General features: G+C 37.4%; 6 protein-coding genes across 6 annotated transcripts; 2 read left to right on the top strand and 4 right to left on the bottom strand.

Moving 5' to 3' along the window:
- The first annotated feature begins 14,181 nt into the window (after positions 1-14,181).
- On the top strand, positions 14,182-157,437 carry LOC582776 (adenylate cyclase type 5). Its single transcript, XM_030990224.1, has 18 exons — positions 14,182-15,431; positions 34,823-34,972; positions 59,403-59,524; positions 88,134-88,245; positions 108,562-108,689; positions 125,971-126,129; positions 139,861-140,002; positions 140,597-140,790; positions 143,550-143,706; positions 144,416-144,513; positions 145,358-145,442; positions 147,976-148,092; positions 148,678-148,806; positions 150,460-150,635; positions 152,000-152,132; positions 152,686-152,949; positions 153,213-153,417; positions 154,025-157,437. Exons 1-18 carry the CDS (start codon positions 14,430-14,432, stop codon positions 154,276-154,278), a joined length of 3,627 nt encoding a protein of 1,208 aa, XP_030846084.1. The 5' UTR covers positions 14,182-14,429; the 3' UTR covers positions 154,279-157,437.
- A 3,139-nt stretch (positions 157,438-160,576) lies between these two features.
- Positions 160,577-164,482, bottom strand: MTa (metallothionein a). The gene is given in 4 exon segments (NM_214577.2): positions 160,577-160,990; positions 161,561-161,669; positions 163,397-163,483; positions 164,243-164,482. Coding segments are annotated over 3 exon segments (195 nt in total). The 5' UTR covers positions 164,274-164,482; the 3' UTR covers positions 160,577-160,990; positions 161,561-161,592.
- A 12,224-nt stretch (positions 164,483-176,706) lies between these two features.
- On the top strand, positions 176,707-177,227 carry LOC115926014. The gene has a single exon (XM_030990223.1). The coding sequence runs from the start codon at positions 176,825-176,827 to the stop codon at positions 177,212-177,214; it is 390 nt and encodes a 129-aa protein (XP_030846083.1). The 5' UTR covers positions 176,707-176,824; the 3' UTR covers positions 177,215-177,227.
- A 16,958-nt stretch (positions 177,228-194,185) lies between these two features.
- On the bottom strand, positions 194,186-195,796 carry LOC115926222. The gene is made up of 2 exons (XM_030990891.1): positions 194,846-195,796; positions 194,186-194,284 (listed from the first exon to the last, which is right to left on the bottom strand). Exons 1-2 carry the CDS (start codon positions 195,794-195,796, stop codon positions 194,186-194,188), a joined length of 1,050 nt encoding a protein of 349 aa, XP_030846751.1.
- Positions 195,797-198,975: 3,179 nt separating this feature from the next.
- Positions 198,976-203,225, bottom strand: LOC115926013 (metallothionein-A-like). The gene is made up of 4 exons (XM_030990222.1): positions 203,090-203,225; positions 201,395-201,481; positions 199,960-200,068; positions 198,976-199,389 (listed from the first exon to the last, which is right to left on the bottom strand). Exons 1-3 carry the CDS (start codon positions 203,118-203,120, stop codon positions 199,992-199,994), a joined length of 195 nt encoding a protein of 64 aa, XP_030846082.1. The 5' UTR covers positions 203,121-203,225; the 3' UTR covers positions 198,976-199,389; positions 199,960-199,991.
- Positions 203,226-226,516: 23,291 nt separating this feature from the next.
- LOC115926221 lies at positions 226,517-229,817 on the bottom strand. The gene is made up of 2 exons (XM_030990890.1): positions 229,715-229,817; positions 226,517-228,355 (listed from the first exon to the last, which is right to left on the bottom strand). The coding sequence occupies exon 2, from the start codon at positions 228,335-228,337 to the stop codon at positions 226,517-226,519; it is 1,821 nt and encodes a 606-aa protein (XP_030846750.1). The 5' UTR covers positions 228,338-228,355; positions 229,715-229,817.
- Positions 229,818-241,408: the final 11,591 nt, after the last annotated feature.

The following is a 241,408-nucleotide window of genomic DNA, read 5'->3' as shown; positions in this document are numbered from 1 at the left end:
TCTCATGCAGTCTTTTGTTTTGGCACCTTATTACATGATTAACGTCAGCAATTTGGGAGAGGATTTACATTTACAGTTATTTCTTGTTTGGTATAACATTGAGCATGTGTGGAGATCAGTGGCTGACACCTGGTTTTGAACTCTGTGGGCATATTTAGGGTTAATATGCATTAGCACATACACTGTATAGGGGGTGTTTCACAAAGATCCAACTTAATTCTAAGTTGGACTAATGGAGAGCCATTTGAAGCCTCAAAATAAAATATATTCAAAAGCAAAATTTCAAGTATTTTAGACTTTTATAAATTCCACATGAAATATCTCCTTAATAATAAAAAAATATGAATGATTTGAATCAACATTTTAAGCCTTTTAAAAATAATTTTTACAAAATAATTTCAAAGATGCTAACGGCTTTCCATAATTGTTTAGTCTAACTTAGAGATAAGTCCAACTTACAATGTAGGATTTATGTGAAACACTCCCCAGGAACTCCAGGATAATTATTAAACTGAGCTTCAATCGTATCCTGAAGTCAAAGAGTGCTGTGTTTTAAATAGAGACTTTCAAATACTATACCTCTGCTGTACACATAAAATTAATGGTATTTTCTCATATTATTCATATCTTTGTAATCTTTACTGAATGACGATGTTGGTTTTGACTGTGTTTTGTTGATCAAATCTTATTCCAATATTAAGACTAAAAATAGGCAGGTTTAGGTATTTATGAAATTGGAGAAATGATAACAAGGAATTTCAAATTGGCTGCATTAGTAGTGGCACTGTGATGTAGTGGTTGACAACACTTCCATTTTTTCCAACATAAAAATAACTCAAATGTCAGTTTTTTCCAAATTTATGGCTCAGTAGGTTAATTTAAAAAAAAGAGTATATTCCTGTACACGACAAAGGGGAGAATATTGAATAAATTGCCTATTTTGAGATTTGCACTGATGTAGGGATTTCATATTTCAATAATTCATCACTTTCTTATTATTAGTTCAATTTATTTCAAAATTTCACCATTCTGTTTCTCATATATGTCTGATTTCATTCAACTGAACCCATTACAAAGGTCAGTATTATCACATACTCCCTTGTTGCACTTGAATACACTCATGTTGGCATAGCCAGTCCACGTAAGTGAATAACATAGATGTAGTGTTATGTCAAAGTGATGTGAAAGAGCGTGCATTTGTAGACTTCCTCTCCAGTCACCCATCTCTACCTGTGACTTGAAACTAGTCTGTAGGCACAAAACCCTTGTCGGTTGAAATGTTTCACAGAGTGTCTGAACTTTAAGACTACACATAGACTGCACTGTGTGGATCCAGTTCTGAACATACAGCATCTGTTCCTCTTTGAAAGGCACAATCAGAGACTACACAGATAGGATAGCTTCAAGGCTTTATTGCGAATTGTGTGAAAGTGTCATTAACGAGTCTGTGGCTGCAGACTATCATGAAAATATGGAGTTATTGGAGTTGACCTTGAGCCTTTAAAGGTTGCATGTGCACGAGATCTCCGTCAGATAAGGTGCGTTATCACTAACCTGAACGAGATTGAGCTTAAGATTTTAAACTGTTCAGTGCTTCTCGAGAGGGAGGGGAAAAGAGTAATATAGCCCAGATTATATTTACTGTAAATGCTTTTAATTTCGCGAGATTAAATTTTTCGTGCTAAGAGACACCAAAACATATCTGCGGGTCCTTAAATTCACCTTGCACGCAATTCAACACGCATAAGAAGTCATGCTTATATTTTTCGCAATATCTAAAATCGTGCTTACCGATCTTAGCGCAAAATCGGCGAAAAATTAATGGTCCGCAAATATTTCCTCGTTTACAGTAGTCTATTATCAAGGGTTTGTGCCTGCAGTGGTGTACCGCTGTGTTTTTTAAAGCAAAATGCATTTTTTTTTTGTATCTTACGTGTATATCACACACATGACCTTTGTTATGCGCAGCTTCTTATTTTCATCCCTGCTTGCCATTCAATAAATAATACCAACAAAAGTATAAATTGCAGCCGATTTCCACAGCACACGTGTGAACAAGCTTTCAGTTAGCTTGGGCAAATTTCTCAAGATATGTACTTGACCAAGCCTCAGTGGTGAAATAACATACTATAATACTGCACTTCACATGTACATCAAAAGATAGTTGTGACAGGCTAAGTTCCTCAGATCAGAATGAGCAATCCGCTACGAAAATATGGTCTAATGGAAACAGGCCTTCTGAACTCTTTGTCAAAGTGTTGTTATTTTCAGCTACACCGTAGGATGCTATCACAATCCAATCCATCTCTATTAGATGTACATGTACATTCTGTTATATGAGTAATATTTTATAAGGTCTTTCCCACCTGTTGATTATTCTTATGATGTATATGTTTCTATTACTGTGAATGTCAACACACTCGCAGCAAAATTAGCTGCGTAAGGTACTGTAAGTGCACATTGTAGTATGTAATGTTGTTTATTTATGAAAATTGTAAAAACGTAACTTCATTACATACATTGTAGCCTGACATGGTCAAATTGCTAAGCAGAAACATCATGGTCCTCTTTAATTACCTCTCAGTCCTGCCTTTTTCATCTCCAACATTCATTCTTCAGCATTTGTACACCAAACAACGTTTCTTGGAAACGATGGGTGCTAATGAAAACAGACCCTCTGAGCCTTTCGTCAGAGTGTTGCTTTCTTCAGCTTGGAAGCAATCACAATCGACCTTCTCGTAGACGTACATGTAGATTCTGTTATATGAGTAAGATGTTACAAGGTCTTTCCTCCACCTGTGGAGTAAGATCGAGTTTTGTATTCTTGTAGGGTGTGTGTTTCCAATACTGTGAATGTCAATACGCTCATGCAGAATTTCAGGTGCGAAAGGGAGTATGTAGCATTATGGCATTTATTGAATGTGTTACCTTTGTTTTTATCTTGTGGAGAGGGTCTCTTGTAATTGTTTCAAAGGAGTATAAAGCATTTTTTTTGCAAAGCCATGGTCACACTGGCGATTAGTTTTAGAAAACCAAAGTATAATGCAGTAGTTTTGGTTTTGACATATCACATCTTTTTGTATCAGAAATTAAAGGGGAAGTCCACCCCGAGTGTATGATAGTTTTAGATAAATGGAAACATGAGAGAAACAGATTATACAACATTTAAAGGAAATTCAATAAAAATAACATTACAAATTTGTGAAGGTTCAAAACTGTTGCAAACACAAATTGCCATCTCCATGACATACCTACCAAGGACCTCTCCCGTTTCTTCTGTACTAAAATATTCATAATTTGTTATTTTCCATGTGTATTTCTTGGGGCATTTTGATGATTGATTGAAAGAATACAACATTTTGATATTTTTTTCTTATTCTGGAGGACGTTCTCTAAATCGTTTACACACAAGGAAATCAACAAAATGTCTGACTGGAACAGTCTTCCCCAAGAATGCATTGACTCAAACTCCATTGATACCTTCAAAACAAGATTGGATAAACGCTTGAATCTGAACGATGTAATGTTAGATGATCAAAACCATCTCTACCCTGCGCATGTTCAAAGTAAACACACTAGGCCTGTTTTCATCAGCTCGAGTTTACCAAATAACCTGATATATTCACACTAGCGATATTATCCAGAAGCATGAAATTGTGTTTTCCCCAGATTCGCAAATCACAAATTAGCCCGCTATTTCCTAAATAGCGGGATATTAACCCTTATGGAAATTGGTGCAAGCTTGCCGCGAGCTTGCAGTGCAAGCTTGCAGCAAGCTTGATCTGTGAGCTTGTTTCAAGCTCGCCTGCGAGCTTGTTTCAAGCTCGTTACTAGCTTGCAGGGTTCCAAAAATGCAAATGAGTTTATCTGTCAGCCAATCAAAACAGAGGAAATAAATTTTCAGGTCTAACAATCTGCAAGCTTGCAAGCTTGCCTGCGAGCTTGCTGTGAGCTTGCCTGTAAGCTTGCAGCAAGCTTGTTGCAAGCTTGTAAGCTTGCAGATTGTTAGATCTGAAAATATATTTCCTCTGTTTTGATTGGCTGACAGATGAACTCATTTGCATTTTTGGAACCCTGCAAGCTAGTAACGAGCTTGAAACAAGCTCGCGGCAAGCTTGAAACAAGCTCACACAGCAAGCTTGCAGATATTGAATTATATTTGCAGGTCTAAAAATCTGCAAGCTTGCGCAAGCTCGCAAGCTGGTAAAAAAGAGAAGCGGGCAATCTTGCAGCGAGCTTGTGGCGAGCTTGCATGCTTTTGCAAGCTTGCGTGGTAAAAAATCCAAATGGTACCCTCAGCCAATTACAAAATATGCAAGCTTGATGTTAGCTCGTCGCAAGCTTGCCGCAAGCTTGCTACAAATTAAACGGAATAATAGTAATAGTATGGACAATAACATTGACAGAGATCTACAAAAGATACATCATATATGTATCAACTGGTTTTAATGTTACCTGAGTTTTAAGTACATTTCAATGACATTGTAGTGCTGCAGCTAGACTTCTGAACACTTTTGATATCTCTATAAAAAAAAATTCCCTCTCAAAAATGAAAGAAAATGAAAGGTATTGCCATGGCAAGTCTGGCACAAATTGAATACATAGAAGTGGAGAAAATTTGTTCCCGAAAGACCTATCGGTGCCATCTTTTTTGGGGGAAAAAACACATAGAGTAAAGGAGCCCGTAATCGGCCAGCTCCAGTTTTCGGCCGATTGGTTGGATGCAAGGTAAAATCACTCTAAAATACATCGCATAATAGCATAACACATATCCCACACATACCATACCATGCCAGTGTCACTGAAGAACCACATTTGCAATGGAAAATATATCCTAAAATATCACATTTTAGCGATGTAATCGCCGGTCCCGCTACCCAAATCTGAAAAATCGAGTATCTTACGCGTGTCTGTAAGAAATATGGGTACCATAAAATGAGCTTTATTTCAAGTATTTTTCAGATTTAAAGCCCGATTTTGTGCTAGTCGCAAGCTCAAAAGTATCTCATCGCATGTATTAAATCAATGCAGCCGCACACCGCGACGCACACACGATATCTCTGTCTAATTCAGATTCCAACTTCCGATCACCGCTGTGCCCGTCTTCGGCCAGGCGAGCACCAGGGAGCTCCGGCGTGGGATACCTGCTCCGCCCGCTTGTGCTGTACATCAGCGCGGAAACGCACGGCGCGCGCGAGCGCTTCCTATTGACTTTGTACATGCGGCCGTAAACTGAAACGCTCGGCCGATAACGGGCTCCAAAACAGTGAAAATTGAAATGAATATTGTCATGGCAATTCGTGATTTTTTTCTGGGATTCTTTTTTTGTTTAAATAATAATAATATTTGCTTCATGATTTGAACAAGAAATGATAATAAATAGGAAGTAAAGAGTCCTAAAAATAGGATTTTGTCTTAAGTGGCCGAAAACGGGCTCCTTTACTCTAGGTCTAGTCTACATAGTATAAAACCTATAGACTACCTTTTCACAATTGATGTAAAAACATACACGCACGCACGTCAACACAAACACACACACACTCAGAGACACAAACGGGGTTGAACAAAATGCAGATAATGGATTTTGTTGAATCATTTTTTTCTCTCCCACTTTACCTTTGTTACCTGTTTACCACACGCACACACATAGACCTCTACCCTTAGAATCAGGGTAAAAACTAAAACACACACACATTATTTACATGTATACAAACAAAGAGGTAGAGAGATAGACTGAGAAATTGCATCCAGAGCCGTTTCAGATTATACTAGATCTAGAATTAGAAGTTATATAACTAGTCTAGACCTGGTCCTGGTCTAGACCTAGACCAGCTTAAACCAGAGACTATCGCCCACACTGACCCTGTCAAATTCAAAATTGCCCTGACGTCCCCCCATCTACAAACTAATACACCCTACCCGTTAAGTTAAAACTCAGACGAGTATCTTGGAGGACCAACCGACCAAGTACCAAGTAGGCTACCTACTAGTACTAGATCTACCTAGACTAGTCTAGCTAGTTCAACTAACATTTTTTTGGTGATGTGGGACTGAGTCTGAGTTATGCATTATTTAATGAAAAATTATCAAATTATTACAGTTTTCCTGTTTTATTTTCATTTTAATATTGCTTTCCAGATATTTATATGTTAAATGTTGTTGTGAATTATTATACTGTAAGTGCAATATCTCACAAGTACTTACCATTTTGAAGTTGATTCACACTTGACCAGTTCACAAAATGTTCAACAAAACTTTGAACCAACCACAGAAAATGAACTATCTTGGAATGGCCAATAGAGGGCGCATGAAATTTTTCTGATTAGGATCTTGTTGGGAGTGTTATCTTTGGAAGTCAATAACTTTTTAGTTAGAGAAGTAATGAATATGAAATTTTCACAGTGTAATAAATGAATATAAATGCATTTTTTACAGTAATTCTTTAGGATTTTCATTGTTTCCTCTTTTTTTTACAGATACAAACAAAAAGTGATAAATTATATTTTAGTGAAAAAAGTCAAAAAATTACATTTTAAACCCTAAAAAAAGGTTCAAAATATCATCAAATATTATAAATATTCATATCATGTGATAGATAATTTCATTATCTTTCCTTAGACACAACATTCATTAAAACTGAGGCTCTTTTTAACAAATGACATGTAAAAAACAACTGTTAGGCGAAATCAGGGTCAAATAAAGGTCATTGACCTCTGAAATCAGGCTCCACCACCCACAACACACAAGACATCACTTTTCAGACATGTCTTAGGATGTTTTATCCAAAAATTAAAGCAAAACACTTGGTCTTTTTTGTCAAAGAAATTCAAGCAGGCTCTTGGACTATTAGTTTTGCTTTTGTTTAAGAATATAGTTTTTGAATCAAATCGTTTTCCGGCTAGATTTTAGCAAGGTTTGTTTAAACGCTCATTTAAATTATATATTTCGTTTCAACCATTTTTGTTGACTCTTGCCTGGTCTCTCGTAAATCACAGTGAAAAAGGAAATAATTTTTAGGGTGTTGGATGGTACGTGTGCCTTTTTGTACAGTGAAAAGTGAGTCATGATGCGATATTTAATGTTTGTTTTATGATCATCCATCTTTAATCCTTTTTCAAAGGTATAATGCGCTATAAGAACTGTACTATTATTATTACATGTGTATATGATCATACAAAGATCCCCTATTTTATACCTCATTAGCAAAGAATCAAAGGTTTTGAGATAATTATTGAACAATTTAATTGTGCATATAAACTTTTGTGCAGTATGTTTACAGTAACAATAATTTGGTCATAGATGGGGTTTGTCCATAGCATCTGACATAAGTTTGCGGCAAGCTTGCCAGGGCTTTAGATTGCACCCCAGCAAGCTCCGCAAGCTTGCTGCAAGCTTGCAGGGCATACACTGTCGGCCTGCAAGATTGCCAGGGCTTTAGATTGCGCTCCTGCAAGCTTGCAGGGATATCCTCTTTGTCTGCAAGCTTGCAAGAGCTTTAGTTTGCGCCCCTGCAATGTCCGCAAGCTTGCTGCAAGCTTGCAGGGCATATACTGTCGGCCTGTAAGATTGCAAGGGCTTTAGATTGCGCCCCTGCAAGCTTGCAGGGATATCCTCTTGGCCTGCAAGCTTGCAGCAAGCTTGCATGAATATCTCTCTTTGCCTGCAAGCTTGCAGCAAGATTGCTGTAAGATTGCGCGCAAGTTTTGCAAGCTTAAATTTGTAATGCAATCTTATTAAGCTTGCCGCAAGCTTCTAACAAGCTTGTAACAAGCTTGCCGCAAGCTTAAGTTTCTGTAAGGATATTTTGAAAACAAGACCAAGATTTCTTGGATTATTTTCTCGACCAAATGTCCCGCTAATTGCAACTGTTGGTTGATGAAGACGCAAATTAGTTGGATAATTTGCGATCGGTATAGTTAAGATTGCAGGTTATTTGGCAAACTTGAGCTGATGATGACAGACCTAGTCTGATTCCCCGGTGATAAGAGACTGGAGAACCTTCCCAACCCTCAACAAGTGACCAAGGGTTACAGAATCTATCTTTCCTCTCATCACGATGATGATTAACATCAAAATTGGCGTATCTCTTCACTGACATGTACAAATATACAAGAACATCTGCTTGCATACAGAAGGGCATTATCTCTGTGTTCAAGCACCAAACAAATGATATGTACACGGATGTATGTATACATGTACTTGTATAAATTAAGTAGAAGTCCCCCCAAAAGGGGAATTCCCTCAAGAAGTCACCAAGGGTTACAGAATCTATCTCTCCTCGTATGATGATGATGATGATTAACATCTAAATCTCCTATTGTATCTGTTCACTCACATGTAGAAATGCACATGAACTTCATCTGCTTGAATCTGGAAGGGCGTTTTAAAACTCTGCGCTCAAGCACCAAACAAATGATATGTACAGTACCTGTATAAATTTGAGTGGAAGTCCCCCCGAAAGGGTTTTATGACCAATTGATTATTCCATTCCATTACTTATTAACTACTGTTTAGGTGTGTTTGCAAATACTTGTAACATTTCAAAATTCTGTCCTTTCATTGTATAAGCACAGAGAGTACTGTATGCCTTCAACATCTTCAGTATTAAAGTTAGTATAGAATCGGGACCTGTGCTTTGAGAATAAATAATCCAGGATGACGGTTTTAATATCCTTGATAATAGATTTTACGTCTGCCGTGCAATCCTCCCCCGGCCTGTACAGCTGACCGAGTGTGAGTAGCATAATTCAATATAATTCAGATTTTATCATTTTGGTTGAGGTGTTGCCTAGCAACCGTTGATCTCACAACAGAGGAGTGTGACGTTTGTGTACATGCTGGGGTTCACTGCATACCTTGCCTAGCGAGGAAATGATTTTGGTTTGTCCCTACACTCTTTAAATCCCCACTGTACTACTTATAGCTACTTGTGCCCTCTATATAGCAAACAATACCTACAATCGGTGACCATTGGTCCCCCATGATCCTCTTTTTCTTATGTTAATTGAGAGCTGATTTGATGAGATAACCACCTGTCCAGTGACCTTGCAGGGTGGTCTAATCCACATTCGTTAACGTTAATCTTTCAACGAAAGAAAATATTTGCACTATTGAACGAATGAAAAACATTCATTATTTGTTTTATACAACATCAAAGAACACGTAATAGAACGTTAATCAATAAATTATGCTTTTATTTACTCCTTATATTTATTAAAGTTGGAGTCAAGCCTTCTCGATTACATACATTCAGATTGCCTTCACGCCAGATACACACAGGGATACGCGCACGGCAGAGAGGTACGCAGTCTGCATATAACCAAAAACTCTGCATATAACGAAAAATGCACGCCCGTGCAATAGAACATCTATTGAATATCATGTGACCAACAATCCTCCAATCAAATGACAAGGATCCACGTAGGTGTTGTATAATTAGTTTTAAAATTGTTATTTTATTATTTTATAGTTGGTAAGTAGCAAAATGTAAACATTCTAAGCTGATATGAAGTCATCTCTATTTGTCTAGGAAGTGTACCAATAACCTTTCAAAATGATGTTCATATTTATAGCTAGAATGTATAAAATCAATCCTAAAGCATTTTATGGGCATTGTATACATGAAGGCTACCGATTGAGGATTTGAAGTAAGAGAAGACATTTTGGGCGTAGCTGAAAGTTGTATTAATGAATTTATACTTGAGGGTGGAATCTCGATCCATAGTTACATGTACTCCAGGACAAAACAATGCGTTTTCTATACTTAATATCATTATGTTAATCACATTCACATTAGTCTTCTCAATACCACAACGATCTCAGGATTGATGATAGGGTTGCCATGGCAATAACATTTTATATGTGTGACAGGAATGAATTTACATTGTTGCCCTTATTATGATGTAAGTGCTATTTTCTAGTTGTATTGATTAGGAAACTTCTTCACATTGTACATGCATGAATATTGTGTTTTACAATACATAGGCCTAATAGTCATTAGAAATATGGAGGGAAAAAAATGATTTGATAAAACACAAGAGGTACAGGTCGAGGGTTCAGTGACACAAAGACATAACTCCATATTGTGCCAAAATGAGTATTTGATATCAAAATATTCAGAAAAATGTGGGCTTTCCAGGAAACACAAAGACATAACTCCATCTGACACCCCGTTGAAGTCAATAGTGAAATATAGACTTAACTCCTTAAGGCCCAAGTGCTCAGTGACACATAAACCCACTTTTTCTCAAAATAGTCAAAATGGAGTTACGTCTTTGTGTTACTGACCCCTCAATGTATATCTGTAGTGTTATGGCATCGTTAATTAATTTGAAATTAAAAAGCATATGTCATTGGTTGGGAACCATACATGCAAGAGCGTTGACCCTGTTTCAAAGTATATGAGTCACCTCTCTGGTACCATGCAGATGATCGTCTCAATGCTTCCTTCTTCTTCTTCGCTATACATGTAAGTACAGGCCTTTTTATGATTGGCTTATAAAAGAATTGTGGAACATATCCCTACACTGTATACCTACATGTAACTATAGCTCTAAACCTGGTCAAAAATAGAATTGCAACATTATCTTGAAATCTTTATTTTGATGACATGAAGCTTAGAGGAAATTTTGCTAGAGGAAACGTTGCAAGGGGAAATGTTGCTAGAAGAAATGTTGCGAGAGGAAATGTTGCGAGAGGAAATTTTGGCTCAACTCAGTATACTAAAGAACTTTCACAAAAATGTCTCCTGCATTTTTTTCTTATCCAATTTTATGTGAGTAACTGAAAATTAAGGAATGCCATAATTTGACTTTTTAAAACAATATTTCCTTTGGATTTATTGGTCCTGCATCGATTAATTTACTCACAAGTCATTCTCATGTTTACTGAGAGTGAAGTAACACTGCAATATCTCTTTGTAGAACTAATATTAAAGCTCATATATTGACATGCAGCCCAATAATTGAAGAGCAAATTAAAAGTTTTAGTGATTAGTACAGTAAAACACCTTTCAGGCTCTTGATACACCTGCAATAGGCGTTAACATCTACTTTTACGCAAGGGGAAGATCACATCAAACAATTATTGGACATGACATAACAAATTGGGATGAGATGATTTTGTAACAACCTCTGTTATGTATACAAAATAACTTTTGGTATTCCCTCTCTAATTTTTTCGTTGAGTACATATACATGTACACTTTATGCTCTGCTTTTACATAAGGAAAAAATAGCATTTTAAATTTGTAAAACGAAAAATCACCAATCTACAACCTTTAAAAAAATAGTGCATAAATAGAAATGTATAATAATAAGTATAATAATTAAGAATGTATACTGAGATTTTATTTGTTACATGTGGCTCATTGTGCATCTACATCTACATGTATGTTCTATAGATCATGGGTCTTGCTTTGAACTATGGTAGGAGTAATTCAAACACACCAAAACAAAAGAAAATGAAAAATCCCTTCCATGATTCCAAGCTGGCATTGTAAACTGAACAAACTACCATGTAATGCAGACTTTCTTGAGGCGCCCCGAATACTGCCTTGCGCCCTCTCGAGCAGGCTCGCGTCAAGGAGGTAGACGACAGTTGCCATGGCAACAGGATGTGAAGGCATGGGTGTGCTTGTCTCGGGGATGGATAGCTAGCTATCGATAGTGTAGTGTAGGAGGAGGAGGAGGAGGATAGTGGGTAATGATGATATGTGCACATATGTCTCAGTATGTCTCGGTTGTAGGATCAATATACAATGATGCAATTATCCGCTGGGCACCGGAGGAGTGTTGACTCAGTTTTGTGGATATGGATATCATGGCGCTGTTCACACATGGAGCAAAGAGTGAGAGTTTTAAAAAAAGGAAATAGATTTTAAGGTTTTATGTTACATGTTGGATAACATGGATAGTCGTTGGCTGCCCTACAAGTAGGTCATAACCGCTATGTATATATTGTCAATAGCAGTAATGTCTGCCTTACAACCAGGCACAATATAATCTGTTGAGAGCCAGAAGGGTGTGAAATCACCTTTTTCAGCATGAACCCACTCTTTTCACAGAGTTAACAACCCACTAAAATATTAAAAGGAGAACCAAATTATTATTATTATTATGATATATAAGCATTGCATGTCATGAGCAAGTAATAATAATAATAATAATAGTGGGTTCTTGTATAGCGCTCATGTCAGTCAGATTTGGCCCTCCTGGCACTCCCGATTAATGTAATCAGTAATGATTAGTTTTTTTATTGTTAAAAGAGGTCTTGTCAAACTGGCAACACTTCAATTTTATTATAAACGCTTCTGTCAACTGTTACAACTTACTAAAAAAAAATGAATATGCAAGCAAGCAAAAAACAATTGTAATTTTTTAATGAAAAATTTGCATTTTGCCATGTTAAGCCCAGTTTGTAATGATTCTTTCCGTTGAAAGATTCTCTCATTTAATGAATCTCTCCTCAATAACAACTCAAATGCCCTTTGAGTGGTGGATTTTGTTTATTCATTTCTTTGTACATGTATCTTGTTTGTTTGCTTTTGTTACTTGTTTGTTTCTTGAGAGGCCATTGTAAGCAATTTCATGCACTTGTCACTACTTCATGTGAAAGTCTCTCTCCTTCTCTCTCTCTCTCTCTCTTTCTTTCTTGCCCTCCTCTTTCTCTCTCTTGCCACTTTCTTTTTCTATCTCTCCCAATCTAGTGGGCATTTTTCTCTCCTTTCTCCCTCTCTCTCCCTCTCTCTTTTTCTCTCCCTTTCCTCTCCTTCACTTGCTCCCCCTCCCACTCTACTTCTTCCCCTCTCTCTCCATCTCCCTCCTTCCTTCTCTTCCCATCTCTTTCCCCCTCTCTCTCCCCTCTCTTCCCCCTCTCTCCCTCTCTCCCCATCTCTCTACTTCCCTCTACTTCCCTCTCTTCCTCTCTCTCTCTCTCTCTCTTTCCCTTCCTCTCCTTTCTATCTCACCCTCCTTCCTCCCCCTCTCCATTCTTTACCCCTTCCCTCTCCCTCCTTTACCCCTTCCCTCTCCCTCCTTTACCCCTTCCCTCTCCCTCCTTTACCCCTTCCCTCTATATCTCTTTCTTTCTCCCTCTCCCTACTTCCCACTGTCCCTCCTTCCCTCTCCCTCTCTCTTCCACTCTCCCCCTCTCTACCTTTCTCTCTCTCTCCTTCCATCTCCCCATCTCTCTCTGTTTCTACTCTCCCCCTCCCCCTCTCTTCTCTCTCCCCCTCTCCCATCTTCCCTTCTGATCACTCTCTTCTCTCTCCCATCTCTCTCCCCCTCTCTCATCTCTTCTCTCTCAACTTCTCTCTCCCTCTCCCATCCCTCTTGCTCTATCTTTCACTCTTGCTCTGTCATTCACTCTCTCTCTCTCTCCCTTCCCCTTTCTCTTCCTCCCCTTCTCTTCCTCTCCTTCTCTCTCCCCCTTTCCCTCCTTTACTGTTTCCTTCTCTCTATCTCTCTCTTCCCTCCTCTCCCTGTCCCCCTTCCCCTTACTCCACTCTCCCTCTCTCTTCCCCTCTCTCTACCTTTCTCTCTCCCCCTCTCTCTACCTTTCTCTCCTTTCATCTCCCTCTATCTCTCCTTCCAGCTCTTTCCGTCTCTCTCTTCCACCTCTCCTATCCCTCTTTATCTCTCCCCTCTCCCACCTTCCCTCCTGATATGTCTCCTCTTTCTCCCCTCTCTCTTCTCCCTCTCTCATCTCCTCCTCTCATCTCCTCTCCCATTTCCTCTCTCATTTCCTCCTCTCCCATCTTCTCTCTCCCATCCCTCTCGCTCTATCCTTCACTCTTGCTCTGTCATTCACTCTTGCTCTGTCATTCACTCTTGCTCTGTCATTCACTCTCTCTCTCTCTCTCTCTCTCTCTCTCTCTCTGCATGCTCCTATCTTGTGAAGATATGAATGTATCACTTGTGAGTGCATCCAAGACATACCGATAACTGGAAGGGCTTTTTACTAATTACATTATAAAGAGTTAATGACCTTCTGGATTCTAATAGATAATAGGATGATTGTTAAAAACTGGAAAAAGAAGAAAGTTTACTTCATAATAACTTTAAAAAAAAAGAATTCTGAATATTTCCTTGTGATTGTACTGAAAGACATATATGACTGAAGAAAACTACATTTGTTCAGAGGTCCTTGGCTTGCTTTATATGTGTGATAATGAAATTTGTGTATTGGAATGTGATGATGTGTGTGTAATGATGCAGAAAAGGAGAAGAGAATAACAAATTGAGAAAGGAAGTGATTTGTGTTCTGAACATGTTGTTATGACTGTGTGTGTTTGTTTGTGGGGGTGTGTGTGTATGTTGCAGTGATTGTGTGTAAGAAGACCTTAATGAAATGAGCACTCATAAGCCCCTTGGGGGTCTACTTGTTTCATTACAGACCAATCAACCAATCGGTGAGTGCGCTGTCCCGCCATGTCGAGTGAAGCTCAGCCGGCAATCAGCCAATCAGCATTGGGCTCCTCCATCAGCCTACGTCGCTCTGCCTGGGAGAAGAAAGAGCTAGAGAAGAAGGAGGATGAGCGGGCACTTGTTACCTCGTCTCACAGTCAGGCAGAGCTTCGGCAGGAGGAAGAGGCTCATCTTGGTCCCGCTCACACCAATCTTCACGTTGATCCTCCTCACGCTATGCCTACCGACAACAACCACCACCATGCTGCCTCCTACCACCATCCCCCTAACAGGCCGAGCAGTAGCACGTCAACACGAAGTGCCCAGTCCAGAAAGTCGGCGTGGGATGAGCCGCCGCGGGACAAGCGGGTCGCCCCGGTCGTCCCGCAGAAGAAAACGACAGAAGTCGGGCAACACGGGGACGTTCGGGTGCGCTCGGTAGAACTCCAGGAGGTGAACGGGAGGCCGCGGGACGGGGAGCCCGATTTAATGTTGGACATCACCTGCATGGAATCAATTAAAGGATTTACCAAAGTCTTCAAATCGAAAAAGTTTAAATCTCCTCAATTAGAGGACCTTTATCAACGCTATTTCTTCAGCCTGAACAAGAGCAGTTTATCGAGCTTGCTTGGTCTTATCGCTCTAACTGTTATCGTCATTTTAGGGTTTCACTACGGGGCCGGTCTGACGTCGTGGATTAAAGGCGCTTTTCTAGGACTTTTTGAAATTGTGTTTATCGTGCTAGGAGTCTTGTGCAATCGGAATTCTTTCACCCCAAGACAATTACGCTTTGTGTGCTATGTGGTATTGGCGCTTCTAGGAGCAATTGTAATCATCGATGTCCTCGACACCGAGCCCAGGTCGGCGACCGCGGGGGTCTGGACCACCGTCTTTATCATCTATTTGATCTATACGCTTCTGCCGGTGCGGATGCGGCTCGCTGTAATGTTTGGATTGGTTTATTCTATACTACATGTGGCATGCGCAGTTGGAAGAAACTCTCAAGACAGTTTTCTTTGGAAGCAGGTGAGATTAATTCTTTCTTACTTTATTTTACCAAGTTACCTCCCCTAATAACTCCTTATGTTAATGAATGTTTACAGGTATCACCAACAAAAATTAATTAGACAATTTTTGGTTACATGCAAAAGTTTATCATTTCATTGATTATTGTTATGAAACTCATTTCAGAATAGTTTAAAAAGATAACATATAGCCTTGTAATTGTCAACTCTGCTAGAATTGTCTGTTTTGGGCAAGAAAAGTATTAATTCTGTGTACATGTTCAATGACATGAGTTATAGCCCTTCTGGTTCGAAACAGATGAGATACCGTTTCTTCAAATATTCACAACACAATACATGAATCTATTTCAAATATTAATTAGACAATTTTTGGTTACATGCAAAAGTTTATCATTTCATTGATTATTGTTATGAAACTCATTTCAGAATAGTTTAAAAAGATAACATATAGCCTTGTAATTGTCAACTCTGCTAGAATTGTCTGTTTTGGGCAAGAAAAGTATTAATTCTGTGTACATGTTCAATGACATGAGTTATAGCCCTTCTGGTTCGAAACAGATGAGATACCGTTTCTTCAAATATTCACAACACAATACATGAATCTATTTCAAATAAGGAGAAGAAAATAGAATTTAAAGCAGGCGATTGAAAGGGTCTGAAAAATGCATATTAATAATTCATATCAAATTGACCTGATTTATCATGACTACGTGTATATTTAAGTTTTTTCCTGCAAATAATTCATTTTGTTTCATAGGTTGCAACAAATAGGTCTACTGATTGCAAAAATGATATGGCTGTTTCTCTTGCCATACAGTGTATCTTTTTCTTACATCAGCTTGCTTATCCATTTTCTCCTTATTGTACTTTCCCCATTCAAATGTAAATGTAAATAATAGGACAAAATAGCACAAAAGTGGAATATGAGTTGGTTACACATTGCAATAACTTTGAAGAACATTCAAAACTTCCAGCTTATATTCTTCTTTGATGTTAATCATTACCAAGTCTTGAAAGGGAGATTGAGAAAATAAGAGGGAGAGAAAGAAAGAGAGAGAGAGAGAGAGAGGGAGAGAGATAGAGAGAGGTAGGGAAGAAAGAGAGAGAGAGAGAGAGAGAGAGAGAGAGAGAGAGAGAGAGAGAGAAAGAAACAGAGATACAGACATAGAGAAATAAAGAGAGGAATAGAGAAAGTGAGAGAGAGAGAGGGGAAGAGAGAAGGAAAGTGAAATAGAGAGAGAGAGAGAGAGAGATGTAGGATATAAAGAAAGCAACTTGTTTGTGAGATTGTAGCAGAGGTTAAATATTTTATAAAGGTGTGAAGGAGGGACATTCCCACATTTTTCATTTTTTTAAAGATTAACTTAGAAAACAAGTCTCAGTTGAATAACAAAAATATTTATAAGAGCTTGCCCTCAGCATCCTCATTGCGTCTTTGTGAAGCAGAACTCGTTATGGCATTGCTTTCATCTTTACATATATGTGTGAGTGGGTAGAGAACAAGAGATGGTTATGTCCAAACATATAACCACTAAAATGTGGTCTGAAAAATGAATGAGAAATAGAAAAAATAGAGGAAAAGGATGAGAGAGATATTTAAGGAATGCTATAAAGAGAAAGGAGAGAGAGAGGAGAACGAGAGAGATCGAGCGAGAGAGGAAGAGAAAGAGAGAGAGGGAGAGGGGTAGAGGGAGAGGGAGAGGGGAGAGGGAGAGGGAGAGGGAGAGGGAAAGGGAAAAGGAAAAGGAAAGGGAGAGGGAAAGGGAGAAAAAGGAAGAGAAAGAGAGAGAGGGGAGAGATTGAGAGAGAGAAAAAAAGAGAGAGAAAGAGATGTAGAGAGTGGGATAGAGATTTAGATAGAGAAAGAGAGACAGAGAGACAAAGAGAGAGAGAGAGAGAGAGAGAGAGAGAGAGAGAGAGTAGAAAAAGATGGTAACAGATGAACATCATCCTCGCTTCATGTACATGCATATTTGCAGAGAGAGAGAGAAAGAGAGAGAGGGAGAGGGAGAGGGAGAGGGAGAGGGAGAGGGAGAGGGAGAGGGAGAGGGAAAAGGAAAGGGAGAGGGAAAGGGAGAAAAGGGAAGAGAAAGTGAGAGAGAGGGGAGAGATTGAGAGAGAGAAAAAAAGAGAGAAAGAGATATAGAGAGTGGGATAGAGATTTAGATAGAGAAAGAGAAAGAGAGACAGAGAGACAAAGAGAGAGAGGGAGAGAGAGAGTGAGTAGAAAAAGATGGTAACAGATGAACATCATCCTCGCTTCATGTACATGCATATTTGCAGAGAGAAAGAGAAAGCGAGGGAGAGGGAGAGGGAGAGGGAGAGGGAGAGGGAGAGGGAGAGGGAGAGGGAGAGGGAGAGGGAGAGGGAGAGGGAGGGAAAAGGAAAGGGAAAGGGAGAGGGAAAGGGAGAAAAAGGAAGAGAAAGAGAGAGAGAGGGGAGAGATTGAGAGAGAGAGAAAAAAAGAGAGAGAAAGAGATATAGAGAGTGGGATAGAGATTTAGATAGAGAAAGAGAAAGAGAAAGAGAGACAGAGAGACAAAGAGAGGGAGAGAGAGAGAGAGAGTAGAAAAAGATGGTAACAGATGAACATCATCCTCGCTTCATATACATGCATATTTGCATTTGAGCGGTTGTGATGAATTCAGTAATCGTTTGAATGCAATTATCCACCATTAGTTTCCCTGTAAAGAATCACCCCGTTGTTTACCTTTGCAACTCATGGTTATCAATGCATTGTTTGCCTTTTCACTTGGGACACCGTTAGCCGCACAAATTGCTCACTATAGCAAACCTAAGTGCTTGCCAAATACTCCTACATGCGAGCAGTGATAAAGATCGTCCGTTTGTTTGGGTTTTTCCAAAGCCAAATGGATAAACCAGTGAAGGGGATGATTAATATTGATTGTTACACTCCACCGCGGATCCCCATGAATTGATGAAGCTCTGGTGGTCACGTTTGGTAATCACATGTTATCTAAATGTTATGACTGTGATATATGCTCATGTTGTAGACAGAAGATTTAAAGGCTCACTACATGTAGTAGAAGTGTCCTAGCCGAGTGGTTTAAGCACTTGACTTGAAATTCAAAGGTCGTGGTTCGATCCCCGACATGGCACTAATGTCCTTTGACAAGGCATTAATCTTCATTTGCCACACTCGATCCAGGTAACGTAAATGGGTACCTGGCAGGTGTTAATTCCTTGAAATGCTGGAGCACTGTAATGGCAGCTAGGCTAATTAAAGCCGGGGTAATAATTAGTGCGCCTCGGAATAGAATTTCTAGATACACAGCGCTATAGAAATGCCTATTATTATCATTAAATACGTAGTTATGAATTTAAAGATGTATGCTGTAGGTGATTTCTGTTAATGCATGAATCTGTTTCCAAGTCATTGGGAAAGGTGAATTTATTATCTAGTACTAAAAGATATGAAATATAAAAAACTACAGACATGCATGTCATTTTGTTTCAAGAATGGATGGGGTCAAATTTTAGGGGACAAAATTTCAGCGGACAATGTTCAGCATTGAAGAGTGATCTAGAAGGAATTCTTGATGCATCAGTATCTGCCTTCACGGAAAGTTGCTGTCAAACATAATTCTTTTTGAGAAAAAAAAAAACACCATTAATTTCTCTAGTTGAATTCACAGTATTTCGCTATCGATTGTGGAATTCTCTTTGGAAAACCATTGTAGAAAACGATATCAGATTGTAACTGTTTAAAAAAACAAAAAACAATTGGAACAAATTTCATTGCAACGGCATGAATGAATATTCTTAAAGAAACTATGGTATACGAATGTGACAAAGAATCTGCCTTGATTGACATAATTTTGCTTTCAATCTAACACGTATAATAAAACAACCATTATACATTATTTTAAAAAATGATATAAAACTAGATGACAACCTTTCAATAAAGTATATGGACAATTTTTTTTTTTTTTTAGGGGGAGGGGGGGGGGGGGCTGGATCAGCATGCAGGAATAATCTTGAAGGAACTTTATGAATGCGTCAAAGAATCTGCCTCGAAGCATACTGCACTCCCGGCTGAAGTTGATTATCTCCCCTCATGTTCTCCCCATCAGAAAACAATAATGAATCCCTTCTGAGCTTCTCTCGGCGCATCCACAGGATCTCTGTCGTCGATATTATGGATCGGTAACCTGGTCTGGCCAGCTTATGGCTTCTTCGATGACGCGGCGGTTGAGGGTGAGGCACGTTATTGAAAAGTGTGGTTTGAGCGCCCATCACCTGGGTATGCTGTAAACCGTGTAAAGACACCTTCTCAAACCAGGGGGGTGTTTCACAAAGATCCTAAGTTGAACTTATCTCTAAGTTGGGAACAATTATGGAAATCCGTTTAAATAGCATCTTTGAAAATATTTTGTAAAAGTTATTTCAAAAAGCATAAAATGTTGATTCAAATCATTCATATTTTCTATTTTAAAGGAGATTTCATGTTCTTGATGTGGAATTTATGTAAAGTCTAAAATACTTGGATTTTGCTTTTGAATGTATTTCATTATAAGGCTACAAATGGCTCTCCATAATCTTTAAATCCAACTTAGAGTTAAGTTTGACTTAGGATCTTTGTGAAACACCCCCTGGAGTGGTTGCAGGGTGCAGGAACTGCAGGGTATAGGGTTATATAGCTACTTTGCTATATAAAAAAATCGCACATACAAAAATTAAACAAAATAAAACAGTGTTCTGTCTTGAGCTTAATGAAGTTTGCCTGAAAAAACAAAAGAATGAAATAAAAAGAAACAAAAGAAAAAATAAAAAAATAAAAAAATAAAAATTAAAAATAAAAGTTTTCCTTTCTGACTTGGTCTGAGTGCAATTGGCTTCAAGAAAACAGCAAGTGATAGGCGGTCAGACCACAACTTCTAATAACGTGCCTCACTAACCACGTCATTAAACAAGCAAAAAAACAACAAAAAAAGAGACAAAGAAAAACAAGTTTTCCTTGCAAAATTGTTTGGAGTGCATTTTTCTAGCATCTACTATTAATGAGAAATACAATGTATGGAGGCATTTTTCTAGTCAGTAATGGAACGCCATGTAAATAGATAAAAACATTGACTTCATGTACATGCACGTATTCAATTAAAACATATTTGTACACAGAAATGGACATACAGTGTACCTTTACGTGTCAAATTGATGATTTGATGTTTTAACCTGACTGCTTATTAAAAATAAAAAGCATGTGTATGCTTGTAAGTAAGCAACCAGGGGACCGTTGGCTTGAAGTTGTGAGATCATCATTGCTCCACCTCTGCGCCATATATCTCACCGCCTACTTCTGTTTCAGTTTGAGAAATGGTCTGCCTAACTGAGAAACTTTGCATTTATGTAGTTTCATTACAATTTACAACACACTGCAATGACAAGTACCTGTTGGATATGCATGCACATGTACACTGTACATAATACAAACCACAGTGATATTCACTAATACATGGAGCCTTTTATTTGTATGCCCTTTTGTATAGCATTCATAATCGTGATAATCATTATGTGTTGATTATTCTGATTACAAAGCAGACATCATCAATCACGGACGCGATCGAGGTCCTCGCACCAGGCATTCTATCGCTGAGAATGATCTCCTTTATTACAGCTCGGATCGGACCTACGGGAATAGCAATACTCTATTCCGTCATACATCCATAGATATCCATCGCAATGTGGACGTGTGATATTCACTCCTAATAACTGAATATTGGTTTCATATCATTTGACATCTACTTGCATAGAGTTCATACATGTATATTGTACATGTAAAAGAATTCCATCAAAGAAAATACAAAGGAAATTGAATAGCCTACTGAGAAAAATAACAAGTCAAGAGTTGATTTTGTAATGTAAGTGTGCACTATTGGTAAACTGTTGAATGTATCAATATAAACATAGAAGTCATGAACACATAAATGTGTCCGCCAGTGATTGGTTGGTCTGTTTAAATACCTTATGTACATTGCTCATTCAAAACTCCTCTTGAATAGTTTTGAGAGTAATCAAAGCAATTTTTAAGTATTGTTCCCTTCCCTGATTCAAGCACCAAGATACATTTCTATGCTATTGCAATTTAATTTTGGTCTTATATTTTCCCAGGGTTGCCACATCATTAGTAACACTGCTTCAGGCCCCCGGATCATTATTACCCCAGCATTGCTAGAGACACATTTAATACAACTTAGTTGAGAGGGTAAATATACTTGAAATAGCACCAGATAAACGCCTTTGGGAAACACACGTTGTTCAAAGATGTAGAGATGTAAAGCCCCAGTCCCATATAAAGCCGGACCAGCACGGACGAGCACGGACCACTCCGGACCATCCCGGACCATGGTATGGGGTGATCCGGGATGGTCCGGGATGTTTTGTTAAAAAAAGTGTGATGCTTTTAAGCTACAGTCCCATATACGTCCCGGACCGTCCCGGACCATCCCGGACTCCATCCGGGGTGATCCGGGATTCGGTCCGTGTTGACACCGTGTTGGCACCGGGGTGGTCCTGGATGGTCCTGGATGGTCCTGGGCGGTCAATAACTCACTCCCGGACTGCCACGGATCAACACGGACCGCCCCGGCGCCACTACGGATGACCCCGGACCCAGCACGGTGGCTACACGGATCACCCCGGATCAAACTATTGTCCCGGACCGTCCCGGACCACCCCGGCAGTTTTTGACCGTCAAAAACATCCGGGGTCGACTCCCGGACCGCCCAGGACCATCCAGGACCATCCAGGACCATCCAGGACCATCCAGGACCACCCCGGTGCCAACACGGTGTCAACACGGACCGAATCCCGGATCACCCCGGATGGGGTCCGGGATGGTCCGGGACGGTCCGGGACGTATATGGGACTGTAGCTTAAGCACTGAGGAAGGATTGAGCCCCTGACCTCATGCCTGAAAGACAAGGGTTTCACCAATTATACCATAGTGCTCCCACACTTATCATCATCATCATCATCATCATCATCATCATCATTATCATCTTCAACTTCTTAGTCATCATCATCTTTATCTTCATCTTCTTTTTTATCGTTATCACCATCATCATCGTCTTCATCATCATCTTCATCTTCAGCGCTTAGACACTGTATGTGTATACCAGGGCTATAGAAATCTTAGATATTATTATTATTATCTTCATCTTCATGGTCATCACCATCATCATTACCATCATCTTCTTCTTCATCATCATCATCTCCACCATCACCATCTCATCTCCATCTGTCTGTCTGTCTCTCCCTTTCTCTGTCTGTCTGTCTCTCCCTCTGTCTGTCTGTCTGTCTCTCCCTCCCTTGGTCTGTCTGTCTGTCTCACCTTTTCTCTCAATCGTTTACACTTCCTCTCTCTCATTCTCCTCATGTACATTACAATGTATACTTTGCATTGTCAAAATATTCTATTTTTTTACAGTCATTTCAATGCATTGACCTTGTACAGGTTTGCAAACACATCTACTACTCCTTGTTTGCTTCTTGTTGTGATGAATATAAATTATGGTTATAAATGCTTATCAGTATTGGATCTCGACCATCATCTTATTTTCTGACCCAATCAAACACACTCCACAAGCTTTCTACACCTGATCTCTATAGGCCTGTCCTCATCAGCTCAAGTTTACCAAGTGGCCCGCTATTTTCAGACTTGGGGAAATTATCCAGAAGCTCGGAATTGCGTCTTCACCAGACCAATACGCTTATCACAGACTATATACATGTAGCTCGATCAGACGGGCGCAAATTAGCCCACTATTTCCGAAATAGCAAGATATTTTAGAAACAAGACCAAGATTTTCGGGATATTTTCTCGACCAAATATCCAGCTAATTGCAACTGCGGGCTGATGATTTGCAGTTGGGGATACATGTATTCAAATAGGGGGTTATTTGGCAAACTTAAGCTGATGAAGACAGGCCTAATGTAACTAATGATCTTACCCTTATACTAATGTGCCTCTCATCATCCTTCCCTCATCAAGGGTCCTGTTTTAAGTACCGTAGTCATTTATCTTTCTCTTTCTTCCCTCTCCCACTATATTCAATCCTCTTCTTTCTTTCTCTTTTCTTTTTTCTCTGTATCCTTCTTGTGCTTCCCGCTTTTGATCCCTTTCTTTCTTCATTCATATATGGATATGAATATACACTTTCTCTTTCCTCATTCTCTTGTTCCTCCCTCTCCCTCTCCCTCCATCTCCTTCATCCATCTCTCTCCGCACCCACTGCTCCTCTTTATCTTATTCCTCTTTCTTCACTCTCCCCTCAGTCTCCATCTCTCTTCCTTTCAACTCTTTCACTCTTACTTAAATTACTTTTCCCTCTGCATTTTTCTCGCATCTTTTCTGTATTATTATTATCATTATTTTATGCTGCAAAGACAAGATCAAGAAAACAGTGAATACAAAACAATTGTAAGGTTTGAAGGTTTCTCTCTCTCTCCCTCTTTTTCCTCTATTCTCCCCCTTCATCTCTCACTCCTCACTCTCCGCCACCGTTCTCTCTCATTCTCTCGTGCATTCTCTCTCATCAGTCCTTCCCTCTTTTCTATTTTTCTCCCCCTCTCCTCTTCCTCCCTCTCTCCTTTTCCTCCCTCTCTCCTTTTCCTCCCTCTCTCTCTCCTTTTCCTCCCTCTCTCTCTCCTTTTCCTCCCTCTCTCTCCTTTTCCTCCCTCTCTCCTTTCCCTCCCTCTCTCTCTCCTTTTCCTCCCTCTCTCTCCTCTTCCTCCCTCTCTCCCCTCTTCCTCCCTCTCTCCTTTTCCTCCCTCTCTCTCCTTTTCCTCCCTCTCTCCTTTTCCTCCCCCTCTCTCTCCTTTTCCTCCCTCTCTCTCTCCTTTTCCTCCCTCTCTCTCCTTTTCCTCCCTCCCTCTCTCCTTTTCCTCCCTCTCTCTCCTTTTCCTCCCTCTCTCTCCTTTTCCTCCCTCTCTCTCCTTTTCCTCCCTCCCTCTCTCCTTTTCCTCCCTCTCTCTCCTTTTCCTCCCTCTCTCTCCTTTTCCTCCCTCTCTCTCCTTTTCCTCCCTCTCTCTCCTTTTCCTCCCTCTCTCCTTTTCCTCCCTCTCTCCTTTCCCTCCCTCTCTCTTCCACCCTCTCTCTATTCTCCCTTTCCTATCCCTCCCTATCTCATTCTGTATTCATCATGAAGGGTTGAAGATACTTGAAGTGACCATTCCTCACTCATCCTAGGTCTTACAATGACCACCATACATATCAAATGATGCAATATGGTTTGTACGATGACAATCTATGAAGGGTCATGTAACAATTACTAACAAATGAAGCACTCTCGTACATGTAGGCCTACATGAATTTTGCAAATCAAACATTAAAGTTTCTATGTGAAATGGAATCATTAGTTTTTCGAAGGCTCGTGCCAAAGTACTTTCAAAGTAAATTGTAATTACTGAGAGTGATTGTGCATGCCGTACATGTGCTCTTGGCAAATCTGTAAATGTTAAAGCCAACTGCCTTGCTGTGTACTGGACTTATGTAAATACGAGTTAGCTTATTTATCGACCTGTATTTAGATCATGTACATGTACATGTAGGTCAAGTAAATACCAGCCACTTGATGTATCCGCAGACCTTCTTTTCATGGGCTTTGCACAATTTTAGAACATGAATGTGGTTGCACTAGTCATTTTGCACATACAGTACATGTATATTGGCAAAAAATATATGTTTCGGTTATCAATTTCCCTTTATTTTTACGGTATTTCCTAGAGAACTTGACCATTTTTCTTCCATTCCCTCATCAAAAAAGAAGAAGAAGAAGAGTATAAAAAAAAACAATTTTGTTACTAAATGTAAGAAAGGATTTCGAACCAAAGGTAGATGATAAATTGATTTGGAGTTGAAAATACGGTAGTCCAAAATCAGATTTTCGGTGCTGTTTTTTCACTGTGTTTAGTCTATTCCATTTCATCTAAGGTGACTTGTACCTTGTACCTTGTGTTCGTCTCTTCCGAAAGGTCCGCTAGGAACTATTATAACTGGAAGTATAACTTGGCGTGACGAGAGTATAGATTTGTGTATTTCAGGGGTTATGCTATTTGATTTAGTTTTTGGTTTGCAGACTTCGTTGCAGACTTCGCAGACTTCTCAGTAAACCAAATTTATTGACAAATTAATTCTATGAATTTCAGAACGTTTTGACAAAACACAATGTAGGGATGCATTCTAAGTTAACATCTACTATAGATCATTAAATCTCTTATTAAAAAAAAAAAAAATAAAAAAGTATGAAACTTTAAGTAAACATTCAGTATGCAGATGGTCGACAATATCATTGTAGGATTTCATGTTATTTCAAGGGTATTTTGTGACATCAAACACCAAACGTAACGTTAAAAATTGAGTAAAGAGCTTGAAACTTAAGTCACATTACTACGTTCTTACGTATAAATGTAATTTTCAGTTTGAAAGAGAATGAAAATCGAGGCAAGAGTTTCACATGAAAAGTGAATATGTAAACTGTAGATGTAATGCAATAATACATGGAGTTTTAGAAGTTGAATGTGAATATCGTGGTTGCACTGTACGTTGTTGTCAATACAAGCCAAGCTGTACAGTATAGAACTTTAGACATTTTCTCTGTAGTATACAGTGTATATATATATATATATATATATATAATACAATAGAAAACATATGAGCAATTGAATTGCTAGCAATGAAGGTATAGCCTGGTGGTCGAGTCCAGAAGAAAAAAGGGTCAAATTAACACTCAAGAATAATCATCACGGCCATTTGTCCCCCGTCCCTGATCCTGCCAGGATTTAGAGTTGCAAAGCCACGATCAGTGTGACAGATCTGGTGCAAAGAAAAAGCCAAATTTACTCCCCTCTTTCTATTTTTGGGGGCTCATGTCCGCGGGGCATGCACTACATTATTGACATTTTGGGAAGCCTCCTGAGCGGCCGGGGATTGTGGTCCGTTAGGGCTCCCTCGTGGTCGGCTTCTCTGCCTTTCCAATGATTTGCCGCCAAACGATGTTTTGGTTTCCTGCAATTGTGCGAGTTTGTTCGATTGTGCATAGGTGCATGCAAAGTAAAACAGATGGAGTTTGCCAGGAAGTGAGAGTTTAGGAGACACATATGTGGAGAATGTGTTTTCACAATGTGTTCAGAACATATAGGAAGTAGGGCATACTGATTAACATTATAACCCTTTCAGGAAAGGATTTATTTTGGGGGCTAAATTTATCACATATTGTTCTGTTGAACAGTGTTACCAAAATGATCAAAAGATTTGGACTCCTGATCCAGCATTACGTTATCATTTGTGTTGAGCAAACATAAAATATATTATAGCAGGACTATTCGTATTGAATTTCTAGAACTCATACATTGTTAATACTGATAGTCAACAAAAATAGGAAAACAATAATACATTTCTTTCATAGCTACATTGTTGAAATATATTGCTTTTTGTAAGTATACGACGTTATTCTCTTTTTACTTAATCCTACACTTTACCACTTGAATCTTTATTTTTACAAGTGCTTGTATTTTGTAACCTAACCTCCAGATATAATCAATTACCTTCGTGAACTTGCACAAAATCATGGCCGGAAAAAAAATGATTCTTTTGTGTTAATATCTCCTCAGCCACCATTTGCATTGATTTTGTGAACATCTGCGTCAAATAATGCTCGTCATATGCTCGTCCTTGACCGATTTCAGCCTCTCGATCCTTAGAATGAGCAATCTCGAAAATTAATCATGCCGGTGTTGGTTTGGTGATTTACCGGTATACCCTCTAGGTCTACAGGTAGACTTTGTTTTGTAGATTAGTTGTTATTACTGAGCTGTTGGCTATAGCTCCCATCCCCACCCGTAACTAGTCTCCAATCATGCTTTATAAAACAGATATAAGCCATGTCTACTGTTCTTTCAAAATATGCTGCATATATATATATTCATTATAAAAATTATTGTTAATTGTGAAAAGTAACATTTACATTTAGTTATTGCACAGCTTGAGAGCCCTTTTTTGATGTAATTGTAAAGATGTATACTTATTCGTTTATATGTCCTTTTTGCAATATTTACTGATAGTTTAGTTATTTGATATTTTAACTTATGTAACTTATGTATTTATTCATTACTGCTATTTTATTATGTATATTTGATTTAAATTTTATTTTTGTACCCAAGACAGTTGTCAGTCTTTGGACTGTTTGCTCTTGGTTTTTGATGTTTTGATTTCAATAAAATCCTATTATACATTTAAAATGGATCAATCTGTCATATAGATGTACATGTACATGTACGTGTAGTTTCTCTACATGTAGAAATGAAAGGCAGTAAATTGTAGATGAAAATAAGGGAAATGTAAGTTTTTATGATAAATATAAGCTTCAAAATATTAACTGAAGCCACAATAGGATTTATTTATTTCTAGAAAATGTATGTATATATTTGATCGAAATAACGAAAGGATGGTGTTAAAAAAGTGAGCCCTTATTTTGCGATGCAACTCGTTTCACCCTTTTAAAGTACAGCTGTGCTGGATACCTTTCAATCTGTTATCCCAGCGCCAAACAAACATTCACAATGAACCATTCGCCTCTGGCTTCTAAGGATTCTTAATGCCTTGTTTTTGCTTGGCAATTTAACCCATAAGGATGGAGTGTTTTTTCTCACAGCCAACGTATGTGCTAACGAAATGCACTTGGAAAGGCTAGTAGCTATTTCCATTTAGTCTTGCCTGTGAAAAGGGCTTTTAAAGTACATGCATGCTGTGATGTATTACTTAGTGTATTAATTATTAAAAATGTTAAAATTTTTGCAGTCCCACATGTATTTGTTTATGTTGTGTAGTGAGCATTGGAGCTTTACAATAATTTAACAAGTACACTGTGAATGTCTTAACAGACTTTTCCTCTTGCCAACATGCCCCACAGTAATTTTCTATTTTGAGTGGATTGCCTCTCTTCTACACTTTCACAACTCTACATCTAAACCCTAGCCCCATATAACTTGTACCTGAAGCCTGGTGAATCTAAAGGCCTAATTCAGCTGCATTTACACTGCAACCAAAGATCATCGATTTTGTTCACATTCCAGTGTTTCGGCAGTAACGTGGAGCAACTACCGGCAAACACAAAGATATTTTTTTAAATCGACCCCTAGAGTATTTTAATTTCAAAACGCCTGCCGAAGTTTCACCAATATTTGCAGTGTCCATGAGTGGCGCCTAATTTTTACGAATCAAATTCTTTATTTGTCCTTTCTGTAATATTGATTGTGATAAACTATATCTCTCTGATTTTGGAAAATGATGAAATAGAACTGTACTGTTTGATTCAGAGAGTCAGATACATTGTAGATCACTTTCACCTTCTGTCGGAATAATGATCCAGTAGTGATAAAGGAGACTTAGATTATCTGTTCGCTTGTGGAAAATTCTGATCACGCTGACTGCTCTTAACAGGGAAATAAAACTCTGTGCATGTTCTTGCACTGATACTTTAACAGTCATTCACACCAGAGCTAGTTTTGGATGCAAGTCGTTTAAAGAAACATCTAATACAGAATCCTTGTACAGCAGGAGGGGTGTAAACATCTAAAAAATTGTGTGATATAAAGAAGCACCGTGTGAAGAGACCAGTGTTGAAGCGGTCACCTGACTTAACAGCTAGCCAGTCATCAGTGCGTAATTATGATTTGCCCTGACCAGTTGAGACGGTTTTCGTACAATACAACGTTTAGACAAGAACATGACATTTTTTATCAACTTTTTCTTTTTAATCGATGCTCAAACATGTGTTTAATGATATGGTGTTTTTGTATAGGGCATTCAGACTAGGAAAAAATGATTTTATTGGTATAGCTTGCATGTATAAGATCAATTATTGTGGTATGAATGAATGAATATAAGCATCAGTGTGGCAGTTACAAGTAAGCTCTTTTAAATGTATATGCAAGGAGGATGTGCGCATGCATTAGAAGGCAGCAAATTGAAGAAAACGAACCCTTGGGGAATCCAAATGGCAGATAGGCAATTAGGGAAATTTAAAATAAAAGAAAAAAAAAGATTAGGGGAGAGAGGGTGGGTGTATGGAGATTTAAGGTGGATTGAGAATGAATGGAGGGTTGAGGGAAGAAGACAGAGAGGATGGAGGGAGATAGAGGGTGGATGGTGGGAGAAAGGATGGAAGGGGGAAGGCAGGGGGGAGAGGATGGATGGAGAGGGGAACAAAAAGGGTTGAGAAGAAGGGGACCAGGAGGGAGGGGAAAAGGGAACATACATTGTAAGAAAGAAAAATGTTGATTCAACAAGAAAGTGTACAAATACACTATACGTTGAAAGAAAGGAAATCTCCTTCATCAGAAACATACAGAAAAGAATGTAACAAACAAAGATACTGAGGATTACGAGAAAGAGAAAGAAAAAGAGATGGAAGAAGATGAAGTGCAAGGTATACGCTGACTCACAAATCATGTCATGCTAACATTGCATTCACTCTTTGCCGAAGCCCTTCCTAAAGGACACATTTTCCGGCTGACTTTGTAGTTCCAAATGAGGAGTTTTCCTCCTGTGCATCCATCTGTACACCATTGGATTGCATCGTAAACATGAATGAAAGAGCGAATGAGATTTTACGTGACTGGGAACAAATTGACGTATCTGTTCTCTCCTCTCACACATCCATACATATACAACTAGTGCCCACAAACAGGTGTGTCACTGCACTGTCCATTAAGCCCACTGCACATTGTACGATCTGCTGCGATACAATGTTGGAAGAATTTGCAATAGGACTCAAACATGTAAAATCTTAATGATCGAGGATTTGAATAGACATGGTTATTAAAATCTAAATTTCAAGGGATTTCAAGCTTCCTTAGAGAAGGAAAAGCTTAATCAGCTCAGAATTGTATTGATGTCAGACAAGTAGTATGATTGTCTATGATTTGAAGCCAATTTGGCTTGTATTATTAAGAAGCATCACTTCCCGTTGCTAGAATTTGTATCAATATTTATAACCTAACTCAGGTAGATGACCTTTGTTAAGATTTCCATATCTAATGCAATTGTCATTTCTTCAATAATCAGATCGCAAGTAGGTTCATGTAGATGCCAAGAGGAAAGGGGTAGGTACAAGGGAGAAAGAGAGATACTATAGTTGAGTCTCTTTTTGTTGTAAGGTTGAGTGTTTTTTTAAAAATAAATAATTAACTGTTTAAAAACATGATAAAAGAGAAAATACTTTTTCCTTTTCAAAGAGTCTAATGTCAAGGGAAACTTGCAATTTACCTTGCACTCTGCCTATCAATTTGCTCAGGTATTTGCTCAAGTATGAAAAGGTAACAATGCAGAACTCACAAAGTAGAGGCAATTGTTCAGATAAATATTAAAAAAAAGAGGTCCTAAAAATGATCCTTGTGGCACACCAAATGATTGATTTTCTCATTTTAGGTCTGTAAAATGGGCTGTGCCCAATGGCCCATTTATAGGATCTTGAATATTAATTTGTACAATGACATAATAATAGTAATAATAAAAATAATAATAATAATAATAATAGCCTAATAGTCCACTCCAAATATGGATGTCATTCTTCTCTCACTCTTAATTTAAAACACTTTGAGATTACATATAATTTTTAATAGCTAGAAGGGCAAAATGAATTAATTCCAAGAAAACTTAAAAGAGTGTTCAATAATTACAAAGAAGATTAATTACTCCATTTTAAAATGTTGATGGATGGATGGCTGTATTTGAAATGATTTTCTTCTTCTAAACAACCTATGTGTATGAACCATTCTGTTTATCAGATTATACTTATATTGCAAATTTATTATATTACAATTATTGGTATATAATGTGATCAAATGAATTTTCTCTTTATTGGATATATCTTTATTATAAACTTATTGACTGGAGAAAATGATTGACAGGTGGAAAATTCTGGGTTAAATTGAAGCCCACAAAATCAGAAGACACTCATTGTGCGTCATATGAAATCAAGTGATGAACATCGTAACAGTTTGGTGTAGGTCTAGCCAAGCAGAAGTAGAATTATAGTTAGGTTTGTAAGCACCACAGTCTGCTAACTTAAGTTTAGCTTGTGGTTTTAAATTTCAAGGTTTCCTTGTAGCTATACCATGCTGACCCACTCGTGGTTACTAAACTTTCAGTTAGCTCACAATTACAATTCATGCATTAGCTTAAGTTTTAGCACGATAACTAAAGGTATGAACAGTGTGGGTTCTCACTCGAACCTATGTGCCGTGCGGATGCAATCAACACTGAGGCTACACCAGCTTTTTATTTTTGGTTATTGGTTATTATTTTACCTGACTGCTAAGAAAGCATGAATGCTTGTAAGTAAGCAACCAGACGGCCGACGGCTTTAGGTCCTCTCCGAGGGACCTGGTAATGAGGATTAATGCCTTACCAAAGGGCACTAGCGCATTGACTTGGCTCTACCAACTGAGCTATCACGCCTCTTCCTTTGTGATTAAAATTAATGCTTTCCCTGGCTTATAGTTAACTTTTCATATTTGTAGTTTGGGTCCTGTGGGATTGTTGTTTATTACTTTGAAGTTTCGCAAACCTAAAGTGAGAAACTATGACTGATCTGTGTGAACATATTAGGTTATATGTTACAGGTCATTATGGCGTAGAAGGGCAGTGTTTGCGGTGTGTCTAGATGCCAAATGATCTGATTAACTCAACAAATATGGGGCTGACCCACTAGGATAATCTCAGTGCTTGCTCTCCTGGAAAATATCATTTCAGTTAAAAGAGTATCAAGAGGGGGAGGGAGATAGGGAGGGAGGGAGGGAGGGAGGGAGGGGAAAGGAAAAGAGAAAGAGAAAGAGAGAGAGAGAGAGAGAGAGGGGGGAGCATTTGTATGTAAACAAAACGAAGAAAAAAAATGAAATAAAGGACAAAAAGAGAATTATGTACAAACAAAAAAACGATATAAACTTGTGTATGTTTCTGAGAGAGAGAAAGAGAGAACAGGAGAGAGACAGAGAGGTAAAAAGAGGAAGCTGCACCACTAATCAGTCGTTAAAGTGGCTGATCAACCATACTTTGTATTCATGAGTGAAGAAACAAAAATGGAAAAAGAAAGAGATAGAAAGAAGGCTACACCCAATTTTACCCATTACTTTCTACCTTTTCTGCTTTTGAAATTGGTTCTCGTTGTATAGGATTATTATGCTGAGTTTCAGGAAAGAAGGAATCACATTTTTAATTGTCTGCAATTAGCAATTACGATTGGGGCTTTTCTTGAGTGGTATATCTTACATGAGTAACGTATTGAATTAAAGTGGGCAAATTGGGGCTTAGTAGAGATGAAATACATCTGCCTTTTCAAGAAAAACCCTGCATAATTTGTAGCATGCTGCAAAAATCTGCTGTCCTAGATTTATTGACCAACCTTACGTCTGGAATGCGTGTGGCTTCTGCAGTGCCAGTAGACTGTGGAGCCATGCAAGAAAACACTTAAGGATGTTATCACGTCATTATTATTAATGATGGACTGCCGATGATTTGGGCATTTTTAAGCTGTACTATACATGTAGCTGATTTGTTCATGTACCGGTAGATGTATTTTGTGGCTGACCATTAATCATTGTTATAGGCAGTTTGTGGGTGGTTGTTTTTGCAAAATTATTTAGCACAGGCTACATGCAATATCAAATTGCATATGTGGGCATTGCCTGCTCATGTGGTAAACTTGCTATAAAATAATGATTTGCAAAAATTAGATCCTTTTGAAAATAATTGCTTAAATCATAACTAAATGTGTCCTTATTCCTTTCGGCATTTTTAAATTATTTTTTTTTTTTTTTTATTGTACTTGATGTTTTGACTATCTTCCATAGATATGAACTTGTTATACACATATATTTAAAAAGAAATATTTACCATTTCTGAATTTTTGATCTTGCCCAACATGCAATTTTGGTGCAACTAAAATGAAATGTGTCATCAGTTCTTCTGTATGTCTGTTTTTTGTTGGTCTTTTTTTTTAAAGAACTATCTTCCTTAGATATGAACCTGTCATATAATTTTTTTTTTTATGGAAAAGGAATTTTACTCATGTATATGCACATTAAATTGTTGAAAATTTTGAGAGAAGTAAAAAGAGAGAGGCAGAGAGAGAAGGGAAATAATGCTATGTTGGAAGACGTTCATTCCACAAGGACTCCTTTTCTATTTGTAAGCACAATTTCAGTCTTAATGATTGAAAAGGGCAAAGGGTTGTACCCACCAATCTGAACTACAAAATGATGCCAGATCCTTCCAATCAATTCAGGATTGCATCCCCCATAAAACCATTTATTCAAAAGAGAGAGAAAGAGAGAGAGAGAGAGAGAGAGGGAGGGAGAGAGAGAGAGAGAGAGAGAGAGAGAGAGAGAGAGAGAGACAGAGAAAGAGAGAGAGAAAGGAGATGGTACAGGAAGAGAATAGTAGAACAAAAGAAGGGAAGAGAAGGTAAAAGTGGAGAAGAGAAGAAAGACTGAAGAGTTAAGAGAGTAAAATAGAGAAGAAAGTACAAGAAGAAGAGAGAAGAGAAAACAAGGGGAATGGAAAAGAAATAGAAAGAGAACAGAGAGAAAGAGTGAGAAAGGGGGAGAGAAGATTTAGAAAGATGGGTAAATAGAGGGAGAACGAGAGAAGGATAGAGAGAGGATTGTAGACATGCAATTCTCCATGTTGATTGGGCAGACGGAAATCTATTTGCTTCTAACTACCCAATTCAATTGATTTATGTCATGTTATTTGCCTGCTGTCTCTACTTTGTCTGTCTGCCAATAAAAAAGTGAAAGAGAGAGAGACAGACACAGACAGAGAGAAGGGGAGGTAGAGATAGAGAGAGAGAGAGAGAGAGAGAGAGAGAGAGATGGGGGAAAAGACAAAATGTAGACAAGAGAAAGGACATTAGATAAAGAAGGAAAATATGGAAATGAGGGAAGAGATTGTCTTTATCTCAGGTGTTAGCCAATCTGTTCATCTTGATTGGTGTTAACCTAGCCTGTTATTTCTTTTGTCTTTATCTCAGGTGTTAGCCAATCTGTTCATCTTGATTGGTGTTAACCTAGCCTGTTATTTCTTTTGTCTTTATCTCAGGTGTTAGCTAATCTGTTTATCTTTCTTGGTGGTAAACTAGCCTGTTGTTTATTTTGTCTTTATCTCAGGTGTTAGCCAATCTGTTCATCTTCATTGGTGTAAACCTAGCTTGTTATTTATTTTGTCTTTATCTCAGGTGTTAGCCAATCTGTTCATCTTTCTTGGTGGTAACCTAGCTTGTTATTTCTTTTGTCTTTATCTCAGGTGTTAGCCAATCTGTTCATCTTTCTTGGTGGTAACCTAGCTTGTTATTTCTGTTGTCTTTATCTCAGGTGTTAGCCAATCTGTTCATCTTCCTTGGTGCTAACTTAGCCGGTATCTTCACCCACTACCCCACTGAGGTAGCCCAAAGACAAGCCTTTCTCGAGACCAGACGATGCATCGAGGCTCGGCTCATCACTCAGCGGGAAAACCAACAACAGGTTAGTCATGGTTTGATCTTACTTTACTATCAAAAACTAAATTTAATTAAAGAACATTTTCAAATTTACACATTGACAGTAAAATTTTAACAAACTTTGCATTATCTGTCTTGTATTGAGATGCCTTTGTTTTTCCCGACTCATTTTCCAGACATACCGGTACATATGAAGAGTAGATAAAAACCTACTGCACTAGTTTAAAGCACTTTATACATTTTTGTGTGTTTGTTTGTTTTACCTGACTGCTAAGAAGGCATGTTTTATCTTGGAAGCAACCAGGCAACCAATGGCTTTACATCCCTTTCAAGGGACTGGGTAATGAAGTTTAATGCCTTATCAAAGGGCACCAACGCATCAATTTGGTTTCAAACCTTAACCTCTCGGTTACAACGCTACTGCTCTACCACTGAACCATCGAGCCATGTACTGTTGTTATTATTATTGAAAGACATGCAAACTCGTTCATGTTACAAATGTTGTATCTGCAAGAAACATTAGGACTGTCAAGAAATCAATTCAAGCAATATCAGCTCCCTATGATATTTCCCATAGCAAAATATGAAATACACACATGAGCATGTCCTAATATTTGCACATTTCAAAACTTGATACACAGGTACATTGAAATTGCTTATGCACAGTTCACACCGACGCCGAATGTCGCGTTTTAAATCGGCAATCAATTCGGCGTCATTTTTGTTTACTTTTCAAAAAATCTCACGATCTCCTCAGATATGTTATGCTCTGATATCTTATCAAAGCGTGTCAATTGGTGACAGAGAGTACAAAGTGGGGTCACCGCTTTGAACCAAGCTCTGTTAAACTCTGTTAAGCTTTCCCACGCTTTGAGCAAAACTTTGATAAGCTTTGTGACGCTTTGATAGCTTTAATACGCTCTCCCCGCTTTACGCAATTTGTGACAGATCGCCTCAAATTTTTAAACAGTTTAAAAATATATGGCACTCTTGCCGAATGTCCCGAATTGCTCAAAGCTTTCTCACGCTCTATTATGGTCTTTACGCTTTAATTAAGCTTTGTTACGCTGATTTAATTCGCCATCAATTCGGCGTCGGTGTGAACTTAGCATGAAGGTTGAGTTTTGAAAGTCTCTGCAATCATAAAACCAAAGTGAGGGTTTTTTTTTTACGAGAGAGAACTTGACCTCTTTTGTAATGTACATATTTATCCCAAGTTGCTAGTGAATGGGTGTTGTGATGATGTCAGTGAAATTTTGCTTATATAAAACAATTTAATATGCAGTATTTTAATACCATCTTACCAGGTGAAACGGATAGTTGGATTAAATATTATTCTGCAAATCTATACCTCTGTGATGAAGTAGAGTTTTCAGTCTTTGGTGAAGGGTAGAGAAAATTATAGTTTGGGAATCCATCAGAGCTGAGGATTAAATTGTGGAGGCATTTTAAAATGAATACCCCTGCATTTTCTACTTCATGCGATCAATTTTCTATTCAGCTCTACATATCAGGCAAGCCTTTAAGTAGCTTATTGTCCTGTGAATTTCATATAATGACATTTAAATATCGCTCTTTCAAAGAGTAAAGTTGAGTAGGCCCTCCTACTCTTCATGCGTTTACATACATATTTTGAAAGAATTATCTTGAGGCAGGCAAGTTTAAATGGTATATTACGCGATACATATCCATGTAACAATGGATGTATACTAGTAGAATGATCAAAATGAAAACAAAATGACTCTCTCTTGCTGAAAATTATATGGACTACTCATGGAAGTGGATATATCGGACTACACATACATGTGGCATTAGAGTTTGGTCCACTCTTTGCAGCTTTTCTTGTCATATTTCAAATAACATGGCAATACAAGGCAATCCTTGTCGAGGGACATTCTATAATGGTGTTCTTCCAACTGACCTAAAAGAATGAAGGAATGAAAAGGCTTACAAATGATCTGTTATCTAAGAACTCAACCTCCATTTTACAGAGTTCACATTTGTATAGCTGCTCATAATATACCTGTTGCTCCGCAGTTATCAACGATCAGACTGTCTCCATCACCTGTAAAGTACATTATCTTGCTAGCTCAACTGCCAAGCCAGTGGCAACATTTGCATAGTCGCGTAGGCATTAGAATGGGTAGAGAGATCTCAATTTAGTCGGCAGATGCCCTTCTTTTATCCTCAGAGTGGAAAAGCAGATGAAAGTGATGGTTTTCTATGGAAGAGCTAAGAGGCTGGCTGCAGTAGGTTATAAGTCCTCACCACTTTACACTTTTGCCCTCCTTGTAAATGCTTGAACTAGCTACTGTCACTCAAAGAGAAAGCCAGTTCAGACAAGAAAGCTAGATCTACAGGACTGTTCACATTACTGTCTCCGAGGAAAAATGATGTCGGGTGTTCACTTCAGTGAATTTCCTATAAATAGTTGCAAAATCGTCATTCACAAATATAGTTTCTAAAGAAATAGAAATTATCTATATTGTCAAATTCTGGAAAATATAGTTGTCAAATAACCTATCATTTTTTAAAAAGAAATAATTGCAATTCTCACTCCATCACTCATCACTCTTCTAGAGTAGTTGTCTTGAGTAATTAGTATCATGTCATTTTCAAAATGTGTTTGAAAATTATTGAAATACTCTTTTGATCAAATCTCCAAGAAAAGTAAAACCTACAAAATATTCCTGAAACCAAGTTTGTTTGATGAGTGATATAAATAGTATTGGAGTATTCCCATGGTAATTAATGTTTCACGTTGGTAATGAGATCGGGGTCTTTGATTGGAAGTTGAAATTTTGCCATGATGCTATTTCATTAAAGTAAGGCGAAGCGTCAAAAATAAATATACCAGCCAGCGGCAGCTAACTGCATTTGTGCGTCCTGGCTGCATTTTTAAAATTAGCTCAGCCGGCTACCGCTGGCGGTAGGAAATGGCGTTCAAAAGTATGCGCCGGCTGCCGCCTTTCGAATGGGAACCGAGCCTCAGATCCCAGCCTGGCGCAAGCCGGCTGGGCTAATAAAAGAAAAATAATTGCCCCAGCCAGGCTTCGGCCGTAATTGCAGCCTCGATGCGCCAATACGTGAGGCGGCAGCCTGCTGGTATCGATATTTTTGACGCCTCGCCTAACTATTTAATATTGAAAAATGGACGTCAACACTTTAAATATGAATTGATTTTGAAATAGCATGCATTTTCCTTCCCAAGTTATCTCCAGCATAGTATTCAATCCAATGACCGGGTAATAGTATATCTGTAAAGCGCTTAGAGACATCATAGATGTATTAAGCGTAGAGAGTACGAAGTCAACCTCAACAAAATTTACCTGGCATTATATTGGTTAAGGATTAACGGGTATGCAGAAAATAAAGGAAATCATAATACCCTTTGTATAGGGTGCATATACGCATGTGTTAGTATACCCAACAAGACATTTTTGTTACAGATTTTTATTTATTCATTTATTTATTTCTAATCTTTTGTCAGAGTAGCCCTGACACCAGGAAATAGTGGTCTTCCATGGTCCTGAATATTTACATCAAAAAGCATAATGTTTATATACAGAACTGTTAAAATATAATTCCATAGTACATTTAGAAAGATATAACACAGCAATAATAGACATGGCTCAAATGAATACTCCTTTGCAAAATAATCATATATCAGTAACCTAGTTTAACTGTAATGCCAATAGGAAAACATTGATTAAGTCGCAATTATGTGAATAAATCATGTTAAAATTTTAGATTATTCACGTAGGTACGGCTGAGCCATTTACAAATTACAAATCACAAATCACTGCAACTGTGTTTAAATTGCGATATCTCGTCGTAGAAGAAATTTTTGAAGCTCACACTTTGACTACAGTATACTGTAGTTACATGGAAACCCTGACATCAAGATCAAAACATGTTTTGGTGATTGTCACACTTGAACCCATTCTTTGATTTAAACATCCCTCATGTATTTGGGTCATAGAAGTCATCTTTGACATACATGTGCAGTACATTTACATACTAACAATACAGAAGATACACATGGCTCATACAGAAAAATGAGGGCAGCATACATCACATGACTTATAGGTCAGATAATGATAACACCTTGAAGAATGCACATTAACAAGAATCATTCGATCGATAACACGTCTACACCCTGGCCCTAGCTGAGAGAGTACTTTATCACATTTGATTAGCCAGCCAGTACATTCGTCCAGCACAGGAACACACTCGTGGGACTACCGGGGTTAAAATCTGTGAATTCCTGTGCAGCCCTTGACCCCCGGAGCTGTCTGTCACTCTAATGGTCCTATAATGGGACGTCCCAGGGGGGTTTGAGGTGGACGAAGAGGAGTAGCTTTCGCTTTTATTTTTTCCTCTCTCTCTCTCTCTCTCTCACTCTCTCTCTTTCTCTCTTTTGCTTTACGATAGCACCCTTTCTCTTTTTATTATGCTGGAGTGGGTGTGTAGCACTAGCGCTTGTTGAGGATGAATGATTAGATTTATTTAGAGGGAGCAATCCCCTGCGCATTTGATAAAATGCGCACTGGTTACGATGTCCGCGGGCTAAAGCACATAACCAGAGCCAGCCCTCTTTGTGTATTTCTTTATCAGTGGGTCATATATGCTGAAAATCTTTCAAAACAAAACAGCTTGACTTGGTAGTACCCCTTTAAATGATTTTATTCTATTTTATTTCATTTGTTTGGGTTGACTATTCATTAATTGTTGTTATTTTTTTACAGCTAGTACTGTTAAGCAAGTATATCACCAATGGATGTTTGGGTATAATATTAATAATAACAATATGGATATTCATATAGCGCCGATATCTGCCAGGCTCTGACGCTCATGGCGCTCGTACATATTACAATCACAAACATATCACATTCTTAACTAAAGTAAAGGTAAACTAAAACAACATAATAATAATAATGATAATAATAATAATAATAATAATAATAATAATAGTACATTTATAGAGCGCAGAAACTATCCGACATTAGGTATATATTCTACTGCGCTACAAGAGCTCCTGATATGCTTAGATTTACGGTACAGTTAATTAAAAAGAAGTGTTTTCAGTTTTGACTTAAAGACGTTTACAGATGGTGATTATTATGCAATTAAAATTTGTATTATTAAATAGAACTGTATATCATAATAGACTCTTTTAATTATTAGATTATTATTTATCAAAAGGGAAAAACAATATATTTAAATTGCATCTGTTAATATTATACAAATAACGCATGTAGGTCAAGTAACAATATGATTTTGAACATGACTTGTTGAGTTCATTTTCATTGTACTGAGCTTGTACAGTGTTGCGCACAACTTGCATTCTCCTGCACACAATGGCGTACATGTAGCCGAGCGCAATTAACGATAATTGAAGCATAAACACATGACCTGATTACAGGCTTGCCATTGGCTACATTCTTGAACATATCTTATAATCTTAGATATATCTATGTTAGCATGCATCTTCTTTTTATTCCGTTACAACATATACTGTCTGATCTAAGATAATTACGTTATTTTTCAATGATAACAAGTATTTGTATATGTTCACATAACTACACAAGATGTACAATGAAAGTGAATGCAATTTACAATATGAAACGATCGCCTATTCTTAATTTGTTATTGGCAGACATGCCTACACTTGAAGACGTAGGATTTAATATCTCATTTATATTCTTTTACCATGGCAACGTAGAAAGAAGCTTTGTATGGCTTCTTTGCATGACGCTGATGCAGGAGTGTAGAGTGCATTGTCCGCATGGCGAAAGATTTTCATCACAAGCAGAATGTTTTTCATTGATTAAAAAAATAATGACATTTTGGAAATAGGTTATTGGAAATTAATATTAAAGAAGGAAATGTATGGGTAAGAGACCGCTAGTTGACACACTTTGATAGGAGTTTTATATAGGCAATTTCAAGTAATTACTCTTGGATTTGTTACTAATGGGCAGCAAAAATGAGCTATGTTGATGAGAAACTCATTAAAGAAACTCATTAATGATCATCCTCATTAATGATCCTCATTAATGATCCTTTGCTCCTGTCTGGCCTACCTTATGGGATAGCCTTCCTGAAGACATAAAGTGTATAATCTCTGATTCCTTTAAAAAAGTCATGTAAAAACACTTTTTTTTCAATTCTTGATCTTTTCTACATGTGCCTTGAGCACTCCACAGAGTGGATTTCGTGCTAAATAAGTTACATTTATTATTATTATTAAAGGAGTGCTATTTTTTTCCATTGCAGAAACATATATCAGAACGGCATGAACATGGACATAACTTCAAAATGTGAAACACTTAGGAACATAAATCTATACAACCTACTATTGGGGCAAAATTTGCATCTTAATGTCAAGGCATTACTATTTTATTCATCAAATCAAGATAAAAACTACATAACTATGCACAAATTTGACATGAGCTTAAAAAGTAAATGTCAGCTTGCTTAATCCTTCCTTTGAGAGTGCTACATTGACTCACTACATTTAGTCTGTATTTCATGTTTTAAATTGTTCAAAAATGAAAATATATTTTCCACCATCCCAACTCACTTGGTAATATAATTTCCACATTTAAAACTCACTTATAAATTGGACATCAATTGTAGGACCTGTCCTTCTCCGGGGCATACGTGTACACTGTATAATGATGCTCTAACATCTTTTGGTGTGATAATGATAATATATATTTTGTCTGTTTAGAGTCAGAAGAATTTAAAGATAAAGTTGAGTTCTGGTCATGCGATTGCATTGTGAAAGAAACTTTTTTGGAATCGATCAGAAAAGGTGGATCATCTAGCATTTAGATATTGATGTGTACTGCAAGGTTCTGGAATCATCAAAATGATAAGAAATTTGGCCCAGTCTTGGTAAAGTTAAAGCATTTGAAGAGCCATGCTTTTCAGGGAACATATTTTATCTGATGTTTTACAATTTACAATGAAAACTATTTATTTTTCACCACTTCCCAGAACTCTACCTTCTCTTTAACTCTGTGTTAAAGTATATGATTCAATGTTCTTCTGGCTCTTAACAGGCACAAACACAGACTTGTATCTTGTTAAGACTCTCAATAATATAAGTGCATGGCTATTCCCTCCTCTCCTAATGCATACATAAGTATAAGTACTTGTTGTACAAGAACTTGTTGCTATGTACAGCAATAATACACTCTACAGGGCACTCAAATTAATATAGAACTTGATTTATTCATGCTTTTATGAACGTCACTGAACGTCATTGATGTAGTCCCGAAGGAAAGGCATGTTGCCTAGTACATGAGAGAGTAGAGTGCACGGCTTTCAGCTGTAGGTGTAGAGTTTCAGATGTAGCATTGAAAGTTGGTAGTGCAGCGCATTATCCAAAGCATTTCTTGAATTTGGAAGAAGTCAAAACCCTGGTACCAACAGGGGGGTGTTTCACAAAGATTCTAAGTTGAATTTATCTCTTAGTTGGACTTATGGAAAGCTGTTAGCATCTGTGAAAATATTTTGTAAAAGTTATTTTAAGAGGCATAAAATGTTGATTCAAATCATTCATATTTTCTATTATCAAGGAGATTTCATGTTCTTGATGTGGAATGTATGAAAAGTCTAAAACACTTTTGCTTTTGAATATATTTTATTTAAAAACTAAAAAACGCTCTCCATAATTTTAACTCCAACTTAGAGTTAAGTTCAACTTAGGATCTCTGTGAAACACCCCTGAGTTCTTATAGAACATGATTCCACAGGTTTTCCAGAAATCAACTCAAAGGGCTATAGTATTGCCTAGAGAAATCCTGATCGGAATATGTGATATATCATTTGAATGTTCACACCATTCAAAAGGCAATGAACAAGGCAACCGAGTTTGGCAGCAGATATTTCTTTTTAAAGTGATTCTGACGGTAATTGTCCCATTGATATTTAGTCAAGGGGATGTACAGTGTACTTGTTTTGTCTTCTTCAGAGTAATGGTACTTTTAGCTTTAAAAGATACATGTATTTTTTCAGTTAGTTCAAATGGCTTTTTTCATATTGTCAGGCAGCTCTTTTTCATAATATCTCTTAATTGTTGAAATAATTGCAGTTTTAGAAATCAGAATACGTTCATATCTTAAGTAGATAACAAACGACCAATGGCACTTTTCAGGTTTACTTCCGTTGGGGTCTGTAATGCAATATTAATATTTTGTGTGTTTATTCTATTCACTATAATATTCTTTTCTCCCATATATATTGCATATAGCATTTTCTTTTCTTTTCATTTTGTTATTGCACATTCAAATTAAAAGGAAAATAACAATTTACCAGTTGCCTTCTCAAGGAAAATTTCTAGTGATATTTAAAAAAAAAAAAAGATCTCCATGTTTGTTAAAGAATTAATATAGGATTTTCATTTGTTGTTGTCCATTGACAAAAATGCTTAAGTTATTAATGTAATGGCTCAAGAAAATACTTCTGCTCTCTGCTTCTGTCATACTTGTTTACTTCCTGTTTTCTTTCTAAATTCAACTTCAACTTTCACTCTGTTTACCCTAATGTTTTTTTTGTGTGCATCAAAGATGATATCTTGTCCTGTTGAAGGCGTTGAAGTCATATGCTTTGACAGATACAAAACACTCTACCGGCTCTCAACAGACTGAAGAATTTTAAGGAAAAAAACACAAGAAAACAATACAGTAGAGGCACATAAGTCAGATGATAGGGCAATTCATTCATGTTTGTTGTTAGAAACAGCATCAATGTATGCTTTAGCATGGGATGTATTTCAATTTACCAGCACAACGATCCAGGCCTTCAAATTTACGCTCAATTTCCCTGTCACATAAACGCCAACCAAGCAAAGCAGAGCGCTGGAAAGCTAGGGCAGCTAGGGCGGCTTGATTTGAAACGCAAATTACAGCTGGAGATTGCCGATGTTATGTGACAGCACCGCAAATTCTCCTTCCTCTTCCTGCTCCTCGCATATCATTTGACGATAAATCAGATGGATGAACATTCAGGGCAGATTGTAGATCAACTGCTTTTGAAATTGTCAACTGTATATCTTTTCTTTATTCATAAATCATATGGTAGGCAGTGGTAGTATAGACTTTATGGGTTGTTCAATGCGCATGAGCAGAGATATATACTGTGGTGTGTCAAATATGCATTTCTGTGTGCTCGGCTGAAAGTCGTTGTTAAACCATGCTCTCCATTGTAGCGAGGGCAAAGAAAAAGAGAAGCAAAATGTATACTTTTGTGCTCATTTATGTTGGGTTTTCAAATGCTATTTATTTAGGCTAGATACTTACTAATTAAAATAAACAAGCATTCAAGCCTTTATATTAGAAAGAAAATTAGCAATTATGAATCATTATTTCACAATGACAATGCAAGACTTTACAACACATTTTTCGTTAGGATCCTAATTTTGAAATTTTAGGGTCTCTATTCATGAATCTCATAAGATTCATGTCAATGTAGCTTGTGTGCATCTACGTTTCATGGGCACCACAAATTAATTCCAATATTTTACTTTAGGATTCTACTTCGATTATTTGTGCATTATCATTTGAAACTCACGACTTTTGATTTAATGTAGCATCAATATCAGCTGTCAAGTATTGCCGATTTGAAGACGGAAAGCTGATTCATTTACCACTAAACGACTTATGTCCTGCCTTACTTCATGACATTTGCAAAATGTTTATTTGCCACTTGAAATTGGCAGCGCTGATATCACACTGTCCTTCTGACAAATATATTCCTTTCAAGATGGAACTAAATTATCTGCTGAGAACCAAAAGGGTGTCGATACTATGTAAGAGTAAGCAGAAAATGAAATTGTGGAATAGAAAAATATATATCATGTGCTGCTTTTTTGTTTTTCGTTTGTTTGGGGCTCAGGTGGCTCAAAAACATATTATATCATGTATCTTACTCCAATTGGTTATATATGAAGGCCATGATAGAGAGGGAAAATCGGTATTAAAAAATGACAAGAAAGAAAAAACTCTACGGGAAGGGGACAAGCTACATAAAGAACAACCCCCAATATATAACATGACATGTTTCCATGCATTGCCACATGTTTTGCTTATTATATGAGGAGGTAGCTTGTTAAATGTCACAGTGTATATAGCTAGACAAATGAAAACCCTGATAAGTTTTTCCTTGCATGTTTTTTATTTTGTTTTCTCCATGCCTCTGGCAAAATGCATGGAAGTATATAATTCTCACATGGCTATTGCTTTCCATGGCTTTATTGCTGCTGTATTGAGCATTTTTATTAGTTTAACTTTATCGTCACAATTGATTACATCAGTACACTCGATAGACAAAAATATCATGCATTTGTTAAGTATTTTTTTAGATTGGAAAGTGGTATGAAGGAGTTTACTTAAACCAATAATGTATTCCATAATTGTCAATAACTTGTATGATGTTTTATTCCACATGGATATGTCTACACACATATTGACTTGATAAAGGGGCTCAATGCCTTAAAATTGGTTTTAATATAGTTTCTTGAGGTTCAGTAAACGTCTGCAATTTTCAGGGCATCTTGCATTTCATTGACTAAATATCAACATCTACAGCTGTATTTTTCAGGCCCTTGAGCGATGGCTATATTTGGATGAGAAAGTCCTTGCAATATTTTGTTTTTCTGTTGAAAGATTGTTATGCAGGATTAAAATTGGTCTGTATTAAGCATTCTTTCTCTTTTTCTCTTTCTCTTTCTCTTTCTCTCTCTCTCTCTTTCTCCCTTTCTCCCTTTCTCTTTCTCTCTTTCTCTCTTTCTCTCTCTCTTTCTCTCTCTTTCTCCCTGTGTTTGTTGTTCTTTGTGTCGTTTCTTCCTCTCTTTCTCTCTCTTCCTATTTGTCTCTCTTGTGTATATCTGCTAGGCAATCCTCTCTTGAATTTATTATTAGTGCATATTGAGTTACAGATTAAAAGAAGTTACATAATTTGTTTTTCTAAAATCCTTGATATTCCCACAAGGAAAAAAGCGGATATTTAAACAACAATTTCTGAAGTATATTTAGAAATTCACTTTTTCTTTCTTTGAATAAAGAATTTCCCCAGCTACAATTTCACTTTATTTCCTTGTTTTGCTCTCCGTCTCTGTTTTGAGGCACACAAGTTAGTGGATGAGACGTGAGAAAACTATGTTATATAATATCTAAATGAATGTAAAGAAAACAAAAACAAAAACACATCAAGATCTGATTCAGGATTCAAACCTCCTGTTTTGCTTTTGTGTGAATGGATCATTTATACTATAAAAAAACTGAACTTTTTTTAACATCTAGTGATAGGCTATACCAGATCATGAATTTCATTCATTCTTGTAATTTTAAACAACCTATGTTTGAGTTTTCTTCTTTCGTATCAGAGGGAGATAGAGAGAGAGAGAGAGAGAGAGAGAGTATTCTTGCATTCATATATACTAGATAAAAGAATTCGTTATTGAGTTAACTTTTTAAAATGTGGCAGAACAGGGAAAGTATGGGGAAAACTGATTTGTTTTCATTTTATCTTAAAATTATGACATATTGAAAGCTTACATCTACAAGTATTCAACAATAGCCTAATTCAACCAGTTTACCTTTCATTCTTGAGTTACAAAAAACACAAACAACACAAAAATTTACAAGGGGCATAAATAATTCAGTTGTAAAGTGTACATGATAAGTTTGACGTCAATTAAGTAAATTGCCCTATATATTAATTCAGCCTGTATTAACAGTCTGGCTCCAATAGCTGTGAACTATGTCAAGTGTTTTGAATTACATATGAATGGGGTTATTTTGGAAGTCATGACATGCAGAGAGCGGAGATCTTGTACGACCACAATTGAATTACCCCAATCTCATATTTCTTTCCCCCATTAATTTGATAGGTAATTCATAGGGAATGAATATGCGCTCACGAGCACAAAACACTTTTCATCTCGTCCGAATGGGTCGGGGGGGGGGGGGTGGGGTAGATGGTCGATGGTGGTACCGGTATGATTTTTTTTCTTCTTTAAACACCAGAGCGTGGAAATCTAATACGGGATGGAAAAATATGGATGGTAAGTGAAGCGCCCATCAACGCCGCTTTTAAAACCATTTTGGATATTCAATTGCATGTGCCCACCGGCGCTGGTGCATATCTTTATGGTAGCGTCAGTGCGGTATGGCCGGAAGAGTTTTGGGGCTGTTAAGGATAAGGGAACTTTGTTTTGGATCCCTTGTGATCATGTTCATGCAGATGGTGTTGTGTTAAGAGAGTGTTTGATGCCTGGTGGTACGTGTGAAGTTGAAGAATGCAAGGAAGTAGACAATCAGAGGCGAACTCAACTTAAGAGCAGGTTTATAATCGTCTTCTTTGATTGACGCTCTCTTCATCCACTCTTTTTAAGATATAGAGTCTGAATAGCATGAGAGCATTATATGAACTTTCCAGCATATTTTTCTGTTTTGAGTCAGAAAGGGATTAACTTAAATACTTTAACACAGAGTTAAAACACTTCTGGCTCTGAACGGAAGTCTTGTTGAAAGCTAGAAAGTCACCAACTCTGCCCTAGCTGGGCCAGTTGCACAAAACTTACCATTGATGGTAACTTTGAAATCAATGGTAACTACCATGGAAACCTTGATATTGATGGCTGTAATTGAGCCCTGTATATACCATGGTAGTTGCCATTGATGGCAAAGTTACCATCAATTGTAAATGTTATGCAACATTTCCAGGTGACGTATGTGAGTTAAAGTAAATGGAAAAAGTCTCTCTTTGTCATCGAATTCTGTTATATCTCAATTAAGTCTGGTATGTTTATGATTTATTTTGGCTAGCTGCTGGATAACAATCCAAAGGTAAACATGACTCTTTTTCCTGAACTGATTTATTTTTAAACTAAGAACAAGAATCCAAACAGTTTTATTATTGTAAAACATGTATCAGCAACTGTGATTGTTATATTTTATATTGGTTTGTGTAGAATCTGGTGAGGCCTGTAGAAACAGAGAGACAGAGAGAGTTAGGCGTATCAAGTATAGAAATGCAATAAGCTTGAGGCCCTTCTAAGAACCCTCTCCACAGCGTTCAGACGTCAGCACTCCAGCCCAGCGAAGGGTGTAGCTTTCATACTGAAAGGTGAAGAGGTTGCATGAGGATTTCTTACAGCCACCGTAGCGTACAGAATTCAAAATGGGGATTGGGGGCAGAGATAAAAAAGGTTGTTGAACACATTGTTTGGCGCAAAAATGCTCTGCGGTCAGTTACCTTCACTTATTAAATCTTAAACTTCAACCTCTTGGATTATATCTATATCTATATCTAACCCTTCCACTAAACCTATCCATATATCCATAACCCTAACCCTAACCCTTATTCTAATTCAAGCCTTAAAGAGAAGGTTGAGTGAAGAAGTGAAAAATAATTTGTGAGCGTTATCATTGTTATTATTCAAGTGTGGAAGAACATCATATGAAACATGTTCCATGAAAAGTATGGCTCTTCAAATGCCTTCATATTCTAAATATGGTATGTAACAGCATAAAAATCGGGACAGATTTTTTATGCCTCATGATTGTGTAGTCCCATATACATCTTTTTGTGAACAGTGCTTGAAACTTTACCAAGACTGGGCAAAATCTCTTATCATTTTGATGATTCCAGAACCTTGCAGTACACACCAATACTTTATGCTAGATGATCAACCTATTTCTAATCGATTCCACACCGTTTCTTTCACAATGCAATTGCATGACCAGAACTCAACTTTATTTTTAAAGCAGAGCTCCACACTGATTTTATTCGGAAGGAGTTCCGGCTTCATATATTAAATTTGGTATGCATGTAAAATCATGAAACTTTAGGGGTCTGGATGTAGATTTTGGGCACCCATGGTTTTGGGCACTTATCTGTCCCGGGCACCTGTTAGTGTTAAGCCCTACTCAATATAAAACATAATTCCAACCCTAACCAGGGCTTACCATGAATAGGTGCCTGTGACACTGGGCCGCCCAAAATTGAAATTTTAAGATTTGTACATAGGGCTCACGCATACAGACTTAAAAAAAGGGAAATCCAGACCCCCTTCCAAAAAAGTTAGCGTAGAGTACTGGCTAACCCGAGAATTTGTTACAAAATAAATACTGGAACATGATCGTTACCAGAGCGAAGGTTAGATCAAATGTCAGATCAAATTAAAAGCATACCCATTATAAACTACTGACTTCTCTAGTCGCCTTAGGCTTAATACAGGGAACACCCAGTTCCACTATAGGCAATAGTTTAAATAGTTGCTTCCTTTTTACCTCTTTCGAAAATTCCTTTGACATTTTGAGGTGACTAATTAATCAAAACATCCCTCTCATCTTCTTTTATGTGCTTGTGATCATTTACCTTATATCTGATTCATATATGCCAACTGTTCAGATTAAAGAGGAACATTCCTCTTTTTGGGAGAAGATAATTATCATTTTAATGCAGGTGTTCCTCTTCCTGTACAAATTTGTCTGTAGTATTGAATAGGAGAGTTAGGATTGTTCCTCTTTTTTTTTTAAATAGCTTAATTTGTACAGATTTCTGATTTTCAAATGTTGGCATGTATGCTGATTCATTAAAATGATTACAGAGCTTTTATGTCATGTGAAGAATTTGGCGAGATTGTTTCAAATATATGTAATTGCATATATTGAATGCTTACCTTTGACATTTGAGGTGATATATAAGATCTAATCTATAGCTTCCTTTGAAAGCAAAACAAATGTCATTACTGATCTTTCATGAAATCTTGAATCATGGAAACATTTCAGTCATATATCATCTGTAAAGGGCGAGAAAGGTATTACAGTCAAACCTGTCTATAGTGACCGCCCAAGGGAAACACAAAGAGTGGCCTTTGTAGACAGGTGGTCTTTGTAGACAGGTTTCTTCAGTACATGATTCAATGAGAAACCATTTTCAAGAGAAACAACAAATGTGGCCCTTGTAGACAGGTGGTCTTTGTAGACAGGTGGTCACTAAAGCAGGTTTGACTGTATATATATAACTCTGTGTTGCTCTTCTGATTCTTAATATAGTGTCTGGCCGACACAAAATTTAATTCAGGGAGAATAATTATAAGAGACATGTTTGCTTCTCATGGCTGGCTTCTTGCCTGTTTGATTTGGGATTTTGCTGGGGCGTTCTTGCGCTGAAGAAGGTGGAGGGTGGAGGGTGGAGGGTGGAGGGTGAAGGGTGGAGCCTTGCAGAATTTGTATCTGTTTGGAGGTGGGGGCTGCTACCTTTTTACCTTTTTAACTTTAGTAAAGCAGATGTTTGGAGGCATAATATGCAAGCAGCTTTTATTCTCTCTTCCTCTAACCTACATTCTTGTTCTTTCCGAATTGCTCTTAATTCCTTTATTCCTTTATTCCTTTTTGGGTCTATCATCTCCTCTTCTGTAGCAAGGTCTTTACTTTTTTCATAATGTATTTAAATTTGTTTGTAAATATGATTGATTTTTTTTGTGTGTTGTGCACATTCATGCATTCTTATCTCATTTATTGTGGACAACAAATTTCTGTGTTTTTAACATGGACAATAAAATTTGAATCTTGAATCTTGAATCTATATTACTGAACACCCTACTGGCCATGAACAGATAATATTGCTGTATTGTATTTGGACCTTGGACTTGTATGCAAAAATGAAGTGGCTTGTCATGCTTCTGACTCTTCTTCTTCTAGAAAAATATATAAAAAAGGAAGGAGAGATGGAGGGAAAGTGTTTGAGTGCTTCCGGTAACTCATCCTCAGGACAGTCCTTGCAAGAGACTTGGATTTCATCGCAGACTTTCCAAGAATTAAATAATGGATATACATTTCCTGAAATACTGCCTCTCGCAAGCATATCCTAACAATCAACTGGCGGACGATAAAACTTTAGAGATAAGCGGGCCTCTTATCTGATTATGATCATTCTTTCTTTCCAATGGAATTCTTTGATTTTCGTCCTTGAGAGGAGTTCATCTTTTCAGCTGCATTTTTTAGTATCATAATTTTGATAAGATTCATAGCAAAGATATTGTTGTATAGCATTGCAATGCCTTGACCTTCTGCAGAATGAATGTAGGTATCTGTTTCTTTTTTTGTTGTTATATGTATTTGTTCTTGTCAATTGGTTTCGTACTGAAACATTACAAATTATATTATGGAATATCTATTTTTTTAAAATATGTATTCGTTTGTGATCAAAAGTTACAGTTACTAAGTATGTTCTCTTCAATTCACTATATTACGGTCTCCGGTTGAATACTGGATTCCCAAAGGTTTAGTACAGGAACTACCCAGTTCCTATAGCCAGTGGATTAAGTGTTCCTTTTAAAATTCACTACATGTATTTTATTTAAAAGATTTCTCAATCGACTTCCATAGGCCTACTTGTTGTCTTCTTTGCTTTATGAATTTTGAATTATTACTTTTTTTCTTTCATTAACAAGAAAGAATTATATAATTGTTGAAAAATTCATTGCTATTTCATTTTCATCTTTTTTTTGAGGGGGAGTGGTGGGCCGTGATCCCCTGTTATCTTTAGGTTTTTAGTTTGCTCAACAGGTAAGCCTAGGCTATTACTCTTCACCCCTAAATATATATATATATATATATATCATTTACTTCTTTATTACTATTACTATTATTCGCACTGGCAACTTTTGCTCTGGGCTTTTTTTCAACGAAGATGAAATAAAGATATAGGGTAAGGATTAGAGTTAGGGTTACAACTTTAGGTTCAGTTTTGGGGTAGAGTTTTGGAGAGGTATAGTGTTCAGTTCAGTACTTGCAGGATATTGACCTATAGGAGAATGGATGGTAGTATACACGTACCGTCTGTTTGGAACAGAAGCGCTGTATAACTCTGTGTTACGGTATACAAGTATTTGACCTTCTTGCTCCAAACAGATGATACGCCTACCATATTCATCACCTTAATCTTCATGATCTCGCAATAACGATGACCACATCTATTTATTATCATCATCATCACCACGGCTGTTGCTATGATACTGCATCAACATGGTTGTTGCTATGGTACTGCATCATCATGGTCACCACCCATCAATATAACCCACTCATATACAACCCACTTTTCAATTCCATTCCCTACCACCAGTCCAGTAATCATCAATTTCCGGACTCATTCCTCCCTCTATTGCTTCCCATCTCATCCTTCCTAGTTCTCAACGGCCTGTTCAGACTGGACGAAATTTATAAGAAAAACGTATAATGAAACGTATACAGATTCATGGCATATAAGGAACTGGGAATAAACAATACATGTGCAATATCATATGAAGAAACGTCGTTTGGAGAAATGATTTAGAAGACGTCAGTTGACATGAAAGCTGGCCAATCATCAGTGCGCGCTCACAATAAGCCCCGCCCATTCGTACTGATTTTATACAATACAACATTCAGGCTAGAACGAGACCCGGATTCTTTATAGAGTTGTCGTTCAGAAGGATACTGACTTAACCATGAGTTTCACTATACAAAGTTTTGTTAGACAATGTTTCTCTATAGGGTGTTCAGACTAGAAAATTGTAACTGCTATTAAATCGTACAACAAAACAGTGAAGCCAGATTGTCTAAATGGGGTGTAAATTGTTCCAAGTTCCCCCAAGCTCTTTCTATTTTCCTTGATTTCCTCATCGTCTATCTATAATCTTCCCAACCCATTTGACCCTCCGGTGGACTTCACCTCCAAGCTGCAAAAATAGCTCTCCCTATAATTTGATGTAAACTTTCTAGGATGGAGCTATTGATTATCAAATTAATACTCCTGCTTCAAACAGCGCCGCTAAAGTAAATACTGCCCTCGCCAGTTCCCAGGCCAACGCACCACTAGAATGATGCCGATATGGAACATTAGCGAGGAAAGGTGAACGGGGCAGAGACAAACCACTTGCAAGCCAAGAGCCAGAATGGCTTTTCAACATATCTAATGTTTTCTTGACTTTAGCTATACAATAAACATGAGTACATAAGGTAAAAAGATAAGTCCTACCATGTAACCAATACCTAAAAAATAGGATTTAGATCAGATAAAGTGTCCTTTTATCATATACTTTAGTTTCAGACGATTTGTGCCAAAGTTGCTCAGATGCGAATACAAATAAGAATAGCTGCATTAATGTTCATGTATGATTAGAAAAAATAGTGGTAAGAAATATATGATTGTTTTTTAAACTTCGCTTTAACCATGATTGAGGGAAAACCATTGTTGTGTGATATATTTCCAGCCAAACATCTTACAAGTTTAAACAAGGGAAGAGTGCTTTAAATATTGTTTATTTCTATTAAATTAAATTTCAACTTTGGATAAGGAACGGTCATAGTCACTTTCTATCAGACACCCATATTTCTTACTTTACTTTAGCCGAGTCCTTCCAGTTTCTTGTGATATGAAGGACCAGGACTAACTACAAAAAGAAAAAGATCATAGACTTTATAGACCAATTAAAAGGATGTACAGTATTCCGGCATACCTTTGTCTTATTGTTTAAAAAAAAGGAACGTGCACATGTATTAAATGTGCAGAATATTCCTCCTTTGCTTTATCCAAAACATACTTTACATGTATAATAGTGATAAAATAACCACACTTCCGTTAATTCAACACAGTCTAGTTTTTTATATGATCATGTGGAAAAATTATGTCAGCCTAAATCAATCTACCAAATTTACTACCAAGGTGATATTTCATTCCACTTCATGAAACTCTTTTTTCCGCTTTACAGCAGTTAATTAGTTCCATTTTGAGATATGATGTACACATAGCCAGGTATTACTCCAATGAATTATTAAATATTTTAATTAGAGTAACTGGCGTTTGCTGATTAATAGCCGTTAATGATGTCTTATGTGGATTGGGAACCCTGATATAATTTAACACTCCTATTAAAGTAATCAGCCGGCTATATGGAGAACATTGATGGTCACAGCAACCAAGCGTGCATGTGCGTGCATGTAAACAGACTTGTATTTCGTCCTAAGCAACAGTTCCCACCAATATTGTGTTTAAATATTAAAAGTTAATCTTATCAGGCTGATGGCTCCAACTGGCGTGGAAGAGAAAAAGAGACTTTAAATGTCACGGGCGATATATGGTGCTGGCGTACGTGTATCGGTGACGTGCTGTGTTATGATGCAAGGACTACTGTTGAGCGATCGTGTCTATTGTATATAGATCAGGCTGCCACTTTAACAAATGGGTTTCCGTTAATTCTTTGCCCAGTAATATTCCTGTTGAGTGAGATGTTTTAAAAACATTTTAAAGACATTGACTAAAAGGGAAAACTGTTAACACATATTATTTTACACAGATTTAATGCCCTTCTGACCCGGAAAACATGATCACTATAAATCCATGTTTTAAAGATATAAAACCTGATTGCAGATTAAATATATTTTTGATACAAAGTACAAATCACTGCATCTCATTTTTATTTTCCCCCAAAAGTTGGGGAAAAAATTGAATTCTCAGAAACAATTTGCTTCCTTTCCTGCATTTATGACAAATGATTATTTCAGCATTGTGCTCTGGGGGTTATCAATGTAACTTCCATCTGAATCAACCTTCATATGTTTCACAGTCAACCAGATAATATATCTGTTTGATTTCCAAATTACACACTATAAAACATATCCTTGGGTCTGCTTACAAAGATTAACGGCTAAATGAAAGCAATCAGTCATGTGGGAGTCTCGATAATGAGAAATATATCCAAGCAATTATGAAATCATTATTAATATTGTTGATATATATAGGAATGGTTATTGTAGTTGTTATGACAATAATTTGGTTAGTAGCAAATGAAGATCCACGTATACACAGTCTGACATTTACCTTGATTTATTTGATGCCAAATCAATTTATAACTGACACAGATTTAGATCTAGCTTCCAACATTGATGAATATCACATGTTAAGTGAAGAGCTATATTGGTAATGTTAACATCAGCATTGCACTTACATATCATTAGTGTTTCTAGTTTATAAGCCTTATGAATTTGGGATCTTTGCTTTCTGGAACCTATTATTACAAAACCTCTTTTTTAATAAAATACCAGGATGCATGTTTTTTATTTCACATTGTAAGATGAGCAGTTGAATTTCTTTCACAACTAGTCCAGACAACTTCTTTTTTTGGTGACACAACATCAATTTTGCTCTCAGGACAATCTCTGGGCTTTATTTTGTTGGAGGTAGAATTAATAGTAAGGTTGTTATTGGAATTTTAGGTGGGTTTAGGATTAGGGTCAGTATTGGATGCATAGTGGTTGGTCTAGTGTCGAGACTTTGAATTCATGAATGTTAGAAATTGAACGCATGCAGAGCCTTGGTCGCTGGAGTGTGTGTCCTAGAATCAGCATCCTGAAAAATACACTTGAGTACTGGCAAGTACTGGCAGAAAATAAAACATAGATATAACATGAAAGTTTGGTCCAAACCTTCCAGGTAAATCCTAGTCATCATAATTCAATTACGAAAGCATTTTTTGACAATTTTGTTATGGGGGGGGGGGGGGGAAACAAGTCTTCTTTGAATATTCTTCCAAATTAACAAAAAGAAAGCTGTATTTCATCTTTTTTCTTTTTTTCAAATTTCTTCTTTTTTCAAATTTAATGATGATCTTTATTAGATTCTTAAAAGCTGGACATTCCTGAGAAGGATTCAGGCAGGCTATGTAGTCATCAATGTTCTTACAACCCTGAGGTCTTTGTACTTCTCCTTCTGAGGACGTCCCATTATAAGCAGATAATTGCATGCTTCGAGAAATGCCAAAACTCATCTAGCCAGCCTGCTCCGTATAGGGTCTTTTCACACTGCATGCATGCCACCAAAATGGACTGGGTTTCAATTGTCCTACAACAACACAATCTCAACTACATTCAAACCGTCCTTGTTTTCACGAAGTGACGGTATAGTGAGGAAAATCGTAACACAAAGTGAATTCAATTTTTTTTCACTACCGTCACTTCGTGAAAACAGCGACGAAACATGTCTATAGCGACCGCCAAAGGAAGCACAAAAAGTGGTCTTTGCAGACAGCTGGTCTTTGTAGACAGGTTCCTTTACTATACATGTGTATGTTCCAATGAGAAACCATTTCTTCTTCTTCTTCTTTAAGATAATCTGCCTCCTTCAATACTGAAGATTCTTGCAGATGCCGTATACCCGGCCTGGTTGGGGTATGCAGGTTGACCATTACGCCGGGGTTTCCCCCTACTCTTATACGAATAGTGCAATGGGAAACCAAAAATGTGGTCTTTGTAGACAGGTGGTCACCAAAGCAGGTTAGACTGTATTAAAAAAATCTATTCAAGGGCAATTTCCATACCCTTTGTATGTTTAGTAGAAATCATGTTTGCATTATGTAATCCGTCATTGGAATTGGAATTGCCCCAAGTTTTTTTTTCTTCTCCAAAAGTAGTGGTAACAACCGGTGTAGCAGCAACATTTTCAGAATGACCACCTGCCTATAGAGACCATATCTTTTTTTGCTTTGGTTGAGCTTTGTTATCTGTATTTCTTATCAAATATTTTGTTAAAGAACTTGTACATGTATATTAAAGACTATTTGTCTTTAAAGTCCCCCTCGGTGGTCTTTATGCACAGGTTAAGTTGCTGAAGGCCTAGTACACATTTGGACTTTTATTTGATGATGATGATGATGATGATGATGATGATTCACAGCATTTACATAGGTCATATATTTAAAAAACAATGTAGTTTTCTATAAATTCTTAATATAAGTTGCAAATGAAATCAATTCGACATACCTTTATTTGTACCACAATCGGCTTAATTTATTTTGAATAATGCTGTTAGGGTTTCCTTAAAAAAAAAAAACTAGTTTAATGATTTTTTTTTTTGCAGTACAATAATTAATGTTCTTTTGTATCTTTTTTTTGGAAATGCATAGAGATTATCCAGTATTAGGCAACATAAGAAAATTGTTTTTTTATCATAATTATAATTATTATTTTATTATTATTATTTCTACAACTACTACTACTGCTGCTGCTGCTGCTGCTACTACAACAAATACGTACTACTACCTCATGAATTCTAAGTGTAAACCATGTACAAGGGTGTAAAAGAATGAGGTATCATTCTCTGGCCGAGTGAACAGACCACCTTTCTCCAATCTAGCCATTCTGAAAGCAAAATTGAGATCCTGTTTGCCACTCATTGCCTGATCTTTGTGCTGGTTTTAAAGCTCTTCTTTTAACCCATTTATTTCTTGAACTCTTTATTTCGCGTAGCCTGATTTGTCTAGAGTAAATGCCATCTTGCTTTCAGGAGGTGATATGTACCGTAATGTGCAGCTTTGCCACGAACAGGCTTACTTCAAAATGTTGAACCTTCAGAGAAAGTCGGCTACAATTTGTCTTTTTTGAAGATCTATATTATAGTAACAGAAAATTGGCTTGAATATGTTCATTTTTTCTCATGCATAAAATTGATGGATTATGTGATTTCAAGTGACAGAAGGTGTATATAAGGGCAAGAGGGTCTTATCTTGGCTCTCAACAGATGATGTAATATATGTATATGCGCTATTTCCAAAGCCACAAACAGTTGTGAACTAGAAGTGTCAAGGCTGTATGTGGGTGATAATAGATTGTCTGGCTTGTGGGGAATAGAATTTTCCATCTGATATTATTACCCCGCCACAATGATGTTTTTGCTTCGATTTTTATTGTTTTGTTGTAAATTCAATTATGATGCAAATTGGTCGTCGTTTGGAGGCCATTTCTAGCATTGTTTGGGCTGCATTAGTTCTACAAAATGTATTTCATTTTATGTGAATATCAATCAAAGTTAATAATACAATTGAAATTGCCTGCACTCTCACAACTTTTGTGTCGAATGACAGATTTGGAGTACACATGATTAAATCATATAGGTGTAGAAATGTTATTTAGACGGTAGCATGATTGAACAGTACTAAAATCAACAATCTTAATACTGTTATATAGTACTCTCTTAACTTATTTCAAAATTTTACCTGCACCAATTTTTCTTTTCTTGGGCCTTTTCCCTTCCTTTCTATTAATGTGTACCACTTACAAGATTGTGTGAGATAGACAGTAACGCTTTGAGTGCAATTTCTTGGACTTCTTTCGAATTTAAAAACAAATTTACTTCACCTGGGTGGAGAGTGGCAAATATAGAATAATGTCTTGCAAATGGAAAGTGCCGCGGCAAGACTCACTCAGTATTATTACGTGCATGCATAAAATAAGGTTATCATTATTGGCGAGGTCTGGCCACTCCTTAAGACACTTGTAATCTTCTTAGCGTTCGTGTACTGAACTTTTGCAAGGTTCAATTTTCAGAAGACACTTGATCAAGCGGTGGGAGCGCTGCCAATCTAAATAATGAGAAATTGATTGAAATTCCTGTTCAAATTTATCCCGACGTGTCGTTACTTGCACATGCGTGTAGTCATGTGCTTCATCGAGGTAACAGGCGAATGTGGAGTTTGGGTATCGTTTCCTAGCCGGTAAATTTATTCTTCCAGTAATTCATTGATTGGCGTGAACAAGTTGAACCTGATATGTTACCGGTCGGAGACATTTTAATTGCGACTTATTCTCTTCTTTCGTGTTTTAAACTCTTCAGCTCAAACAAGCTGTCGTGTTGAGCTAGTTAGTTGCCATGGGAACGAAGTTTGTTTCAAACATAGTGCATGACATGAATACTCGTGCAAACAGCCCAAGTAATTAATCACACATTCTCACCCTTTGCCCAAGCATGGAGTATGTGGGATGATATTCACAGAGCCTGCCCATAAGGTTTTCAGTTTAGAAACATGAGAGAGAGAGAGAGAGAGAGAGAAAGAGAGGGAGAGAGAGAGAGAGAGAGAGGAGAGAGTGAGAGAGTGAGAGAGTGTAATGAGAAGAGAAAAGAGAAGAGTAACATCGAAAAAAGAAATTGAAAATACAACTAACTGCACTTTCTACCAACATCATCTAAGTTTCATTTGTTAATTAATGGTTGTTCGATGCTGCTCAATGGTTGTTCATGCGCTATGTGCTTTGTATCCAATTAAAAGGCACTTTATTAATGTAATATTATTATATTCATGGTTAGATTTCAAATTCTTGTTTCTATGAAGAATTAATGAATTCAAACAGAAGACTTCAGATTGTACAAAGTGCCACACTATTCTGATCAGGTATTCAGAGAGTGCATTCATTGGTCTTAATGAAAAAAGTTGATGATACAGTTCTTCTTTCTTGATATGTTGTATGCAACGTCAGAATTAAATTTCCATTTATCTACATATTCTAATCCATTAACTGTTTTCCCTTAAATTTATTGCAATTACCCAGATGGAATATACAATAATTGATTTCTAATTCTATCAGTTTAAGTATTTTACAAATGATTTTGTTTGTTGTTTACAGGAACGTCTGCTGTTATCGGTTTTACCACGGCATGTTGCCATGGAGATGAAAGCAGACATAGCGAATAAGAGAGAGGATATTCAATTCCACAAGATTTACATTCAGAGACATCAAGATGTCAGGTAAGAGGATTAAAACAAAAATATTATCTGTTGAGAACCAGAAGGGTGATAAAATAGAGATAAAGTTGAGTTCTTGTCACACGATTGCATTATGAAAGAAGCTGCGTGGAAGCCCTTGAAAAAGGTTGATCATGTACCACATTGGTGTATACTGGGAGGTTTTGGAATTATCAAAATAATTTTTAAAAATTGGCCAAGTATTATTCACCTTTCCGGGAACTCAAGCGTCTCTTCTGGTAAAGTTTGTCACTTTTTGACAAATAATAACCTTCACAACCTTCAACAATACCTGATAACCTTCTGTTTAAAAGAGAAGGTTGAGTTGTGGGGAAAGCGACACAAATAATTGATTAGCTTTTTCATTCCTTTTTTCTTTTGTGGAAGAATATCGTAAAAGGAAAGTCCCTGAAAAGGATTGCACAAGCTATCAATTAATTTTCTAGTTTACCTATTGATATTATGGATTTATTTGTACTCATAGTAATTTTCTCTGTTTTTTTTCCTGTTTCTACATTGTGACATAAGGCACAGGAGCAGAGAGAGAGAGAGAGAGAGAGATTGAATAACACACATGGGGGGGGGGGGGGAGGAAGAGGGGTTAAAGAGGAAAAAGAAGGGAATAAGAGAGAAGAAAGAAAACAAAAGGAAAATACAGAAAGTTTGAAAAAAATGGATAGGGAAAGGTAAAGAGATGGACAAAGATGTGAAGGAAGGGAGAGAGAGAGAGAGATAAAGAGAGAGAGAGAGAGAGAGAGAGAGAGAGAGGGAGGAGGAGGGAGAGAGGGAGGGGGGGGGGATAAAGGAAGAGATATGAAGCTGGAGTACGTGTCAGAGAACATTAAAAGGGCAAATGGACTTGAAAATTTCCTCTTTAGTTTTTCTATCCACCCCCAATACCCTGCCGCCTTGCCTTAAAAGATGGGAGGATTAATCACGGAAATGAGAGCACAGATTTTATTGATCGCAAACAGAACTCTCAAGTGGTGTATTTGCATGGACTCATTTTCCCTCCGATTCTCTGCTTTGTTGCCTGCCTGCAGTGCTCCTTATCGACGAACCCCCCCACCCCTCCCCATGCTCAAATATTCAAACCATTTCCTTCTTAAGTTCTTTTGATAGAAGTATTGTTTTGCTTTAAGAAGAACTCCTCATTTCCTCGAGCAGAATAGGTAGTTATGTCTGTTTAGATCCAGAAGGGCATTGACTCATATCATTTTACACACATGTAAAGCCGCTCTGGCTCCAAAAAGACAGTTTGTTGAGCATTGTTTTCTTCCTTTGTGAGTTGAATTTTCAAGCTGATATCATCTGTTGAGAACCAGTAGGCATTGACTCAAATACTGGTACTTTCATGTACATCGAGCTGATGCTGTTTGGCTCATAGGAGATTACATATAAAGTTTGAGCAGGAACACAATAAGGAAGAATTTTTTTTATTCTCACAGGCTTTTTTTTTCCAAAACGTAATACTAGTACTTATATTAAGGTACAATCAATCCTCAACACTATAGATTATTCTAAGATAATTTAGCCCATAAATGCATAACAAATAAAAAAATTATCTTATATTTGAAGACAAAAATGTATGTGTTGAATCATTTGCAACATTTCAGGAAGAATCTATTTCTCATGTTTAAGTTAATGTGAAGCCGATTTCCATCACTTCTCATAGTGGTACAAAAATCAAATCATACTCTCATATTCACACCCCTTTTCACTTTTTCACATGGAGATTTCATTCAATTATAACCTGCCACAGAAAGAAAAAAGAGAGTATTAAATTATATTTGTGTCAGAAATGCTTCAGAAAGCCCACGTTTCTTTTCCATTTTCTAAATTCAATAAGAAAATGTAAATTATCCACTGGATCAAGAATGTGGTTTGACGTTGGACACCTCTGTCACTTCTCTATTTCAAATTGAATTTGCAAGTGTAAGTTTATCCATAAGATTTGAATTATTTCTGACACTGATACCTTCAATTGCTCTTGTAACATTTGAAATTCGAATACTTTGTGGTTGTTTCTCTCTTTTATGCCTGCATTGAAGTGAGACATACATTATGTATTTTTCACTTCTTCTATTACCAATGTTTTTATTTCCACAACGCTTTTTCTCAAATTCTGCGCACCAAGCTTTTTCCCCATTTTTCTCTGAAACTACTGTAGTATAAGCCAAACAATTTTTTAAATGTCAGTTTTGAGCATATCATGTTAGAAGAATGAAATTGCTCTTAAAGGTGAAATTCAAAGAAAATCACAAATATGTCAATTAATGTATCACTAGAAACTGGTCAGCTAACAGATGGCCATCGTACAAGGTTGAGGTCAAATCCATATTGGGTGATTTATAAAAATACAAATACAACCACCTCCATAGCAGCTGGGATATATACGAGAGATTCGCCGGAAAAATAACGATGTTTTAATGACGTCACTATATGGAGCAATGCTGCCCAAGCAGACGACATTCCATAAAGAATGAACATAATTGCAAATCTATTATTTGTCAAACTATAATGAGTTTAGTGTTTATAAATGTAATGGCATGTCAAACCATTCGAAAGGGGATATGACCCGATTCTGATACTAAAATCTTTTGCTTGTAAATACACAGGATAGGGGTTAATTAACAATCAAAGAAACCAGACTTTCAAATTGAAAAACCCCCGGAATGATATTGAGGACGGCATTTGTTCCCTCTTGAACCGCCGAACATATCGCGGTGTGTGCAGCTGAATATACAATGGCGTCTTATTTTGTTTACAAGCGACAGATTCCTTTATTTTTGTCATCAAAATAAAACCATGCACAGGGTTTAGAGTGAGGCAATAGATTATACATTTAGTCTGACAGTAGTGAAAAAGAGAAAGAACTCAAGAGAAGATGAAAATACAGGCACTGAAAATGTGTGAGATGTCATGGGACATCGTCTGCTTGTGCAAATCATGTCTATACTGTGATCTTACACATCTCAGCAGCATTTGGAGAGCTCTTCAGGTGCTATGCCGGGGCTGTATTTAAGCGTTTTTTGTAATTTATAATAATCAGTACTTTGAATGTTTCCAAGCATTGAATTTCGATATCCTTGTCGAATCAAAGTTTCAACTTTGCAATAATGAAAACAAAGTTAGTTTTTAAAATCAATGAATATCTACTTTAAAATCCCCTTGTATTCATAGTGCGACAAGGAAAAGCTAAAAAGATTGTGCGCCATTTAGCCCTGTTAATGTTTACATTATGACACATTCATTGTTGGTGTTTCCCTAATGAGCAAGCCAACCGAGTTAAAAATAGTTAAATAGGCTAAATAAAGCACCTATTTGTAGCAAAGATTACATAACCACCCGTCTATTTATGGACATTCAACTATAAATAGCAGCTGGTTTATATTTGTTGAAATTTTAATCCAGAATTAGAGCAGTTTTGTTTTGTCAAAAACTCAGCATTAAGAGTGATTGTTTGTGTCAGAACTGGAAGTAGATCAATTTTATATTTCTGTGAGAATTGTATCAGCTTTGATTCTTTTTGTTTAATAGTCATTCTCTCAATAACACCAAGTGTGTATCTGCTGACGTTTTATTCTGAAATTAGATCATTTTGTGTGCCAGTATGTGGTAGTCTAGATTCATTTGTGTGTCAGAAGTAAAGCAATTTCGAATCAATAATCTAGATCAGATTTTATCAGCTTTAGTATTGTGTTATGATACCACCAATGAAATCCAAATCGGTTCATAAAAGAACAAGGGATTTTATTCAAATCCATTTGAATTATCTTTTAATTTTTGTAAAATATAATTAGTAGCAGCTGAAAGGATCTCTACACATACAAGTATGACGGACCATTCTCGTAGTGTGATCAAATTTAATGCAAGAATCTTTGTTACGTCCCTCTTTACAAATTATTTCATTCACCTTTTACAAATAATTGTATTTCAATAGCCAGAATGTGAATTGCATACATTAATTGTTGCTAGGTAGGACAAACATAGTCACGGCTTGTCCTACCTAAAAAAAAACAATTCACATGTGCACATTCTTTGTTTATCTTGTCTTCTTCTGACAGAGTTAATGCCGTACTGGCTCTCAACAAATGGTATTTGGTCTCGTGTTAAACAAAAAAAACAGTGACAAAAATATTAAAGCGTGTGGTGAGCAATTTAGCTCTCAAAAGCTACAAAAGTACTCTTGTAAAAATTATAATTCCTTAAAAAAACAATGTGAAAATCCCAGTAGGTATGTCTACATCAGCTCGAGATAGCCAAATAGCCCGCTATTTCTGATTTGGGAAATAAGCCTGAAGTTACGAATCGCGTCCTCATCAGCTCGAGATATTTTGCTCAGCGTTCGCGCATAGTGTGAGTCTTCGGGCAGGTGAAGACGCACCGGACAAATAGCGGGATACTTTGCAAACTAGCGCAAGATATCTTGGGATGATGATCTCGACCAAATATCCCGCTAATTGCAACTGCGGGCTGATGAAGTGCAAATTAGCTGGATAGTTAAAATAGCGGGTTATTTGGCAATCTCGAGCTGATGAAAACGGGCCTACTGAGACAGGCCTACTGAGACAATACAGAATCCTGAAAGAGCTCCTCCAAAATCCTTCTATCTTTTACTGGCTCAAAAAGCACTGGATGATTGGCTGCGTGGTAGGTTTTTTAATGTGTAAAACGCCTCCTATGTTTAATGATTCTGCAATTTCGATCATAATCCATCAGGGGAAATATCAGGGATTTTTCATGTTTTCATTTAAAGGTAAAGACCAGTATTGGCAACGCCCCAATTTCAAAAAATGAAATGGAAGCTCTCATTACCAATCATGTGAAAGAATATGTTTTGACTAATACATGATGATAAAAAATTTGCCGGGAAACCGCCTACTAATTCATATATATTTGGTAAATTTATTTCTCTCATGGTCTGGTGAGAGAGATAGGGTAGTCCCATATACACCTTTCTGTGTATAGTGCTTGTAACTTTACGAAGAATGGGCCAAATTTCTTATCATTTGATGATTCCAGAACCTTGCAGATGCTAGATGCTAGATGATCAACCTTTTCTGATCGATTCCACAACGTTTCTTTCACAATGCAATCGCATGACCATTACTGGTCTTTACCTTTAACATGCTGCAAACTACCCTGGTTCATGTTTATCTACTCATTGTATGAAATGGTATGGTATTATTGATGTACATAATTACAACATAAAGACTATGTACTAAATAGAATATAAATAGACTATAGTGGATGGCTGGATAGGCCCCACTCAGCTTAGATAACAAGTTTACTGAAATTCCTTTCCTGGTAATAAAATCTTATTTTGGGTGAAATATATTTCAATTTGATCAAATATTATTCGATGTGCTGCAAGCCAGTGCCTCTTTGAATAAGAACAGAATACTAGTACTCCTAGGAGAGGGATCGATGCAGGGAAATGTGTAATATGAGATTCATGTTGATATTCATGAAAGAGCATGAGGGACCTATCGCATGATCTCTCCCCTGTAGATGACAGCCCATGTCAAGATAGAGAAGAAATTTGATAAAAAGAGATGCAATATGGATAACCTGACATTCGCTGGATTCCATATATCCACTGATTCTTATTTAATTTCATCTTCAATAGTCTAGGAATCTGTCTCTGTCTACCCCACTCCCCCCTCCCTCCCCTCTCTCTCTCTTAATTCTCTTCTCCCTCCCTCCCCCTCCCTCCCCCTCCTTTCTCTCTGGTTCCTTTCCCTCCCATATCTCTCTCTTCCCCCCTATCGATCTCCCTCCCTCCCTATCTCTCTGTTTCTCTGTCTCTCTGACTCTGTCTCTCTATATTATCCCTCTGGCTCTCTGTCTCTGTCTTTCTGTCTTTCTGTCTCTCTGTCTCTGTGTCTCTCTCGCTGTTTCAAGCTAGATTCACATGACCGTCTGTAAAGTTCAAGCCCATGGTTTTAAACTTCAAAGCTATCACGTAGTTATACCATTGGGATGCACATGTGGAAAATATAAGTTTACCTGAAGTTTGAATCTGATCTGATAGATATTGGAAAACTACAAGTTGGGGTGGGGGGATCACTTTAATTCATGCAGCATTTGGATGCAATTTACCTCAACGTTCACCAGCTCGTATTGTCAAAGACTTCTTGCCAAGCTTTATAGTTCGTAAGTTTGAGCAGTCGTTTCAGTGCCTTGTGAACACACCTCATCATAGTAGGTCGTTGTTTTGAGGTTGCACACATTAAAGTTAGAGATCACAATAAAGCCATGCAACACATCTTCTGCATGTCTCTCCTCTCATTCGATGCCTTAGCATAATATTCCAAGACGTCCCATATTCTGTTACTCCACCTAATTTGATATATCTTTGTCTTATCACTTAATCTCTCTCTGCCTATCTCACCCCTTTTCCCTCTCTCCACTTCAGCCATCTATCAATTTTGTCTGCTCCTTTTTTGTGTGTGTCCCTGTATTAATTTCTCTGTCCTTGTTTGCTTTTCTGTCTGTCGGTCTGTCTTCTCTTTCTTGATTTTTTGTTTTGGATTTTCCCAGGCATTCCCATATTTCATTACTCTGTCTGATTCAATACCACTTTGTCTCATCTCATTATGAATCCACTATCTCTCCATATTCTCATTTCTTTTTCTCTCTCTTTCATCACCTCTCCTTCCTTGCTGTCTGTCCCTTTTTGTTTCCGTCTCTGTGTGGGTATTGTTGTATTTTCTGGTCTGTGTATCTGTCTGTCTCTCTCTATGTCTCTCTCTCTCTCCCCCTCTCTCTCTCCTCTCCCCTCACTTTCACACTCCTTCCCCACACTCTCTGCCTTTCTCTCTCTTTCTTCCTCTCTCTTTCTCCTTCTCTCCCCTTCTATCTTTCTGTCACTTTATCTTCCCTTTTCTCCCCCATCTGTTCATATTCTCAGGCAATCTCACATTTCATTACTGTCTTATTTGATATTAATATCTTTGTCTCATCTCATTTTTTTTCCTTCATGTCCCCCCTCCCCCCCCCCCCCCCCCCCCCCCCCACTTGATGCTATACATTCTCCCTCAATCAAGGCTACTTTGCTCTTGTTGTTTTGTTTATTTCTGTATTCTTATCCCCTCTGTCTTCCCCTTTCTCTTGATATAAATCAATTTTCCCTTCTTTTATATCTCTTCATCTATTTTTCCTCTTACATTTTAACACTGGCTTCCGGAGTATCTCTCTAAGATCCCCAGGGGATAACAAATTAAAGAGAATTGAATAAAAGAAAGAAAAGGGAGAGGAAGAGACAGAGAAAAATATATGAAAAGCATCGATTGTTTGCTTTATTGAAGCATGAACATGAAAACAGCACCTTAATATAGAAATGCTCCTGATTTTGTCATACCCCCTGGCACTTTATCCAGAGTCTATCCATGTAATGTACATGTTTTTTCCTTCCCTAATTGCTAACATGGTTCGATGTGAGAGTACTTGTTTCTCTTTTCTGCACAACATGTAATTCTGTCTTGGAATACTGAGCTGCATGCACTGTCTTCAGTGTACAGCAATGTTGTTTAGATGGGTACCTTTATTAGAGACATGTCCTTCCAATCTGCTACCTGGAATCTTACGTTATTGCACTCTCAAGTCTTGTTTCTAAGAGCCTCGTTTAATCACGAAGCAGTATAAAACAACTCAAATCGTGCCACAGCAAAGTAGAAATATTTCCCGAAAATATATTCATATAAATAATGTCTTTCTTTATTGAGTATAAGGTCTATTTTTCAACTATGATACTTGTATATTTTCTTTATATGAGTTTGAGGTGTACATGTACTTCTCATTGCTAAGGCCTTTGGTTTGTACACTGTTTCTTTGAAAGTGGAAAATAAAGTTCACTTTCAAGGACCGTACCTGTAAATGTAAATATATAACAAGTATGGGGTTAAAAATAGAGAAGCTGAGTAGCATCATACATACATGTATTAGCTAGGCCTATATGCTGCTCACTTTTCTGCTATTAATTATAATAATTATAATTGTAAGATACAGAAATTTGCAATATGCACTATATGCTCATGTCATTTAGTTTGCCCTCAATCGTTTTTGGAGGTGTGCTGTTTGTGAACGAGGTTTATGCGTTTTTCACTTCAACATTCCCCTTTATCCTGAGATGTTTGCAATAATGCACACTTGTGTGTAGATTGATTGAGATCTGTGAATTTACTGTAAAGATTGATATACGCATTAGCTGTATTCCTTGATACCAAAGGAATTGCTTGGGTGGTATGCACAGAAGGGGATTTAATTCCTATGCATAATTGTAAATTTCTCAAGTTTTCTTTAATTCGTGGTGTAGGTATCAAAGAAAATAGAGGGGAAGAAGGAGAAGGAGAAGAAGAAGAAGAAGAAGAAGAAGAAGAAGAAGAAGAAGAAGAAGAAGAAGAGAAGAAGAAGAAGAAGAAGAAGAAGAAGAAGAAGAAGAAGAAGAAGAAGAAGAAGAAGAAGAAGAAGAAGAAGAAGAAGAAAAAGAGAGAGAGAGATAGAGAGAATGACTAAAGAAGAAGGAGGAGGAGGATGAGAATGAGAAGATTTTGGAAGGGATAGGAGGTAGAGAAGAGGAAGGAGGAGGAGAATAATAATAATAATAATAGGAGCAGGATGAGAAAGAAAAAAAAGAAGAAGCAGAATAAAAAGATGGAGATGAAGAAAGAAAGGAAGAGGAGAAGGAGAAAGGAAAAAGAGGAGAGGATGGAGGAGGAGAAAAAGGATGAGGAGAAGAATGACAAAAAGAGGAGCAAAAGGAGGAGGTAAAGAAAAAGATGAAGAAGGAGATGATGGAGAAAATGAAGAGAATAAGAAGATGTCCTGGAAATATAAATCAGATTGAATTTGTTTTAAGGTGGAAAAAAGAAAGAAAAAAAGGAACAAGAATGAAGAAATTGTTAAGAAATACTGATAAGAGAGACTTTGATGCAGAAAAGAATGTGTTTGGGATCGATGAAAAAGCCTGTTCTGGTTAGTAATGTAATCTTGATTGGCCTGGCACTACTGTTTAAAGTGCTGATATTATTTACCCATAATGCTCTCCCTTACCAGCTGGCTTCCTTTCACCTTGCCATGCTCGAACAACCTGTTCACACCAGAGTGAATTCATATGAAACTTGTTCAAAGAAACGTCTAAAGAATCATTGTATAGCAACAAGGATGTACGCTCTAGACAGCAATAACGTTTAAAGAAACGTTATAAAAAGAAACTAGATTTGAAGAGGTCATTTGACATGACAGCTTGCCAATCTTTAGTGGGCAGGCTTATGATAGCCCCACCAATCTGTACAGTTCTTGTACGATAACAGTTGCGAGTTTTCGCAACTGGCGACGCGGCCTTTTACAACGCATATCTTAGCAGGGGGTCGCACTCAAAAGCGAAAATTTCCTTGTAGCGTTCAAACTTACAACGGTATTCAGCCGTATTAGTGTCAGGAGTCGAGCTAATACGGGGTGGCGAGCTCATTTAAATACCCCCCTAATCAGCACTTGCGTCGACGTGAAAAATCTCGCTAATATATATGTTCCGGGAGAACGGGATCCCGAATCTTTATTGAGTTTTCTTTCAAAAACAATGCCCAAACTTGTGCTCAGCTATGCAGTATTTCAATATATAATAAATCCAGACAAAAAGAGATTACCTATTGTATAGCTGTATGGTTTTGTATAGAGCCATACGATGCATTTTCTTAGTCTGAAAGTGGGAAAACATCTCACTCTGTACCTCCTATTCCCTGCTCGACGATTACTAATCAATTTCCCAGCCTCTTTTTTGTCTTTGCCTGATGGAGGGGTCTCGATGCAATGCTTCAAGTATGGCACATCTTCAAGTTTCTACCATCTTCAAGTTTCTACCATCGTCATTCCCGTTCCTTTGATGGTTGTGTCAGGTTTTAATTTCTTGCGCCGGCATACCGCTGCAAGATTTTAGTCCTCTTTCTGTTGGCAATTTTTCTTGACAAGACAACACAAATTGCCAGCACATTCTAGAACTGAAAAAATGTTGAGCAACATCTTTATCAGGGCTTGACACTAACAGGCGCCCGGGACACATGGGCACCCCAAATTTCGGTCCATACCCCCAAATTTCAACATTATTTTACATAGGGCTTGTGCATCCAGACCCCCTTCTAAAAAAATTAGAATGGAGCCCTGGTTATTATCATCGCTTACCTACCTACCTATTAATCTTCATTTGCTACACATATTCCAGGTTAGGTAAATGGGTACCTGGCAGGAATTAATTCCTTGAAATGTCGGAGCGCCGTAATGGTAACCATGCTGAAGCCGGTATAATAATTTTCAAAGCTCTTTGGAAGCGCATAGAGACGTTATAATGTGATATGCGCTATACAAGAACAAAAAATTATTAATATTACCTTACATTTACATTCTTGAGATTTACTCTGATGAGCATCAGGTAAAAAGCTTCAGAATCTGTATTTGGTGCTATTCTTTGATTTTGTAATACCAATCATCTCTTCAGTTTGTTTTTGTTGATCAATTGATATAAGTCCACCCTTCTACTTCTACTTCTACGACGATACTCAGCAGGATCTATAAGTCAGGATGTATAGTGCTGAGGAATAAACTATCTAGTTCTTGGTCTAGATGCTGGGTGGAAGCGCTCCCTTGAAGCCCTCCAGTGAAGTAATCCTCGGTTATATGTAGTTCTACTCAAGCTACGGTCAGTTTCTGAAAAAGGTATCCTCTTTTGAGGTTCTATGAAGGTAGCTAGCATTTCCATGTCATGTTGCATTAATTTCCATTCCCAAAATAACAAAACTCAAGTCCTAATAATGATATCCTGATTGGATGTGTTAAATATTTATCGTTGCACCTCAACTCAACTCTTCATGCGGTGGCCCCCACATAAACGAGGCAAGTTCTGTCTGTGGGAACAGCCTCGATCCTTCTACGAGCCAAATTCCTCCATATGTCATCTCGGGATAATGTGCCGCTATTGTCCAACTCTTTTCCACTTGAGCGAATAAATGCATGAATCCTCCCCGGCATTCTCATAATGTGGCTTCAGGAACCACAGAGCTCATTCTGTTTTTTTGTGCAAATACCACCGTACCGCCAGAGGCATGTTCCTCCCAACAATCGATGGCGGTCTCACAGTAGAGAAACGATAATCAGCCCAGACACTTCGTAATTAATTTCTATATAGAATGTAGGACGCTACTTAATCACATTTTCCTCATTAATCACCCTATCCACATACCAGGCTCGTTCTCACATAACAATTAGTGCGATTTGGATCACGATGCAAAGATTTTTTTTTTTTGGCAACCGTCCACACATGCCAATTTAGTGTGAATTGAATTTTTTGGGCGACCATTCACACACAGAAAATTCTCGCTTGACGGCGAGAAAGTCCGAACTGCCCATCTTGACAATGTATGCGCGCTTGGAATCCTGGGATTAAATAAATCAATTTTGATTCTCAATACCATTCATGCACAACCCTGGGCAAACTATTGAGATTATTCGCAAGACTTAGTGCGAATTGGATTGCGATGCGAATCACAAAGATTAGTGAAATTATTCTCTCCACACAATCAAAATAAAAAGATCTTTAGATCGCTATCCAAAAATTGATTTTTAAATCTCCCTTTTTTTGTTGTAGGTGTGAATGCCCCTAATATGCCACTGCATATAAGCAGAAAACCCTATACAAAGATCTGGGTTATTTAGTGAGAAAAGGTTGAGTTCTAGTAAAAATTAGAAAGAGCTTCTGTACGTGCTTCCTCATTCTCTGTATGTTAGATCTGGGGGGTGTTTCACAAAACTTGTCATCAGTGACAAATGACAGTTTTTGTTATAAGCTACTAAAATCGTTGCTTCTGATTGGTTATCAGCAGATTTGTCACTGATTTTTGTCATTTGTCATTGAAAAAGGCTTTTTGAAACGCCCCCCAGAAGAGACTCATAGTAAGAATGTACACTTAAAAGGACTGCTATTCAAGTGCCCTAAGAATAAAGGTACATGTATGGACCTTGTTGCTTTTTTCGGGGGGGGGGGGGGGTTATCCCTTTGCATGCATATAAAAGGTTGAACCTGTACCACCAATTGTGATAAAGGTATTACAGAACTGGAGAATTCAATTTAATAATATTTATTTTAAATTGAACAAAGATATTTCCCTTCAGAAAAAATTCCAAGATTGCATTTGCTATTAAAATAGCTTTCTTTCATTTTGTATGTCTATTACTTTGCCCTCTCCCCTCTCTCTCTCTCTCTCTCTCTCTCTCTCTCTTTCTCTCTTTCTCTCACTCTCACTCCCTCTTCCTGTATCTTCCTCTCTTCTCTCCCTTTTCTCATTCTCTCTATCTGATCGATGTCTCCACTTATATCCTTGATGCTGTTACTTTCTCTCTTTCCCCATCTAATATGTCTACGTAGGATGATAAACCTGTAGCGCCTGGGCCAGGTGGCGCTCAGGGCAGGCAAGGTGGCTAAAGCAATAAAAGGCTCAAGAAACAAGTCATATTAACTCATCCCTACACGTATTATGTTACACTCTAGCTCTTGTACATGAAGCATTTAAGCTATTGTCAAGTCCTGGTCATTGCCAAAGAAACTGCATAGCTGCCAACTGCTCCTATTTTGGAGGAATGATTCCTGTTTTCTTCCTTCAAACTAGTGTTTTGCATGAACCCTAGATGCCTGTTTTTTTGTTATAAGTCTCTGTATTCTGTATTCCTAATTTTTGCCATTTAAAGTGTGAGCAGCTATGAAACATTCTTGAAGTTAATGGAGAACAAAAATGCCTAAAGGTCTAGTGAAATCCAAATATAAGTTGATTCCTGATGATGTGCAGGGCTGCATTATTATTCAAACATCTAAATGTATTTCATAGGTTTTTAAATATATATTAAAAAAAAAAAAAAAAAAAAAAAATCAATTTTCTCAGACCTGCTATGCTCAACCCTAAAACTATGCTCCAGATCTCATTCCCTAAATGATATCATCTGCCAATCATTAGTGAGCTAACAAGAGACAAACAGTGGTACGTTACTTCACCCAGCTCAGCACTTGCTCACAAAAGAATTGCATGATTTAATTTATACAATACCCCCACATTACCTTTCTTTTCCTGACTTTGCCTGACTTTGTTGGCATTGTATGGTCTGTTGTAAACATGTGATCAGCTGATTCAATTGTATATTTACTGCATTTTGATGTGGCATCGAAATTTGGTCCAAAGTTTTAAAATATTGTTAGTTGTATTTAGAGGGGTGTGGTGGTGTATTGGATACGTTTTTAGGCTGTGGCACGACGTTAATCTAGATTGACATTTGTCACTTTCCACCCATGTGTGAAATGGTTACCGTTAGGATCTTTCTTGAATGCTTTGAGGACCGAAATCGGTACTCTCTAAAAAAATCGAGTGATCACGGACGTCACTCCTCTGGAGAGTGAAAATGTAGTGAAAATAGAGTGAACATTCACTCTTTTCTTCTTATAGAAAGCACTCTAAAATCAATCGATTTTCACTCCTAAACAAGTGATCACGGACGTCACTCCCAAGAAAGTGAAAATAGAGTGAAAATTCACTCTTTTTTCTAAGAGAGTAGCAGAGAAGAGCAGGGGTAATATTGGTGCACCTTGAGGAATTATTATCATATAATTATTGATATGAGAGCTTTATAAGAGCAGAATCTTTTTTATGTGAAATTGGTACTATGATATCTGAGAGATATCAAAGAGATCGAGAAAGCTCATAAATTATTTCTCAGCATTGCCAGAACTTGCCCCTATCTTTATTAATCTTCTTTTGAATCATTTAGGATGCATTATGTCTCGTTGACTTGATTACTTCAAGTCAGCATAATCTAGAGACTAGGAGGTAAAGCCTGTAGGAAAGCAGATAAGTGTTTTCCACCTGTAAATTTTATCTCTTAGTAATCATTTAAAGTGACTCGGTAACATTGTTGAAGGTTGATGAAGAAAATGCATAATTTTTGTATGAAATGTTACTTATTATGTACTGTACTAACCCTCTAACATGCAAAAAATCCTGAAAAAATTCTCAAACCACAAAGATATATATGGTTTTATTTGAAGGTGTCAATGTGCGACACCAACTAACTGTAAATTCTCCCAACCATTTTTGAATTTTCCCAACCATTTTTCCTTGGAAACAACAATAAGACAGGCTTTTAAAAATCTTTCAACACTTCAATGTCTGGAATGGTATCTAGCGCCAGTTCTTTGCTTTGTGACGATTTACATTCACCTAAAATGTAATTAAATTATGATAATATAGTTCGGATAATTGAGAAATCGATCCGATCAGTTTTCCCAATTTTTGTCATTAATAACTTAAACTTTCAGATTATCTCTAATTGTACATCTAGCATTGAACTCACTACCTTAGCACCATTTGCTCTGATCTGAACAATGTTACCAAATCCCTTTAAAGGTACTATGTCCCATTTACAGGCCAAAAAAATGAAAAAGTTAAATTCCAACTGCATTTGAAAGATAATACTAATTTAGAACTTCCCTAAAAAAGGTGGGGCTTGAAAATGTCTTCAAGTGGGAAAATAACGACTATTAGTTGTCAAATCGACTTTAGGGCTATAGAGCCCAAAAGTAATAGTCTCGATTTTCAGACAATTGGACCGAATGGTCATACATTTTATGCTGCGCAAAGATTCAATCAGTTTAATCACAAGAAGTGGGTTATTGATGTAGACAAATGCTCATGTACCCTTTACAACTCTTTCCATGTATGTTATTACCAAAGAAGAAAAAAGCCAGTCAGTCACTCAATAGTGTCTGACAGGGAAGTCTAGCAAGTAAACGGGTTTCCTTGCATAATTTGAATATGAGGACACTGCTAACGTTTAAATTTCGCAGATAGGACATACATGGCATATTCATAATTCCTGCAAAGTTCTACAGAATTTGAGGCTGGCTGCAAAAGGGACATAGTACCTTTAAGGGGTAAAAACAAACACGAGGGTCGTCAACATTATTTCTAATCGGTTGTAGATTTATGCAAACTGACATATAATGTTATGATTCTTAACATCAATAAATCAACATTCAAAACACTTGGGCCTTATCATATCCCTTGCAGAAATCATTTAAGGGGTGAAAAACGAACACGACGCTGTGCAATCAGGATGGGTGACATTATTTCTAATCGGTTGCAGATTTATGCAAACTGACATATAATGTTATGATCCTTAACATCAATAAATCAACATTCAAAACACTTGGGCCTTATCATATCCCTTGCAGAAATCATTTAAGGGGTGGAAAACAAACACGACGCTGTGCAATCAGGATGGGTGACATTATTTCTAATCGGTTGCAGATTTATGCAAACTGACATATAATGTTATGATCCTTAACATCAATCAATCAACATTCAGAGCACTTGGGCCTTATTCATTGCAGCTAGGCTGTGGCTTCATGGCGCCATAGATGAGGTCCCAGCGCAGCTCTGGTGCTCGTTCTGCATTCCATTAACATCTTACCTCGCGTTCAGACTACCAAACTATATCATATACACTGTAGCTAAACGCATAACTGTACGATGATTAAATGTTTTTAGTCTGAACATCCTATAACTATATGCCTGTGTGAGTATCATTTTGAATGATTTTTTAAAAGAATCAGGGTCCCACTCATGTCTGAATGTGGTATGAGTTGTATTGATCTGACAAGGTTTATTGGGAAATATTCAAAGTCATGGCTCAAAGCTGATACAATGTCATGCAGCAAGTTTACAATCCATGTGCATTTATATCTGTGGGTTATCTTGATTCAAACACTGCTTCATGGTGTTCAACGTATCAGTTGTGATTCTGTTTTGAATTTGAAAAAAGGAAGGCAAGCATTCCATCCAATAACAATGGCCGTCCAAGTTGTTGGTGTAATCTTTGATAACATGATGCAGGAGCAGTTTACTGATTCTGCAAATGGCATATTTTTAAAAAGTATTTGAAAAAAAAAAAAAAAAAAAAAAAAAAAACCAAAGCAAATTTGAAAAAAAGATAAGTAATGATATGATTATTTTGTTTTTGTTTAAGTCATCAAATTTCTTCTTTGCTAGTTTATTAAGATAATTAGTGAAAAGAAAAAAAGGGGGGGGGGGTGGTGCAAATTTGTGTTGTTGTACACTTGAGATTTGAGGGGGAGGTGGTGCATGGCAGGCTGGTGTGTCTTGTTAACCCAGGCACTAAGTATGTGGACTCATCATAGGTCTGCTTATTTTCTTCTTGTGCTTATAAACCTGCAATCTCATTATCATCCGTTGAGAGCCAGAAGGGCGTTTAGTGCTGTTAGAGTAAATAAATTAATGCCCTTCTGGACTGGAAGAAGATGATTGAAGTAATTGCTGCCCTTGAAAGGTGATAATGAAAACATGGCCTTCCCCAGGCATGTATCTTGATTGTTTGTATATAGCCCCCTCGTTCTCACTAGACAAATTCATTGTGCAGCTATACGAAAACTGTACAACAAAAACGTTTGTCTTTAGTCTGAATGCTGTATAACTAATACAAAGTAGAACAAAAAGTTTAGTAACAAAAAGAGGATTGAGTATTGTTCCTAATGGAGACTTGATGAAGAATCACAGTCCACTTCTAATGTGCAAGTCATATTCTTTAAAAAAAAAAGAGTAAAACTTGGCAGGGCTATATCCTGAGCATGCACGCACTGATGACTGGCTTGCCTTCATATTTAAAGTGGAAACGGTTCAATTGGTAGTGGAGACGAAAATTTCTCCCCTTTTTGCGGAATTACAAGAGCATTTTCAACAGATTTAGACCCTCTTCTGCCTAAAAACAGGTTAAAACTATGCTTGAAATGTAGCACTATATTTGGCTTATGGAGTACAAATTCACAAAGAGCATCCTATTTTCGCGAAATTTTCCTGACGTAGATTTCCTGCAAGTGTGAACATGCTGTATGTATCCAGGGATTGACACAGTTGGTTTGTGATCATGTTGATCAAGATGGCGGCTGGGGTTTGACGTAACGCGTCTAAACACACCACCGCCATAACCATTTAAATTTGCGAGAAAATCAAATTTGACATTTGATTTCTTCCCAATCCCTTTTGCTAACATTAGGAGCTGAACTAGTCCCTCTCCAATCTAGCCAATTTCTTTGAGTAAATGTCACCACTCATACACTACTTGTATAGAAGAATTCAGTGTCTGTGGACAAAATGATGAAAGGTCCATTCACATGACTGGAAAAAACCATAAACCCCAATTGTGTTGTCATTTAAGACACACTTCTGCAAATATTTCCCCCCAAAAAACTGTGTTTGAAGACAAATTTTGATAAAAGAATACATCATTTTGTTTTTTTGTCGTACGCAGAAAACCTAATTTTTATTATTTTAACAATACTCGACTTAACACACATTTATTTTGAAAATCCTTGCAGAAATGTGTCTTAAATGACATCCTCTTTCACATTATGATACAATTTAAGTTACTTAAGTGAAATTTTGCCGTCAATGTTTGGGGCTCCCAACACTTATGTATTGCAATTCTGTTTGGGCGACGAAACATCCTTCTAAGTTACTTAAATTACATAGACTTCAAAAAAGGGCATTACGACTCTGCTCTAATTCCCCTTTCTTAGCTCCCTCACAACCTTTATTTAGAAAATTCAATACTTTACATATTTATGATATTAATAAATTGCAAATTGCCTCATTGATGCAACGATTTTTCTCAAACTCACTACCTCCAAACCTTATGCACCTATTTAGTCTTAACAATGTGGTCCATACCCACTACACAAGAAATGCTGATAAATTCCATCATTGGAATGCTTCGTCCAATATACTAACCGATTCTCTCCGTTATGTTGGTCCAAAAATGTGGAATTCTCTACCTCCATTTTTACAATCTGTTGGATTTAATAATTCTTTCAAAAGACTTTACAAGAAACATCTTCTCTCTCTTTATAACGCATAATTTATTTTAAGACCACACCTATATTACTAATACTCCTTTTTTTTTTTTTTTCTAAAAAAAACAAATATGCAAGGGAGAATTTTTTTTTTTTTTTTTTTTCTTCCTTTCTTCAAGTATATGTTATTATTACTTCTGCGCCTGGTGCATTCAATTGTCAAGCCTTACTGGCTTTTACGGATGCACCATTTTCCATTTATATTTTGAATGCTGTTATGTCAATTTTATATGTAATTTTGATATTTTACATGTTATGAAATTCCATATTTTATCTTTGTATATATTGTTATGATGATGGAAATAAATTTCAATTCAATTCAATTCAACTTTTATTAAAATGCTCCTGACTTTATTTGTCTACATTTTGAAATGCTATATATATATATATATATATATATATATATATATATATATATATATATATATATATATTTCTATCACAGGAGCTGTAGTGAAGTTTTCATGTACTTTTGAGTGTCTCTGCTTTGGAACCTTACACTTCTACACATTGTATCAGTCTCACTATTGATCTGTGCATGGGTGAATTAGATTTCATGTGAATTAGGCTATGTAAAGTTAGACAAACCTATTTTCTCTCTGCAACAATGCAAGTGGCTCGTATTGCAATTGTTGACACAGAGTCTGAATGCTTAGAAATTTGAAGCTTGTCTATATATGCAGCCAGCAAAATATTCCAAGTGTTTTCTAAGGACCGAGGTAGTTTATTGAGAAATAATTTCTGAGTGTATTGCAGTAGTAAAAGGACATGCATTTGAACCTAGAACCTTTTTTTATCAAAAGTAGTGACCACACCACTTTTGTGGCATATGGATAAATCACTGAACTGTGAATAACAGTGTATGTTGTTCAAAGGCCATGAGCATAGAGTTTACATAAAGTTATTTTAGAATGCAACAAAAGAGGAAAAGATATTTATTATTGAAACATATGGTTGAAAGAGAAATAAAATAATTTTTTTAAACATTTTTTTTGAAAGATCACGTACCAAAGGAATGGCTGTGACAGATTTATGTCAGTTAAATTTGAGTTGTAGTTACCTTTTATGTTTTTTGTGTATAATTATTTTTCCATTGATATATTATAATGATTATAATTTATGATAATTCTTATAATATTATTGTTTTGTTAGTATTAAATTATTATAGTAGTCTGTTATCCCTTCATCCAAGAGAAATGTTGCAAAATATTGACAGCAGAGAAGTTCAAAGATAAATTGTAAAACTACCAAATTCTTTTTTTTTTTTTTTTTTGTCGATCTATAGTAGATATGAACACAGTATAGTTGAAAATTAACAGTTTTTATTGCAGAACAATGTTTTTTTTTATAATGTATTTGTATAAAGGACAAATTTTTATGTTTTTTTTTTATAGTTGATCTATAGTAGATATCAACATAGTATGCTTAAACGTAACAGTTTTATTGAAGAACAATGTTTTTTTTTAAAATTTATTCATATAAAAGATAAATTGTTATGGTTTTTTGTTTTTTAGTTGTAGATATCAATTTTATATTGTAGATATCAATTTTGTTTAAACGTAATTTTTTTTAATTGCAGAACAATTTTTTTAAAAAATGTATTTGTATAAAAGATCAATTTTTATGGTTTTTTGTTTTTTAGTTGATCTATAGTAGATATCAACATAGTATGCTTAAACGTAACAGTTTTTTTCAAATGTATTTAAAAGACAACAGGTCAAATAGCTTTTCAATATTCATGTAAAAAATGTGTCTCCATCCCAAGTCCACAAAGATGTTAACACATAATACCTTTTTCTTTATGTTATGAAAAATATCCTATTTATTGATTTCATTTTTAAAAAATAGAAAAAAGTAGGGAAGAGCAAACATTTACATTGATTTTAGGCTGCACAGTAATGACAATGAATTTTGTTTTCCATATAAAATGAATAATTTTGATTATACTCATAAAGTCTAGAACCACACGGGCATTAACTCTGTATTGAAGCATATGAGAGAACGTCCTTCTGATTCCAAACAGAGAGTATGTCAGAATAACATGTGGAATGTCACATCACCAATTTATTATGGATTCCTTTCAAATTGAATTTAATTGAAATAATGGGGCCTTCGTCATTTCTGAAAGCTTTCTGATATATAGTGAGGTCAGATAACATATATTCATTAATTATCAAAATATGTTTGGTATGAAAAAAGAGGGAGAGAGAGAGAGAGAGAATGATAGAGAGAGAGAGAGAGAGAGAGGAGGGGGGGGGGGGGAGGAGGAAAGAGAGGTGGGGTGGAGAAAAACAAGAAGAAAATCAGTTCATATATACTATATAATATAATCTCCTTTGGGATTTGTTGAAGGCTTGGTCAAGAAATTGAGATTCATCAAAATCTGACAACCATGAAGTATGAACAGATTTTTATTTCTGCTGTAATGCAATGATAAATGACTTATTTGACCTTCAATATATCACCATAAATATGCCAACCAGCTTTATGCCTCACAAACCCTAAAAGGCGAAATAAGTAATACATCCTCATTTGACAATATTTTGTTGAAATGTGAGGATTTGTTGTAGTTGTTGTTTAATGTTTTTTCCATTGAAATGAAGAATGCAGGATATTACTCTGTACCAAGCAAAAAGGTTCTCCAACACTGGTACCACATACATTATTTGGGGCGATTCCATTGCATTTTGTCTTGTATCATGTATGTCATGATTGTTTCATCACAAGATGGACGATGTTTTGATATATATGCTATATTGGTAGAGATACAAGAAAGAATTAGTAGTCAGTAGTTATATCACATAGTTTTTTTTAAATTTTTGGATGAAATACATTGAGTTTTATTTTAATAGTATTTACCTTATGCATTTTAATATCAATATTGATAGTGTTCCACAATGCCTAGAGAAGTCAAATTTGCTTTGATCCTTGTGTGCGGCTTCTGATAGAGCCATCCTGAAAAAATTAAATCAAATGACTAAGATACATTGTATGCATTAATATTATCTTGTTTTTTTATAATTGGGACATGATTATATCTTGACAAAATAAGAAAAAAATGCAGTCTATATCTTTTTTTCTCTTTTCTACTCCACCCTCTCTCTCTTTTATCTGCAGATGCGCTCTCTGTTTTGTTCAATAATTTCTTTCTTCTTTCTGTCCTCTTCCGATTATATTTTCTCTATTATTTCCTTCTCCCTCTCTCTGCATCATGTGTCTCATATTCTGAACTACCAGACAACTGACTATCTGGCATCCTATTTTTCATCAAGGTCATCATTTCACAAGATCGTCATAAGTACCAGTTCACCGACATCAAATTGAAACGCATGTTAAATGTACCACTTGCATTTCAATGGGTTGCCTGTGAACATGTACTTGGCTGTTTCTTTTATGTAAAACAATCCGGGTCGAATGTTGGCTCTCTGAAGAGGATATTTAACCTGAATGGCCTTTAATAAAACACGTCCACGTCTCAAAATACTGTCATTACATCCCATGTATCCTGCCTTCTTCCTGTCTACTTCGTGTATGTCTACAAAATCAGCATTTGAAAACGAGCCATTACGTTATGTTAGTCTTATCTAGCATGGTCAATGCCCCCATTAAATTCTCAAAACCATCTGTTACTCACGAATATGAACGGAAAATGGAGACGCCGACAGCTGACTCCATTACCCTCTTACTCGATCCTCTCTCTTCTCTTTTCCTTTCTCTCTCCCTCTCTTCGTCTCCCTCTCTCTCTTCGCATGTTCTCTTCCACTCTCTCTCTCTCTATCTCTCTTCTCAACCTTCTCTTCTCTGTCTCTCTCCCTCTCCCTCTCTCTCTTTCACTCTTTCTCTCTTTTTCTTAACGTTTCCATACAGGCGTCAGATATTTTCATTACAACATCGCTATTGATTTTCATGCCACGATCTTGCCTCTTCTATGAATGTCCCTGATGGTATGCTCAAGTGTCATGCTTTGTTGAAGAAGAGATTGAAAAAGTGAGAGAGAGAAAGAGGGGAGAGAGAGAACGAGGGAGAGAGAAAGAAGAAGGAGGGAGAGCGTTCAGAGAAGTGTGGGCGATTTTCTTCAAGAACTGCACAACACAAAAAGCATTCTGATAGGCCCTTGAGTGATATTTTTAATATCAATTGTGGCGTGCGTATGAAACATGATGCTTAGATGCAAAGCAAAATATCGCTCTTCAATAAAGCTATATATATGAACATTGATAGGTTTAGAATATGATCAACAAAATTTGACATTTTTATAGCTCATGTGTTCTGAACTGCTGTAAAGGTGATATAATGTCAACTATATGAATAGTAAAATGTCAAGGAGCAATTATCGTTGGTACATATAATTTGTACCACCCTCCCATTTTCTTTCATTGTTTTTATGCCTCCGCCACCGAAGGTGGTGCCGGAGGCATCATGTTTTCGGGTTGTCCGTCCGTACGTCCGTCCGTCCGTACGTCCGTCCGTCCGTCCGTACGTCCGTCCGTACGTCCGTCCCATTTGACCGTTATCACAATATCTCAAGAACCATTTAAGATTTAAACTTAAGACTCGGGAATAGTATTTATCACCATAGGAAGACGATCTGATTAGATTTTGGAGTACGTAGGTCAAAGGTCACCGGTCACAGAGGTCAACTTATGAAATTCCTTGTATTGAGTTTGTTAGCGCGATATCTCAAGAACCATTTGAGATTTAAACTTCAAACTTAAGGATAGTATGTATCACCATAGGAAGACGATCTGATTAGATTTTGGAGCACGTATGTCAAAGGTCAAGGGTCACAGAGGTCAACTTATGAAATTCCATACATTGAGATTGTTATCATGATATCTCAAGAACCACTGGAGATTTAAACTTCAAACTTGGTGATAGTGTGTATCACTATAGGAAAACAATCTGATTACATTTTGGAGCACGTAGGTCAAAGGTCAAGGGTCATAGAGGTCAACTTATGAAATTCCATACATTGAGATTGTTATCATATCTCAAGAACCACTGGAGATGTAAAAACTTCAAACTTAAGGATAGTATGTATCACCATAGGAAGACGATCTGATTAGATTTTAGAGCACGTAGGTCAAAGGTCAAGGGTCACAGAGGTCAACTTATGAAATTCCATACATTGAGATTGTTATCATAATATCTCAAGAACCACTGGAGATTTAAACTTCAAACTTAATGATAGTGTGTATCACCATAAGAAGACAATCTGATAAGATTTTGGAGCACGTAGGTCAAAGGTCAAAGGCCACAGCGCACATTATGAATGCAAAAAACAGCTTGTGATCGCGTTATCTCAAGAACCGATTGATGGATTCATGCCAAAATTAGGTCATGTTTGTTACTTGCAGAGCCAATGAACTGAGTAGATTCTTGGTTCATAAGGTCAAAGGTCAAAGGTCATGGGCCCATTATGTATGCAAAAATAGCTTGTGAACGCATTCTCATTAGAACTGACAGATGGATTACTATTTAACTCAGAACATCTTGCAGAGCCAATGAACTGAGTAGATTTTATGGTCATGAGGTCAAAGATCAAAGGGTCATATATGTATATGAGAAATTGCTTGTAATCACAATATTCTGAGAACCTGTCAATGGATTACCATTGAACGTGAATTCAATTTTTTTTTCTGTTTTGGTTTGTAAAATTGCTCTATAACGGAGGCATCATTTTCGACTGCGCGCAGTCGAATTCCATCTAGTTGTAAATATGAATGTAAATCAAATTGTACATCACATTGCATCTTTCTCTTTATTTCTGTATGATGTATGTATATTCCATGTAATTCAGCTCTTGAGCAGCAATGTTTAAAAAATAAATTCAATTTAATTTCAGATAAACATCAACAAATCTGTCCCTACTTTTGTACCTCTGAAAGAGTGAGGAAAGATCTCCTAAGCAAAAGTCACACTGCTGTGACTGGTCACATTTTCTTCTCTTTTTTTCTTTAGCTGTTAACCTTCAAAGAGTTATGCAGCATATCATGATGAGTGGGGGGGGGGGGGAGGGGGAAGAAACATTAATCTCTAGAGACCCTTTTTGTATTTCTTGACTCTACAGTGATTCTTTACCTTACCACTACAAAAGAGGCTTACAAGCTTCCTTTCTCTTTTTCTTGGTGGAAAGTCTTTCAGGAGGGGTAAATTGTGCCCCTGTCCCTCCTTCAAAAAGCCTAGTGTCCGGTATAAGTCATTAGACTTACTGGATGCCATCATAGGTGATACACGGACGAGATGCTAGAGGGTCCCCAAGATTGAGTTTGTTTTTACCCTCCCAGCCATTGAGACTGCCAACTAATTATCAACTTCAATCTTAAGAGCCTGTGTGTTAGAGAAGCACAAGTTTGCCCCTGACCCCAAAACATTGGACAATGAAAATGAAATATTGACTATATTTGAAGAGCTTGATTCCAAAAGGAGCTAAATCCATATTTTATCAAAACTGAGTTTTTTGTCTTAAAATAATGGTGTCCTACATGGGGACAAAATGCACTATATCACATTCTAAAATTTTACCAGGAAGGATGAAAATTTTTAGTTACAATATCATGTTTCATTCCAAAAGGAGCTAAATCCAAATTGGTTTCATTCCAAAAGGAGCTAAATCCACTTGTGAGTAAATCACCTTGTTTGTTTCTCCACTTTCCCTTCAGCCATGTACCTTCATGTTGCTATTTATGTTAAAGGTGTCGCCCTGGACCAATAATATATAATAAGAAATAATGTACCAGTTATTTCTGATTTTTTTTCTAAATTATTGAAATTTGTGGATTTAGCTCCTTTTGGAATGAAACATGGATTTAGCTCCTTTTGGAATGAAACGGATTTAGCTCCTTTTGGAATGAAACTGTAAAATGTTGTTTACTTTCTTTTCAAAAGGTATTTTTAGATGTGAATTCACTGTAATTATTTAAAAGGAAAGGTTTGCTACTAAATTAAAATAAATTTCAGTCACTTTATTGAGAAAATATTATAAAATTTTACAAATTTTAAGTACAATATCATGTTTCATTCCAAAAGGAGCTAAATCTACGAAAAATGAAAATCTAAAAATTAATAAAAAATCAGAAATAACTTCTAGATTTTTTAAAATCATATATTAGTAGTCCAGGTTGACACCTTTAACATATATAACAGCATGAAGGTACATGGCTGAAGGGAAAGTGGAGAAATAAAAAAAGGCGATTTACTCAGAAGTACCCAAAGTGGATTTAGCTCCTTTTGGAATGAAACTCTTCATTTGTTAAAGGAATGATTTAAAAAATCTATTTATTGACAATCTACATCAATACATTGTCAATACACTAACCCTGTGAAAGGGATATTTTATATTTCCATTAACTCTTTATATGCCCCCCCCCCAATCGCCCTGTGCTATGTTGTGTTTATCATGCCATAGGTATACTGAAGGCTTCAAGATTATTGAACTGTTTCCAGTTACAGATTAATCTATGCAGTTGATAGAAGGGTTTTGATGAGACTCATCAGGGCAGGAACTGAGTAATTTTGCAAAGCCATTGTGTTGCACAAAGCAATCCTGCCCCCAGATGGAACCTAATTTGTGTGCAAAAATGTATGTGTGGCAAACCAGCGAGGTGTTAAACTTGTATGCATACAATGTTTTGGGAAAGTGGTGACAAATTGAGAGCCCTGAATTGATGGACCAAGATCAATTTGAATCCCTCCATTGTTTGTGATATTTTGATAAAATTTTAATGAATGCCATCAGGATAACTTTTTGATCATTTAAAAAATTCATTGATCAGTTTTTTTACCCTGAGAGGCTCTGTTGTAAATGGGAAACAAAAAGATTGTTACTTTACATGATATTGAAATTATAGTTATGTTATTATACGTGAAACAGATTTTGTTAGATAATCTTCACGTCACAAACTGTGTCAACAAACTTTTTTTAGAGGAAACCTATCACTCAAGTGACCATAATTCTTCAGAATATGATTAATTTCATAAATGTCACAGTATTGAAGATACCGATCACCACACGGCGATGCCTTGATCTTCAAAAGTACTTCACACTCCCACCAAAGCAATGAATATATATATACTCCTCGTTTAACTATCCCACGTCCCCCAGAACTGCCAATCATCACTCGTTCCCTCGGGCCCGTTGCGGAAGATTATCCATTTTATTGATACAGGACGGCGTTTATTGGCGCTTAGAGGTATGCCATTACACCCTGTCCTCTGTAGAATACGACATGTTGAGTCCGGGGCCAGCTCCAAGCCAATATCAACATATTTTTTTTCCGCGCTGCTGATGAGTTGAAATATTGAAGAGCTGGGTGCGCCGACCCAACAAGTGCTTTGAATCGGGATTGATTCATTTGGAAGCTACTCTCGCAAGGGACGTAGATTATTGCGCAAGTACAAAGGGGGATAATCTAGGGTAAATTAACGGTGATATTTATCAGTAATGACATGACATTTATGTTCTGCTGGAGAGTTGGTTATTGGGTTAATTAATCAAAACATGTTTAGGGAGAGCACTAGAGCCCGTTGATTGGAGTAATCAGTTTATGTTTGCCATCAATTTTGATTGAACAATGCTGTTTTGATGAACCTGTTTTGTTTTGTTTGTTTCATTTCCCAGAATGGGGCCATATAATGAAGAGATAATTTGATCATGCAAGGTTTTTCCCTATTCATCAAGCCTAGACTACCAGCCTTTTCACACACAGCTAAAATTCTATAAACACGATTAGTTTAAAGGGCTTTAAACTAATCAGCTGTACATAAGACATCATTTGCACCCAGAAATTGCGGTGCGATCGTTAATCCTTTCGTGATTAACTACTGCTCTTAAAATGTGCAGTAGTGCCATTGCGCATTGAAGGTCAGGTCATATCAAACAAAGCACACGCTCCATCCAGTTTAAACACGTTTAAACCGTTCACACACAAAATGTCAAGCTCTCTAGATACGAACTTCGTATCTGCAGCCTGCTTTGAGGGGCGTATGTTTCGCGACTTCTTATCTATCCGAACATCGTATAAACGATGTTTACACACGGAAAATTTTCTTTAAAGGTGTTTAAAACTGTTGAGTTAAACATGTTTATACTAATCCTCTCTAGATACGATGAGTTTTAGCTGTGTGTGAAAAGACTGTTGATTAGATCTTTAAACAGCGATTTTTCCTCTTTTTCATGTTATATGTTCCACAAACAAAAACACGTGCGAGCTCAAGCTACATATACAAGTAGAGTGTTATTAAATAACTGAAGAGGTTCATCTGACTAAAAACTTACTTCTTTCTTCACAGTCAGTAGGTATTTGTTTCCTAATGAAGGTGAAGACAGAACTAATTGTCAAATGGAGCATTCAGTTCTCCTTCATTCTATATATACACGTAATTGTCTAAAAACATCATGTTTAATCACGCACTAACTTGTCAATGAAAGACAGTGCTTGGATTGTATTTCAGTTTGTCCAGCTGTGTGTACACGTGCTATCAAAATCAATCACACGCTGCAACTTCCCTTCGATGTGGATTTCTTTCAGCTTTTTAAAATTCAAACTTTGATAGTATTCTTTTTCCACGCCGGCTTGTTTTACCATTGACAAATTACAGCATGAATTATAACTAGCAGCAAATTGTATTCTTGTAAAGGAAGAAAAGATGATGTATTGAGGTATCAAATAGACTTGGTTAACCTTTTCCTGCACTCATAATTTTTTCCTCAACTCCACTTCGTAAAATTTAGAATTCACTATCACGTATTACTCAGTTTTGTAAGACACAGTCTCTACATTATGGTTTTGCATGAATGGCAATGGCGTATATATCACTGGTTGCATATCATAACCTGGGAGCTTGGTTGAATATAATTTACATGTACATGTAATTGATTCTGATGTAATTGAGTTATAAGCAAGTTTCTTGCATAGCTGAAGGTGTATTGGGGCAAAATATAATATTAAGAGAAGGAAGAGGGATTGAAATGGGTAGAGGAAGAAAGAGATGGAGATAAGGGAGACAGTGGTAGCGGGAAAGAGGTAGAGATAGCTTGTGAGAGATGGAAGTTGTGGTTGAGAGAGAGAGAGAGAGAGAAAGAGAGAGAGAGAGAAAGAAAGAAAGAAAGAGAGAGAGAGAGAGAGAGAGAGAGAGAGAGAGAGAGAAGAAGAAAAAGGTGAGTTTTTTAGCATGGCTGATGTTGGATATAGGAGCAAAGCGGAATATGAATAGAAAGAAGATGGGTTGAAAAAGCAGAGGTACATATGGATAGATATCGAGATATGGAGAATTAGAATGTGACTGGTTGAAAGAGAGGCAGAGAAAATTATGGACGTTGAGGTTTGGCGAGAAAGAGGGTGGGAGAGAGGGGGAGAGAAAAGGAGAGAAGGGGAGAGAGAGTATACAAAGGAGAAAGAGAGAGAGAGAGAGAGAGAGAGAGAGAGATGGCGTGGAAGAAAAAAGAGAAAGAGATAGTACCCTCATGAAATTTAGATTCGGAGAGAGAAACAAAATAAATGTCTGTCATTTACCTGATCATTTCCCTGTCAAAGCTTACCGTTGTACACTCATGTATATTAACTTATACACAGTTCTAAGACATACAGATCATTTTGTGCCCTTTAGTAAGATATGGTGACTGAGTTTATGTTTTCTTCTCCATTTCAGTATACTGTTTGCGGACATTGAAGGCTTCACAAAGCTATCCTCAACCTGTACAGCTCAAGAGCTCGTCAAACTCCTCAACGAACTCTTTGCTAGATTTGACAGATTAGCACAGGTATGTTTCCTCCAGTAACCAATTTTTTTCATGCAGTATTTCTATTCAACCTTTAAAATTGGAAATGTATTCCTCAGGAATACAGAGTTGCATACTTTTAAAAGATTCATAAAAGTTACAAGTATGAAGAAGGAACATCTGTCCAATTCTTTAATAACAAAAAAGAGCTTTCCTTATATGGGTGCTTATATCAGGTTTTTTTTAGTACTTGACTCATTATATACATTACTGAAATACATCTAGTAGAAAATATTGCAGTCTGAATTGCGATAACACTGGCATGGAGTAATAATTTCACAATGACAGTAGCGATGGACGGCATTGATGCGTCAAGTGTTGACAAGTGAAATACATTTCTTCAGCACCAACGCAAAAGGTGCCAAACCCTGGTGAGAATATCCAACACTGACGACACTAGGGGTGTGGATGAATTGACCCATACTCAATCATTCATGTGTAATGATTTGATACATATGAGTATAGTGTATTATTCTTATCCAGTTCTGTCGTCCATCAAAATCAACAATATTTTGTCATGTTGATGTCATTATTACTATAAAAATTGTGTTCAGGTATGACGTCCTAAACAACTGCAAAAAAGAAATGCTGTTAGAAGAAACAATAATAGATAGCGAGGGGGGGGGGAGAGACAGGTATACATAGAGGCTGTTCATAGTACACTACTTGAAAAAATGAAATACCATGAGGACACAAGCAATTATATAAATGTATGGCATGTGATATCTTAGAGATAGAGAAATAAAGAGAGTGAGAGAAATGAAGAGAGAGAGAGAGAGAGTGAGAGAGAGAGAGAGAGAGAGAGGAAGATAAAGAATGTGTGTGAGTGAGTGAGTGGGAGTGTTTGGGTGAGTAAGTGAGAGAGAGAGAGTGAGAGAGGGTATATGTGAGTGAGTGAGTGAGATAGAGAGAGAGAGAGAGAGTGTGTGTGTGTGAGTGTGTGTGTGAGAGAGAGAGAGAGAGAGAGAGAGAGAGACTTAATCACATAAAGAGAGAATGAGCCATACACTTTTAAAACAAAGGAATTTGATTAAAATTAAAGAGACAAAGAGCAAGTTACATTCATTGCATGTGACCCTTGGAACCAAGCCTACCCACGCTGGTATAAGGTCAAGATGGGAAGAAATTGCTACTCAATTAATCTTCTAGATACTCCTTCATCTCTTCAATTAGGAACAAAATCAAATTAAGGATGCCAAAGATAAAAGCCATATCCCAGCATGCAGGTACAAGGTACATGTACTCAAAGCAAGCAGGGTTTGTCATTTATAATGCATCAAAGAAAACTCTATAGGTAAAACCCATCTACAGATGTTGTTAAACCCATTGCCTACAGTATCTGGATGTCTCCTCTATTTTCCCTTTTTGTGGCAAACAAAAAATCTCTCGGTACCATATTCATCATGGGATAGATAAACCAAAGGCTTCAAGATTTTATTTCATTTAATTCAATTTATTTCCACTTCTCATAAAAACATATAACAATTTACATACAATATCTGATTAATACAACAAAACAAAAAAATAGCAAAACAATATTTAACAAATTGAGAGCACTTAGAATTAATGCTTGAGACTATTAATTATGATTAAGATTATTAGTTAAATGTTTTCAGTGCAATAATAATCTTTACTAGTGCTAAAAGAGTTGTCATGGAGCTCATCAGGACCAGACATGATTTTACAAAGTAGATGTGTTGCACAAAGCAATCCTTCCGTCAATTAGTTCCTCCCCGACTTACGGATGTCTGTGCAGACAGGCGAAGAAAACAACCAAAGTGTTAAAAGACAATGGCAATGAGAGAAGTCAGTTGTGAATGGGTTAAGGTTTGTATGAACTCTCTCACCCTTTCCTCCCTTTTAAAGATGATTGCCTATACTTATATGCTTTCTTAGTCTGTCATGTTTCATACAGAGCAGGGGTTTGATTGGTTGTTTAAGATCACTGTTAATTACTTTTGTGGTTGTGATGATTCACGTTGGATGTGAGTTCATGCATTTGTAGGTGACAAATAAAACTTCCCGACAAAGTTTTGGCAAAAATGTAATATCCTGAGGGCCTTGCTTTAAGTGAAACTGGGAAATACAAATTATTTGCTATAGCAGGTACAAGATTATTAGATTATGTAGTATAATCTGTTTTGTGCCCGAAGGGCATTAACTTGTCTTAAAGTAAATGATGAAATACCTTTGTGGATCCAAATGGACACTAAAAAACAATAATAATATAGATGTAAGCTAAGCAACTAAAGATGTTGAATTTATTTCTCATTAAAATATTTAGTTGAAATAAAGCACAGAGTACTGGGATTTTTGTATACATGTATGTTTATATCAAGTTGCATGGTGTAAGGACGAAGTAAAAAAACATATGACAAAAACCTGCTGAAGACGTGCTTACGTTGTGTGGTTAAAATGCATCAAATTAAGAGATACGTTCCCAGCTTCATTATAAGTATCAAGTATTCTGTTTGTTTGTTTTTTATCAAAATACCAGATTGGGATTTAGACAGTAGACAAGACTCCGTCTTAATTAGGGAGAAGAACGATAACACAACTCATGTCAAATTTACAGCTTTTGGTATTACATCATTTGAAATCTACTTTTTTTCCCTCCAGAATTTAAAAGTGTGATTTAAAACGATTGACAACTTTCGGTCTCAATTATTTTAAAATCAATCGTTGTCTAGCAAGCAGAATGACAGTAAATTATGTTCTGTCAAATGTGACTTCTCCCAATTTGTTTTCAGGCCAAATCAAATATCTTGGCAAGTTTTTTTCGACAGGAATCAAACTCTAGAGATGTAGTCCCAATGTGGTCTTGATTGATTTGTGGTAGTGTGGAAGGGAAAAAGTGAAAAGAAAATTAAAATGGAGAAAGAGACGGAGAAAGAAATAAGATATTGTCGTCTGCAAGTCTGTGTTCCAATTCTGACGCTCCCCCGTGCACATTATTCTGCACTGTATGTATTATGTGTAATGCTGTTTCTGTGCTCAGTCCCATTTGTACGAATATATGTATGTGTTTTTGCCTGTGCCTAGAATGTCCCCCTCTTGGAATTTAGTTAAATGCCAATACTAATGTAGTTTGGAAACCAAACGTAAACATCAAAGTTAAATTCATATTTGTTATTGCCAAGCTATATGCTGATATAGCCTTGGAATGCAATGCACAAGGAAACCTAACTGCAGTATGATATTGATGCTGATTTACTTTCATTTCTTGATTTTTTGTTTTTTGTTATTGTTTTCAATCTGAAGAGTCAGACCATTTTATATATATATATATATATATATAATAATAATAATAATAATAACCTAGACTTATATAGCGCATTTCATAATCGAAGAAAATAGCAATGCGCTTTACAATATTAATACAACAAAATTACACATAACTACTAATTCATGAACTAAAGAAATATCAAAATAAGGAAAAGATTAATAATAATCAAACATTATAAACATCCATTACAGAGAAATGAAGGCAATTATATCAGAGTACAGTAATGTAATTAAATTTTGATGAATACAATAATACAGTTTAAATGATATTAGAAAGCGTTTTTAAACAGGTAGGTTTTCAGTTGAGATTGAAAGAAAGTTAAGTCTGTGATGGTTCGGAAAGTAGTGGGGAGAGAGTTCCAGAGATGCGAAGCTGCAGATGAGAATCTTCTGGATCCGTATGACTTGGTCCTGTCTTTCGTGGGTTCAATGAGGTGTTGAGATGCAGAGCGGAGGGATCGAGTGGGTATGTAAGGTGTAACAAGTTCAGATATGTAGCTGGGACAGAGTTGATGAAGTGCTTTGAAAGTTAGAATGATGACTTTGTACTGGATTCTCTGGGATACGGGCAGCCAATGGAGTTCCTGTAGAGTGGGAGTGATGTGCTCTTGCCTTGGTAATTTAGAAACTAGTCTGGCAGCTGAATTTTGAATTCGCTGAAGCTTGGCGATGTCTTTATTGGGGAGATTGATGAGGAGACAATTACAAGAATCGAGAAGAGAGGTGACGAATGAGTGGACAAGGATCTCAGTTGTGTGATTGTCGAGGAGATTTCTTATCTTTCCGATTTTGTAGAGAGATAGGGATGCATTCCGACAGATGGAGTTCACATTTTGACGTAGAGTTAAGTGATTATCGAGCACAACTCCAAGGTCTCGAACAGTTGTGCTGCTAGAAATGCTGGTGTCACCAACCGTGAGTGGAGACAGTTCCTGATTTGAGCCACGCTTCCTGGATGATGTTAGATGAAGCATTTCAGTTTTGCCATCATTGATAACAAGCTTGTTATCCTTCATCCAATTGCGAATCTCCGTGATACATAACTCTAGTCTTTCTTTTGACTCGTGTCTCGTAGCAGGAGTCATAGCTGTGTACAACTGCAGGTCGTCAGCATACATCATGCACTCAACGTTGTGGTGCTCTGCAATACTCTGAAGAAGAGTTGTATAACAGATGAATAACAGTGGGCCTATCACTGACCCCTGTGGTACTCCCCATCTAATCACTTCAGAGCTGGACGTCTTACCGTCGATGAGTACTCGTTGCTCCCTTCCCTCCAGGTAAGAGGCAAGCCATGTTTTTACAGCACCGGTGATGCCAAAGGAGGCTGAAAGCCTCTTCAGCAAGATGCTGTGATCAACAGTGTCAAAGGCTGAGCTAAGATCAAGGAGAACCAGCATTGCTTCATTGCCGTCATCAAGGATTTTCAATAGGTCATCTTGCACTCTGGTCAGAGCTGTTTCAACACTAAATGATGGTCTGTAAGCTGACTGTCTTGAAGCAAGCAGAGCGTTGTCCCTCAGATATGTCATAAGTTGCTGACATGCAACTCGTTCGATGATCTTGCCGAGGTAGGGAAGATTTGAGATAGGCCGATAGTTTCGAAGACAATCAGGATCAAGGCTAGGTTTCTTAAGAGTTGGTATAATCAAAGAAGACTTGAGAGCTTCAGGGAAGACTCCTGACTGCAGAGACTGATTTGTAATGTCTGTAATGGCTGGTAGAAGTTCCTCCATGCATTGCCTAAAGACCTGTGCTGGTATCGGATCAGACATACATGATTTTACTTTAGAAGATTTTATGATCTTCAAGACGTCCTCTTGACTGACAGGATTAAAGTTCTCGAGCCGACAATCCATCTGGATATCATTCTCCACACGAGTATTCCGCGATGTAATTTCCAATGTAGCTCGAAGGTTGCCTATTTTGCTGGTGAAATAACTCAGAAACTCACGTGCTATATCAGTTTCAGGAGGGTATGCTGGTAGGGTTTGAGCAGGCCTTTCGGTAGTAAGACTCTTCACAACATGAAAGAGCTGTTTGGAGTCGGAGGTCCTTATCAGCTCTCGGTGATGTTCTTGTTTCGTCCTTATTGCACTTATATATATAAGTGCAAGAATTCTCACATTCTTAGACCTTTTTCTTCACGCCTATATGTTTGCAAGGGTTTTACTTTCGTGACATATACTAATTGCTTGGAGAAGGTGATCTCCATTTTCTAAGTCTAGATTTATGACTGTTGTTGTTGGATTAAAGTGTTGTAACAGCACATGAAAATGAATTTATAATGCACAGTGCACGATATTTACTCCAGTGATATTGCTTCTAGGCTTTATTTCATCAAACATTTAGGATTATATAGGGTCATGTTTAGGGTTAGGTGTGCTGTTGGGTTCAGGGATGAAGTTTGAGAATTGGGTTATAGTGTAGGATATTATACATAGAGCAATTATTGTGTTGTGGAACCATTGTAAGTTGTATTGGGAAAACAACAATCGCCAATTATATATATTATTTTTTTTAAACGAATATCGTTACATATGGAAATATTGGTAATACATTAAATTCTCCTGAACACACTTACTTGAATGACTGATAGACTGACCGACCAACAGACTGACAAGCTGATACACAAATGACAGGTCAACTATCGATTCATGAAACATTTAAAAAGTTAAACCCATTAAATACCTTGTGAACCAACTAAGGTTGCAGAATTATCAAAATGCATGAAAAAATCTGAAGGGTGTCAAATTCACCATGAGATTTGATGCTTACCAGTATGTTTTTAACTTGTCCAGAACACACAGACTGACAGACTAACTAAATAGCCGATTGACAGACGTACATGTCAACCATCAGATGATGAAACAATGGGAAAGTTGAAAACATTTAATGCTCCTACCTCCTAAGGTTGTGCACCCATCAAAATGCATGAAATCTGAGTATCCAAAAGCAGCAACAGAGATTAGGTACTAAGTGTTGATGAGTGTGATAGTCGCTGAAGTAAAAGTGCTCTGTGTCAGATGGACCCTATTCACATTTATTGGACCAGGGTTACTTTGTTCTGTAATTTATTTGTTTTTTTGTTTTCTTTTCAAATTCTGCAGAAGTTCCTCACTTTCTAAATTCTTTATTCTTAACAAATTTCATTTGAGCAACAAAGCTATTGGTACGGAGATCTGCGATTAGCTTTGAAATGTGAACATGGTTATTCACTCTCACTAGGAAACTTAGTGATTCCTTAGAGAATGTGAACCAGACCTCCTGTTCCCACGGCCCTTTAATTAACCTTGAAATGTGAAGTAGGCTATTCGCTATCACTAGGAAACCAAGTGATTTTTTCGAGAATTTGAACCAGGCTTTCTAGTCCTGCTGCCCTTTGATTAATCTTGCAATGTGAAGAAGGCTATTTGCTCTCACTAGGCAACCAAGCGATATCTTAGAGAATGTGAACCGGGCTATCTAGTCCCACGACCCTTTGATTAATCTTGAAATATGAAGAAGGCTATTTGCTCTCACTAGGAAACCAAGTGATTCCATGGAGAATCTGAACCAGTATAGTCCCGGGCCCTTTGATTAATCTTGAAATGTGAAGGAGGCTGTTCGCTCTCAGTAGGAAACCAAGTGGTTCCTCCGAGAGTGTGAACAGGGTCATTCGCTTTCAGCTTACGAGCTTTGGATGTTTATCACAAGAAGTCGTCTACATCAGATTGCATTGTGCTAAAAGAAGATGACCCATGATTGGAGGATAGGTTTTTTGATAAAACGTCATATGGCAGGCAGAAGGGCGTTGTGCCATTCTGCTAAATGCGGACATGCAGTACGGCGTTAAAGGTAAAGACCAGTTATGGTCATGCGATTGCATTGTGAAAGAAACGTTGTGAAATCGATCAGAAAAGGTTGATCATCTAGCATCTAGCATCTGCAAGGTTCTGGAATCATCAAAATGATAAGAAATTTGGCCCATTCTTTGTAAAGTTACAAGCACTATACACAAAAAGATGTATATGGGACTACCCTATATCTCTCACAGACCATGAGAGAAACAAATTTACCAAATACCGGTATATGAATTAGTAGGCGGTTTCTCGGCAAATTTTTTATCATCATGTATTAGTCAAAACATATTCTTTTACATGATTGGTAATGAGAGCTTCCATTTCATTTTTTGAAATTGGGGTGTTCCAATACTGGTCTTTGTCTTTAAGCATACATTTTTAAATAGCATCGGAATGCTCATAACTTTAAAAATATGTGCTCTTTTGATACAAGACTACTTAAAGGTAATACAAAGTTTTGGTATGGGGTCATGAATTTGGTTTAAATGAACATATTGGAAGAATATGTGATCCTACAATATTCAGTGGTCGTTGTCGCGGTTGAAATCTAGTCTGAAGTTATGAAATTGTAAATAATAAACTCTTTATGTTGTATAGCTCCCTCTCAAGGTCAAGATATTAATTAAGCTACAAAACAATGTTTCTTGACTAAAATCGACCAATTAGCTATTTCTGTTTGGAAATTATAAATCACAACTACATATTCTGAGATTTTCATGGTCGCAGCTACCATTGTACGGCCGTAGGCACTATTTGAAATTTATCAAATTTTACCAGGAGCATGGGTAAATTTTTTTAATTCAATTTTTCTCAAAAGCAGAAGTCTTTTAGGGGCTAAGTTTCTAGTGCTTTTATTACATCCACAGGGGCATCCAAATATATCAAAATTGTAAAGAATCACTATCCACCCAATTTTCAAAATTTCCCAAAACTTTGTATTACCTTTAAATGAAGTAGCTACCATCCATTTTAGCTTTTTTTTATATGTCAATAAAGAATCAAATTAATGTTTTGATTGAAATAAAAATGGTACAACATGAATAGAGCGGTCAAAACCATCAAAACAAGTTATCAGAAATATGCTTCAGCAAATGCCATTTTGGATGAGATGTAATGAACTTTGATAGATATCTAAGGCTGGTGTGAACACACCCATAAGCAATGGAAACAGATAATCTCTTGATAGTTTGGTGGAGTTTTCTTTAGCAAAATGCTGCTTATCATGGATGTTGAAACAGGACATATATTGGCAACCATTGTGTAGAGTACGCCAGGCTTAGCACATATTTACTGCCTTTCTGGCTTGTAAAGGACGATATGGTATTAAGTATTGTGAATTCATGTCAGATCGGAGATGATACGTGAGCATCCATTGTAGATTAAGATACACTCACATTCTTGCAAAACCTTTTTTCCATCATACACCTCGCAAGAACCTTAAAGACAATGTCAACTTTTGTACAGGTGAAAAACAATTTGTGAGCTTTCTTATTCTGTTGATGTCACTTTGGAAGAATTTCATATTAGAAATGACCTATTAAAAAAGATTTTTCCCCTCCAAAAGCCCTCTTATTCAAAATATGACGAGAAATAGATGATGATTTTTGACCAAACATTCATGCCACACGTGGGTCTACTGTGTATAGTCCCACATACTCATTTGTGTACACAGTGCATGTGATTCTCAGCAGAATTGTGTACATTTAATTTCTTTTGATCATTCCAAAACATCACAGTATCATTTTTTTTGTACTGGATACTGCACAATCGATCTTCCCCAATATGTAGACGGTTTCCTTCGCAGTGTAATTGTATGATCAGTACTCAACTTCATCTTTAAAAATGAAGCCCACCGCCCCCTTAGGCGGCAAGAGGCCGGCTATAACTTATTCAGGTCAGGGACCGGTCGCTATTTCCGCACCTGTTAGAGGGGTCAGAAAATAGAGTTGTTTACGCTGGTTTACAGTCTATACAGAGCTTGAGCTAGAGGGATGGAGTTGAAGCATGTAGTAGGTCCATAGTTAAAGGCAAAATGAGGGTCAAGGGGAGGGGAAGGGGGACCATCTGACTAATGACCACTAGAGTTCCGTAACATATTATGTTGACCAACAAGATAAAAATTGTATGCTTTTTTAAAGTTTATTTCTTCTTTCAAATTAGATGCTGTCTGATTAGAGTTAGAAGGATGTTGAGTTTGTATTAAATGACATGTACGTCAAATGCCCTTCTGGCTCGAAAAACTTGATATTTTTCCGTGCCCTGTTTATTGTCTCTCTATCTGTCATTTAAGATAAGAGTGAAGACCGAAATAATAGAGTATGTAAATGATGACCTATTTTTCCCCTTCATTTTGTATTGTTCTCATCTTACTGGAAATGAGGGTGATGTGAAATTATATTGTTTGTCTAAAAATATGCAGTGTCTGTAATTCAGTCTCTATCATTTTGGGTGCATGTTGGCTAAAATTCTAGAATAGATCGTGAGGGGAGGGCATCTTAATTTGCTGATTTCTATTTTTTTCTTCTTCCCACTCTAGCATTTATTATTCCTCTTTGTAATTGAAGCGAGAATGATGATGAACCGCCTACCGGAGTGCCCACAGCAAATATATTTGAATCACAAATGTACTTCCCCCATCGATATCACTTTTAACGACGGTTGCTAGAAAAAAATATTTCGCCTCATTCCTCCAGCTCCCATTACATACCCGCCATTTACTGTATATTATGTTATGACAAGATGACATTACCTCTGACATTCACCAACCTTACTGACAACAAGTACTTTTATGATTTACAAAGCAACAAACAGTTGAAATGGAATATATTTCGTTTTCTAGAAATACATTTTATGTAGGTTATCCCGAGGATATGTGCTGTTGATTGCAATATGTTCATAAATCAGTAAACAAAAGAGAAAAATGTGTCAAATGTAAAGTTTCAATGCTTTTATATTCTTTCTTTCATTCTCCTTTGTCTTTGAACGAGAAGAAAAATACTTTACAAATAAGTAAGCAGGAGAAAGGTGTCTCAAAACTTACAAGCCTGCAGCTCTTTTTATCTCAATAAAAATGAAAGTTCCGTGTAATGCTAGAAAAATTGCTTGGGGTGTCAAGGTGCATTGGTTTATATTTCTCCAAATTAGAAAAAAAGGTTCTTGAAATTGAGACATGCTCATGTATGTAGACAGCTACTAGAAATCCATTTAAAGATATTTGTTTGGAGTTGTGGACAAAAATACACAGCAGTAGCCAAGCCCAAAAAGACCTCCTGTTTAAAAAGCTTTGTTCTTTTTGTTGTTGTTTATAGTGATTTTGTTGTCATTTTCATTTTTACATATTTTTTTCTTAGACGTTAGACTTTTCTGACGAATGTTGGCAAAAATCAGCGAATTTCAGTGATGTTGACAATTAGCAACATTTGTGAATCCTTTGCCACTATTTGTGAATGTTTGGGAGCTTTTGCTAACTCCTGGTACTCAATGGGTTGGAACCATATGGTAATGTGGTCGTTAGCGTTGGCGAAACAACCTTTCGCAAAGGCTTACGACTCTTTTGCAAATGCTTGCAACTGTTTGCGGAAAAATTAATTCGCAAAGAAAATTTGAACATACAAGAAAAACTGTTTGCGAACTTTTTTGCAACCTTTTACGAACCATTTTGCAACCTTTTTGTAACCTTTTATGAACCTTCTGCAACCTGTTACGTACCCTGGAGAAACCCGAATTAGCTACGTTCGCAAGCATTCGCCGCTCAGTGAGATACCCCCTTAAGAGCTTTTCTTTTGAATAGGAGATAAAGATTAAGTTTGGTTGAAGTCACAAGGGTGTGTATATCTCACTAAGGAATGTATTGTGTCAAGTTAATGCCATTTTGAATCTCGGGAGACAATATCGGATATCAGAAGAAGACCTTCAAACTGATTTGTACTTCAATATTTTTTTCTCATGACTTTCATATGCCATTATTCTGTTTGCAGCCACGAGGGTGTTGACTCTTTGTAAAATACAGTATGATTTAATGCTTTTCATGCTCCAAACAGATGATGTGTTTCCTTACTGGGTGAGTTGAAACCTGAGTGCGGAACCCAAGTGCGGAATGACTCTTAGCATTTCTTCAATGTATGACTAACTTTAACCCCCCCCCCCCCAAAAAAAAGGGCTGTTGCAAACGGTTCCAAGAAATGAAGTCTAAAACAATTTCAGTACCCTATTGTTTTGTCAGTAAATCCTCAAATAAAGTGTAGAGGATTGTGGAAATAAGGAACGATTTGAGTACAATTACTTTCGTCATTCATGCACAAAATCGGGAGTGAGCTAGGCATTTGCAATTTTAAATAATATAATAATTCCTGAGTGTGAACAGAGCATTGATACCTCAAGAAAATCAGGGAAATTCCCCAAAGTGAATTTTCTGCCGATAAGTGTTCCTGGCCCCCAGAATTTGCATTTATGAATACTACAATAGCGCTGAGGAGCATGTCCATTGCTATTTCACATTTTGTGGTTTAGAAGATGTAGGTGTAAAGACCTGTAAAGAAGAAAAAAAGAAGAAAAAAAAGAACTAAGAAAGAAGATGAATAAAAGAATTATAGTTAATAAATAAATGAGATAAAATATAATGAACATTTTAAAATGATAAATGAATTAAAAACAAAAGGAATACTTTAGTAAATAGATGAATTAACTAATCAATATATAAGTATAATAACACACATAAATGAAAGATAGATTGATAAATAAATGAATAGATAAATAACTGAATAATATATTTCTTTAAAGAAAAGAGAAAAAAAATCATCTCTGCTTTGATGTTAGTTAATAAGTAGCAAAATATTGACAAGTTTAAGCTCTTATATATGAAGTCATTTCTATCAAACTAGAAACACCACATGAAAGCCTAGGAGAGTGTTTCACAAAGACAAAGATCGACTTTAAGTTGGACTTAACTATGGCAGGCCATTCATGTCATCGTTTGCTCTCACCATTATGATCTGCAGATAATATTTTTTCCTTTGATAATGAATTATCGAAATTTTGTGACCATGATTTGTTACATTCCTTGAGAGACCAATGCCAGTAAATGGTGAGAGCAAACAGTGGCATGAATGGTCTGCCATATAAGTCCAACTTAAAGTCGATCTTAGTCTTTGTGAAACACTCCCCAGAACTAATTGAAATCCCTAATCAAGGTTTGTATCATCATATAATTACTTTCTTTACTCTTTTAATTCCTGTCAAATTTGTTCACAGTTTATTTCCAAATACCTGTGTGATGGAATTTGAAGAAATATTGTTGTTTCCTATCTTTTATGAAATTGTATGACAATTTTCCATTTTTGTAATGTAACCAAATTGAATACATAGATCTTTGTTAAGTGCCTTGTTATTAATTATTTCCTTTACCTGTTAAGAATAATTGCATTTTAATTGTCATAGTTCGAATTGCATACTGATATATACAAGCCATAATCTTTTTCCTACCTAGCAACAATTAATTCATGCAATTTGCATTCTGACTATTTGAATATAATCCTTCAAAACAGGTGAATGAAATAATTGTAACGTGGCACGTAACAAAGATTTGTGCATTCAATTTGATAACATTACGAAAATGGCCTATTACCATAATGCTTACATCTATTCTCACTGTTGCCCCAAGCCTGTACAATTGGGGGAAATCCCCAAATAATTCATTTCTGTTCTGTAAGATGGTAATATTCTAAAAATCAATATTCTCAAACATTCCCTATAAAGCTGATTTGTAATGGTGCAAGGTTGTTTCTGATATCAATAACATTCTTAGATTAACTTAAATGGTCATAGCAAGATATTTTCATTTCTGGAAGAAAGAAGTTGAAAAGACGTAGGTGTTTGTTATACTGGACATGACGCACTGAATCTCGACTATATTGTATTTTGACCACACACTTCAGATTTCTCTGATTGTCTCCTGTTACAGTAATCACGCAACTTTTAAGTGCATGTAAGCTAACTCGTTTGACAAAAGAAATCGTTATTCGTCGATTTTCTCCTTTTGGGACTAATTGTCCGGTAGAAGTGTTGGAATGTGCCGATTTTTATCTTGGTTCCAATCGATGGTGAATTACTCTGATGTGGCAACCGAGGAATCACTTCAGAGCTCAATGGACCGGACTGCGTGGATGAGCTGTGGTTTAGGACATAGAGATGTAACCATTTAGTGGTATTGATTAATGGCAACCAAGTATGTTAGGCCCCATTCACTTAAGAAAAAATGGGGGTGATTCACACGAGTGAAAAATGGTTAATTAACTTTTGGTTATGCAGATGTGCTCCAGGATTTAATCTATCAGAGATTATACTTCATGCAATGTTTATCCCTTAGAACATGATGGGATACATTAGATGCAATTAAGAATAACATTTAATTTTAAACTTGTTATGATTTGTGGGGATACTAGTAAGCAATGTTAATTTGTTGGCATCATTTCTGAAATAATGGTCAGCGCTTCCTCTCTAAAATAGATGAAGAGGATCTTGCCTTGTGCAGCGAGGATTTTATGATGCTATCTGACATTTGGCTTTCTTTATTACTGTTAACCTTTTCCTACTTCAAATTGTCTCCATGTGAAATAACAAAGTCATTGAGATGTCTTTGATCATAGATATCTGTATGACTGCTCGATAGTTAATTGGTTAATATTTGGCATCAATTTGTGTTGTTAAAGTAGACCAAGCAAAAGTTTTGATTAAAGAATATAAAACTAGATGTGTATGTTTTAGAAATACTTACAGATTAATTTTACATGCCTTGTTTAGTTAGGTTTAGTATAATTTGTCTTCAATTTATTATTCATGTTTACACATGAAGTTGGGGATAAAGAATAAAAGTAGATAATAAGTAGATGAACATGTATGTTTTTGAGGAAAAGTAATATTGAAAAAATACTTTAAAAAAATAAAAAAAATAGAGATTTTGAGAAGGAGGTGGGGGGGGGGGGGGGGAATATTTTTATGTATTTAATTGACTGTGTCTAGAATGATCTTTTTTTTATAGAGTAAATAAAGAAGTTGTACAGGTATTCCTCAGTCCTTTCTTTTGCTGTCTGACCTGAAGTCAGGTATTGTAATGAAATATGGCTTGCCTGGAAATGGTAGATGCTCTCTCATCCATCTTCATTTCAAGCAGTTGGCAATGTCTGAGGAAAATAGAGTGACATGACATCCAGAAAGAGAGAGGGGTAGAGAGCGAGAGAGAGAGAGAGAGAGAGAGAGAGAGAGAGAGAGAGAGAGAGAGATAAGGGAAATATACAGGGAAGAGATTTGGGGAAGGGAAGGAGAGAGAGAGGAGAAAGTGGGAAAAGATTAGGGCAAAGAAGATGAGAGAACAGGACATAGAGAGAAGGAAAGAGAGAGAGAGAGAGAGAGAGAGAGAGAGAGAGAGAGATAGAAAGAGTGACAGAGGGAGAATTATAGGTAAGAGAGAATGTTTTTTATAATTATTTTGATGAGGATATGACAGAAATAAGTTTACTCTATCGTTTCAAGATGTCTAAAGCTTTATTTATGAAAATATACCATCAAATCATCTATTTGAATCATAACAGTTTTAAATGTGATCATGAATAAACTCCATGAAGCAGTTGATACCCTGCTGGCCGGCTCCAACCAGACGGAATCACCATGACTCCCGTCGTCTCCCTGGCTTCATGTCCTGGGTATGGAATGGCAATCATAGAATCGATGCCTTGCTTAGGAATGCCATCGCCAGTAAGCAAACCAAACAGACTAAAGCTTAAGAAATGTACCGCTGTCACACCAACCAGACCGACTCAAAACTGACCACAGACCAAACAAAACATCATATTCCAAACAAATGATCAAGAGTTGGTCAGTTTGGAGTCAGTCTGAAGGGATTTTGGCCGTGTGGGTTTTGTATTTTTGTAGAAAAGGTCAGAGAAATAGATTTCCCTCTCCCAGGAAATAAAGTTACTCTGGTAGGATTCCATAAAAACACTAACATCACAGTCAAGGCGCCACAGAGCCCCTCGCAATGTTTTGAAAGCATGAAAATTGTATTTTTGTTTTTTCTCTCAACCTCATTTCTCTTTGTTTTTTCTTCCCCCGTCTCTGCCTCTTTTCTCTATCAATATCTTTCTCTCTTTGTCTCTCTCTCTCTCTCGGTCTGTCTCTCTGTCTCTCTCTTTCTGTCTCTGTCACTGTCTCTCTTTCTCTCCCTCTCTCTTTCTCTGTTTCTATTTCTGTATATATTATTTTCTCTCTATCTCTGTACATCTTTATATAGCTCGTTACTATTCTTATCCCTCTACCTCCCCGACCCCCTTCTCCACCCACCTGCTCCCCCTCTCTCTTTTCCCTGCTCTCTCTCTCTCTCTCCCTCTTTTTCTCTCCCCCTTATGAAAATGTGTCACTGTAGGCTGTCTTTAACACAGTCTCTTTCTTGATTCATGTTTTTGTGTCTCAGTTTCTGTCTCTCAATCCACCAATCTGTCTTCTTTTCTGTGCCATTCCCCCCTCTCTCTCTCTCTCTCTCTCTCTCTCTTTCTCTCCTCTACACCCCATCCCTCCCTCTCTCACCCCCTCTCTCTCCCTCTCTCCATATCCCCCCTTCTCCTTCTTTCTCTCTCTCTCTTTCTCTATCTCTCCTCTCCACCCCATCTCTCCCCCTCTCACCCTCTCTCCCTATCCCTCTCTCTCTATCCCTCTCTCCATAGCCCTCTTTCTCCTCTCTCTCTTTCTCCTCTCTCTCTCTTTCTCTTTCTCTCCTCTCCACCCCATCTCTCCCCTCTCACCCTCTCTCCCTGTCCCCCTCTCCCTGCCCCCTCTCCCTATCCCTCTCTCCATATCCCACTCTCTCTCTCCCTCTCTCCATATCCCCCCCTCTCTCTCTCTCTCTCTCTCTCTCTCTCTCTCCCCCTCTACCCCCCCCCCTCTCTCTCTCTCTTTTCTCCTCTCCACTCCATCTCTCCTCTCCACCCCATCACCCCTCTCTCCACCCCATCTCCCCTCTCTCCCTCTCTCCCTATCCCTCCATCTCCTTCCCTCACCCACCCACCCACTTCTTAACATCTCGGACTATGAGGTTACTAGCCTAGAGGGCTAGCTGACTTTTATCCACAGAGATTCCCTTGTGTACATTAAAACCTTTCCTTCTTCACGCATCCCTAATGAGGCGCACATTGTGCCAATGGTGCACCATTGAATTAAAGGGGGCATAGTCATCATGCCCTTTTAACCATCTTTGATGTGATTAGAAAACAAAATATTTTCACCAGAGGTCCCATCGCCACGTTCACATGTTGTCGTGCGGCTCGCAGTATATAGGGCATAGGCATTGCACCGTGGTGGTGTCATGGATCAGGGCATAGGCATTGCACCGTGGTGGTGTCATGGATCAGGGCATAGGCACTGCACCGTGGTGGTGTCATGGATCAGGGCATAGGCATTGCACCGTGGTGGTGTCATGGATCAGGGCATAGGCATTGCACCGTGGTGGTGTCATGGATCAGGGCATAGGCACTGCACCGTGGTGGTGTCATGGATCAGGGCATAGGCATTGCACCGTGGTGGTGTCATGGATCAGGGCATAAGTATTGCACCGTTGTGGTGTCATGGATCAGGGCATAGGCATTGCACCGTTGTGGTGTCATGGATCAGGGCATAGGCATAGCACCGTTGTGGTGTCATAGATAACATGGTTTGTGGTTCGAGTCCCGCCATGCATTGCAATAATGTCCTTTGGCAAGACATCTACATCAGCCACTTTCCACCCAGGTGTTTAAAAATGCAAACATTAATTTAGTTTGTGTTTGCTTGCAAAAGGGCACCTGGCCAGAACACTCCCCAGGGAGCAGAGCATGTGCACTTTAATGTGCAGATTCGACCGGACTCACAAGAGTACTAATTACAGTGTAAAGCACCCCAAATAGAAACGTAGTGTGAAGCGCTTTGCAAATACAGATGAGCAGAAGTATGTTATGCATATAAATACCCACAAGTTCAAAAATAATAGTAGTTTTAATCCATTACCTCTTGATTATGAGAGAAATCCTTGTCATTGTTTTCTTTTCCTGAGTGGGAAAAATATATCTGGAGGAATCTAAACCTTCTAAATAAGTTTTTAGATATTTGCTCTATGTCGTGCATGCATGATAACGACGATCTGCCAGCAGCAAGACAATATGCCACCAGGGCAAAATAAGCATAGTGCTCTTTACATTTCCACATCTCATAACAGACAGAGAATTGGTAAGTGTAAGAATTTTGTTGTGCACGGCTACATTTTATCATCACCATTTGCCATTTTACGTAAAAGAATACCCACTGCGATTTACGTTATCATAATAATCATAGTGTACTTTATGCTTCTTCATCTTATAACATACAGATAAGTAAGAATTGGATCTCTGTTGTGCGCAGCTATATTTTATAATCGCTAGTTGCCATTTTATGTAAAGAATTCCTGCTTCAATGTACGTCATAATAATAATAATTCCGTACTTTACATTTTTTCATCTTGTAAAACACAGATTAGTAAGTGTATAGGACCTTTGTAGTGTGCAGCTACATTTTTTTCATCCCCTCTTGCTATTTACTCATGTACATAAAGAAGAAAATAAACTTGCCACATTTTACCATGTCATGCGAAGGAGCCTTAAGTGGAGTCTATCAGTAGGGACTGCCCTTTGACCTCGGCGTTGACTTTCCGGAAGAGACGAGGAAGAAACAAATGTCCGCAAAGTAAACGTCATTCTTGCGTGTTTTTGCAATGTGACAAAATTTTCAGACTGAGGAATATTGATGGCACAGAGATGTATAAATGTCGTATAAATCACGGATTCAATTGCTCCGTGTCAGGATGAATCCTTAAGACGTGCTCTTGAAGTTGTTTTGTATCGAGTAAGCATTTGTCACAAAGAAATGCAGCAAGTGTTCTGTAAATTGGCACGAAGGAGAGGGAAATTGTTGGGTGTATTGATGACAACTAGCTTGTGCAGAGATTGCCAGTAGCTGTAAATTGACTCAATGAGACTCTTAAGATTATTGTTTAACCAGATCTGTGTATTTTTCTGTCATTGTCATTTCATAAGTGTTATAAGGGGAAGCTCTCTTACTTATACGAAATTGGCATCCCCGTCAATATCATTTATTGTGATAATGATAATAATAATAATAATGACAATAATGACAATTATAACAACAACAACAATGACAACGATTATAATAAATAATGACAGTTATTATAATATCAATAATGATAATGATAATAATAATACCAATCAATACAACAACAAAAATAACAATAGTGGAGTTCTGTTTTAACTAATGTCCGGCATATTGCCGCTCCTTGCGCTACATTATCATTGCCCCCTGGCTTTGGCACGGCTGTCATTACAATGCTCAAGCATTTTAAGTTCATAATTTTTGCCAGGTTTTTTTTTTTCCCTCACCTGGGCGAAAAGTGGCAAATATAGGTTATTGTCTTGCGAAAGGACATTACTGCGGCGACAATATTAATCTTGCTGACACGTTTTGATTTTAATTAATCATGCACTTTTTGTAGATTCCAGCATGAGTTCATTATTTCAGGCTTTACTTATTCTAGAAGTTAAAGTCTATAGTTGTCAAATTTAAGCCTTGCATTGCCAACCAAGTTTAAAAACCACTCAGTTGAGACATGTTTTAAATCATTATCTGACATTATTAAGCCTAAAACAAAGCACTTTGTTACATTTAATTTAAATTCAATAAGAAAGACTAGCTTTTTTGTTGATATATTGTCTGTGTGGAGCCAGATCGAAGGGCCTAGCTCATATATACTCTAATACAAAGACAGTGCCTTTCTTGCTCCTAACCCATGAGTATGATTAGGTATTGAAATTTAGGTGACATGAATGATCACTGTGATCGTATCTTTAAAATCATGTGCCCGCAATCAATTTCAAATATTGATATTTCATGTCGGAAAGTGCTGAGTGCATCATTCTCTTTGATACACAGGCAATGCACACACCTTTCAAACGCACCTGTTATGTATGTATACTCACCATACATCAACGAACGCACACAGTTGCACCTGTCTTTAAGGTATACTGTGTAGACAAGCACACATTCTACTTGGAATTCTTCGTTGAAAGGGCAATTGAATTCTGGTTGACCCATTTTCAGGATTCCTGCATTTAACAGAAAGAAAGAAAGAAATTGTACGCACCTGTTGCATATTGGCAATAGGAATGATTGTATTTGTTCTGGAAATCGATTGATAAAATCCTATTGAACCGTTGATTGTCCTGATATTGTAAAATTATGATTGACTAGGGCTGTGTTGTCATGTATTCTTTCTCTCCCTTGTAAATTTGATATTAATTTTGGAACATATGTAGCAAAATCATTATAAGATGTTTCAAAAGGAAGGTTATTAATAGGACAGTTGAGATTTGGAATTGCTTTTAACATTCTTTCTCTAGTTATGGTGCTATCAATGCCATTTTGATTATTCATTTACCGGTATATTTTCAATTCTTAAAGAATGTCCCCATAAATTGTTGACCTTTTAATTACTTATAATTTATCAAGTAATCTTTTTAGAGCCAGAAAGGACAACTCTCTGTATTAATGTCCTTCTGGCCCACAGGAAAAAAAAATTGATATCTAACTTTGTTGCAGACGCTAAAAATAAAATTCATTTGAAATTATAATTAAAATTCAACATTTACTTTTCCATTTTGGAATTTTCTTCTAAAATTGGTTCTCCAATTACGTCATTATTTCAGGATACCTCAGTAGAACAGTAGCCCACAAGGTTTCAACTTCACTTTTATGAGCCCAAAGAAAATTCTCTGAAAACCTGCACAAGAACGGTCTCATGGATTGTCGGCCGCTTGGACTGTCAGTCTCATCTAATGGGCTTTCAGCCTATGATTTTTGTAGGTCGGCAAAATTTAGTGGAACAAAAAGACTATTCCAGAGTGCAAAATGCATAATTAGTGAAAGTCATGATTCTATTGGACGTAGGGAACTTAGGACCGTGCTATTAAAAATAGAACTTGTAAATACCTCTACTACTTTAATAAGGCTTGATTCATTACTGAAATATCATTGCAGAGTCATTTAAAACATGCTTATTTTTGGATTAATCGTAATCCTTCCTACCATCTTTTCTTTCCTTCAGGAAAATCATTGTTTGAGAATCAAGATCCTGGGTGACTGTTACTACTGCGTTTCAGGGTTACCTGACCCAAGGCCTGACCATGGACACTGCTGTGTAGAGATGGGATTGGACATGATAGAAGCGATATCGTAAGTAGAGTGAGATTGCTCTTCAATCATCTTCACTTATGGAATAATTGATGAATTTATGCTATTGCAGAATTTGCTTCATATATATATATGTTCTCTTTTTATTGCAGGTGTTTGTATTGCTTTCCTGTTTTATAACTTATTTTACTGCTAAATTAAGTTATTGATTGAACGGTTTGACATGACTATTCTATCGGAAGAAGAATTTGATTTCACTTCTCTTCTAACCTAAATTTTTTGTCGCTAATACATAATGTTATGTTGTTTTAAGCAAGAAGTAATACTATGTGTTGACCCTTGCACGTACTTGCTACTTGTACAACATTCTTATAACCTGAAATTATTTGATATCATTCTTGTTTTACACTTTTTTTGTAGCAGTATGTGAGGAAGTAGAAGTAGTGGACGTAGAAGTAGTAGACGTAGAAGTAGTAGTAGAAGTAGTAGACGTAGAAGTAGTAGATGTAGAAGTAGTAGTAGAAGTAGTAGACGTAGAAGTAGTAGATGTAGAAGTAGTAGATGTAGAAGTAGTAGTAGAAGTAGTAGACGTAGAAGTAGTAGACGTAGAAGTAGTAGACGTAGAAGTAGTAGACGTAGAAGTAGTAGATATAGAAGAAGTAGACGTAGAAGTGGTAGATGTAGAAGCAGAAGACGTAAAAGTAGTAGATGTAGAAGTAGTAAACGTAGAAGTAGTAAACGTAGAAGTAGTAGATGTAGAAGTAGTAGATGTAGAAGTAGTAGACGAAGAAGTAGTAGACGTAGAATGAGTGGACATACAAGTAGTAGACGTAGAAGTAGTAGACGTAGAAGTAGTAAACGTAGAAGTAGTAGATGTAGAAGTAGTAGACGTAGAAGTAGTAGATGTAGAAGTAGTAAACGTAGAAGTAGTAAACGTAGAAGTAGTAGATGTAGAAGTAGTAGACGTAGAAGTAGTGGATGTAGCAGAAGTAGACGTAGAAGTAGTAGATGTAGAAGTAGTAGATGTAGAAGTAGTAGACATAGAAGTGGTAGACGTAGAAGTAGTAGACGTAGAAGTAGTAGATGTAGAAGTAGTAGATGTAGAAGTAGTAGATGTAGTAGATGTAGAAGTAGTAGACGTAGAAGTAGTGGATGTAGCAGAAGTAGATGTAGAAGTAGTAGATGTAGAAGTAGTAGACGTAGAAGACTTCGAAATAGTGGACATCGAAATAGCAGACATAAAAGTAGATGTAGAAGTAGCAAATTTGAAGTACTAGACATAGAAGTACTGGACATAAAAGTAGACATAGAAGTAATAGACGTAGAAGTAGTGGACATTGCGGATGAATAAAGATGCATAGGGACTTTTTTTGTGTTCACCTAAAAAGGTTTTTTGAACCCCACCTGCGATTCATTCATTTTTATATTGCTTAGTGTGTAAATGGTTCTGTGAGGTCCTTTGTTTTGCTTCTCATCTGTTAATCTTTGAAGATGGGGGTGGAAAAGGAAGTTCATCTCCTGTAGATCTGCGATTCATTCATCATGTGCACAAACATTCTTTTGCTGCGACAGTTTCTCTCAGGCACTTTATTGCTCGGTATGTGACTGGGCACCAGAGGTCCCTCACTTTGGCTTCCCATCTTTTGATATTTGAAGATGGGAAGAATACGGGAGTTCATCTCCTGTAGGCCTGTGATTCAGTCATGATGTGTATAAACATTCTATTGCTGCGACAGTTATTCCTCTCAGGCACTTTATCATTTTGGTATGTGAAAGGGCTTCTGAGGTCCTTTGTATTTGCTTCTCATCGTTTGATCTTTAAAAGTAGGAAGAATAAGGGAGCTCATCTCCCGTAGACCTTTGATTCATTAATTATACATGTACAAGAACATTCTTTTGCCCTGATAGTTTCTCTAAGGCTCTCTATTGCATGGTGTGTGAAAAGGCTTCAGTGGTTCTTTGTATTTGCTTCCCATCTGTTGATCTTTGACGATGGGGAGGGCAAGGAATTTGTCTCCTGTAGATATAAGAACTTCCGTCTAAAAACAAAACTGCAGGTGTGCCATGCATTCAAGTTGAAATTTGGATATCCTCTACTATTTAAGGTGCACTGAAAGCCCTGAATGTATGTTTTCATAAGAGTACCCTTTTTTTCTAGACACCAGACAGATTTGTATTATTTGTTCATTTTTCGCCTCTCCATCTTTTGATTTCATGATAAAGGGAGATATAAACATAGACAATGGATGAAGAGAGAAAGACAGATAGAAACATGGAGGATAGGAAATGAGAGAGAGAGAGAGAGGGAGAGAGAGAGCGCGAGCAAGAGAAAGAGAGAAAGTGGGAGGTAGAGGGAAACAGACACACTTACAGATAGACAGATATATAGAAAGAGAGAGAGAGAGAGAGAGAGAGAGAGAGAGAGCGAGCTAGCTAGAGCTTGCATAGGGGTTTGAATTAAAAGGCCTGCAAAAAAAAAATGTGGTTAGCATACTCAAAATTACAAATAATCTGAAATATGCCATGAGATCAAAATGTTAAAAGTGATGGTATGCGAAGGAAGACATTGTTTTCTTAATATGATTTTTTTTTTAAAGTAAGTACTGATATTTCTTTTTTTCTTCAAATTAACTGATCAATTTACTTAAATCGTTTGACGTATGAGAGCACCTGGATGTAGTCAAGAACATCATGTATTTCTTGTGTCTTAGAAATCCCTTGTATTGATTTTATTGGTAAGCATCAAATCATTCTTTAGAAACTCAATAAAATCACTGATGTATACCTTGATATTTTTTTCATCATTCACTGCATATTTTGAATTCTTATTATATTTAGAATGTAACAATCAGGGTGAAAGCAGGACAGTAGGCAAATAGGACAAACTTTTCCTCAGATATTCTCTTTATTGTGGTCACTATAGTTGCATTTTAATCACCTGTTTGGCAGTATTCTAAAGAGATTTAGATCAAGTGGTTTTGGTCTAAACCCTTCTTCTCTGAAACATTGCTATCAAACGGTTTTCGCAAAGCATAAGATTTAATTTGTTTGCCTCAAAGCAACCATATACATATGTATCATGATAAACGATGATATCAATCTGTTTATAAAAGGTAAGATTAGAATCATTTGTCATTAAGTCACCATGGATTCATGTACTCAAGTGTAATGAGAAAAAACCGTAAGAAGGTTCTTGAACATAATGCTTTACTGCAATTATTTCATCAAATCAATGTAGAGGTGATATGGTCTAGTGGATATGTCACTAGACTGTATATGATATGGTTCACAGTTCAAGTCCCACCACAGCACTAATGTTCTCTTGTGATACATTAATCTATATTAGAAACTCTTTACCCAGGTGATGTAAACTGGTATTCGGTAAGACGAAATTCCTTTAAAATACCAGAGCGCTTTATTAGGGTTTCTGCACACAATGTTTGCACATTCTCCACTCCCTGGAGAGGATTCCAGCTAGGCATCATTTTAGAGATACCGAGAAAAACTACAATGACTTTGCATCCTATTGGATACCCATTTAACACTTAAGTGGATAGAAGCAGTGTAGAAAAAAAAAAAAATTGCTTATTGGGATAAGTATCATGCCGGGTATGGAACCCCAAACTTTGCATTGCTGGTCAAGTTTTTAAACCACTTACCTTGACACCTCTACCTGCCAATCAAATCTGCTCTTAACACAGTCCTGGTTTGAATCCCGCTTTCGTTTGAAGTAAAACAAAAAGGGGGATGTTATAATTCAGCATACTTGAAGAGTTTTTCTACTTAGATGATCATTGCACGACAGGTGAAATCACTACGTTTTCATGCAGGTGCCAAATCGGTTTGATGTCGACCCCTTTGCGTGATCCGGTGTGTCTTATCACATTGGATCTAATAATCTCTCAATTACAAGAGATATGCACCCATGAATTTTAAGAGTGACGATGACAGTAATGTATAGAGTTTTCCCTGTAAATCGAATTTATATTGCTAGACACACGCACAACCAAGAAATCATGTAAAAAGAGTAGTTTTTTTGCTGGTTAAAGTATGTGATGCATTTAAGGGAGTCAAGTAGGCAAAAAAACAAGGAAAGGGTATTTTGGTTGAGTTTCTTGAAACACATTTAAGGTACCTTTTTCAGTATCCTTAGCCCGGACTTTGTTCAGCCTCGTATTGCACAAATCTGTTCTGATAACAAAAAGAAAGAGACATAAAAATAAACATCACAGGGTAGACACTGTTTAGGGCGAATGTTAGAGCAGGTTAAATTTTTTTAAGGGGTAACTTGTTCGAGAAAAATGAGAGAAATTCTCAAAAAGAGTGGGATTTTGCCTGATGGATGAAACCTGTTGTGGTCACGAGTTTGTACAGTAATACATGTATATTCTAATTCCCCCCTTCCCCCTTCCCCCTTCGCCCTTCGCCCATGTCAGTACCATACTGCACATGAATAGATGATTGTGTACATAGCTCCCACACCTGTTGCTTGTGTAGTTAAGTCAAGAAGAGTCATGTGGGAATGACATGTGCAAAGTATACAAAAAAATGTCTGTTGATCGAGAGCCACAAGTATGCACACTCACTTCATAATGTGGAAGAGAAAGTTCATTGACTTCTGCCAGAGAAAGATGAAAAATTTATGAGCTTTTTTCAATATTTTTATGGTAAGATGGAAGAATATCTTAGATAACATTTCCCCTGAAAAGAATACCCTCATACTCAAAGGAATTTAACCTGTTTCTTTGAAATTAAGTATAATTGCATTACATATACAAATAAATTAGTTGAAATTTCTCTGTGAAAACAGAGTAAACTGTATACAATATAATATACGTAAGATGACATTTTTTATTAGCAAATTACTGTAATATAAAATCTTACACGTTCAATTTATGTTTCATTTATTTATGATAAAAGAGAGAGTGCGCGTATTGGTTTCAAATCAAGCATTTCTCATTTCATATGATTTCATTATGTATGTATGAGTAGACACATTCATAATCCTCCACACTGTAGAATAGCCATCAAGTCATCTGGAATATTTCAACACAATACATACAAGTTCTGCTGGTAGAATGTACATTGTTTGTATGTGGATTGTTTGTATTGAAGTAGGTAACAATCTTATAAATATGGACAGTCCTTTAATTATCCTCTCCTGTGCCATGGTTGGCAAATCTTAACCAAAAGCTCTGGCCAACTTGTGATTTTACAATGACTACTTGTACCTATATTAGTCCAGAAGCATGTTATTTTACTATAATGATAGCTGCATTTTTTCCTGAAACAATTTCAATTACATGTTGCTATTTTCCCCGTTAAAGATATTTTTTGCTTGCTTTAACAATAATAGGCTCAGAAATATGATTATGATTTCACTCTTCAAGGAATTTTTATTCATTTACTCTTAGTCTTGCATCTAATCGTTGATTTGATCATCTCTCAGGAAAGGTTGAATACATGATGAGAAGGATGCTTTTTTTTAAATAAGTTGCAAATGTGAACAATAGTGTCACCAGACATTTTACGAAAACATTCAATGTGCCGGGAATAGCTCAGATGGGCCAATCCAGTTGTTCTCAGCATCTTAGAATTAAGCTTCTTAATAGCTAAGCTGTCTTGACAAAACCTTGAAGGATTTTTAAAAAAATGATTTTTTTTTTCCCCCCTTTTTTCACAGCTGTGCCCAAATTATTTATTGTATTATTTATATGTCATTTAAAATTTTAAAAAATATATATATGCATGGAATGGCATGTTTTTTAAAAAACTAATATATTTTTACAAATATTTGTTTTGAATACAAAGATAGAATTGAATAAAGTAATTTGAATTGAATTGAATTGAAATTATTATGTCAAAATAACACAAGTTCATTAAACTTTTCGACAATATTGAATAAATATTTAATGTCAATGTCACATGAATAACGTAAAACGTCTTGAAGAAGATGCGCTAAGATGCGCTTCTCTTAAAGTGCAAGGACGTTGACTTCATTAGATAGTACCTCTTGCCCTTTTATAGAGTGTGCTATGAATAGATTAATTGATTGGGTTATATTAGGGGTAATAGTACGTGGGATGTTGATAGCAAATGCATGTACAATAGTCCAACAGATCTGCAGTTTTTGTTTGTAAACAAGAGATATTATAGGTTGATGTAGACTTATCAGTTAATTACCAGGAATTTATTTCCAGTAAGTATTTATGTTGGTGAAGTATCTTCATCGACATGGCGATATGAAAAAAGAAACATGTTAATAAAGCCTCGTTCTGATAAGTTGCAGAAAAACTGCATCCTTTATTTTCTTTTTTGGGGATGAATAAATGTGTATTTTATGTACTTAAAAGACGCAAGTAATAGCATAGAGGACGATATTGCTTCCATGTTGTATTTCTCTGGAAATACTCAATAGTCCCACGTATTGCACATATAGTGTCTGGTTTAAACACAGTGTCTGCATTATGTGCCTTCCTCTTCTCTGGCCTCAGGTCTTTCCGACACGGGTGATGGACGGGCACACCCCCAAAATAGCAAAGAATAGTCAATATTACTAGCCTAGTTGTAGTGAACTTTCCTCCCCGTCTATAGCTTGCAAATGGCACTACATCTTATATACCCTGTTCGCATTGGCATTTTAACCCAGAGCTGATAGCAGATACGGTTGGATATGAATGCTCTTCTCTGCAGAATGTATATGGCAGTGAATCTTATATACTACATTCACACTAAATTCTTAACCCAGAGCTGATATCAGACACAGTTGGATATGAATGCCTACTCTGCAGCTTGTAAATGGCAGTGAAACTTATACACTCCATTCACACTGGGCTTCAATGTGGAGCGTTGTGAGAGCTGATCGATACAGAGCTGATATTAGACAGAACCTTGTAAGGCAGCTCTTCTACCCACATAAATTTAACCTGAGTTATGCCCCTGTCAGGAATTTGGATGCCCTCAAAAACTGATCTAAAATGTATCTGTAACATCAAGATTAGTTTATGAAGTATGTGCACAATTTTCTCTCTATGAGTGAAAAATAGAAGCCCTCATTTTGTACACAACTAATGAAGTGAATTAAAGACTCCAAGCTGCAAAATCAAAATTTGAAAGAAAAAAAGTCTGTAATTTTGCTTACAATGAATAAATTGCCACCATACTTTAAGAAATGTTCTTTTTTATATCAACATTTTGGCTCTTTTGCAAGTTTTGACAATTTCACTGTGCGAATCCCTGCAATTACGCACATTGAGTTTACCTCACTCTGTCCAAACTCCTCCATGACTTGATTCAGCTTTGGTCTAACCCAGAACGAGTGCTAGTGTGAATGGGCCTGCACTAACAGTGCGTTTACACCTTTGGGCCATCAAACAGAGCATGAGCTCTATATGTATATTTCACAGATTGTATGTGTATTGTATACCTACCATATGGTCTATACCTTATAGGCAGTTTGTGTGCTCTGCCGTTTAATGAAATATGTCAATACCGGTTATATCTCACCTAGCATAAATTCATTTAACATGGATTTGACTCGGGTAACACTCTCGGGTTGTCTCCGCATCGCATCGGATTTCGAGCCCGATGTGAACGGGGTACGGTCGGCTGAACCGGATTCCCAACCCTTAATTTGATTTAGACAGATTTGGGGGAGCAATGATGCTGTTATATCTGACAGATATCTTCTGGGGAATCGATGTTAACCGTATCAGAACCACAGGTGGCATCTATAGTCTGCAGTGCTTAGAGCCAGAAGGACATTAACCCATGTACTTCCATAGAGACTTAGCGCCCCTCTGACTCTCAGCCGATAATATATGCCCAGCCCCATGAAATTTATCCCAGTAATATGATAAGGTTGAGGAAAAGAAAAGCCTTATAAAATTACACCAGAAAAGAAGAAAATAATCCAAAGAGCTTAGTACTTTTCAATGTGAACTATAGTTCATTGTAAATGTTTTAAAAACTTTAAATCTTGTAGACAAAGAAAGATATTACTCTTGACATAAGTACAGAAAACCAAGCCGAGTCTTTCCCATTGATTATAAAATGCAACTGTATTGTAATCAGAGCAACGGTGTGAGTAATTGTAGACGTGACATACTTTTGTAAATCTGCTGATTAATCATCCGAGAACTTATGTATTTCTTGGAATTTGTGTGTGAGTTATTATTTTAATCATTAGTCACATTTTTATAGAACTCAAACCAAATGGAGTTATTCTTCAAAAAATATAATTATAAATACTCTGAACTTCCTTGTATTTGCTGACACCCAATGCACATCTTTTTCCTTACACCCGGCCAATGCACATCTATTTCCTTCTATGCTAAAAATAGGGATCACTTTGTAATTGATAAATGCTGTATTTGTAAGTCACTTACTATTACACTATCGGCCTATTTACACTGCCATACAAACTACCATACACTACTGGAAAACCAAAATAAAAAACTGTAGGTTTCTGCCCATTCTGTTTTTGTGTGTTTGTGTGAGTACTCTGGATGCGATAGCACAAAAGCAAGGAGAGACACGTAAGCAAAATTAGGAATACATCACCAATGTTTGTAGTGCACGCGTTTACACTGCAAGAACTGGCAGAGTTGTAACAGATATCCATGGTTTTTCTTGCTGTGTTAACACTAATGATGGAGTTTACCAATTGGGAGCATTGTGTTAGAGTGATTCAGTATTTTGTGGCTTGTATTGTACCATGATGTAAACCAGAGAGATAAAGAAGATGATGTAATGGATCATTAAAGGGCTCATTACCGGGTTCAAGATGGTTTGAGCACTCCCCTCTAAGGAATTTGTAGGTGTGATGATCGATAGTCGACTGTCTCCATGGTTTAATTAGTGTGAGGGAGGACTTTATTGAGGAGGACAGTTTAAGAAGAGAAGTGCTGATGATAGTTAAGATCAAGAGCAAATTGTTAGAGGCAATATGTATCATCTGTTTTGAGCCAGAAGGGCATTATAGGTATTAATGTCCCATGTGCAGGCCAACAAAATGAAAAGGTTAAATTCCAACGGCATTTGAAAGATAATACTTGTTTAGAACTTTCCTCAAAACTAAAGCACTGTTGGTTGTCGCATCAAATTTAGGGATTGCTGTCGTTTTATTTTATAGTCTGATTTTCAGACCCTTGCACCGAATGGTCCTACGTTTTGTGCTGCAAGAGGATACAATCAGTTTGATTTTGGCCATAAATTACAAGAAGTGGGTTATTGATGTAGACAAATGCTTACAGCTCATTTTATGTATGGTTTTTTCAAAGTCGGTCACTCAATAGTGTCTGACAGTGAAGTTTAGAAAGTAAACAGGTTTCCTTGCATAATTTGATTTCTTCACTAGGACACTGTCTGCGTTTGAATTTCACAGTATGTGCATATAATTTCTGCAAAGTTCTACAGAATTTGATGTTGGCTGCCAAATGGATACACTACCTTTAAGAGGTCCAATTAACAAAAATAGAAAAATTTATGTATTCAAGAAAAATACCATAGCCTTCTTTGAAGTTAACTCGAGTGTTAACTTTCGTGGGTGTAGAGCAGCCAGTGAAATATATATGCCAGCTTATTGTGACAGATTTAAACTAAATATTTGAGACAGCAACTCCCCATATGCCTGCATTCCTGTCCAATCGAGGAATACCTTAGAATTCTTTCATGATTTGAGGTGAAGCGCCAGCTTGCAATGGGTTAACAGGAGATACACTTGAGGGGGCTATGTGAGAGGAGTATTTGTCAGGGTAGAGAGAATGAAAAACGCTCTTAAAAACCATCCAAGAGACGGCGAAAACTGGAGCAAAGACGCCGGGCGTTGCGGTAAACAAACACCCCAGTAGAATGCCGAACCGAGCAGGGATGTGAGTGAGAATGTTAAATGCTTTAGATTCGTGCGGGGGCTGACTGCTTTCATGCAAGAAATGGGCTTGGAGAAGGGATGAGGGAGAAGGTGAAGGGCTTCTAGCATTGATCGGGGAAAATGTTTGAATAATGGCTGAAATTGATCGTATTGATATGATCCCGATGTAGGATTGAATAAGCTATAGCTGTGTGTTGAGAAGTATTAACCATCCTTGGATTCTGCTGATTCAAAGATGAACCCTTCTCCAAAAAACAAATCAAGTGCAAGACTTTTTTTTTAAAGACCATAATACATTTAACTAGTACTTGCACCATTAAAGGTACTATGTCCCATTTGCAGGCCAAAAAAATGAAAAAGTTAAATTCCAATTGCATTTGAAAGATAATACTAATTTAGAACTTCCCTATAAAAGGTGGAGCTTGAAAATATCTTCAAGTGGGAAAATAACAACTATTAGTTGTCAAATAGACTTTAGGGCTATAGAGCCCAAAAGTAATAGTCTTGATTTTCAGACAATTGTACAGAATGGTAATACGTTTAATGCTGCGTAAGATTCAATCAGTTTAATCTTGGCCATCACAAGAAGTGGGTCATTGATTTAGACAAATGCTCATGTACCCTTTACAACGTTTTTCATGTATGTTATAACCAAAGAAGAAAAAAGCCAGTCAGTCACTCAATAGTGTCTGACATTGAAGTCTAGCAAGTAAACAGGTTTCCTTGCATAATTTGAATATGAGGACACTGCTAGCGTTTAAATTTCACAGATAGGACATGCATGACATATTCATAATTCCTGCAAAGTTCTACAGCATTTGAGGTTGGCTGCAAAAGGGACATAGTACCTTTAAAGCATGCAGACTTGTAAAATATATTTTTCTACTGAAAACATACAAATGATTAGAACAAATAATCACTGTTTGTAACTACTCATATGACATCATTATGCTATACAAGCAACGATCCACCTTCAGGTTCTAAGTGTATGGCGTTAAAAAAGGTTGTTACTGCCACTTACAATGCATATAGCACTTGCAGGCCTTCTTGAGGCCAGTGAACGATATGAGTTTCAAATTCCATGTTCAAATACTTCATCTTGATTGTTTATAACATTTCCAATCATCAAGGAACTAATTTCAAGTGTAGGGTTATGTACTTGTTCTGCAGCCCCTCCCCCATATACAACCCTAGTCAGATTGCTTCAAAACCCATCGTAAACACATTTTGTTGCCTGGCTGGCGGAAGGGCTTTAACTCGAATTTCAGGTCAGAAATGAAGCGTTAAGCAGAAGGGCGTTAGCACTCAATCACCTCAAACTTTTATCAAACTGACTTATTGCTCAAAAAAAATTGTGGCGGTGTTCTACTATAACATTTCTATTAGTCTTTTAAGTTTTAAACCAATTTTCGGAACGAAAAGCAGTTTAAATATAAAACAAATCTTTAAATATGAATAATTTGAAAAGTAGATTTTGAGTCGCTTGCACGCTAATGCCATTCTGCCCGCCGGTCGACGATTTGTACTATTAACCCTATCCCTATATCTTTGATGAAAGCCAACATATGCCGCCGGAGCAAATGCATGTATCAAGTCACTGATCGAGTGGGCCGCAGTACAGAGACGTTGGATTATATACCAACATGCACACTGAGTACATTCGCAAGTGGATTTAAGCTAGAGATGGATGGGCATTCAAAGAGAAGAGTCCTGGTAAAGAGGGACAATTATTAGAGCTTTTTCATTCTTCATTTGTCAGTTTGCCATGTTATCACAGGAGGGATTGATGCCCCCTGAAAAAGGATTGAGCATGCTTCCCTGTTTGAATATGACAAGATCGAGGCAGCAGAAAACTTGGACCAAATCCAAATTTCTGTGTGCAGTACATGTGATTTCCTGCAAGATTTAGTGATTTTCCTTTTATTTTGATCATTCTGAAAGTCCAAAACCCCACAGTATACCGGGTACTTCAATTCTTACATGCTTACAGGATCAATGTTTCCCACTAGCTTCTAGCTTTAATTCTTTCACAATGTAGTTACATATGACCATTTCTTGACTCTAACTCTAATGGATCGATGCATATGTTAGATACAGAATCAGGGCATCAACAAAGGACCCAGTTAATGTCTGTCAAAGCGAGGGTATTTAGCGACTTAAAAGCTATGAGAAACTAGAACAGGGATAGCATGCACTGACACTTACCTCTAGGGTGACTTATTTAAATATTAGAGAAGAATGTTCTAGTTTTTACAGGCATGATGCTGGCATCCTTATGTACAGATCAAGTGTTTGATAAATATAGAAAGGTTATAATGTCAAGTAGCTAACAAGAATATTTAAGGGATGTTCTGATATGTGAAAGGAGTATATAGGGGGTCAGAATATTGGAGAAGGAAGGAGAGAGAGAGAGATAGTGATTGAGTGAGTGGGTGAGTGAGGGAGTGGGTGAGAGAGTGAGTGAGTGAGTTAGAGAGTGAGGGAGTGAGTGAGTGAGTGGGGGAGGGAGGGAGTAAGGGTAAGTGAGGGAGTGGGTGAGTGAGTGAGTGGGTGAGTGAGGGAGTGAGTGAGGGAGTGAGGGGGTGAGTGAGTGAGTGGGGGAATGAATAAGGGATTGAGTGAGTGAGGGAGGGAGGTAGTGAGGCAGTGGGTGAGTGAGGGAGTGAGTGAGGGAGTGAGGAGTGAGGGGTGAGTGAGGGAGTGGGTGAGTGGGTGAATGAGTGAGTGAGTGAGTGAGTTAGAGAGTGAGGGAGTGAGTGAGTGAGTGGGTGAGTGAGTGAGTGAGTTAGAGAGTGAGGGAGTGAGTGAGTGAGTGGGTGAGTGAGTGAGTGAGTTAGAGAGTGAGGGAGTGAGTGAGTGAGTGGGTGAGTGAGTGAGTGAGTTAGAGAGTGAGGGAGTGAGTGAGTGAGTGGGGGAGGGAGGGAGTAAGGGGTAAGTGAGGGAGTGGGTGAGTGAGTGAGTGGGTGAGTGAGTGAGTGAGTTAGAGAGTGAGGGAGTGAGTGAGTGAGTGGGTGAGTGAGTGAGTGAGTGAGTGAGTGAGGGAATGAGTGAGTGCATGGTTGAATGATCGATTGATTAATTGGTTTGATTGATTGATTGATCGATTGAGAAAGAGAGAGAGAGGGAGAGAAGGGTAGGACATAGAGAGAAAAGTTGAAAAAGACAGAGATAACCTAAACAATATGTTTTTAAAACATAAGCAGATTATGAAGCTGTTATATTTATATTTATGATAAATTATGCAGTTATGCTTGCTTGAAAAGAAATGGGTATTCATGAAATTAGTCAAAAGATGGTCAGTTAAAATTGTTAGAAAAGGAGTAATCTTTATAATAATAATAATGATAACAATTATTTTTTAACAAGAAAAGTACTTTGAGTTTTTAGATGAATATCTGTCTACAACCTGGATGAAAAGGCAAAATCTGAAGTTGAAATCTGCATGGTGTATCATCATTTTGTTGCCATAACAGCATACATATGTGAGTGATGAATTGATGGAATGGTCACTGTGAGATGGGATCTCCCACCAATCTTCTCAAACACTTAAAGTGCAATTGTTTTGAAGTGGATCTGAACAGAGATGGATAAAGAAATGCTAGATAGGGATTGAAAGTGATTCATTTTAATCTAATAAATGACCAGCTGACCATCAAAAGAAAGTGGATTGATATAAATATATAGGGTTGCGTTTTCTGAGAATGGACATCTTTGTAGGTCGGCAATAAATTCAATTCTGGTTGAATAGTGCCGCTTTCTCAAGAGACAAGTTCACTGCTGTTTTCCCATCAAAAGGATACTATGTTATGAAGCTGTTTGCATGGGGTTTGTACGCCATGACCACCATGCATGTATATGTGTATATTCTTGACTTGGCTGAGTGCGTTCTGAGTATGTTAGTATATATAAAAAGGGTTGTGCACTGCATTCGTTGAAGGATGGGCATACATTTTGGGCAAGGTGGAAGGGGCCTAATATCCTGACCATCAACTCGAAAAATAAGTTACCTCTGTCATTGAATCACTCTCTGCAGACGAAAGAAATCCTACAAACTGAGCTCTTTACTTCAACTTGCCCCAGATACTATATTTCCAATGGATACTGTGATTGAAGTAAGCACCTATTGTTGAGATATTTGTCACCATGTTACTCTGATGAGATGTAATTCTCTAGAGCCTTTCATACTTATTGCGATGAGGCAACTACAGTTACATAGTACCTGCACATTAAGAATGGATGGAGATGTGAATGGAGAGAGATAGAATGACATACAGAGTGGTGTTTTCTGTCATAAGTGAAGCTTTAAACAGCTCCATTAATGAAACCATTGCTTCCATGGAGGAAACATTTTTCTCTAAATCAAACTTTTTATGACACTCTTGTGAAGATCATTTATAACATTCTCGGTATTTGCAAATGAAATTAATCTTTTTCATGCGATATGGCTGTTATAGACAACTCAGATTTTCATTTTGTATTCAATAATTCTGAAACAAAGAAAATATTTTGTGCTTCTCCAAAGTTAGGTTCACACGGCAATTAGCTTTAAGTTTTGGTCGTGGTTTTAAACTACAAAGTTTTGGACATGGTTTTAAATTTTGAAGGTATCTTGCAGTTATGGACTATATGCAGATGCACAAGCAATCTTAAGGTTAGTACAATAGCTTCGTGCAGTGGGGGTGCAGGTACTCACTCAAAGTTATTTATGCCGTGCAAACGCAATTGACTTTAAGGTATTCCCCATTTACACCAGCTTGAGGTTCAACGAATGCTTTTCTGACTTTAAAGCTTTGAATACTTATTTTTGGTCCTAGCTGTTTGAACCCTTGTTGCTGTTAGTGGATTGTTGTTTATAACTTGGAGATTTTGCAAACTTTAAGTTTATAACTATATGACGGTCCTATATGAACATAGGTTAGATGGGACTTATAAAGTCTATACAGTTGTACCTGAAACCCACTCTAAACTAACTCTTTATACTGATCCAACTAATTCTTGGCCATTTGAAGAAAAAAATGTTCGCTCTATTGCATGGCTGGTGTCAATCTCATGGATATTTTATGCAGGGGTACATGTATTACATATCATGCCAGCATATTGTCTTGGGCGAGAAAACAGAGCATTTTAACCTTATTCAATATCGGAGTATCTATGATGTGACCTGATTTAAGTCCTCTCAATATCATCCACTTGCCCTGTTTTAAACTCATCATTTTTGTTTCATGGCATATTACATGTATATGTTCACAAGAGATCATCGTGCTATTCTTTTCCACATATTTTCATGTCATGAAGTTTTATATAAATCAAAATAAGAATTGCAGAGTTTGGTAAGTCTTCCTTTGCAGTAGAAGTTTGCACAAAGTTGTTGGTTAAAGGTATTACAAAGTTTTGGAATGGGGTCATGGATTTGGTTCAAATTAACATATTGGAAGCATATGCGTTCCTACAATAGTTATTGATCGTTGTCGCGGTTGAAATCGAGTCTAAAGTTATGAAATTATGAATAATAAACTCTTTATGTTGTATAGCTCCCTCTCAAGGTCATGATATTAATTTAGCTATGAAACAATGTTTCTTGACTAAAATCGACCGATTAGCTATTCCCGTTTAGAAATTATACATCACAACTTCAATATTCTGAGATTTTCATGGTCGCAGCTACCATTGAACGGCCATGGGTGCTATTTGAAATTTATCAAAATTTACCGGGAGCACCGGTAAATTTTTATATTCAATTTTGCTCGAAAACAGAAGTGCTTTAGAGGCTAATTTTTTAAGTGCTTATAATATATGCACAGGAGCATCAAAATATATCAAAATTGTAAAGATTCACTATCCACCCAATTTTCAAAATTTCCCAAAACCTTTACCTTTAAATTATAAACGTTCTTTCTCAATTTCATTGCCCCAAATACTTGGCATCTATCTTAAAGCATTAATTGACTACGGATTTCTCTCAATCCCTTAGACCGTATAAAGGATGCACCCAGTTCCTGTAGGCAATAATTTAAAGAGCAGAAATCTTTGACAAATGAATCTCGCAAATAGTTTTTGAGGGCTTACCAAAACTACACTGACCTGATTTAAAGATTAATTGCTGCATGTAGCGTGATAAATACACTATCCAAAGATACCCCCAAACACACAGATGACTCATGTTGAATGTCAGACCTCTAGAGAAATCTAATTGTACATGAGCTCATAAAAAATGATGACAGTATCAACTTGATGTTTCATATATCATGCCAGAAATCAAACGATTGGCATCGATTCCACCTCATCATCGTTCTGCATGCACGGGAGCGCCGCTGGAGGGCACGCGACTTTATTTTTAAACTTTCTTCACACTTGATCATGTAATAAAGGAGCGTTGTCGAGATATAGATCAAGTGTACATGACATTTAGGTTATGAGGCATGACAAGAAAGCTTGTCATATATTGTCAAGAGAAGGTAGGGTGGGTTTGAAAAGACACTTCATCATCCTTTTTGTAGAGAAATGACTGAATGGCCTAGAAAAGAGTCTGGTTTTTAGGCAAGGCCTTAAGTATTCTTACATGAAACCATCAGTAAATGAATAGTATTGATATCTATCTCTTTGATTGTAAATCATACAAAGGAAAAATGAAAAAATAGTGAAGATGCAAATTTGAGTGGGTTCATAAAATAGGAATGCTGTGAATCTGAATTGATTATTCTTCTGCAAGAATTTTTGTTTTGTGTGTGGATAATTACCTCCATGTCAAGAGCTTTTTTAATACTACTGGCCTTAATCCACAGCCTGCTTTATCCAGAATTGCTTTCAAAACTAGATTTACCATGGATCAAAACCCTGGACTGCCTTATTAATTTAAATTCAGGTTGGTGTTAGCTAACCAACGTACATGTAGCTGTCAAGGAGGTGTTCATACAGGCAAGATTCACTATAGAGTCCTTGGTCTGAGGAAGTCGCAGTTCTATGTCTGGTCCGTTGACCACAGTTCAGTCAATTATGCCATGACACGATTCTAGAGTTATGCATAATCTAGCCATCCTTCTAAATCTCTTAGGTTAATTCTCCTCTTTATTCAGGTTGGTGAGTGCAGGTGACCGGTAGACTTCAACATGGAGAGTTGGTATTTATACAGGCAAGGTGCACTCGGGAGAGTCCTGGGGATGTGGCAGTTCGATGTCAGCCCAAAGACATTACGATTAGAGAACAATTCAGATAGGCGCACCATGTCTAATCAGTCTCTTTCTGTGTCCTCTCTGTCTTAGGTTGGTGCGCAAGGTGACCAATGTTGACGTCAACATAAGAGTTGGTATCCATACAGGCAAGGTGCACTGTGGAGTCCTGGGGATGACGAAGTGGCAGTTCGATGTCAGTTCAAAGACATCAATTAATTACAGAACTATTCACATAGGCAAAACCATGTCTAATCAGTCTCTTTCTGTGTCCTCTCTGTCTTAGGTTGGTGCGTGAGGTGACCAATGTTGACGTCAACATGAGAGTTGGTATCCACACAGGGAAGGTGCACTGTGGAGTCCTGGGTATGAGGAAGTGGCAGTTCGATGTCTGGTCCAATGACGTCACGCTGGCTAACATCATGGAGGCAGGGGGTATGCCAGGGTAAGTCAACACAAATCTATGGCTTCCAACTTTAAAGATATAGACCAGTTTGGGAAATGCCCCCCCCCCTCTCAAAAAATGAAATGGAAGCTCTTATTACCAATCACATGAAAGAATACGTTTTGACTAATACTTGATGATACAAATTTTGCCGGGAAAGCGCCTACTAATTGATATATTTGGTAAATTATCATATTGATCCGGTCTGGATAGATATCGTGAATGCACTTCAACATTGAACACTTGGGCATATATTTCTGATTTTTTGTTGTTGCAAATTTAGGTTAAAGGATTTCCATCTAAACCTCTAAATATTGAATGGATATTTTGCACCCAAAACCCTTAAACCGCAATTTTACCACTACCGGTCTATATCTTTAACAGTGAGAGTAGAGGTGTCATGTTCTAGTGGATAAGTCACAGGACTGTGGATCACATGGTTCGCAGTTCAAGTCCAGCCGCAGTCCTTTGGCAAGATATTAATCTACATTTGCCACCCTCCACCCAGGTGAAGTAAATGTGTACATGGTAGGAATTTATTCCTTGATTCCTTGAATGCCTGAAGAACTTAAGGGTAGCTGGGCTAACGCCATGGTAATAATACCACTCTGTAGGCTACTTGAGCATCCCCTGGGATGGATGCAAGCACATTATAAATGTAGCTATTGTTGTTATCATCATTACAGGCCTGATAATTACCCAATTTAAATTGGTCCTCGATTTTTAAATTTTTTTTCTTCCTGATTTCTTTTTTTTCTCCCAATTTTACCCCTATTTTCCCTAATTTGTTCTTGATTTTCTTATTCAAAAGGGGGGAATGTTGGTAGATTCCATTTTTTCCCCTGAAACCTTTTTTTTAGTGCTCACTATCACCCCTGTAATTACCGACATTATTATCGATCATAAGTAACGTGACATATTTGTAGTGCAACTACATTTCATAGTGCAAGGGTGCTGTTGTTCTTGCAACTACAAGAAAAAGCAATTGCCCTTGTACCTTATACAGAGCTTGGACAACTAACAGCGTCAAAGTTATATTGCACATGATATGTAAATTGAACTAACAGCTTTTAAAAAAGATTTAGAGATGAATAAAAATGTTAGGGTTTAAAACATAAAAAGGGGGTCATTCTGTTTTGAACAATTTTCATCAAGTAACCATTTGAAGTTTGTTGACATCGTCATATACATTGTACTAATACATATGAACTTCAAAACTCCATTTAGATATCCATTTCAACCTTTTACACTTTCTTTTTTCTATGTTTAAGTTAAGTAGGTACCGGTATGCTGCCATTGAAACTGTTGCCAGAGGTTATATCTTGTTTGGAATAAATACCAAGTTTCTATTTTGCTGTACCGTGAATGTTTAGACATACATTAGAGAGCTTCAAAGAAAAACAAAATCTGTTTTAACCCCCAACCCACCCTGAATGTATAGTCCCATATATGACATCCCATGTTGTCTAAAAGCCCTGTTCCTTGTATCTCTTTCATTAATTTCGCCGATTTGGGATGACCGAAATTCAGGAGAAAGGCGCTGTTTTCAGATTGAATGAAAATAGCTGGGAGTAATTCCTAGTTTGGCACTGAGCTAAGCATAATAATGCTTGATATGAATTCACCTTCAAGATCGCGTGTTGCTCTTTGTATTAAAACAATATATATAATGCACCATATCACTGGGGTAGCTTAAGGAAATGTAATGTCTCAAAGACACATCCAGTACACAAAATGCGTAGTTATAGAATTATCATAATGTTATTGCATAAATACAGAACTGTGTCATCAGGCCATGGAGATAGTAAAATCCTTTTTACGAACTTGATTACCGGTTATCTAAATGATTTTAAAATTAATTTGAGAATGCCTAATAATTTCTTTTTATTTATTGATATCACTAGTACTTATGCATATTTACATTACGGAAATGTCTTTTCAAGCCACTATACTATATTTCCCTTTATGAGCTACATGTACCTTAAATGTAGCATTGCATAGGTATAAGAGCATTGCATAGGGCCATGATAAAAAACATTTAAAGCTTGTCTGTACTAGTTTGGCCAGGGGGGATTAGACCTCACTGACAGGTGGTTATCTCATCAATCAGCTCTCAATTAACATAAGAAAAAGGGGATCATGGGGGTACCAACAGGCACCAATTAAACATTGTTGCTATATAGAGGGCGCAAGTAGCTATAAGTAGTGCAGTGGGCCTTTACAGGGTAAATGTTATTGTTGCATATGTAGAGTTGTCTGAAACCATTATTTTTCTGGTGCTTCAAATTTTCATGAGTTTCATGAGTGGTTGAAATCAATTTAAACGAGTTCTCGCCATGCAAACTGAATCACTTCTTTACAAGTCGCAAAAGCTTCATATTGCAAAGATTTTTGTTTTTTGAGTACCATCTACTTGAGATCGCTACTAGTTGCTTTACATTCTCATTTACTACTGAATAACACCCCAGAAGGTCACATAAAACATCTTTTTTCACTCAATAATGGAATGTTATGGAAGAAAGGAACATGACCATAGTCTACCATATCGCTAGGTGTACCACATAAACCAAAAAAAGATATCTGATTGGGTCGAAACAACATGTTTTGAAATATTTTTTGTAAGGATAGGTGCATTCAGAAGAACTGCAATGTGTGGTGTTCTTTTAGAGTGGAAACCTGATATGTTTTTTCCTCCTTCCAACTTTCCACCCCCTCATTTCCATTTAGACATGGCAAAACCAAACATTTTCCAAGGTGAAAAATAAGACCTATACACACAGTCAATTGAAGAGTTTTATCTCAATGTCACTATTTAACATGATGCTCCATTATGTGGATAAAGATCACTTTCTATTCTCTTTATTTGCGGGGGAGGGAAGGGGAAGGGGGGGGGGATTAATTATGGATATGCTGTAATAGTGCATTAGCTATGACACTAGGAATACTTTGTTGAAATGCTGCAATGATTTTGAGTTTGAATGAGTTTGAATGTTAAGTCAAGGCACTTTTAATTGTTTATAAATTATTTAAAAAACTACTAGATTTCTTACAAAAGAGCCATATTCATTGCTATACTCTTGTCCTGACTTTCAAGATGTTTCATTTTAACCATATGGTTTCCTTTTCAATCTCCAGAAGCAATTTAAAGAAGAAGAAAAAAGGAATTATAGTGATGTAGTATGTATCCCAAACTTGAGGTAACAGTTTATTTGGGGGTCAAAAAATAAATTCATTAAATTAAAAGTATCAAAACAGAAATGTCATTCCAAACTATTATTATTGATGAAAAAAGAAGGCAGTTATGTAAAATGATTGTCTCAGAGTTAATGCCCTTCTGGCTCTCAGCAGACAATATATTCTCATTATTCAGGATATTGATTGTCCCTTCTTGTGTTTAACTCAACACTTGCATTGAAATCCTATTTATAGAAGAGAAGACAGTCTTGCTTCGATCTGTATTAAGCTTAATATCCCTAATGCAACAACTGTTGAATCATAATTAGTCAGCTTTGGTTTGCGTTCCCTCTTATCAAGTCATCAATCAAAGACTATTATTTTGATAAAAGACATTTTTGGAGTACCAGGCTAAAAGGAATTTCACCCATCCCCAAATCAGCCATCGATTGGGTTTGACTAAAAAAAGGCATATTCCCTCATAGAGTTATCACTCCGAGCCTCTCTTGGTCGATCGCACGCCCGCGCCGAGGATTCTCTTATCGCAACCCGCGATCTCGCGTAAACACTTCATTGTCACCTTCGAACAAGAAGGGGGCAACTGTCCACAGCGTGGCGGGTCGTGGGGCACCGGAAACGCAGAGCAACACTTTCAATTTGAGGAGGCACGGTGCATTTCTGCAGTGCTGCTACGCCTCTTCAGATTCAAAAGTCCGCAGGCTGGATCACGCGTGTGTCATTCCTCAGCATATTGTGTCTTTGTCATTTATCTCTCTCTTCCCTCACCTTATGTGTCTGCTTTGTTTGTAATTTTATACACCTATCAATTTCCCTCTCTCTCTCTCTCTCTCTCTCTCTTTATCTCTCTCTCTCTCTTTATCTCTCTCTCCCTCTCTATCCCTCTCTATCTCTCTCTCTCTCTCTCTCTCTCTCTCTCTCTCTCTCTCTCTCTTTCTCCTCTCTCTCTCTCTCTTTCTTTCTGTCCCCTATCTCTTTCTCTCTCATCTTATTTTCCCCCTCTCTCTCTCTTCCACTTCACCTTCACTCGCCGACATTCTCTTGTTCTTATTCTCTCTTATTGTCTTTGAGGCTTTCATTATTCTGTGTTTGTGTCTCTCTGTCTCTCCCCTCTCTCTGTCTCTCCCCTCTCTCTGTCTCTCTCTTTCTCTCTCTCTCTCTCTCTCTCATATTGACAATCCTCTTTCTGTCTCAATCTTGCTCTCACTTGTCCCCTCTTCTCTCTCTCTCTCTCTCTCTCTCTCTCTCCCTCCCTTCCTCCCTCCATCCCTCTCTTCTCTGCTCTCTCTCCTCTCTTCTCTCTCTCTCTGTTTCTCCTGCTCACTCAATCACTTAATGCATGACTGCATGTCCTGGAGACCAGTCTGATTTTTCTGGCCTGGAGGATTCTCTTGACCTCTCTCCCCTCCTCTATCCCTGGTTCTCGATCCAGTGCTTGTCTGTCATTCTCCTTGTTTCTTTCTGTCAGTTACCCTTAACATTCCTCTTGCTTTCACTAGTATGATTGTCACAAAGAACTCTGTTCAACCTTTTCTTGTTCAGTGTCTTTCTCTATCTATCTCTCTCTCTCTCTCTCTCCCTCTCTCTCTCTCTATTTTCCCTTTTTTTTTCTTCTTCTCTCACCTTTTTTTCCTCTTTTTAAAAATATATATTTCTCTCACTTTCTTTTTTGATTTCTCTCGCTCTCCATCTTTGAATTGGTATACCTCCCACATGGCTTGGCACACTTTCCATTTTTGTTTTTTCCTCTAAACACCAAGTCTAGCTTTGTACATCATTCCTTCCATCTCTCATTTCATCTGTCTGTATATCCATCGTTCTCTACTTATGAACCTTTAATTCTATTCAATACCCTTCTCTCTCTCTTTCTCTCGATATAAACCTCCTATACTGGCTGTGCCTATCTTAGTCCTTGAATGCAATTTATCGGAAGTCGGGTTCTTACGCGAGGTGCTTATGACAGGTCTGATTTCCTTTGCTTCTGATGATCAGACCAGACCAGACCGAGTGTAGGTCTTTTGACTCTCCTGGATTATCCCTGGGCGAGAATGATGGAGAAGAGGGGGCAAGGACCTGCTGTCTTGTTAGTCTTTCCCTTAAAGGCCCACTGCACTACTTGTAGCTAGTTGCTCCCTCTATATAACAAACAATGCATAATCGGTGACCATTGGTCCCCCATGATCCTCTTTTTCTTATGTTATCTGAGAGCTGATTTGATTAGATAACCACCTGTCCAGTGACCTTGCAGGGCAGTCGAATCCCTCCTGTAAACTACGGCAGATAAGCTTTAAAGAGAAAGTTGGGTTCTGGTAAAGAGGGACAAGAATTTGTGAGCTTTCTCATTCCGGCTTTGTGTGCCATTAGGCCTGTCCTCATCAGCTCGAGTTTGCCAAATAATCCGGCATTTTCAGACTCGTGATATTATCCCAAAGCTCGATATTGCGACTGATATGCTCATCGGAAGGGCGCAAATCAGCCCGCTATTTCCCAAATAGCAAGATATTTTGGAAACAAGACCAAGATTTCTCAGGATATTTTCTCGACCAAATATCCCACTAATTGCAACTGTGGGCTGATGATTAAGACGCAAATTAACTGGTTAATATGCGAACAGGATAGTTAAAATAGCGAGTTATTTGGCAAACTCGAGCTGATGAAGACAGGCCTACTCTAGACATAGCTGTACTCTGAAAAAAAGCTCTGAAAATGCCCTCATATTCAAAATTTGTTGAGAAATAGCTGACAAGTTTTAGGCCAATCTGTCATGTCATGTAGTCCAACTTCCACTCCTACTTATTTCCACAACCATGACCTCAAAAACAATTTGTACAAAACAGGGTGTCTACAAAAAATACCAGATTTTATTGGCAATTTATTTTTCATACCACTTAACCGTAGTCATTAAAGCTCTCAAGGTAATGTTATTGTGGTATATTCTAACTTTATTTTCTAAATTTCACAATGGTCAAATGAAACCTGAAAATACTGATAGTTTTGTGCGACATAGGTGATGCATTTTTCAAACAAGAGAGCGCAGCAACTAGCATCCATGCATGATGTTTGTATTTAATTTCCGAGGTGATTAGTTCTGTGCTGTGTATGGCTATACTGTGCAGATGCTACTGACTTTGTTGTCTTTGTAACATTTGTAAATTTATGCCAACCATCTGGTCTCACAAAAATATCAACTTTCCTTTTTTTTCATTTTTTGTTGTTATAGATTACAGTGAAATTCATATAAGATTAGATGCAAATCAAACAAAAGTTCCTACAGATTTTTATTGAAATTGATTAATAATTATTTAAAGACATTTTACAGATTGATTTTTCTCTGAGACACCCTACATGGGCAAATACAAATCTTCAAGCATTCAACTTAACCAATAGGGTTCATTTGCAATTCCATCTCAGTAATTCCCATTTACGTTTGATTTATATTTCAATTGAACATTTCATTGGCTGCACGCAAGAAGTCCGTTACTGCAATTGGCAATATACACAGCTCTTACATGAAATACCTCCACCATGAAGAAGAAAATGATATTGCATGACTTTAGACTTGGTATATCCAGGATAGTAACCCCTTTGACCTAATCATTCGAAGCTATCGAAAGAACTATTATGATATTGCCACTATACAGCCACTGTTATGAGGGATAGGCAACACAGCGTTTTGCAAATTCAGTGTGTGTGTGTGTGTGTGCGTGTGTGTGTGTGTGTGTGTGAATTTTGGGAGAGGTGTGAGTCCAAATGTATTTAAACATGTATTTCTTTACAATTAATGTTTATAGTTTTTAATTTTTGATGAGAAATATAAATCAAATATACCATGCACTCTTTTAGAGTCACTGGTAAAATTATTGTTTCTCTATGGTGACTGTTATAGTGATGATTATTTGGGGTCACACGCCCCCCCCCCCCCTAAAGTAGTGCCATGCCAGTAAATAGTGCTATGCCAGTCATATCAGAGAATCGGTTATTCAACCAGAGTCTTTTGGTGCATTGTATATTTGATTAATATAATAACCTTGGTGGCTTGGTGAGGATTCATGGTAGCATCATCGATATTGATATCAAATAATACGAGGCATGAAGGGTTGCTTCAACTAGCTCTTTATTTTGTTATATAACATTCTTCAACTACATCCTGGCATGTAGTGTATTGTCAGAAGGTATAACCAGCCACGGGAGCTTGTTAGCTCTAAATGTCATCTGTTTGGAGCCAGTAGGGCGTTAACCCATATACCTCAACAGAGAGTTAACGCCCCTTCTCGCTCTAAACAGACGATGCACTCTTCATGTGACCATTATGTTCCCTCTCTCTCTCTCTTAGACTCTTGACTGGTATGTTACTTGATTGCCAACATGCTGTGACTAATATTTACTTCGCTTCAAAGTGCATTGGCTTATTGGCCATGCAAAAGGGCATATATCGCTGTTGTGTGATTTCGAAACACTATGGTTTTGATTGCTGAAGTAGTTTGGGGCCAGAAGGTGTTAACACATATACTTTTTATACAGATTTAATGTTCTTCTGGCTCTCAACAAACAATATCATGAACGTGTTGTGTAGATGAAGTCATGGAATGGTAGAAATGTGGATATGAATGTCTTTAAATGTATTGTCTGTTTGGAGCCAGAAGGGTGTTAACTCGTATAATTCAACATTTTGAAGAGAAAGATAGTGCCCTACTAGCGTTAAATGGACGATATTATTGTTAACCAATCAGGCCATGTTTGAACTTCCATTGCTGTGTAGACTATAGTCAAAGATATACAACAGAAAGAGATAAAAAGAAAAAGAAACCATGACAGGATAACCCATGAATACTTAATTTCTGAAGCGGTAATTTTTTGGCGCATAATCAACTTTGTGTCTTTCTTTCTGGATAAAATTAGACTTCATGATCAAAATCAGACCTGCATGATTAATGAAAAGTGACTCTATGATAAAAACAAAACAAAACATCGATCTCAACAATGCTATGTGTTATGTGCATTGCTAAACAGATAGCTCCAAAGCAGTTAACTGTCAGAAGGGCGTTAACTTTGATTTCAAGTAAATTAACTAATGCCCTCCTGACTCCAAACAGACGATATCTCAATGTATCCCATTTATGAAACGCACATACAAGTACATGCATGGGGAACTTCTACACTGTGGAAGTAGTGCTCAGCCTTCTAAGGTAATGACATTTGAGTAATGAAGGTTAATTAGCTTTTAATTATGCTCTGCACCATCTTCTCAAATACTCAATTAAGATGTATTAGCCCTCATTAAAAAGCTAATTACATTTATCAAAGACACCAGGATCCAGAAAGGCATTACCCTTTATGTTATGTCGTGGCACGTCAAAGGTAATATGTGTCATTTGCTGTCCGATACATTACCACAAATAATGAAAGATGAACCAAACTGAACATTGGAAGGGTAGTTTACCATTTCATCTGGGTTAATTCAAGCTCCAGTTTCACTGTTTTAGAGAAAGTCCACTCTGAAATTAAGTTGATTTTAATAAAAGCAGAAAATGAGAGAATCAAATTCATGAAAGTTTCAGCAATATCCGATTAAAAATAGGAAGGTTGTAAATTTTTGCATTTGTCATCAGTGAAACACAAACTGGCAACACTGTAATGTATCTTGCGAGCTTCTCTCCAATATGCTCTGTACAGAAAACTTCAAAAACTTCATTTTCTTAGTTATTGATGACGGATTAAGTTTGTTTCATAAAGGGGTTGTACAAAAAAATATTTGCAATAGTTATATTTGGGGTAAATGTATCATTTAAAACTTTCTTAAGTTTGATTGCATTTTCAAAAATTCATGATTTTCTTGTTTTTATCAGTGTTTGCCACAACTTTCTCTGACCTGTTTTTCTCATTTTCTGCTTCTATTACAACAAACTTAATATATGGGTGAACTTTCCTTTTAAATTTGTAGGATCATTTGGTACACAGACACTGATTATGATGTCGATAACATTGGAATACATGTATCATATGTTTGGAGTCAGAAGTGTGTTATGCAAAAATAACGTCCTTCAAGCCCCAAACAGACGAACATATGACAGGTATATCTACATCAAAGGAATAACGCAGTGCAAAAGATAAGTTACTTGAAAATGTAATGGAGAGTTGAGAACAGAGTATAGATTAAAAATATGGAAAAAAGACGGGGGGGGGGGGGGAGGGAGGAATAACTCTCGGGTTATTGTCTGTTTAGAGACTACAAGGAAAGAAGATAAGAAAAGCTTTGAATTCCTAAGTTCAATATGGTACAAAATACCCACGGTTTGCCCTTCTTTATTATCTATTGAGAACCATAACAGTATTAAATATGTTTTGCAATATCTAGAAGTTAATGCCTTTGTTGCTCTCAACAAACAATTTATTTTTAGGGCCAGAAGGTCATTATCTCAGATATTGTCTTTTTGGAGCCATAAGGATGTTAGCTCTGTGTACAATTGATTTAGTTAAAGCCCTTCTGGCTCCAAACCAATACATAGCCTGTGTGAATTATCTGGAGGAAAATGCACATTAAACATCTTAGTGTTTTCGCTGCAAGACCTGAAGCGAATCAGTCATAGTGCATAATTCTAGTGGTCCCGTACCTACCCATCCTTGTCAGGTATGTTGGGAGGTGAGGCAGAGGGTTACAGTGATTCAGTTCACTTTCCCCTGCAGGCACTTGAATTATCAAGACTATGATGACGATGACGATGATGACGACGATGACGACGATGATGAAAATAAAAATGACAAGCCTTATCAGCAGTAGATGTGAACTCACTAAAAAAAAATTCTCTTTTTTTATACTCTTTTTCATTTAATCTCCAAACGGATGAGAACTATTCTGAAATTTTCTTTCATTTTTCTCTTTTCCCAAATCTCTCAATATATATCATGTTCTCAGTTATCTCTTTCATTTTCATGTAACTTATCTATTGCATTGTTTTATCGTCTGTTGATGTATGTTGACCTTTCTGTGTGTCTCTGTTTATTCCACCCCCATACGTTTGGTCTTTGTATCTATATCGTCTACGCCTGCTCCCGCCCCCCCCCCCCCACCCCCTCCTCTTGCCCTGTGTCGTACCCCTCTTCTCTCTCTTTTGTGCTGTATGTGTGTGTTTACATCTCCTGTAACTGTCTATCTCCCTCCTTTTTTTCATACCCATACCATATATTTGGTAAAATCTCTTTCCCTCTGATTCACATTTATTTGACTGCGGTTATCCTTCTCTCTCTCTCTCTCTCTCTCTCTCTCTCCCTCTCTCCCCCTCTCTCTCTCTAAATTGCTGTATGTTTGCTAATATGCACAGTCTCCCCTCCTCCCCTCCTTATCCTCTCCCCTCCCCCCCTCTCCTCTCCCCTCCTATCTTCTCTTCCCTCTTCTGCCCCCCTCTTGCCTCTTCTCCCTCCCCTCCCCTCCCCTCCCCTCCCCTTCCCTCCCCTCCCCTCCCCTCCCCTCCCCTCCCCTCCCCTCCCCTCCCCTCCCCTCCCCTCCCCTCCCCTCCCCTCCCCTCCCCTCCCCTCCCCTCCCCTCCCCTCTTCTATCCTCATTTCTTTGGCTCTCTCTGCATCTTTGAGCCCTGTTCCCAAGCTCTAAAACAAGGCAATGCAGCATCATTATGTCCCGTGATGATGAATTGTAATGACTCAGGCAAACAGTAAATCAACATGAATAATACATAGCTCATGTCATTCCAATTTGTGAATGAAGAAACCAGAGTACCGTACATTGATGTCAGCCGTCAACCTGCTTCTTTCCACTTGGCAGATTAAAAGACAGTCAAGAATATGCAGGCACTGAATTCATTTGGGTAGTCAAAGGTTTTTCAGTCATTTGATGTCTCTATGTGACCAAGTATTGTCAAATTATGTTTATGGACATTGAATATTTGGTCTAATCCAAGCTCTTGTAGAGCTATTAACACATTACTTCAGGGGAAAAATACTTATAACATTTCATGGGCTACTTTTTAAGCTTGCTTGCATGAAAATAACTCACATTATTTTGTTTTGCATTGAAATCTATGTAGTTTTGGGGGGCTCTTTTATGACTTTCGGGGCTCTTTTTGGCATTTTAGGGGCTAATTTGCCCTGAGCCCCCATGTATTTTCCCCCTGCTTACTTGCTTTCTTCGCCTCTATGCAAAGTGGGAGAGAGATTAATAATTGTACTTTTATCTTGTCTACCACAAGCTGTGGTTATTCCCCCATATCCCATAACCAATAATTGAATGAGTTAATAAACGATGATGCTCTGAAATCATGACGCATTGGTACTTTTGTTATGAAAGTTTGCACCGCACCCCACAAGGGAATGCAGTAGGGGGATAACGATGCGATGGAGTTATGAACATGGAAATCATATCGAACCCTGAGGCAACTACATAGAATATACAACAGCAGCGGAGAGAGAAGGTGTCAGTGTCATTTGCACTTCTCGCTGAGTTTGTGTGATTATAGATTCATGTTCTATGCATATATTGTTGCACAAAGGAAGCTAGTTGATTCAATAGGTGCTACCACTTGCCCTGCTTGTTTTTCACACCCTGAAAATATATTTCTGAGGCTATATTCTCTATATTCATATGGTATTTCATAGAAAAATAGACCATTTTGCTCTATTTTCTTATGGAACAAAACTGAAATAGACAAAAAGTAGAAGGAATGAAGGAAAAGAGGGAGACGAGATAGAGATAGACAGGCAGTCGGAGAGAGAAAGACATAGAGAGAGCGCGAGAAAGAGAAGGAGAGAGAGGGGATCGGAATAAACAACCTTTTCTTCGCAAAGGTTATCAGACTACACTCCTTTGAGGCGACTAGACCATTCAATACTCCTTTAATACCACCTTTCATGCTTTCCAATTAATGTTTGAAGAATCCCTGAATCTGAAAAGTTCAAACGCAGTATAAATAACTCCTACATTAGAAAGCTCCATTACAATCAAACAATTATCACGGCTAACATTTGTCCATGGGCTTCCTGGCAGGGGCTATTGCATGACAGGTGCTGCTTGCTCGCTCCGAATTCCCCCAGTTGCCAATTTGCAAATTAAAGGTAAGGGTGAGTTCTGGTAAAAAAGGAAAAATAATTTATGAGATTTGCCTCTTGCTTTTTTCAGTCAGGAAGGATATTGTAGTAGAAATGTCCTGAGCTAACGATTCCTTTTCAAATGCAGACATACTCAAAATATGAGGAGATATGGGAGGAATATAGCGGTATAGTTTGGACCAAACTTTCATGTGACATGTATGTAGTCCCATACCCATGCCTGTGTGCAGTACATGTGCCATTCAGCATGATTGAACCAATTCTTGTCATATTGTACATTATTCCAAAACCTTGCAGTATACAACGAATCTCCTTCATTGCCTAATAAACGTTTCCGACTTCGAGATTGTCAATGTCACAATGTAATCACCTGACCTAGGACCTGTTTCAAAAAGCCTTTTTTCAATGATAAAAATCAGTGAAAAATCTGCTGATAACCAATCAGAAGCAAGGATTTCAGTAGCTTATAACAAAGACTATCATTTGTCACTGATGACAAGTTTTGTGAAACACCCCCCAGAACTCAACTAAATCTTTAATCGGTCAGAAGGCAAGGCCGTCCATCCGTGGCTAAGGCTGTGAAAGGTGTCGGCATGAGTTTTCACGAAAGAACGCTTTGCCGCTGAAACTGAAGTCAGTCGGCGAGGTAGCGTTACGCCACCGCCGTCGCAGATGGTCGGAAACAGGACCCCAGACGAGCTGACCCGAGCATTCCCACGCATTTACGAGGATGCCATGATAAACAGGCTGAAAATAAGAGTTTGGGGCTGAAAAGGATTTCGATGAATAGGGAAACTGCTTTTATTAAGGCTCTCCATGCCATAAGTGATTCAACTGCACATGTTTGATAATGCATCAATACTTTTAGATGAAGAAAAACTTGACTTTCTTAACCTATTGATTATGGGAATTGATGGTCCCTGTATTAGCCTATGGAAAGTAGAGAATTCAGGAGGCAACAGGTTGAAATTAGAAATTGCTTTATAGATGGTGCATTTAGACATGGAATGTTTGCATCAATATGAAGAAGAAAACAAATATTGGTCATACAAAATTGTATTTGTAATATATATTTCAAAAACTTGATTACACCATAAATGTGCCCAGCTGTAATAATACACTGAACAAATATTGCAGTTTAAAATATAATATTTTATATTACTTAACCAGCCTTTTCATGTAGTTTTCTTATTCATACAAGAAACTGTTGTCGTCATCCTCCTCCTCCTCTTCCTCCTCTTCCTCATTCTAATCACCATCATCACAAATAGATAGAATCACTTTTTATCTTCTACAGGCATGTCCACTTTACTGAAGCAGTGCCAAAGTTCATGAATACCATCTATAAAACAATTTCCCATTAAATCTTTAAGTTTAGTCTTGCTTCTACAGGCATACTCACATTACCGAACCAATGCTGAATAAAGGCATGCATTAAACAGTTTTGATTCTAAGTCTTTTATTATTTTTTATCTTCTACAGGCGTGTTCATATCACCAAAGCAACATTGAAGTTCTTGAATGGCGACTATGAGGTAGAAGCTGGCAATGGTCAGGATAGGAACACATATCTGCGGGATCATAACATTGACTCTTATCTCATAGTACCCAAAAATACCAGACCGGTAAGTTGTAGCTTTCATTTTAACTTGTTAAAGGCTTTGCGCATGTCCAGATACAACGTGTTAAATGGCTGTTTTTTTTTCTTCAATCAATGCTATAAAGTGTGTATTGATTGAAACTAATGTTCATATTCAGAGCAGGTCCAGAGAATTTGGTCATGTGGTATCCCATACATGAACAAATATTATGGTATTGTGAACATCAATTAACATCAAAAGTACATTTTTCCTTGATATATGTCTATTTCAAGCTTGATGACGGCTATCAATTTAACATATAAATTGAATAAACAGTAGGCTTGTAGTAGCACCATGTGAGAGAGGGGGGAGGATTGGGGAGTCCTGAAAAGGACTCTCTGTAATTTTTCTTTCTTGAGGGTGTGTAGTCCTGAAAAGGACTGTTGGTAGTCTTGAAAAAGACTGTTGGTTATCTTTCTTAGCTTATAGTTCTGAGGAGAACTATAGCCCCGGTTAGAGAGGATGGGTGGTATTGAAATATATGATGTAGTCGGTCATGTTCCAGGGTGAAATGGCTTGGCCTTGTGCTTATCCATGTGCTTATGAAAAGGCATATTGTTTTATTGTTTTAACTAACAGAGTGTGCTCAAGTCACCGATCACCACCAACGGAGAACACAGAGGGCGGTCTTCATCAGTGGTACAGCTCCAGAGCTGGGGAGCGGAGAAGCCTTTCTCATCCATCATGCCAGGCAAGGAATCCAAGGAGATGAGAAGACTGGGTTACTCTGAGAAGACGGGCAAGTCCGGAATGAACAAAAACATTGAAAATAGGTGAGACTTACATGTTAGAAAAACTTGAGGGGGAGTGATTGCTTAAATCCCTACTGCACTACATATAGCTACTTGCGACTTCTATATAGCAAACAATGCTTAATTGGTGCCTGTTGGTCCCCCATGATCCTCTTTTTCTTATGTTAATTGAGAGCTGAGTTGATGAGATAGCCACCTGTCAGTGACCTTGCTGGGTGGTCTTATCCCTAGGTCTGAAACTAGTACAAATGGGCTTCAAACCTCATTCTCATATACTGGGGTGAACCATAGGTTTTTTTTATAAAGCGCAATAAGTTTCACACTTTTGTATGTTACAACACAGATATGATCAGGTGTCCAAAGTTTGCACACATTTCCCCAAAATGTAGGAATGTCATATATTCGATCCATGATTTCTCATATTCCACATACATTTATTTAGATCAATTACTACCAAATGGAAATTGAAATATTCTAGATGACAAATGATGCAACTAGAAAATTTATTGTCAAAAAATTCTGGCAATATCTCAATCTCAAATTTTGACGTCGGATCAGCGTGCACAACAACTAAAGAAAAAGTCATAAAAACAACAAGAGCTGTAAACTCTCGCGCAAGAGAGTAACAGCTGATTTATCCATTAGAGTGATCTACTAAAGGTAAAATAATTACATGAATTGGAAGGCAAAATATCATACAATCAGTTGATGTCACTTTTTCACTCACAATTTTGATGACATCTTCTCTCAACATTAGGATTTCCAGAACCTTTCCAGTAAGTTCATATATTTTGGAATGGACGTAAAATGCTGCAAAATTTGCAGATCCCTCATTAGATTTTTTTTGTTTAGATAGGTAATTCTAGGTTCCACTTTCCATTGGTTTCAAACCATTGTCGATTTGTTTAGGTATGGAACTGCGCAAACTTAATTAGGTCACATGCAAATTATGGTCACATTACCATACACTATATATAACCAGATAAGTGAGCACTTGAACATAATGAGAACCTGTGTTGCGGGCAGCTACTTTTTGGTCCTCCTTCTCCTCTTCCTCCTCTCCTCCTTCTCTTTTTTTCATTTTTCTTCTTCTTCTTCCTTTTCTCTTCCTCCTCTTCGTGGTCTTCCTCCATTTCCTCTTTTTAATCTTTTTCATCTGTACCATCTTCCTCTTTTTCTTCATCTTGTTCTTCTTTTTCTTCGTCTTATTCTTCCTTTTCTTCTTTTCTCTTCTTCCTCTTCCTCTATAGAGTGTCTGAAATCAATAGCACCTAAATGTAGCTGTCTATTATTTTGTATAATACCTTGCAATACTCGTAGATGGCATTTATGTTACATGTCTTACATTCCTACACTCCATATTACTTCTCTCGCATTTCATGCAGGTGCAAGCACGTCACCCAGGGTGGCTCTTCATGCACTCTCTCGCCCCTCCATACATGTCCCACTTCCTGAACTAATTAACTAGATTGCCTCACTCGTTCTGTTCCATCATGAAACAATGGGGGTAAATAGAAGGCAACTAGGCTAATCTTGTTAGATGTCTCAAGGCATTAGCGGTCTTTAACTCTCCCTGCCCTATAGGACATCTACACCCCACCAGCAGTGGCGTAGCTACAGGAGGAAAGGGGGCTCTTGCCTCCTCCCAAGTCAAATTGTGGGGAGGGGGAAAGAAAATGAGGAGTGGGGAGGGGAGGGAGAGAGAAAGTGAAGAGTGGAGAAAAGGTTGAGCAAAGAATATGATAGGACCCTGTCCCGCAAAATCCTCCCCCTAATCATTAGCCATGTTAATTTGCATTTAATTAACAAAGTAATACCCCCATCCCCCTCCATGAAAAGGAAATGATGCCAGTGCCTCCCTATGGCTTTGCTTGTAGTGTGCCATTCCAGCTACGCATGAAGTTTAAAGGAAATAATCAAACCATACAAGGCTTTCATGAAATCTTACAGAGTTTCAGAATGGATTGTTAATTATTTGAAAATATTATATTCATGTTATGGTAGATGTTTTTCACGTTTTTTCTTTAATCCGGTTTAAAGACAATAGTCTAAGGTTGCTCCTGAGAGTGTAAGAGGTGGATTTATTTTCTTTATCTATTTTTTTTAAATATTACCTTCTTTTAAAAAAAAATTGCACTTTTCTTCCTTTGTCTATTTATATTTCTTCTACCTCTTTTTTTTATTTTTTTTTTAATTTCTCTTTCTCTTCTTCTTTCAATTCTTCTTCTTTGCTTCTTCTTCTTTGCTTCTTCCTCTTCATCTTTTTCCTATTTTTCTTTTTTCTTTTTCTCTTTCTTTTGGTTTCTCATCTTCTCTTGCTTCTTTTTCCTTTTTGTTTCCTTCCTCTTCTTTTCCTCCTTCCTTTTCACCCTTATTGTAGACTGAGAGATCCCATTTCATATCCTTTAGAAATTATGATTTATAAATCTAATCATGATTATGACGATGAGTCCCATTAGACAAGGTCTTGATAAAAATCTAAGGCTTTGGGTTTTGTACTTTACCAGTCACAAAGCATCTTCAAAGTAGGGGAGTGATTTACGAGGTCCAAATATATAGATCCTATGTAAATAGTGCTTTACTAGTCCAATTTTGGTGATAATGGTGATGGTGAATGATTTGAATTATAATTATTATTTTTATCGGTCTTATTATTATTATTATTATTATTATTTTGTCATTATTATGATAATTATTATTGTGATCACGATTATGATTATTGTTATTATTATTATTTATATTATTATTATTATCATTATTATCATTATCATCATCTTCAGGTTGGGTCTTGATAAGAACCAAGAGAAGACTGATCCTGAGGAAGAGGTCAATGAATTCTTGGGCCGCGCCATCGATGCGAGGAGTATCGACAGACTGAGATCAGAACATGTCCGCAGACTCACACTTACTTTCCTTAAAAAAGACCTGGAAGAAAAGGTTCGTCCAGAGACATCCTTCCACTGTAAAACCCAGAAGTTATTGACAGCATGAAATATTCCCAAATGAGTGATTCAGATTGGTGAATTTCTCAGATTTATGCTAACATTTCTCAAAATAATGCCTGAAAAATAATTGAATTACATCCCACACAAGTGACACAACTGCAAATTTTCTATGATTCGTAATAGTCCCCCTTTTTTTTTACAAATTGTGAAAGTTTTGGTTTGTTACACTTCCATGGGGTGAACCATACTGAAGCATGCAGCCAGATAAAGTCAATCTGCACCATCACATTGCTTAATCCTCATATGTTACAGAAGTTCTTTGTGCCAGTACTTTCAAAAAGAAGGAACTGTTCATTCATTATATTAATATTGATCTTAAAAGTACTTATTAACGTTTTGAAAGGGGAGGGACTTGGATAGAGAGTTCATCCACCATAAATGTATATATGCATTCATAGCTTGAAGAACAATTTTGTTTTTACAAGCTTTTTGTAATTCACTCTAAGTAGCTGATGTCCTTTTATATATGTTAGGTCTTTGTTAGTCATTGAATGAATCATATCTCTGAATACATACTGTGATTAAGTGTTAATGTATTAAATAAATAAATACTTATTCAATCTTAGTTACATGTTATTGAAGTTCAATGTCCAAGTTTCAAACTCATGAACGGATTAAATGATTTTTATTCTCTTATGCAGTATTCCAAGGTTCGTGACCCCATGTTCAGCTCTTACATGGTGTGTGCACTTCTCATCCTCATCGCCATATGCCTTGCACAGGTCGTTGCCTTCCCTAAGTAAGTATCATATGTCTTATATAGGTCGTTGCCTTCCCTTAGTAAGTATCATGTGCCTCGTATAGGTTGTTGCCTTTCCTATGTAAGTATCATATGCCTTGCACAGGTCGTTGCCTTCCCTAAGTAAGTATCATATGCCTTGTATAGGTCGTTTCCTTCCCTAAGTACATGCATGTAGGCCTATGCATAACACAGTTCTTGCCTTCCCTAAGTCAGTATCATATGCCTTGTATAGGTCGTTGCCTTCCCTAAGTAAGTATCATATGCCTTGCACAGGTTGTTGCCTTCCCTAAGTAAGTATCATATGCCTTGTATAGGTCGTTTCCTTCCCTAAGTATCATATGCCTTGATAGGGCATTGCCTGCCCTAAGTAAGATTCATATGCTCTATATAGGTCTTTGCCATCCCTAAGTACATGTACATGCCTGTAGGCCTATGCATAACACAGTCCTTGCCTTCTGTAAGTATCATATGATTCGCATAGTTTGTTTCCTTCCCTATGTAAATATCATATGTCTTGTATAGGTTTTTGCCTTCCCTCAGTACATGCATGTATGCCTTACACAGGTCCTTGCCTTCCCTATGTAAGTATCACATGCCTCACACAGGTAATTATATTTACCTTCCTTATGTATTAAAATATCATATACTTTACACAGGTTGTTGGCTTAAGTATTGTATCTGTCTGTCTACAAAAATTGTTTCCCACATAATGTCTATATGTTGTTTTGAGCACTATGTGCAAGATTGATTTGTTTTCTGTGAGGGTGTATTTTTTGATATTATCAAAACTCAAGATTACTTTTCATGTTTTGTTTTTCTTTCCTTTTGTTTTCCTCTGCAGGACATACATCATGTTGGGTGTGTTTGTTGGTCTGATCGTCTTCTCATGTTTCACTCTATACATAGTCCTTGCTGAGAAGTGTACGGTAAGCCAAGCTCCACTCCTCAAAGATACATTCAGCCTGTGTATGTGTGTGTGGGTTTTTACAGACGTGTATCAATCAGATATGATTATTTACGTCTGGGGACTGACTTTTAACATCACCATCCAAAAGACGTGACTCAATTTCGAACCTGCGTCTTCGGCTGAATCAATTTGTAACTTCCATTGTTAGCTGGATTACAGGCGCACACCACAGCGCCTAGTTAAAAACGACTAGTTAAAAAACCTGTGTAGAAAGACCGCTTAGCTTTAAATACCCTCCTTTTGGTTCTATCTGTGTTTCTCATTCAAACCTGTGTTATAGGAAACTGTATTTAAAGACTCTAACCTTCAGGAAACTTTTCTTTTCTCCCTTTAGTGGTATTTATAGCCAGTGGCCTTTCCTTTACACAGTTGATATTGATATGGTTAGAGAGCATTTCCCCAATTCAATTGCTAGAACATAGAAACTCTTATCTCTTTAATAAAGAGTTGCATTTTATATCAAGTTGCGATTTATTTGAACCAGTCGCAACTGTTCTTAAGATAGGGCCCTGGGTCGACTGTGATTCTTAGCATAAATTGACTAATATTCAACTTGTCAATTTCCAAGCCAAGTAAATATCATGAAGATATTGCTTGTCTTTGCTGTTGAGAGCACATGTTCTGACTTGTTGCTAATGAATATACAACGCTGTACATGGGAGGTTTCATGATATACTTACATTCATGAAAAAAACTTTGCAGCCTTACAGAGTCCTTAAATGTATCAGAGGTCATCTTGAAACATCAGATCGAAATAGGATGATAATAATAACTTTGGAGTATAGGTCTATTAAGAACAATCCATACATTTTGAAGGTTTACATTTACCATCTAAATGTAGATGAACCTCTGAGAATGAGTGCCATGATCAGTCCTCATCCAGAACTTAAGATTAACTTACAAGAAAAGTTGGGTTTTTTTGTTTTATTATTATTATTATTATTATTATTATTATTATTATTATTATTATTATTATTATTATTATTATTATTATTATTATTATTATTATTATTATTATTTATTTATTTATTTATTTATTTATTTATTTATTTTTTTTTATTTTTTATTTTTTTTTTATTTTTTTTTTTTTATTTTTTTTTTTTTTTTTTTTTTATTTATTTATTTTATTTATTTTTTTTTTTTTTTTTTTGGGGGGGGTTGTTTTTAATTCATGACCATATGGCTAATTTAATCTCCATGAAAGTAGGAGTCTCTATTGATCTGATATCATCTGTTCAGAGCCAGAAGGGTGTTAACTCTGTGTGAAAGTCTGTTTCTTAACGCCCTTATGGCTCCACACAAACAAAATGCTCATTATTTTCCTTCAAAATTCCTTCCTTGTGCCATTGCACTCATTGTTATCAGTCTAATCCATCAATACAAGATGCCAATTGCAACTAATTTAGACCAAATTGCCAGTGGATTTGCAATATCCTGAAGAAATTAGTCCAATCGATGCTTATCCCGCCCATGTGTAGCGTAGAGTACTTCTTTTATCAGTCAGCCTATGTGAGGGTGATGAGACATGACTTTTGGACTGTCGTCCTATGCATTCGTGTGTCATTTGCCAGGATGAGATTTTCAGAGGCGACCCATTTCTCTAGGAAAAGTGATGTACGCACAGTGTCTTGCATGGGATAGCTGTGACCCACACACATGAGCACGCTCAAAGGTCAATTCATGGAACTCCAATAGTTCCCTCACCCAGTTCAATAGATTACATGTACATACACAAATCTCTTTGGGAGGGAATTGTTTCAAGGCTCCATTAATTTGACCTCTGGACGAGCGTGACTTCCGATGACATATCTATCTCTTCTGTATTAACTGTGGATGTATTTAAACGGCGCCATCTCTTGAACAATGTTGCTGTTTGCCCCTTTGCAGTCTAACCCCAACCCTAAGCCTAACCCTTTCCCTAATCTTAACCCTGACCCTGACACTAACCTTTACTCTAACCATAATCCTAATTCTAACCCTATCCCAACCTTAACCATAACCCTAACCCGAATTAACAAAGTTGTTGCTGGCCCCTTTGCAGTCTAACTCAACCCTAACCGTTTCCCTGTTAACCCTTTCCCTGTTTGTAACTGCAAGGAAAAGGCGCTATATCAAATATCTTTTGGATTGGATTGGATTGGATTAACCCTGACTCTAACCCTAACCATGATCCTAACACTAATACTAACCCTATCCCAACCTTAACTACAGTACATTGGACAAATGTATAGTGGGGTATTCTGCAGCTTAGCAAAACATGTTATCTAGTTTGCTCCCAACAATTTGTCTAATGTGCATTTATGATTGACAATTTATTCATAATTTCTTCTTCTTTTTCTTCCAGTGTAAGTGCTGCTTCAAGGTGATGAAGATAAACACACTGATTGTGTGTGTATATGTGGAGACTTTCACATATCCTGTTTTTCCACATTTTAACTTTTTGTTTTCTTTAATCCTTGAATTTGTATCCTTTTCTTTCTTCATCTATATAGTCCAATCCAAGTGGTTGCCAGTCAATCTCCAAGCACATTTTGGAGAGCAGAATACTCAGTTCAGTCCTAGCTGTATGGACACTCTTTCTTATGTTTGCTGCTTCCTTTACTATAATGGTGAGTAATTTTGTATCTAACTTTATAAAATATTCATGTATTTTCTTAGATGTATCTTTATACCATTATAAAGTGCGTCCCAGAAAAAACTAAACCGAGAACTACCGATGTTTTATCATAACTTAATCACAATTATAATTAATAGATGACACATATTTGTAAAGCTTAGATCCTCCTCTTGTATGATGCATATTTCATGCATAAGTGATTAAAAACAATTTACAGAAAGGGTACCAAAAGTCATTTTGCGGAGGGTATCTGAATTTCAAAGAGAAAATCACATTCTAGAAAGTTCATTTTCTGCCCTTTCATATGACACCTCAATCAAGAAAAATGAGTCTGGCATACCAAAATTCTGTTTGTTTAAAGTAATGCTTGAATTTCCATAATTTCATTAAACAAATTCGTTTTCACTAGCTGTCTGTTGCTACGGCAGGCAGCCAGTGAAAACAAAGTCTTTGCAAAGGATGTAGTGATGTAGCAGGTACCCAAGGTCGAACGGGTAATGCTTTCATGAACTACATGTCCTTATGTTTGATTCAAGGTGTATGATCGTCTTTTCTTTCTTGACCATCTATGGTACAGTTCGCTTATGACACGACGTCCGTCGATGAGTGTGTCAACATCACTGATGTCATTGATTCCAATATCGTGCTAGGCGAAGAAAATCATCCTGATTGCTGGCCAGATGGACCTACCTGTCATTTCCCTATGGTAAGGGACCAATGCTTGTGAATTCAAGATATAACTCTTTAAATATAGTACCGGTATGTCCTTTTTGCACCCAACATCAAATTCTGTAGAACTTTGCAGGAATTATGAATATGTCACGTATGCCATATCTGTGAAATTTAAACATAAGCAGTGCCCTAGTATTCAATTTATGCAAGGGAACCCGTTTACCTTCTAGACTTCACTGTCAGACCTTATTGAGTGACTGACTGACATTTGTTTTTTCTTTGGTAATAACATGCATAAAATGAGCTGTAATATGAGCATTTGTCTACATCAATAACCCACTACTTGTAATGGCCAAAAATAAACTGATTGAATCTTTGTGCAGCACAAAATGTACGACCATTACTTAGATGGGTGATTGCAATCACTTAAGTTGATACAACAACTCATGGTCGTTGTTTTCCCACTAAAAGCTATTTTCAAGCCCCTTCGTTTTGAGGGAAGTTCTAAATTAATATTGTCTTTCAAATGCTGTTGGAATTGAGCCTTTTCATTTTTTGGCCTGCATATGGGACATAGCACCTTTAAAAAAAAGGTTCAGTTCTGGTGAAGGAGAATTTTTTTTCAGAGCTGTCTTATTCTTTTTATGGAAGTTTGGAAGAATACCATAGAAGAAACCTCTAGTATAAAGTCTCTCTTCATCTACTCTTGTATTTGAAATATGACGAGAAATATCTAAACAGTTTGGACCAAACTTTCATTCCATGTGTTTGCGTAGTCCTGCATACACCTTACAGTGTGCAGTGCAATTGACTTTCACCAAGATTGTGTTCATTTCTCATCATTTTGATGATTCTAAATTCAAACCTCACAGTGTTCACTAATTCTTATATAATCAACCTCTCCCAATTGCTTCCAGTCAAATCCCTTCACATTATAATAAATTAAAGGTATAGACCAGTTCTGGAAACGCCCCCCTCTCAAAAAAATGAAATGAAAGCTCTTATTACCAATACTGTGAAAGAATATGTTTTGACTAATTCATGATAGTACGTGATGATACAAATTTTGGCAAGAAACTGCCTTCAAATTGATATATTTGGTAGATTATTATATCTATCCGGACTGGATAGATATCGCGTAGTCCCATATACATCTTTCTGTGTACAGTCCTTGTAACTTTACCAAGACTGGGCCAAATTTCTTATCATTTTGATGATTCCAGAACCTTGCAGTACACACCAATACTTGTATGCTACATGATCAACTTTTTCTGATCGAGTCCACAACGTTTGTTTTACAATCCAATTGCATGACCAGAACTGGCCTATACCTTTGAAACAATTACGTATTTGCGTAAATCTTGAAAAATGCTTGGGGAAGGACAAAATATGTTTTGATCACTGGGGTTAATGTTGAAGTTAATACTAAAACATAAGAATGTAGTAGGGAAACCTGAGTCACTAGATTTCATACAAGTAATAACGATAACATTTAGGGGCTTGTCTTTTGTGGGATACAAGGGTAAATCGCTCGTTTTGAAAATATTTCACTTGTCTTGCCGACACATGAGAATATGCTCATCAGCTTGTGGGGTATACCATTGAATCCCCCCCCCCCAAGGCCATTCCATATCTTACATGAATATCTAACATTAGTCATTTCTGTTTGGTTTCTTTTTTATTGCAGTATTTTACTTTCAGCATTTTGCTTGTCATGCTGAGTTGCGCCGTGTTCCAGCAACTTGGCAGTTTGACAAAACTTGTGTTTCTCCTTCTCATCGGTGCAATATACCTGGCCCTTATGGAGACTATTCAAGTTAATCTACTCACCAACTATGATACACTGCAGCAAGCATATGTAGAGTAAGTGATAGCAATTGACTACGATAAGAATAATAGTGGAGGCTTGTAATGTGCTCATTCCCGGAGCTCCATTATTATTACCCCGGTTTTAGCATGGCTGTCATTGCAGGGCTCAAGCATGTGAAGGATTTGTATCTTGCCGGGTAACCATCTACCTCACCTAGGTGGAGTGTGGCAAATGTTAATTAATATCTTGCTAAAGGACATGAGTGCTACGGCGGGGATTTGAACCTTGTGATTCACAATCTTGAGATTGATCCACTGAACCACAACACCTCTACTATTTTATCTTTCTCTCCTCTTTCCTCTCTCTCTCTTCTTTCCTCTCTCTCTCTTCTTCTTTTTCTCTCTCTTCTTTTTTTCTCTCTCTCTCTCTCTTTCTCTGTATCTCTTTTTCTTTTCTTTTTTTCTCTCCACCCTCTCTCTACTTTATATTCTCCCCCTCTCTCTCTCTCCCTCTCTCCATCCCTCTATCTTTCTCTCTCTCTCATCCTATATATCATACTTTATCTCTATCTCCTCCTCCTTCACTTCATTATCATACCACTCGTCTTAACTCTGCCCTTTCGACTTTCTGTACTCCATCTATGTTCCTCCATTTCTACCTGATTCACTTTTTCACCATCTTTCTACCTCTCTTCCTTTCTAGGTATTCCATTCGCATCTCTCTTTGTCTCTCTCTCTCTCTCTCATCCTATCTATCCTACTGTATCTCTATCTCCTCTTCCTTCACTTCATTATCATACCCCTCGTATCAACTCTGACCTTTCCACTTTCTGTACTCCATCTATGTTCCTCCATTTCTACCTGATTCACTTTTTCACCATCTTTCTACCTCTCTTCCTTTTCTATGTATTCTATTCGCATCTCTCTGTCTCTGTCTCTCTCTTTCAAATCATAAGTTTCACCACAACTAAATTGGCTAAGGAGTATGAAGTTATAACCTAGCCTCTTACATTGGATAATAATAATAATAATAGTGGCTACTTATATAGCGCACAGGTCCACCTTTTGGTGTTCATGGCGTTTAGAGAAAAATACATGTAACAAACATAAGAAAGAAAAAAAAGAAAAACAATTCCTAGACATAGTAAATAAGAATATTGCAATAATTACAACGAAAAGAAAAACAAAGTTTTCAGTTGTGATTTGAATGTTTCTGTTGACGACAGTTGACATAATTGTAGAGGGAGTTCATTGCAGAGTTTCGGACCCATGGCTGAGAAAGCCTGATCGCCCCGAGCATGTTTTATTCTAGGTCTATAAAGCAATAGCGTGTCTGATGACGAGCGAAGACTTTGTTTGGGATGAGTGACTCTACCTGATTAACCCTTTCACTGTCTCTCTATCTATCATCTCCTCAGAATGTTGGAGCCTAATTACATCTCGCTGACCATCGTCACGCCCATCATCTTGGTTGTCTATATCGTCGCTCTTTGGATCCATGGGAGACAGGTGGAATCAACAGCAAGACTTGATTTCTTGTGGAAACTACAGGTGATGATAATGATAATGATAACGATGATGATGATGGTGTTGATGATGATAAGAATAATAATAATGATGATAATAATAGTGATGTTAATAATTTTAATCTTAATAATAGTATTAGTAATAATGATAATAACAACAATAATATAAACAATAACAATACAATTTATAATATAAATATTAGTAAAAAATAATATAGAAATGTTATAAATACTAATAATGATAATGATGACAATGGTGATGATCGTGATAATAATAACAATGATAATAAAAGTAATAGCAATACTAATACTGATAATAATAATAATAATGATGAAGATGGTGAGGAGGAGGAGGAGGAGGAGGATTACAATCAGAAATAAAACGCTCATGGTGCACTAAATGTATACCTCTATTGTGTACAGGAAAGAACAGTCATGAAGTGTATGAATAACACTCCGCAGTTGGACATAATTCATGGTGCGAACAAACACAAAGGGGGTTTTCATGCTGTTGAAGCCCAAGTCACCCTGCTAGGAATATTTAATGCTCATGTTTCTTATGCTTTCCTGTTTCCTAGGCAACGGAAGAGAAGGATGAGATGGCCAACCTCCAGGCCTACAACAAGCGTCTTCTCAACAACATCCTCCCTTCCTTCGTGGCCGAGCACTTCCTCAAGAATTCCGCCCGGGACATGGACCTCTATCATCGAGACAACGACTTTGTTGCCGTCATGTTTGCGTCCATCTCCAACTTCTCTGAGTTCTACGTAGAGCTGGAGGCGAACAATGAGGGAGTTGAGTGCTTAAGGCTCCTCAATGAAATTATTCATGACTTTGATGAGGTAAGTCTTATAAAAATTTTGTCTTGCACTTCCTATAACGAATTCTTTTGTAATTCCCCCCTTATTTGGAAGGATATTGGTGTACAAAATACTCTTTTTGTCAATGGAAGCTCTTTCAGTATTTATATTTATAAACCAAGTAAATACACTATAGTACCCTTTGATACTTCATAACACAATAATCAGTAGTCGGTATTTAATTCAGTAGTCATTCAATCAATCAAACACTTTTCATTTGTTTTTTACCTTTTGTGTCTTGGTAGATCATTGGCAAAAATGACTTTGTCCAGATAGAGAAGATCAAGACAATTGGATACACCTACATGGCGGCTTCAGGGTTAACAGAAGAAACCTTTGACAAGGATGGGAACAGTCACGTCAGTGCCCTAGCTGACTTTGCTTTCTCCCTCATGAAACAATTGAAATGCGTCAATGAACACTCCTTCAATAACTTCAAGATGAGGATTGGTAAGAATTTCTTTAGTACACTGTTTAGTTTAAAAAAGCAGTTCTTTGTAGCTCTTCATATGAGCCACTCAAAACAGACCCCTTATTCCTTAAGTTCAATATTGATTTTTGTAACAGGGCAGTTTGGGCAAAGGTTTCTCAATCAATGTTATGTATCATGGCAGTATGTATAGATGCATGGACTGGTCTACTGTCATGCCACTTTTACTTTTATGAGGAATATATTTAAAAAGAAGTGATATTTTAAGCTAATAAATAGAAATGATACTTTAAGTTGATATTTTGAATACAAGATAATTACAGAAATTTACTAACGTACAGAACAAAATATATTTCGGTAATTGGTACTCTTTAAAGCCCAACTGCACTACTTATAGCTACTTGCGCCCTCCATATAGCAAACAATGCCTTATCGGTACCTGTTGGTCCCCCATGATCCCCTATTTCTTATGTTAATTGAGAGCTGATTTGATGAGATAGCCACCTGTTCGTACCCTTGCAGGGGGGTCTAATCCCCCTGGCCAAACTAGTGCAGACAGGCTTTAATGAATGCTTTTTTTGGTAGAAAGGTTATTACAGTTGTTGATTATCACCAACTTACTTTCAGGTCTCAACGTCGGTCCAGTTGTGTCGGGCGTGATTGGTGCCCGCAAGCCTCAATACGACATCTGGGGTAACACGGTCAACGTGGCCAGCCGGATGGACAGCACCGGCATCCCAGAGAAGATCCAGGTGACACAGGACATGCGAAACATCCTCCTCCCGATGGGATACAGGCTCACTGAGAGGGGCATCGTTAAGGTCAAGGGAAAAGGGGAGATGCTGACGTACTTTCTGATCGGTCAACCGGGAGATTCATAGAACGGGCTGGTCGTGAAGTTGTGAAGGCTTTTCAAGGAAAAGAGAGAGAGACTCATGCTGTGAACCTGCGATGTGATCTTCTGGAGATTTTATTTTAAAGAATCAGGAGATTCATAAAATAGGAGATTCATAGAATTTGTTGGTCATGAACCTGTGACGGCTTTTCAATGAAAAGAGAGAAAATCATACAACAGATCGGTAGTGACTTGGGATGCGATCGTCTAGAGGTTTTTTAAAAGAGAAAGGGAAAGACTCATAGAACTATTGGTAATGAGGTCTAATGTGATCGTTGAAAGGCTTTCCAAAAAAAATGGAGGGTAGCTTTGGATTAGCCAACATCAAAGAACCCCTGGAGCAGATTTATAGTGCCCTTTTAAATGATCTTCTAAATGCTTTTCAAGAGAAAGGGAGAGATACTGCCATATTAGTTAGGTTCTTCATCAATTCTTTGTATCCTCTAGTACCGTATGACAGCTTGTGTGCTAACAAAACGTGGTATTTTGAACTTCTAACGTGCAAGAGAAGCCTAACTTTTCGTAATGTCAAGGTTACTACCCTGTGCTACAGTAGTGTGGTTATGTGCAAATATTTATGAGAAAAACACTTTCTTTTAACAGAACTGCATCAATTATCAGAGAGTTAGGAAGAAAAACCTTGATATCGGACTTAACAATGTATTTGTATTCTTCATGACAAAGAAAATTTTCTTACAGGAAATGCTAACCAGTACAAGAAATTTTGTATTCATTCTAGTAAAGGGAAAATCACCCGCTTTTAACAAGACATGCATCCATTGTCAGACGGGGCCTGACTGGTTGTCATTATAAAATGATGTACTACGTGCCAGTACGTTGAAACAAAGTGTTCAGATTTGTTGTAAACAGCCATTTCAAATCTAAATCTTGTGCAAAAATCAAATTTGAAATGATTTGTAATGAAAGTCTCCAACCAAATTCTGGGCTTCTGAGAAGTAGTATATTGTATCTATTTTTGTAGTACAGATGATGTCATTATGCAAGAAAGTGTGCTTAATGTAGCTATTTCATTAGAGTGCAAAACATATTTATCAAGTTATTCAGGGGAATTTTATTTTGTGCGAGTGGATAAGATGTATATAGTGAAATCTGGTTTTTAAGGAGATTCTAAATTGATACTTGCTTTTCATGGCTTTGTTCTGTTCTAATCCGATGCATGTGTATTTTCTTATTCTTCATTTTGTTTTTGCTATTTTTCCATCGTCTGTTTGGAGCTTATAGGGCGTTAACTCACATACTGTGACACAGAATTAACGCCCTTCTGGCTCTCAACAGACGCTAATGCAATCACGTGAATACAAAGACTTTTGAAATATTATTCTAGGGCAATTTCTGTAGCCTTGTCCATCTATTGAAATGTGCGAATATTTTAGTGATGCATTACGCAATCCCAACATGATTTCTTCAGAGTACCGACTGCTTATGTCGTATTTGTTCGCCGTCCTGGTTACAGGCTCTAAATAACAGAGCATGTGCATGAGGTTCACCACAAAATCATTCAAGCAACGGGCTGGAGAAGAGAGAATTAGTGTTTTTGGGGTAGTGTGATCACCCCGCAATTGTTGAGCAAAACAATCTTTTAAAACAACAACTTTAACAACTTGGCCAGTGTGACATCACACTTCGGTACTCTATGGGATTTACAAAACTGACCTGTAGGTTTGTTGAAATTGCCCTTTTAATAATTTCTCCTCTAAGTTTTTGTGATCGTGTTGTAGTATCATTGTTAACATAAATTGGATGAATTTAGGAGCAAGAAATTCATTTTTATTATGAATGGATGGTTTTGCATTATTCCTGTGGATTGCAAAGCAAAATCATGTCAAAATACTTTCCTAGTTGTGTTTATATACACCCTGTTTTGTGCCTGTGTAAATGTAGATGTGTAACTATGTACTGTTTTTTTTTTAAAGAATATTTTGAATCGCATTCATAGGTGCATGTAAATACAATATATATGGTGTAAATGGTGTACATATATGTATGTATATAACAAGTAATGTTTAAAAATGTGTAAATAATCAAATAAAAGAAAATAATCAGCAACAAATGCTTCTTATACTGATTTTGAAGATTTAACTGTAAATAACAAATTGTCCATTACTCCTTGAAACAAAGCCATGTACAAATCATATACAATATTTGGACTTGTATTTATTACCACAGAGTACTTACATTTAAGTTGTTCAGGATATTTATATAGAAAGAGATGACGTGTATATATTTTGGATTATTTTGAATGTACATTTACAGATTTGTTATACTATTCATCGGGAGATGGCAGTCCCTGCTTTTTAAAATCATATTTCAATTTTTATTTATTTTTGATTTTTTGATTTGATTGGAACTATAACATATTAAAAAAAACATCTGCAGGGTAGGGTAAAAACGATATAGTCATTCTGTTTTTTAATTTTTTATTTGTTTCGTTCATTGTCAAAACTTGTTCATGGCCAAAAGGGCATTAACTCTGTGTTACAGTATATGAGGGTAATGCCCAAACAACTGCAAGATCATTTTCTGAGAAAGAGGATTTAATTTGAGATTATAAAGTCTAATATGTATACAATTTGTTGATCTAGTACCACTCCTATCTATTCATTTTCAGTCAAAACATTAACTTTTGAAAAGAAATAGGGTTAATAGGATTAAATTCACTATATCGCAAAGAAAGGACATTAGATTAGATATTGCTCGCACTCGAGCATTGCAGATATAAATGTTTATTTTCTTATGAATGCTCAAATGGAATGGGTCCCTTCAGGATCTCAACATATTGTTTGTTTGTTCATTGTTGTTTTATTCTATAAAGATATGGAAGTAAGAACTCAAGAAGAGAAATAAGTTTTCAGTCATCTCATCAGAATCATAATGCTATGTTTAATCTGTATTTTTCCCAGGACAGATGCTTGAATCGTAGTGCAATAGAACTTATGTGTGTGGGTGTGGATGTGTATGTGTGTGCCATGTTTGTTGTCAAAATACAAAAGGTTTTGTCTTTATACTAGACTTGTATATATGTAACAAATCGAATGAGTATATATTAAAGATCATGTGTGCTATGTGATTATACAAATCTCTGATGCCATTTGAGAGAGATGTAATAAAGTTAGCAATCATACAATCAAGTTTATGATGTCTTGTGTTAGAGAGGTATACGATATAAACACATGTTGAAGGTACTTTGTGACACACGAAATAACGAGTCTGTCAGGAGCTGCTCGTGGAGTGATGTGTACTTTTATCTAGAAAGAAAACTGACACATGAGAGAGATAAACAACGTGGATTAGAAAAACAGTCCAAATTATACATAAGAATTCTTTGTTTTGATAAAGATAATCACATCTAGACCTTTCACATGAAAAAAATCTTACATGAATATGTGGTCATCTTTCATTAGAAAGCAAGCTTATTTTTTCTTACGAGTCCTTACGGATCGCACAAATTCACGGATCAATCACGGATCTTTACGATTAGGCCACTTTTACGACCGATTTAAGAGTCGTAAACAAATTGTAAACCGACCGTAATGAATCGTTACAAAAATCTGTTACTAGTCATTTACGGATTCTTGCGAGCAGTTTACGGAGGGTCACGTGTTGTTGCGAGCGGTTTACGGATGATTACGGATTGTTACGAGCTATTTACGGACAAATCAATCCGTGGATAATCGTAAGAAGATTTTTGACATGTCAAAAAATTGCCTCTCCTTTCAAGGATGCTTAAGAGTGTCTACGATTTGTTTGCGTGTTGTGACGAGTTATTTACGGATACCAGCAAGTTATTTACGGATGCTTGCGATTGACTACGTGTTGGCGATCCGTAAGGACTCGTAAGAAAAATCTGTGTATGTGAAGGGGGTATAAACTGCTCGCAAGAATCAGTAAATGACTCGTAACAATACTTGTAACTTACACGTAACTATTCGTAACAACATGTAAACAGGTCGTAACTAACACGTTAGTTGCTCGTAGTTATCCGTGACAGCTCGTAACAAATCGTGGACTGTTGCCGTAAATACATTGTAATAAGTCGTAATAATTTGTAATAAACTGCAAAAAGCTTGTAATAACTCTTAAACCGGTCGTAAAAGTGGCCAAATCGTAAGGATCTGAGAAAGATCCGTAAATATGTGTGATACGTAAGGACTCGTAAGAAAATTCTGTGTATGTGAAGGGGGTATTAGGCACTAGTTATTTTAATTATACCGCCATCACTCCCATCCTTGTTTGCAAAAATGTGCTCTACAAGGTGATAAAATAAGATATTCTAAAAACACAGTTTTCATATTCTGCTTTACTGTCTTTCTACATTTACTTCCATCAGGCGCGTACGCAGGAGGTGGGTGTTTAGGGGGTTAAACCCCCCCTTTGGTATTTTTTATGTGTGTATTTTTAAGAAAACCCCCCTATAACCCTCCCCCCCCCCCCTTTGGTTTTTTTTTTTTGGGGGGGGGGGTTTAAATTATATTTTAAAAAAAAGAAAAATTTGCCTTACCCCTCGCCCCCCAACAAAGAAAAATTTCAAATTTTCAAATTTCAAGATCCCCCCCCCCCAAAAAAAAGTGTCCTCTTACCCCCCCCCCCCCCCTGCTTATTCAGTGGCTGGCTGAGTTGTTGCGAAATTTTTGGCCCAATTTCGAAATGTTAAAGCCCCCTCCCCACCCCCCCCCCCCCCCCCTCCTTGAAAAAATCCTGCGTATGCCACTAGGCACATGCCTATATACCAAGTGCAATAAAATGTCATTTGTCCTCAAAACATTCCTTAAATTGATGTGAAGTAATAATAAAATATTGTAAAAGTTTGATATAGGAGCTTTCACTTGTAAATGTTTATGAATGCTATAGTGTACCGGTATGCAAAACCTGGGCCCCATTTCACAAAGCCTTTTTCAATGACAAATGCAACAAATCAGTGACAAATCTGCTGATAATCAATCAGACGCAAGGATTTCAGTATAGCTTATAACAAAAACTGTCATTTGTCACTGATGACAAGTTTTGTGAAATGGGGCAGTAGCGTAATGGTACAAATGTGTTTGATGGGTTGACCCAGGATGAATTAAAACATTTCTTAAAAGCTCGTTATCAGGCTCTTGACTAGGCAGATTGTAGTAGGGGAAGGGGGTTCAGACATTATGAGGTAAATTGAGATTGACCCTTTCGAGGGGAAGGTCTGGGAGAGGATGTCTTCTATATAGGGCGACGGAGTGTCTTCAAAAGTGTGGGGGGGGGGGGCATCAACAAAAAGAAGGCACTTCAAGTTCTGAGAAAAAGGGAGACCTATACAAAGGGAAACATCAAAACGAAAATATACTTTTATATGGACATTAGTATACACCCCTACATTACAGGGGGGGGGGGTGATAATTTCAGATTTGTTCCTCTTTTTTTATACATTATGGTCCAATAAACTGATTAAGCATCATACTTTGCTGCTGTGTGTGATGCTTTAAAATATAATTTGCGAGGGAGCGAAGCGAGCGACCCAAAAAATATGTGATTTGTGAAGTTGCTGTGCGAAAAATTACAACAATAAAGAAGAAAAAATAATCCTGATGGGATGTTTAGCACAATATAATCATGAAAGTAACAATTATATCAACTATAAATGCAAGCTAGTGAGTTGGGGTGGGAATTAAAGAAAAAGTCACTTTTAGTTGCTGTAAATAGGGGCGCTTGTTATTGAGAGAGGAAAAGGGGGCACTTATCAGTTTTACATTTGCCATTATTTTTTCATATCTGGTCATTATATCTCGTCCATGTCTTTTTGTTTTCTTTCTCTCTCTTTTCTCACTTCTATCTGGCCATACACTCTCTCTCTCTCTTCCTTTTCTCACCCCTATCTGGTCATACTCACTCTCTCTCTCTCTCTCTCGTCCACGTCTTTTTGTTTTCTTTCATCTCTTCCCCTCCCCTTTCTCACTCTCTCGTCCACGTCTCTTTTTCTTTCTCTCTCTCTAACCCGAAGTACATGTATAACTCTGGCCTGCACCCCATCTTTCTCTGGCCTCCTCACTCCTTCTCTTGCTAGTTTGTAATTACCAGGGAATTCTGAGGCCGTTTGCCTGCACTGTTATCATAGTTGTTCTTTCACCCATTTTTTTTTGTAATCTCCTTCTCCTCACATTTCCTCTTCAGCACTCAATTCTCTGAATTACAAATCTCTCTTTTCTTCAAAGTACCTCAATAATCTACATATTTCCTCATTATATACCATGCCAAATAAATCATGAGAAAAAATAAGCAACGCATACTGAATATACTTTATAGCATTATTTAAATTTAATCATGAACGAGTCTTTAACACATTAGTCATGTGAAGTTTGCGCACTACAAATACTCCACATGTATTATTATTATTATTTTCATTCCAAATTTGACAACTTGATAGAAGTTAGAAACAGACTGAAGAACTTTCAAAACAAGGCAGCAAAAAATGAAGTGAAATTCTATCAGGCATTACTGTAAGCCTTAATTAATAATTGTTGTTTAAGTAGTCCTATTAATGCCAATTAGTCTCATATTTTCAGAAAAATAAAGATTAAATTAACTTAATATACAACTATCTTACAACAAAAAATATAATACATTGGGTCGAAAGTATATACAAAGTCAGGTCTGCTTGGAGCATGTTGGCAGATGCGCTGAGTGACTTCATCAGCTGTATGCTCAATCTGTAGAAGAGAAACAGACACGGAGAGAAAAACAAAATGCTTGAAAATATTTTTACAAAAAAGTATGAAAACACAGAAATGGTTAATGAATTTGTTCCGGTTGTTGAAAAAAATATACAAAAGTCATGAAAGATAGGAAGGTCTATACATATTGCCATAACTTGCAAAGATTTTCTAATTGACCTTTTTTATATATCGCAATGCAGTAATGTAATAAATAGATTTTGTGTAGGAACTCAGTGTTATTTTGCTCTGGTTCATGATGTTATGAACCACAGCAATATAACATTGAGTTCCTATAAGAAACATATTTATTCAAATGGTCACATCTCAGCCAATATTTAACATATTCAGTTGGCTTTCGACATTTGGACATTAATTTTGATGCTCTCTCGGAAAATGAAATTCAAATTGTGAAATTCTATTTTTTTTAAAAATGATGGCACAGCTTTATGCAGTGCAAATCTACAGTCTTACATTTCAGACCCTGTCATATCCCTTATGACTAGCTAACGTTTTTGCCTGGAAACAATTTTTACTATGTAGCCATGAAAATTAATAAAGTCTCACCTGCCATCCCTATAGCAAAGGGCCTAGCTCGTCTAGCATGCACAGTTCCCCTCAGTGCATGAGCAGCCGCTTCCACACTTGCAGCCATTAGCACACTTGCATGCAGCGTCTGTGGACAAATAAAATAAACCAAGTAATAACATCAAATTAAAATGTCTCTATTCTATTGTTGGTATAACTGCATTTTCTCTTTCATGCAGACTACACAGCAGGATATATAATGGGCACAATTGGTCTGCGCCCCTCATTTAGGCATACATGGAAAAAGCAACCCCCCCCCCCCCCCCCTCCAAAAAAAAATTAAAAAATATATATATATATATATATATATATATGTGACCCGGCACCACAAAACCACCAAAAGTCGCAAAAATTATTTTCCTGATTTCATCTGATTATGAAAGAAGAAGTTCTCCTCATCAAAATGGTATATTACTTGTCCAAATTGAAGCTTCCTACCCCTTTCAATTTAGTGAATGAAAAGAGCTGGTGAGGGAGGTTACTGGTATTAAATTGTGAGAAAGAGAGCTTTAAAGTTTGGGGCTATTCAAGCATGCGGAGCAAGCAAACCACAGGGAAATCAATAGAAGGGTGAATCAAAAGGCCATAGCACCACTATGAAGAGATTTTCAGATTAGGCTGAAATTTGGCCTGATGGTCAAACATAGTCTGTTCATTATGTTTCTGAGGTTTCAATGTGTGGACTTAAGTCTTTCAAAAGTTATTATGTTGTAAATGTATAGAGTTGTAATTGGACAGATTAAGTGAACTGCAACATAGTGCCGAGACACCTGCACTAGACAATGCCTATTCATGGTGGACCCGGAGTCTTTTTGTTCCTCCTTACATAACACTGCTGGAACTCGGATGTGAAAGCGGATACAAACAAAAAGGCGCGCCGCACTGATTGCTATAACGGACCAATCACAGCCCGCGTAGCACGACCCGTTAGCAACGACCGACCATTTCCGGAGTACGATAATTTCGCTCGGGAAAAGTGATCAAATTTTGGAAGAGACCGAAGGCTGTGCGAAAAAAACTGGTCTAGAAAAACCGTTTAAACACATCTTCTACTATGTTTTAGACTTCCAAATTTTGATACTAGGTACAGAAAAGACCACTCTTTCAGAAAATGCAAAAAAACAAAAAAATCTATTTTTTTCACCTAAATTGACATTTTAGCTGATTACGGAGAATCGCTGGTTGCGACTTTTTGTTGGTTTTGTGGTGCCGGGTCACATATATATATATATGTGTGCAGGCACACATTTCGTCGCTGTTTTCACGAAGTGACGGTAGTGAAAAAAAATTGCATTCACTTTGTGAAAATAGGGACGAATTTTGTGCCCAATTCCCATGGCAGACCCAAATTCACCAGGAAAATGAGTTTTAAACATGTTTTAAATTATTTTCAAAATCCTTTTCCAAGCTTGTCAGTGATTTTTAAAATAATTTAATTGGTGACAACAATAAAACCTAGGAGATGTGAAATTCATATCTCCCTGACAAATCATATAGACCTATATTCTTGGCTGTCAATATTTTTTGTCAGATTCCCCCCCCCCCCCCCCCCACCATAACAAAACCATGGATACACCACAATATTGATATTGAGCACAAATAATCATTGCCAGTTTGTCTGACATTTAAGCCTGCACCCATTTAAAGGTGAGAGTAAAAAGAAATAAAAAAGATGCATGAGCAATTGGAACAATTTTTTTCTATGAATATAAACACTTTTAAAAGCCTTGTGTAAACAGTTTAGAAAAAAAAAAGCCTTAATTACTAGGAGGCACTTTAATTTTAAGGGTTCACTGAAAATGATGAAAGACTCACTTGTGCAAATTCCACAGCAGGTTCCATCCTTGCAGCATTCACCAGTTAAACAGCAATCTTGTCCATAGCAGGCACACTCCTTGCCCTCTGTATTCAGAATTAAAAAATATATATATATAATGATATAAAATTTTAAAAATGTAATAACAATCTTGAATTTGAAACCACAAATCCAGCAGTGCTTGTTGGCAAAAACTTAGTTATTGACATAACTATTGATGTAACAAGTATGAAGAAACGGGCAAGAAAACATGAAAATGATTATGAAGAAAAACTGTGATAACGAACGTGTAGCTCGCGCACAGTTTTTCCTTCATAATCATTTTGCCTTCGGCGTAGACTAGCTAGAAGGGATGAGATTAAGATGACGTCATGCGCAGCGAGAGTTAAAATACGTTCTGCAAGATTTTCAACATGGATTTCGATTTTGACCCATAATTTCCTAAAAAGGGACCATTAAAGTATTTCAGTCAAGTTGGTAAGTGGAACCGATTTATTATAGCCTAGGCCTAATTTACAATATAACATGCACGAGGTAAAATGGCATTTGGGGGGGGGGGGATTTTCGGGGCATAAAAATGCGGGGAATGCGTATAGTCGGCTTCCGTCTCTAAAGAGAGAGCCGACCCTACCCAAACAAGAAGCTTAACGAACGAAAGAGACGGAAAATTCGGTCTAGCTAGCTGCGTGTGTCGTGATCGGGGGCTCTCTCATGGTCATGGCCATGGCCATATCGTATGCACGTAACATCGAGCGGTTTGTTTCTAGAAACGCTACACCGTACACGGTATTGTAACTGGGTATTTTAATGAGAATATCGAATATTGATTTCGATTGTTTGCTTACCCGTGCAGCAGACACACTTGACATCAGGCATGGTGATGAAATTGAACTCGAGTTGTATGTTTCTTCAGAAGGTAATGTAAATCACACTCAATCGCTTCAGCTTGTGACAAAAACTGGTGAAATTCGGGGTTTTATATGTTTTCATTCCAAGATCCGTGTGCAAACAATTAGGTAAACACATCACGTTTTTGCACGAGCTATAGGCAACCTGTTAGCGGTGCCTGTGGAGCTCGATCTAGGTGGACCTTTCTAGTTTTGCACACGCTTCTATCAGGAATGGTGATGACTAGGCTCGTGTCGGATAAATTATACGGGATATGGAAGGGAAGCAAAAATCCTTTTTTTTTTAAAGCGCCGTGGGATGCCCTCCACTCCCCCCAAAATGTTTGCCCTCGAATCAGTGGCGTAGACAGGTTTGTACACCTGGGGGGGATGACTGGGCTGCCAACGCTAGTGAGGGCGCGAAGCGCCCGAGCGAGGGAGCGAAGCGACCGAGCGGGGGGAGGGTGTGGGAGGGGGGTGTCCCCCCTCCCACGGTAGGGAGCTTTTGCAATTTTGAACTTGAAATCGTGCAATCTGATGCATACTTAATGAGGTAAAATAACACACACAAGCGTGCACACTCACACACACATACTCACGCTCACACACACGCACTCACACACACACACACACACTACGCCTTGAATGGACAGACATACATCGACAAGATCTACACACCGTGGCATACGAATATAGAATGGAATGACACATAGTATTGCATATTGAACCACACTACGTATTTATTTATCTCTGTGAATTTTGCTGTTACACCTCTTCAAAAAAAAACCAATGTCAACTGTGTACACGCAGGTATAGTCTTTGTTGTCTTGATAGGGGTATGTGGTTATGAATGAAAACAGCCTCTGTGGCCATTTGTGAATAGAACACATAAACAACAAATAACGATTAAACTTTGAACAATATGTCTGTTCATTATAAAGCATAATGAATACGTACATACTATGCTTTTTTTACCTCAAAGAAACAGGCATAGTATCCATAGATGGATATTGGCTGGCGGCTCATTAACATACAGATACAAAAAACATAAATAGTATCACTATGATCCATGGAGTAACAATACTGCTTTGTAAGTTTGTGAAGAAATCGGAACCAACGGCATTGCATCGTTTCAAATTAGGGCATTATTTACTTCTATTTGATCTCAGTCTTATAATAGTAATAGTAATAATTATAATAATAATAATTATAATAATAAATAATAATAATAATAATAATAATAATAATAATAATAATACAAATAAAAAATAATACTAATACAAATAATAATGCTAATACTAATAGGTTCCTTTTATCTCGCATTTCAAGACAGGGTAAATTCACACTGCGCTTTACATGAAACAAACTTCTTTAAACATTTCAAACTTATGTCTTCATGCATCAATCAACATACTTTAAATGAATACAAAACAAAGTGCATCTTAAATAAAACAAAAATAAATAAATAGTTAACAATACAGATAACCACAAAATACTTGTAAGATTTTCTTTTTTTTACCGTCTGAATTGGCTTTCACCGTGTGAATGCGGCTAATAACAATAAACACAATTACAATAATGATGAGGATTATTATTAATTATATTATTATTAATATTATAATTGTTATCATTATTATTATAACTATTATTATCATCATTATGACTTATTAAGTAAGCAAATATCATTCCCCAAAACCTGGGGGGATGATTGTACATGCCATCCCCCCCCCCCACCTTGTGAGGTGGGGGGATGCATCCCCCTCATCCCCCCGTTGTCTACGCCCCTGCCTCGAATAACAAAGTGTTGCTATGTGCTGAAACAGTACGGAAGTGAATAATAAAGGTAACACTGTCAACTTTGTGTCAAGGTCTGGTAAAACGTAAGGTTTCCATAAAGTATTTCAAAATCATGGAGCACCATGATTATTATATATATATATATATATATTTATAGGCATGTAATTGATTTGCAAATGATTAATACTATGATTAAGAAACGAAAAAGAAGAAGAACAAGGAGAAGAAGAAAAAAATGGGGAGGGGGAATGTAGCTGATTCCCGACCCGGATATCTCCGCCAGAAATGCAACTATCCCTCCATTTCGAAATATTCATGGTGTTCACTGCATAATGTTTTATTGATGATCAACCTGTACGATAAAATGGTTATTTTTCCATACTAAAATACGTAGACCTGTCAATATTTGCCTATAGGGCGTATTAGAGACACTTACCCCAGTCAAATTGCCATAGTGCTACACACCAGGCATCAGTGGAAATCCCTCCCTCCTCCCCTCCTCCCTCCTCCCCTCCTCCCCTCCTCCCCTCCCCTCCTCCCCTCCCCTCCTCCCCTCCCCTCCTCCTCCCCCTCCCCTCCCCCCCCTCCTCCCCTCCCCTCCCCCCTCCCCTCCTCCCCTCTCCCCTCCTCCCCTCCTCCCTCCCCTCCTCCCCTCCTCGATCTCATTTCAAATGAATCCTGGATCTGCCCCTGACGATTGACCCAGAGTGGAGACGAAAAGATTATACTGCATGGTTATTAACTCGTTGTTTCACAAATGCATGACATGGAGCATAAACATTATTAAAACATACATTATTAATGTTTGATTTCTATTGTTTTCTCAAATTTCGCCTTCTCTACCCCAAGGGGGAGAGGGGTAGGTGATACAAATATGATTTAGACCCCTTTTCTGTCATACTTTGAGCTAAAGATTTAAACACCTAAGTAGAGACTAGAGGGGGTTGGGTTTGCACTCGAGTAGCGCTTGCATGCTCGTCCTCATTATTGCACACGAATAATATAACAATAGTTTGAATATTCAAGATTATTTAAACACGTGAAACGTATAGTACACTTATGTGCGGGCAGCTTTTCTGAGTTTGGCTGGGTTGAATCATGTGACCGGCCTTGTGTGGCTTCTAGATGGATAAACAATTTTGAACAGTTCTTGTTTTCTAAAATTCGCTGAATAATCATACGAAATGCCAACTCCAAACTCTTTACCAAATGTTGGCGGTATTACATTCTATTATTACTGCAAATTCCAAAGGTAAAACAGGATTATAAACATCATTCGATTCGCAGTCCACAGCAGGATATATTTATAACCAAGAATGTTCATATAGCTCTGGACTTCTTAAAATGCCTGTATATTTTTTGCCCCGCCCACCTTTTTTCTCACGAGGTCATACAGTAACATTTTTTTATCATACAGGAATTTATTGCATACCCTCCACTGGACTGGAAGCTGGAGACAAGTTTTTTTTTTATCAACCTTTGATTTTGATTACTGGGATTGTCAATAACGAACTCCTAACTCTTGGTCAATAAATTATTATCTGTATAGCATTCAATTGTTTTGGGTCCATCTGTTTTATTGTAGTTGACTGAACTTGTTTTGATGACCGGGAATTCATGTCAAAACCCTCTTTGCCACTGAATAATTGTACTCCGAATTGTCATTGCTATCAAGCATTATGTCATAGTCTGCTTTGGCATGCATGAATCTTTCTCGTCTGCACAACAAAATTTTGTTTTGCAAAATACCTGTGTCAGTCACACCATTTGTGTATGATAGGCTTATTAAACTTACTGTAACAAATACATGGACTAATCGTTTACGTGTGTCTGAAGTAGGAACAGGGCGTGGCTTCTCCGCGCCACAGCTGACCGATCTACATATTGGTCCGCGGTGGTGCTCTATCTCAGAAATACTCTGAGCAGCCTAACTTTCTTTTCAAAACTGTTTTTGTTTTGTTTTGTTTTTTGTGACAAATTATAATGGGGAATTCGATTGTCCAAATGCGTAAATCGTTTGAATGTCGAAAGAATTGTACGGTTGCCAGTCACTAACGCTAAATTTTCATGACAGATGACTGTATACCTCTAAGGGGTCATGCAGTTGCATGTATCATGCAGGAATGTTTAGCTTACCCTCCACTGGCCTGGGGCTGGAGACGATTTTTTTATTTAACCATTTAACTTGATAACTGTAACCCCAAGACCGAACTCCTCATTCTTTTATATAGCATTCACTTATCTGTATAGCATTCACTTGTTTTTAGTCAATCTGTTTTATTGTAGTTGACTGCATGAACTTGTTTTGATGACCGGGAAACCCTCTTTGCCACTGAATAATTGTACTCCGAATTGTCATTGCTATCAAGCATATCTAGTCTGCTAAAGAATGCATGAATCTTTCTCACCTGCACAACGAATCTCTTTGTTTTGCAAAACCGTTCGTATATGATGGGCTTATTAAGCTGTAACAAATACATGGGCTTATCGTTCACATGATTGTGTCTAACGTTTGGGCGTGGCTTCTCTGCACCACGGCTGACCGATCTTCATATTGGTCCGCAGTGGTGCTCTATCTCAGAAATACTCGACGCACTATGATGGGTCCATTGTTTGACTGGCCCAACTTTCTTTTCAAAACTGCATTTAAAAAAAATAATAATAATAAAAATAAAAAATATGACAAATCGTAATGGAAAATTCAATTGTCCAAATTTGAATCTTGAAAAATTGTACGATTGTCACTAATCCCAAATTGTCATGATTATATACCTTTCGGGTGTCATGCAGTTCCATTTTGTATCATGCAGGAATGTATAGCTTACCCTCCACTGGCCTGGGGGCTGTAGACAAATTTTTATTAAAGTAGATATTCATTGATTTTAAAAACTAACTTTATTTTCATTATTGCAAAGTTGAAACTTTGATTCGACAAGGTTATCAAAATTCAATGCTTGGAAACAGTCGAAGTAATGATTATTATAAATCACAAAACGCTTAAATACAGCCCCGGCATAGCACCTGAAGAGCTCTCCGAACGCTGCTGAGATGTGTGAGATCACAGTATGGACATGATTTGCACAAGCAGACGATGTCCCATGACATCTCACACATTTTCAGTGCCTGTTTTTTCATCTTTATTTGAGTTCTTTCTCTTTCTTCACTACCGTCAAGCTAAATGTATAATCTATTGCCTCACTCTTAACCCAGCGCATGGTTTTATTTTGATGACAAATGCAGCGATACAAAATAAAGGAATTTGTCGCTTGTAAACAAAATAAGACGCCATTGTATATTCAGCTGCACACATCGCGGTATGTTCGGCGGTTCAAGAGGGAACAAATGCCGTTCTCAATATCATTCCGGGGGCTTTTCAATTCGAAAGTCTGGTTTCTTTGATTGTTAATTAACCCCTATCCTGTGTATTTACAAGAAAAAGATTTTAGTTTTGAGAATCGGGTCATATCCCCTTTTGAATGGCTTGACATGCCATTACATTTATATACACTAAACTCATTATAATTTGACAAATAAAAGCTTTGCAATTATGTTCATTCTTTATGGGATGTCGTCTGCTTGGGCAGTATTGGTCCATATAGTGACGTCATTAAAACATCGTTATTTTTCCGGCGAATCTCTCGTATATCCCAGCTGCTATGGAGGTGGTTGTATTTGTATTTTTTATAAATCACCCGATATGAAGTTGACCGCAAACTTGTACGATGGACATCTATTAGCTTACCAGTTTCTAGTGATACATTATTTGACATAATTTATTTGTGATTTTCTTTGAATTTCACCTTTAACCTTTGATCTTGATTAATGGGATTGTCAAGAACGAACTCCTCACTCTTTATCAATAATTATCTGTATAGCATTCAGTTGTTTGGTCCATCTGTTTTATTGTGGTTGACTGAACTTGTTTTGATGACCGGGAATTCATGTCAAAACCCTCTTTGCCACTGAATAATTGTACTCCGAATTGTCATTGCTATCAAGCATTAGGGACTTTTAGATTTGCACGTTTACAGCTTTGACTGCAACGTGTGGCGTCATTTTAAGGCACTGCGCATGCGTCACGTCGTCTCAGTCGGCGATCGAGAATGCGTCAACCTTGATTTTCCTAAATCTAGTACGGTACTAGTATATGCCGCGTGCGCATAAAATATACAGTTCCTCGGGTAGACAAAGGAACATCCCTTCCCTGCTATTATGTAAAAATGTGTAGAACAAGTGTCACATGCATATTCACCTGTTCTACACATTTTTACATAATAGCAGTGAAGGGATGTTCTACCACAGCAATAGGCCATTTTCGTAATGTAACCAAATTTAATGCATAAGCCTTTGTGAAGTGCCTCAATACAAACTATTTCATTCACCTGATAAGAATAATAGTATTTCAATAGACAGAATCCTAACTGCATACATTCGTTGTTGCCACGTTGGACAAACATTATGGCTTGACCTACCTAGGAACACTTAATATATGCAGTTGCATTCCGACTATTGAAATACTACTATTCCTATCAGGTGAATGAAATAATTTGTATTGAGGCACTTCACAAAGACCTATGCATTAAATTTGGTTACATTAAGAAAATGGCCTATTGTTGAGGGTAGAATGAGGAACCGTGTATTTTGTCCTCTTTCTTTGTCTGTCATGTAATTTATAGTGTTACTTCCTGCATGCATGTATATCGTCGAGTGCAATCTAAAACATTTCTAATTGTAGTCAACATGGGCAGTTGAGTACGTTGACACGCATGATCAGTCGGCGTACGTCGTGTTCTCGTCTACTCAATCTAAAAGTCCCTATTATGTCATAGTCTGCTTTAGCATGCATGAATCTTTGAATATGAAACCGCTTGCGAATAGTCTACACTGGATAGAAGAGCTCGCTAGTGCTATACGATAGTGTGAATTTACATCGAGGACAAAGTTTACTTAACCTTTTCTTGAAACACTTGAATGGTTATGGAATCTGTTTGTGTTTCTAATCTTCAAATATTAATATTATTCTGCATCAAATATAAAATATTTGATTTCTACTGTGGTATGTAAAGGCATGAACTTACGTTAATACATGTACAGTACATTACAAAAAAAATAACCAAGAAGGTGCACCATGGTAATACATTTCAACAAACACATCAACATATTAACTTGACATCTCATCACCATAGCCATTGGAAAACCATTTATTATTGATACAGGTAAAGTATAGATTGAAGCAATTCTCGTCCATTGGCTGTATCCTGAGTGGGATTTATACAATGGATTTTGAGTAATATTTGCATCTACCTGTAGTTGAAAAATAGATATAGTGCATAAACTAGAATATATGGAGATGTAGAGAAATCAAGTTGGAGCTCAATTGGAAGGAAGTAATGAGAAATATTAAAGCAAGAGAAACTGAGAGATGAGGAAAGCAAGAAGTTATTGAAATTAAGAGATGACTCGCGAGATAGCCTTGCATTAATGAATCCTTTATATAATGTTGTCTTGAGAGGAAGTAGACGATTTTTTTTTTAAATTGGAGATTATTGTAAGTATTAGAAAAACGGAAATATAATTAATGAGAACGTTTGTTTTAAATCTTAAATCGAGATCAATACATATAATTAGATGGGAATCTCCAACTGGCATTCATGTGTGATGTCACACCTACGCGTAACGCATGTCCCACACGCAAAAACGAGAAGAAAAGAGACAATAATGTAAAAGAGAAGAAGATAGAGGAAAAGGAGAGAGAGACAGAAAGAGAGAGAGAGAGAGAAATAAAGAGAGAAAGCAAGAAAGGAAGGAAGAACATGAAACTTCAATTTACACTTAGGCCTACAGATTACATTTCCGACTGAGTTGGCTTGACATATTATGTGCCTAAGAAGTCTGCGGACGAAAATGCAACAATACGAAAACAGAAGTTATATAAAATTGTCTTTAAGAGAGAAAGAGAAGTTATTTCTAGAATGAAATGAAAGGGACTATGTGACTTTCAAGGAGGAAATTACAATTTGTATCGCTCGTAACGACTATTTTGAATTTCCTATTTTTGTATAATTCAAGAATAATTCAAGAACTTCCCCAAAACTTCCCAAGAACGCCCCAAGACTCCCGGCAAGGCAAATTATTTTCACAATTTCTTGCTGTCTATTTATCCTTTTTTGTTATTAAAGACTCCCAGTAAAGGCTCTCCCCCTGCACCCCATCTGCAAAGATAGAAGTGGTTCCCAAGACAACCTTTTGTGGTATAAAATTGGAGAGAGTGTGGGTTTTTTGTAGTTTAAGCATCTAACAACCACTCCCGTGGACCTTTTATTATTCATACGTCTTGCTGTCTGCTGCCTCGAGATCACTGGAGCCAAGAAAGGTAACGATGTATAGCAAGAATTCCTAATCAGTGAAGGATTTATCCTTTTTATGCAGATTCATTCTTCTACCATTCTTCACCAGAAGTGCGTTTTAAACTCAATGATGTGGGCTATTTGCTGCCTAATCTGAGGGCTTAAAAAGAGCACACAATAGGGGCAGTGCAATTTCAAGGGATGGATTAGAGTTTATTCCTAAAAACTCTAATCCATCCCTTGAAATTTAAATTGCATTGCCCCCATTGTGTGCACATAAAGCTTTCAGATTGAACATTCCATCTCATAAAATTGCCTATACACTCTTAGAAAAAAAAGGGTGCAAAAACGGGTGCAAAATAAGAGTTTGCACCCTTTACATAAAAATGAACCCTATTGAAGGAAAACGGGTTAAAAAAAAGGGTTCAACATAAGATTTTGCACCCTTCCTACAAAAATGAACCCAATCGACCAAAAAAGGGTGCAAAATAAAAGTTTGCATATTGCATGCATATCTATGATTACTTTCCACGTGTTCACATAAAAATACATTTATCATGATTTGTTAAGCAAATTATAACAATGCACATCAATTTTGTGATTTGTATTTTACCTTTGGCAATCATTAACCCAATAGATTATTTTGTCTGATCATTTTACAATTGCATTCACGTTTTATCAATAGATATATTGATTATATGATTACTAACCAAGAAACATCATGCATGTTTAATATGTACTTGTGTACGAGCACATTTAACCAGTATTCCTCGATGATGGGTGCAGGATTGGACCTTTTAAATGGTGCAGGATTGAACCCCTAAAAGTGCTGTTATTGCATCGGTTTGCACCCCTAATGGAGCAGCATTGAACCATTAAGGGTACTAACATGTCTCCTAAAAGGTTCAATCTGGCACCCTCTTAAAGGGTGCAGGATTGACCCATAAATGTTCTGCTCGTGTTGCATCGGTTTGCACCCCTAAAGGTGCAGGAATGAACCATAAAGGGTACTATTTCCCCTAAAAGGTTCAATCTGGCACCCTTTTAAAGGGTGCAGGATTGCACCTTTAAAAAGGGTGCAGGATTTAACCCCTAAAGGTGCTGCTATTGTTGCATCGGTTTGCATCCCTAAAGGTGCATACTTGCACCATTTTAACCTCACTTTCTCCCTTCAAGAAAATTTTCTCTCTTGAAAGTCGATTATGACCTCTCTTTCTCTCTTCAAGACAATTTCTCTCTTGAAAGTCGAATAAACTCGAGAGCATCCTGGGGCTCTGCCATGTACGGATCCATTAGAAAGAAAAATAAGCCCACTAAATAATGAATATATATTCAAACGTCATAGCGATTCATCCAAATAAAAAATCTACGTAAGAGGCACGTTGAAAGTTTTAAGAAAATTCCTTCAAATTCCAGGAAATTGGGTTTTCTTTTCGGGAAACTCTATTTAAACGAATGGAAGCACTGACGGCTCTGTTTTTTAAACTATAACAATTCCCCTTGGATCAGATATTTGACCGAAAACAAGCCTCATTATCTTTAGTATATAAGTGTCATTTCGGACCATACAGCTTTCATAGAAATCACTTCCGGACCGTCAAAGAAAAAGTTTGAGAATCCCCTGGCCTTCACATTATACACATCAGGACCAACTTGACAAGGAGAAAGTTATCGATCTTGAGTGTCAATTTTCATGACTTTCTTCTTTGTTCGATTGCTATAATCTCCCCTCCCTGGATTTGTTTGTTTCCACTAAGACCAACTTTTTTTTTTACAAAGGGGTGCCAAAAAGTACGCGTGAAAGGAGAGAGACGGAGAGAGAGAGAGAGAGAGAGAGAGAGAACGATAGAGAAGATACAAAAATAAGGTCAAGAAAGAGACTAGAGAAAAAATGGGAAAAGGTGAACTAAAGGGAACATTTTGCCAAACACAAAGAGAAGGAAATGAAGAAAGACATCAAAAGGAAAACAAGCAAAGGAAAAGGGGCATCTGTCGAAGTAAAGGGGGCACTTATCAGATTTGAATAGGGGCTTTTTCATCTCTGGTGAGTGGCCCTTTTCAGGTTCGAGGTTTATTATGACATGTCCCCCTTTTTTTCTAATAAGTGTCCCTTTTCTTTCTGAAAAATACCCCTTTTCCTTTCTCCACAACAAACGTCCGTATATTACTTTTTAATTTATTTCCCCCAAAGCTCGCTCGCATTTATATTTGGTATAATCGTGTTACTTATGAAATGTATTTTCAGTCTTTCATGATTAAATTGTGCTTAAGGGTAAAGACCTGTTTTGGAAACGCCCCTCTCTCAAAAAATGAAATGGAAGCTCTTATTAACAATCATGTGAAAGAATATGTTTTGACTAAAACGTGATGATACAAATTTTGCCGGGAAAACCGCCTACTAATTAATATATTTGGTAAATTATTATATCTATTGGGACCAAATAGATATCGCGCACGTGGTCGCGTAGTCCCATATACATCTTTCTGTGTACAGTGCTTGTAACTGTACCAAGACTGGGCCAAATTTCTTATCATTTTGATGATTCCAGAACCTTGCAGTACACACCAATACTTATATGCTAGACGATTAACCTTTTCTAATCGATTCCACAACGTTTCTTTCACAATGCAATCGCATGACCAGAATTGCTCTTTATCTTTAAAACCCATCAGGATTTGTTGTTGTTTTTCTCATTTTAAAACTTTTCGCCCTCGACGTCACAAATCTTAGATTTACATTTTGATGTTTCCTTTGTAGGTGCCCCTTATATTCCAGAAAGTGTCCCATTTTGATAGTGACCCTCCCCCCCCCCCCCCCCCCCAATTTGGAGAATGCTCCACCGCGCCTGTTTGTGCTTAAACTATTTCTTTGTTTGTTCAACTCATACTCCTGACCGTCTATCGTCGAGTCAAAAGACTGAAAGGTCCTTTATATTTAACGATATTTAACGATATTTGGTTGACGGTTTATTAAATACTGAACCTGGCAGCCCGTTGGTTAAATTACATTCAATTTACATGATAAAACAACTGAACTTGCACATCGATGTTAATAATAATAATAATACACAACATTTATTAGGCGCCTAATACTGGTGTTTCTAAGCGCACCATAGTCTGATTAAAAATTACCAACCAAAACTTATAATAAACAGACAAATTATAAATCTGTTCTTTATTCAATAAATCATGCATATATAATACAAATAAAAAAAATAACAATAATACAAATAAAAGTAAAATAAACATAAAAATAAAAATAAGATCAAACATCAGGTCAAACATAAAAAAAATACGGCAATCAAAATAATTAAGACAATATTCTTAAGACAGGATCAAGCTATGTTCACATATTGCACTGAGAGATATGGCAAAAAAGAGAGTAGAGGGAAAGTGGTAGAAAAGGAGAGTTAGAGAAGAGGGAATCGAGAGGTGGATAGTAGAAAGAACGAAGCAAAAGGTAAGAAACAGGTAACCGTGTGAGAACAGGTAACCGTGGGAGACTGAGAAGGCTGGGGCGGGAGAAAGAGGAAGAGAGAGAATTAGAGGAAGTATAATGACTGTGTATGGAAAATTACAGTTCATAGTGCCACGTTTAATGTCATTCATACATATTAAAACAGTTAAAATACATTAAATGAAGTTATACTTTTAAGGAAATGGTAAAACTATCAAAATATCACGTTAAAGATTTAAACATACTATATTTCAAAACCAGACTTTGAACATGTATTGTGTGAACTTAAATAATGGTATCTTACTGAAGAAGGTGAAAGATAAATTCAATCAGACATTGGAGGAGTCGAAATGAAAGAAGGAAAGAAAAAGGCAATTAAGGTAGAGAGGAGAAAGAGAGAGAGAGAGGGAGAGGTGGAGAGAGGGAGAGAGAGAGAGAGAGAGAGAGCAGGGTGAGGGAAGTCCTGTGGAAAAGGCGGGTTGAAACAAATTATTTATAATTAATACTACGTCAGCCAGAACACAACACAAGATTCCGAGCACTTACAGATATTAAACACAAATATTGGGATTTATTTCGCAATTTGCTATTGAATATGGGAGCAGAAATCAACACAGCGAGCGTGAAAATACACACACATGTACACACAACATCCATCGACAATACAGTTTCAGTACATTATCATTAGGGACTTTTAGATTGAGTGGACGAGAACACGACGAACACCGACTGATCATGTGTGTCAACGTACTCAACTGCCCATGTTGACTACAATTAGAAATCTTTTAGAATGCACTCGATGATATCCATGCATGCAGGAAGTAACACTATGAATATTTCGAATTCGCGCTTTCAACGGATACGACACCAATATCTCGCTCGCTCTATGTTAGCGTACACTGACCAGGTGAAACCAAATCCACTCAACAAAGCATAATCATGAAGACTTTCATCACACTGTTCGTTCTCGCTGTTTGCGTGGCTCCCCTCTACGCACTCGATTGTTACACATGCGGCTTCGTTTCTGGGTTCGGCGGAGAAGTGTGTAAAGATACATTTGACATTGCCTCCCTGAATAGCAGCAGTGACGTCACAACAAGCACTTGCAGTGGTTCGTGCGCGAAAACCGTCGTAACCGTCAATGGAGAAGTGACGGCCGTTACCCGTTCCTGTTCAGGTGCCTGTACCGCTGGATGTATATCCTTCTTCGGTATCAAGACCTGCACAAACTGCTGCACTGGAGAATATTGCAACGGCGCCACCAACGTCCATATGAGCATCATCGCTATAATGGCAGCACTCCTGGTCGCTCTTGGATTTTCCCGTTGAGAAAATAATGAAATAAATAAAAAATAAGAGTTTAGGGTGAGGGCGTGGGAGGAGGGGGGGGGCGTGTTATTAGGGCACCTTTTGTAATATTTTGATAATAACACGATAGTTTGGAGAAAACAATTATTTAAACTTCTGTAAAACAATAGTATCGGGGAGCAAGGGGGGGAATGATCTTTTTAATTGTAATAATCTCATTTCACGAAACCATTAATGAAGAAAACCAAAGAACATTCAAGATTTCTATATAGGTCTACCTGAATTCCTCGATTAACATAACGATTAATATTAGTAGTGCCGTGTTTGTGCCATCGAACTGGATCGGCCAAATCAATTGATTCATAATATATATATGCAATATTTTTTCCCGTAACATGAGAGTAATTTTAATAGTTTCATACTATTAATTAAATGTAATGTTAACTGTAATTGTATAATTGTTTTAAATGGGGGCACGCTGCAAGAGTCCTATCTCGCACCCCGGGGCAACGTGTCTGACACGGCCGGTTGTAGCAACTACTCCGAAGATCAAGATTACATTAATCTTGATCTAAGGAGACACGAACGAACGAACGAACGAACGGACAAGGAAAGAGGACAACATATACAGTTCCTCATTCTACCCTCAACAATATAGGAACAGATCGCAATCTAGAGTCTTAATCTGTAAAAAGGGAATTGTTAACAATCAAGATAAAATTGTTTAAGATCAATCCTTCCAATATAAATGTGTTTATAATTACATAATCTCATTTCACGAAACCATTAATGAAGAAAACCAAAGAACATTCAAGATTTCTATATAGGTCTACCTGAATTCCTCGATTAACATAACGATTAATATTAGTAGTGCCGTGTTTGTGCCATCGAACTGGATCGGCCAAATCAATTGATTCATATATATATATGCAATATTTTTTCCCGTAACATGAGAGTAATTTTAATAGTTTCATACTATTAATTAAATGTAATGTTAACTGTAATTGTATAATTGTTTTAAATGGGGGCACGCTGCAAGAGTCCTATCTCGCACCCCGGGGCAACGTGTCTGACACGGCCGGTTGTAGCAACTACTCCGAAGATCAAGATTACATTAATCTTGATCTAAGGAGACACGAACGAACGAACGAACGAACGGACAAGGAAAGAGGACAACATATACAGTTCCTCATTCTACCCTCAACAATATAGGAACAGATCGCAATCTAGAGTCTTAATCTGTAAAAAGGGAATTGTTAACAATCAAGATAAATTGTTTAAGATCAATCCTTCCAATATAAATGTGTTTATAATTACATAATCTCATTTCACGAAACCATTAATGAAGAAAACCAAAGAACATTCAAGATTTCTATATAGGTCTACCTGAATTCCTCGATTAACATAACGATTAATATTAGTAGTGCCGTGTTTGTGCCATCGAACTGGATCGGCCAAATCAATTGATTCATAATATATATATGCAATATTTTTTCCCGTAACATGAGAGTAATTTTAATAGTTTCATACTATTAATTAAATGTAATGTTAACTGTAATTGTATAATTGTTTTAAATGGGGGCACGCTGCAAGAGTCCTATCTCGCACCCCGGGGCAACGTGTCTGACACGGCCGGTTGTAGCAACTACTCCGAAGATCAAGATTACATTAATCTTGATCTAAGGAGACACGAACGAACGAACGAACGAACGGACAAGGAAAGAGGACAACATATACAGTTCCTCATTCTACCCTCAACAATATAGGAACAGATCGCAATCTAGAGTCTTAATCTGTAAAAAGGGAATTGTTAACAATCAAGATAAAATTGTTTAAGATCAATCCTTCCAATATAAATGTGTTTATGATTACATAACCTAACAGAAGTAGGGAATAGAATAAAAAACGGAAATTCTAAAGTGTTAACATTAAGAAAGCATGTTTTCTGTTGTGGGTAAAGGGCACTCACCCCGAAAACGCACACACGACCCGGGAAGCACGACAAAAGGAACCGATGCGCTTTACAAATCGTATAGAGCACAAGCTCCAGCCATGCATACCAAGCCGCAGGCAAGTAAAGAATGTCGTTAATTAGCATAGCAAAATATTTATTACAAAAAAAAAAAAAGAAAAAAAAAAAAAAAAAAATATTACAACTGGCAAAATTCATATCAATGTCGATAACATGAGGAAAATACATGCATAACATCATGGCTAGTACACATCCATTAAATAAAACAAGTAAATGTACCACAGTGCAACATTTTTGGTTTCTACCAAGTCTTTCGAGTTTGTATAGTGGTCACATAATTACAAAAAAATTCCATCATTAAAAAATATTGCGGAAGTGTCAACAAACAATTACAAATATAGTGAGGGGAAGAAAAAAAAAAAAAAAATATATATATATATATATATATACATATAATTATATATGAACAAAATACAAAGCATCATGGCGAGTACAAAATGTAAAATATAGATTGAAGCGATTTTCGTCAATTGGCTGTATCCTGAGTGTGATTTATATAATGGATTTTTAGTAATATTTGCATTGATATACCCGAAATTGAAGAATAGATACAGTGCATAAGCTGGAATATATGGAGATGTGGAGAAATCAATTAAGTTGGAGATCAATTGGAAGAAAGTAACAAGGAATATAAAAGCAAGGGAGACTGGGAGATGAGGAAAGCAAGAAGTTATTGACATTGAGAGATGACTCGCCAAATAGGCTTGCCTTAATAAATCCTTTATATAATGTTGTCTTCAGAGAAAGTAGACGATTTTTGTCAGTTTAGTTGGAGATTAGTGTGAGTATTAGAAATATCGAGAAAGCTTTTTTTAATCGAGATCAATACATATAATTCGACGGGGAATCTCCAACTGGCATTTATGTGCGATGTCACACGTGGGGGTAACGCATGTCACACACAGAAATATGAGAAGAAGAGAGAGAATAATGTTAAAGAGAAGAAGATAGGGGATAGAGGAAAAGGAGAGAGACAGAGAGAGAGAGAGAGGGAGAAATAGAGAGAAAGAAAAGAAAAAAAAAGGAAGAACATGAAACTTAAATTTACACTTAGGCTGAGTTGGCTCGACATGTGCCTAAAGCACAACAATACGAAAACAGAAGTGATATATAATTATCTTGGTATGGGGTCATAAATTTGGTTCAAATGAATATATATGAAGCATATGTGATACTACAATATTCAGTGATCATTGTCGCGGTTCAGATGGAGTCTAAAGTTATGAAATTGTAAATAATAAACTCTTTATGTTGTATAGCTCCCTCTCAAGGTCAAAATATTTATTAAGCTATAAAACAATGTTTCATACCAATTAGCTATTTCCGTTCGGAAATTCCATATCACAACTACATATTCTGAGATTTTCATGGTCGCAGCTACCATTGTACGGCCGTAGGCGCTATTTAAAATTTATCAAAATTTACCAAGAGCACCGGTAAATTGTTATAATCAATTTTTCTCGAAAGCAGAAGTGTTTTAGGGGCTAACATTTATAGTGCTTATAATACATCCCATGGGGCATCCAAATATACCAAAATGGTAAATAACCACTATCTTCCCAATTTTCAAAATTTCCCAAAACTTTGTAATACCTTTAAGAGAGAAAGATAGGTTATTTATAAAATGAAATGAAAGGGGCTATGTGACTTTCAAGGAGGAAATTACAATTTTTATCGCTCATGACGACTATTTTGAATTTCCTTTTTTTTTTCTATTAAAAACTCTAATCCATCCCATGAAATTTAAATTCAGTGTGCTCTTTTCAAAGAGCACAAAAAGCCCTAAGATTGTACATTCCATCTCATAAAATTGTCTCTAAGAGAGAAAGAGAGGTATTTCTAAAATGGAACGAAAGGGCTATTTGACGAGAGCCCTTTCATTTCATTTTTAGAAATAACCTCTTTTCCTCTCCTAAAGACAATTACTCTCTTGAAAAGGCTCTGCCAGGCCCCTCAAGCTCTGCCACGTTGTACGGCTCCATTAGAAAGAAAAATAAGCCCACTCAATAATTAATATATATTCAAACGTCATAGCGATTCATCCAAATAAAAAATCCACGTAAGAGGCATTTTGAAAGTTTTAAGAAAATTCCTTCAAATTCCAGGAAATTGGGTATTCTTTTTCAGGAAACTCTATTTAAACGAGTGGAAGCACTGGCGGCTATGTTTTTTTAAAACTGTAACAATTCTCATTGGATCAGACATAGACCATAAACAAGCTTCATTATTTTCAGTATACACAGGCGCGTACGCAGGGGGGGGGGGGGGGGGGGGGGGGGGGGGGGGGGGGGGTTGAACCCCCCCTTTAGTTTTTTATGTGTGTAAACCCCCCTAAAAAAACCCTAAACCCCCGCCCCCCCCCCCCCCCCCCCCCACTCCGAGAACGGACGGACCCCATGCGTGTTGCCAAAATGTCCTTTTCGTAAAAAAAGAAAAAGGTCGACCCGTATTGACTTTACACACCGGACTTTCGCTGAAAGGGGGGGGGGGGTGCTGAAAAAGGCACGTATACAAAAGAAAAAGATCGAGCCGTATTGACTTTACACACCGGATTTTTGCTGAAAAGGGGGGGGGGGGATCGGTTGGAACACGCATATGCGTACCCTAAATAACACTGAGTGGGGGGGGGGGCGGGCCTAAACCCCCCTCCCCTCTTGGTTTCTTAATTTATTTAATTATTCAACAACAACAAAAATATCCCCATGGCTGACCTAAAAAAGGTGACCTTACCCCCCCCCCCCCCCCCGCTTATTCAGCGGCTGGCTGAGTCGTTGCGAAATCTTCGGCCCGGTTTAAAAATGTTAACCCCCCCCCCCCCCCCTTCATAAAATCCTGCGTACGCGCCTGAATTACATTATATGTTAAAGATATCGAAACCCTTTTGCAGGTAACATCAAATTTTCATAGAATCTTACAGGAATTATCAATAGGTCTCGTATGTAATGAAATTTAAACGTTAGCAGCTTCATAGTATTCAAATTATGCAAACCCGTTTACTTTCTAGACTTCACTGCCAGACGCTACCGAAGGACTGACTGACTTCTTATTTTCTCTGATAACAATACATAAAATGAGCTGTAAAGGGTAGATGAACAATTTTTTCACATCAATAAACCTCTTCTTGTAATGGCCAAAATTAAGCTGATTAAATCTCTGCACAGCACAAAACGTAAGACCATACAGTACAATGGTGTCAAAATCAGACTATTTTCTACGCAACATTTTCGAAACTCGTTGCGAAAATTCCTAACGGTCAATATAATTCCACATAAAGGCAATTACCAGTTGTAATCTTTTCAGGGGAGTTTTATTAAAGTTGGTATTATCTCTTATTTACCATAGGATTCACACAACTTTATACTTTCAGCCTGCAAAAGGGACACACCACCATTAAATCTGAATAAAAATATCATTACTTTCCTACAAGACAAACTAAAATATAACTGTACCCTTAAACAGTGATGAAAATAAAGTACTTTAGTTTTACTACATAGATCAAACAATAATATATATTATAATATAATGAAAGGAAATGCTGAGTTATATCGATAATAATAATAATAATAATGATAATAATAATGATAATGATTGTAATGATAACGAAAATAATCTTAATGATTAGAATAATAACAAAAATAATAATAATAGTCACATTTATATAACGCTTATTACAGCACGTACATGCTGTTTTGTATGTACTTTATCTTCATTATGCATTTGTACATTTTATTCTATTCATTTTCTATGATTATCAGATCAACAATTAAAATCAAATACTAATTTACACAAATCCCACCATAAGAAAAGGCTAAGCTATATATAACTATCAAATGGGTATTAATATATTTCATGTAACAGTATAAAGTACATTATATTTAAAGCTGCATTATTTTGTCTTTATTTTAGAGACAGCATTTTACTCTACAACAAATAATAGTTTGGCTGAACATGTGACGCACCATAAGAAAACCTTCATTTGGAAAAGGTGTTTTTTCAGGCAGCTTTCTTTTTAATCAAAATGGAGTGGATCTTTGTCTATTAATCTGCCTATATTAACCAAGCAACTATAACACATGGTCGAGTAGTCAGGTACAAACTACACAAAACAAAGAAAACAAGAATGTAGGCCTGAATATAACATATTCGTTTACCTGATTGTACTCACAATGCAATTTACACTTTGAATAATAACATTGAAGTATCCTCGATACAATGATATGATGTATTTAACTACACTGTGTATGTGTATCAAATATTGAAGAACATATGAAGTCATGTTGGGGGAAGCGTCATGAGACATAATACAAATGTAAGCAGTAATTACGGATACGCTACCAAAGACCAAACACCTTACACTTCAAAATGATATAGTGATATTACTACATGTATTTTATAATACAGGGATATATATTTGTATGCATGAACAAATATAAAGTAACTTCGATTCCTGGGTATCAGCAATCTTGAAATAAACAAACATACAGTCTAGATATACTTCATACCTTACCACAATTAAGTATAAGGTTCTAATATTCTGATAATTATACCCAATTGATGCACTACTACATCATATCAGACTAAACGATACAAGAGTGAAAACAAAAACATAATCATTCCTCGAAGCGATTTTACTCCAACTTATAACACTTCTATTTTCATATCTATAGATCTACACTGAAATTCATAGTATAGATTGATACTATATTTATACAGAAGATAAAGTATATTTAGGGCTAAACATATGATATACAATAACAAATCCTTTATTTGTGACGGGTGGTTAATTCAGTCTGTCTCTTGTATTTACAATATTTGAACATGGAATAGTTTTTGTTAATTTATCTGCTTTTTTGTTTATACCAAGAATGAAAATAAAAACATTGTGACGTATAGGTCGATGCGAAGCGCGTAAGTGCAACAACGTGCAAGAAGAAGTAGAAGCAGCTCGCTATACCTCGACGATGATAGTTGTCCCATCGACAGTGTAGTCGATAAATATTATAATCAACTCAGGGGAAATGTTAATACCTCATTGTATATCCAATATAAATCATGATCGGATTACGTCAAACATCGTGGTAATATTCACTCTTGATGAACAAAGCTACTGATATTGTCTTAGGCTGATTTTCAAAAGTCTTTGCAATATAATAAACTGGAATTAACACAAGATATTCACAAATACTTTCATCAAACATAATGATTTTGTGTGTATGTAATCATTCAAAAGTTGTTACGCTGAATATAGGTAGGGCCACACTGCCTAGCGAATATTCCAAGAACTTTTACTCCTGGTATATTGACTCAAGGAATTTCTACCAGTCTGACCACGAGACTCCCGACATCATACTACCAAAAATTCCAAACAAGTATTTACATTTTTACACTTACATATAATTGAATGTACAAAACGAGGCAAAAACACACTATTTATTCAATAACGGTTCAAATTTGTAACATTGATATCATTTTCACAACACAAGCTTCAAGTTGCATCGTCTCTATGTCAAAAGAATATATGTATACAAACATAAATTGGTGAATCGAGAAGACAAGATAATTATGTACGAGAAAAGGTATTATACAAACAGACATAAACCACCATGCATGTTTTTTGTCGTTTAAAAAAAAGACATGATGAAACTACCTCGTACATGATTCTTAATGTGCAGATTACTATATTCTAATTATATTACATATTATGACAATAACAAGGTTGAATCGCTGATATTAATCAAGGCGATCCAGATTTGTGTTATATTTACACAAACTTCATTAAACATACGCTTGTGTATGTAATAATTAAAAAGTTTCTTATTTACGCTGAATAAAGGTGGGGTCACACTGTCTAGCGAATATTCCAAGATATTTAATTCCTGGAAATCGACTGCAGAAATTTTTTGCTAGTCAGACCACAAAACTCCCGATATCATACTTACGAAAATTCCTTATGAATATTCATATCAATTCGTGAGAAATATATATATATATAATCACTCCGGGGCCCTGTAACATAGTTATGGGTATTTTTGTTCACTGTACTGTGAACGTAAATGCATACCCCGTGCGAATATTCCCTAAGTTTTCTGAGGTATTTTATCAATGTGTCCTCTACTTTTTGTACATCTATTTCAATTTCTAAAAATGCTGCACTATGTCCCATTTGCAGGCCAAAAAAATGAAAAAGGTTAAATTACAACGGCAATTAAAAGATAATACTAATTTAGAACTTTCCTAAAAGAGGTGGGGCTTGAAAATGTCTTCAAGCAGGAAAATAACGACTACTAGTTGTCAAATCGACTTAGGAGCTATAGAGCCAATAAGTAATGGTCTTGATTTTTAGGCATTGTACCGAATGGTAATACGTTTTATGCTGCGCAAAGATTCAATCAGTTTAATTTTGGCCATCACAAGAAGTGGGTTATGGATGTAGACAAATGCTCATGTACCCTTTACAGCTCATTTTATGTATGTCATTACCAAAGAAGAAAAAAAGCCATTCAGTCACTCAATAGTGTCTGACAGTGAAGTCTAGCAAGTTAACGGGTTTCCTTGCATAATTTGAATATTAGGACACTGCTAACGTTTAAATTTTACAGATAGGACATACATGACATATTCATAATTCCTGCAAAGTTCTACAGCATTTGAGGTTGGTTGCAAAAGGGACATAGTATCTTTAAACAAAACAAACAAACCAACAATGTAAAAAAAACATTTTCGTCTACGTAATTTTACTCCAACTTATACAACTACATTTTCATCTACAATGCAACTTACATATTGAATAATAACACTAAAATATCTTTGATGCAGTGTGTTTAAAAAAAAAAATATCGAAGAACATGTGAAGTCATGTGAGAAAAGGCGTTGTGAGACATATTTCACAAATCTAAGCAATTATTACGGATACGCTACAGAAGACCAAATACCTTACACTTCAAAGCGATATAGTGATAACTATTTTACAATACAGGGATATATATTTGTATGTATGAAAAAATATCAAAAATCTTGAAATAAAAAAAACATACAGTCTAGATTGAATTCATACTTTACCACAACGAGTATAAGATCCTAATATTTCTGATAATAATTTTATACCCAATCGATACACTACTACAGCATATCGGACCAAATTATCCAAGAATGAAGAAAAACAACCATACTCATTCATACTCGTGATTTTACTCCAACTTGTAAAACTTCCATTCTTATATCTACATTGAAATTCATACATTCAATGATAACAAAGGAGTATTTCATTACCTTATGTATTATTATCGATTTTAGAGACAGCATTTTTACTCTACAACAAATAATAGCTGGAATGGATCTTTGTGTATTAAAGATAAACTTTAGTACTGGTAATGCGACTGCATTGTGAAAGAAAAGGTGTGGAAAGGATTAGAAACAGTTGATCATGTAGCATGTAAGTATTGGTGTGCACTGCAAGGTTCTGGAGTCATCAAAATCATAATAAATTTGACCGAGTCTTGGTAAAGTAACAAGCACTCACATAGAAAGCTATATATGGGACAACACACATGGTGTCGGAGCTAGTACTACCTTGATTTCCTTGTCTTTCTATGCTCATTACTCAGCCAGTATACATTTTCTTCCAAAATTGTTTGGCACATGTCATTTATTTGTAATCTTGAACATTCAGTGTAAGTTTCGTTTTATTCTGTGAGAATTATTTTTTATTTTTTTACCAGTACTGGAGTTTATCTTTAATCTGCCTATATTAACCAAGCAACTAAGCAATTAATTACCGAGTAGTCAGGTAAAAAAAAAGAAGAAAAAAAGAATGTGAATATAACATATTCGTCTACGAGATATTTACTCCACCTTATAAAACTACATTTTTTAAAATCTACAATGCAATTTACACATTGAATAATTATTATTGTCAATTTTTACGAATCAACATTCTCTTCAAACATTTTTCTTCACTTTATTGGGATTTTATAAGGTTAGGTAAATGATAAAATGCATGTAGTATTTTTTCATCAAAGAAGTGATCAAAATTATATGTAAAGATTGTTTTATGATTAGTTTAGAGGCTGAATAGCTTTTTAAATACTAGAATATTGTCTCCATCGCTAGCAATCATTTTCCCTGATGACGTCATTATCAGTCGAGATACACGAAGGTAATACCTCCTGTTTTTAGCCTTCACCAATCTTGTTGATAGAGGGAATGATGCTACTCTTCTCTTCTTCATATCACCCTCACTCATCACCTGATCAATCACACACGTTTTGAAATCCTCATCTGATGTCACGACGTAGAGGTCGTCTGTCGTAGGATCAATGCATACATTCAGGATGACATCATTGTGGGGGATTTCCCTTTGAGCGCCCTCTCTGTTAATGATGAGCGCTCTGCGATCTGGTTGCCAGTGTCGAGCGATGATGTGACCTGATGGAAGCACAGCACACATCATTATATCCTCTTTGCACGTGATGGTATTGATAATCTTACCATCAGCTGGGTTGATGACGTATATCTTAGACTGACTCAACTCAGCAGCGATGATCATCCCATCCTGGTCAGCTGCAACATCCACCCGTATGAAATTATTCCACGCGTTTCTTGGTATTGTGACGTCATTGATGAGCTTCCACTGTCTGTCATACACACTGATACATCCTGTTAAAGTAGATATTCATTGATTTTAAATCTAGCTTTATTTTCATTATTGCAAAGTTGAAACTTTGATTCGACAAGGTTATCAAAATTCAATGCTTGGAAACATTCGAAGTAATGATTATTATAAATTACAAAACGCTTAAATACAGCCCCGGGATAGCACCTGAATAGCTCTCCGAACGCTGCTGATATGTGTGAGATCACAGCAGGGACATGATTTGCACAAGCAGACGATGTCCCATGACATCTCACACATTTTCAGTGCCTGTGTTTTCATCTTCTCTTGAGTTCTTTCTCTTACTTCACTACCGTCAGGCTAAATGTATAATCTATTGCCTCACTCTAAACCCCGCATGATGTTTTTATTTTGATGACAAATGCAGCGATACAAAAATAAAGGAATCTGTCGCTTGTAAACAAAATAAGACGCCATTGTATATTCAGCTGCACACACCGCGGTATGTTCGGCGTTTCAAGAGGGAACAAATGCCGTCCTTAATATCAATCCGGGGGCTTTTCAATTTGAAAGTCTGGTTTCTTTGATTGTTAATTAACCCCTATCCTATGTATTTACAAGCAAAAGATTTTAGTTATCACAATCGGGTCATGTCCCATTTTGATCGGTTTGACATGCCATTACATTTATATACACTTAACTCATTATAATTTGACAAATAATAGCTTTGCAATTATGTTCATTCTTTATGGGATGTCGTCTGCTTGGGCAGTATTGATCCCTGTTGTGACGTCATTAAAACATCGTTATTTTTCTGGCGAATCTCTCGTATATCCCAGCTGCTATGGAGGTGGTTGTATTTTTCTTTTTATAAATCACCCGATATGTAGCTGACCTCAAACTTGTACGATGGCCATCTGTTAGCTTACCAGTTTCTAGTGATACATTAGTTGACATATTTGTGATTTTCTTTGAATTTCACCTTTAAACTGTCTCCTGTACTACCTTTGTACACTTTACCGCAAACTACATTGTCATCATTCAGCACTGCACAGGACCGAACCCATAATGTATCATCACCGTTTATTACTCTCCGAGTATGTTTAGTGTTCAAATTTAACATGTATGTATGCAAACTACCTTCTCGTCTATCTGTGATGATCACATTGCATTCATCTATGCATCCTACAATGAACGGGTATGAGATTTTATCTCTAACAGTGATCGTATCAATGAGCTTCCACTCCCCCTCATACCCACCAATCCTCCCATAATGCATCATCTCCCTCCCAGCACCCTTCACAAACTTCAGACCTGATACAACACTATTAAATTCTTTCAACTCACCCTCATTCAGTGGCTTTTTAAGTTTATCACTAACTGACGTATTTACACGATGCCCGTCTTTAACAATATTTTGATCTTCTTCGAGTACCGAGTCAAGTGTCTGGATGGCATTCTCTGTAGCTTTTGTGTCATCTTGCCATGAATTCTCCAACTCGCCAATCTTTCTCTCGATCTCTTGAGCGATGTTCTGAATGTCAGCATGAAGACCGTGTTGTTTACAATTTATTGGTTCTTGTCTTTTCTCTGCATTTGTGTTGTTTTCTTGATGTCGCTTCTCTCTCTCCTCATTGTTCTTCCGAATTGCAACCTGCATCTTTTGAATCTCTTCTTGAATTTGTTGGTTTTTCCCAACAATCTCCTGGTCGATTTTAGCAGTATCCTCCTGTTCCCTGACTTTGTCGCTTGCAATCGCCTTTTCGATTACGGAATCAACCTCATCTTTGATACTTTGCAGATGTTCGTCGGCGGATTGTCTACACTCACGAATATGCTTTCCATGGACTCAACATAACTTTAACTTCTCCATCGCCTTTTCCTTCAGAATGTTGAGCTTTGCTTTATTTTCCATGGTTGCGTCCTCTAAATCCTGTCGCTCGCACGGCTTTTCATGATGATATATCATTGCGCATGAAACACATAAAGCTACGCCATGTGTTGTACAATACATATCAATATGTTTATCATGTTTCTCACAATACAGATTAGGCCCACCCTTGCTTGCTTTTCTATTGCATTCCTTTTTGGAGGCGCAGTCATGGCAGAGCTTCTTCTTCTCCTTCACATAGAAAGTAAGATCTGCATTCGCCTCACAGTCGTCTCCTTCACAGACGCCCTCTACAGAGCTGAATTCAGAAGCCATGCTGATCAGAGTATTGACCTACTTAATACAAGAAGATGAACAGTCATGCACACAGAGAAGGGGAGACAGGAAGACAGGAGAGGAGAATAAGCAGACACAAAATGAAAAGAAGAAGAGGAAAAGAGAGAAAAGATGGGTGCAATTAACCCATTGCTTACTGGAACCTGGTGGTCCCTGTGTTAAGTCTATGGGAATTAGATAATTCAGTAGTCAACGGGTTAAGAGAAGAGAGAAGTAGGAGAGTGAGGGAGAGAGAGGGGAGAGAGAGAGGAGAGAGAGCGAGAAAAGAGAGAGGAGAAAGAGAGAGGAGAAAGAGAGGAGAGAGAGAGAAAGAGAGAGAGAGAGAAAAAAAAAATGTGAGCGGTGGGAGGCAGAAGAATAAAATGAAAAGGAAGACAAAAACAAAACGGAGCTTGATAAATAAATAGAATTACTGACCATCATTATCATCATCATTGAGAGAAAGAGATTGGGAAAGAGAGAAAGAAAGAAGAGAGTAATTCAAAAAATTATTATCGTCCCTTGTTTTACCATCTCGGATAAAACTCTTTTCATTTTTGAAATATAGAAATCTGTGTCCATTAAAGCAGAAGAACCTCTTTGTCTGCTTGTTTGATGACTATATCGTCATCTTTCATCAAACTTTTCAGTGCAGATGATTCGTAAGTAGACAAGTTATTTCTATGTTGGTACATATCATAGTTCTCACTAAAAGTATATTTTAAGAAATCAATATATTTCTTTGGCGTTGGATTTCTGTTTCGTTCTGGATAGAAATTACTTTTTGCTTTAGCAATATGATTGTTTTCGACATTCTTTCCTTAAATTAAATGTTCGTTTGTTTGCCTCTAGCACTTACACGCACAAACTTGAAAATATACCCAGTACAACATTGTCTAGCAATATACAGTCGTTTCTCCTTTTACATTTTTATCCTACTTCCGTGTTTAAATTTCCCCATTATTCATATTCCATCAAAGCAACACAAAATATATTTCACCCAGTATTCACGTATAAGTTGCTTTTCTCACCTGTGTGATGTAAATTTCCAAAGAAAGCTGACCACGTAGATATACACTCCTTCGATAATTTAAACGTTTTCCGAAGAAGAACAATCCATCAATATCTAACATTAATTAATGCGTCAGATGCAATCGTAATGGCGTCTGGTTGTATATAACGGTCCAACTATAGACTACCGTGTCTTTTGCCTTTGGTATTGTAGCGGAATCAGGTTGGTTCCGGTGGGTTTTGTTTTGCGGAATTAGAAGGATTTCCTCATGTCAAAACAGGAAAGGGTTTGTTGCCATAGCAAACAAAAGTATTTCCATTCTTGCATTTTGATCTGGTTTTGTTGTTTATTGGATGACTGATATCTACATCATTATATTAAGCATGTCAAGTTTTCTTTTATTTTTGTTTACATACAATTTTAATAGCAACTTATATGCATGCATGCATACAATGCAGAAGTATAGCAAGCAAAAAGAGAAGAAAAAAATAAATGATATGAATGTGAATAACAGCAGGCTTACATTGGGGCCCTGGTTCATAACATGCTTTTTGAGTGACACGGTAGAATATCTGATATAAGCTTTTGAAATCCCTGAATACGATTGGCTGTTAACATTTTTTTTCCAACAGTTTGGCATGCACTTTTTATTAATAACAAGTTTAATTAAAACTCTGCCTACCGTACTATTCTTTCTGATTGTTTTTTCTGACTCTTTTATAATATCGCTGGTTGATGAAACCATTGTCATTTGTGTATATTGCTTTTGTATTTTTATGTTATTATCATGATGTAAATATCTGATTACTTTGTAAAAACAGACAATATCAGCCTTGAGTTTCATGTCATGTTCTTATTTTCTAATAAGCCAATTCAATTAAATTCAATTCAATTAGCATTAGTTAATTAGACAATCTAACTCATTGACATAAATGTTTTCAGTCTGACCGCAGCCGTCGGGTTTAGCACCCACATCTCCCAAAACTTATCCAAAAAGTCAGCTCGATTTCACTCCATGTAGCACAAAACTTTAAGTAGGGAGTAGTGGACATTGCAGAACAAGCGGCCCCTAAGAATTTGGGTAAAATGTTCTTCTTAGGCTCCATGTACCAAATTTTGTCAGGAGGAAGAACTGTGGTATACACTGACACACTCGTTTATCTGGAAGGAGGTATAACTAATGCGGTGGTCACATCCCGCCGTACTTGCAAGTGCGTGCCGTCTACGTGCAAAAACGTGGGCAAAATTTGGGTATCGGTACGTGGTGAGTACCGCCTCCGTACGGATTTGGGAGCACGCAGACACACCGTAGCACTTTTAGTGCACGAGGAACTTTCGCTGCGTTCGGGCTACCGATTCACCCCCAGTGCGCGTGACGTGCGTGCCCGGTACTGCCAACGAGCGCACAACGCACTGACTCCGTGCGTTTTTAAATTTGTTTCCCACGATCACTTGCTCTACGGAAGGCGCACTTAGCACGTGCGTGCTGCGCACGTGATAAGCGCGTGGTCCGTGCTTACTCGCCACTTCCCCAGTTCAACTTTCTAATGAGCACGCAGAACTCACGTCGACCGTACCGAGTAAGCACGTGCTCCGCACTTACAACGCACGTTGTGCGCACTGATTTATGCGGTATACAAAAGCCGAGCCGACGGAAGAGTGCCAACATTTCGTCTCCAAGATGGCGCCGAAGAAGACACAGAATAAGGGGTCAGCTGCATCTGCAGCTCAAAAGGCAGCGGATAAGAAGGCCAGAGAGGCCCAACAGAAACGGGCCGCGGAAGATAAGAGGGCCAGAGAGGAAGAGGAGAGGAGGAGCGAAAAAGAGTCAGATGGTGACGCCAAAGCGTCTGATCATGAGGAGGGTGCTGCTGGTGGATCGGAGAAGGGGTCACATGAAAAGGGTGTGACAAAGGAAAAGGCCAACTGCTCGTTCTCGGCGAAACAGGAGGAGCGCCTGGTTGAGTTCTTCTCGGTCAATCCGGTCTTCTTCGATAAGTTTCCCAGGGTTTTCCCTTCCCTTGAGGCCCGTTGGCCGACAATCTGGTTGGGTTCGGTCATCTGCACATCCTCCCTCCAGGCCCCGGGGACCACGTTGCCATCCTCATCCTCGTGGTCCAAATTAAGGTCCTGTAGTCCGGGCCGGCGCTTTCGCAGCCAATTGTGAAGGGTGAGGCAGCCCAACACAATGCGAATCACCCTGTCAGGCTCCAACAGCAGGGTGGTGAGTAGGCACCGCCACCGGTGAGCCAATATCCCGAAGCCGTTCTCCACAATCCGACGGGCCCGAGAGGTCCGATAGTTCATCACGCTCTCTTTGTGGGTCATGGCACGGCGACTGTATGGCTTCAAGAGCCAATTTCGCAGGGGAAAAGCATCATGGCCTACGATGAAGTAGGGAAAGTTCCGGTCGTCGCCTGGAAGTGGATCCGGTGCTGGGAATCCAAGTGTGTTGTCCTCCAGTGCCCCCCGGAGGGTGGACTCGTTGAACACGCGTGCGTCTGAGGAAGAGCCGTTTGCCCTCACCTTGCACCGCAAGAAGGAATAGTTAGCATCCACGATGGCCAGGAGCACCACAGAACAGAAGCGCTTATAATTGTAATAGAGCGATCCACTTTTATTGGGCTTCTTGATGGCGATATGTTTCCCATCGATCGCCCCATAACAGTGGTGAAAGTTCCATCGCGTTCCAAACTGGCTGGCGACGGCTTTCCACTCGTCCTGTGTGGAGGGCATGTTGAACATCTCCTCCTTATGTTCCTTGTAGATGGCGGTGCAGACCTCCGGCACGAACGTGGATATGCTGTTGTGTGCCACCCGGAAGTCGTGAATTTTAAAGCAAATACAAAGCAAAACCAAGAATTTGTTATGGCAGAAATGAAGACACACACCTTGGGCACTTGGTGATTCGAGGGGTCACTCGGAGCAGGAGCTCGGCGAAGAGATTGGGGTCCATTCGCATGTATCCGACATAGTCCCCCCGCGATTCACGCTCTAGCTCTTGGAACAACGTTTCGTTCTGCCCGAAAAGCCTCCTCCTCTCGATCCATGGGCGAACCCACCATCTCCTGCGTCGGCATCTCTGTTGCCTCTCTCTCTCCCGTATCAAGGCAAGTAATACCACGTCATGCTCATGCGCTGCCACTTGAAGGTGTTCTTGCAGCATCAGAACCCGGAGTCTCTGCGGTGGAATGGGCGGCATCTTGAGGAGGCAGCAAAAGCTGGGACTTCTAGAGAAAATGGGAATGCCATGCTTAAAATTTACAATTTATTATGTTGAGCACACAAATATCTCGCTAATCGGCGCTTTAAGGCCAATTTACCCATCAAAAAGACCATTTAGAAAAATCGTCGGTATTTTTTACTACACTACTGAAAAAAACACACATAAAAACCGTCGAATTTGCTCTTTCCGCACTTTTGGTGAGTAGTGCGCATGAGGAACTCGTTTCAGAAAACCTACACTCTATTTCCAATTTTCGTCGTGTTTGCTATGCAACTACTAGCCTTTTGACAAGGCCTCGTGACTCTGGCTAAGCGGCTAAGATGAGGCTAGATACCCGGTGGGAACGCGCGACCGCTGTGGTTCTCGCTCTGTCATTCACTCGGGCTTTTGCGATTAGTTTCTTTTTATTCGCTCGGCGTCTATCAGACATATGGCCTTGTTAAAAGGCTATGCAACTACCGGCCAAACACTGGAATGTGAGAAAAACCGATGTTTTTTTTGTTGCAGTGTAAATACAGCTTTTTTTCAGGGTGGTGCGTAGTGCAAATGCAGCGTCAGCAATCACGAAATAAGGGATGTCTCGATCGTCATGAGGCAGTGGCTCATCTGGTGGTATTCCAATGTTCTCATCGTCAATTGCCTCTTTCAGACTGCACGTGTTCCAAATCTGGGCATCAGAACTCGCACCACCTGCTCCCACCTCCACCCACCGGAACTTGTAGTTGCCATCAACCAGGGCAAGGAGTACAATCGAGTTGTACCCCTTATAGTTGTAGAACTGGGAGCCACAGTTCGCGGGTGCCTTGATGCGGATGTGCTTGCCATCTAAGGCTCCCAGGCAATGGTGGAAGTTCCACCGGTCGGAGAAGGTCTGGGCAATGCCCTTCCACCCCTTTGGAGTAGATGGGTTGCTGATGGTCTCCTCGCCATACTCAGCGTAGATGGCCTGACACACGTCCAACACCAAGAGTGAGATGGTGTTGTGGGGTACATAGAATAGGTACATCAGGCTGTGGTAGGAGTCCCCACTGGCAAGGTAGCGCATGGTGATGGCGACCTTCAAGCCTACTGGAAGGGCCTTCCTGTACCAGGTATCATACTTCTGTAAGCGAGGAGTGAGGCGGGTGACCATTTCGGCAAACATGGCAGGTGTGATGCGGGTGAAGTTGCGGAAGCCCTGAACATCCTCATTGCGTAGCAGGTGCATCAGGTTACCATAGGCACCCTGGTGTGGTCGCAATGTGATCCAGTGACGAACCCAACACATCCTCTCTTTTCTCCTTTCAAGGATGGCTTGCATCTTGGCCATCAGGATCTTCATCTGCATCTGATTGTGTTGGATGGCCATCAAACAATCCAGCAACACAAGGCGGCGTTCTCTCTCCATCTTGAGTGACCTGTGAAAGTCTACAGTTGAAGAACTGACAATGATGAGGATGCTGGCAGCATCCAGGGTTGCATACCCAAGTGAAGACCATTTGGCATGGGCGACATCCGCCGAAATGAAAGAAGACATAGGTAAAAATTCCGCATATTATCCGTATCTCAACCGTGACATACATATCCAATCCGTAACATCCGTATCCCATCCGTAATATTCGTATCCCATCCGCAAGCATACGCAATTACCGCAAGTCCTATCGTAAGATCCGCAATATATATGTCAAAAATACGTTAAACATACGTAACTCCTACGTAATAGTGTTTACGTACCCCTATGTATCCGCAGGCATCCGCACACCCGACAAAGTGTGCGGATCAGTTACGTATCTAACGTATCCTGCGGATGAGTTTACGTATCTTACGTATGAGTTACGTATTTTACGTATGGATAACGTATATTCTGCGGATGCTTACGTATATTTCATCCGCAGCAAAATTTTGAGATTTTCAAAATTCCGCTGCAGATCTGCGTATGTCTGCGGATCCTGCGGATTGAATTACGGATGGATACGGATGCTTACGGATGATACGGATCCTTGCGGATGCTTACGGACTTTTATCCGTAAGCATCCGCAGCTACCGTAAGTGGCCGTTTTTGTAACGATTCGTTACGGTTAGTTTACTTTTTGTTTACGGATTAATTACGGATTATTGCGAATAGTTTACGGATGGTTATATGTGCTTTACGTGTTGTTTCCGATTTTATTCGGTCATTTTACGATGGCTTTACGGATCGATACAGGTTAAGACGAGCATTTTAGGTACAGTAACGAGTAATTTACGAATAGATACGTATGCTTTACGTATGCTTACGAATTGTTTACGAAATGGGGAAGGTGTAAAAGCTACAAATGCAAACACTTCTTTTTCAGTTGTTATTTTTTGGCTAAAAATCTTAAGGACTCCTAAATACTCGTAACTTATTCGTAACTATTCGTAACAACATGTTAACAGGTCGTGACTAACACGTTAGTTGCTTGTAGTTATCCGTGACAACTCGTAACGAATCGTGGACTGTTGCCGTAAATACATCGTAATAAGTCGTAATAATTCGTAATAAACTGCAAAAAGCTTGTAATAACTCTTAAACCGGTCGTAAAAGAGGCCAAATCGTAAGGATCCGAGAAAGATCCGTAAATATGTGTGATCCGTAAGGACTCGTAAGAAAAATCTGTGTATGTTAAGGAGGTATTAGGCACTAATTGTTTTAATTATACCGCCATCACTCCCATCCGTTGTTTGCCAAAATGTACTCTACAAGGTGATAAAATAAGATATTCTAAGAACACAGTTTTCATATTCTGCTTTACTATCTTTCTACGTTTACTTCTATCAGGCGCGTACGCAGGAGGGGGGTGTTTAGGGGGTTAAACCCCCCTTTGGTATTTTTTATGTGTGTATTTTTAAGAAAACCCCCCTATAACCCCCCCCCCTTTTTTTTTTTTTTTTAAATTATATTAAAAAAAAAATATGCCTTACCCCCCCCCCCCCTAACGAAGAAAAATTTCAAATTTTCAAATTTCAAGACCCCCCCCCAAAAAAAAGTGTCCTCTTACCTCCCCCCCCCCCCCCCTCCCCCCCCCCCCCCCCCGCTTATTCAGCGGCTGGCTGAGTCGTTGCGAAATTTCGGCCCCATTTCGAAACGTTAACCCCCCCCCCCCCCCTTGAAAAAAATCCTGCGTATGCCACTGCACAGGCCTATATACCAAGTGCAATAAAATGTCATTTGTCCTCAAAACATTCCTTAAATTGATGTGAAATAATAATAATAAAATATTGTAAAAGTTTGATATAGGAGCTTTCACTTGTAAGTGTTTATGAATGCTATAGTGTATGCAAGACCTGGGCCCCATTTTACAAAGCCTTTTTCAATGACAAATGCAACAAATCAGTGACAAATCTGCTCAAAACTGTCATTTGTCACTGGTGACAAGTTTTGTGAAATGGGGCAGTAGCGTAATGGTACAAACGTGTTTGACGGGTTGACCCAGCATGAATTAAAACATTTCTTAAAAGCTCGTAATCAGGCTCTTGAATAGGCAGATTGTAGTTGGGGAAGGGGGTTCAGACATTATGAGGTAAATTGAGATAGACCCTTTCGAGGGGAAGGTCTGGAGAGGACTGTCCCCTATATAGGGCGACGGAGTGTCTTCAAAAGTGTGGGGGGGGGGGGCATGAACAAAAAGAAGGCACTTCAAGTTCTTAGAAAAAGGAAAACCTATACAAAGGGAAACATCAAAGCGAAAATATACTTTTATATGGACATTAGTATACACCCCTACATTACGGGGGGGGGGGGTGATAATTTCAGATTTGTTTTTCTTTTTTTATAAATTATGGTCCAAGAAACTGATAAAGCATCATACTTTGCTGCTGTGTGTGATGCTTTAAAATATAATTTGCGAGGGAGCGAAGCGAGCGACCCCAAAAATATGCAATTTGTGAAGTCGCTGTGCGAAAAATTACAACAATAAAGAAGAAAAAATAATCCTGATGGGATGTTTAGCACAATATAATCATGAAATTAACATAATTATATCAACTATAAATGCAAGCTAGCGAGTTGGGGTGGGAATTAAAGAAACAGTCACTTTTAGTTGCTGTAAATAGGGGCGCTTGTTATTGAAAGAGGAAAAGGGGGCACTTATCAGTTTTACATTTGCCATTATTTTTTCATATCTGGTCATTATATCTCGTCCATGTCTCTTTGTTTTCTTTCTCTCTCTCTCTCTCTCTTCCTTTTATCACTCCTATCTGGTCATACTCTCTCTCTACGTCTTTTTTTCCTTTTCTTTCTTTCCTTTTTTTCACTCCTATCTGGTCATACTCCCTCACTCTCTCTCTCTCTCTCTCTCTCTCGTCCACGTCTATTTGTTTTCTTTTATCTCTTTCCCTCCCTTTTCTCACTCTCTCGTCCACGTCTCTTTTTCTTTCTCTCTCTCTCTAACCCGCAGTACATGTATAACTCTGGCCTGCACCCATCTTTCTCTGGCCTCCTCACTCCTTCTCTTGCTAGTTTGTAATTACCAGGGAATTCTGAGGCTGTTTGCCTGCACTGTTATCATAGTTGTTCTTTCACCCTTTGATATTTTTTTTGTAATCTCCTTTTCATCTTCTTTTTCCTCTACAGCACACAATTCTTTAAATTAAAAATCTCTTTTTTCTTCAAAGTACCTCAATAATCTACATATTTCCTCATTATATACCATGCCAAATAAATCATGAGAAAAAATAAGCAACGCATACTGAATATACTTTGTAGCATTATTTAAATTTAATCATGAGCGAGTCTTTAACAAATTAGTCATGTGGAGTTTGCGCACTACAAGTACTCTCCACATGTCAAATTTGGAATGAAAATAATAATACAACTTGATAGAAGTTAGAAACAGACTGAAGAATTTACAAAACAGGGCAGCAAAAAATGAAGTAAAATTCTATCAGGCATTACTGTCAGCCTTAATTAATAATTGTTGTTTAAGTAGTCCTACTATATAATGCCAATTAGTCTCATATTTTCAGAAAAAATAAAGTTTAAATTAACTTAACTACAACTATCTTACAACAAAAAATATAATACATCGGGTCGAAAGTATATACAAAGTCATGTCTGCTTGGAGCATGTTGGCAGATGCGCTGAGTGACTTCATCAGCTGTATGCTCAATCTGTAGAAGAGAAACAGACACGGAGAGAAAAACAAAATGCTTGAAAATATTTTTACAAAAAAATATGAAAACACAGAAATGGTTAATGAATTTGTTCCGGTTGTTGAAAAAAATATACAAAAGTCATGAAAGACAGGAAGGTCTATACATATTGCCATAACTTGCAACGATTTTCTAATTGACCTTTTTTATATATCGCAATGCAGTAATGTAATAAATAGATTTTGTGTAGGAACTCAGTGTTATTTTGCTCTGGTTCATGATGTTATGAACCACAGCAATATAACATTGAGTTCCTATAGGAAACCTATTTATTCAAATGGTCACATCTCAGCCAATATTTAACATATTCAGTTGGCTTTCGACATTTGGACATTAATTTTGATGCTCTCTCGGAAAATGAAATTCAAATTGTGAAATTCTATTTTTAAAAAAATGATGGCACAGCTTTATGCAGTGCAAATCTACAGTCTTACATTTCAGACCCTGTCATATCCCTTATGACTAGCTAACGTTTTTGCCTGGAAACAATTTTTTACTATGTAGCCATGAAAATTAATAAAATCTCACCTGCCATCCCTATAGCAAAGGGCCTAGCTCGTCTAGCATGCACAGTTCCCCTCAGTGCATGAGCAGCCGCTTCCACACTTGCAGCCATTAGCACACTTGCATGCAGCGTCTGTGGACAAATAAAATAAACCAAGTAATAACATCAAATTAAAATGTCTCTATTCTATTGTTGGTATAACTGTATTTTCTCTTTCATGCAGACTACACAGCAGGATATATAATGGGCACAATTGGTCTGCGCCCCTCATTTAGGCATACATGGAAAAAGCAACCCCCCCCCCCCCCCCTCCAAAAAAAAATTAAAAATCTATATATATATATATATATGTGTGCAGGCACACATTTCGTCGCTGTTTTCACAAAGTGACGGTATAGTGAAAAAAAAATTGCATTCACTTTGCGTTACGATTTTCCTCACTACCATCACTTTGTGAAAATAGGGACGAATTTTGTGCCCAATTCCCGTGGCAGACCCAAAATTCACCAGGAAAATGAGATAAACATGTTTTAAATTATTTTCAAAATCCTTTTCCAAGCTTGACAGTGATTTTTAAAATAATTTAATTGGTGACAACAATAAAACCTAGGAGATGTGAAATTCATATCTCCCTGACAAATCATATAGACCTATATTCTTGGCTGTCAATATTTTTTGTCATATCCCCCCCCCCCCCCACCATAACAAAACCATGGATACACCACAATATTGATATTGAGCACAAATAATCATTGCCAGTTTGTCTGACATTTAAAGGTAATACAAAGTTTTGGGAAATTTTGAAAATTGGGTGGATAGTGAATCTTTACAATTTTGATATATTTGGATGCCCCTGTGGATGTATTATAAGCACTAGATAAAATAGCCCCTAAAACACTTCTGTTTTCAAGAAAAATTGAATATAAAAATTTACCGGTGCTCCCGGTAAATTTTGATAAATTTCATATAGCGCCTATGGCCGTACAATCGTAGCTGCGACCATGAAAATCTCAGAATATGTAGTTAGGATATATAATTTCCAAACGGGAATAGCTAATCGGTCGATTTCAGTCAAGAACATTGTTTCATAGCTAAATTAATATTTTGACCTTGAGAGGGAGCTATACAAAATAAAGAGTGCATTATTTATAATTTCATAACTTTAGACTCGATTTCAACCGCGACAACGATCAATGTATATTGTAGGAACGCATATGTTAATTTGAACCAAATTCATGACCCCATACCAAAACTTTGTAATACCTTTAAGCCTGCACCCATTTAAAGGTGTGAGTAAAAAGAAATTTAAAAAAATGCATGAGCAATTGGAACAATTTTTTTCTATGAATATAAATACTTTTAAAAGCCTTGTGTAAACAGTTTAGTATAAAAAAAAAGCCTTAATTACTAGGAGGCACTTTAATTTTAAGGGTTCACTGAAAATGATGAAAGACTCACTTGTGCATATTCCACAGCAGGTTCCATCCTTGCAGCATTCACCAGTTACACAGCAATCTTGTCCAAAGCAGGCACACTCCTTGCCCTCTGTGTTCAGAATTTTAAAAAAATATACATGATATAAATTTTTTAAAAAGTAATAACAATCTTGAATTTGAAACCAGAAATCCAGCAGTGCTTGTTGGTAAAAACTTAGTTATTGACATAACTGTTGATGTAACAAATATGAAGAAACGGGCAAGAAAACATGAAAATGATTATGAAGAAAACTGTGATAACGCCATTACGAACGTGTAGCTCGCGCACAGTTTTTACTTCAGAATCATTTTGCCTTCGGCGTAGACTAGAAGGGATGAGATTTAGATGACGTCATGCGCAGCAAGAGTTAAAATACGTTTTGCAAGATTTTCAACACGGATTTCGATTTTGACCCATAATTTCCTAAAAAGGGACCATTAAATTATTTCAGTCAAGTTGGTAAGTGGAACCGATTTATTATAGCCTAGGCCTAATTTACAATATAACATGCACGAGGTAAAATGGCATTTGGGGGGATTTTCGGGGCATAAAAATGCGGGGAATGCGTATAGTCGGCTTCCGTCTCTAAAGAGAGAGCCGACCCTACCCAAACAAGAAGCTTAACGTACGAAAGACGGAAAATTCGGTCTAGCTAGCTGCGTGTGTCGTGATCGGGGGCCCTCTCATGGTCATGGCCATGGCCATATCGTATGCACGTAACATCGAGCGGTTTGTTTCTAGAAACGCTACACCGTACGCGAATTTTTTTTCCGTACTCGAGAGAGCAAAAATCCCATGTGCGCATGCGCGTGGACTTATGATTTCTCTGCTACTTCCCATACGAAATGTACATGTATTCGCATGTACTGTGCACGATTCGCGTTCTACGAGTAAACGATGGCATAGTAGTCTTCAAACACAGACTCTGATTTGCCAGTTTGACAAATCAATATTCGTATGTGTCGCGATGTGCTTATTCAAGTCTGTGTAGTTGTATGATTCAGACCCAGTAGTGCATATGGAAATACATTGCAACTTGTATAGAATGGTATAGTAGTCTGCAAGCACAGACGCTAATCTGACAGTTTGACAACATACTAGTAGTGTGCTGAGAAGTACTTTATTCAAGTCGCCAACTTGTATAGAATGGTATAGTAGTCTGCAAGCACAGACGCTAATCTGACAGTTTGACAACATACTAGTAGTGTGCTGAGAAGTACTTTATTCAAGTCTGCGTAGATGTATGAGCACTACTCAAGACACTATGTTGTCAAACTGTCCGGTTAGCGTCTGTGCTTGCAGACTACTATACCATGCTATTCAATTTGGGATGCATTTCTGTAAGCACTAAAATGTCTGAATCATACAACTACTCAGACTTGAATACTAGTACTATTGCTACGCACGATTATTGTTTTGTCAAACTGGCAAATCAGAGTCTGTGTTTGAAGACTACTATGCCATCGTTTACTCGTAGAACGCGAATCGTGCACAGTAGATGCGAATACATGTACATTTCGTATGGGAAGTAGCAGAGAAATCACACAAGTCCACGCGCATGCGCACATGGGGTATTTGCCCTCTCGAGTACGGAAAAAAAATTCGCACACCGTACACGGTATTGTAACTGGGTATTTTAATGAGAATATCGAATATTGATTTCGATTGTTTGCTTACCCGTGCAGCAGACACACTTGACATCAGGCATGGTGATGAAATTGAACTCGAGTTGTATGTTTCTTCAGAAGGTAATGTAAATCACACTCAATCGCTTCAGCTTGTGACAAAAACTGGTGAAATTCGGGGTTTTATATGTTTTCACTCCAAGATCCGTGTGCAAACAATTAGGTAAACACATCACGTTTTTGCACGAGCTATAGGCAACCTGTTATATATATAGCGGTGCCTGTGGAGCTCGATCTAGGTGGACCTTTCTAGTTTTGCACACGCTTCTATCAGGAATGGTGATGACTATTAGGCTCGTGTCGGATAAATTATACGGGATATGGAAGGGAAGCAAAAATCCTCTTTTTTTTTTAAGCGCCGTGGGATGCCCTCCACTCCCCCAAAAATGTTTGCCCTCGAATAACAAAGTGTTGCTCATGTGCTGAAACAGTACGGAAGTGAATGATAAAGGTAACACTGTCAACTTTGTGTCAAGGTCTGGTAAAACGTAAGGTTTCCATAAAGTATTTCAAAATCATGGAGCACCATGATTATTATATATATATATATATATATAAGATATATAAGAACAAGGAGAAGAAGAAAAAAATGGGGAGGGGGAATGTAGCTGATTCCCGACCCGGATATCTCCGCCAGAAATGCAACTATCTCTCCATTTCGAAATATTCATGGTGTTCACTGCATAATGTTTTATTGATGATCAACCTGTACGATAAAATGGTTATTTTTCCATACTAAATTACGTAGACCTGTCAATATTTGCCTATAGGGCGTATTAGAGACACTTACCCCAGTCAAATTGCCATAGTGCTACACACCAGGCATCAGTGGAAATCCCTCCCCTCCTCCTCCTCCTCCCCTCCTCCCCTCCCCTCCTCCCCTCCCCTCCCCTCCTCCTCCCCTCCTCCCCTCCCCTCCTCCCCTCCCCTCCTCCCCTCCCCTCCTCCCCTCCTCCCCTCCCCTCCTCCCCTCCCCTCCTCCCCTCCTCGATCTCATTTCAAATGAATCCTGGATCTGCCCCTGACGATTGACCCAGAGTGGAGACGAAAAGATATACTGCATGGTTATTAACTCGTTGTTTCACAAATGCATGACATGGAGCATAAACATTATTAATACATACATTATTAATGTTTAATTTCTATTGTTTTCTCAAATTTCGCCTTCTCTACCCCAAGGGGGAGAGGGGTAGGTGATACAAATATGATTTAGACCCCTTTTCTGTCATACTTTGAGCTAAAGATTTAAACACCTTAAGTAGAGACTAGAGGGGGTTGGGTTTGCACTCGAGTAGCGCTTGCATGCTCGTCCTCATTATTGCACACGAATAATATAACAATAGTTTGAATATTCAAGATTATTTAAACACGTGAAACGTATAGTACACTTATGTGCGGGCAGCTTTTCTGAGTTTGGCTGGGTTGAATCATGTGACCGGTCTTGTGTGGCTTCTATATGGATAAATAATTTTGAACAGCTCTTGTTTTCTAAAATTCGCTGAATAATCATACGAAATACCAACTCCAAACTCTTTACCAAATGTTGGCGGTATTACATTCTATTATTACTGCAAATTCCAAAGGTAAAACAGGATTATAAACATCATTCAATTCGCAGTCCACAGCAGGATATATTTATAACCAAGAATGTTCATATAGCTCTGGACTTCTTAAAATGCCTGTATATTTTTTGCCCCGCCCACCTTTTTTCTCACGGGGTCATACAGTAACATTTTTTTATCATACAGGAATTTATTGCATACCCTCCACTGGACTGGAAGCTGGAGACAAGTTTTTTGTTATCAACCTTTGATTTTGATTACTGGGATTGTCAAGAACGAACTCCTAACTCTTGGTCAATAAATTATTATCTGTATAGCATTCAATTGTTTTGGGTCCATCTGTTTTATTGTAGTTGACTGAACTTGTTTTGATGACCGGAAATTCATGTCAAAACCCTCTTTGCCACTGAATAATTGTACTCCGAATTGTCATTGCTATCAAGCATTATGTCATAGTCTGCTTTGGCATGCATGAATCTTTCTCGTCTGCACAACAAAATTTTGTTTTGCAAAATACCTGTGTCAGTCACACCATTTGTGTATGATAGGCTTATTAAACTTACTGTAACAAATACATGGACTAATCGTTTACGTGTGTCTGAAGTAGGAACAGGACGTGGCTTCTCCGCGCCACAGCTGACCGATCTACATATTGGTCCGCGGTGGTGCTCTATCTCAGAATTACTCTGAGCAGCCTAACTTTCTTTTCAAAACTGTTTTTGTTTTGTTTTGTTTTTTGTGACAAATTATAATGGGGAATTCGATTGTCCAAATGCGTAAATCATTTGAATGTCGAAAGAATTGTACGGTTGCCAGTCACTAACGCTAAATTTTCATGACAGATGACTTATACCTCTAAGGGGTCATGCAGTTGCATGTATCATGCAGGAATGTTTAGCTTACCCTCCACTGGCCTGGGGCTGGAGACGATTTTTTATTTAACCATTTAACTTGATAACTGTAACCCCAAGACCGAACTCCTCATTCTTTTATATAGCATTCACTTATCTGTATAGCATTCACTTGTTTTTAGTCAATCTGTTTTATTGTAGTTGACTGAACTTGTTTTGATGACCGGGAAACCCTCTTTGCCACTGAATAATTGTACTCCGAATTGTCATTGCTATCAAGCATATCTAGTCTGCTAAAGAATGCATGAATCTTTCTCACCTGCACAACGAATCTCTTTCTTTTGCAAAACCGTTCGTATATGATGGGCTTATTAAGCTGTAACAAATACATGGGCTTATCGTTCACATGATTGTGTCTAACGTTTGGGCGTGGCTTCTCTGCAGCACGGCTGACCGATCTTCATATTGGTCCGCAGTGGTGCTCTATCTCAGAAATACTCGACGCATGGGTGCGATGGGTCCATTGTTTGACTGGCCCAACTTTCTTTTCAAAACTGCATTAAAAAAAAATAATAATAATAAAAATAAAAAATATGACAAATCGTAATGGAAAATTCAATTGTCCAAATGTGTAAAGCAATTGAATCTTGAAAAATTGTACGATTGTCACTAATCCCAAATTGTCATGATTATATACATTTCGGGGGTCATGCAGTTCCATTTTGTATCATGTAGGAATGTATAGCTTACCCTCCACTGGCCTGGGGGCTGTAGACAAATTTTTATTAACCTTTGATCTTGATTACTGGGATTGTCAAGAACGAATTCCTCACTCTTTATCAATAATTATCTGTATAGCGTTCAACTGTTTTGGGTCCATCTGTTTTATTGTGGTTGACTGAACTTGTTTTGATGACCGGGAGTTCATGTCAAAACCCTCTTTGCCACTGAATAATTGTACTCCGAATTGTCATTGCTATAAAGCATTATGTCATAGTCTGCTTTAGCATGCATGAATCTTTGAATATGAAACCGCTCGCGAATAGTCTCGACTGGATAGAAGAGCTCGCTAGTGCTATACGCTAGTGTGAATTTACATCGAGGACAAAGCTTGCTTAATCTTTTCTTGAAACACTTGTATGGTTATGGAATCTGTTTGTGTTTCTATTCTTCAAATATTAATATTATTCTGCATCAAATATACAATATTTGATTTCTACTGTGGTATGTAAAGGCATGAACTTACGTTAATACATGTACAGTACATTACCAAAAAAATAATCAAGAAGGTGCACCATGGTAATACATTTTAACAAACACATCAACATATTACCTTGACATCTCATCACCATAGCCATTGTAAAACCATTTATTAATGATACATGTTAAGTATAGATTGAAGCAATTCTCGTCCATTGGCTGTATCCTGAGTGTGATTTATATAATGGATTTTGAGTAATATTTGCATCTACCTGTAGTTGAAGAATAGATATAGTGCATAAACTAGAATATATGGAGATGTGGAGAAATCAAGTTGGAGCTCAATTGAAAGGAAGTAATGATAAATATTAAAGCAAGAGAAACTGAGAGATGAGGAAAGCAAGAAGTTATCGAAATTAAGAGATGACTCGCGAGATATCCTTGCATTAATGAATCCTTTATAAAATGTTGTCTTGAGAGGAAGTAGACGATTTTTTTTTAAATTGGAGATTAGTGTAAGTATTAGAAAAACGGAAATAGAATTAATGAGAAAGTTTTTTTTAAATCTTAAATCGAGATCAATACATATAATTAGATGGGAATCTCCAACTGGCATTCATGTGCGATGTCACACCTACGCGTAACGCATGTCCCACACGCAAAAACGAGAAGAAAAGAGGCGATAATGTAAAAGAGAAGAAGATAGAGGAAAAGGAGAGAGAGACAGAAAGAGAGAGAGAGAGAGAGAGAAATAAAGAGAGAAAGCAAGAAAGGAAGGAAGAACATGAAACTTCAATTTACACTTAGGCCTACAGATTACATTTCCGACTGAGTTGGCTTGACATATTATGTGCCTAAGAAGTCTGCGGACGAAAATGCAACAATACGAAAACAGAAGTTATATAAAATTGTCTTTAAGAGAGAAAGAGAAGTTATTTCTAGAATGAAATGAAAGGGACTATGTGACTTTCAAGGAGGAAATTACAATTTGTATCGCTCGTAACGACTATTTTGAATTTCCTATTTTTGTATAATTCAAGAATAATTCAAGAACTTCCCCAAAACTTCCCCAAGAACGCCCCAAGACTCCCGGCAAGGCAAATTATTTTCACAATTTCTTGCTGTCTATTTATCCTTTTTTGTTATTAAAGACTCCCAGTAAAGGCTCTCCCCCTGCACCCCATCTGCAAAGATAGAAGTGGTTCCCAAGACAACCTTTTGTGGTATAAAATTGGAGAGAGTGTGGGTTTTTTGTAGTTTTAAGCATCTAACAACCACTCCCGTGGACCTTTTATTATTCATACGTCTTGCTGTCTGCTGCCTCGAGATCACTGGAGCCAAGAAAGGTAACGATGTATAGCAAGAATTTCTAATCAGTGAAGGATTTATCCTTTTTATGCAGATGCATTCTTCTACCATTCTTCACCAGAAGTGCGTTTCAAACTCAATGATGTGGGCTATTTGCTGCCTAATCTGAGGGCTTAAAAAGAGCACACAATAGGGGCAGTGCAATTTCAAGGGATGGATTAGAGTTTATTCCTAAAAACTCTAATCCATCCCTTGAAATTTAAATTGCATTGCCCCCATTGTGTGCACATAAAGCTTTCAGATTGAACATTCCATCTCATAAAATTGTCTATACACTCTTAGAAAAAAAGGGTGCAAAAACGGGTGCAAAATAAGAGTTTGCACCCTTTACATAAAAATGAACCCTATTGAAGGAAAACGGGTTAAAAAAAAGGGTGCAACATAAGATTTTGCACCCTTCCTACAAAAATGAACCCAATCGACCAAAAAAGGGTGCAAAATAAAAGTTTGCATATTGCATGCATATCTACACTCTTAAAAAAAAACGACCACATATATGATTACTTTCCACGTGTTCACATAAAAATACATTTATCATGATTTGTTAAGCAAATTATAACAATGCACATCAATTTTGTGATTTGTATTTTTCCTTTGGCAATCATTAACCCAATAGATTATTTTGTCTGATTATTTTACAATTGCATTCACGTTTTATCAATAGATATATTGATTATATGATTACTAACCAAGAAACATCATGCATGTTTAATATGTACTTGTGTACGAGCAAATTTTACTAACCAAGATTACTAACCAAGAAACATCATGCATGTTTAATATGTACTTGTGTACGAGCACATTTAACCAGTATTCCTCGATGATGGGTGCAGGATTGGACCTTTTAAATGGTGCAGGATTGAACCCCTAAAAGTGTTGTTATTGCATCGGTTTGCACCCCTAATGGAGCAGCATTGAACCATTAAGGGTACTAACATGTCTCCTAAAAGGTTCAATCTGGCACCCTCTTAAAGGGTGCAGGATTGAACCCATAAATGTTCTGCTCGTGTTGCATCGGTTTGCACCCCTAAAGGTGCAGGAATGAACCATAAAGGGTACTATTTCCCCTAAAAGGTTCAATCTGGCACCCTTTTAAAGGGTGCAGGATTGCACCTTTAAAAAGGGTGCAGGATTTAACCCCTAAAGGTGCTGCTATTGTTGCATCGGTTTGCATCCCTAAAGGTGCATACTTGCACCATTTTAACCTCACTTTCTCCCTTCAAGAAAATTTTCTCTCTTGAAAGTCGATTATGACCTCTCTTTCTCTCTTCAAGACAATTTCTCTCTTGAAAGTCGAATAAACTCGAGAGCATCCTGGGGCTCTGCCAGGCCCCTCAAGCTCTGCCATGTACGGATCCATTAGAAAGAAAAATAAGCCCACTAAATAATGAATATATATTCAAACGTCATAGCGATTCATCCAAATAAAAAATCTACGTAAGAGGCACGTTGAAAGTTTTAAGAAAATTCCTTCAAATTCCAGGAAATTGGGTTTTCTTTTCGGGAAACTCTATTTAAACGAATGGAAGCACTGACGGCTCTGTTTTTTAAACTATAACAATTCTCCTTGGATCAGATATTTGACCAAAAACAAGCCTCACTAGACTTTAATTCGTCACTTTGACGAATTAGGTGATACGTGCTATTTTGTTATCATGAAATTGTGCCGATGATGATCTAATGATAATGATCATAAATACGATAAAGACCATGATTAAGAGTGGTATAGCGCCCACTTCAGGTATTCGATAGAGATTTGTAGAATCAGGATTTCAGAAAAAGTCGCCTAACACGCTAACTAAGAAAATTCTGACATGTCGCCTTTAATTGAAATTTTCACTAAGATGATGTCATCAAAATGATAAATGATGTACGTCAATATTGAAGATAATTTATTAGCTACACCGTATCAAAATTTGGGAGAACATAGAGTACTCGTAAGCTAGATAGTGCTCAAAGATCAATGTCATGAAGATTCAAGATGTGAACAAAATTTACCTTCCATAGACATAACACGCAAATGACGAAAATTCTGACATGTGGCCTTTAATTGAATTTTGTGCTATGATGATATCATTTAAATGAAAATTGGTGTAGACTGATCTCAAAGACGATTGCCTCGACTACAACATATTAAAATCTAGAAGAGAATCGATGAATATTAAGAGAAATACACTAAATTTTCCATAAACATAATGACGTCATAATATGCATTTTTGTATTTTTGACTTCCAAGGCCATTATGATGACGTCAAGATGTCCTTAATGGCCAAATGAGATATAAAATCATACCTTCGACTCATACTCTATCTAAATATGAAAAAAAATTGGCAATCCTTATTCATCCCAATGGACTTTTTATAGGCATGTTTTTGCCCGTATATGCTATGTATTACAAAAATCGCGCGTGCGGACGGTTATCTTGAACGGACGCTCATTCCGTTATTAATAGTGATAAAGAGATAAACTTGGTATCAAATTGTTCGGAAAATTATGAGGAATATCCTGTCAAAAGTTTTTGCGGAGGAATTATTTTTCGTTCGGCCGTTACGAACGAAAACGCGCAAAAATGCGTGTTTTGCGCGATTTTTTATGAATGCTTATAATGGCCTGAAACGTATGCAAAAAAAAATTAGGACGATTTTGAGCAATATAAAATTTTACGCGCGCATTAACGCGCGCACGTACGCGTACGCGCATTTTTGAACGCATTTATTGACCTGAAATTGACGGGACAGATATTGACCTTGATCGTGATAAATATGAATGAGAAATGGCTTTCTGTTATGAAGATATGATCATGAGTTGATTTTCACAAAATGGCGCCTGGATGACGTCACGATGACTTTGAGTCTTTGAAAAGTCACGCAGTTCTAAGTTAGACTAAGATCTATCATCATTGAAAGATTCATGATTATGGCTTTTTTCATTCTTGAGATATTCTGCGAACAAATTCATGGCAGAATAATAAAAATAATAAAGAAAATCTTGACGAAATCAAAAGGTGATACGTCTACGTACGTATCACCTAATGATTCCTTCAAAATTTGCAATTTCAACTTTCGATCGAAAATTTTAACATGATCCCAACATCTGATTAAAAAACAAAGTCACCCTTTTTGATAGCCCATGGTCTCAGCTATAACATACCCCAATTTGGGAGAAAACAGAGCACACATAAGATAGATAGTGCTCATAGATGAATGCCATGTAGATTCATGATGTGAACGAAATTCACCTTCCATAGACATAACACGCAAATGACGAAAATTCTGACATGTGGCCTTTAATTGAATTTTGTACTATGATGACCTCATTAAAATGAAACTTAGTGAAAAGTGATCTTGTAGAGAATTGCCTTATCTACAACATATCGACATTTCAAAGAGAATCGATGAATATTGAGAGAAATACACTACATTTTCCATAAATACAATGACGTCATAATATGCAATTTTGTATTTTTGACTTCCAAGGCCATTATGATGACGTTAAGATGTACTTAATGGCCAAATGAGATATGAAATCATACCTCCGACTCATACTCTATCTAAATATGAAAAAAAAATTGGCAATCCCTATTCATCCCAATGGACTTTTTATAGGCATGTTTTTGCCCATATATGCAATGTATTACAAAAATCGCGCGTACGGACGGTTATCTTGAACGGACGCTCATTCCGTTTTTAATAGTGATAAAGAGCTAAACATGGTATCAAATTTTCCGGAAAAATATGAGGAATATTCGGTCAAAAGCTTTTGCGGAGAAATTACTTTTCGTTCGGCCGTGACGAACGAAAACATGCAAAAATGCGTGTTTTGCGTGATTTTTTATGAAATGCTTATAATGGCCTGAAACGTATGCAAAAAAAATTTAAGACGATTTTGAGCAATTTAAAATTTTACGCGCGCATTAACGCGCGCGCCTACGCGTACGCGCATTTTTGCGCGCATTTATTGAACTCAAATTGACCCGACGGATATTGATCTTAATCGTGATAATTATGAATGAGAAATACTTTTCCGTTATGAAGATATGATCATTAGTTGATTTTCACAAAATGGCGCCTGGATGACGTCACGATGACTTTGAGTCTTTGAAAAGTCACGCAGTTCTAAGTTAGACTAAGATCTATTATCATTGAAAGATTCATAACAATAGCTTTATTCAGTCTTGAGATATCCTGCGAACAAATTCGAGGAAGAATAATAAATAAATAATAAATAAAAATCTTGACGAAATCAAAAGGTGATACGTAGACTTCGTTACGTATCACCTAAAAAAAAAAGAAAAAAGAAAATCTTGACGAAATCAATAGGTGATACGTAGACTTCGTTACGTATCACCTAATGATGCTTTCTTCAAAATTTGAAATTTCAACTTTTGATTGAAAATTTCGACATGATCTCAACATCTGATTAAAAAACAAAGTACACCGTTTTTATAGCCCATGGTCTCAGCTATAACATACCCCAATTTGGGAGAAAACAGAGCACACATAAGATAGATAGTGCTCATAGATGAATGCCATGTAGATTCATGATGTGAACGAAATTCACCTTCCATAGACATAACACGCAAATGACGAAAATTCTGACATGTGGCCTTTAATTGAATTTTGTACTATGATGACCTCATTAAAATGAAACTTAGTGAAAAGTGATCTTGTAGAGAATTGCCTTATCTACAACATATCGACATTTCAAAGAGAATCGATGAATATTGAGAGAAATACACTCCATTTTCCATAAATACAATGACGTCATAATATGCAATTTTGTATTTTTGACTTCCAAGGCCATTATGAAGACGTTAAGATGTACTTAATGGCCAAATGAGATATGAAATCATACCTCCGACTCATACTCTATCTAAATATGAAGAAAAAAATTGGCAATCCCTATTCATCCCAATGGACTTTTTATAGGCATGTTTTTGCCCATATATGCAATGTATTACAAAAATCGCGCATACGGACGGTTATCTTGAACGGACGCTCATTCCGTTTTTAATAGTGATAAAGAGCTTAACATGGTATCAAATTTTCCGGAAAAATATGAGGAATATTCGGTCAAAAGCTTTTGCGGAGAAATTATTTTTCGTTCGGCCGTGACGAACGAAAACGTGCAAAAATGCGTGTTTTGCGTGATTTTTTATGAAATGCTTATAATTGCCTGAAACGTATGCAAAAAAAATTTAAGACGATTTTGAGCAATTAAAAATTTTACGCGCGCATTAACGCGCGCGCCTACGCGTACGCGCATTTTTGCGCGCATTTATTGACCTCATATTGACCCGACGGATATTGATCTTAATCTTGATAAATATGAATGTAAAATTACTTTCCGTTATGAAGATATGATCATAAGTTGATTTTTACAAAATGGCGCCTGGATGACGTCACGATGACTTTGAGTCTTTAAAAAGTCACGCAGTTCTAAGTTAGACTAAGATCTATCATCATTGAAAGTTTCATGACAATGGCTCGATTCAGTCCTGAGATATCCTGCGAACAAAATCGAGGAAGAATAATAAAATAAAAAAAAAAAAGAAAAAAGAAAATCTTGACGAAATCAATAGGTGATACGTAGACTTCGTTACGTATCACCTAATTATCTTTAGTATACAAGTGTCATTTCGGACCTTACAGCTTTCATAGAAATCACTTCCGGACCGTCAAAGCAAAAGTTTGAGAACCCCCTGGCCTACACATTATACACATCAGGACCAACTTGACAAGGAGAAAGTTATCGATCTTGAGTGTCAATTTTCATGACTTTCTTCTTCGTTCGATTTCTATAATCTCCCCTCCCTAGATTTGTTTGTTTCCAATAAGACCAACTTTTTTTTACAAAGGGGTGCCAAAAAGTACGCGTGAAAGGAGAGAGACGGAGAGAGAGAGAGAGAGAGAGAGAGAGAGAACGATAGAGAAGATACAAAAATAAGGTCAAGAAAGAGACTAGAGAAAAAACGGGAAAAGGTGAACTAAAGGGAACATTTTGCCAAACACAAAGAGAAGGAAATGAAGAAAGACATCAAAAGGAAAACAAGCAAAGGAAAAGGGGCATCTGTCGAAGTAAAGGGGGCACTTATCAGATTTGAATAGGGGCTTTTTCATCTCTGGTGAGTGGCCCTTTTCAGGTTCGAGGTTTATTATGACATGTCCCCCTTTTTTCTAATAAGTGTCCCTTTTCTTTCTGAAAAATACCCCTTTTCCTTTCTCCACAACAAACGTCCCTATACTACTTTTTAATTTATTTCCCCCAAAGCTCGCTCGCATTTATATTTGGTATAATCGTGTTACTTATGAAATGTATTTTCAGTCTTTCATGATTAAATTGTGCTTAAGGGTAAAGACCAGTTTTGGAAACGCCCCTCTCTCAAAAAATGAAATGGAAGCTCTTATTAACAATCATGTGAAAGAATATGTTTTGACTAAAACGTGATGATACAAATTTTGCCGGGAAAACCGCCTACTAATTGATATATTTGGTAAATTATTATATCTATTGGGACCAAATAGATATCGCGCACGTGGTCGCGTAGTCCCATATACATCTTTCTGTGTACAGTGCTTGTAACTGTACCAAGACTGGGTCAAATTTCTTATCATTTTGATGATTCCAGAACCTTGCAGTACACACCAATACTTATATGCTAGATGATTAACCTTTTCTAAACGATTCCACAACGTTTCTTTCACAATGCAATCGCATGACCAGAATTGCTCTTTATCTTTAAAACCCATCAGGATTTGTTGTTGTTCTTCTCATTTTAAAACTTTTCGCCCTCGACGTCACAAATCTTAGATTTACATTTTGATGTTTCCTTTGTAGGTGCCCCTTATATTCCAGAAAGTGTCCTATTTTGATAGTGACCCCCCCCCCCCCCCCGCCCCCAATTTGGAGAATGCTCCACCGCGCCTGTTTGTGCTTAAACTTTTTCTTTGTTTGTTCAACTCATACTCCTGACCGTCTATCGTCGAGTCAAAAGACTGAAAGGTCCTTTATATTTAACGATATTTAACGATATTTGGTTGACGGTTTATTAAATACTGAACCTGGCAGCCCGTTGGTTAAATTACATTCAATTTACATGATAAAACAACTGAACTTGCACATCAATATTAATAATAATAATAATACACAACATTTATTAGGCGCCTAATACTGGTGTTTCTAAGCGCACCATAGTCTGATTAAAAATTACCAACCAAAACTTATAATAAACAGACAAATTATAAATCTGTTCTTTATTCAATAAATCATGCATATATAATACAAATAAAATAATAACAATAATACAAATAAAAGTAAAATAAAAATAAAAATAAAAATAAGATCAAACATAAGGTCAAACATAAGAACAATACGGCAATCAAAAGAATTAAGACAGTATTCTTAAGACAGGATCAAGCTATGTTCACATATTGCACTGAGAGATATGGCAAAAAAGAGAGTAGAGGGAAAGTGGTAGAAAAGGAGAGTTAGAGAAGAGGGAATCGACAGGTGGATAGTAGAAAGAACGAAGTAAAAGGTAAGAAACAGGTAACCGTGTGAGAACAGGTAACCGTGGGAGACTGAGAAGGGGCGGGAGAAAGAGGAAGAGAGAGAATGAGAGGAAGTATAATGACTGTGTATGGAAATTACAGTTCATAGTGCCGCGTTAAATGTCATTCATACAGATTAAAACAGTTAAAATACAATAAATGAAGTTATACTTTTAAGGAAATGGTAAAACTATCAAAATATCACGTTAAAGATTTAAACATACTATATTTCAAAACCAGACTTTGAACATGTTTTGTGTGAACTTAAATAATGGTATCTTACTGTAGAAGGTGAAAGATAAATTCAATCAGACATTGAAGGAGTCGAAATGAAAGAAGGAAAGAAAAAGGCAAAGTAGAGAGGAGAAAGAGAGAGAGAGAGAGAGAGGTGGAGAGAGGAAGAGAGAGAGAGAGAGAGAGAGAGAGCAGGGTGAGGGAAGTCCTGTGGAAAAGGCGGGTTGAAACAAATTATTTATAATTAATACTACGTCAGCCAGAACACAACACAAGATTCCGAGCACTTACAGATATTAAACAAAAATATTGGGATTTATTTCGCAATTTGCTATTGAATATGAGAGCAGAAATCAACACAGCGAGCGTGAAAATACACACACATGTACACACAACATCCATCGACAATACATTTTCAGTACATTATCATTAGGGACTTTTAGATTGAGTGGACGAGAACACGACGAACGCCGACTGATCATGTTTGTCAACGTACTCTACTGCCCATGTTGACTACAATTAGAAATCTTTTAGAATGCACTCGATGATATACATGCATGCAGGAAGTAACACTATGAATATGACGGACAAAGAAAGAGGACAAAATATACAGTTCCTCATTCTACCCTCAACAATAGGCCATTTTCGTAATGTAACCAAATTTAATGCATAAGCCTTTGTGAAGTGCCTCAATACATATTATTTCATTCACCTGAAAAGAAAAATAGTATTTCATTAGACAGAATCCGAACTGCATACATTAGTGTTGCTAGGTTGGACAAACATTATGGCTTGACCTACCTAGCAACACTTAATATATGCAGTTTGAATTCTGACTATTGAAATACTATTATTCTTATCAGGTGAATGAAATAATATGTATTAAGGCACTTCACAAAGACTTATGCATTAAATTTGGTTACATTACGAAAATGGCCTATTGCTGTGGTAGAACATCCCTTCACTACTTTTATGTAAAAATGTGTAGAACAGGTGAATATGCATGTGACACCTGTTCTACACATTTTTACATAATATCAGAGAAGGGATGCTCCTTTGTCTACCTGAGGAACTGTATATTTTATGCGCACGTGGCATATACTAGTACCGTACTAGATTTAGGAAATTCAAGGTTGACGCATTCTCGATCGCCGACTGAGACGACGTGACGCATGCGCAGTGCCTTAAAATGACGTCACACGTTGCAGTCAAAGCTGTCGACGTGCAAATCTAAAAGTCCCTATTGTTAGTACACTGCGTACATAAAGTTATAAAATACAGTTTAGGCTCTCCGCGATCGGTTTCATTGGAATTAATCGAGAAATACCCCTCGCTAGGCGCTAGCGTGTAAATAAAAAATACGCCTCCCGGTCATGCCAACCCTTAGTAGATAAGCAGAAGCCTTCTGAGGAGTTACATTAAATATAGTGAGTACTATTCATGGAATATCAGTTTTACTGAAAAGTGTCTGGACGTTACCATTCACAATATGTATCGAATAGGAATAATATTATTGTATTTTGGAAATTATCTGGCCACAGGGTTTATTGAATTGCTGAAATTGCTAATCATAATCAGAGGTGGTACTCCCGAGGGGCACGGTGCAACCCCCAAACTTATTCAGGTACCCTCAAAGTGACACTATTTGCATAGGAAATGTGCCCCATTTTACTTTGACAAGTGCCCCTCTTCCTTTCATGTGTAATAAGTGCCCCTTCCCCTTCTAATAAGTGCCTCTTTGATTTTGATATGTGCCTCATTTCTATTTTATTAAGCGCCCATGTTCCATGTGATAAGTAGATCTACCCCCCTATTTTTGTAAATAAAGGCCCCTTATATTTCTCATAATGCCCCTTTTTAGGCTGATAAATACCCCTATTAACATGGCCTACACATTTTCCTTTGACAAGTGCTCCTTTTCCATTGCAATACGTTTCCTTTTTCCATTATCATTAATGCCCCTTTTCATCTCTGGTAATACTAGCAGCTGCATGAACTCACATAGAATACATCCGATTTAAAATTCTCCCAAAATACGCAGGGGGGGGGGGGGGGGTTGGGGGTCGAACCCCCCTTCCCCACTCAATTTTGTTTGTGTGTGTTTGGGAGGAACCCCCCCCCCCTCAATTTGTAATAAACATTTTTATTTCTATTTAATACAAAAAATAAAAATAAAACATTATAGTAATGGGTGACCAAAAATAAAAATCCTGCGTACGCGCCTGCCTTCCAGTAAGCCCTCAAAAAAAAAAGTCCCTCCCCGACTCGCATTTATTGTTGATATAATTATGTTATTTTTTTGTTAACGGTTAGTTATAGTCTGTCATTATTAGATTGTGCTATAAACTCATCAGGCTTTGTTTTAACCTGTATAACCTAAACTATACATAAAGTACATGAGACCTTAAAGATCTTAAAATGTTTATTTAATATTTAGATCATCAGACCTATCTGCAAAATTGATATCATCCCTGATATTGTGGAATTAATGAAAATTAATCCTCTTACAAAAAAAAAACTTTTTATTTTTCTGTCATTTGTGAATACAGGAGCGTCGAAATTTGCACTCGAATTGCAGCTTTTTTTTTGTGGTGCCCCGAGTGCACACAATAACATAATGAATATTCATATACCGCACCACGCCCCTTGACTATACTTGTAAAGATAATAGGGACTTTTAGATTGAGTGGACGAGAACACGACGAACGCCGACTGATCATGCGTGTCAACGTACTTAACTGCCCATGTTGGCTACAATTAGAAATCTTTTAGATTGCACTCGACGATATGCATGCAGGAAGTAACACAATAAACATCACGGACAAAGAAAGAGGACAAAATATACAGTTCCTCATTCTACCCTCAACAAAAGAACATCCCTTTACTGCTAATATGTAAATATGTGTAGAACAGGTGAATATGCATGTGACACCTGTTCTACACATTTTTACATAATAACAGGAAAAGGGATGTTCCTTTGTCTACCTGAGGAACTGTATATGTTATGCGCACGCGGCATACTAGTACCTTTCAGCATGTAAAGGCGCTATATAAATGTCAATATGTATGCATGTACTAGATTTAAGAAAATCAAGGTTGACGCATTCTCGATCGCCGACTGAGACGACATAACGCATGCGCAGTGCCTTAAAATGACGTCACACGTTGCAGTCAAAGCTGTCGACGTGCAAATCTAAAAGTCCCTAATAGGGCAGACCTGTGCGTGCGGTCTCACGTTCCGAGTGCATAAAACTAACAACGATTAATGGAAATTATACAGGTCACGTCTGCAATACAAAACACATTAAACTATTTTGTATTGGCTATTTTAACTTGTATTTTCAAAAATAAATACATAATTGACGCAATTCGTACAACATATTTATGAGGGGGATTATCCCAGGGGCTTATCTGCCAGACTATCCGCTCTGCACACGACGCTAACACTGCGGATGATGCACTCGGTGGTCTACAGATGTAGCCTTTAACTAAGGCACAATCACCGAAGTCTCAAATTCTGAATCATCATGAGAATAGTTAAATTTGATTTGATATGTCAGTCTTAGCTATTCCATTTTCATTTCAAGTAACAGTTTATTTCTCCTTTCATCATGGGATAAATCAATCAGAGCATGCGGAATTAGGAATTGGGATCTTGTCATCCCGCCAGCGTATTTTTTATTTACACGCTAGCGAGGGAGTTACTTGATTAATTCCAATGAAACCGCTCGCGAAGAGTCTAGGACTGGATCGGAGATCGGAAACGCAAACTCTAGTATCAAAAACATTTGTGTGTTACTTGAGCAACAGAAGTAACGAATCTATTCTCCATCGCCTAAGAATGGGGAACTTGGGTTTAAATGTAAATCTATTTGAATTGAATCAACATGAGACTGGTCATTGTTTAAATTGTGAGCATGAAAAAGAAACAGTCAACCATTTCTCATGCAAGTGCCCGCTCTTCGTTTTAGAGAGAGCCATGCTCATTACAGAATCTGGAATAGAAAATGAAAAAGCAATCCAACACTCCTGAAATCCACAGACATTAACCACCAGCAGGCTCTGGTCAACTTTGTAGTTAGAAGTAAAAGGGTACGCTTGTAGTACTTGTACCCCTACTAACCATGCACCTTGCACCGCACATAAATATTTGACCCCAAGAAGTTTCGCTTTTTTTTTTATAGTGAGTGATATATGAAGTAAAAGAAGAGTGAATAAGAAAGAAGAAAAAAAATATATAATCGTTTAAAATCTTCATGTATATGTTCTATTACTTATTGGCTTTCGGACAAAATTTTGAAGAAACGCGGTGGAGACGACTATACTTATTGGTGGACGTCGGAGGGCCTAGGCTCAGCATTAGGCTGAGTTGAGAAGCTTGACACAACGTACCGTGTCCGGGCTGGTCCTTGGACGTCCTATATAGCCGATAGGCCTTTTGCTCACCAGCCACTGAATTATTCAACATAAACAATTTAACTTTTAAATTCAATTTATCAAAATCTATATATAAAAAAAAGATATATATAATTTTAAAGGGGAAAACACCCTAAGAGAAGAGGCGTAAATATTCACTTACGAATGACAAACGCCTATAAACCAAAACAACAACAACATATAAAGGCAGTCTAATATTTGACTTGAAGTTCGTTAAGTTACTAAGAAATTCCAAATAGCATAGTGGTGGAGGCCTGTAGAATATGTTTGTCTTACAATGGTTTTGTTTTTCACAAATATGGTGTACCATTTTAAACATTGGTATGACAAAAACAATTTTGCATCTAGATAAACGTAAATTTGATGCGATGCCATATGCATTATCTATGTGTAGCAAGGGTGGCGATTTCTTTACATGACCGGGGGGACGAAACGCGAGGAACGAGGGAGGAGTGACGTAATGAGCAAAAACGGTTTTTTTTTTTTTTTTTTTTTTTGGGGGGGGGGGGGGGGAGAGACAAAAATCCGAATCATTACCGCCCTTACATGCTACATGCTACATGCAGGCCCCGCGGAACGTTTTTCAAAGGGGGAAAGGGGAATAACGTATTTGCGATCAAATAGAGCAAAGTAAATGGCGCGTAAATTGGCGTGGGGTCCAGGGGCAGAGCCCCATGAAGGTCAGAGTTTTCAGGCATTTAATAAGGGTCAGATGAGCATATTTTGATACCTTATTTGTGACACTTGCTTGCAGGTCACTTATCGGAGTGGGGTCCAGGGGGCGAAGCCCCCAGAAGCTCAGCGGTTTTAGGCATTAAGTTACGATCAGATGATCACCCAGCTAGGGGTCGCCTTAGGGCCCTTGTGGGGTGTACATTATTTTTTGGCACTTTTTCAAATTTTCAGGGGGGACGATCCCCCCTACAAAAGTTTTCAGGGGGGACGTGTCCCCCCCCCCCCCCCCCCTGTGTAATAAAGTTAGCAATTGTACAGTCAAGTTTCTGATGTCTTGTGTTTTTGTGTGAAAGCTTGGTCCCTCATTTTGAAAATTGTCTGGAATGATCTTCAATTTTGAGGAGCTCATAAAAAGATGGAGGCCATTCCTTGTCACAGATAGGGTCAGATGATTATAAACGAAGAACGAAGTAAGAAATAATGTTGATAATAATATGAGACGTTTCAATAAAAGGTATATACATGCATGTGAGTTTTGTAATGTATGTGTTTAGGTGTTATGTTGGCCTCTTCATGGATGGACGGTTGTACCTTCATTTAAAAATCGTGTTATCAAATCATTATTGTTTATGTGTGATCAACCCTTAAGTCACAATCTAGATCAACTGAGTAACCATGGTAACAAGCACAAGTGTGGGACTTCTAGGGGAGAACTATAGAATGAAAGAGAGAGAGAGAGAGAGAGAGAGAAAGAGCCTGAGAAAAAGAGAATTCGAGATTGGGAGAGAGAAAGAGATAAGAAAAAGGGAGGGATAGAGAAAGAAAGAGAGAGAGAGAGAGAGAGAGAGAGAGAGAGGGAGTTAGAGATTAGGAGAGAGAAAGAAAGAAAGAAAATATGAGAGATAGAGAACGAAAGAGAGAGGGTAGGGAGGGGGAAATAGAGGATGGACAATTTCTAGAAAGGATGTACAGCAATAGTGGTATGTTACAGACATGTAAGAAAATAAATAGAAAGTGAGAGGTATACATAAAAACATATTAAACGTATTTTGTGACACACGAAATAACGAGTCTGCCAAGAGCTGCTCGTGAAGTGATGGGTACTTTTATTTAGAAAGAAAACTGACACATGATAGAGATAAAGACCATGGATTAGACAATCAGTCCAAATCATAAACAAGAGTTCTTTGAAAATAATATCGCTAGTGACATTCGTTTGTCTCGCAATGTATGGTCAACAAGGAATCTAAAAGATCGCGACGTTTCGTGCGCCATGTTGACCATACATTGCGAGACAAATGAATGTCACAAGCGATATTAATTTCGATACTACATCCGCAATGAGTAATATATTTAGCAAGAATTCTTTGTTTTGATGAAATAATCACATCTGAACCAATCGCATGAAGAAAAAAAACTGTTACATGTATATGTGATAATCTTTCATTAGAAAGCTAGCGTACGAAAGAAGAACATTCCCGAACATGAACAAATGAAAGCAAGCAATGAATTATATTTCCTTGTGTTATAACAATTGGGCTAATTCAAGCAACGTTAATATATTTTTATTAGAAAGGAAAGTCTTTCGTTTAGGCACTAATTCTTTATACCACCATCACTCCGATTCTTTGTTTGCCAAATTATACTGTACCAGCTGATGATATAAGATATTCTACAAATACCGTTTTTATATTTTGCTTACAAAGTTGTACTGTCTTTCTACATGTACTTCCATTTGATGTTATAGGTAGTGTATCCCTTTTGCAGCCACCATCGAATGTTGTAGGACTTTGCAGGAGTTATGAATATGTTACGAATGTCCGATCTGTAAAACTTAAACGTTATCGATGTCCTAGTACTCGCATTAAGCAAGGAAACCCGGTTACTTCGAAACCTTACTGTCAGACACTATTGAGTGATTACCTGACTAACTTCTTTTTTTCTTTGATAATAACATACAAAAATGAGCTGTATTTTCTACGCAAAATTTTCGAAACCCGGTGCGAAAATTCCTAACGGTCGATATAATTCCATATTAAAGGCAATTACCAGTTCCAATCTTTTCACGGGAGTTTTTACTTGGTATTATCTCTTTTTTACCATAGGATTCGCACAAGTTTATACTTTCAGCCTGCAAAAGGGACCCACCACCTTTAAATCTGAGAATATCTATCATTACCTTCCTAAAAGACAAACTAAAATATAACTGTACCTTCAACCAGTGATGTAAATAAAGTACTTCCTTTTTACATCTTGAATAAACATGTATGAGAAATATTATCATATTAAATCAAACAATAATATATACATATTATAATATAATGAAAGGAAATGCTGAGTTGTAATTATCAATACTAATTATAATGATAATGAATGTAATGATATACGATAATAATAATAACAATAATAATAGTCAAATTTATATAACGTTTATTACAGCACGTACATGCTGTCCTGTACGTATTTTATCTTTATTATGCATTTGTAAATTTAATTTTAAACATTTGTTATATTATCAGATCAAACAATTGATATCAAATACTAATATACACGAATCCCATCATAAGAAAAGGCTAAGCTATAACTATCAAACGGGTTTAATATATTTCATGTAGCAGTATGTACATTAAGTTTAAAGCTGTATAATTTAGTTTTTATTTTAGAGACAACATTTTACTCTACAACAAATAATAGGATGGCTGTTTCAGGCAGCTGTCTCTTTAATCATGGAATCGACACACATAGACAGCTGTTCACTGAGCTTTTCCTCAATATATATTTAGAATCAGGATTTGAATAGAGTAGTACGCTGTCATCTGCGTACACTAATAGTTTTAAGTCTTTTATACAAATACATATATCATTTATATAACTTGAAAATAGAATTGGGCCTGAAATGCTTCACTGAGGAACACCGCATGTTATAAGCATTAGTTTGGAACGAATATCAAGGCATGGGCACACATAATAATAGTTTTGGCTGAACATGTGACACACCATAACAAAACCTTTAATTAAAAAGGTGGCTGTTTCAGGCAGATGTCTCTAATCATGGAATGGATCTCTATCTATTAATCCGCCTATATTAACCAAACAACTAAGCTAATAGCTACTAATTACTAAGTAGTCAGGTAAAACAAACAAACAAGCAAACAAACCAAGTATATAGATAATACATTTTAGTCTACGTGATTTTACTCCATCTTGTAATATTACATATCTATATGCAATGCAATTTAAACATTGAATGATAACACTAAAATATCTTGTACACAATGACATTACGTATTCAACTACACTTTTCAATATACACTATACTTATAAAATATTGAAGAACATGTGAACTCATGTTAGGGAAAGCGTTATGAGACTTCTTTCCCAAATGTAAGCAATTGTACTCGATTAGAGATACGCTCTAAAAGACCAAATACCTTACACTTCAAAATGATATATTACAATACAGCGATATATATGTTATGCATACAAATATGAGAGTAACGCCATTTCCTGTTTAAACAGTTTAGAATGAATTCACACTATACAACAAGGGATCTATTTTCCTTATATTTCTGATAGCTTTTAACAGTATATCGGACCAAATCAACCAAGAATGAAAATAAAACGTAATCATATCTCCGAGCGAGTTTACTCCAACATATAAATTATGTATATATATACATTGAAATTTATGAATACATTGGTAACACATGAGCATTTCACTACCTTAATATGCACTATCTTTTTTAGAGACAGCGTTTTACTTTACAACAAATAATAGTTTGAGCTGAATATGTGACACACCATACAGTGGTGAAGTGTGACGTCATGAACAAATATATTTTTAGAATTTCTCAATATTTCTTCATTTTCCGAAAGAGCATCAAAAATAATGTCCAAATATCTAAAACCTATTGAAAATGTTAAGTATTGGCTGAGATATGACCATCTGAATAAATGGATTTCCTATAGGAACTCATTGTTATATTGCTCTGGTTCATAATGTTATGAACCAGAGCAATATTACACTGAACAGTATATCGGACCAAATCAACCAAGAATGAAAACAAAACATAATCTTTCTTCAAAACGATTTTACTCCAACTTATAAAACTTCAGTATTTGTATCTACATTGAAATTCATATGTACAATGATAACATATGAGCATTTCACTACCTTATGTGTTTTGATTTATTTTACAAACACCGTTTTAGACTAGATACATCAGGATAGTTGTAAAGTTCGAACTGAACATTTTGATGTACTATAACAAAATCTTTTTGGGGGAACGGATGGTTATGTCTCTTTTAAACACTCTTTGATTTTGTTTCCATCGCCAGAGTAGTTGGTAATAATCATAATCAACTCAGAGGCGATTGCAATGCCCTATTGTATATCCAATATCAATCATGTTCGGATTTCGTTGTACATCGTGGTGATGTTCACTCTTCTAAAAAAAATGATGGACAAAGATAATGAAATTGCCTTCCGTTGATTTTCGAAAGTCTTTGCGTCAGAATTGACCAATAACCAATACTAAAATGGAGTTAACACCAGATATTCATAACCATGAAACCAAATAGGTATTTACATATTTACACTTACGTATATGAATTTGAGTTTGTGGCAGATGATTGAATATACAAAACGAAGCAAAACACGCTATATATTCACCAAAGATTAAAATATCAAACATTGATTTCATGTTCACAACTGAAGTTTCAAGGAAGCACATCGTCTCCTATTTAAAAGACTATCTGCTCTCAACATCGGGAATGCAAAGCTCCGAAATGCAAATAAATGTATATAATGTTAAAACTTCTATTACGTACCTGTTGTTACATTTTCGCGAAATTTCAAGAATGTTTCAAGATACAATTTCAAATAGCTTAACTTTAACAAATTGTTACATGACATAAAATACATTGAACAAATGAAATTGAAATGAAAACTAAAAACCAGTTGCAAAGATATGTACAAGAAAAATTAACTACATCCAAAAATAAACCATCATGCATGCTATATAACTTTCAAGAAATCATGTTAAAACTACCATGTACAATATTCTTGATGTGTAGATACGTATTTCTAATTATATTACATTTTAGGACAATAACATAGTTAACATCGCTGACCCAGACTTGTGGTCTATTCACAAATACTTTCATCAAACATGTGATTCTGTGTGTATATAATCATTAATATCATAATCATTACGCTGATTATAGGAGATCACACTGTCTAACGATTATTCCAAGAAATTTGACTCCTGGAATTTCTGCCAGTCTAACCACAATACTGCCTAAATCATACCACCCAAAACTCCTCATGAATATTCATATCAATTTGTGAGAAATCAGATTCCTGCCATAATCATTCCGTGCCCTGTAACATAACTAATTATTGTCTCCTAAAAAATGATTGAAGGCCTGTTGTTTACTTTTTTAAACAACATTCTTTTAAACAGTGATATTTTAAACACCGTTCTAACAGTGTACCATAGTAGTAATCAACAATCAAATGTAAAGATTGTTTATGATTGGTTTAGAGGCTGAATAGCTTTTTGAATACGAGAATATTGTCTCCATCGCAAGCAATCATTTTTCCTGATGACGTCATTATCACTCGAGACGAGAGGAGGTGAGCCCTCCTTTCAGGTCCCTCCACCATTCCTGTTGATAGAGGGAATGGTGCTACTCTTCTCTTCTTCATTTCACCCTCACTCATCACCTGATCAATCACGCACGTTTTGATATCCTCATCTGATGTCACGACGTAGAGGTCGTCTGTCTTAGGATCAATGCATACATTTCTGATCACATTACTGTGGGGGATTTCCCTTTGAGCACCCTCTCTGTCAATGATGAGCACTCTGCGATCTTCTGGCCAGGGTCGAGCGATGATGTGACCTGATGACAGCATATCACAAATACATATTTTCTTTTTACACGTGATGGTGTCCATAATCTTCCCATCAGCTGGGTTAATGACGTATATCTTAGACTGACCCTCCTCAGCAGTGATGATCATCCCATCCTGGTCAGCTGTAACATCCACCCGTGTGAAATCATTCGTCGTGTTTCTTGGTATTGTGACGTCATTGATGAGCTTCCATCGTCTGTCATACACACTGATGCGTCCATTCAAACTGTCTCCTGTACTACCTCTGTACGCTTTACCGCATACTACCTTGTCATCATTCAGCACTGCACAGGACACAACCCATGATGTATTACTAAATTTTACCACTCTCTGAGTATGTTTAGTGTTCAAATTCAACATGTATGTATGCAAACTACCTTCTAGTCTATCTGTAATGATAATATTGCATTCATCCATGCAACCTACAATGATCGGGTATGTGATGTCATTTGTCACATTGATTGTATCAATGAGCTTCCACTCGCCACCAAACCCATCAATCCTCCCATCATACATCATCTCCCTCCCAGCATCCTTCACAAACCTCACACCTGATACAATATGATTGATTTCTTTCACCTCACCCTCATTCAGTGGCTTTTTTAGGGTATCACTCACTGATGTATTCACACGATGCCCGTCTTTGACAATATTTTGATCGTCTTCGAGTATGTTGTCAAGTGTCTGGTTTGCAGTCTTTGTGCTTTTCGTGTCATCTTGCCATGATTTCTCCAACTCGCCAACCTTTCTCTCGATCTCTTGAGCGATGTTCTGAATGTCAGCATGAAGTTCGCATTGTTTATTTTGTATTGGTTCTTGTCTTTTATCTGCATTTGTGTTGTTTTCATCATGTCGCTTCTTTCTCTCCTCATCGTTCTCTCGAATCTTATCCTGCATCTTTTGAATCTCTTCTTGGAGTTTTTGGTTTTTCCCATCAATCTCCTGGTCGATTTTAGCAGTATCCTCCTGTTCCCTGACTTTGTCGCTTGCAATCGCCTTTTCGATTACGGAATCAACCTTTTCTTTGATACTCTGCAGATGTTCGTCGGCGGATTGTCTACACTCACGAATGTGCTTTCCATGGACTCGACATAACTCTAACTTCTCCATCGCCTTTTTCTTCAGAATGTTGAGCTTAGCTTTAATTTCCATGATTGCGTCCTCTAAATCCTGTCGCACGCAAGGCTTTTCATGGTGATCTATCACAGCGCATGAAACACATAAACCCACGCAATGTGTTTTACAGTACATATCGATATGTTTATCGTGTTTTTCACAGTACAGATAAGGCATACCCTTTCTTGCTATTCCTAAGCACTCCTTTTTAGAGGCGCAGTCATGGCAGAGCTTCTTCTTCTCCTTCACATAGAAAGTAAGATCTGCATTCGCCTCACAGTCGTCTCCTTCACAGACGCCCTCTACAGAGCTCAATTCAGAAGCCATGCTGATCAGAGTATTGACCTGCATAATACAAGAAGATGGACAGTCATGCACACAGAGAAGGGAAGACAGGCAGACAGGAGAGGAGAATAAGCAGACACAAAAAGAAAAAAAGGAATGTGAGAAGAGAGAAGAGAGGGGGAATTTATAAGAGAAAGACGAAGTATGTGAGAGACAGAAGAGAGAGAGAGAAAGAGAGAGAGAGAGAGGAAGAGAAAAAAGGAAGAAGAAAGGTGAAAATAGCGGTGGGAGACAGAATAAATTGAAAGGGAAGACACAAAATTAATGGTGTTTGATAAATAATCGCGCCTTATCTACGCTTATCGTCATCATCGCCGTCATAATCATCATCATTGAGAGAAAGAGACAGAGAAAAATAGAAAGAAAGAGAAAAGAGAGAGAAAGTACAGGTAGTAAAAGAGAGAGAGAGAGAGAGAGAGAGAGATTAGGAAAGAGAGAGGGTGGAGGATCTCTTCTATATATTATAGATATATCGACTGCTATGAGAGGCATCGCTGTTTCTATAGGGACAAGTTGACGTAACATCCTGATATGACCCCGAGGCGCGCCGCCCGTTCCTGAGAGCCAGTATAGAAACAGCTATGCTTCGAATATTAAAGCGGTCGATATATCTTTTATATACCAAATTCACAAACAAGTCTACGAGTAATTCTTCCTTTATCCTTTTCTTGAGTAAAGACTGGTTAAACATCACAGAAAATCACAGAGACACTGCCTGTAAATCTTCGCTGGATAGCTGCCTGAATGTTACAATCACTCGGGAATCGCAGACCAAAAGCACTGTTTGGTATCCACGCTCGCATATAAAGCGCTTTACAAAATATATCATTACCCCGGTCAAAGAAACTTTTTACACATTGACCATTGGGGATCTCAGTAAATTTTATTAATGCGGCCCGTCACCCGGGGCAACGAGCATCTTTTAAAAAACTATTGACCGGTAGGCGGGCATGCAGGCATCTTAACAAAAAACTGTTGACCGGTAGGAGGGCATGGATAAAATTACGACTCCAATTTCGACCAATCAGATGACTAGATTTATTCAATATACTAAAGAGAGGTCTATAATACTTTCTTTTGAACGCTTAATAAAAGAAAACAATATGATTATACATGCTTCATTCAGCTTTATGCACATCAGAAGGTTTGATAACTTTCTTAAAGTTCTTCTGTTTGGTTCACCACTTACTCTCAATACATACACCCCGTACTACATAGTCTTGACTAGCAATAACCATTCGTTTCTTCTCTGACATTTTTATCGTACTTCCGTGTTTAAAATTCCCCATTATTCATATTCCATCAAAGCAACACACAATATATTTCACCCAGTATTCACGTATCAGCTGCTTTTCTGACCTGTGTGATGTAAATTCCCAGAGAAAGCTGACCACGTGACACTTTTCCGATAATTAAAATGTTGTCCGAAGAAGAACAAATGCGTCAGATGCAATGAAAATGGCGTCTGGTCCAACTTAAAACTATTGCGCATTTCGGCATTCATGCATTGGTACACATAAATACAATTTCAATAGCAACTTACTTGCATGCATACAATGCAGAAGTATAGCAAGCAAGAAGGAACAAATTATGGCACTTGATAGGCACCGGTGCACTTCATGAATAACATGATATGAATGTGAATAACAACAAGCTTACATTGAGACCCTGGTACATAACACGTATTATGAGTGACAGGGTAAGAATATCAGATATAAGCTACTGAAGTCATTGCATTATGATTGGCAGTGAAGAAATTCCATTAGTTTGGCACTTGGCATTGATAACAAGTTTGATGAAAACTGGGCCCAGATTCCGCCCAGAGGACTGTATTTCTGAGAAAGAAATTTGTGAATCTTTGTATATTATCGCTGTGTGATGATACCATTGCCATTTTGTTATATTGCTTTTGTATTTTGATGTTTTTATTATGATGTAAATATCTGATAACTTTGTAGACCAGACAATATTAGCCTTGAGCTGCATATTATGGTGTTGTTTCCTATTAAACCAATTCAATTCAATTAGCATTAATTAATTAGACCATCTAACTCTTTGACAAACATGTTTTCAGTCCGACAGTAGCCGTCGGGTTCAGCCTCCGAGCCCCCCAAATAGACCCCAAAGTCGACTTGATTTGACACCTATCTAGCCCATGACCAAACATTTGTCAGTAGGAAGTTGTGTGACTGGACATTATACAAAACACATTAAACTGACAACAATTTCCGTGGGGATGAGGTGTCAGACGGCCACTTCCTTCTACTTCTATGGTAGTACTCATCAACGCCTGTTCAGCATCTAGATGAGGGTCAAGCATAGAGTTGTTATATACATCTATATGCGGTACAGTTCCTGAAAAGGGAACTAAATTGTTTCAAGAGCCACCTTGAACTGCTCCAAAGACTTCAACGATGATTTGAGGTAGCTGTCCCAATCCTTCAGTGTCCTGGGGAAATAACTAAATTTGTAAGTGTCCATTGAAGAGCCTATAGTCTCATATATCGTTGTTGTTGACTCCTCCTTGTAGTTCGCTCCCTCGGTTTGATGTAATCCGGTATTGGTATCGAAATTTTGTTATTTGCTATCTTGTAGAACATTGACAAACGTGCCCGCTTTCTTCTTTCTTCAAGAGTTGGGAGATTAAGTTGTTCTCGCGTGGATGTTACACTGGCATCACGCTGGTAGTTTCCACAAATGAAACGAAGTGCACGTCTTTGGATCTTCTCTAGTTGGTCTATCTGATTTCGCTTGTTGGGGTCTCATACATACTACCGAAGCATACTCTAGCTGGGACCGTACGAGAGAGATGTATGCCATTTTTTCACTTCTAAGGAGTAAGGATTGGGGTAAAAAGTGTATATGTCTATGCCTACATCACGGGCACCACAGACAAATACAGTTGTAGTATATAGGGGGTGTCAGACAGAAAAATCCCGACTCGTCTTTAATAAATTACATTTTAGAAATCCAGATAATTCATTCTCGTCGGTGACAGACAGGCTACGAATGATCCGGATAACTATTATCTAGATTAATGATGGACCAGTGTGCATGCGCCGTTTAGGTAGATAAGCATTGTGACATCACACGTTCAAACACAAGTAATGCGTAATTAACGCGTCACATTAAATGCGCGCTAATAATTGTTCGCATGTTCTTAGTAAAATTCTGTCGAAAAATACTGCTTCATTTTCATTAATTTAAGTATGTGCAAAAAACATGTTATGAGTTCAATATTAATTTTATTTTCCTCTTTTTTGTCTGATATCAATTTTTTAAATTGATATCAAGAATACTTTCAGTAATTCATTAATTCAGATAAAAAATTTACTGGTGCCAGTAAATTTCTTTTTCAATTGCTTCCATTAATTTCGTCATTAATTATCGTTTTAATTAATATTATCGTTTTGTTTGTTTTTATTATTATTATTATCATCATCATATCGTTATTGTCATTATCATCATAATTTTTCTCACTATTGTAGATAGTAGATAGTGTTATTTTGTATGGATTAATTATATTTGTATTGTATATTTCACAGTGTTAAATTGACAAATTCAAACTGATTGTAAACTTCTCCAATACCCCAATGTGGGTGACATGAGAATAATTTGTGATTGTGATTGTCATTGTCATTGATATCGCGTTAAAAACCATGTGCCAGCCAGTCAAACGTTAACCTTACACTGACCTTTAAAGGGTTTATTTCAGCATTGGTGTCAGACAGAAAAATCCCTAAAAATCCCTTCAAGGGAGAAATTAAAAAGATTTTTAAAGGGTTTATTTAAGGGAAAATTGATGACAGACAGCCCATCAAGTGGATAACTAATTATTTTCCGGGTTGTTGGCCTCTGTCTGACACCGCCTTAAATGGGAACCACCCACCGGTTGCAAAAGTGTAATGCGCGCTAATATAGATTGCGTAAAAATTATTGTTACGCAACAAATCTCTGCGCATAGTCTCATTTCATTAGTTTACATGCCATAAACAAAGTTAAAGTAAACAAAGGTTAATTACGGACGAATCAGGCACTATCACACACGTACACTCGATGGACAAGCAACAAGAGTCGTCACCCAACGGTAAGGTGAGAATTGTTCTTAATATTATTGTCTAGATTGTTATGATTTCTTGGGTTTATGATTAGGACAAGTGATGTTTTATACAGGCATTGAAGAACATTAGATCAAGATCTAGGCCTAGATCAAGAACAAAATATAACAATCTGTCGTGCATGATGATATTGATAAGGGTTATGGTGGTGTGACCAAAGTTCGCGCGTGACCTAAGTTCGCTATTTCAAAAAATCAGGAAGATTTCGACAATCTGATATCACCAATGGAAAGAGGAACATAAAATTACCCAGAGATGAAATTTTCTTTGGAATTTGGTACGAAATTGTGAAAATATTGACAAAAGATCGGCAAATTTTACAACCATTTGCCTCCGTTCCGAAAAATTATCAATTTACTGATAAGGCCTTAAGGGTCTGAAAATTTTCAATTTTCAATTTGAGTTCCTCAAAATTGTGAGTAAAAGTAGTACAAACGGATTGTATGATATCTTGCCTTGCAAATTATGATAGAACTTATTTTTGATGGATCACTTTTGTTGATAAATCAACTGTAAACCCCAGTGCGTGAAGTTAGGTCTCGTTGTTTTTATGACTTTTTTTAGATGCAGCGCGCACGCACGATTGGACAACAAATTTTTAGATCGCGATATCTCCGAAACCCGAACGACGATAAATTTTCTAGTTGAACCAGTCTGTAGTAAAAAAAAAACTTTGCCGTCTATTTGTTTAGAATATGAGAAATCATAGATCGAATATCACAGTTTGTAATGTGTTCTTAAATGTCCCCGAACTTTGGTTACCCCTTCATTTTATAAGAGGACATTTTTTTTTTTTTTTTTTTTTTTTGGGGGGGGGGGGGGGTGTCCAAAAATTTGAAAATTTGGCCGATCGATATTTCGTTTCGTTGGGGGGAGGGGTAAGGTCAGCTTTTTGTCACCCATTACCACAATTTTTTTCAATTTTTTTCCTTTAAAAAAAAAAAGGGGGGGGGGTTTCCTCCAAAACACACACACACAAGCTAAAGGGGGGTTCAGACCCCCCGCCTCGCTCCTCCCCTCCCCCCCCCCCCCCTCCCCCCCCCCCCCCTGCGTACGCGCCTGGTGTCCGCACACTCAAGCCCGACCTCATCATATTGTATGTTCGGAGCCAGAAGTCTTTATTCCTTTAACTGTTACATGTACTTTAACGCAGGCTTAATGCCCTTGTGGCTCTGATCATATAATTATGCTTGTATTAAAAACTATCGTTTTGGAAATTAATACAGCTCAGTCTTCGATCTGGATGTCATCGGGAGTGAGGTCCTCAACAGTGACACTACCTAGTACCTTATCATCAGGGGTTTCTGGTACCCAAGACTCCATCCTATTTCCTGGATGCGAACGAGTTGGGGACCAAGACTGTTTACCAACTAGTACAAGATCCGACCAAGGTTTCCCTGACCAGGAAAAAGAAGAAGAGTTCGTCTCACAAGCATTGCCCAAAGGATTCCTTGATCAAGAAAAGGACTAAACTGGGCGGGATATCAATTAACCTTTGCGGTTGCGACGCGACAATGGTTCAACCGTCCAGGATAGACTGCATTAAAACCAAAGTATTGGGTATTGGTGAACAGCCACTAAAGACGCCTGTTAAAGACCACAAGAATTCTGCTGCATATAAGAGCTCATACGAGATTGAACTAGAGCAAAGATCTGGTCCATGTATGCCTACTGGAAAAGGTATCGGATGCTTGATTACGAATGAACCAAACGCTCCAGAAAAGGTAGGGTCAATATCAAATGAAGAAATGGCTGGTCAACTTATAGATCACTCAAGGCAACGGTTGGAGAAGACCCTCGGCCAGACAGACCAGACGATTGAGGAAAGCCGTCGTTGTGATAAAGGAGATATAAAGAACGCGACGTTGTTTGAGAGCGGCGACCAAAATAAAGATGGCGAGAATCAGACTTCAGATGACGGTCACCAAACGAAGGATAATCCTGCATTGCGGAGACGACATCGTGACAGTCCGACTGATGCGATTGATGAAAATGGCGCCAAGCAAACGACGGAGCCGTCACGCAGCACTATCGGTCGTGTCATCATGATAGACGGCATCAAGTTTGTAGCTGTAACTTGTCTCCAACCACCCAAAGGTAAGGAGGAATTCTAGGTATTGATAGAAGAAAAACTCGCTAAAAGTTATACTCTGCTGGTTTATCTATTATGTCCCTATACAGCTATACAGTCTCCAATGTTCTATGTTTCCTATTTGAGCCGCTATCAGATTTACTTCCCTCTTATCTCTATTAATGTTATCCTTCCAACGATCAAGTTCTCGGCCTTCCTCATCCTCCGCTTCCTACCACTGCTCGCGTCATAATGTCCCTTGCTTGTTTTTCTCCATCAGTCCTCTTCAAGTGTCGAAACTATCTCAATCCCATCTCCCCATCTTCAGCAGAATGTTAGCTACCTTCTGTTCTTTTCTTATTTCCTCGTTTCTTTTCCTGTCTCATAATGTTAGCCCGATAGTATCCTTTGTAACACCCACAATTTCTGTCTCCTATGCAAAATTTAATCAGTCGTATTCCTGCATGTACGTACATGTAAGAGCTAGAGCATTTTAGCTGGTGGCAGATTTGGACCATATATACATTTTTCTAACACGTACGGTTGTCTACGTTTTCTTCCCAGGGCATTGCAGAACTTGCAACGGGTTTGGTTCATTGCTCTACTTCTCTGCTCGATCCTGCTACATCCGATTTGGACCATACATACATTTTTTAACAAGTATGTTTGTCTACGTTTTCTTCCCAGGGCATTGCAGAATTTGCAACGGGTTTGGTTCATTGCTCTACTTCTCTGCTCGATCCTGCTACACCCTGGAAGCAGCTGAAAAATTCTGCTCCGTGCAGTGCGCCAGGACGTTCATCAACGAGACACGGTCCCGTCTGACACCTTCTCGCCAACCGTCTGGGGATGTGGGTAGCAACGTGTATGTTCCGAGATCAGATGTAAGTCATGATTATCAAATTTACTAAAATAATGAGCACCGGTACCCAAGAGAGGAGAATAAAGCATTGGCTTGCGGGCACGGTTATGCAACATTATTATTATTCCGTGTTAATTTCCTACACTTAATCCAGGACCCAAAACTCTTCGTAACCCTAACCTTTACCATAACCCTAACTTTAAACCTAACTCAACCTAAAACCAAATCGTAAACCTAACCCTTAACCTTGGACGACATAATGTCCAGAGAAATGTGTCGCATGAGTATAAGTCAGGTCACTTGCGAGCGGTTATGGTACATGTTTTCGAAAGGGGAGGGGGACTGACGCTTCTTGCCCGCATATTAGCTTTCCCGTTTCTAAGCATTCCTAAAGGAACGAAGGAAGGGGCGATTCCTTTTTAACGGTATTTTGTCATCAAATTGCGTATGGAAATTTATGAATAGTCTTTTATCCTTGTACATGTACTTCGCTGCCTTTGATATGAAGACATTTGGCATCTAGCTGCCTGAAAAATTAGTATTTTCACAATTTAAAAATGTTCGTTATTGTGGATTGATGAACCTCTTATCAATCTGTTTTGGAGTCGCTATTGGTTACAGTTATTGTCAGACATGTTTTTGCATCTGTATACCGTGATGTTGCATTAGAAGGCATGAAACATACTTTGAATTATCATCTCTCTATAAATTGCAGGTCCGAAAAAACACACAAGGTCATAAAGATGCTGGAGACGTTATAGAAGCAAGAAATGCAAAGGGGAGAAACATCATCAAATCTAAACGTGCATCCCGCAATGTCGAGACGCTCAAAAGCATTTACGTTGATAGTTTGGTCACCAGCACGATTGACAGGTCAAGAAATCACAGGAAAGAGGCACATAAACGTGACCCCAAGAGAGGGGGCACAGATGGAAGTCTGACTCCACCTCTTCCTGGACAGCTCGCCAAGACTGATCGTAAGATTATATCGAGATCAGAAACGTCAGTTGTGGAAAGAACTGTAAAAATTGATGACAGAGAACTTATGTCGACGACTTCTGACACGAAAATGTTGAACCCGGTATGTCAACGAGAAGAGATGAAAAGCGCTCCGAAGGAAAGGTTCAAAGGACCGAAGAAGATTCTTCAAGAAACCCGGTTGAGTGAACGAGGAGAGTCTTCTACGTCTCCAAAAATCGATGGGAAGAAAAAAGAGAGAGAGGATTTTGTAAAAGGACAGAGGAAAAAACTCAGCTTTACGCCGATATCGTCATCGGTTTGGAAACGAAATGATCTTAGCAGTATGGTCCGTACGATTGGAAGTAATGGGAGACAGGGTGAAAAATCTCAAAGTATACCATCTTCAAGAGGGAAGTCAGCCATCGAAAGTTGCAAATTGCAGCAAGGTCACTTACATAGAGGACCGACTAAAATGTCAGACGAAAAAGAATCAAGAGCTACATCTCATGACTCAAACAAACCTCTTCGTAACTTGACAAAGGGCAGCCTGTCCAGGTCGAAGACGAAACTGTGGAAGAAGTACGGCAGAAAGTTTCAATCACGTTCTTGCGAATTCCATCAGCTGGATACGATGAAGGTATCTCGAGAATGCGACACACCTGAGCCGACTTCACAGGGACTAGTGAGGGCGAACACAAAGGGCGACGCCAAGCGAAGCGTCGATACCGCACTGAGTCTGAACCAGTTTCACGAACGCAGAAGATCACTCTTCAAGACCGTGTTCCCCTTTCAAGATACCCTCGTGTCCAGAGCTGCTCCAGGTCTTAAAAAATCTGTCGAAGATTGCGGTGACGTGTCCACGCCAGCCATTCACACACCAACGCCAGGATCACCCAGCACGAAGTCCTGCGTTTCCAAAATGGGAAGTACAGTAAAGACCAGGCGTGGTCAGTCCGGTTGCAAGACGTCACAGAGGGGTCTGTGCATTGACAAACAAAACGTTGATAGACCAAACTCCAAGTGGGCTAATCTATTTCAATTCATGATTGAAGCAGCGGACCTGGAAGAATTGGAGAGAAAGAAAGAATCAAACGACAGTGATAAGTACAGTGTGGCTAAAAATGCCGTCAAAGATCGGACAGAGACCCCAAGCATGGCATGTCGTGAATCGAGACTGTCGCGTGATAGAACGTCAGAGGAAGTGCGAACATTGGACAATCAAAACAGTAAGGAGAAAAGGAAGAAGAAGAAAAAGAAGAAAAAGAAGAAGAAAAGGAAGATCAAGAAGGAGAAAAGTTTACGCCAAAACAATGCTCTAGAATTCGGGATGACCCTAGATTTTGACAAGAAGCGACCTGAAACCCCAACGAGTGGCAGGCGGAAAGGAAAGGATAAGAACCGAAAGAGCAAACATGAATCGGATAGCCCTGGTTCCCCTGGAAGCAAAGAAGACCCTGACGCTTGGCCAAAGTGGAAAGGAGACGGTAAGAAAAGGATGAACGTGATGAGCAGCATTGATCTTCTCATTTGGACCATGAAAAACAGGTTCCAACCCAACATTGGAGGGTCTTCCATTTCTCGAGTAAATGGCAACCTTTCTACGAAGTTTGATTCGTCATAAGCGAAGGACCCATTTCGGAGATCTGAAAACTAAATGGGAAATATTCAGGGTGTCATTTCGAGGACTGACCTGAAAGAGAGCACGCTTCCTAATGACGTCATAAATAAAAGGTCGTACGATGCAGACTGGCCTTCATATAGAACTAAAAGCGACGTCATACAGTTCATATTATTCAGACTGTCACGTTAATTAAAAGTAGATATTCATTGATTTTAAAAACTAAATTTATTTTCATTATTGCAAAGTTGAAACTTGGATTCGACAAGGTTATCGAAATTCAATGCTTGGGAACATTCGAAGTAAGGATTATTATAAATTACAAAACGCTTAGATAACGCCCCGGCATAGCACCTGAAGAGCTCTCCGAACGCTGCTGAGGTGTGTGAGATCACAGTATGGACATGATTTGCACAAGCAGACGATATCCCATGACATCTCACACATTTTCAGTGCCTGTGTTTTCATCTTCTCTTGAGTTCTTTCTCTTACTTCACTACCGTCATGCTAAATGTATTCTATTGCCTCACTCTAAACCCCGTGCATGGTTTTATTTTAATGACAAATGCAGCGATACCAAAATAGGGGAATCTGTCGCTAGCAAACAAAATAAGACGCCATTGTATATTCAGCTGCACACACCGGGTTATGCTCGGCGTTTCAAGAGGGAACAAATGCCGTCCTTAATATCATTCCGGGGGGTTTTCAATTTGAAAGTCTGGTTTCTTCGATTGTTAATTAACCCCTATCCTGTGTATTTACAAGCAAAAGATTTTTGTTATCAGAATCGGGTCATATCCCCTTTTGAATGGTTTGACATGCCATTACATTTATATACACTAAACTCATTATAATTTGAAAAATAATAGCTTTGCAATTATGTCCATTCTCTATGGGATCTCGTCTGCTTGGGCAGTGTTGGTCCATATAGTGACGTCATCAAAACATCGTTATTTTTCCGGCGAATCCCTCGTATATCCCAGCTGCTATGGAGGTGGTTGTATTTGTATTTTCATAAATCACCCGATATGTTGACATATTTGTGATCTTCTTTGAATTTCACCTTTAAAAAAAATGAAAGATCATATCAGGCACATAGAGAGTGCAGTGACCCTCACTTGCGACTTTACTAATGAATGATTTTTTTTTTCTTTCGGCGCACTGATTCGGCAAAGACCCACACATTGTGAGGTTCATGTAAAAAAAAAGTAATGGAAACAATGGGCGAGTTCAAGTTCGGTGTTGGTGCTGATCTTTTCACGACACTAACATCAGCTTTCGACACCGAACTTGAAATCAACCAATGGCATGACCTGCCAAACAGAGATCTATAGATTGGTTGGGTGAATGCATGTCCAGCGAAAGGCCTTACCGGGTTGAGTTTGGTGATCCGACATTTGCTCCGGCGATATTTACTTCAGCGACATTTTGTTCGGGCGACATTAATTTACTTCTGCGACATTTGTTCGGGCGTCCTTTGCTGCAGGCATTAATGTCTATTCTGTTTGACTCTATATATTTTGTTTTCCTTTGTGTGGTAATCGTATTTGTATATTTCATCTGTATATAGCGTACATATAAATTTCATGGTGTTTATAGCTTTATTTTGTTTGTTTTTGTTAATTTGCTCAGCTAAATCATTATGATATTGTTGAGGGTATATATTTTGCAAGCTATAGGCTTCTTAGTAGGCCTTCAAATTTCCAAAATACTCTCTTGTTTTAGATCTCAATCTGTTCATGATGGTCTTTAGTTTTAATCTTTTTCGTCAAATCTATGTTAATATTTGCCATAAACTTGAATTGGTCAAATATGAATACAATTGTATTCATGTTTAAAATTGGGAATTCTGATGGTGTAAAAAAAAATTGACCGCAGAGCAATTCCAATGGTCGCTAGAGCATACATGTACAGTAAGTAGTAAAATCGAAGGGCAAGTCGGAGCCTCATTTCGTAGAATAAATTCGTATCGTCTTAATAACTTTTTTTACAAGATTACTTTGAATAGTGATTCAATCAAAGGGAAATCCAACCTTGATAGCAAACTACTCTACAAGATTTGCATTTCAAAGATGAATTAAATGCAATGGAACAAATTAATTTTGCTATTAATGAAATAAATCAAATGATCATAATTTTAGTTTAACGTAAATAGTATTAGAGCTATATGTCTAGTGTCTTTTTTTTAATGAAAATGCGAAATTCGACCTGGCTAATCACTCATCTTAAAGATTTTTAGCCGCTTTTCGAAGGATCATCGATTGGCCAGTTTGTTTTGACTACAGTAAATTATTAGCCTTCGCTTTATACTTTTTCGTGTATTTCCATTTCATGCCAATGCTTTTTTGTTCTGCCATACGGGCAACTACTGGGATTTGGTTTCTGAAAATCAAAACATAAAAAGGGAACATGACAAATGTCCAGAAATTGTTGAATATAAATGAGAGAATTTGAGATGTAATGGAGAAGAAATCTAGATTTTAAAGAGTGTGGGACAAATTTATGGGAGAGAATGTATTGGCAGCAATAAATGAAATTATTTCAACCCATGAGTGAGCTATTAGTGCTGACTGATCTTTTTAAATGTGATAATATTTTTATTATAGCGATATAGACTGCAAGATAGGAAAGCAAATAATGCAGGGAAGGACAAACAACATGAAAGGAGAGGATGAATGAGAACAGAACAGGAAAATAGGCTACATGGACCAAATATAATCACCAGAGAGAGAGGGAGAGGGATTGAGAGCGAGAGCGAAAGAGAGAACCGACGAGAGAAAAAGTGAGAGCCAGGGAGAGATAAAGATGGACAGATAGGCAGGAAGGTGAAGTTAAAATGCTTTACGCTTTCTAAAGGCCCGGTCACACAGAGGGGACGCATGGGGGACGCACGGCCAGCGCAATGGAAATTTGGAATTTTGACCAGTTCGTTGTCGTTCGCTAGGTGTGCGTCATCATTCGTTACTCGTTCCTCGAGCGCGCTGGACCCACGCTATGCATTCGTCGTCATTCGCTGTGTGCGTCGGGATTTTTTGAGCATGCGTCCCCCATGCGTCCCCTCTGTGTGACCGGGCCTTTAGCAATCACTACCATAATTGGCTGAACGTTTGACGGGCCTACGAAGTATAAACCAGCAAACGTGATATTGGAAATATTAAGAACAAACAGTCCTTTCATTTTGTTACTCTCATATTGTATTTGTATTTGTATTTATTAACATTTATTTCCTTCTCAACAGCACAATATAAAACACAATGTATATATACATGATATATGTAACAATTATTTCAACATAGAGTATACAGTAATTAATTCAGATACGGAAGGAGGCGAAAACCCGGAAAGCCTAGCTTGAGTTCGGAATAGTTGGAACGCCCATAATAAATTAACACAGTTACCGAAAGAACATTATAGATATTATTAT

Source organism: Strongylocentrotus purpuratus, unplaced genomic scaffold (assembly GCF_000002235.5).
Source record: "Strongylocentrotus purpuratus isolate Spur 01 unplaced genomic scaffold, Spur_5.0 spur5_scaffold_19, whole genome shotgun sequence".
Classification (NCBI taxonomy): domain Eukaryota; kingdom Metazoa; phylum Echinodermata; class Echinoidea; order Camarodonta; family Strongylocentrotidae; genus Strongylocentrotus; species Strongylocentrotus purpuratus.
Note: the sequence above shows the minus strand (reverse complement) of the source record. Positions and strands in the feature narration are given on the sequence as shown.

Bases quoted from the DNA above. Each gene is read 5' to 3' on its own strand.
- LOC115926221 (XM_030990890.1), bottom strand. From the start codon at position 228,337: ATGGCTTCTGAATTGAGCTCTGTAGAGGGCGTCTGTGAAGGAGACGAC.
- LOC115926222 (XM_030990891.1), bottom strand. From the start codon at position 195,796: ATGTCTTCTTTCATTTCGGCGGATGTCGCCCATGCCAAATGGTCTTCA. The intron at 194,285-194,845 runs GTGATTGCTGAC...CATTTTCTCTAG, and splicing joins ATCGAGACATCCCTTATTTC to AAGTCCCAGCTTTTGCTGCC.
- LOC115926014 (XM_030990223.1), top strand. From the start codon at position 176,825: ATGAAGACTTTCATCACACTGTTCGTTCTCGCTGTTTGCGTGGCTCCC.
- LOC115926013 (XM_030990222.1), bottom strand. From the start codon at position 203,120: ATGCCTGATGTCAAGTGTGTCTGCTGCACGG. The intron at 201,482-203,089 runs GTAAGCAAACAA...TTCTGAACACAG, and splicing joins CAAGTGTGTCTGCTGCACGG to AGGGCAAGGAGTGTGCCTGC. The intron at 200,069-201,394 runs GTGAGTCTTTCA...ATTTGTCCACAG, and splicing joins CTGCTGTGGAATATGCACAA to ACGCTGCATGCAAGTGTGCT.
- LOC582776 (XM_030990224.1), top strand. From the start codon at position 14,430: ATGTCGAGTGAAGCTCAGCCGGCAATCAGCCAATCAGCATTGGGCTCC. The intron at 148,807-150,459 runs GTAAGGGACCAA...TTTTTATTGCAG, and splicing joins CTACCTGTCATTTCCCTATG to TATTTTACTTTCAGCATTTT. The intron at 152,133-152,685 runs GTGATGATAATG...CCTGTTTCCTAG, and splicing joins ATTTCTTGTGGAAACTACAG to GCAACGGAAGAGAAGGATGA.